Source organism: Vespula vulgaris, chromosome 3 (genome assembly GCF_905475345.1).
Source record: "Vespula vulgaris chromosome 3, iyVesVulg1.1, whole genome shotgun sequence".
NCBI lineage: Eukaryota > Metazoa > Arthropoda > Insecta > Hymenoptera > Vespidae > Vespula > Vespula vulgaris.
In genome coordinates, this window is record NC_066588.1 from 1,356,377 (window position 1) to 1,642,840 (window position 286,464).

The 286,464-nt window shown below is 35.0% G+C and overlaps 22 protein-coding genes and 4 long non-coding RNA genes across 63 annotated transcripts in view; 11 read left to right on the forward strand and 15 right to left on the reverse strand.

Annotated features, from left to right (window-relative positions):
- Window positions 1-472, forward strand: part of LOC127062875 (segmentation polarity homeobox protein engrailed-like) — a 74,222-nt gene extending 73,750 nt beyond the window's left edge. The window contains exon 2 of the mRNA XM_050991818.1: window positions 1-472. This exon is cut by the window's left edge and continues 1,663 nt beyond it. The gene's annotated coding sequence lies outside the window, so the exon portion shown is untranslated.
- A 33,029-nt stretch (window positions 473-33,501) lies between these two features.
- Window positions 33,502-37,108, reverse strand: LOC127062877 (homeobox protein engrailed-2-A-like). Its single transcript, XM_050991821.1, has 2 exons — window positions 35,526-37,108; window positions 33,502-33,920 (listed from the first exon to the last, which is right to left on the reverse strand). The coding sequence occupies exons 1-2, from the start codon at window positions 36,217-36,219 to the stop codon at window positions 33,565-33,567; spliced, it is 1,050 nt and encodes a 349-aa protein (XP_050847778.1). The 5' UTR covers window positions 36,220-37,108; the 3' UTR covers window positions 33,502-33,564.
- Window positions 37,109-81,304: 44,196 nt separating this feature from the next.
- LOC127062147 (uncharacterized) lies at window positions 81,305-84,554 on the reverse strand. 2 transcript variants are annotated; one of them, XR_007781079.1, is made up of 4 exons: window positions 83,489-84,554; window positions 82,541-82,646; window positions 82,208-82,451; window positions 81,305-81,647 (listed from the first exon to the last, which is right to left on the reverse strand). It is a non-coding gene; the product is annotated as an uncharacterized LOC127062147 (long non-coding RNA). The 2 variants fall into 2 exon arrangements; XR_007781078.1 differs by having other exon boundaries at window positions 83,433-84,554.
- An 18,509-nt stretch (window positions 84,555-103,063) lies between these two features.
- Window positions 103,064-109,825, forward strand: LOC127062146 (uncharacterized). The gene is made up of 2 exons (XR_007781077.1): window positions 103,064-103,602; window positions 107,387-109,825. It is a non-coding gene; the product is annotated as an uncharacterized LOC127062146 (long non-coding RNA).
- Window positions 109,826-113,516: 3,691 nt separating this feature from the next.
- Window positions 113,517-115,861, reverse strand: LOC127062854 (nascent polypeptide-associated complex subunit alpha). Of its 3 annotated transcripts, none has more exons than XM_050991767.1 (6): window positions 115,749-115,861; window positions 114,735-115,010; window positions 114,514-114,633; window positions 114,207-114,302; window positions 113,977-114,135; window positions 113,517-113,776 (listed from the first exon to the last, which is right to left on the reverse strand). In XM_050991767.1, exons 2-6 carry the CDS (start codon window positions 114,993-114,995, stop codon window positions 113,762-113,764), a joined length of 651 nt encoding a protein of 216 aa, XP_050847724.1. In that variant the 5' UTR covers window positions 114,996-115,010; window positions 115,749-115,861; the 3' UTR covers window positions 113,517-113,761. The 3 variants fall into 3 exon arrangements, with proteins under 3 accessions (XP_050847724.1, XP_050847725.1, XP_050847726.1); XM_050991768.1 differs by having other exon boundaries at window positions 114,735-115,007; window positions 115,749-115,852; XM_050991769.1 differs by lacking the exon at window positions 115,749-115,861 and adding an exon at window positions 115,596-115,738.
- A 638-nt stretch (window positions 115,862-116,499) lies between these two features.
- LOC127062852 (endoplasmic reticulum junction formation protein lunapark-B) lies at window positions 116,500-121,325 on the reverse strand. Its single transcript, XM_050991763.1, has 9 exons — window positions 120,822-121,325; window positions 120,038-120,079; window positions 119,772-119,959; window positions 119,470-119,656; window positions 118,994-119,246; window positions 118,682-118,852; window positions 118,423-118,608; window positions 118,217-118,312; window positions 116,500-118,091 (listed from the first exon to the last, which is right to left on the reverse strand). Exons 1-9 carry the CDS (start codon window positions 120,846-120,848, stop codon window positions 118,036-118,038), a joined length of 1,206 nt encoding a protein of 401 aa, XP_050847720.1. The 5' UTR covers window positions 120,849-121,325; the 3' UTR covers window positions 116,500-118,035.
- A 233-nt stretch (window positions 121,326-121,558) lies between these two features.
- LOC127062853 (malate dehydrogenase-like) lies at window positions 121,559-124,457 on the reverse strand. Of its 2 annotated transcripts, none has more exons than XM_050991765.1 (5): window positions 124,379-124,457; window positions 123,768-123,891; window positions 122,606-123,343; window positions 122,162-122,545; window positions 121,559-122,024 (listed from the first exon to the last, which is right to left on the reverse strand). In XM_050991765.1, the coding sequence occupies exons 3-5, from the start codon at window positions 123,035-123,037 to the stop codon at window positions 121,662-121,664; spliced, it is 1,179 nt and encodes a 392-aa protein (XP_050847722.1). In that variant the 5' UTR covers window positions 123,038-123,343; window positions 123,768-123,891; window positions 124,379-124,457; the 3' UTR covers window positions 121,559-121,661. The 2 variants fall into 2 exon arrangements, with proteins under 2 accessions (XP_050847722.1, XP_050847721.1); XM_050991764.1 differs by lacking the exon at window positions 124,379-124,457 and adding an exon at window positions 124,008-124,121.
- A 47-nt stretch (window positions 124,458-124,504) lies between these two features.
- On the forward strand, window positions 124,505-126,486 carry LOC127062851 (microfibrillar-associated protein 1). Its single transcript, XM_050991762.1, has 2 exons — window positions 124,505-124,915; window positions 125,072-126,486. The coding sequence occupies exons 1-2, from the start codon at window positions 124,819-124,821 to the stop codon at window positions 126,355-126,357; spliced, it is 1,383 nt and encodes a 460-aa protein (XP_050847719.1). The 5' UTR covers window positions 124,505-124,818; the 3' UTR covers window positions 126,358-126,486.
- On the reverse strand, window positions 126,477-136,233 carry LOC127062850 (endoribonuclease Dicer). 2 transcript variants are annotated; one of them, XM_050991759.1, is made up of 26 exons: window positions 135,799-136,233; window positions 135,531-135,708; window positions 135,217-135,456; window positions 134,769-135,051; window positions 134,448-134,524; window positions 134,266-134,369; window positions 134,023-134,161; window positions 133,543-133,673; window positions 133,192-133,432; window positions 133,002-133,076; window positions 132,335-132,580; window positions 131,972-132,232; window positions 131,588-131,761; window positions 131,291-131,495; window positions 130,866-131,181; window positions 130,412-130,779; window positions 130,185-130,324; window positions 129,931-130,053; window positions 129,508-129,804; window positions 128,434-128,649; window positions 128,136-128,336; window positions 127,943-128,024; window positions 127,627-127,847; window positions 127,263-127,434; window positions 127,006-127,081; window positions 126,477-126,923 (listed from the first exon to the last, which is right to left on the reverse strand). In XM_050991759.1, the coding sequence occupies exons 1-26, from the start codon at window positions 135,954-135,956 to the stop codon at window positions 126,761-126,763; spliced, it is 4,887 nt and encodes a 1,628-aa protein (XP_050847716.1). In that variant the 5' UTR covers window positions 135,957-136,233; the 3' UTR covers window positions 126,477-126,760. The 2 variants fall into 2 exon arrangements, with proteins under 2 accessions (XP_050847716.1, XP_050847717.1); XM_050991760.1 differs by lacking the exon at window positions 133,002-133,076.
- A 1,518-nt stretch (window positions 136,234-137,751) lies between these two features.
- Window positions 137,752-142,600, forward strand: LOC127062518 (nuclear pore complex protein DDB_G0274915-like). Of its 4 annotated transcripts, none has more exons than XM_050990907.1 (6): window positions 137,752-137,929; window positions 139,892-139,993; window positions 140,074-140,104; window positions 140,189-140,360; window positions 140,457-140,543; window positions 140,774-142,599. In XM_050990907.1, the coding sequence occupies exons 2-6, from the start codon at window positions 139,915-139,917 to the stop codon at window positions 142,277-142,279; spliced, it is 1,875 nt and encodes a 624-aa protein (XP_050846864.1). In that variant the 5' UTR covers window positions 137,752-137,929; window positions 139,892-139,914; the 3' UTR covers window positions 142,280-142,599. The 4 variants fall into 4 exon arrangements, with proteins under 4 accessions (XP_050846864.1, XP_050846863.1, XP_050846865.1 ...); XM_050990906.1 differs by lacking the exon at window positions 137,752-137,929 and adding an exon at window positions 139,568-139,688; XM_050990908.1 differs by lacking the exon at window positions 137,752-137,929 and adding an exon at window positions 139,637-139,655 and having other exon boundaries at window positions 140,774-142,600.
- A 142-nt stretch (window positions 142,601-142,742) lies between these two features.
- Window positions 142,743-150,891, reverse strand: LOC127062515 (bromodomain-containing protein DDB_G0280777-like). Of its 3 annotated transcripts, none has more exons than XM_050990898.1 (8): window positions 150,696-150,891; window positions 150,292-150,483; window positions 150,026-150,208; window positions 149,699-149,938; window positions 149,583-149,630; window positions 143,408-149,511; window positions 143,208-143,327; window positions 142,743-142,988 (listed from the first exon to the last, which is right to left on the reverse strand). In XM_050990898.1, exons 2-8 carry the CDS (start codon window positions 150,449-150,451, stop codon window positions 142,854-142,856), a joined length of 6,990 nt encoding a protein of 2,329 aa, XP_050846855.1. In that variant the 5' UTR covers window positions 150,452-150,483; window positions 150,696-150,891; the 3' UTR covers window positions 142,743-142,853. The 3 variants fall into 3 exon arrangements, with proteins under 3 accessions (XP_050846855.1, XP_050846853.1, XP_050846854.1); XM_050990896.1 differs by having other exon boundaries at window positions 150,292-150,488; XM_050990897.1 differs by having other exon boundaries at window positions 150,292-150,505.
- Window positions 150,892-151,038: 147 nt separating this feature from the next.
- Window positions 151,039-153,004, forward strand: LOC127062523 (N(6)-adenine-specific methyltransferase METTL4). The gene is made up of 5 exons (XM_050990920.1): window positions 151,039-151,467; window positions 151,563-151,927; window positions 152,219-152,393; window positions 152,481-152,649; window positions 152,728-153,004. Exons 1-5 carry the CDS (start codon window positions 151,222-151,224, stop codon window positions 152,898-152,900), a joined length of 1,128 nt encoding a protein of 375 aa, XP_050846877.1. The 5' UTR covers window positions 151,039-151,221; the 3' UTR covers window positions 152,901-153,004.
- Window position 153,005: 1 nt separating this feature from the next.
- On the reverse strand, window positions 153,006-156,977 carry LOC127062524 (UDP-glucose 4-epimerase-like). 3 transcript variants are annotated; one of them, XM_050990922.1, is made up of 7 exons: window positions 156,676-156,977; window positions 155,524-155,771; window positions 155,340-155,453; window positions 155,095-155,271; window positions 154,799-154,979; window positions 154,451-154,732; window positions 153,006-154,371 (listed from the first exon to the last, which is right to left on the reverse strand). In XM_050990922.1, the coding sequence occupies exons 2-7, from the start codon at window positions 155,767-155,769 to the stop codon at window positions 154,277-154,279; spliced, it is 1,095 nt and encodes a 364-aa protein (XP_050846879.1). In that variant the 5' UTR covers window positions 155,770-155,771; window positions 156,676-156,977; the 3' UTR covers window positions 153,006-154,276. The 3 variants fall into 3 exon arrangements, with proteins under 3 accessions (XP_050846879.1, XP_050846878.1, XP_050846880.1); XM_050990921.1 differs by lacking the exon at window positions 156,676-156,977 and adding an exon at window positions 155,912-156,222; XM_050990923.1 differs by lacking the exon at window positions 156,676-156,977 and adding an exon at window positions 155,866-156,222.
- A 123-nt stretch (window positions 156,978-157,100) lies between these two features.
- Window positions 157,101-159,204, reverse strand: LOC127062528 (40-kDa huntingtin-associated protein-like). Of its 3 annotated transcripts, none has more exons than XM_050990934.1 (8): window positions 159,058-159,204; window positions 158,488-158,573; window positions 158,362-158,408; window positions 158,071-158,273; window positions 157,796-157,997; window positions 157,625-157,727; window positions 157,424-157,542; window positions 157,101-157,333 (listed from the first exon to the last, which is right to left on the reverse strand). In XM_050990934.1, exons 1-8 carry the CDS (start codon window positions 159,076-159,078, stop codon window positions 157,164-157,166), a joined length of 951 nt encoding a protein of 316 aa, XP_050846891.1. In that variant the 5' UTR covers window positions 159,079-159,204; the 3' UTR covers window positions 157,101-157,163. The 3 variants fall into 3 exon arrangements, with proteins under 3 accessions (XP_050846891.1, XP_050846892.1, XP_050846893.1); XM_050990935.1 differs by having other exon boundaries at window positions 158,488-158,599; window positions 159,058-159,202; XM_050990936.1 differs by lacking the exon at window positions 159,058-159,204 and adding an exon at window positions 159,018-159,036 and having other exon boundaries at window positions 158,488-158,599.
- A 389-nt stretch (window positions 159,205-159,593) lies between these two features.
- On the forward strand, window positions 159,594-162,444 carry LOC127062526 (glycerophosphodiester phosphodiesterase 1). Its single transcript, XM_050990928.1, has 5 exons — window positions 159,594-160,066; window positions 160,560-160,735; window positions 160,808-161,009; window positions 161,095-161,324; window positions 161,454-162,444. The coding sequence occupies exons 1-5, from the start codon at window positions 159,731-159,733 to the stop codon at window positions 161,590-161,592; spliced, it is 1,083 nt and encodes a 360-aa protein (XP_050846885.1). The 5' UTR covers window positions 159,594-159,730; the 3' UTR covers window positions 161,593-162,444.
- LOC127062517 (dystrophin-related protein 2-like) lies at window positions 162,215-169,863 on the reverse strand. Of its 2 annotated transcripts, none has more exons than XM_050990905.1 (10): window positions 169,809-169,863; window positions 164,607-164,814; window positions 164,259-164,502; window positions 164,070-164,181; window positions 163,791-163,957; window positions 163,615-163,730; window positions 163,318-163,540; window positions 162,915-163,233; window positions 162,544-162,843; window positions 162,215-162,358 (listed from the first exon to the last, which is right to left on the reverse strand). In XM_050990905.1, exons 1-10 carry the CDS (start codon window positions 169,810-169,812, stop codon window positions 162,237-162,239), a joined length of 1,815 nt encoding a protein of 604 aa, XP_050846862.1. In that variant the 5' UTR covers window positions 169,813-169,863; the 3' UTR covers window positions 162,215-162,236. The 2 variants fall into 2 exon arrangements, with proteins under 2 accessions (XP_050846862.1, XP_050846861.1); XM_050990904.1 differs by lacking the exon at window positions 169,809-169,863 and adding an exon at window positions 164,871-165,441.
- LOC127062520 (serine/threonine-protein kinase RIO1) lies at window positions 165,550-167,796 on the forward strand. The gene is made up of 4 exons (XM_050990918.1): window positions 165,550-165,778; window positions 165,949-166,952; window positions 167,027-167,520; window positions 167,634-167,796. The coding sequence occupies exons 1-4, from the start codon at window positions 165,723-165,725 to the stop codon at window positions 167,733-167,735; spliced, it is 1,656 nt and encodes a 551-aa protein (XP_050846875.1). The 5' UTR covers window positions 165,550-165,722; the 3' UTR covers window positions 167,736-167,796.
- On the forward strand, window positions 169,608-178,838 carry LOC127062516 (activating transcription factor 7-interacting protein 1). Of its 4 annotated transcripts, none has more exons than XM_050990901.1 (14): window positions 169,608-170,091; window positions 173,850-174,190; window positions 174,341-175,441; window positions 175,524-175,864; window positions 175,943-176,203; window positions 176,281-176,604; window positions 176,684-176,825; window positions 176,917-177,098; window positions 177,181-177,270; window positions 177,366-177,423; window positions 177,553-177,626; window positions 177,710-177,809; window positions 177,888-178,057; window positions 178,168-178,838. In XM_050990901.1, the coding sequence occupies exons 2-14, from the start codon at window positions 173,926-173,928 to the stop codon at window positions 178,270-178,272; spliced, it is 3,213 nt and encodes a 1,070-aa protein (XP_050846858.1). In that variant the 5' UTR covers window positions 169,608-170,091; window positions 173,850-173,925; the 3' UTR covers window positions 178,273-178,838. The 4 variants fall into 4 exon arrangements, with proteins under 4 accessions (XP_050846858.1, XP_050846859.1, XP_050846856.1 ...); XM_050990902.1 differs by lacking the exon at window positions 169,608-170,091 and adding an exon at window positions 171,857-172,659; XM_050990899.1 differs by lacking the exon at window positions 169,608-170,091 and adding an exon at window positions 172,671-173,187.
- A 1,360-nt stretch (window positions 178,839-180,198) lies between these two features.
- Window positions 180,199-185,951, forward strand: LOC127062521 (probable E3 ubiquitin-protein ligase RNF144A). Its single transcript, XM_050990919.1, has 4 exons — window positions 180,199-181,642; window positions 181,765-181,927; window positions 182,011-182,333; window positions 182,440-185,951. Exons 1-4 carry the CDS (start codon window positions 181,076-181,078, stop codon window positions 182,674-182,676), a joined length of 1,290 nt encoding a protein of 429 aa, XP_050846876.1. The 5' UTR covers window positions 180,199-181,075; the 3' UTR covers window positions 182,677-185,951.
- LOC127062525 (activating transcription factor of chaperone) lies at window positions 185,378-192,263 on the reverse strand. Of its 3 annotated transcripts, XM_050990926.1 has the most exons (4): window positions 192,096-192,240; window positions 191,578-191,772; window positions 191,078-191,398; window positions 185,378-186,840 (listed from the first exon to the last, which is right to left on the reverse strand). In XM_050990926.1, the coding sequence occupies exons 3-4, from the start codon at window positions 191,301-191,303 to the stop codon at window positions 185,963-185,965; spliced, it is 1,104 nt and encodes a 367-aa protein (XP_050846883.1). In that variant the 5' UTR covers window positions 191,304-191,398; window positions 191,578-191,772; window positions 192,096-192,240; the 3' UTR covers window positions 185,378-185,962. The 3 variants fall into 3 exon arrangements, with proteins under 3 accessions (XP_050846883.1, XP_050846882.1, XP_050846884.1); XM_050990925.1 differs by lacking the exon at window positions 191,578-191,772 and having other exon boundaries at window positions 192,096-192,263; XM_050990927.1 differs by lacking the exons at window positions 191,078-191,398; window positions 191,578-191,772; window positions 192,096-192,240 and adding an exon at window positions 189,005-189,181.
- Window positions 192,264-193,184: 921 nt separating this feature from the next.
- On the reverse strand, window positions 193,185-197,053 carry LOC127062529 (inactive hydroxysteroid dehydrogenase-like protein 1). 4 transcript variants are annotated; one of them, XM_050990938.1, is made up of 6 exons: window positions 195,920-196,193; window positions 195,131-195,463; window positions 194,705-194,895; window positions 194,353-194,589; window positions 193,599-193,942; window positions 193,185-193,428 (listed from the first exon to the last, which is right to left on the reverse strand). In XM_050990938.1, the coding sequence occupies exons 3-6, from the start codon at window positions 194,859-194,861 to the stop codon at window positions 193,219-193,221; spliced, it is 948 nt and encodes a 315-aa protein (XP_050846895.1). In that variant the 5' UTR covers window positions 194,862-194,895; window positions 195,131-195,463; window positions 195,920-196,193; the 3' UTR covers window positions 193,185-193,218. The 4 variants fall into 4 exon arrangements, with proteins under 4 accessions (XP_050846895.1, XP_050846894.1, XP_050846897.1 ...); XM_050990937.1 differs by having other exon boundaries at window positions 195,106-195,463; XM_050990940.1 differs by lacking the exons at window positions 195,131-195,463; window positions 195,920-196,193 and adding an exon at window positions 196,976-197,053.
- A 257-nt stretch (window positions 197,054-197,310) lies between these two features.
- Window positions 197,311-201,581, forward strand: LOC127062527 (carbohydrate sulfotransferase 11-like). 4 transcript variants are annotated; one of them, XM_050990931.1, is made up of 5 exons: window positions 197,311-197,424; window positions 199,707-200,100; window positions 200,514-200,801; window positions 201,016-201,251; window positions 201,352-201,581. In XM_050990931.1, the coding sequence occupies exons 2-5, from the start codon at window positions 199,777-199,779 to the stop codon at window positions 201,515-201,517; spliced, it is 1,014 nt and encodes a 337-aa protein (XP_050846888.1). In that variant the 5' UTR covers window positions 197,311-197,424; window positions 199,707-199,776; the 3' UTR covers window positions 201,518-201,581. The 4 variants fall into 4 exon arrangements, with proteins under 4 accessions (XP_050846888.1, XP_050846887.1, XP_050846886.1 ...); XM_050990930.1 differs by lacking the exon at window positions 197,311-197,424 and adding an exon at window positions 197,431-197,562; XM_050990929.1 differs by lacking the exon at window positions 197,311-197,424 and adding an exon at window positions 197,573-197,946.
- A 2,504-nt stretch (window positions 201,582-204,085) lies between these two features.
- LOC127062530 (uncharacterized) lies at window positions 204,086-205,893 on the forward strand. Its single transcript, XR_007781147.1, has 3 exons — window positions 204,086-204,225; window positions 204,475-204,633; window positions 204,716-205,893. It is a non-coding gene; the product is annotated as an uncharacterized LOC127062530 (long non-coding RNA).
- Window positions 204,147-210,141, reverse strand: LOC127062519 (sodium channel protein Nach-like). Of its 7 annotated transcripts, none has more exons than XM_050990914.1 (11): window positions 209,748-210,140; window positions 209,484-209,610; window positions 209,137-209,395; window positions 208,816-209,032; window positions 208,469-208,720; window positions 208,259-208,397; window positions 208,105-208,182; window positions 207,796-208,026; window positions 207,555-207,721; window positions 206,919-207,022; window positions 206,026-206,472 (listed from the first exon to the last, which is right to left on the reverse strand). In XM_050990914.1, the coding sequence occupies exons 2-11, from the start codon at window positions 209,499-209,501 to the stop codon at window positions 206,270-206,272; spliced, it is 1,668 nt and encodes a 555-aa protein (XP_050846871.1). In that variant the 5' UTR covers window positions 209,502-209,610; window positions 209,748-210,140; the 3' UTR covers window positions 206,026-206,269. The 7 variants fall into 7 exon arrangements, with proteins under 7 accessions (XP_050846873.1, XP_050846871.1, XP_050846869.1 ...); XM_050990912.1 differs by having other exon boundaries at window positions 209,484-209,668; XM_050990913.1 differs by having other exon boundaries at window positions 209,484-209,671.
- Window positions 210,142-210,284: 143 nt separating this feature from the next.
- LOC127062140 (cAMP-dependent protein kinase catalytic subunit PRKX) lies at window positions 210,285-216,175 on the reverse strand. Of its 6 annotated transcripts, none has more exons than XM_050989850.1 (6): window positions 216,088-216,175; window positions 214,506-214,895; window positions 211,883-212,045; window positions 211,181-211,444; window positions 210,579-210,909; window positions 210,285-210,473 (listed from the first exon to the last, which is right to left on the reverse strand). In XM_050989850.1, exons 2-6 carry the CDS (start codon window positions 214,594-214,596, stop codon window positions 210,327-210,329), a joined length of 996 nt encoding a protein of 331 aa, XP_050845807.1. In that variant the 5' UTR covers window positions 214,597-214,895; window positions 216,088-216,175; the 3' UTR covers window positions 210,285-210,326. The 6 variants fall into 6 exon arrangements, with proteins under 6 accessions (XP_050845807.1, XP_050845809.1, XP_050845806.1 ...); XM_050989852.1 differs by having other exon boundaries at window positions 214,506-214,633; window positions 216,088-216,138; XM_050989849.1 differs by having other exon boundaries at window positions 214,506-215,360; window positions 216,088-216,104.
- An 82-nt stretch (window positions 216,176-216,257) lies between these two features.
- On the reverse strand, window positions 216,258-221,663 carry LOC127062141 (uncharacterized). The gene is made up of 3 exons (XR_007781073.1): window positions 220,348-221,663; window positions 218,521-219,366; window positions 216,258-218,442 (listed from the first exon to the last, which is right to left on the reverse strand). It is a non-coding gene; the product is annotated as an uncharacterized LOC127062141 (long non-coding RNA).
- Window positions 221,664-286,464: the final 64,801 nt, after the last annotated feature.

Consider the following 286,464-nt stretch of genomic DNA (forward strand, 5'->3'; position numbering starts at 1 on the left):
CCCGTCTCCCCCCTCACTCCTCTTCCCATAGACTGTTTAAAATTTAAACTTTAGCTATTTATTTACTTGTATCGCACGAAAGCGTAGGCGTTTACGCGTTAGCGCCGATCGCGCGACGAACTCATACCTGTAAAATTATTTAAAGAAACAACATAATGAAAGAAAGAAACAGAGAAAAGGATGGAATAGAAAAAGAAGAAGAAGAAGAAGAAGAAGAAGAAGATGTCGACGAGAATGATAATGATAATGATGATGATGATAATGATGATGATGATGATGATGATGATGATGATGATGATGATGATGATGATGATGATGATCGTCATCATGATGATAATGATGATGTTGTTTGGTGATGATAATGATGATGTTGATAATAATGATAATGATGATAATGATGATGATAATGATGATGATAATGATGAAAAGAACGGATTAAATATTCCCATTATCGAGCTACGTTAAAAAAGGATCGACGTGTGTGTCATTTTTACAAAACCTCGTCTCATTTACCCTCGTGTCCTAACAATATACCTAAATATTACATTTATATGATAACAGATATATTAAGCTATAGTACGTAAGTAGTAAAAAACAGTACCTGATGGAAAAATCTTTTGCAACGAAACAGGTAATTATCGAATTAAACAAATTTCATCGTTTTAATAATTAATCAATTAATTAAATAATTAAATAATTAATCACATTTAATAAGGCGAATAGATACGTTTGATTATATAAACAATTTTTATTAATAAAAAGAGAGAGAGTTCTTACTATATACATATATATATATATATATATAAGTACTATAATACTATAGTAATATATACATATATACATATATATCTACGTGTGAAAGATAACAACAAGATCGATGGAATGATATTACACGAAGGATTTTGATAACGCCGGGAAAGTGTTCGTTGGTAATGCAAGATAGAAAGAGAGAAAGAGAAAGATAGATACATAGATATATAGATAGATAGATAGATAGATAGAAAGAGAAAGAGAGAGAGAGATAGTCGTCGGGCGTTGCAACCCCCATGAAGGATAAAAGCTTTAGGGCGGGTCGATTCGCATTCAGCATTTGGCGCATGCTTCTCGATGGCAGCAGAGAACTCTCACCCTCTCCTACGACCCTCCTCGTATATAGCCCCTCCTTTCTCACTCTCTCTCTCTCTCTCCCCCTCTCTCTATCTCTCTTTCTCTTCGTACTCGCGCGATATCGATTGATTTACAGTCGAAAGGTGGCCATCGTTGATATCAAAGCAGCCACGCCTACGTTATTCCGTAACCGCAGTGCGTGCGTTGCGTTATGGTGAGCGGTATCGGTTAACACACACGTCACAGCTCGTTTATCCCTCCTCCCCCTACTCCTCTCCCTCACTTCTCACTTCTCCTCTCTACTCTACCCTACTCTACCCTACCCTATCCTATCCTACCCTACCCTACTCTACCCTACCCTATCCTACCCTACCCTACCTTACCGAGAGGGACTCGACGCGGTCGAGACCCTATACACCCGACTTTAATTCCATCCCCTTGACCCCTTCGCACGCACCAAATCGCGTTTATCTCAACGATGTTAAGCGCAAGAACGCGCACGATCCTTTACGTGCACGATCGTTGGGAAAACGTGTGCGTTCGAAGCTAATCTCTAAAATGTTCATTCCCCAAACCCTCCCTCTCCTTCTCCCGTACACCTCAAATTCGTCACCAATATCGTTCGTTCGATCGAAAATTATAACGAAGCTGAATGGTACGTGGTTTCACGCGATCTATCATTTTTCTTTCCATCGTGAAAAAACGCGAACAACTTTTTTCCCAAGCATTTCTTTCTCCTTTTCTTTTGTTGTTGTTTTTGTTTTGTTTGGTTTGCTGTCCTTTTTATCTTCATATTTTTGTTTCGATCCTGAATCGTTTTTCCCAAGTTTTTATTTTTCTCTTTTTTTGGTTTTGGTTGTTGTTCCTTTTTTGTTCGTTCTTTTTTTTCCTTTCGTCCTTCGTTTTTTCTATATTAAGGATAAAAGTGGAATCGAAAGGACGAAGACGTACGCGATTGAAAAAAGAATTTTGACCGACTTTTTTATCTACGAATTTCTTCAGCTTTCGTGAAATTGAAGAATAGGACGATCTCCAAGAGTCTCGTGTTCTTTATTTTGGATATTTTTAGATTTTTTTTGTTTTTTTAGATTTTTCGATCTTCCTACGCTTTTATTTACCGCATTTTCTTCTAGATATTTTTACAAGATTCTTTTTCGTTTCCTACTCGAAAGAATGATCGAAGTACCGAAAACGAATTATCACGAAATTTCGCGGATAAAATTTGCAGAATAAAACACATAAAGGCTGAAGGAGTAAGATGAAAAGATTTCATTTTCTACTCTAGACATTCTTTAATTTCTTTTTATCTCTCAACACAGAGAACAAAATGTACTAGAAACGTACATAAGCAAAGCATATGAAAGAAATTTTACATAGAAAAAAGAAAAAATAGAAAACACGGAAAGAGCGAATAGGATCATTTCGGATCTTCGACATTTTTCTAATTTCTTTTCTCCTTCAAAAAAAAAAAACAATAAAAAAAGAACAGAAAAAATGCCTTTAAAAGGATACAAGAATACTCTGGAGAAGCGTGGAATATATTTTTTTCTTTTCTTTTTAAGAAAGACCGAGTTATATTTCTTTCGCAAGTTCGACTCTCGAGAGGCTCATTTTTCTTAAATAGATCCTTTTTCGTTGCTGACGAAACGTTGCTATCGTCAAAGTGCACTGCCACTGGCAGCAAAGGTCTGCCGTTACCGGTAAGTAATAGCTTTACATTAGCGTACAAGCTACGGAATGGAAGAGATCGGACCGACGAATAATCGATGACGACTACTTTCGGCGAGGACTTCCGCCCTTCTTCTTTACATTCAACATTATACATTCTCCCTTCGACGAAACGAACGACGCGTCGAATCGCAAGGACCTCCGTACGTCAAGATACCTACCTACCTGCCTGTGATTTTTCTTCGAGTTTCTTACAAATGTCAGGTCATTATTGGCTCTTAGGTGTACAATGGTTGACACTTAGAAAAAATGAATAAATATATATATATATATATATATATATATATATATATGTATGTATGTATGTATGTATATGTATATGTATATATGTATATATGTATATAGAAATAAATTTCTATCGAGATATACTTATCGTAAACGCTATAGTAAAATATTATAATTTTAAACACTACATTAAAATATAAGAAATTTTGTGGTTCCTTGTAATTATTAAAAAAATAAGAAAGAAAAAAAAGCAAATGCATCAGATATATACATATATATGTATATATATATATATATATATATATATATATAATAATAATAACATATATAATATATAACATATATATATAAGATTTTAAAATTAATTTTTATCAAAAGAACGATTAGATATTCCTCTCAATCTTTTTCTGTTTTCCTTTTATTAAATTCTCCCAACAAATTACACCCTGCAAATGATTTATTATTCGCTTCTGAGAAGAACAGAAAAAACCATGTTTCTCCATCCTTGTATCCTCTCTTTTTTATTATTATTTTTTTTTTTTAATTATTATCTACGATACATGTAGCAGATATGTACAGAGTAGAGTGGGATAGGAAAAAAAAAAGAAACGCTGCAGTGAGGTCAGAGGTAAAAGGGGGGAAAAAAGTATAAAGCGATAGAAATAGTGTAAGTATGTAATGTACCTACATACGTATCTACTGGTACCTGGACGTATGGTTGCGTTAGAGAATTGCGATGGTTGGTCGACGTGGTTCCGAGAGCACCCGACGGACACCAACGAGCGGCCAATACGTCCCTGTCAGATTAGAATCGCGCTTAACTTGACAGACTCGCGCTTCTGTCCGTTCGTAGTAGTAGAGACAGGATAAGGAGGGAGAAGGGAGAAGGTAGAAAGTAGAAGGGAGGAAAGAGAAAGAGGAGAGGTAAAACGTCCCTCGGAGAAGGAGCCACGGGGTCAAACAGAGCGAGAGATCCATAAAGCAGATCGCGATGAACGCTACCCTCCCCTACACTCCTGTACCCCTTTACCACCCTACTACTACCGGTTGACCATTATGTTGGAATCTTTACAAATGAGATACCAGAAGAGGAGAAAGAATAGCGTTTCGGAAAGAAACGAGAATACAGCAGACATTAACCCTTCGACGACCCTTTCGGCATTCTCTTCTCATATATTCATACTTGTGTTACTACATAGACGTATTCCTTATGTACACTTCTATACGCGTAAGTATACAACTATGGTATATATATATATATTATTATTAATACGTATGATGATATAGTAACGTTTAAATTTGTAAAATTTGAAAAGAAAAGGAAAAAGAAACAAAAACTATATATTTCTAACGTGTAAAATACTCGAAATTGACGGGATGAAGAATTTCTTCTGTTTACAGTTCCGATAGAGGGAAGTCAATGATTACGAGATGTGTATTACGAGAAATTGATAGATTGCGTAGGTACTTAGATATCGTTAGATAATAATTTTCTCAAAGCGTTCGGCAAGTTTCTAGCGTGTCTCGTACGATGATCGGGTTGGTGATTGAGAGAAGGATAATAATTTCTAGCGGCGATGAGAGAGAGAGAGAGAGAGAGAGAGAGATCGAGATCTCTACGGATGATCGTCGTTAGTGAACGGGGCATTAGTCGTACCGGTAGCCGATGCCGATGGATACCTTTGCTGAGGGAAGAAGAAACGAGGAGGAGAGATGAGGTAAAGAGAGATGAGAGGAAGGACGAGAAGAGATGAGGAGAAGAGGAGGAGGAGGAGGAGGAGGAAGAGGAGGAGGAGGAGGAGGAACGTAGAAAAGCGACGTTGGATCCCAACGGTGGATCCCGATGCTGACGGGTATTAAAATTAATGGTCAGCCGTGTACGCTGACGTGTCACCTTATACCTCCATGCGTCATTTTGATTGACCAATAAATTATCTCTTGGAAGGTCTTCTCGCTCACGAACTCTTGGAGCTTCTACTACTACTACTACTACTACTACTACTACTACTACTACTACTACTACTACTACTACTACTACTACTACTACTACTACTATTACTGTTACTATTACCACTACTACTATCACTAGTACTATTATTATTCCTTAGGTCGAACATTAGAGTAGGACTTAGGAGGTATCGTCTTTTCTATTTTGCGAATCGTTTTTCTCTATCTTAGGAAAAAATTCTATGACTAACTAAACTTCATCTCATAATAGTTCCCCTTATATGAGCGTAAGAGATCTACGCGCATAACTAGTTAGATAGGTTGAATCAATATCTTTCTTTTAAATCATGGGAATGTAAGTAATAGCTATGAAGATCTATTCGATATACGAATGGATGAGTTCGATCAGATTGGAACAGAGTGGATGCATCTTTTAAGTCGGAATAGAAAGGATTCTTAGTTTTAACGTTCGATAGAAACACACAGAGAGAATGTATATGCATATCGTGTGATTATGATATTCGTTGAATATAACGATACAAAGCTACATTATTCATTAACTTGTAATTAATATAGAAAAGATATAAGAAATCGTAATCGTAGCGTTTAACTTCCATATGAAATTCGATCGTTTCGACGAAACGAAATATCAAAAGCAGATAACTATCGTTCTTAGAAAAATGAACCTTCGACGTCAATCTTTAGACCATCAAATAAGAAAACGCTGAACAAGAACGCTGAACGAATTAGTTTGGTCAATGTCCTTGTCAAATTCGTCGTATCTTACGAAGTATGATAGTATTTACAAACAAACTGCAATACTCTTTGGCAATAACGAACTCTCTGTTCGTTCGACTTCCTCGAAGTAGACCCTGGCAAAGTTTAATGGCTCAATCCGTATGTTCCGGCAACTCGATGTGTGGCCCAACAACAACAACAACAACAACAACTACGACGAAAACGACGACGACTGCAACGAGTCCGAGAGAACCCTTCTGAAATTTTCTTTCGATCGACTGATCTCTTCTCCTTCTCTCTCTCTCTCTCTCTCTCTCTCTGTTGTCCTCCCTCTTTCTCCTCCTACTTCTTCTTTTCTTCTTCCAGGTTGATTTCTCGTTCGGTCAACGGAAGGCGCTTTACCGGGCACCGCGATGGGCACAAAACTCGCGGAGACCGGCTCGTTTTTAGTCTCGCGATCTGAGACGCGCCACTCTCATGCATGAATGCAACGTCAGCTGCCATCCAGGGATATGTCGAACTCTTCATTAACCGCTTCGAGCATTACGAGGAATATCTTTGGCCATTTTAGAGATCCCAAGAACCAGGATCGAACCGATTCTTCCCTTCTATCATTTGTCTTATACGAATATATTATATGTTGATGTTGACCATCCGAAAAGTGTCCTGTATTCTCCTAATCGAAATATATCGTTTATATCAAACTATAACTATTGACATAATTTAGTAAGAATTATTATTATATAGAAGAATAGTGGAGTTATAAATTTTACAGTATAAATGAGTGGAATCATTTCGTTATCCCTATGTTATGATTCTAATGTTAATATCAAGATATGTTTATAATTTTTTAATTTCTAGATTTGTTTATGATCGATCGATAGAAATATGAATATGATTTAATAATAATTTTATAGTAATATCCAAAGGAAGAATTACGAATACGATTTAATAATAATTGCAATTATACAAGAATAATAGAATTATAAATCTTAATATATATATTAGGAATCATTTCGTTATTCTGATTTCATTATCCTAATCCTGTCAAAATAAATGTATCTATCAAAGGAATAATTATCGATAGTTTAATAACAATCGTATTTAAATAACAATCATAATTACATAAGAACCACAGTATTACAAATCTTGTCTTTTCGACTATAAAAATAATATCGGATCGTCGGATCGTTCGACCAAGGAGAAGAAAAAAAAAAAGAAAAAATCTTAGAAAAATACCATGAATATTTTTGTGAGACTATGTATAAGATCGGTAAGATCTAAACGAGCGAATGCTTTTATTAGAAAAGACACGATCTAAGTTCGAAACGGCTGGCACGATGGTAAGGTGATCCTCGATCGTCAACGATCCGATCCTCGTGGGACGACTTTAACGAGAATTAAGTGACGTCGTAGAGATCCATCGGATCCTTTGTGACAGTTTCCAAGTCGATGAAGCTGATCTCTCATCGGCTTTCTCTCTCTCTCTCACTCTCTTTTTGATCGACCGTTCGAAAGGTATTTAGTTTCGTAGTGTCTTGTCCGGCTTTACGCATCCTCGCCTCTGGACAAGGCAAACTTCAAACAACCTCACAGCTCTATCCCCCAAATATGAAAACAAATTATACTTATTCGACAAATAAATACTTAATCAAAGAAAGAAAATAAAAAAGAAATATAAATTATAAAAAATGATTTATACCATTCGATCTATACGATATTCAAAAATTAAAAATCTATTTCTCGATATATCCAACCCCTGTCATTCATTATATTCTCATTCTTTACCAAATTCCTATTAAACGTTTTAAATGTTTTTCACGATTCTCCCAATGATTTCGTTGTCCCTTCATCGCACGTGGTGATCGGTCAATTTTTGCGGAAAATATTTTCTGCAATTTGGAGGAGCAAGGACGATAGATGGACGAGGAATTCCCAAAGGATCGTGCTAGCCAATGGGCTCGATGAGTCACCATCGTTCGCTACCTCTGACGAGGATGGTAAACGAGTTGAGGAGCGAGAAAGAGTGAGATCTCTCTCTCTTTCTCACGAGAAAGAGAAAGAAGAGAGAAAAAGAAAGAAAGCAAAGGAGCAGCAACGCTTATGTTAAGAGCTTGGAGAATCTCGTTGAAGGAGTACTGGTGGGAGCAACGTAGTAAGAGTGGTGGTAGTAATGATGGTGATGGTGGTGGTGATGGTGGTGGTGGTGATGGTGGTGGTGGTGGTGGTCGTCGTGGTGGTATGGTGATGATGGTGGTGGTGGTGATCGTGGTGGTGGTGGTGGTGGTAGTGGTGGTGATGGTGGTGGGGTGGTGGTGATGGTGATAGTGGTGGTAGCGAAAGAGTGGAAAGAGTGAGAGAGAGAGAAAGAGGTGGGATTCGAGTCCCGGGACCACACACGACGCTCCACGCGTCTGCGACTCGGTTACATTGCTTAATTGTAAACGGGCCAGGGGTTCTCATAACGCGGAACTCGTATCACACATCCTACGTACTTTCTTCTTCTTTTTTTTTTTTCTTTTAATTCTCTTAAAATTCCAAATTTCATTCGCAATTACAGTCTTAGAAATTTCGATTTGTATCGTACAACGATTATTATGAGATAATTTTCATTATAAGTGATTTTAAATGCAATTTGTTACTCGCCATTTAGAAATTTATTTTAGTTCCTTTTTAAATGATTTAACATTCCATATTTCATTTCTAACGAGTCATGAATTATCAAATATCTTGATTTTTTTCATTTCGATCGAAATAGAAAATGAAATAAAATTTGCGATTAGTACTGGACGGAGCAGTCGTGATTCTTAACGCGAACTGAATTGTTGGATAAGAAGTCGTAGAAGACGTTGTTTGAGGTGATGATTAAAGAAAGAAGGATGGAGAGATAAGAGAGAAAGAGAGAGAGAGAGGTGGTAGACTTTTTCTTATCTGCGACATCATTAATTCCATACGATTGTTGCCATTCGAGTTGGCGGTTCCAACTAATTAAAGCCAGAATCTCATCGAGAGTTTCTTCCTTCTGTCGACTTTTTAAATTCTCCTCTCTCTCTTTCTCTCTCTCTCATTCTTTTCGGCATTCTCCGAGACTTTGCCCATACCTCTTTCCTGAATCTTTCGTGTCTTCCTAATAGGCTTACATAATGTCTACAGGGAGATAGATATAACGAGATTATTCCATCGTGATCTCTCTCGATTTTATCAATTTCGTATCCTCGAAAATCGTAATCGAAGAAAAACGATTGGAATATATTACATTATACTATTTTATATTATATTATATCAAGATAATAACACGAGGAATATTTATAACATATTTATATATTTCGAAGAATACAAATAAATAAATAAATAGAATAATGAAAGATTTTATTGATTTTTGTAAAAGAAAAAGAAAATAATCGGGACAACGGACTAAAAAAAAAAAGATTTGTCGATCGACATAATTATTGTTAGTATTAATAAATTTGTCGTTAAAGACTAAGTCGGAAGGAAATAAATGTGAAAAAGAGAGAAAGAGAAAGAGAAAGAGAAAGAGAAAGAGACTATCGACGATTCGTAATCGAAATATATCTATTATAATACAACGTCTAACGATTCATAATCGTACTTCGAGATGAGCTTGGAACCGATCGGTTCCTTCTTAGCTTCTTTGAGAAAAAGGACAAACGGAAAAGGCCAAAGTCACTTGGGGATCGTTAGGAATAAGAAGAAGAAGAAGAAGAAGAAAGAGAAGAAGAAGAATAAGACGACAACGAAGAGGAAGAAGAAGTTGCTCGGGGCGATGCACGTCACGATAATGATGCGACAAAATCGTGTCGTCGTGCATTCGCTCGCGAAAAGGGTCTATGTATGTATGTATATATGTACGTATGTACGTATGACGTAAGTATGTACCTAGTAAGTATGTACGTATCATCGACTCTTCGTCTACATAAGCGCCCACTTTTACTCGTCCTTTGACCTTTCGTCATTTCAAATCACGGGTGGCCTCTCGTAAGAAGAAAGATTCGCGTGTGCCTGTATACACGTGCGTGCGTTTAAAAAATATAACGTATCGACTTTGACATTCGTATTTTCACTTATCATCGATCGGCACGAGGTACGTTATTTTTGGTAAAAGAAAGAAAAAAAAAAAAAAGAAGAAGATATTCTTCGTTGATCGACACGATATACGTATGTATGTATGTACGGACAAACTCGATTAAAATACTACAGTTTAAATGGGCATAATTTTTAATTTACATGGATATTTTATAACGATTATTATCTTATCTTATCTTTCTTTTTTTGACAGGACATTGCTTGATGTAGATATATTATATAAGAAAAAAAGAAATATTGAAAAAAGACAGAGAGAGAGAGAGAGAGAGAGAGAGAGAGAGAGAGAGAGAGAGAGAGAGAGAAATAAGGGATCGATATCTAAATGACTAATCTCAACATGAAGAAAATTTAAAGCCGAATGGTGGATAGGAGGAGAGAGGGGAGAAGAGAGGAGAAGGATGGGTGCAACGAAGAAAAGATTTTAATCGAAGCCGAACATTTCGTAGTAACGCGCGAATACGGGAGCCGACGTCGATGATTAAAAAAATGTCGCCTTTTCGTGTTTTTTTTTTTCTTCTTTTTTTTCTTCTATTCTTTCGTTTTTCGTTTTTTGTTCGTTCACCAAGAGGGGTGAGAGTTCAGGGTATTTTATTTCGGCGTGGATCTATATACACTACAGTCGCATCCCCTCCGTGTAGTTTATGTACCATTATACGATTACAGCTCGACTGTCATGTACACTCGGCTATACTTCCGTCCTCTCTGCGCATCGCATTACAAAAAACAGCGAGTGCAGCTGCGTTTCCCGTGGAATTTACAACTCGCTACTCGTTTCGAGGTCTACCCTTTCTCCCTCTCTCTCTCTCTCTCTCTCTCTCTCTCTCTGTGTGCTTTCTGCGTAAAATTCGGTGATTCTGCAGTTTCTCGAAAATAGAAAAAGATATCGACGCTTACAACGCGTTCTCGCGATAAAAAAAAAGGGACGTAAAGAAGAAAAGAAAAGAAAAGAAAAATGTTACTCAAGCCTTAGGCCATTTTTAAAAAATGAAAAAGTATATACATCGAAGAAGCAAAAAAAAAAAAAAGAAAAAGATTCCTCTTCGTGAGAGACGAAATAACAAGGTATGGTTCCCTGTAGCATTGATTCTTCCTTCTCTCATTAGCATCGCTCCCCTCTCGTTCACGCACGAAAATCTAAACGATTTCAATAAAACGTCCCATCAATGCTTACATTTAATTTCTCTTATTTTTCTTTCTTTCTTTTACTATCGCATACATAGAACCTTCACTATACGTACGTATCAAAATGACATATTTGCATACAATATAATATACATTGACCTCTCCGATTATTAACTCTGCAAAAGGAAAATAAGATAAATCTAAACGATGGAAATAAATACATTGTTTGATCGAAATTTTACGAGAAAACGATTGTTAAAAAAAAAAAAGAAATAATTCTCTTAGGAAACATATGTATTTAGATAGATAGAAATTATAAAGAACATATGTATCAAATAGATTAGGTTTTACATTCGATAGATAACAAACTATCGTATTATACTTGGCAATATCTTTCGATGGAAGGACGAATGAATGAATGAATGAATGAATGAATGAATGAATCGTATCATCGTGAAAATGGGATAAAACCACTTGTGATATCAGAGACGGCGAATGTCTTCGGGGTGGCTAGTACGACTCTTGTGACGGGCTCGGGCCACCCATGTAGTTGTTGTTCGCTCGCATCTATCATGGAGCCACCTTCTTTTCCCGACAGCTTAAGCCCCAATAAAAGCCCCCGCTTCGTCCCTCTTTCTCTTTCTCTCTGTCTTTTTCTATCTCTCTTTTTCTCTCTCTTTCTTTCTTTCTCTTTCCTTCTTTCTCTCTCTCTCTCTCTCTCTCTCTCTCTCTCTCTTTTTCTCTATCTATCTATCTATCTATCTTTCTTTCTCTTACGCGCCCTCTTCTTCTATGTCTCCGGATCGAGCAAAAAATCAGCTATTACCTTCGCGAGATCGTGGATCCGGTCTAGTTCCTCGATCAAATCCAACCACCATTCAAAAGAATTCGAGCTTTGATCCTTACACGATTTATTTCGATTTATTTCCCAATGAGAAATTATTTCTTTCGTTCTTTCTTCTTTTATTTGATTTTATTTGATTTTTCATAGAATTCCATTTATAACATCGATAATCAGTTTGATAATAATTAGTTAATAGAAAAGAGAAGGTATCTAAGCGTCAGCGAATAAAAATAATATTTATTCGCAGATTGACGAGATCAATTGATCATTTCGTTCCCTCTCTCTTTCTTTTCCTTTCTTTCTCTCTTTCTCGCGCACGTGCGCACTCTTCTTTCATGTTTCCGGATCGAGTAAAATATCATCGCTATTATCTTCGCGAAATCGTAGATCCGGTCTACTTCCTCGATCAATTCCAATAACCATTCGAAAGTATTCCATTTATTCCCCATAAGAAACTTCTTTTTTCTTTCTTCTTCTTTTTTTCTTTGTCGTTTAAAAATCAATTTTATAATAATTATGCAATAGAAAAGAAGATATATATATATATATATATATATATATATATATATATATCTGTTAGAGTGTTAGTTCGCATAAATACGTATGCGTACGTGTATGTATTTGCGTTTGTATACGTGTAAATAAATAATATTTATTCAGGGATTGGCGAGATCAGGTGGTTATCGGAAGACCGGTCGAAGCAATCAATTAACAGGTGTTTGCTCGACGTCGATGTCGGTAAAGGAATATAGTCGAAGTTTTTGCTACGACGTTCGCGATCGTTACATTCGCGATATCTTTTCCCTTGGTGGCCGCGGTTCGAACGGTAGCATCGAAGTTAATTATCGCCGAACGAGAGTCCGACGAGCCAACGAACCCAACGCTCGTTAACCCACATTTTCTGATACATCTACGCGACAACGCATAGGTGTGTATATATATATTTTTTTTTTTTTAATGTATAAAATCGATAACAAGTTTTACTTCTTAACACGCTAGATCGAGTTCGATTAAGATGAAAAGTAGATATAAAAAACTTGTTCCTACTGTTCCTCCGATGTTATTTGTTTCTCTTTTTTGTTTTATTCTCTATCAATTTCTACGTTAAATAGATATATAAGTTTATAAATTATTAAAGAACTTTATATATATATATAGATTTTTTATTTTTTGCTGAACTATTTGCATTGGACAATTTTATTTTCTTCTCACTCGATTCAAATTACATTAAATACATATTTATATAATATAAATTTGTATATTAATAATATTAAAAATCTTTATAGAAAATATGTATAATAATTTTTTTTATTTCTTTGTTACATACACATATGTTACATATATAAAATTTGTTTCTTTACTCTACTTGCATTAATCGTACTCGACGAAATATTCAATCGGAAATAGTTTATGATGAAAAAAATTTTAGATATATTGTTAATGAAAATTCGATCGTTTTCACGTATTAATATATAATTGTTTGCCGGATATCACGTATTTCATTTAATTGGGTGGACATCGAGAGTACCATTACGTTGAAATCTCTCTTTACATCGCTTAATTATCGCAATCGTAGCGAACGCACATGGAAAGATAGCATAACCGGTGATTTGCACCCCGAGGGAATTTATCGGAGTACGGTAATTGCTAATCGCATATATATATATATATATATATATATATATATATATATATATATACGCGTGAAAGTGTTGACTCGGTCTCGATAGGAAGAAACGATGATACAACACTCGACTCCGTGTATAAACGCACACACAATCACACATACGTACACACACTCTCACGCTATATCGACGGACAATAATTTCAAAAAGGAGATTCATTATTAAAGCGAGCTACAGTCGTTTGCATTTTCGATTACGAGAATAAATGAAATAAAATGAATATATTTTATTGAACGAAGAGTAAAGAAGAGAGAGAGAGAGAGAGAGAGAGAGAAAGGAAGAAGAAAAAGAAGAAGAAGAAGAAGAAGAAGAAGAAGAATAAAAAATATTTTTCGAGATCGTTAGTGAAAAATGTCGTCGCAATGTTCGTCCTGTAAGAAATCATTGGATCCTCGCAGAAAATCGAACATTAGCCGTCACCGAGTGCTCCACAAACGAACAAGACGACACTTAAAAAGAAAAAGAGAGAGAGAGAGAAAAGAAACTGAGATGAACGTCGTCGATAAGTTTCTTAGCCATTCGAGTTTGGACCCGCATTCCGAGTCGGCCTCGTCGGACACTTTCTTAATCGTGGTCCGTTCGTTTGCATGGAAACAATTCGGCTACCGTCTTAGGTGACTCCGAAAGAAAGTGAGAGACAGAGAGAAAGAAAGAGAGAGGAGAGAAAGAGAGAGAGAGAGAGAGAGAAAGAGATAAAGAGTAGAAGAAGAGAGTGATCCATGAGAAGACCCCATGGGTTCTATGGCCCATGCTTTAGCAGAGTTTCACATACGCGCATGCGGGCTGGTTGGGCCTGTTTGGGTGGTCCCATTCCGCTGACGCGTTCACAACACCCATCTCTCGCTATTATACCCCCGGCTACCTTACCAAAAGGACCTTATTAAATATCGCTACATGCGAAATCTCGTAGTCATTGCGAAGGAATCCGCGATTTCTCTCGGCTGTTACGAGCTATACCTATTTGGATACCTTTTGAATCCCCAAAATATCCGTGGGAAAGTGCCAGGACAAATTCTTTTAATGTAAGGGAAAAAGAAAACGAGAGAGACAGAAAGAGAAACTGAACATTACTGCAGATTAATTATTCGATACGCAGACATCGTCGCCAAGAATTAACTCTGTTCCTTTCAAAGATCATCGAAAAGATCCTTAGCTACACACAAAGTGGTTCGACCCGTTCGGTGGGCCGATCCTTGAGACAAATCGATCGATTTGTAAGCGTCCGACGGATGGACGTTACACGTTATAGGTACGTACTTACCTACATATGTCACTACTAACGTTCCTTTAAAATTACTTCGAACTCAATAGGGACCGGCCGAATTTTCAATTTGTCGCGATCGGACGTAACAAAAAGTACGAGTCGTCTTGTCCCGAACGATCGCTTCTTTACTTACCATCAACCTTGAAACTTCATTCCCTTAAATGGGATCTTGACAAAAAAAAAAAAAGAAAAGAAAGAAAGAACAAAAAAAAAAAAAAGAATAGGAAGAGATCGACGCTTGACCTCTATCTAACATTTCTTACCTTTTTTCTTCTCTAATTTTTTTTTTTATTAATCATTTACAAACAACCTTCGTAAGTTTTATCGCAAAATATCAAAAGGGTTGTTGAAAGCACGTGGCTCTTTTTGCGACGAAAGAAAAACAGGAAACGCGTTTATGACCGATGATCGGCCAATAAATGTGTATCGACCGCCATTTTTAACAATTTGTACTTGCTCTCTCTCTCTCTCTCTCTCTCTCTCGAATTAGAAAAAGAGAGATAGATAGAAGTTGGAGCATTTCTTTCAAGGCGCCGCGCGTTATCGCACACGTGAACGATCCTTAAGTACTACCGATTATGGGTAATAAAAGCGTTCGGGTGTCATCCGTGGAACGTACGAGGACTCTCGTGCGGAACGACCGCAAGAAATGAGTTCAGAGCTTCTTTTCAAGGACACGTTTTCTCGGTGTCCCTTTGATTACGAGAACCATCACTGCCACTGCCACTGCCACTACCACTACCACCACCCCTTCCCCTTCTTCATCCTTTTTTTACTACGTCACCCTATAACCTTCTTCTCCTTTTCCACGGTTTACCACCCTTCCTCCCCCCTATCAAACCTCATCTCGTTTTTCTTATCGAAAAGAGTGAGAAAACGATTCGGTGATTCTTCAACGGTGACCTCCGATATTCTCCTTTCGATCTTCCTCGAAGCCATTTTCATGCTCCACCAGACTCTCTCGTCCTTGCGAGAATCCTCTTGATGGAATAATTCGATACTTTAGATGACGTGATTCATCGTTCGTTACCAAGTATATCCTTCAGAATAGATCATATAGAGAGAGAGGGAGAGAAAAAGAGAAGTCTATAGCGTCGATTATGTTTTTTGTTATTAGAATCGTTCAACAATTTGATGTCGTTAGATATTAGATATTATATTGGTAATTTGTAATTTGTGTTTATTCGATTAAAAAAATATGTAAGTTCGAAGTATAAAGAGACGATAATGTTTTAATGATATTTCTTTTCTCTTTGATCGCTAATTGTTTTGATTGATAGAAGATTTATCGATCGAGAATCATCGAAGAATGTTAGCAATATCAAATCGATGTACGTTATATATCGTATATATATAAAATCGTATACATAATTGAGTTTAGTTAATAGAAAGAAGAAAATGAATTAACAGAGAGAAAGAAAGAGGGTGGAAGAGAGAATAGTATTTATCATATTTACTATTATTAGAATCATTGAAAATTTCTTATCAGAAACTTTTCTTTATCTATTTTTTGAATATGCGATGATATTCGTAACTTTCATTTATTTTATTAAAAAAAATATATATATATAAACCCGATATTCCAGAAAAATGATTTTCATAATCTATCTCTTCTCTTTGATCCTTCCAATCATTTCTATCGATCGATCGAGAATCATCGAACGATAACAATATCGTAAAGATATACATATATATATATATATATACCTACGTACCTACGTACATATCTTTCAGGTATACAAGATCGTATAAATAATTGAGTTTGGTTAATAGAGAGAAGAAAGTGAATTAATAGAATTATGGAGTGAGATACAGGGTATCGTTGGATGACCGAGGTCACACAGAGTTTCTCAATTTCACGGGCGTCGTAGTGGATCCGGCCGTCGTAAATCCAACAAATCACTTTTAAAGGAACACAAAAGGTTTCCTCTTCGTCGTCGTCGTCGTTGTCGTCGTCGTTTACTTCGTGCGAATCGTTTGGTCTCTTTTGCTCTTAAGGTAGGAAGTACAAGGCGTGTATTCCGGCTGATTAATGACGAAGTACGGTACGCCGTTGTGTACGACTGTTCCTCCCCTGATAAGAAGCACCCTCGAGAGTGTGTATTTGAGATCGTGTCCTGGCATCGGTGACTCTGTAATGGGGGTTAGATACGGTGTCTCTCTACTATACTATACGTTGGATGGGCTACGTTTTGCGCACGGCGCTATCGTGGCATACCGACCATCGCGATAGATCATCCGACTCCTGGACCCATAAACAATAACTTATACTTCACCGCACTCCGTAAAGTTAGAAAACATTTTCTTGCGGTGCTATTACCGTTCCTACTATTACTATAACTAGAATCTATTATTATTATTATTATTATTATTATTATTATTATTATTATTATTGTTTTGTCGTTGTTATTGTTATTTGTTATCGTTGTTATTACTCCTGACTTTCTCATCTTCCTTTGATCTTCACAGAGGTTTCCTAGATAAGATCGACTACGTTTTCTCTAAAGTTATTTTTTAACATACACACATAGACATCAACGTTTTGTCCTTTTTATAAATAAAAAAAAATAGAAAACGAATTACGTACGTACGTTGAACAAATTTATGACACTTTCCTTCTCTAATTGGGATAAATTTAAAATCATATACCTACAAATAGATACTATATATATATATATATATATATATATATATATATATATATATATATTTTAATTAGGTTTCTCTTGATCGTCTCCTTCCTCTTCTATCTCTTCTCCTTTCTTCGCGTTTGACTCCATTCCTTCGATAATTACAAGCACGACAAGATGATCAAGAACCAAACAGTTCCTTGCTCGAGCTATTCAAGTTTTCTTTTGTAATGAACGCCAGTTTGCATCAATGTTTGTGTATCCATATATCCTATGGTATATTAACTATACCTACGCGTTAGTATGAGAGCAACACCGTGACTTACGAGCCTTAGAGGCTTCGTTTCTATGCCGCCTTATACCTCGCAAAGCGGCGATAAATCTGATTCACCCGGGTTCCTTCTTTGCCATCGAGAATCTCTTCCTCCTCCTCATTTTATCCCTCCCACTCGACAACGCGAAAATAATAATCGTCATAAATTATCGAAGGAAATCGCTGTGGTTTCGCACGATCTTTCCCCCATGTGTCTCGTCTTTCGATACCTACCGTCGAGTTCTACATCGAGTTCCGTTGAATATCACGAATGCCTATGGTGCCACCAACAATTTATTTCCTATATCGCTACGACGAAATAACTGAAATCCATGGATATTCCATTTACGATAATTAATTATTAATAATTAATATTACAATAAAGTTTTATAAATAACTATCGCCTTTATAGTTACAGTCGTTTAGTTTCTTTATCGGTCAAGATAGAAATTTATCGATCATAAATATATATTTATTATTTTGAAGCGTATTAAACGATTAGTTATTCTCGTACGCGCACATACGCACATCGCTATATTTATTTATATTATTCGTAGATATGTGATATTTACAAAATATTATATGATGACAAATTGATTATGAAAAGAAAGTTTTGATAATATTGTAAAATGATCGAAGATAAAAAAGAAACGATGTAGATTTTTCTCTATTTCTTTTTCTTCTATTTTTTTTTTTTTTTTCTTTTAACCGACAGATCGATCGTAGAGAATATCTATCGTAGAAATGGTCGAGATGGGGGATCGTTTCTCGAACGCATCAGGTATTCTTTCGAGTCGGGCGTTGACACGATGCGGATGGTAGCACGCTTCGGTGCGTTTATTCTCTCGCTTTACAGTGGCCCGTTGACAAATGCGAGAAACGAGCTGCGTAAAAGGGAAGCTATGGAGAGTGGCAGAGAAGTAGGTATATCTCGAGGCGAGAGTTTAATACGAGCCTGTCAACGAATCTTCGAAGACATATTCTCGCACAGACTTACAAATTTATCTTTTTGACGAGCATACGAACAGTAATCTAAAAATTTTACCACGCTTGTCTCGTTAATAAGGAAATAGATAAATATATGAAACAATAGTTACCATACTATTAATTATTAATTATATAATTATAGAAAGAAATAATAGGTAGTTATAAATAAGAGTTATAAGTATATATATTAATTATAAATATTATATGTGTTATAATAATACTTATAAAAGAGAGAAAACAAATTTTTCGTTAGGTATCGTATTATATATCTATATATCGATAAATTATAATAATATTTGTTAACTAATATTAATATATATTAATAATCTGTTAATTGATTATTAAGTAGGGATAATATATCCGTCATATAAGGAAATAAATTTTGTATGTGTGTGTGTGTGTGTGTATAAAATAAAATTGAAGAAAATAAAATTTGCCATTAGATATTATATAGTTATATCTATATATAAATAAATTATGAATAATATTTATTTATTATGATATACATATACATATATACATATATGCAGATTAATAATTTGTCAATTAATTATTAAATACAAAAAGAAACCTTACATATTCACGATATTTTACATAGTATCAAAATTACATCAAAAAATTATCGATTAGAAGATTAATTAAATTACATAACACGTTAAAGTAAGAAATTGTACGAGGCCGTTTTGTTGATTAAGTCGAGAATAGTATTTACAAATCGTATATTTATTCGAATGATCTAGGAGGGATATAAATCTTTGTATATAATCAGGAAGGATCTCCCCCATTTGAAAAGAGGCATATTGTTTTCATTGCCACGACACGAATCCATTCGTATCCGAAACAAATCCCGACAAATGGTTGGAAAACTAAGCCTCGGTAGGTATCGTGATGATGATAATCATGATCCAACGTTATCGTAGAAGTTTAGTGTCGCGTGTGTCCCTCTTCTCTAGTAGCCCTTCGACGAAGGGTAGTGGATAGTGACGATGGGAATGATCATGGATGCAGTAGAAGGTCGGATTCTGTGGGTGAAATGGAATGGTTTTCATCCCCTTTCGTTTACATACCCAAGAATCGTAGGAAGGGTCGCACCCTTCCTTCGCACAAGTTGGTCTTTAACGTACCGGTTCTAAGCGGGTGAGATGTTTGATTAAATAACCACACCGATGAATTGAAAACGACGATGAACTGCATGACTTGTGTTTTCCCTTTTGTCCGAGACTTAGAAGGAAAATTAATCGTTACATGGAAAATAAGTAAGTGCATTTTCGAAAGTGATATTTTAGATTTCACTTAGAACCAACAAGAGATATATTTATATATATATTTTTTTTATTTTATTTTATTCTTCTTTTTTCTTCTTTTTTTTTCGATCGGCTGGTTATTTGACTTTTCTTCCTTTTTTTTCCATTTTTTTATTTTTATTTTTTTTTCTCTTTCGTTGTTATCGTTCGACTTTTTCTTCGTCGTTTCATTATTCATTATTTTGCGTAATTGTTATATGTAATTTTTTAATATTTATTATTTTCTATATAGGTAATAAAATAATAATTATAAATATACGATTGATCTTTGATTATGTTAGAACGATGATTATAAATATACTATATATAATTTATAAATAAATTCTATTTACGCTATATTTTATAGGCATTGAAAATTGTTATTATTATTAACTTTTCTAAAAATAGACTATTTTCTTTTAACGTTCGTCAAAATGTTCTCCTTTCGTTCTCCACTCGATAACACAAATTTCGAAGGGTAGTTTATTGAAATGAAGGGAAAGCTAATTAGTTCAAAAGAAAAGTATCGTTTCACGACGTTGATTACCAAAGCCAAGATGGAGTTTAAAAATACTTTTCTCTTTCCTTTGCCAGCATACATCTTTCATTTGTAAGGAAAGGAAAAAAGAGAAAAAATGAAAAAAAAAAAAAAACATAATTCACGAGTTGGCTACTTTTTAATTAACCGTCTTGAAAATGTTCGGGGATCTTCCCTTTTCCGTACTAAAAAGAAGTGTAAGCACTCAAGGGGTGGCTTATCTTCGCGTTGGCAAAAGACAAGTAGTGGCTTTGGCACCTACCTATGCTATCTCTCTCTCTCTCTCTTTATCTTTTTCTCTCTCTTTCTCTCTCTCTCTCTCTCTCTCTTTCTCTCACCCTTCCTCTATCCACTGTAAACTCTTATTTTCCAGTAGAAATCCTTCCACATTCTCAAGAATGATACGACATATTTTGTTCCACCCTATGTCTTACCCTTCTTATCTTCAAAATATAAAAAAGAAAAAACAAAGTATAGCAAAAAATATAATAAATTATATTTAATAATATTAATATGAAATATTATTAAATCATATACCATTTTGAATATAGATATACCTATTTAAAATCATAAATATATCTTCATATTTATATATACATATATTAATTTTTTGTAAATTTTATATATATATATATATATATATATATATATATATATATACTTATATGATATTATATATATTTGAAATATATAGTATAATTACAAAATTTTTAAGTAATATAATTATAAAACAATATTTTCGCGTAATATGTAGTATATAATTTTGTTTGATCACGTTAATTATTAAAGTAATCACTTTTTCAACTTTTCTTCTAATTTACTATAAATGTGTATATATATGTATGTGTGTGTGTGTGTATGTGCATGGGTGTGTAAAATAAACGCATATCGAGAAAAGCACGTAAAGGAAGTTAGCCGAAACGTACCACAAAGTAAATTTCTGGAGGTGTTCTCGGCTGTTTTTGCTTTTAACATCGGGGAAACTCGCCGGCTTACTTTTTACGAGCAGTACGTGTCTATTAGCCTCATTACCAGAGACCTCTGCAAACAGGGGATGACTCGGAACAACCCTCTTCGGGGTGGAAAACGACGCCACCCGTTATATTACTCTGGTGTTACGCTCCACCCACGCTATCGAGCTCGAATAAGTGCACTGAAGAAGGTACAGCTTCTTCTTCTTCTTCTTATTTCTTCTTCTCCCTTTTTCCTCTCTCTCTCTTTCTTTCTTTCTCTCTCTCTCTCTCTTTCTTTCTCTGTATTTTTTTCTCTGTTTTTCTCCCCTTCTTTGAACATGATAGTTTTATTCTCACGAGTCATTACTTTGAGAATTAATTAAAAAATTTAATGTCGATAATTACTAATGAATTTTATTTATTTATAAACGTCTCACTGTGTAGGTTTTCTTGTTTCTCTTTTCTTTCTTTTTTTTTTCTATTAATCTTTTTATTTCATTTTACTTTCTTTTTTAATTTTTTTAAAAAAAGAAACTATGCATTGTGATTATTCTATTTTTATTATTCATATCTTTAATTAATATCATTTTTATGATTTACAAAATTACAAATTTGCACAAAGAGTGTGATACTCTGACTATACTGTATATATCGATCATTCTAATATCATTCATATTCTTAATTAGTATTATTTTTATTACTTCTTTATAAGTAATATTGATCACCACATTTAATTATTTACATTTTTTATTAACTTTACTTCAAAAAAAAAAAAGAAAAGGAAAAAGCCAGAAAAGAAGAAACCGAAAAGAAAATTAAAAACATTTTTCTTTTATTTAGACATTCGATCGACGATCTTAAAAATATTTTTAAGTTTTGCCAAAAGAATCTATATGTACCAAAATATATTTCTTCAACGGGTGGAGGTGAGGGTGTGAAGGAGGAAGAGAAGAAGGAGGGCAAAACAAATCGCTTGTTCAATTATCATTATCTTCGAAAAAAATTAGGTGTGATAAAAAGGAACGTGACCGGCTGGTGGTACTATTAGGAATCTTTCGCTCACCAAAAAAAAAAAAAAAGGAAAAAGAAAAAAGAAAAAAAAAAAAGATTTGTCGGCGTTTTAAATTGTCTTGAAAAGGAGAGGAATTTTTTCGTTGTTGGGGGGTACGAGCTACCCCTGGTCTCTAAGAGAACTCGAACAGAGAGCGACCCCTCGAAACCATTCTGGTTTCGAAAGTAAAGAGGGTGCTGACCTGCCGTACGCGCTTAGGATGTTTATTTAACTCGAAGTAATTTGATCAAAAATTTAATCAAGTCGGATTTTTGAGCTCGCGAGCGTACCGAATCAGCCACGCCATGACAATAAAACTCTCGAAAGAATTCTCTCGTTTTTCTTTCTCTCTTTCCCTCTTTCTCTCCCTCTCTCCCTCTCTCTCTCTCTCTCTCTCTCTCTCTCTCTCTCTTTCTCTGTCTCTCTGTCTCTTTCTTCTTTACTTCTTCGTCCTACGTCCATCGTTTATGGCACCCTTCGACATAAACGTGTGTCTCGCGTTTCGAATCTCCTCTCTTCGGATTTTTCACTGACGTCGAATGTCATTTGAATTTCTAATGCCGACCCTTAGATCGAACGGAATTGTCGTAATTTAATTAATTCGATCATAAAGACGCGCAATCGCTCCTTACCTTACGATATTTTACATCGGCTAAGTTTTACGAAGGTGTAACATAAAGATAAAAATTGATATCGTTAATTCAAATTCTTATTTCGTTTTATAATATAATTTTTTATTTATTCCTAAGATCGAATATAATAGTGATATATCATCTGTGTATTATCAGTGATATTATTTTTAAATATATTCCAATATTTCTCGAATGTATTCTTTCTAACATATTGTAATTAATATCTTTCTATATATTTATTTAAGATATTTTTTGTCTCATTTTAAATCAATCATTTCTTACATTAATTTTATCGTTAGAATATTTCTAATATATTTATTACTATTAATATCCCTTTACATAATATATTTTTTCTCCGTTCAACTTCAATCCCTGATCTAATTACTTCTATCGTTAGAACGCACAATAGATTTATATAATTATTTCATCGAATTTCTCAAACGCATTTTAAAATAAACGTTCCTACGGAAAAATAAAAAAAGAAAAAGGAAAGAAAAGAATTTTCTCGCAATATCAAACGGCGCGTTAAGTAGCTCGCTTGAAATTTCAAATCGACGCGCTGTAGAAAAAAGAGAGATAAGAAAAAAAGAAACAAGAAAAAAGGAAAAAAAAAAGAAAATATAATAGGATCACGCCAATAGGTAATAAAACTTGATTATCCAGAGTCAACGAATTTCTAAAAGGTACCATCATATTCGTTCGGTACATTGACTCCCTTCTTTTGGCTTTCGAAAAGACCATAGCAGGACGGTTCCCGAAGGATAATGATTTTTTTCTCTCGCGCCATTGCGCGAGAGACGAACGTTTTTAGAGGGGCTCGTGCGGACGTTTGATAAGGGTGTACAGGAAGGGTGCCGTCGAGCTTCGCGTGATAATTGTTTCGAACTATTTCAATCGGCGTTGCCACGTTGGTAGGGTGGGAGGAAGTATTCAACGAACGAAGAAACTAGAGAGAAGAAGAAGAGGAAAAAAGAAAAAAGAAAAAAATGAAGAAGAAGAAGGGATGGAAAGATGTAAAAGGCGTCTTTCGAGGGTGAGAGGGAATGAATGAGATAAAAAAGAAGAACGGAGGGTTGAAAAAATTGTATTAGCGTGTTATTCGAGATCCAACGCGAACAAAGATAGAAAAGACAGAGACAGAGAGAGAGAGAGAGAGAGAGAGAGAGAGAAATACGAAGGAGTGAGAAGTAAAAAAGAAAGAGAGAAAAAGAAGTAAAAAAAAAGCAAAGGAAAAGAAACGAGGTAAGAAAGAAAAAGAGCAATAGAGATTCTAAGGATTCGGAGCGACTACGTCGTATTCTTTTAATTATCAGAGTCCTTCGGTGCCTTCGAAACGTTTCCCTTTTAATTGCATGCCCCACCGTGTACATTCCACGATCGTTCTCTCGAAGAATTTAATTACCGGGGCGCGTACAGGGCAGGTATCGGTAGCGGCGTCGCGCCCCGTCGCAATTACCTGTATAACTCAACGATACGATAGAATAGAACGTAAAGCTTTATTAGGATCTATTATCTAGGTAACCTCTTACGATATTCCACGTTTAGGTACCTATACACAGGTGATACATTTACATTTTCATTTACATTTACATTTGCCGTTCGTATTCGTGCCATTTATATTCGTAATAAAAGGTCGTTATCGTTTGATTTAAATTAAATTAGAAAAGATAATTCCCTGGGCTAAGTGAGATTTCAAGAAAATTTTTGTCGATTCTTTTTTCCTCTTTTCTTCTTAATTTTTTTTTTTTTTTTTCTTTCAATTTAATACAGATTTCATTGCATTACACGCGTGTTCGCGAATTATTTTACATACTTCGATTAGACTGTTTATTACGCATACATGTATATACAACTATATATATATATATATATATATATATATATATATATATACAATTTATTGCATACATGCAATTTACTGTAGATACATACATATACGAGATTAAAATTAAAATTATCATTATCGTGAAATATCTCGACGATTCCCTTATTTGAATAATAGTAAACAAATTAGGTAGATTAAAAAAAAAAAAGAGAGAGAGAGAATAAAAACAGAAACACAGGAAAACAAAGAAGAAAAAAAAAAAGAAAAAAACGAAGAAATTCGAAAAGGAAGAAATTCGGATCACCTCGCCGCAAAGATCCAAATAGTTTCAATTAGATACAGAAGCGAAGGAGTTCCAGTATATACCAGTTTCTCTGATCGGCAAAGGTACAAGTTCCTCCAATAAACCGAGAGAGGAGGAAGAGAAGGAAGAGGGGTGGGCGCCGCGAGGAGGGCAATCGGTCACTGATTCGGTAAGATCCATAAGGAGCGTGCATAGCGAGGAGCATTAATGACTCGACAAGCATTCCTTGCCCAGATGGTCCTCTCTCTCCCTCTCTCTCCCTCTCTCTCTCCCTCTCTCTCACTCTCTCTTTCTTTCTCTCTCATTCCTTCACTCGTTCAACCTTTGCACGTGTGCGTTCGTGTTCACGTCGCCTTCTCTTCTCTCTCTCTCTCTTTTTCTCTCTCTCCTTCTCTCTCTCTCTCTTTCTCTGTCTCTCTGTCTCTCTCTCTGTCTCTCTTCTTCTTCACCTCGTCTCTCACCCTCTCTCCAGAAGTCTCGCGCGATCGCGTTGGGTGGTCTCTCTACTTTTACCGACGTTAGTCCCATATAGCCGAGAAACGTGCACAACACATATACACACATATACACACACAATCTCTTTTTCTCTCTTTCTATCTTTCTCTTTCTGTCTTTCTCTTTCTCTTTCTCTTTCTCTTTCTCTTTCTCTTTCTCTTTCTTTTTCTTGTAAGGGTCCCGAACACGGTAAAGAGAGAAAGGGAGAGAGAGAGAGAGAGAGAAAGAGAACCTTTATGCCCTTCCACCTTGAATAGATTCTCGCGAAGGAAAGAAAAGTCTCCTCTATCGAAAAGTCTCTTCTTATTCTCTGCTACGATCATACGACACATACACGTACATATATATACTCACAGAGTATATGGACATCGATTTAATCATTTATATCACTAGATTAAAACAATTTCATTCTTTTTAATCCGTATATTTAAAACCTTACTTATGCTGGATAATTATTCGAACGAAGAAACGTATGATATATAAAAAGAAAATAAAGGAAATAATAAAAGAAAGAAAGGAAGGAGGAAAGAGAAAAAGATCGTAAGTATTCATACTAGATCGCGAAATATCTATATTTTCTATTGCGTTACCACTGGATCGATAAATTAAAAGAGTTATAAGAAAAATAAGAATGAATAAAAATGAAATATAATTACACGTTTTATAGATAATTACGAATCGTAGGGGTTCTCTACGCAGATAAGAGGAATGTAAGCAAATAGGTACTTACACTCGAAACGATATTCTCTAACGAAATTGATTCGTTCGTCTTTCACCGGAAGAGAGTGGTAAAATCCACAACGATTTAGAGACGCCAGTTTGAGATTAGAATCCGCCCACTAACTGTGAATCGTACACGTACAGAAACACACACACACACACACACAGACATATATATACACAAATAAAAATTGTTTATTATCATATACATATATATACCTATATGACTGACTGGATACATACGCAGACACTCGCACGTTTTGTAACGCGTCGTTACGCGATATTGCAAGAGAGGAGCATGCAGCGAGTCCAATCGCTTCTCCGAGCCGATCTTTGAGAATACATTATGAGCATGGTCGTGCGCGCGCGCAAGATCTACGTAACTTTATTACATATGTGCGTTTATTACATACATATACATACATATATGTATATCTGTGTATAAACATGCAAACATATATAAATAAATATATATAGATGTGTATGTATATATGTATGTATGTATGTATGTATGTATGCATATATGTATGTATATATGTATGTATATACGTATAGAACCTACGTAAATGACCCTTGTACCTTGTACGTGCCCAACATGCCGAAGCAGAGATCCCCCTTTCGCTACCGAATCCAATCGTTTCATTAGAAGACTCGCGCGCTGTCGCTACGAAAAGTTTCCCGTTGGAATGTCTTCCTGCCGATTCGTTACGACCGATTCGACGCACCTTTTTTTATTCTTCCTTTTCTTTTTTCTTGATTTTTTCTCTCTCTTTCTCTCTTTTATTTTTTATTTCTTCTTCTTGTTCTTTTTTCATCTTTCTTTCTATTTCTTCTTCCCCTTTCCTCTTTTTCTCCTTTCCTCCTTTTCTCCTTTTCTCCTTTTCTTTTTTCCCTTCTTTTCCTTTCACTTTATTCCTCTTCAAATATTTCTCCTCGCGTATAGATCCATGAGGATACATAGAGAGATTGTTCGCATGAAAATCGTCATGAAATTTTTCTTAATTTTCTTGACGACATTAGATATTTTCTCTTTCTTTTTTGTTATATTTGCGTATAGAGATATACGTGTAACAACGATGTCAAATTTGTATCAGCAATCGTAAGAATTCGTAGATCATACTTTTCGAAGAGAAATTTTCTGATAAAGCAAAATCACGCGATCGAATAATCGACGATTCGTAACATTTCTTTTCCAAAAATGTAACGTTTAATTATAGTCGAATCGTAATTAACTAAAAGCGAAAGTCCATGAGATCGAGTAAACCATCTCGTAGTATTCTTCCTTTGATCTTTTTAGTAGGACGAAGGTGGCAAAGGAAAGAGGGTGTTTGGAAAAGAGGAACGAGAGTATTCTCTCCTCGATCTTTTCTTCTTCTTTTTCTTTCTTTTTTTTTTTTGTTTCTTTTCTTCTACGTAGAAAGACGCCTTAAATCTTTCGGCGTCGTTTGATAGCGTGCTTCACTCTCGAAAATAGAAAAGAAGATCGCGACGTGCTCTTGGTAGAGACTCGCGAGCGAATTTTCATCGGGTCCATACGAAAGGAGGAGGAGGAGGAGGAGGAGGAGGAGGAGGAAGAGGAGGAGAGTCGAAGAGGTGGAGGAGGAGGAGGAGGAGGTTAAAGAGGAGGAAGAGGAGGTGAAAGAAGAGAAGGAAGGAAGGGAACTCGCGCGCGCACTATTTCAGCTCGTTAGGATAACGAGGATCTAATGTCGCGTTCACAGCCCAGCCAATTACGCGTTACGGACGGAGACTCGCGTCTTTCGGCGGATCCACACGATGAGAATAAGAGAGAAAGAGAGAGAAAGAGAGAAAGAGAGAGAGAGAGGATCAGTACTTTAAGGACCGTTCACAAGAGTCCCTATTTCACCTCTCGAAAAGATTTCATCTCTAAATGAATTCGTTGATTGTTTAGAAAAAGAGATAGAGTAAAAAAAAAGAAAGAGAAAAAAAAGAAAAAGATAATTTCGGTTTATAAATTTAAAATTTGTTTTTTTTTTTTTTTTATTATTATTAATCACGATATATTTACAAGAAAAGAAAAAAGAAAAAAAGTGATTCTTACCATCGGATTGTTCTTCTCGCTTCGTTTGGTTTATTTAAATAATTTAAATCATCGTTATTCTTATCATTATTATTATTATATTATATTATATCATAACTGTTAGTTATTATTATAGTACTAGTATTACATTGTATCACAATTATTAATTATAATTGTAATATTATTATTATATTATATTATATTATATTATAATTGCCAGACGAATTGGATAGACCCGACGAAGTCGTAATTCGATAGCTCGCGCGATACGTAAGAATATCGATAATATCGAAGAATTTTAATACGAACGAAAATTTGACTTTTAGCTCAGGATGAACGGATACCTAAGGTAAAGAAATACGAATGCGGAGAGATGGTTTCTTATAAGAGATGCCGCCTCTTCTCGCACGGTCCATCGCAGGGTGGTGATCTATTGGCGTGACATCTGGCTGTGAGTCGTCATAGAGCCGACGCGTTTACAGGGAGCTAAGTGGCCTTTACCCGCTCGATTCCCGAAAACGCGACGATAAATTTCAGTTCGCCGGCTTAGCTAAGGCTCACGCCATTCGGCAAAAGGTTGCCACCTTTAATTTGACGGCCCGGAACCTCGTTACACTCGTTAGCGAGCGAAAAAGAAAATTAGGGAAATTTCGTTTCAGCGATGATCTACGAATGATTTTTAGAAACGCTTCGTTTGCTTCTTCTTTTCTTTTCTTTTCTTTTCTTTTCTTTTTTTTTTGTTCTTTTTCTTCTTCTTGCTCTTCTTCTTCTGCTGCATCTTCTTCTTCTTCTTCTTCTTCTTCTTCTTCTTCCTTTACAAACGATTTTTACACGCACGATCTTTCTCCCGATACGATTTCCTTTCTTTCTGTTCATTTTCCTTATTTATTTGCTCTCTTTTCTTGTTTCTTTTTTTTTTGTGAAAACATACCTCTCGAAAATTATCTCCAAACGCGATCTTTCGTTGGAAGAAAAAAAGAAATCGTTTCGTTAAACCACAACGATCTCGACGAGAAACGTTCCTTTTAGAAATGATCTTTGATCACGTGAAAATTATCGGATATAACCTAAAGATATGACGTCGCTGATTAAACGAAACAAAATTCTAACGATAACAATAAATTCATTTGAATTAGCGAATAGAAACGCTTAACGTTAGAAACTTAGTATACATGATATAACTAGCAAAAAACGAATCGAGGATCGTGCAACACATTAGCTTTCCGCGGTCTGCTGATATTGTAATAATAATAAACAGAAACGAGAAAGAGAGAGAGAGAGAGAGAGAGAGAGAAAGAGAGAGAAAGAGAGATGGCCAGAAGGCATTAAATTCAGGAAGGATCGCAAGGTGGTCCGCGGTTCGCAAGAAGGCAAAATTTAGTGAGCCACTAGCGGGAACATAGAGACCCCTAATGGCCATTCCGATGACTATGCTTCTCGACCACGACTTCCACCCCTTCTCTTCCTCTCTCTCTCTCTTTCTCTATCTCTCTTTCTCTCTCTTTCACTCACTCACTCCATTTAAACACCCTACGTCCCTCGTCGTCTCTTCCGTAGCCGTTCTAACTCGTTTTCTCCACCCTCTCTCTCTCTCTCTCTCTCTCTCTCTTTCTATCTTTCTCTCTCTATCTCTCCGTGTATCTCTATGTCTATCTCTTTCTCTAACATTCGTAGGTATATATGCAACGACGTTCCAGCAATTACGCATCGCCGCAGTTAAATACAATGGCCAGGACAACGACTCTGTAATTTATCCCCGGTTTGGGCCGCTGCCCGTGGCTCTCTCTCTCTCTCTCTCTCTATCTTTCTATTTCTCTCTCTCTTTCTCTCTTTCTCTTTATCTCTCTTGCTCTCTCCTGCACCCTACTTGCTAATAGCCCGTCCCACGCCACGCTCATCTCCTCGCTTAGATTAATGATAATTAATAATGGCGAAAGCATCGTGTTCTTCCACGTGCAACACCGAGAGAGTATTCAACGGGTTGCACGAAGAGAGTCAAAGTCAAGTTTTAAGTAGTTCCCTGTAATTTCTATGTTTCTTCTATATATTTCCTTCTTTCTCTTTTTCCTTTCGTTGAATCGTTGCTATTGTTATTATTGTTTTAATATGCATTGTACAATGAACGGATCAATTTCGAAAATCTATTCGTATATATGTAGATAGATAGATAAATAGATAAATATCAACATAATTAATGATACTAGTCGAACAAATTTATTATGAAATTTGTACTAGTTAATCCGAAAAATCTTATCAATGATCCTATAGAAAACTCATGAATAGAACCATGTAAAACGTATCACGAATTACGAAACGTTCGTGTATAAAAAGATTGCACGAGAAAGAAAAAAAAAAAAAAAGAAAAAAGAAATAAAGTAGAGAAAAAAAGAAAGGAGAACAATACACAGGACGATTATTTCATTTGAAGGGAAATTTGAAGATGGTATCGAGATACTCACGCTAAGTTCGTATCATACAGAAAGAGAGAATAGAGAGAGACAGAAAGAAAGAGAGAGAGACAGAGAGAAAGAGAAAGAGAGAAAGATAGAGAGAGAGATAATCGTCGAGATAGAGAAAATAAATCGCAAAAGGATCGTTCGTGATATTGTGGCTAACCAGACAGATGACGATTCTAAATTCGCGTGTTGTTCCTCGTCATCCATCATCATACGTATGCATGCACGTATGTACCACTATTTTTTTCTTATTTTTCTTTCTCTTCTTTCTCTTCTTCTTCATCTTCTTCTTCTTTCTCTTCTTCTTCTTCTTTCTCTTCTTCTTCTTCTTCTTCTTTCTCTTCTTCTTCTTCTTCTTCGTTTTACGCGTTGTACGTTTAAAACGCATGTCAGATTACAAGCGAAGCGTGGCCCTTGGAGCACCGAGCCTCCGAGACTACTATCGTTTTGATTCGTGCTCGTAAAGGGATTACGAGAGAGAAGTGCTCCGCACGATTCTTGTCCCTCTTTCTCTCTCTCCTTCTCTTTTTCTTTCTCTCTTTCTACCAATCTTGATTATCTCACAAATAACTTGTCCGAGTGATACTAGCATGAATAAAGTCAAAATCCTTGATCGATGATTCCTACGATCCATATTATTCACATTTATATATATTATGTATATATATATATATATATATATATACTATTTCTGTATTATGTAATATATAAATATATATTATATTTCTCCTGTTCTTTTTAATACATGCAGATATCTATAGATACAATAAAAAAAATTACACGATATAAAACATAGTAATACAATAAGAAATATGTTAATAATAGTAAAAGGATAAAATAAAATATCATATTTCCTTCACTTTTCATTTTTCCTATCGATCGACATTCATAACGAAATATTATAACAAGCGTAATATTTATTATTAATGATATACATGTTCGATATCGCAAAGTTTATAAATTATACGAATAGAATTTATGAGTGAAGGAGCAATTAACGATGAAAAGATAACACGGTATTTTCTTTTAAACCGCGAAAATGGTCTTCTCGTAAAAGATCAAGGGGTAGCATTAAGGGCAATAACTCACCGAGTTCCGCGGCGTTTCGTGAAACGAGAATTGTCGCGACGACGACGACGACGACGACGACGACGACGACGACGACGACGACGACGACGACGACGAGAAGCACGAGTTTGACGTGGAGACGAAAAGAAGAAGAAAAGAAAAAGAAGAAAAACGAAAGAAATAAAGAGAGAGAGAGAGAGAGAGAATAAGAAAAAGATAAAAAGAGTAAGGATGCTCGTAAATCCGTTCGAGCTGTGTAATATGGCATCGTTTAACAAGTACATACATATATCGGTTATCTCGTGTCCATCGCTACTGCTATCTACGCAAAACACGTTTCTAAACTAGTCCCTATCGAGTGTCATCGCCGACACGTTCCAGTTATTATCGTTCCTGTTCTCTCAAAATACATTGGGTGACTCGTTAATTTAGGATCAATTAGAAGAGCAACCCGAACGTCTCCCTTTCGTGTAACTTTATTTTAATTATAGGATTTAAAGTCCATACGGTGACAATATGCACGAAGGAGAATAATTCTCTTTTTTTTTTTTTTCTTTTTTTTACGATTAAATAAATACAACGTTTGTAGTGATCTTTCTTTCTTTTATTTAGTTAGCTGTTGGGTTATTAAGAGTAAAGTCAAATGTAAATGTAGGATGTAATATTGTATTGTATTAACGTAATAGACGTAGAAATACAATGGAATCGTTTAAATTGATTTAAATCTGTGACAATCGTGATAGCGAAGTTTACAACACGGATTACATTGATCGTTAGCGGAACGATCGAGAATAATGTTAGAGTTCGTATTTGACATTAGATAAAATTTCATTCTAAATCTACGCGTCTACACGTAACGTAACAAGGTAACGTAAGTCTATGAGGAATATACAAGGTGAGATCATTTCTTATTCATTTAAAAGATATCTATACGTACGTAGGTACGTACGTACATACATACATACGTATGTATATACATTCACTCAGCTGGATGGCTCGCGGCGTATCGCGACTAAAATTTATTTCGGTATCTTACATATGCACAACACGAGCTATCACTACCGGTTATTTAATATATTTACATTTATTTACAAACAAGATAATAAATAATTTAAAACGTTTCGATTTGTTTGTACAATGATTTAAGTATCCACTTAAATTCGTCCTCTCTCTCTCTCTCTCTCTCTTTCTCTCTCCCTCACTCTCATTTACTTTATTCTTTTCAAAATTCTCTCAAAAATCAGCGCATTTTAAAAAGTGTTGCAAATTAAGAGATATCCAGAGATATATTTATTACATATAAAAATCGACTATATATATATATATATATATATATATATATATATATATATATATTAATATAATATAATATATATATATATCGTAGATATCGTAAAGCTAAAATTTCTCTCTCTCTCTCTCTCTCTCTCTCTCTCTCTGGTCGATCTTAATTTTTTATATTTTATTTAGACACCAGACTCCTATTATATTTCAGGGATAAATTTCACTGCGAATGATTTCGTGCCGTGACGATCTCCTCGCCGTCCTCGTCGACCGGCACGGTCGAGTGATTGTAAAGTCCTTGGGCCATCAGCTGAAGGGCCAATGGATTCTTCTGTCCGCTCGCCTTCTTGATCTTCGCCCTCTTATTTTGGAACCAGATCTTGATCTGTGCCTCGTTTAGTCCAAGATCCCTCGAGAGCTGTTGCCTTCGTATCTCCGTCAAGTATCGATTCTCAGCGAATTCTCGCTTCAGCCTGGCCAACTGTTCCGCACTGAATGCCGTTCTAGGTCGCTTCTCCTCGGGCGTGCCGCTTTTTCCGCTATTTTGCGAACGCTTTACTCGTCTCGTTCGTGGTCCTGAAAAACAAGAAGAAACAACACAACACATATGTAATAAAAAAGTAAAATAAAAAGAAGTTATTATTCTATCTCGAAAGACTCGATACTTTGTAACGAACGAGATATTTCAATATACGAGTCGTATAATAATTTATTGCCAATAGACATTAACTCGTGACCCGTTGTATTTTGTTTTAGATCGGAGGAAGGTATCGAAGAAGGATTTGTCTAAAAAAAAAAAAAGTAGGAAAAAAAGAAAAAAAAGGAAACGAATCGGTAGCCACAGAAATATTTTCATTATCTCTCTCTCTCTCTCTCTCTTTGATCGTTAACACGTAATGTTCTCACGTATTTCTTCGTCAATCGTGAACAGAGTCTTCGATGAATATTTATAAGTCGGTGCACGATTTCGAAATTATGTAGGTACCTAGATAGATACCTCGAATCCGGAATTCTAAACACCATGGAATGTACTTTCGAAGAAATGAGTCATATACATAATATATATGTATATATATATATATATATATATATACATATATATATACACATGTGTGTGTGTGTGTGTGTGTTTGTGTGTGTACATAAAAAGAAAGAAAGAAAGAAAGAAAGAAAGACTGATAAAACGTATAAATTCCACGGCGTCAAGAACGATTAAAAAAGTGGACTCGTGATATACGCCGTTCGTACACGCCATCGCGTTCATTAGCAGCGTATCGAATTAATCCGCACGCTCGTGGAATAAATAATTAATCGCGACGGGGCATCGATGCTCGATATTTATCAACGATTTACATTCGCGCCTTGCTCGATCTTGACCGTACGTACGCATCGAAAGATTTATTTTCCATCGTGACTAGTAAGTAACTACCTACTAAGCGATTAGAACATTTTTACTATTGGAAATCTAATTTCTTTATCTTCCATTTTATCTCTTTTTCCTTCCTTCTCTTTTTCTCTCTCTCTCTCTCTCTTTCTTTCTTTCTCTCTATGTTTAACATTTACCTAATTAAAGGAAATACGATCGAGCTCGTGCAGAAATACAAGCCGATAGGAGGCTGTAATTAGTAAACACGTTTATCGGATCGTGAAAGCTCGGGACCACCCCGGCGCGAAGATCGAGAGGTTGCTGAACGTGGTAAAGGTGACAGAGGTGCAAGAGTGCATATATGTGGGTCAGCCGGTGATCGTAAAGAGAGAGAGAGAGAAAGAGAGAGAGAGAGAGAGAGAGAGAGAGAGAGAGGAGAAAGAAAGAGTAGATCGAGGATATAGGTTCTAGACAATTAAGTTCTGCGAACAAAGGCAGGTGGTATCGGACGTCAACCCGTCCGTCCTGAAAAGAAAAACGTTAAGAACCTTGGAATTAGATACGAACTGTGTTACTACGACTTATCGACGAATAGAATAACTTCGTTTAAAGAAAACGACAAGGTATCGTAACAATTCGTAAATGGAATATTTATAAAATCGTGCGAATCGAACGGTCGTGTGTTTTAACGTCGTTATTATTAGTGCGACTCTTTTCTTTTTATTTCGATAAATTACAGATTTTCCTTGATAGGTTTCTCGTTCGATTTAATGGACTTAACGAATAAAAGAATCAATGATGGAACGTCGACTCACCGGAAGAGGGCCTGTCGGAGTATCTAGTACAATAAACCCAAGCGGGCCAAAGACTTTGACCATTGGTCCCATTTTGTGGAAGGTTATTTATATTGGTGGCGTTGCTGGTCGCGCTTTCGCCACTCACCGATTCGCCGCTTCCTATAGTCGAAGACGCTGAGCTCAGGGACGGCGTGCTACCTGTGACAGAGCTACCTGTCACGGAACTCCTATTGCTCGCAAGACTCTCGACGCTTCCGCTTCTGCTCAATCCGCAATGCGACGGGAATGAGTCTCTCTCGCGATTCACAACCGAATTGGGTGATTGCGGCGATAGCCTATTGTTATTGCTGTTCACTGAGGAGCCCAAACTGAGATCTCGTGGAAGCGGAAGTGGACTGTGGTGTCTGGGTACCGGCAAACCGTTTTGTTTCGTACCCTTCGTACTGAGAATCGCTTCTCTTCCGAAATCCGGTCGTAATATGTTAACGACGCTGAATCTCAATGGAGTATCCGTGTCCTCTTGACGAGGATGATGATGACGATGATGATGATGCAGGTGATCTTCCTGACGAGGCTGACCCACGTGATCGGGCGATCTGACTCGATGATGATGATGGTGATGATGATGATGATGATGATGATGACGAGGAGGAGAACCAATCCCCAATCGGAGACTGTACGCCGGATCCATGGTAACGAGAGCAACACTCATCTTTCGACGAGTTTCGATCAATACCAAACTTTTCTATGGATCACCGAATTCAGTTATCTCAAAATACTTTCTCCTCTTTCACTTACACCGTAGAATCTATCTCAACGGAGATCTTCAACTTTTCGTATCCATGAGAACGTCTCCTCGTGGTGTACGTATTTTCGAAACGTCAAGCGAGTTTCACTCCGCGACACTAACGCTCAATGTAACACTCTTCTTGTCACTGTCCGTCCTTCGAGCACTCTCTCTCTCTCTCTCTCTTTCTCTCTTTCAATCTCTCTCTCTCTCTCTTTCTCTCTCCCTCCCTCCCTTTCTCTCTCTCTCTCTCTAATTCTTACTACCTCTATCTTTCTCTCTATCTCTATACTTCCTTCTCTCGTTTTCAAAAAGCGTCACAGCGTCGTTTCGACGACAGTAATCTTCGAGAGACCATCTCGTGTCATCGTGTAAAGTATTCGAAACAATTTAGCTCGTAGTGTTACTCTCGTTAGTTACTTTAATCTTCCAGATATTCATACTATCTCTCTCTCTCTCTCTCTCTCTCTCTCTCTCTCCCTCCCACTCTTTCTCTTTTTCTCTCTCTCGTTCCAAATCAAACCTGGATCGAGTCCAAAGGAAAGAGAACGCGACTCTTAGATGGAGGCTTTTCCCGAGGTTTCCGAGTACTCTTAGCGAGTGCTGTGACGGGTCTGACTGGCTGTCCATCCGTCGCTCAGTGATGTCTAAACTAGGGGACTCTGAGTCCCTACTTACCGCGTCCCTTTCTCTCCCCCCAACACCCCTGTTCACTCCTCCTACGCGAGAGCTCCGAGTGCAGTGCACTAGACACCCTCGATTGTATCTCTATTAACTCTCTGCTCGTAAACTCCGCCCACTAGCGAGCGAATCACCCTACCACGAGGTCCCTTTCGTCTTTCCCCCACCATTGCCACCAATGGCACGGGTAGTAGGGGACAGATACGTCCGGAAAATCACCCTAACCCATATACCCTCTTTTTCTATGTATCTATCTATCTATCTATCCGTCTATCTATCTCTCTCTCTCTCTCTCTCTCTTTCTATCTCTTTCCCTCTTTTAGACTCGCGTTATAAATCTTTCGATAGGAACGAGACGATCGACGTCGATTAAAATATTCTCCTTCGCATGGAACGAATCGATAGTATTCGCCTTGATAGCCGTGATAGATCGATAGCAATCGTGTCTCTTCTTTTTTTCCACGTGATCATATTTATATATATATACACATATATACATATGTATCTATGTATCTATATAATGCATCTATCTCATGTATAGAAACTTATATGAATGATCGCTGAAGAATCACTGATAGGATAGGAAAAAAAAGTTGATTAGTTCGTTTATATTTTTAATACTTCTTGTTAATATATTTTTTTATAGTTCTTCGTCTTCTCCCTTCTTCTCTTCTTCTTCTTATTCTTTTTATTTGATTAACTTCGAGCACTCCTCCCTCGTAATTTTTTTGAATTAATTAGAGAAAGAGAGAGAGAGAGAGAGAGAGAGACAGAGATAAATAGATAGATAGATAGATATAAAGAGAGAGAGAGATAGAACGTTAAGAAGAAACGTGGAATATTCTGCGCCAATGCGACGAGAAAATTCAATTCTCCCCCTCCAAAAGAGTTTAACTATCCCCACCAGAAAGCACGGTTAAAGTCTCGCCCACATTCTTGCCCCTCCTTCGTCATAGCCACGCCTACAAGTTACCCCTACCACATTTAGCACGACCACTACTCCATATTTTTGTTCCTCCCCACTGTGACGGCGTTGTCTGACCAGATCCAGCCGGCTAATTCATTTCTTCGAGTCCGCCGGCTTCCCTTTCTTCCTTCTTCGATTTTCTCTACGACTCCTTATTCTCTCTCTCTCTCTCTCTCTCTCTCTCTCTCTCTCTCTCTCTTCCTTCCCTCTCCACTTTTCTCGTTCCTCGTGGATGCAATCGTCCAAGGCGAACGTCGAGAATCGCATCCCAAGAAAATTTGCACGAACACCGTCGGATATATTCTCTTTCTCTCTCTCTCTCTTTCTCTCTCTCTCTCTCTCTCTCTCTCTCTCTCTCTCTCCCTCTCTATCTATCTATCTATCTATCTCTCTGCACCCTTTTAAGGATCACTTTGAGAAACGTTTTGAGAAACGAATATATTATCCAACAAAGTTATCGATATCCTTGTCTTCTCCTAAACGATCATTCTCTCTCTTTCTCTCTCTATTTCTCTCTCTCTCTCTCTTTCTTTCTCTATCTATCTATCTATCTATCTATCTATTTCTCTAATCGATTTCAATTATAACTCGAGTAACTCAATTTAGAAATTTGCTAATACCCACTTATAACTCGTATACTATCTAAAATCAGCACAACACGAAGAAACGTATAAAAGTATACACGACCATAACATTTTCGCGATTAAAGTTTCGCGTAATAGTTTTCTCTTTTGTAATATACGATTACGTATATTAACCTTCTAAGATACAAACAGCTGGCAAAACATTATTTCCACCGTATTTACATAAACCTAAATATAATACGCTTTAACGTTAGATACCTTTCCTATTTAGAATTATTTAACGAGAAAGCTATTAGGTATTGTAGCAGCACGCGAAAAGATATAAATGATATCTAGCCATTTAAAGTCGTCGTAATGGTATAATAATTATTCCATTAAGTCCGTAATTCCGGTGCAAATGAAAAAGGATGGTGGGTGGATATCAGTGTCGATCGTGATTTAAGTTGAGAAATAATTCTGTTGATATCTTTTAATACCTAGATCGCTTTATCATATTAATGTAATTAACGAAGATCTTATAGGTTAAGGGAAAAGAGAAAAGAAATTAAGAAGGAAAATTATTCCTACGAAAATTATAACGATAATAATAACTATAATAATGATAACAAAATTGATAATAATAACAATGACGACGAAGACGAAGATGACGATCATTGTGATAGATCAGAAAAAAGAAAAAAAAAAAAAAGAAAAAAGAAAAGAAAAGAAAGAAAGACCGAAGGTATATGCGTAAATAAATACACATACGAGGAAAGAAGAAAAAAGATCGATGTAGTATTTAAATGAGGAATTGACGCGTTCTTAGTCGATTGCCTATAACTAAGGCACTTAAATCAAATCGTGAGAGAGTCGAAGTGATAGGAGTGATCGCGAAGGGGCTGCAAGAGACGTGCGCGCGCGCGATTCCTCGAGCAATTCCCTCGTGGCAGCTCGTAAAAGGCGATTTGTCTTTGCCCCATCCCATTAACGCGCGTTAAACGTTTTATCTAATTATATCGGATCAGATCGTAACAGGAGATTGTGTACGTATGTATGTACACGAGCACTACGTGGTAATTATCTTGAAAGAGTTCGAACTATGTCCATGAGAAAGAGAAAGAGAGAAAAAGAGAGAGAGAGAGAGATAGTGTTTCGTAGTGGAATTTAAATCGACAAAGAGGAGAAGCGAGAAATTAAACGATTTTAAGGCCACGCGGACGACATTCAGGTTAAGATCGTGAGCCCATTTCGTTTCTATAAACGCTAACGAGCGTGCAGTCAATATCGTATGAGTGTGTGTGAGAAAAAAATATATATATATGTAAAGAGAGAGGGTAAGAGAGGGAGGGAAAAGAGAGAAGAAAAGAAAAAGTAAAGAAACTCGCATTCAAGTTTTAATAGCGTTTTACAGAGACGACGTTTCAAGGTAGATATACGAAGAGCTTTTTTACTCCCACCGAAATCTCGTTTCTCGTATTTATCCGGTAAATTTAAAAAATAGTATTTATATATATATATATATATATATATATATATATATATGAGTAGAAATAATATTATAGGTAAGTAGTAGTATAATATTTTTCAACCGAGGAATTCTTTCTTACCTCATAATGCGATTTATGGAAGTTTTATTGCATAATAAATAATAACGATTCAACATCGAGTCTCGAACTTGGCCTACCGTAAACTAAGCGAATTATCGGAGTCTGTTTTAAGAGCCGTGGCATTACGAGCACTAAGAAAAATAAAAAGATAAAAAGAGAGAGAGAGAGAGAGAGAGAGAGAGAGAGAGAGAGAGAGAGAGAGAGAGAGAGAGAGAGAGAGATGCTCAGTTTTATTAATGACCACGGTACCTACCTTACCTAAGAGATTGTACCAGCTGTAACGTGTATCTCTACTTACTTACCGAGTACAAAGCGATCGTTAGAAGCAATGCCGGCGCGAATTCATGTTAAAAACAATAATAGAGATAGCCGCTATAAATAAGAGTAATGTGTCTATCTATCAATATATCGGTCCTTCGTGAAACGCCACGACCATGTTCGGTGCCACTATCCAATTGGAACGTTAGTCATGCTAAACGGGATGGTAAGGGGGATAAGAAGAGGGAAAGAGAGGAAGAGATATAAGTATTATCTCTTTCGCACAATAGGCATTCATATATCTACTTACATATATACGCGAGGGACCGTATAACGAGAACCATTTTGTCCATCTATTTAAAATGGGGTTAAAAAGTAAAAAAGGGTTTTAAAGAAACTCGTCCCTTTCGTCGAATAAGCATTTTTCGTGCTCGTACGTTTGGGGAGTTAAAAAGAGAGTATAAATAAAACAAATTAAAAAACATTTTGCGAAATTGTAGAGCATATAGTATTTGTAACAAAAATTTTAATAGCGAAAGTAAATAAAAACAGAGAGAAAGGAAGAGAGAAAGAGAAAGATAAAGAGAATGAGAAGATAAAAAAAGGAGAAGGTTGGTAAGGCAAAAAGTATATCGAATGAAGTCGTCCATCTTAAACGTCAAGAATCAATCAGTGCTCTCTCTCTCTCTTTCTCTCTCTTTCTATATATATATATATATATATATATATATATATATATATATATATATATATATACATAAATCGTGCTACATCTTTTTCCTTTTGTCAGAATACACGACTCGTAGAAAGCTCGTTATAAACAACCCCGGCAGTCGAAAGTTCTACTTGTAGAAGTAACCAAGAGACTCGTTAGCGTGGACACCGAATATCAGTAAACCGGTAGAGTTAAGAGAAACGTAGGCAGCACTTTGAAAAAGATAAAAAGGACATTTGTGAGAAGAGAAGATAAGTCGTCGATAAGTCTTTGGCTCCTACGTGGATCGATTACTTTTTTTCTATCTTGTCAAAAGGAAGAGAGGGAGTAAGGGGAAAGAGGAAAAGAAAAAAAGGAAAAAATAGAAAAAGAAAAAGAGAGAGAGAGAGAGAGGACCGATCATTATTCCCCGAACGCGATTTGTAAACGGGTTCTATTTATGGCACTGCAAACTCTATAATCAGCCGGGCACAGGGCCGACGACTTATTTAGAATAATTAATACGAGGCCGAGCTTATGAACCGGTCACCGACCAATCACACGCTTCGTTACCCTACCATAATACCGTCTGAGGGGAAACAGTAGGCGTGACTAAATATTAGCCACGCCCACCGCCTCTCTCGACTCGCATGCAACTTTGCGTGCCTATCTCTTCCTCTCTTCCCTCTTTTTATCCTTCCCTTCCTTTCCCTTCCCATCGCATCCCTTCCCTTCCTTTCCTTTCCCTTCTCTTCCCTACCATTCCTTTCGCCGTCGTGCCTACATCGTTCTCGTTCGTCTCTCAGACTCTCAGACTCACTTTTTCCAGAACAGAGACCAATGTTCTACTGAACGACGCGGAACCAAAGCAGAGATGGGACACGAACGAATCCTTCGCGAATCCACTTCCGATAAAACTATACTCGTTTCGAAAGTGGAGGAAGTCGTTTTTTATCAAGATCTTTTCTAAGTTACACAGACAGAGAAAGAAAGACACAAAAACACGCATCGAGTTAGTGTAGCATCCATTTTAACGTATACTATACATTGGTACATTGCTAGATCCAGTGTTGATACATGCATTCGGGAATTATATTAGATATTACTCGAGATATAATAATTCGTTTGAAGAACACGAAACGTGACTTCATATTTTTCTTGGTATATCACTCAGTTCGTGTTCAAAGAGAGAAGGAACGATGGAAATTAATAGGATAACGATGAAGGGTGTCCGACGGAAGGAGACCGTCGAAAGCCCAAAATTGAGAAGGTCTTTTATGACACACCCTCCACCAAATGGATATGCGTACAACGATGATATTCCCCTAATCCAGTTTATAAACACTATCTGACCACACCCACTTTCCCAAGAACGAACTACAAGGGTGCCTACTCGTTCAACCCTCGATAACACCCAACATCGTAGGGAATGTTTTCAACAATCCCTATATTTCGTGGTACTACGATATTCTCCTATACTTTATTTCTTTCTACATTCGTATTTCTCTCTCTCTGTCTCTCTCTCTCTCTCTCTCTCTTTTTCCCTCTCTTTATTCGTGGAGAAGCCCACGGACTTGGTAGGTAGGTATATTTATACGTCGTCGCGAGGGCGAGCTGAGATAATGTACACCCGGTACATGCGAAGATAATCGCACCCCAGGGAACTTCGGGCGTGCTCGCTTATGAACCGTTCTAACACGATGGGGAACCGCAAAGCGTTCCGCGTGTACTGATTTATCGGTACTGGGGTGATAAACGAGGCGAGTTCATCACGAGAGACGCGCGGAAACTCTTACACGTTTAGCTGCTTTTTAGCTGCGAAAATTTCCGAAGGAATCCTTCCGTCATTATTTTCTCCCTTCTATTTTCTCCTCTTTAACAATTACAAACAATTTTGAAATTTCCGAACTTGTTCGATCGATTTTCTTTTCTTCTTTCCTTTTTCTTAACCTTATTTACTTTAGAAATAATTTCTAAGTTTGGATATCGTGGATGAGTTCGATCAGACCAATCGAATCTTATTTCGATGCAATTTTGTATGTAATAAATTTGAAAAAAAAAGAATCGAACAAAGAAACACAGACATCGTCGAAATTTTGGTTCGATCGAGGAGTGTATATGGTATAAGTATCTTACGGTTACAGGTATGCGTGTGTATGGATGTGTATTCGTGTGTCTGTTTGCTTTGCGCGGAGATGCTCGTTACGTTCTCAAGTGCGGTGATATCCGCATTCATTAGAATATAAGACGAGGTCCAGGGAGTCGGAAAGGTTTGCCCACGTGGGCAACGCGCCATATTCGGATTCGGACGAAGGTGGTGGATCACGCGGAACACGCACCACCGTCCCTTCCTCTCGAACTACCAGCCGTACGGATTTACATGTATGCTAAAGTGACCGGGCGTTCTCCGATTTAAGACCAGTTCGCGTTACAATACCTTAAGCGGTATCGCACAATCAAACACGGCCGTACGTTTATCCCCACTCTTCAGAAAGAAAGAAAGAAAGAAAGAGAGAGAGAGAGAGAGAAAGAGAAAGAAACAAATAAAGAAATAAAAAAGAAGAGGTAGGAGGAGAAGGAAGAAAGAACGTGAGTCGCGAGCACACGCGAGAAATATCATATTTTCTAGCCGATCGTAAATCCGAATACGCCATAGAGAGAAAGAGAGAAAGAGAGAGAGAGAGAGAGAGGGATACCTTACGTATTTTGCATAACTCGACGAGTAATTTATTCCCGAGCGATAAATATAGCTATTTCTTGGCGCATCTTTATTCGCACGATTTGTCTTCGGGAATACAGTCATTAGACGATTAGAAGACGATGGAATCCCGTCGATCCTGTTCGATCGACGGATCGTTATAATATTTCTCTCATCGAGATGATTGAGAAATAAAAATATATATATATACATATATATATATGTGTGTGTGTATGTATATATAAGTATAGGTATATCTGTCTTACTAGAACGATTAGTTTCTTTTCGAAATAATTTTCTTTTTTTTTCTTTTTCTTTACGATTCAATTAGCTCCTTACAACTCTTTCTCTTATTATTATTATTATTTTTTTTTTTTCGTTTGAGAGAATCGATAAAAAGAGAGAGAGAGAGAGAGAGAGACAGAGATCTGTACGATCTACCACCACGAATAGAAAGACACTCGCGATTGAAAATCATTTTAAGGACGAAAAATGACTCGACTTGTATAGTCCGAGGCCGTCTCTTTTACCGTGACGAAATCGTAGGGTTTCGTTTAACAGGTATCTTCTTCCATCCTATCCTACTTCCCCTTCTCGACCTTTTTCCTAGTAATAATAATAATCCAGACGGAACGAATCATGTTTTCGAAACATGGATATCTATACATTTTCACGATTGTCGATGATCCTCCAATAGGGAAGGGAAATTCGCCGACACCCAACACCTGCGTATCCTTGTTAACGAATCATTGAAACGAATTCTTTTCCCTATTTCGATTCTACCTTGAAATTCATTTAATTTTTAACTTCGCGAGAAAGTTTAATCTCCCCCTTTTCCTTTTCTTCTTTCTTCGTTTTCCTCTTACCGGAGAGTGAAAGAGAAAGAGAACTAGCATTTTTCTTTCAACCACATAAGAATAAGAAATTTGCTCCTTATTGTTAATTTATTTATTGCAGAATTAGACTGCGATTTTCGATCCTAAAATATTTTCTTTTTCTTTCTTTTATTGTTCTCCTCGTTTTCTTTTTCCAGAAAAAGACCGTTCACAGTATGTACTCGATTAGGTATTCGACAAGGGCACCTTTTTAAGGGGCACGATTCGAGATCGTTAAAGCGTCGACGTGGTCCATTCAAAGCCAAGGATGTTTTCGATTCTTTGGCGTCGATCCGCAGGGGAATTCGTCGTTCCCGTTTCTTCTGAGTTTGAGCGACACGCGTATAAAGCCGATCGCTGTTATAGCATTGTTCGCTGTGGTAAGGGTTCCTACGGTCTACCAGCAACCAACTGGATACCGTATTAGAAGGAAAAGGGTTTGTTTATACTGTTGCCTTACGAGGGGGTCTCTCTCATTGTTCGGTGTGACCAATTGCTACTCGTCAAGGTTCCTGCAAGATCCTAAAATACTACTCTCCATTTTCGTTAAATTCAAAAACAATTACAGCCCTGTAAACTATAAACTGACATGTTTATTTTTACTATTTCAGTTTAGTTTTACTTAGAAATTGCATCTTCATCAATCTATTCGTACAAGTTGTCGACAAGTTGTTTGTACGTCGTTACGGTTGTTTGTAAAACGTATTATTTATACGACAAGTGAATGCTGTAAACGAACAGTTGTAAATTTACGATACAGATGTAACGACAGCTCGACCCTAAGAAATATTTTTCATTTTTATGAAACGTCAAACTACATGAATGTCTCGATGAATGGATTTGAACGTTTCTCTTTCAACGATAATCCCCAATGATAATCACAATCTATACAATTTTAATCTTGGTTTCTTTCTTATTTGAAACGACGTTTTTTCCGAAATATTAAAAAGATCGTCTTACTTTCTATGGTTAGTTTCAGGTAGCTCTACTAACAGGTATACAAGTCTTTTTCTTGACCCGTCGTTTGGATGCAAGACGCAGGGGTCCTTTATCCTACCGAGATAATCTGATTTCCCGTGACTGAGATGTCAAAACTGTGTTGTCCTTGACAGCTCGAGACACTGAAGTTAAGCGCATCTTCTTGTTCAAAGATTTCAGGAAAAATGACTGGGAGATTTTAGTAGAAAAAAAAAAAAAGAAAAAACATGACTTTCTCTTCTTTTCTAAAATGATCATAGAAAAATCGAAAGGAAAAAGAGAATTCGTAAGAAAAAATTCACAGGAAGTTGCAACTGTTAGGATTTATCATGCACGCTTATCAAGCTTGTAACACTAAAAAAAAAAAAAAATAAAATAAAAAAATAGATAAAGAAAGAAAGCATATTTTCATATTCTTTTTTCTTCGGAAATGACGATAGAAAAATTAAAAAAAAAGAAAAAAAGGAAAAGAAATAAGAAAAAAAATTCACCATAACTTGCACATTTCGTAGGTTATTATACAAATCGTTAACATAAAAAAAAAAAACTACATTTTCCATAGTAAATATTCAAAAAAAAAAACTCTTGTAGAAATAACGATAGAAAATAATCGAAGGGAAAAAATCGAACGTGTTAAAAAATTCTCAAAATTCATAACTCGGCAACGTTTTACGAATTACCCTGTTTGCGATGAGTTTGTTTTCTTTTCTTTTCTTCTTCTCTTTATTTTCTTCTTTTATTTTATTTTATTTTATTTTATTTTATTTTATTACATCAAAAAACAAAATACACACAAACTCACACACGCGCGCATATACGCGCGATTAAAAGTATTAAAGGAAGAAGAAGATGCATCGTATATACCGTAGAATCCTACCTGCGATTTTCACTCTTAATCCCTTCTTCGCAAATACGACCCTTCGTTGCTTATTCTCGCACGAGGGATGATCCGGCTTAAAAAGTCATAAGTCGTGTTTACGTTAACACCGAGCGTACGAGGAAAGACGATCGTTATAATAGGCTGGAATTACAGAAAAAGCTTTGCTCTTTTCTATTTTCTTTTTTTTCGTACTAACCCGTCTCTGCGTTTAATATCTCGTAGAATTCACTTCGTAGGATTCCATTCTAACCCTTTCCTTCACTCTCATCTCAATCTCTCTCTCTCTCTCTCTCTCTCTCTCTTTTGCCTTCTTCCTCCCACTTTCCTTCTTTTTTTAACGAAACGTTTCCTTTTTTTTTCTTTTAAAGAGACAGAGTGCAATCGCAACAGATTTATTTATATTTTATTCTACTATGATTATTAAAAATATACGTATATAAAAGTGTAGAAGAATTCTGCACTGAGAACATTTTGCTACTACAAACACAATTGACAACACGATACTATTTCCGAAGCGATCTTTAACGACGGTCGTCGGGACGATAGACACATTTTCACTTGTCGGAACGAAATCTTACGGATTGGACGAGCACATCGAGAAAGAAACGTTAAAAAAGATTGAAAGAATTGTTTCGAAGAAATCTATCTTTCGAAATATCAACGAAACCGTTCGATTCGTTTATTTACGTACTCGTCGTCCAAAAAAAAAAAGAAAAATAGAAACAAAAAGGAAAAGAAAATAGTTAGTTAACTAAAGTGAATGAAAAATCATTTGTACAACACAGTATACAATACTTCTTAAGACTCACTCTCTTTCTAGACTATTATCCCTTTCCACTTGTGATATAACTTTGAGAAATAATAAAGATAGTTAAAAATTACATGGTTTGGCCAATGGTAGAATGATTTTATAGAATGGACATCTCTCTATATTTTATGATCACTCCTCTCCTCCATAACGTTAACACGATGCTCGTGTATGTAAAAAGTTGATGGTCCAAAGGTTAAAAGGAATATGCGAGGACCCACAAGACGGTGCCACAGGTGATGGCATTAAACGTTCAAGAGAGATCGCAAGCCACTCAAAGAGAGAAAGAAATAAATAGAAAGAGAAAGAAAAAGAAAGAGAGGAAAAAAAATAAAGAAAAAGAGAAAGAGAGAGAAAGAGAGAGAGAGAGAGAGAACGTTCGGTATAACGCCATGTATGACGCGGATTATCATGCGCGTTAATACAGGCGTGACGCTCGAAATGAGCCTTCGAGAGAAGGCATCGTCTCTCTTTTTCTTCCTCGCTCGCTCTCTCTATCTCTCTCTATCTCTCCTTCTCTCTTTCATCCCCCTCCTCACCCCTCACCCCCTACCCCTTTCTTATATATCCAAGTGGATATCAAATTTCTCTTCTCCTCAGAATTTTTATTGCCACGCTAACGGAGAGTTGAACCGAGATGAACGACACCGAACTACATTCTTGAATTCGTTAGCTCGTCCATTTTCTTTTCTCTTTCTCTTTCGGCATGATAATCGAGCAAAAATAAAATCATGAACGAACAACGTGAGAACTTATAAAACGATTCGATTCTATCGACTGAGGATACGAATAGGAAAGACAAAAAAAATTCTGAAAATAGTGCGACCAAAATTCGGAAGACAAGGGTGGGTGACCGATTAGATTGGATCTAAAAGTTTTTAGACGATTTAAAAAAAGGAAAAAAAAAGGGAGAAAAGATTCATCAATTATTCCATTCCGAGGAGATTTGCTTTTTTTTCAACATATTCTTGTTGTTCTTTTTTAATTTTCTTTCGAATTGTTATACTAGAAGCCTCCGATAGTAGCCATAGGAATTTTCGAGAGCCCATCCTATCGTATTTCTAGCACATTTTTCTTTTGATCTTTCTTCCTTTTATTTATTTTCTTCTTCTTTCTTTTTTTTCTTTTTTTTAAAGCAAGTCAAACAAGCAAGGATGGAAGGCTTATCGGATCGAGCAATGCACCCGATCGATCGTCTATAAATATGTATAGGTATACCTATACGTACGCGTTCACCTTTCATCGAGCGATCTCGAATGGGTCTGAAATGGGTCAAAGGTGCGTTCATCGTGAGAAGAGAAACGAGGAAGATCGTTATCGATGGAAATAGAAGAGATGAAAATTGAAAAGAACAAATAAGATCGAGGACTTTGTAGATGGACGAATAGGTGTCGTTAACGAGGTTCATTCGTTTCTTCCTTCGTTTCATCGTTTCTTCGTTCTTCCCTTCGTTCTTTCCTACCTTCGTTCGTTCGTTGAGTTTCGAAATTTCCAAGAATAAGTTCCTCGGTAGCTCTTGCAGATTACCTAGTTCCAAATGCAAAGCCACGAACGGACCTGGTTATTACGGTCTCCTCGAACACTTTCGTGATTTCATCTGTGCGCGAGACTCGGCTAAATTGCCTTCGAGAGATCGCTCTTAAATTCGCCGGAACGAACTGAAACGAGGACTTTTCCTTCTCTCTCTCTTTCTCTGTCTCTCTCTGTCTCTCTTTTTTGTTTCTCTTTCTCTTTCTCTTTCTGTCTATCTGTCTGTCTCTCTCTCTCTCTCTCTCTCTTTCTCTCTATCTCTCTCTTTTTTTCTCTTTTTGTCTCTCTCTTTCCATCTGTCTGTCTGTCTGTCTGTCTGTCTGTCTATCTGTCTGTCTGTCTGTCTCTCTTTTTCTTACCTTCTCTTTTTGTCTCTCTCTCTTTCGTTTCCATTCTTTTAGTGTCACGCCATCGAAATTCACGAAGAAATAGTTTCAATAACCTTGTCGCGTGTCGATGAGCCACAGCCATAAGCTTCAGTTGACTTAAAAAGGTTTCTCCTTTCTGCACAATTTTCCCCCTTTCATATTTTATTATTTCTTCCTTAATGTAATAGTTAAGTATATAATTTGGAAAGTACGTTTAGTCATGCGATATCGAGTCGAGACGGCGAATATTAGTAATAACTTTCGATGTATACCGAAAAGAGCGATCTGGAGAAATAGAAAAAGAGAACGAAGAAACGAAAAAAAAACGATAAAATAATAATCAAAAAAAATAAATAAATAAATAAAGAAAAAGTATCTAATCCTGAATAAAATTTGCCGATACCATCTCAATCTCTTATTTCTCGCTCAAATACATCCAACGCACTTGCGAACAAAATCTTTATCAAATTGTCGAGAGACGTTCGTATTGGAATAATCGAGAGAAAAAAAGGAACAAGGAAAAGTAAAAAAAAAAATAGATAAATAAAAGATAACAACTAAAATTTCGAACAAAAAATTCGTCGGAACGATCCTAATCTCGCCATCCTAAACCTCGCCAGCCCTTTCCATCCCTTAACTCTTTAAATAAATCAAACCTATCGAAAATCTTCAAAGAAAAAAAAAGAAAAAAAGAAAGAACAATTAAGTTTCGTCGGCGTAGAAAAAATATTTTAACGGAAAGAAAACTTTTTACTAGAGTAAAGAAAGTTCTTGAGAAGAGTAAAGAGAGTTCCGTTCCAAGTAAATGTACCTATAAAAATTGAAAGTGTTTGGGGTGTCCGTGGATTGAGAACCACTCGTCGACGTGTGTGGTCCGCTCTGGCGGCGAGGTGCCGACACTCGAGGTTCCCCCTCTTCGTCGTCGTCGTCGTCTTCGTCGTCTTCTTCTTCTTCTTCTCCTCCTCCTCCTCCTCCTCATCCTCCTCCTCCACCTCCTCCACCTCCTGTTTCATCTCCTCCACCTCCTCCTCTTCCTCTTCTTCTTCTTCCTCCTTCCGTTTTTTCTTGTTTTCTCTCCTCTGCCCTTCATTGTTAGTCTCTCTCTCTTTCTCTCTCTTTCTCTTTCTCTCCTTTGCAACAGCCTCTTCCATCCTCCGTCTCACGTAGAGAAGACCGTCTCGAACCCTTCTCACCCTCTCACAGCCCTCGCCACCCTTTCGTTCGTTTCTTTTCGTTCCTCCTCGTCTCACGCGCGTCATTATACACCGGCGCTCGGCACGAATCTACTTTAGGAGGCCTCGCCGTGTCCTCCTCCGACTACTCGCGGAGGACACGATGCCCTCTCTGTGGCCCTCTCTCATTGGTTCGGCTTATTACCGGCTCCTCTAATCCTATCCTTCTTCCTCTCGTTAGTCGGCCCTTCCCTTCGCCGTCCTTCTTTCTCTCTTTCTCTCTCTCTCTCTTTCTCTCTCTCTCTCTCTCTCTCTCTCTCTCTCTCTCTCTCTCTCTCTCTCTCTCTCTCTCTCTCTCTCTCTCGTTTGCGAGCTCAGGTGCTTCGTGTCGTATCTCGACGCTCGAACGATCGGCTTCTGGATTGCTCTCCGAGTCGGCCTTTAGCCTCAGGAACTTAGAAACTAACTTATGCACATATACTATATAGGTATAGCTATATATATATATATATATAGCTATATACATATATGCACACCCTATTCTCCCTATATCTCCCTCTCTCTCACTCCCGTCCTCTTACTCCACAATATCCTTCGTCCTTTCTTGAATATTGAAACGATATTAATAATGTGCAAAATATCGTTAAAGAGAAGGATAAGAATGAGAACAAGAATAAGAACAAGATTCGATCTCGAGAATGTTTAAAAATTTATATAAATTTTCCACGATGAAAAAGACATGATGTTAGATCGAAACGATTAGATAACCTATCAATTAATTAACTGACAAAGAAAAGGTCAAACCGGATAGATTGATATCATCGATGGAATAGGCACGATCGGAATCTCATTGAATCTAAAACTAGAACATTTAAACCCGGTCAGATAAATGATTAGAGGACTGAACTAAGTTCCCTGTTAGCTTGGATCCATATCTTCTCGATTCCTTTTCCTTCCTCTTTTGTCGCTCGGCGTTCTTTGTCGAGGCTGTCCGTAGAGTCCATCGTTACGTCACGCCGCCACGACGGGCCCCCTCTAACAAGGTGCAGTTTTTGCGGACTCGCGCAACATAATTGGCCTCTCATTTGCATAGATTCGCGAGGCTAGCCTCTCTCAAATCGTGGAAGGGCTCGCATGCGCTAAGCCTCTGCTCCCTATGGAAGATTCTGTTGCTAGAGGACTCTGTTGCTCCTTCGTAGCAGCAAAAGCAACAGCAACGGCAGCAACAGCTAAGGTTAGTAGTAGCAGTAGCAGCTGGCCTCATTAAAAGCCAACTAACGTAAGCGTTTCCTTCGCTTCTAACTTCTACCCACTCTTCTTGTTTCTCGCCCATCTTCGCGTCCCAATGCTTCTTTTTCTTTCTTTCTCTCTTTCTCTCTCTCTCTCTCTCTCTCTCTCTCTCTCTCTCTTTTTTTCTCTCTCTCGATATTCTCTCTTCTCCTGGATTTTAGCAGCGCACGCTTGTACGCGCTGTTCTTCCTTACCTTTGGAGACGAAATTTATGCTCGTGACCGGACCTTTCCAGTTAGGAGACGCTGGAAGTCGAAATAAGAAAGCCAACTACTACTTGCTAAAACGTTTATACCTAAGCGTGCACCGGATGATAATAATTAGTCGAATCGTGAAATAACTTCAGTCGACGAATTTAAGTTCGACTCTATTTTCGTTTATAATTAAAAGTTTTTAATCTTGATTCTTTCCTTTCTCTTCTCACCTGCTACCCCTTATTGTTTCGTTCTCGTAAACGTAAATGTAATAGCGTAAAGATTTCCTTACCGGAGTGATATTAATCGAATGTCAAAAGAAAAAGGACAAAAAATATTGTTTTATATTTATTCGTTCAAGTTTAGCTAGACGTTACTAGTAGGAACCAATCCGATCTGTTAACACCGTCGAAAAAACGTATTCCTCGCAAAGTCTAGTCAATGTCGAATTTGCATTCCACTGCGACGCGTTGACTGCTGCAAACGGAGTTAATATTTTTCGGTGAACGTAGGTAGTACCTACCAACCGATAGTAGGAGCGATGGCGGTGAGGGAGAAAGAGAGAGAAAGAGAGAGAGAGAGAGAAGGAGAGAACGGCCGGGCCGAGGAAAAGGGAAAACAAATCACTGCGCGTGTCTGGCATACCAGACCCTTCGTAGGTCGCACCCTTATGTAAAACGCCTAAGTGGCTTCCCTTCTAGAGTCGAGCCGATGAAAATATTTGTCGTTCAAGAGGTCGACCGTTCAAATTGAATTCGTGTTCGCGCGTACTCTTGTCTGTCACTTTGTTGATCTTGAATTTTGATCCGTGAAAAGAAACGATGATACCTTCTTAATTATATTCAAGATTGAACGGAATGTATTTTGAAGGGAAAAAGAAATCATTGAGAACGATTGGAGAAACAAAAAGAGAATGGACATTTTTGTGGCGAGATCTGAAAAAAATAAAAAGAATAATAAAAAGATAAGAGACAAAAAATAAGAAAGAAAAACGAAAAGAAAAAAAACACGACGGAACAAAAAAAGATAAAAGAAAGGAAATAGAAAAGAATCGATCGATCGGTTTCTTTATAGTTTTCTCGTTTCTTTTCTTCTTGTTTTTATCCTCTTCTTTTCTTTTCTTCTTTTTTTTTCTTCGTTCTCTCACCCCCTCCAGCCCCTTTTGGAACGTACGAGAGAAGGAAGTCGAGCGAAACTCAAGTGCTCCGCGGCTCATTATATTCGTAATAAACGCGCGGCAGGCGGCGGCGAGCCTCGAAGGAACGGCAATTATCCGGATTGCCATAATGTCAGTGATTAAAAGAACCTAATGAGCTACCATTAGAATAGACAGTCGGGTTTCTACTTGTCGGCTTCAGTAGCGATCACGGTCATAGAGAGACACGCGTGTAAACCAGAACGAAATATCGCTGGATATTCTATTACATAGGTACATACATACATACTTACTTATTTAATCTAACCATGTAGACCGTATAGGTTAGAAATTAGAAGCCATCGCCGTCGCCATTTTCCAATCGTCTAAAGATCAAACGAGTCCTTTCGCAAGAGGATATAAAATTCGATTCGATTGAGAGTTCGGTACAAAAGATCGTTAAATTTTCTATCTTCTCTTTAAATTATTCTTTTTTTATTTTTATTTTTATTTTTATTTCATATCTTTTTTTCTTTATTTCTATTTCTTTTTTTTCTTTCTCTCTTTCTTTCTTTCTTTCCGAGCGAATAGAATCGCAGTCGTAAAAAAGCGAAACGAAAGAATTTATTTCGACGAGAGAGAGAGAGAGAGAGAAAAAGATAGTCTGGGTGTATGTGTAAGTCGAACGCAACGAAATGGGATCCATGGTGTTCCTCTACCGTGAGCCCGCTGACGGCCTGACAAATCAAGCTGAAAATTGAATTCTAGGGGTTGTTCCAACCCCTCTCGCGCTTCCTTTCTATCGCTTATCCGCGAAAGAATCGGCCACGAGAGAATACGACGAGACCCTAATACTTTCTCTCTCTCTCTCTCTCTCTCTCTCCCTCCCTCTCTCTTTCTTTAGGATTGTTCTATCGTGGTATTTCTTCCGTCCATTAAATAATAAAAAGAAAAAAATCTAGACCCTTAAATTTCTTTTCTTTTCCTCCCTCTCGTTTCTTTCTTATCGTAAGTTTGCGATACGAACGATGACGATACGAAAAAGTGCAAGTAAGTTTGTTTCAATTTCTGGTTTAGAAAGAATTTCGTTAGATGAAAATTTTCGAAGGAACTAACGAAATTAAACGAGAGAAGAATCGTAAGCATTACGAATTTATTATTGCTACTTCGTTAAATATAAATTTGTAATTTTTTTCTTTATTTCTTTTATTTCGTTGTTCTACACTTTCGATAAATTGTACACTTTACAAATTTATATAACTTACTTCATTAAATACACTTACCTACGTAAACTTGTAATTTTGTTATTTTCTCATACCCTACTTGTCTTTCTTTCTTTTTTCTTCCTCATGCTTTCTTCTTTCTTATAATAAATCGACAGATACAATGATGTCGTAAAAAAAAAATACAAATAACATTTCGTTTGGATTCTACGTTTGAGACAAAATTTTGTTAAATAAAGTAAACCGAAACGTCCAGAGATAAAACTAACGATATTAACGAATAATAATCGAAGAATTAACAAATTTATATTTTCGTTAAATAAGTGTACCTATACCTAACTTAAGAATTTATAACTTTCTTCTTTCTTTCCTTTTTTTTTCTTTAATTTCAAAGATTCTTTTACAAGTTTCGTGGAGAAGGGGGTGAGTGGGGGGGTTACTGGAGAAGGAGTGGGGGTGGCAGGGGGAGGCAGCAGGCACCTCGGGCATGTAATTAACTTATTCATTCCGGCGCGTCGGCCCTAATTAAACGTGAACTGTAACACCTCAGCGTGGCCGAGGAACGAGCGAGCGAACGAAAGCGTTCATTGCGGTAAAGGAGATCCGATAAGCCGAGGAAGCGTGGTTTAATGAATGGAGAGCAGAGCGCGACTTGCCTTTCGTTCGTACCGAACCAAACGAAAATGTATTCGGCATCGTATCGAGATATCCGATCGCTGAGTTCGCCGCGTTCCTTCGTTTCGGATTTCTTTCCTTTTACCGATCTTCTTTCTTCTTTCTTCTTTCTTCTTTCTTCTTTCTTCTTTCTTCTTTCTTCTTCTTCTTGTCGACGTATGTAGCTATCTCGAAACACGTTGCAAGCCAATTTATTTATATCGAACTTGTTTTATAAACCTTTTATTTTTGTATTTCCTTATTTCTTATACTGAACGTTAAAAAGAAAAAAGAAATAATAATTATAATAGAATTTGAGGAATACATTTTTTGATAAAATGTTTCATTGGAAATATTTTCGGTTCTTTTCATCTGGATAGAGAGAGAGAGAGAGAGAGAGAGAGAGAGAGAGAGAGAGAGAGAGAGAGAGAGAGAGAGAGAGAGAGAGAGAGAGAGAGAGAGAGAGAGAGAGAGAGAGAGAGAGAGAGAGCGAGAGAGAGAGAGGAATAGAGACTTAAGAGAAAGAAGATTCATAAAGAACAACGAAGAAGGAGATTGGAAGGTATTAAAAAAAGCATGAGAGAGGGTCAATCTATATCCAACTTATACGAAACAAATTTATTTTTTTCCTTTGTTTATTTCTTATCCTTTTTTTTTCATTCTTCATACTAATAATTAGAAATAACAAGAAAAAAAAAGCAAAGTTGACGATTAAAAACTTTTAACAAATAAACAAATTTTTGGCGAAGATGTAGAAGTTTAGAAATTCGTAAAAAAAAAAGAATAAAAAAAACAAAAAGAAAATCTTTTTTTTTATTGAACAGAAGAAAGAAATAGAGATTAGAGAAAAAGAGAGAGAGAGAAAGAAAGAGAGAAAGGAAGATTGGTAAAAGGGCAAAGAAGGGATGTAAGAAAAGAGGGAGGTATATACTTACTAAGAGGGGCTAAGAGAGGGTCAAACGACTAGAAAGAATGGAGGAAAGAAGAGGGCCATAAGCTTATCGATTTCGCGAGGTTCTTGAGTTGCCGTGTTCGGATACATACATTCTTCTATCCTTTTCTAACTTCTTCTTTTCCTTTCTCTTATACATATGTATATTGGTATGTGTATGCGTTAGTGTTTGCGTATGTGTTTGTATCTGTATGTATGTATATATGTAGGTACGAGATACACGTGTCAGAGGTTACGTAAACAGAATGATTGATACATTAGCCCCGGTTCTGCCCTCTCGCCTTATCTTTTATTCCATTTTCTCTTTCTCTTTCTCTCTCTCTCTCTCTCTCTCTCTGTTTCTCTCTCTCTTTCTCTAGCTTTTTCTATCTCTCTCTTTCTCTTTTCCAAGTGAATTGATTTCTTTCGAGAGGGTCGAAGAATGGCGAAGGTTGCCTTAAAGAAAGCTAATGAATCGAGCCTTTCTACCCTCCCACTTTTATGACAATGAAGCTTCAAGAGAGAAAACGATAGATAGATAGATAGATAGATAGATAGATAGATAGATAGATAGATAGAGGCGAGCGAGAAATCGTTTTCGTTAATTCGTCCATGACTCGAAAGTTTTATTATCCGTCGAAGCGATGAATAGTATCAACGAAATTCGCCGGTGCTACGTACGATCGAAATAGAATCTGCTCAAAAATACTCGAGTTTCTTTTTTTTTCCTTTTTTTGTTTATTTTTATTTTTGTTTTGTTTGGTTTTTCCCTTTTTTTTTTTTTTATTACCGAATAAAGAGAGGTCTCTTCTGTTTGCCAGTTCGAACCCAAACAATGGTTCGTTATGCGATCGGACCGGATTTGTTGGCGTTTTGAGTGGGATTCATGATGGATTAAATAAAAAAGGGAATAAATAAAAAAGATAAAAATTTTTAAAAAAAAGGAAAAAATGCGAAAAAAAAAACAAATAGAACGGTAGCAAACGCTCGACATTTATTACAGTCGTTCTCTATCCTCTCGTTGCTCTCTATCTCTATCTCTCTCTCTCTCTCTCTCTCTCTCTCTCTCTCTTTCTCTTTGCGTTACCGATCGATACCGGTTCCCATGGCAATGGCCCTCTCACGTACTTGTTACCCAGATTCGATTCGAATCGGTTTTGATTTTTATTTTCTTCTTTTTTTTGTTTTTACTAACCTTTTTTTATAAATCATCAACATTTTTACAATTATTCTTTTTCTACTCATACAATATCGTGTAAATTAAAATACAGAATATCATCAGTAAATAACAAATATCGATTATTTACTACTGCATAATATTATAATAGACGAAATTACGTAGAGAAGTCGTAAACGATGAAACAGAAGACCGAATAATAAGGGTTAATAATAAAAAGAAAGGAGAAATAAAAATAAAAATAAAAGAAGAAAAAAAAGGAAAGAGAGAAAAGGAAAATAGAAAAAAATCGAACAAAAAAGCAAGTCGATCGCGTGTGAACTATCATCTCTAAACTATACACACACACACACACACATATATATATATATATCGATAGTAAAAGTTCGATATACTTTGGAAAGAACGACCCACCCTTAAAGCATTACACGTCTTTTCCCTCTACGTGACAGCCGGACGAACGTGAAACGTTTTGTTATTCAAATCGAGCTAAAGCAAAGCATAGACACGTACATGTGTGCATAGTAGAGAGAGAAAAAGAGAAAGAGAGAGAAAGAGAGAAAGAGAGAGAAAGAGACAAAAAAAGAAAGAGGAAGAGAGACAGATAGAAATACACGCAAACACGAGAACCGATATCTTTCACGATATCGGTTCGACCCATCTAGTCCAGCAGTGGTTATTTTTGTCGCGATGCGTCCGTATACCGAGCCAAATGGCCTACCGATCTGTGAGGTAAGTAAGCATTATGTACCAATGCCTTCGATCGAAAGATCGTATCGAACGGAGAAGGAGGCGGAACGGAGAGGTAAGCCGGAATCGCAAGAATTCGTTTTCTGCGTTCGAGCGGAACGAGCAAGAATAAAAGACACAACGACGGTGAATTAGGAAGGAAGGAAGGAAGAAAGAAAGGAAGAAAAGAAAGGAAGGAAAGAAGAAAGTAAGTAAGTAAGGAAGGTAAAGAAGAAGAATGTGATCTTCCGATTCGACTGTTACTTAATTCTATTTCGTTAAGTCGTGCACTTAGAAACATTACGATTTTTTTTTTTTTCCTTTTTATTTCTTTTCGTTTTTTCTCTAAACTTGATATTGATTTCCGATACATCGATCGATATGTCGGTAGGATATTTAAAAAAAATATATTGCGTGTCATTGCAAAAAGTACAGGTATAATATCACGTATTATTCCAATATTTGAACATTACGACGGGGAAAAGTTGAATAAAATATAAATGAGAGTATTAAGACAGAAAATGAAAAAAAAAAAAAAAAGAGAGAAGAAGAGAAAAGAAGCAAGAAAATATCGGTCGATCTTTTCGAACGTAAATGTCACTCGTTCAGAATTTCAATCCATTCATTCGTCCTTTTCTCTCTTTCAATACGTACGTACATACATACATACATACGTACATACATATATACATTCACATATAGAGACGAACGCGTACGCATGCATGCACACTATGGAATACAATTTCCATACGATCTCGATGCAAAAATGATCGAGAAGAGATCACCGACCGCGTTGCGTCAGAAACAGAAGAAGAAAGGAATCTGGTTCAGTAAAAAGAAATAAAAGAGAAAAAAGAAGAAGAAGAAGAAGAAAAGAAAAAAAAAGAAATAAAGTTCGAAAAGTACGAAAGAAAGAGAGTGTGAGAGAAAGAGAGTGTGACAGTATCGAAAAGAAAAAGCAAGAGAAAAGAAAGGATGAATAAGAAGAAAAAGAAGAAAAAGAAAGAAAAAAAAACAATAGATAGATCGTAAGATAGACAGACTATCAAAGACTGAAAGCCTTGACTCTAGAGACTACACTTTCCGAACGACGTTAGAAGTCGTTAAGGGATCTGGCCTTAACTAGCAGCCACCAGCAGAGCCGGCTTACTTTCGATTCACGTAGGTACAACAACGGGCGCACGTGCGGGAGATGCAAGCGAGTCCTGTAAACATCATCCGAAACAAGGTCGTGGAATGCGAACTGCGTCTCGTGGAATCTTTTCTCGCCCTCTCTCTCTCTCTCTCTCTCTCTCTCTCTTTCCCTCTTTCTTTCTTACACATTTATATAAGGTATAGATAGATAGAAAGAAAGAGAAAGAGAGAGAGAGAAAGAAAGAGAGATGGTTAGGCTCGCGTCCACCATCGTCGTCGCATCCCTCTTCTTCGTCCTCTTCGTCCTCTTCGTCCTCTTCATCCTCTTCATCCTCCTCCTCCTCCTTCTCCTCCTCCTCTTCTTCTTCTTCTTCTTCTTCTTCTTCATCGTCTTCCTGGGATTTTTCTTGTCGGTGAGAGTACACACCGTGTGTCGAGCTGGTCGTAACCAACGACAGTGATGGACGCCCTTGCGGTTTGCTTCTCTATCACCGACCCGACGATGGCGGCTGCTTTCTCAAGAAGAAAAAGAAGAAGGAAAATAAAAATAAAAGGGGAAAGAGGATAAGGTGGAGGTGGTGAAGGTAAAGAAGGTGGAGGTGGACGTGGAGGTAGACGACGGGTAAAACGAGCAGGAGGAACAGGAGGAGGAGGAGGAGGAGGTGGAGGTGGGTGGGTGGATCGAGAGGAACGACGAACCAGATTGTGTGCACGAGGTACATGTCAGACGTACTAACGACTCCTCTTTCTTTCCAATCTTCTTCTTCCTTATTTATCTTCTCTTTCTCTTATCTTTCTTCTTCTTCCTTTCTTCCTTCTTTCTTTCTTTCTTTCTTCTTCTTCCTCTTCCTCTTCTTCTTCTTCGTTTTCTTCCTCTCTCTCTCTCTCTCTCTCTCGACAAGAATGATGTTTTATTTAGTACTCAATTTCTCAAAAATCCTTAACATTTTTCAACTGGCCTCCTCCTTCATTCTTCCTTCCTTCCTTCCTTCCTTATTTCCTTGACATTTTCTCTTCTCTCATTTCTTCCTTTCTTCTTGTACTTTTAAAATACGATAAACGTCCGGATTTTTTTAAATCACTGATCTACAAGATCCGTAAATTTGACTCCCTCGAACGTATCGCATCCTTATACTCCTCGTTTAATAATCAAGATAAAATCTTAATCTGAGAATTTTTTTTTGCCAATTTTTTTGACGATAATTTTGTTAAATCGATCATGTTCCTTCACGTAAAGTATCGTTTCTCTCTCGATCGAGGCAAATCCTGTTACCCAATTCATCCATCTTCAATTCTACCCTTCATTCAAGTTGTTTGTTTGTTTTCTAATACGATATAGATTTATACTAGATGGATCGAGTTTGAAAAAATATTCTACTTGTCTACTTACGACGATCGCTAATAAATATATCTAAATTAATAATACATTTAACATTATTTGCGACGATAATTGGATCTAATAATTCTTGGACGCTTAGTAGTCGGAGTGGGGTTATCTGTGAGAGGAGAAGGGTTGATTAAGTGGAAAAAAAAGACAAAATAAAAAAAAAATCTTTGAGGAATATCCCGCTGTGGTTAAGTTAAAAACACTATAGGACCACCCATGTCACTATGGTCGCAAAAAAATACCGATGGAAATGGCAGCCATGACGATTTGTCAGCCGTGAAAAGTCCTCCACACCTGCATATATATATATACATACAATAAGCTTATATATGCATGTATAAAAAAAAGAGAGAAAGAAAGAGAGAAAGACACCGTATGGAGTCTACCGAAAAAAAAGAAGAGAAAAAAGAAAAGAAAAAAGAAAAAAAGAAAAATTCGTCTCCGAGTCACCTACCTCTTTGGCTTTCGCACGTAGCCATTCATGGAAGAGAAAGACACCCATGTGACGACTATGGCTGGAAGAACGAGCCCAAGGATCATCAACGTGAATTTTAAGGTGAGACGTTTCGCGCTCCTCGTTAAATCGTTCCTTTCCTTCCTTGGTATCGTGATGGCAATTCGACGACTAACATTCGCTGGCACGCGTCAAATTTTTCTGACAGATTTTTCTTTTTCCTTTCCTCTTTTTTATTTATTTATTTGTTTATTTCTTTTTATTTTATCCTTTTTTTTGTATTTTATTTCTCTCATTTTATCACGTAGCTGTGTATGTGCGTAGAAAATTTATCTAGAAATCTATCTATCTTAAAAATCACTTTTATCAGGATCACAAATGTATTTTTTTATTATCAAACATACTTTATTATTTCTTATTAGATTACAATAGAATGTATTATTATCCGAAATAATTAATCTTCATACAATTTTCTGATCTATTCACTTTCGTATCTATATTCCCCTAAGGCACGTTTACTCGTACGTATACACACCCACATATATATGTACAATTATTTTAGTATTAAAAATAATGAATATTTATATTCTCCTTTTCAAGAATGTTTCCGAATAAATCGATAGAAAGTTTAAACAAACGATCGTGTAACTCTTCCGCGTTCTTCCGATTCTAACTGACTTTGTTGTTACAACTCAGCGAATTACATAATCGTTATTGCATCGAAGTTTGCTGCCGGCACCGTTAACCCGTCGGACAGACCAGCGCAAAACGATTTTATCTTTCGGCCGAACGAACGTGAAAAGAACTTTTTATCCCTTAAGAATTCCGGGACGTCGTCGTAACGCGAGGCATCTCGTGTCGCTTTGCTCTTAACGACACGAAATTGGTATCGTTCGCGTTCCACGTCCGTATACACATTGCGTTTAACGAAATTAAAGTTTACCTTTGGCATTCGAGAATCGATAGTTCGAGGAAATTGGAGAACACTTGATTTTTATTATTAATTATTGTTATTTAAAAATATTTGAAAATAATGACAATAATTATTATTATTAATATTCGTGGAGGAGTCGAGGAACACTATTATTAATTATCGTTATTTAAAAATCTTTGAAAAAAATTATTAACAATAATTATAAAGAAATATCACTATTTATATATAATAATAATAACTATCATAAACATTCGTCGAGTTAAGAATAAAATTTTTCCTTGCAAATTGTTTCATATAGGCAATGACAAGAACTCAAGTACAAAAGAAAAATAATTTTGTTATTATCGACTTTCGAAAGTGACAGTTTTCACCTGCTTCTTACCAAATTCGATGTATTTAAAAACTTACATAGTCTTCCATCTCCTTATTGATCATATATATGAAAAAAAAAAGAAAAAAGAAAAAAACCTTCGTTATAACTTTCCACGACGTCCAAGTGAGCTCTCAAAATGACGGAGAAAGCAGATACGAAGAGAAGAAGTTACGTGTGTGTTTATTAGCCATTCAACTGGTATATGTATGTACGTACATACATAAATCAAGATTGAAACTGTAACGTTGCAAGCTCTCCTTGCTATTGAATCCACTTAACGAATATCCACATGAACTTCCGGTAAACATCGTCGATAAATATATATATGTGTATAAATATATATATATACATATATGTATATATATATATGTCTGCATGTGTGTGTAGGTATCATGTGAATTCAATGAGTATCCGCTTCTTGAATATTTATAGCAAGCGATCGCGGAGCGTCTTATGTACGAGATGTCGAGACATGTCCTACACGTTGGAGTTGTCATCTCGATATTCCCAAGATAAATGATGGATCGTCGATCCATCTTCGCTAGTTTTATCTTTTCCGTGGACTAGAAACGTCCATTAATCTGATCTCGATCAAAAGATAAAAGTTAAAAACGGGAAGAAGAAATTTGCACGAAAAGAAAAAAGAATATATATATATACATACATATATATTGTGATAATGATCTCGTAGAGATGACAAGAAAAGAAAAGAAGAAAGAAAAAAGATTAAAAGAAAATTAAAAAAACAAAAAAAAAAGAATCAAAGAAAGAAAGAAAGAAAAGATTGAAAGAAACAGATTATAACAAAAAAAAGAAAAGAAAAGAAAAAAAACGAGAATAAGAAAATAATCATCGAATAAGAAGATCATCGCAATATCCTTACTTAGGACTACCTGCGTTGTGCTACTGGCGTGGCAGCCGGAGGAGACTCGAGCTAATTAATACGCTCGTACATTAACGTCCGAATGAGTAATTATCGCGAGGTGAAGCCAACTCAGACAACGCGTACCGATCTTGTCTTAGATCGGATGGATACCGTACCAAGCTTGCGTCTTTATTAATAACCCGCGACGACGTTGACCGATTCGAAAACCTCCGTGTAATTACCATACGTATTCTAGACGTCTCGATGGATGAAACGCCCGTCTGCGTTCACGAACCATCTCAGATTTGTAGTCAACATCTAAGAAACGAGTTGTATTACTCGATGAAATCGAAAAGTAATAACATTTTGCGACGATCGTTTGATACGATATTTCGTAAAGCAAATCATTTTAATGTTACAACGTGATCGATAATTATATCATTCCTATATATTTTTGACAAATTTTTAAGGAATCTTTTTTTTTCTGTATTTAAATACTGAATTTGAAAATTATTTCGTACGATATAGAGATCTTTGATGTTACGATATCATTGTGATATCAACGTCATCATTGTGATTTCGGATCTAATGATCGATCTTCTGCTATTATCCGTTTTAGCTAATTGTAAAAAAATTTTATCAAATACAAAAGGAAGGTATTGGATTATTTTATATGATATAGATTATATTTATATGACATGATAATATCCTTGAAATTACGATATTATTGAATATGATCGAGAATGGAATGCGACGATTTAACGATCGACCTTTTACTAGATAAATGTTTTTTAGAAAAAGAAAAAGAAATTAGACAATTTTGCGGCGATCAAAATTTGCTTTTGATTTTTCGATATTATTGAATATAATGGAATATTCGAGCGCTCGAGAATATTGTCTGAAAAGATACGAACGTGTACGTGGTTAGGTACAATTAAGTTTACAGTACGTGCTAAACGCCTGTAGAACTATCACTCGCGGGCACCAAGTTCGAGCTTACAACGTGAGAACGAACGTGCCGTTGCGTGTGTCTACATATTACTACACGCGTCCGTTAATACTCATATCCGTTAAAGGGAACGAGTACGCGTATAATACGAACATTACCGCGGTCTAACCTCTTCTAATCATCGATTAGAGACGCTCTCTCGAAAGGATTAACAGCGTTTACTATTCGCGTGGGCAAAGATGATCATTTTCATTGTTCTAGATTAACTACTTCGTTCTGTAATTTTCTAAGGCACGCTATCTTTTAACCCAACCAATCGTGTGCGCTTGTATATATATTTTTTTTCTTTTTTCATAAATCAAAACGAATTAATCATTATAATATCTATATCCTGACACCCTCCCTCTTCAACCCCAATTTATTGCGTATCTTATTTTAGATTAATAATATGCGATATCGAGATATCTTATCGTTTACGTAACATTTTAGAAACAACAGCTGATTAGAACATGATAAATGGGAGGAAAAGGGGCTAAGTTAAATGGAAAAAACGGGGTAAGGGACGAAAAGTCTCGAAAAGATTACCGAACGATCGAGTATTCCAAATTCAAAGCCACGAGAGCGTGACGAGATTGTATACCGGTAATAATTATTCGGCTCGATGGGAGAGGGTAGATATGTAAGGTAGGTTACGATTTCGGATGAGCTGAGCAAATACTGCGTGGGAGATAACAGGCGCGTCGAGCTACTCGCCTAAATTAACCCTCTATTAATCCGACAAGTGGGGGTGTAGGGAGCCATCGTAAATTATCACTCGCAGTCGACGAGTAACCCTTGTCGCCGATACTCGACATAGCTACGATATATATATATATATATAATACTCATTTATGTATAGGTACATTTTATATACATCGGCGTTGGTAACCCCCATCAACTTGCACTTTTACGTTTATCCGATCGAATCCGAAGTTGTTTAAGAAACCCCACATGATTTTGTTCACCTTAATAAGATTTCATGACTTCGTGTTTTATTAAATAAGTTCCATTAGAATCCCTGCAAGTCCAAATCGAAGTTGTCAATAAGAGAAGAAGAAAAATGTCATTTAGAAGTTTCGTTTCGTTTCGTTTCGTTTCGTTTCGTTTCTATCGATGAGATCGCGATGACGGATAATAATGATCGTATCTTAACGAATAATAGATGGTTTAATAGCAGGAAGTACATAGTTACTTTCGAAGTAGATTCATTTATCAATAATTTTTATAATAATAATAATAATAATAATAATAATCATCGGTACTATCTATGATCGAACGGAACGATCTATCCGGTTCGTTATTATTCGAAATATACATCCGAGGTGAGTCGAAGATTTTCATATAAAATAATTCGTAGCGAGCCGAGGAATGGTTTAACTTTGGTAAGACGATCGAAATTCATGGACAAAGAGACGCTGATGTTACCTGATGAAGGAGCACCCACCGAGAACCCAACAATAACAAATACGAGAGCGAAGAATTAGAAGAGAGAAAGAGATAGAAAGAAAGAGTTAAGAGAAAGAAGTAAAGAAAAGGAAAGATATATGCACATATATATATATATATATATATATGTATACATACATACATACGTACACATATGTACATATATACATACATACATACATAGGTAGAGTGGCTATCTAATTACAGACATACAAATGAGCACGGCGGGTCGTCGTCGGCCCGACTCGCGCGAGCTGGTAGCGCGAGCAGAACGCATAGCTTCAGAAGTGGTTCTTAAAGAAAAAGAGAGAAAGAGATAGAAAGAGAAAGGGAGAGAGAGAGAGAGAGAGAGAGAGAGAGAAAGAGAGAGAAAGAGAGTATGGTGCGATGAGAATAGTGGGGATGAACGCGGCCTGACGGGGCCCTTCGTGTACTACGGGAGGGGGTCGATCCTGGACCACCCAAGTCGAAACTCACTATAGTCTCTTCACCGCGACTACGTTGCTCCTTCCTTCCTTCCTTCTTTTGCTGAAGAAGGATGATTCCCCGTTGAGACGGTGGAACGTCGAGCTTGTCAATCCTTCGATAAAAATCCTTCTGAATCGCTCGAATCTTTCTCTTTCTCTTTCTCTCTATCTCTCTCTCTCTCTCTCTCTCTCTCTCTCTCTCTGTCTTTCTGTCTGTCTGTCTGTCTGTCTGTCTGTCTGTCTGTCTCTCTTCGATCTATTCATTCATCGATTAATTTAATTGGTCCTTTAACAATGTTTTCTTTCTTTGTTTCTTCATTTTCTTTTTCTTTTCTCTTTCTTCCTTTCTTTCTTTGTTTCTTTCTTGTTAACGTATTATTATAAATCATTCAGATATTATTTTTAATATTTCGTGGGATGATATAAAAGAAAGAGAAAAAATTCCATGTTGGATATGTAAGATTATTGCCTACTGATTTTGAAAGTAGTTAAGTGTTATTCCTTTCTTCTTTATTTACCTTTTATATCATTTTTTTAACGCAGAGACCAAGACGTAAAGAACGAAGAATTTGTACGCTCGATCGAGGAAAATAGAAAAAGACGAAAAAGAAGAAGAAGAAGGAAAAGAAGAAGAAGGGAAGAAAAAATAAATGAAAAAGGAAAAAGCGGTAAGATAACGCTTTGCTGGTTGTGGTGGCATAAGAAAATGGTGGCGAGTAAACCGAGAAAGGTCGAGTCCTCGTCGCGACCCCCGGGTTCATTAAAAAGTCTTCCAGTTTGTTGTCGGTGTTTACTGAAAAAAAAAAGAAACAAAAAAAAATAAAAAAAGAGAGAGAAAGAAAGAGAGAGAGAAAAGAAAAAAAAACAAAACAAAACAAAACGAGACAAAAAAGAAGAGAAAGAAGAGAGAGAGAGAGAAAGAAAGAAAAAGAAAAAAAAGAGAAAAAGGAAAAAGAAAAGAAATAAACTAAAAAAAGAAGAAACAAGAAACAAAAAAAAGGTAAAGAAAAAAGAAAGAAAAGAAGAAAGAAAAAGACGAGAAATAAAAATGGCAGGACCCGGTGGAGAAGCCGAGTACACGAGGCGAGCCGTTTCTGCGAGCTGAAATACGGTTATGGACGAATCGCGTGATTAATACGTACGAGAGTGGACGCACGCACATATATATTCACAGAGACAAATACATACACACGTATGTGTAAAGAAAGAGAGAGAAAGAGAAGAAGAAAGAGAGAGAGAAGATTGCGAACGAACGAGAAGCAAGCACGTATGAGCTACCACATGCGAGAGACCGACGAAGCGAGAATCTTCCTACCGGCGGCAACGCCGGCAACCAGCATCCGTGAGAGAGATATTTCATTCCACAGTGTCTCTCTTTTCACCTCCTCTTCGCGTACTCGCTTATCTCCTCCTCCTCGTCGTCGTCTTCGTCGTCGTCTTCGTCGTCGTTGTCTTCGTCGTCGTCGTCGTCGTCGTCGTTGTCGTCGTCATCGTCGTCGTATTCGTCGTCGTCTCTTAAGGGTTGTCAGCCTTCGAGGCATTCACCGAGTTACCAAGCCAATAATCATCTTCACGAATTTTGCTTACTTACTTACTTACTTACTTACTTGCTTATTTACTTGCTCGCTGGCTTGCTGGCTTGCTTGCTTGCTTGCTTGCTTGTTTCTGATTGGCTTCTGATCGGCAACGTAAGTTCTGCTCTATCTCTCAATTTTTTTTATAGTTTCTTTCTATTCCATCTTTCTATTTTTTCTTTCCTTTGTTTCTTCTTTTTCTTCTTTTTATTTCTTTTTCTTTTTTTTTTTTATAGCTTATCACTCAAAAGTCATCCGGACGAAGTGGTCTTTCTTCTCATTTTGTTTCTTACGTTCTTTTTTCTTTTTCATTATCATTTACTTAAGTGATTCAAACGTATTTATGTTGAATTAGTTAGTAATTAATTCGATATAAAAAATTATTTCGACGAAATGATTTTTCTGTTCCTACTTTACTTTATTTTATCTTTTTGTTCGTTATCATTTATTTAAAGTAATTAGAACGATATTTATATTGAATTGATGAACGATTAATCAATCGCGAGCAATTTTGACGGAGGATAATAAAGTACGTGTTAAATAGAGGATTAAATATTTCAATTTTCTAAACAGGCAGAGCAAAAATCTAGATCGGACGAAATCAAAAATGAAGAAAGGATCTCAACGAGCGATACATTTGCGAAGAGGTTCAAAGAGGCCTTCTGGTCTTTGGTGTTTATAAGTCACCGAACGCAAAACAACGTATCGCAAATGTAGACGCAACGATCCCATACGCGAGATTCCATATTCCGCTCACGTAGGGTGGCTAGTTTATTCAAAGCCGCACGGCGGACGGCTGGAAAATCCAATTAGTTCTACCCGCTCGTCATTCCGAGGCTCTTCAAGAAAAGAAAGAGAAAGAGAGAGAGAGAGAGAGAGAGAGAGAGAGAAAGAGAGAAAGAAAGGTATCCCTGTAGCTCGCCGATCTTGTAGCTGATTCTTTTTATATCCATCATGTTATAAAGATACACATCGTCGATACGTGCCAACCAGCATCGGCAACAACAAGATCAGCAATAACAACAGCGGCAGCAACAACAACAGCAACGACAGCAGCAACAGCAGCAACAACAACAACAAGGATGATAACAACAACAACAACAACAACAACAACAAGGAGCAACAACATCCTTCGGAAGGATCCACACACTTGGTTCAATTCCACATGCTTTCCTTCTCTGATCCAGCAGGACCTCCAAGGCACCTAACAAGGACAAACGGGTGCGAGAGACGCCCATAACTTTATTCGAGGAGCATCGTCGAAAGGTAGACGATGTCGAACGAAGTAGAAGTAGAAGTAGAAGAAGAAGAAGAAGAAAAAGAAGAGGAGGAGGAGGAAGAAGAAGAAGAAGAAGTAGAAGAAGATGAGAAGAAGAAAAAGAGAAGAGAAGAAGCAGAAGAAGAAGAAGAAGAAGAAGAAGAAGACGACAACCGGCTTTGTGTGCTTCTCCACGTTCCCCGTTCGAAAAGGATCTCTTGATATTCCCATCGACGATCGGTTGCTCGATCGGTCGCCGCGCCGGCTGGTTGGCCGTTTTCGAGCTCGACCACAGAGACACGTTGGTACACATACGTGTCTACTATACAGGTACACCACTCCTCCCGATGAGTGTTTCTCGGTTGCTCCCCTTCTCCTTTCTTCTACTGGCCGAGTACGAGTAAACGGGAAAGAGAGAGAGAGAGAGAGAGATAAGTAGTGGGGAGAGAAAAGGGCCCGGCGGATCTAAGGCCCAGCCTCGCGCGTCGGCCTAGATCGAAGCTCGGCACATCCAAGGCGCCGCCCATTTTTTTATTCCACCTTGGAGAACAGAAAGAGAAAGAGAGAGAGAGAGAGAGAGAGAGAGAGAGGGTTCGAACTGTTAAGAGTAAAAAAGAAGAAAAAAAAGAAGGACAAGAAGAAAAAAAAGAAAAAACAAGATAGATGGATAGAGGTATAGTAAAAGAGATAGAGAGAGAAAGAGAGAGTAAGAGAAAAGGACGGAATTCGCGGGGCCTCAAGGCCTGTCGGAACGTGTCCGGAGTCTGTCGCGGCTACTCGTTCGTAGGTATGTCAAGAGAAGGTATACGTCGTTCGAGATAATCGACCGTCGAGCGGTCCGACGACTTACTGCGCGCCTTCGAAGATTGCCCGTTCGGCTTTTTAAAAGAGAGATGGGAGATCTTCGTCCCGACCGAAAATCCTTCCTTTAGCGCGCGAGACTCTTGTTTTCTCTTGTCTTTCTCTTTCTTTCTTTCTTTCCTTCTTTCTTTCTTTCTTTCTTTCTTTCTTTCTTTCTTTCTTTCTTTCTTTCTTTTTTTATTTATTTATTTATTTGTTCGTTTTTTTCTTCCTGTTTGCTTCTTCTGTTTTCTTCTTTTTGTTTTTTCCACTCTGTTTTTTCCTTCCTTCCTTCCTTCCTTCCTTCCTTCTTTCCTTCCTTTCTTTTCTTCTTTCTTTCATTTGAATACGGTAGGTATTGGTTCATTCGGACATTTCCAGCGATAAGATTGTGCTCGGATAACAAGACGATTCGTCAGTTTATTTTCTCTTCTTATATCATTTTATTCTTATATTGGTGTATATGTATGTGTGTATGTATTCTATTTATTTGTTAAGTAGGTATAATCGAAAATTTCTTCGTACAAAGAGCATAGAAAAATCGTTTTCTTCGAAAAAGTAACGTTCCTTAGATAGGTACTTTTCTCTTCCTACACCATTTCATTCTTTTATTAATATATATATATATATATTTTTTTTTAATTTATTTATTACTTAAGTAGATATAATCGAGAATTTCTTCGTACAAAGAACCTAGAAAAATCGTTTTCTTCGAAAAAGTAAAGTTTGTAGCATAGATAGATTATCCTAAGCTAGTTCGCTCGTTTAATTTCAAACGATCATCGAATAATTAAGGAAGAATGTAAGAGTACTCGATCGGAGCATCGATCTCGTAAATCCATTGTTCTCTCTCTCTCTCTCTCTCTCTCTCTCTCTCTCTCTCTCTTTCTCTCTCTCTCTCTCTAACATTTTCTTCTTCTTCTTAATAAAAGAAAGAAAGAGAAAGAGAAAGAAAAAAAAAGAAGAATTCTTTGACTTTAACGCTTCGCGGATACAACGATTATTAAATTCTTTTCCCCCGGACCATTATTCTTCTCCGACCTAGCTCGAATAACAAGAAACTAGATAGTACACTTATACCTGGTCTAGCAATGAAAGAAAAGAGATGGGAAAACGGGAGGAGAGAAGAAAAAAATGGGAGAGAAAAGAGAAAGAAAATATACGAGGTGTAGAAGAATCTAGAGCGAACACGAGTAATCACGTTTACGTCTCTATATCACTACAACAATCCGTTCGTTTCTTCGAAAGAGAGAAAATAAGAAAGGAATTCGCTCATTAGAGGATGATCTCTCGATGTTCTACAAAAACAAGAAAAATCGATTTTTCATTGATTCCAACGAGAATACACACTAACATATATACATATAACATATATATATATATATATATATATATATATATATATATACCTGGCCCTCACTCTTTCTCTGTCTTTCTCTTTCTCTCTTTCTCTCTCTCTCTCTCTCTTTCGAAATATCCTGCTGGCTAGTAATAATCCTTAGTTACGAAAAACGTGACTACATGTATATGTTAGCCGACTATCTATCCATCGGCACAGGGGAAGATAATTATTTCCCTTTGTGCCTGACTCGTGGGATCCACAGGACGCCATGCGGAGAGGGGCCGTACCTCGTATAATATCGTTTTCTCCTTCCTAAATTAGGAGGAGCACCACCAAGATGGTGCTCGGATTTTAGCTTCGTCGAAAAAAATGCCTTCCCAGCTCGCTCGCTCACACGCTTGTTCATTCGTTCGTTCGACCAACCTTTTAATATACATGGATATGAAAAAAAAGAAAAAATATATGTGTACATGTAAAAATATATGTACGTATCTATTTGGTGAAGCTATCGTTCGAATTCACCATAGAAATGTTTCGATATAGATACTTACTTGCTTATCTATTCCTCGAGTTCTTCACCTATGCTTCTATACAATCTGCAAAAGCGTACGAGCGACTTAGATACTAGAACAAAAATAAACTCTAGGTCGTCCGACGATCGATTAATTATCGTTCAACAAAGGATATACCACGATCGAATTTTCCTTTCTATTCTTTCCAACTTTGAAATATTAACTTCCTTGAAATTACGAATAATCGATGTTAGAACTAAATTGAATTAGAAAACCCGACAATTATATCGATATATTAAAATATTCTTGATACATACTTGAAATAAAAAAGAGAAAAGATACAAAAGGAATAGTAAGGGAGGAAAAAAGAATTCGATAAAATCGATCGTCGTATCGTTAGGCGTCTGCATTTAATAAAAAAAAAAGAAAGAAAGAAAGAAAGAAAGAAAGCAAGAAAAAAATTGATAACTTTTCACGAAGAAAGAGAAGAAAAAGAAAAAAGGATAATACGACGAAACATAAAATAAACAAATTGAAAATTACATAAAAAGAATTTATTGAAATCAGTCATTACGGTTTGTTGCGATAAATTAAGCATTAAATTCTCGTATGAAGCGATTTACGTTTACGTCTTAATAAAATCCCCATAGATGTTGTTATATATTCGCGTTAAGAAAATAAAATGAAACGTTCGAAAATGTTCTTAAACGCTTAATCCAGATTAAATTGTTCGTATCAATCTTCGAAATGATAAATGATAATGATTAAAAATCAAAAAAGCATGGAGTCACAATGATTCCTTTTTCTCTATCGCATTTATCAATACCGTCGCATCGGTCCGACGATAAACTCGGTTCGCTTTTCGCCGAGTCTCGTCTCGAAGTGAAACATAGGAGGTTCAAGGTCTACAGGGCGACGAGTCTATAAAATAGAAAAGAAAGAAAGAAAGAGAGAGAGAAAGAGAAAGAGAAAGAAAAAGAGAGAGAGAGAGAGAGAGAAATATCGGAGAGGGAGATGGATAAGAAGGGAGGGGGAAAGAGAAGAGGGAGGAGAAAAACAGGGAGAAAAGAGGGACACGAATGTAACGCGCATCTGCCGTTTGCCATAAGGCGATACCAGAAAACCCTCTCGACTATTTCTATCTTTCTCTCTCTCTTTTTCTCTCTTTCTCTCTGTCTTTCTCTTTCTCTCTGTCTCTCTTTCTGTGTCTCTGTTTCTCTTTCTTTTCTCTATCTATTTCCTTCTCTCTCTTTCATTCTCTTTTCTCCGTTGGCGGGCCATAGATCGATCCTGCCCCATAGGAAAGAAGAACGCCTTCTACGACGTATGCTGCACGGCAATTCGTGCTTCGAAACGGCCACTCTTGGTCGTTCGACGATTTATATATCGCTTTGGAAAGATCGGAACGTTCTTTTTTTTCCCCTCTTCGAAAGAGGAAATGAAGAAAAGAAAAGCCGAAAAAGGAGAGAGAGAGAGGGAAAAAAAGAAAAATACCAAGATAAAGAACAAATCGTTGAAAGAAGAAACTCCTAATCGCGATCTATATCGAATAACCGAACAGAAAAAAATATATATATATATCTAACGAATGATTCGATCGTAAAAATGCTTAGATAAGTATCTATCCGATGGATAGAAGAAATAAAAGAAAATAAGAAACAACGAAAAAGTAAAAAAAAAAAAAGAATTGGATTTATTCAGATTTCGATAAAACGATTGGTCAACATCGTAATTCATACTTTCTTATATTCCGTGAAATAAACGATTTATTCTAATTAAAACTGTTACAAAGATACCCTCTTTTGAAGAGGGTACACCAATATCCCTCGTAAACCGTACGAATTATGCATTTCTCTCTTTCTTTCTCTCTCTCTCTCTCTGTCTATCTCTCTTTTCTTTTCTTCTCTCTTTCTTTCTCTTTTTCATTCACGATATAAGCTATAGGTAAATAAGTACGTAGAGTTATACAACGCGAGCGAACTTTAATATTATAAGGTAAGGTCTAAGGAACGTACTTAATATTCGCGAGGGAATCGTTATTCAACGACTTTATCCGCGCTCGGATAAGAGAAAAAGAGAAACAGGGAGAGAAGAAGAAAGAAACAGAGAGAGAGAGAGAGAGAGAAAGTGTGGAACGTCGATAAATATCGCGTCACGAGAACGCGATTATCCGCACGATTTCAAGAATCCTTCTCGATCTCGTCCCACGATGGCTACCGGTATTACGATCGAACGATATAATTGTTTTCTACGATCGCTTGGTGGCCGTGCAGAAAAGGCGAAGGATCTCCTTTCGTCTCTCTCTCTCTCTTTCTTTCTCTCTCTTTTTTCTCTTTATATATATATATGTATATATATGTATATATATTTTTCTCTTTCTCACTCGCTCTTTTATGTTCTGCGTGCTTACACGTTCGTGAGAAATTATTATCGCGGCTACGTGAACGGCGAACCTCTCCGCTCGAGCGTAAAGCCCTTCAACGTATATACGTAAGGACCGAAAAACTATAAATTTACCTTGAGAACACGCGGCCATTAGATCGCAAAATTTTTTCGCGAGTCCTACGTAAAGGGATTATCTTCGATCAGAAAATTACCTCTTAGGAAGAAGTCGCATTGTTATGGCTATCGATCCTACGTGAAACGTGCAAATTACGTTCGACTTTTGTTCGTATGAGGAAGTAATTGTTTGATAGAAGTAAAAAAAAGAAGAAAAGAAAGACAAAAAATTAACAAAGGAAAAGAAATTAAAGGATCTAAACGTTCGATCTAAGCGATGAAACAATTCACGAAGCAACAAATTCATTTCTTCTCCCAAAAATCGAGCGTCGATCGACGAGAGTAATTGTTTAATGATAAGGAAAAGAAAGAAAAAAATGAAATATACAAGGAAATCTTACGTTCGATCTAAACGAATTCCTTTTTTACTGGAAGAAACAGTTTGCTCAATTTTATACAAACAAAACAGAAAAATAATGAAAACGTTTCGAATACATAAATATAAGGTATACTTCTATTTAATAAACTCGACAATCCGCCATGTTTTTTTTTTCTTTTTTTAATAACTTTTCTCTGAACTTTACAAAAATAAAAATATGCACACATTCGTGTCAAAGAAAAGTTGAAAGTTATAGATACTTAATATATCCCATCTTATCCGTTCCGATCGGTATCACATCTTTTATTTATCGAGGTACCCGATCGGATGCTTGTGACCGAACAATCGAAGAGACCGTATCGTACGATGGACAAGTCAGCTGACATTCGACGAACAAACCGTTAAACGGTTAACCGGGCAATTAGGAAAACGACGCGAGCGAGCGTACGTGCACGGAAACTCGAGCTCTCTTCTCTCGATATTTCGCGCGAGCTCGAATAAATTGCCTGTCAACGTGAACTTCGACGTACGTAAGTACTTACGTGTGTACGTAGGTAGATAGGTAAGTACGTAAGTACGACTCAATACATTTAACTTATGTCGAAGTATTTGTTTCTCTCTCTCTCTCTATCTATCTATCTATCTTTCTCTATCTTTTTGTATTTCTCTCTCTCTCTCTCTCTCTCTTTCTTTGTATGTACATATGTATATATGTGCGCGTGCGTGTGTCCAGGAGCTCACGCATCATCACGATTGCGTAAGAAGCGTCAACGAGTTCGTCGAGGTTCGTTAACTCTCAATTTTCTACTCTGCTCTTTGCTTCCGATCGTTTTGCGTGTCTCTTCCTATCTTATTAATCATTTTGAATATACCTTGTACACTCGTTTCAGATCAAATCTTCTTTTTTTCTCTCTTTTTTTTTTCCCCCCTTTTCAATAAAAACATATAATATATGCTACAGCTAGTATATTTTTTATGTTACTAATGATGTGTGCGTTGACGGAGATATTAAAAATAATATAAGCGTATAGTGGTTATATAACGATTAATGTATCTTCATATGTATTTAAAAATAAATATATAGGTATATTATTTTTCTCATTCGTCACGTTATCATTCAGAAACTCCAATCATAATAAAATATGAAAAAAAGTTATCTAACTATTTCGTAGCAATAACTATTACGTATCATTAGGTATTACATAGTTACAGAGAAAATTACCAATCGAACGAGATAGGACGATCATCAAAATACCAAACATTTCATCCTATCGATGTTTATCGATCCTGATATCAAGATTTACACTTATACTTCTAGAAAAGCCTTCTCAAAGCCAGCAAATCTCTCTCTCTCTCTCTCTCTCTCTCTCTCTCTCTCTCTCTCTCTCTCTGCTATTCTTTTTTATCATTCAATTTAATCGTGCGTAAAAAGCACGAGGAATCGAAAAGATTCAAGAAACGTGTAATCGACTCTCTTCCCGTTCTGGTCACGAGTATATATCGTAAATACATACCTACATACATACACGTATTGAGAAGAGAAAACAAAAGCACGACTCGCAAAGCAGTTAGCCGTGCGACGTAAAGACAAATCGGGTAAACGGTCGATTGCAAAAAACGAACTACGCCATGCGGTTACGAAGACAGCAAGAGAGAGAGAGAGAGAGAGGGAGAGAGAAAGAGGGAAAGAAAGAGAAAAAGATATATATATATATATATATATATATATATATATATATATATAGAAACAAGGGATGACTAAAGAAGAAGGGAGAGAAACGAAGGAAGAAAAGAAGAAGAAACTGAAGGTTCGCGTGCGGAGGATCGGTCATGCTCCTAAAAGAGAGTGAGAGAATGATAGAGAAAGAGAGAAAGAAAAAGAGAGAGAGAGAGAGCATCCGCTTCTTGATGAAATTAGCGGTTAGGCATTTCTCGCGACAAAAACTAATGGCTTTCGCGCTAGGCACTCGAGATTAATTAACGAAGCGACCGAAAATGGCGGCGATGCGTGCGCCTTTTCTGAGTTCTCATTCGACGTCGTTGAAGAAAGAGAGAGAGAGAGAGAGAGAGAGAGAGAGAGAGGACGAAGAATGGAGAAGGACAAAAGTTAGCGATTTCTTCTCTCGTTCCTCGTCGTACCGAGAGGAATCCGATCCGAAGAGATCTCGTTGGACCGTTTCTTACCGACGCAAAAATGATTGCTAACGTCGAGTGAGAGAGATAGAAAAAGAGAGATAAAGAGAGAAAGACAAAAATTCGTGATTCGAAAGGTCGATGACGATCTCTTCCGAAAGAAGGGATACGTGATTATCTTCGTATTCTTACCGATCAGCATCAAGAGGATAACGATTAAACGATAATTACATGCCGTCAAAATCCTGAGAAATGACAAAAGAAAAAAGAATCGAAGCGTACGACGATGACGACTAAACGTCGCCCGTCGGGTCCGGGTTTTCGAAGGAAGACGTAGGCGAGTGACAACTTGACGGACATTAACGATGATCCATGATGGATCTTCTGTGATTTCGATCGGCCGATATCGATGCATCGAGAGGCATTCGATCGAGCCTTTCTCGTCGAGCCTTCTTATGGTTCTTTTCATTTCCAAGGAGTCATACAAGAATCAGAAAAGGAAAGGGAGGGAGTGGGAGAGAAGAGAGAAGAGAGAGAGAGAGAGAGAGAGAGAGAGAGAGAGAGAAAGAGGATTTTATTTTACGGAAGCTCCGATAGAATATTTTATCCAATGAGAAAAAGAAACTATATACTCTTATATGTATCCATGTATATATGTATAGATTTTTATTTACTCGTACCGTTAATTTATCAAATAAAAACTAGAATGTACATAAACATCAAGGTATACTGTTAAAAGAGAAGAGATCGGGAAATTTTATATAAAATAAAGATAGAGATAGAAATAGAAATAGAGAAAGAGAGAGAGAGAGAGAGAGAGAGAGAGAGAGGAAAAGAGAGAGGAAGAGAAAGAGATAAGTAGATAGATAAGTGAAAGGGCAAGAAGATACATAAGTACATAGGTCGGCTTTTAGCAAAGAGAGAACTCATATCTACGTTTTCCTTCGCCATAAGCATTTCGAACGCGTCTCGAAGGCGACTCGCCACCCCCGGCCGTCTATTCTTACCCGTCTTGAGAAGTACTCGAGGAGTCCTCTCTATTTCTCTCTCTCTCTCTCTCTCCCTCTTTCTCTCTCTCTCTTTCGAAGAAAAGGAGAAGGAAGAAGTACAAGTACGAGTACGAGTACGAGTACGAGTATTTGCGGTACCTAATCGGTAATCTTATACGTTTGACCGGAGATACAGCTGGGTGAATAGGCTGGCTCTCTCTCTCTCTCTCTCTCTCTCTCTCTCTTTCTCTTTCTTTCTTTCTTTCTTTCTATCTCTTTCTTTCTCTTTCTCTCTTTCTCATAGCTTTCGCGCTATAAGCGGAGCGCTTCGGAACGCACGCGCGTCCGGATGATGAAACGGTGCACTCCGGGGCAATTTGACTTACGACATTTTGAAAGCGAGCCGACCGATCGTAGGCGTGTGTTGAAACGTTGGGATGTCGGACGGGTTTTGCGTGGGCCCTAGCATATTACATCTGGCCAGGTACGCGGGGCCTTATGATGGACGAGACAGGTGATTATGCGTGTGGAAACCACCATGCGAGGTGTTCACCATCTCTCGATTCTCTCTTTCTTTCTCTCTCTCTCTCTCTCTCTCTCTCTCTCTCTCTCTCTCTCTCTTTTCCTCTTTCTCTTTCTTATTTGTACCTTATGCGTGCCAGAAACGAGTCGTAAGAGGGAAAGAGAGGAAAGAGTTTCACAGGATAATCCCTTTAAGAAAGAAAGAGAGAGAGAGAGAGAAGAAGTCGAGATGTTTGCTCGTCGTACGGTTACCGCAGCGATATCTTACAATTACGATCTGCTCTCGTTGCACGGTGCGAGAGGTTAATCGACACTGGTGCTGGTTCAAAAGAAAAGAAAAAGAAAAAAAGGAGGAGACAAGGAAAGAAAGAAAGAAAGAAACGAAGATGGGACGAGAAAGACATTTTCTATAATCGACAACGGAGAATAATAGCTACTTACTCGACTTCGTTCCATGATCGATAATTGTTTTATCAAATTGTCGTTTTTGATAATATGAAATATCATCGAGGGTGTATGTGTCTGTATGTATGTAAAACGATGATATTTATTTATGTCTTATCACGTTTTCTATCTTGACACTGTTTCTATCTTGAACGAAACAATTCGATAAACGTTTACGAAGACGGAAGACCCAAAAAGGATTAAACGAGAATTCATAATCCACCCCTAAACTAGAAAGTTTCTTACCACTTTCGAAAGACATCTCTCGCAACGTCGTCGTGAACGTCTTCGCCCAAAACGGAGAGAAAACTTTCAAGTAATCTTGATAAATGACGGTGTCGCGTCTTCCCCAACCCACACACGTCCGTCTTGTTTAACCGGAATCGTGTGCGGAAAACTCTTGGATTTGAAAATATCCTTCTGGTATAATTTTCTGCAGAGGAAACAAAGCGAGTGAAACTCGTTCTCCCGTCGTGAAAGGAGAACGCGAATAGCCCGCTGCGAGAGTTCCGCAATTTTCATGCTTTTTCTTTTGGTTTTGTTATTTGCTTTTCTTTTTCTTAAATCTTTTCCGTCAAAAAAAAAAAGAAGAAAAGAATAAAGAAAAAAGAATAAGCAAGAAATCTTGTCCGTGAAAAATCGCTACTGAAAATCGGTACGAACTAATTTGCCATTTATAATAATGACTCTTTTTATTTCTTTTTACAGATTTATCACGGAACTTACAAACCATCACGTTCCACCTTCGAATTTATCGAATTAAATTGAAATGATCTATCTCTATCTCTGTTACTCTTTATCTATCCGTCAGTTTAACTTGCTTCGTTCGATGTAAATGGAGCGACACGCTCGGATCGATGGACGGTGGCCCAAAGCGTGGCGGTCCAAGCGAGCCGTGCAAAACGCCGAATTCGTCATGGATCGTTACTCAACGTTGACGGACCCTACGGGAGAGAGAGAGAGAGAGAGAGAGAGAGAGAGAGAGAGAGAGAGAGAGAACTTGGCTCGAAGTATACGACCATTAACCGGCGCTTCACGACGACGTGGATACGAGAGATCATTGATACCTCCACGACAATTTATTATGGGATCTCTCACGTTTTAGGCACCGATCCAAAGAAAGAGAGAGAGAGAGAAACTGATCTAGTCTCTCTTTAATCCTTCCTTAAAAAGAAAAATGTTTCGTTTGAAAAGATTCGAAGAAGAATTCGTTATCATATCACGGATATCATAACGAAAAAAAATTCAAAAAAGAACATCATCGAAGAAATAACGAATCGAAAATATTTCTTTCTTCTTTTCTTTTTTTTTTATTTTTTTTTTTTTTAAGTAAAACATTCGTTCGAAACGTAACGACAGGAAACTAACGAAATAAAAAAGAAAAACGATAGAAAAGAGAAAAGAAAGAAACTGAAGAGGACTTGCATCGCATTTCCGGCAGAATTCAAAGGAGACCAAGAGGAAAAAGAGGAAGAAGGAAAAAAGAATGAAGAGAAAAAAATGGAATAGAAGAGAGTGGTCGAGTACACTCGACGGGTTCGAGCGGATCCGCTCAGGAGTAAATACGCGTAGATACGGCCGTCGCAATTACACGAGTGCCTGCAAGTATAATGAGCCGTGCGTTTCATTGTGATTTATGTCGCAGCGCGGGTTACCGTCTTTTTCTCTTTCTCTTTTTCTCCCTCGTTTATTCTTCCTCCTTTGAAATTCGCGCGTAAACTTACCGAACGAGACGGACGAAAGAACCGTTTCGAATTCGTACAAGTTTCTTTTACCTTCCAGATATTCTCCCTTCAACGATCATAAAATATCGCTATTTGATATTCGACTCGATACTTTGTTCGTCAAAATTACAGCTCATCTTTTATTTTTTCATCCCCAAAGAATATAAAGAAGAAGAAGAAAAAACGATATAAACTTCTACTTTCGTAGACTCTAACTTATCGAACGGGTTTCGTAAGCAAAGAAAAGAAAGAAAGAAAGGAAAAAAGAAAGAAAGAAAGATTTTTCACCGACGAACATCATCTCGATCGTTGTTAATTAAAAAAGAAATTCTAGAAGAGGGATTACGTCGATATGAAAAATTAAATCTTATCGAACGATCGACAAAAAATTTGTTCTCGCGTGTTAAAAAACTTTCAGGTTGGAGTATATATGTATAAGTATAGATGGAGAGAGAGAGAGAGAGAGAGAGAGAGAAACCCGAAACGAGAGAACCCTTTTAAAAATATTATCCATCCACCCGTTCGACGACGTTGTAGACGACGTTGCTCGCGATCGAAGGAATGCGCGCTCTCGGTCGCGCTCGCGCTCGCATTTATCTTGATCGATAAATCGAGTGGGCTAAACAACTCGTCAAAAAGCTGACGTATGACCCGAGAACGACATGACAGGCGTCATGGGCATCGCGTGTCGCGCTCTCGACCGGTCTAATACTATTCGGTTACATGTATTATTCAATCAGGCAATAACGAAAACACGCGATTCATATAGCACTTTATCGTTATATGTTTCTATTCGTACCCTATACGTTTCTCTCCTACATTTATCTATAAGCAACAAAACGTTTATATACTTGATATGTATATATACCGTACGTATTCACTTATACGTGTGTATATATTATATATGAGTAAATACATACACGCACGTATGTATCTATAAATAACAAACATTTGTATACTTGGTATGTATATACCATATGTACTCACCTATACTTATATATATTGTATATAAGTATGTTCTTACATATACCTATACTTCGTAGATACATACGTATACTTCGATTCATTTAAATCAATCGCGCATATTCTTCCACCAAGAGAAATTCCACTCGGCGAGATATTAAGTTATAGCGGTGTATTTCAATCAACGGCAATCAGCGGCGCACGTTCGAGCTCGTTATTAACTCCTTTTACCGAGCCGACTCACAAGCTCGTTACACGTCCGTCCATTCTTTCTAACGTCTCGATGCACTTGACCGACCACGATTTTATCGATAGTCCACGTAAGTAAGTAAGTAAGTAAGTAAGTAAGTAAGTAAGTAAGTAAGTAAGTAAGTAAGTAAAACGCACTAAGTATACTCAGACACGTCGATCGAACAAAACTGTATGATAAAGTATCAACTTTTTTCATCGCTTAGATATTTAATAAAGAAAGATAGAGAGAGAGCCGAAAAATTCTTGATGATATTATTTCTTTATTTACGAAAACTTTTTCCTTTTTTTTTTTCTTTATCATTTTTCTTTTTTTTTCTTTTTTTTTTGTTCTTCGACCCAACATACAATGCAAGGTAAAATCGAGAAGAATATACGAGCGTTCGTTCATTCAGAATGAAGAGGATAGCTTAGATCTTCTTATAAAACGATAAAAGTCGATTTGCTTTGGTGAATAGCCAGTTCCTAGATTGATATATAACATATAAATATATATATATATATACATATGTAGCTTAGCACGTAAAAAATTTCTACTTAGCACTTAGCACGTAAAAAAAAAAGAGAGAAAAATAGAAGAGAAAAAAAAGAAAGGTGGAAGAAAGACAGAAAAGGAGAAAGAGAAAGAAAAAGAGAAAGAGAAAGAGAAAAGGAAAGAAAGAAAAAGAAAAAAAGAAGGGTCGAATACGGTGAGCTGACAGCTTTATTTTTCCGCGCTTTCACTCAAATCCCACGAGAGTTTTATCGAGGTCCTAAATTCGCCGACAAGCTTCTTACGAGGAATATAACTTCTCTCCGAAGCATGTAAAAGAAAGACAGCTTTATTCGTTGCTTCCTTCGTAATCGGCTTTATTCGTCGCTTTAACGTACCAATTAACGAGAAAGTAGTATTGAAAAGAGAGAGAGAGAGAGAGAAAAAGAGAAGAAAGAAAGGAGAGAAAAAGCAGAGAGAAAAAAGGAAAAGAAAAATAAAGTCACAAAAAAAAAAGTAAGAAGAGAAAAAGAAATAAAATATTTATACGTACACGATCGCCATATAAATATGATCGATCAATGATCGTCCGTAAAAGACTGTAATATTATCTTAGGATCGATTTTCCTCCGGTCGATGACCTCGAATACCATGATATCCTTTTTGCAAGGTCCCATACTACATTCCGAAAGGGTGTTGGTACATTTTCTGATGTCACACCGGAAGCCGATCACCCTTCTTGGACAAATTTCATGGTAGATACGTTTGATTATCTCGATACAGCTCATACGTATTTTCTACGTTTAAGAAGAGACCTCGTTATTTCATGATGAATTTTCCAAGAATCGATGAAAAATTGTTCGATAATCGAGGATATACGAAATACCCGTAATTTTGTTAAGATCGTCCTGGGTTCGCTTCGTTCGTCGTCCATCGTCGTAACTCCCATCGATTTCTCTGATATCGATCTATCTCCTTCTAGCGTCTCCGATCTGAAGCGTGTAAAGCGCGAGGTATCATCGTGTATATTCGATTAATATAATAATAATAAAGTCTCATTTGTATGCCGATCTAGATGCGTCGATCGCGAACACCTCGTTAAGAAACGTTACACGGTTTATGCTCGTCAACGATCCGTAAAAACGTGCCTCGCTCACGCAACGCATTGTCTCTCGAGCGAATAACTGACGCCATCGCAAAGATCACGATCGTATCCTCGTTCTACGGAAATGGGAATTGTCTTTTATCTTACAAGTGCGCTTAATAAGTCTATTAAGACATATTATAGCGATGGAACCGGTGGTTTCTATGCAAAAATTCCATTGAAAATAAACAGGTGATTTATACCGTCGGCATTCAAAATGCATTGTTTCCTTCAATTCGATATAACTAAGTCGTGTAAATATTCCGGAGGAATAAAAAAAAAAGGAAACAAAGAAAGGAGGAAAGATCGATTCAAGAAACGAAGAGAATTTAGAATCATCGCGATATATAGAAATGATATCGTAATACCGTAACACTCGTTCAAATTCGTACACGGAAAAAATACTGTACGCGATACGTCATGCAATCTTTAATTAAACGATACTGTAAACAGCGATAATTTTATATAGAAATGACGTAACGATAGCCCATCGAAGAAAATTCTAACGTTCTAAGAGAACTGGAACGAGAATAATTGATTTTCAAGTAATACGTTCATTATCGTCGAGATAGGAGATATCGTGATAATAATATCGTCTAAGATTTAATGATCGTGACGAGGAGTGAATCATTACCGTACTAAGGGTAAACTAATCCTTCGATTTGTGGAGCAAGACTCGTGGCAACCTACGTTGACGAACGACGACGATCGTTCCTCGATCCCTTCTTGATCCTTTCTCGTTCGATCGAACGTATCTCGCATTGCTCGGAACAGCCATCTCTCTTTCTCTTTCTTATTCCTGCTCCTCCTCTTTCTCTTACTCTTCTCCTCGTACTCTTTGTTTCCACAAATACGTTGGACAGATCGCGAGCAAGATCGCGCTGGGATCCGTGCGAGCTCGTGGCTACTTGCCTATCGAATCCGCACGATCTCTTCTTCTTCTTCTTCTTCTTCTTTCTCCATTCACTCAATTCTTCTTCTTCTTCTTCTTCTTCTTCTTCTTCTTCTTCATCTTCTTCTTCTCCTTCTTCTTTCTCCTCCTCGCTTCGACGCACGCCCTTTGTGTCCTGTTTCTTCTCCATCGAGAACGGACAAGCTACCGTGAATCTGACGTTCTCGTAAGATCCTCCTCTACTTCTTCTTACCCCGTAAGTCTTTCCTGTTAGATCGTCGTATGGCTCTTTATTAGGGAGTGGATCGATTATATTGGTGGTATTCATTTTATTCGTCGTTTCTTTCTTTTTCTGGAAACGTGCTTACCGGACAAACTGCTCCTCCTATCATGGTATATACTTTTTATTACATTAACCGAACGATCTTGTTCTACCATCTTGTTAAGACAACAACGATTATACGACATTTTTCTTCGTTGAAATGGGGGAAGAAGAAGAAGGAGATGAAGAGGAAGAGAAGATGGAAGTAATACAAAAAAGAAAGAAAGGAAATATAACAAAAAATGATCGATAATCGAAGCAAGATCAAGGATTCATTGAGATATTTACCTTTCACGATTAGACAATAACATTTTTAGTTACACGAAGAAGTTTCACTTTCGCAGAAAGTACTACTACTCGAAGTACAGCTGCTCCATGCGCAGCTTTTACTACTGACCAAACTGCTGCAACTGTCAATTGAGATCACTGGTGATCTCAAAATCGCTGGTTCATGTAACGTTATTACAGTCTTTGTACCCAGTTTTAAATCAGAATCTAATATCGATGTTATACATCTTTCGATTACGATGATCTTATTGTTCTCGTATTCCTTGAAAATATTTACAAGAATCAAAAGATTTAACATTGAAATTGATCTTACACACAGACACACACACACACACACACACACACACACATATGTATATATAAAAAGAAAAAAAAAACAAGTTCTATGAGGCACTAACCTTTTTCTCACTATTTTTTATCCACATTCGTTTGCATTTCCGCATCCATTCGGTCAAACACCCCCTCAATCTACTAAATAGTTTATCGATGATTCGATTGGTCCTTGAAAAGCATTATGATGTAAACGATTACAAAAAAAAAAAAAAAAAAAAAAAAAGAAAAAATCAAGAGAATCCGAGAAGAAAATCGTGTACTGAAATTTAAATGGTGAAATGAGAAACGAAACTTCAGCCACGACAAATGAAGAACGAAGTTTCGTTTCGATTTCTACGGGGTGTCACGAAAAAAAAAAGAGAAAAGAAAAAAAAAGAAAAGACACGTACAATGGAACAAAGTTTCACGGTACGAGTCGTGATCTCTTTGTCGTTCTCAAGAGCCGGATAATCTTCGTTCGTTGAAAAATACCTTTGCTTTGCACCTCGTGCGGTTTAACAAAAAAAAAGAAAAAATTGAATCGAGCGCGAAAATTCGAATTAGAATAAGGTCGACTTTCGCACGGTTCGTTCTCGTTCGTATTCTCAAGTATTCGTCCTTTAGAAATTTACACGCGTCACCGGGAGATGACTATAGTATAGAATGTGTGTGTGTGTATGTGCACGTGAGAGATAGAGAAACGAAACGATTTTATACGGTGGAATAAGTCGACAAGGAAAGCAGAAAAATGTGAAAAAGTCAAGGAGATAATTCTTGAGGAAAAAAAAAGAAAAAGAAAACAGAAAAAAGGAAAAAAAAATCAGGAATCTCGAGAGAACATTTTCTATTCAATTATAAGAAGAAGGAAATGTTTTCTTTGTTGTTTCCCATAGAGAGTAGAAAAGCATGAAAGGGGATCGTCCTCAACTTGCTAAACGTATCGTACAGATCGCGTTCGAAAATTGGATCATTCAGGTGCAAAACAGGCTGCCCAGTCAAAGTGAAAGGTATCTACTCTATTCCCCCTTAATTTCTATTCCCTCTCGTCGAGTGAATACATTTTCGAAGGCACTGCCATCCTTCTCTGCCATCTTTCTCCAACCTTTTTTCAAAGACTTATCACGAATCTCGCTTTGCTCGGTTTTATGCAACACCATAACACATTTATTTATTTATTTATTTATTTATTTATTTATTTATTTATTTATTTATCTATTTATTTATTTACTTTTTATTTATTTTATTTAATATTATTTTATATTTATTAATATTTATTTATTTATTTATTTATTTAATAGGCTATAGTACAATACACGTATACACACACATATGCATATATATATATATATATATTTTTATTATAGTGAATATTGTAAAAACAAAGTGTATAACGATTCATGAAGACTGTACATTCATATGCACATATATATATATATATATATATATATATATATATATATATACATATATATTTTATATATAAATAAAAAAGTACTAAAATACGGGATATTTTTCAATGACATGCCGGATACGATCAAAGAGCGATTTCTAAGGCGAATATTTACGTGTGTCCACGCGTTTGTCCACCGATCGTAAAGATAAAGAGAAGCCAGAACCTTACGCTTTAGCGGTACTCGATGCGTTTATATATTTTTGTCATTTTATGAGAATCTTATCGACCTCGCGTTACGTTCGGTAAAAGAGATCCTTACCGGTGTAGAGATCTCTTGCCATAGCGACGTTAAATAATTTCTCGCTTTACGATCTCGTTCGAGCGAAGCGCGTGCGCGCTCACACGCATACAGACACACACACGTATATATAAAGCACGTTTATAGCGCGAGTTTTGATTCGCGTCAAAAGAAGAAGCTCGAAAAAGGAAAGTGCGAAGTATCATTGAACATGTAGCGTCGTCGTCGCGTCGTAAATTTTCATCTGACGAATCGAAAAAAAGAAAAGGAAGAAAAAGAAGAAGAAGAAATAAGAAGAAGCTCGTCGATGTAGCTTTTTGATAATTCTTCTCTTGAAAATTAGATCATTCAAGTGCAAAACAGCTGAGACTGACGAACGATTCTAAAGAATTTTTCAACAAAGAATTATTCAAACGTCCAAGACAATTTTCTCGCGGAATATCCACGGATTTTTTCTCTTTTCTCCGTCTCGTCTCGCAGCGTGAAAATCAGCCGTAGTCAGTTTCACAAATTTCCATGTGAAACGTGCCACGATACGAGTTTCTCTTTTAAGGTTACTCCCCATTGTGTATTCTTTTACAATGGCGTCACAAATTACACTCGATCTTTTCTTTTTTTTCTCTTCTTTTTTTCTTTTTTTCTGTCTCTCTCTTTTCTTCCTTCCTTTTCTGCTTCTCCTTCTTCTTTCGTTATCCTAGATTTTTCTTTTTTTTTTTTTTCAATCTTCTTTTATACTATCAATTATAAAGAATATCTAAACGCACAGATGATACGTAAAGCGTATGATAATTATAGATCGACCCAACGTATCAAAATCTTGTGAATTTACATTACTTAAAAATATTATCATTTCTTAAATATTCCAGATTACAAGAATGTAAGATGGTTCGAATAAATAAATTCTAAAACCTACTTACACGTGTATACGCAGCCACGCACGCACACATTTAATTCAATGAAATGCATTAAGAATAGTCTCGGCTTATACAATAGATATTATAAGGACAGAATAGGATTCATGAACACGATACTTACACTACATTTATCTCGGGGGAAGTCAAGCGTAAGTGAGAACCACGTGGAAAAATAGCTAACAATTACTTTATTTTGACTTTGCGGCTAGCTTCGGTGGCTTTGAATAAAGCCGCATTTAACAAAATGTCTTGTGTGAAAAGCTGGTCAAAACGATGCTTCACCAAAGCCGACATTTACCTGTTTCCTTTCGTTTACCTGTCAACTATGCGGAAGATCAGCTCTATAGCGACAAATGGTTTTCTTCCTTTTTTCTTTCTTTCTTTCTTGCCTTCTTTCTTTCACTCTTCCTTTCTTTCCTTCTTTTTCTTTTGCTCTTTAGAAAAGAAAGAGAAAGAGAAAAAGAGAGAGAGAGAGAGAGATAGAAAGAACGAAGAAAGAAAGAAAGAGAAGGTCTCTCTTTTGCGATGCACCGAATTCTATACCATACTAGTTTCTCGGTCCGCACGTAAAACGTAAAGCCTTCCGCTTTGCTAACCCAACGGGCACGTTTGCAAACAATCCATTCGATCGAGATTTACGAGCAGAAATGTAACCTCCTCGAGAGGAGTTTGCGCACGCGCATTCTATGCGCGTTTAGAGTAGATAGTAGACCTGGGTTAACCGTACCTACTCGTTACATCAAGCTGGAACATCGATTCAAACGGTGATTTTGGAGCATATGATCGAAGCTTGGAAACCATCTGACGATCCTACCTTTATATTATTATATACGTATAAAAAGATATATGTATATATTCTCTCTCAATCTCTCTCTCTCTCTCTCTCTCTCTCTCTAGTCTATTCGTGTTCAATGTATCGGAAAAAGGTTGTCTAGTTGAAATCTATTCGATTATTTTGACTATAAAAAGTATTCCTAAAAAGTTCTCTTCTTATCATAGACTAAATAAAAAAGTAGAATTTTTTAAAAGAGAGAAAGAGATAAGATAAAAGATAGAGAGAGAAATTCGTACAAGGATCAATGTTCCTTGCTAAAAGAGGAAGAAACTCGGCCGATGTGAAGCAACGACAACGACGTATCTTATACGGTATGGAGGTAAGAAGGTAAAAAAAAATAGAGAGAAAGAGAGAGAGAGAGAGAGAGAAAAAGTAGAAAGGGTATAAAAAGTCGAGTTTTTATTTTTATATCGGCTTAAAGGGCGTCCGAATCGGGAGGGAGATTTTTTTCGTCCTCTCATCGGCGGAACGAGGTACGTGCCACGGTCGCGACCGCTGGATCCGCACGAGTCGATCCCCTTTTATGGCTTTCCCAGGACGAGATTCTCAGGAACACCGTGCACCGAAATGGTGGACCTCCTATGGTCTCTCTTTCTCTCTCTTACTCACTCTCTTTTTCCCTTTGAGAGAAGAACGGTAGAATCGTTGGAAGAATCGGTGTATCGATCATTGCGAGTTTGTCAACTCTTTCTCTCTTTCTCTCTTCCGAGGATCATTTCCTAGCTCGTGTCTTTCTTCTTGGGTGGTCCTACGAGTTATTAACACACACACACACGCACAAACGCAGGGAGAAAGAGAGAGAGAGAGAGAGAGAGAGAGGGACGCGTTGTTTTTCAAGAGTACTTCGTTCTAATAAATATTAAGTTTGGTTCTTTTCCTCTCTCCTTTTTTGTTTTTTGTTTTTCTAAAGCTAGCAAGCAAGCATAACAACGAATGTTTCCGTAGGTTTCTCGTGAAAATAAAAAAGAACGAGGAAAAGGAAAAAGAAAACAAAAACGAGAGAATCCATCGACGTCGTTTAAGTGTCGACGTATCAATTAATGTGAAATATATCTATGTATGTATGTGTTTCCTCTCACGAAGAAAAAAAATAAGAAAAGAAAAGGAAAGTTGATCGAGCCAATCAAGTTACCACTCGATTGTACATAAGAGAAAGAACAGCAAAGCCGAAGGAGTAATAATACGGTCGAAAAAAGGCACGTAGAAGCGGCGCGTTCACGTCTAATCTGAAGGCTCAACCATGGCGTGTATCGTAATTCAACGGTTTATGGGAACCTTACACGTCGTGTAAAAAAGTCGGAACTCTGTATAAGATTGTCAACGGGGACAGAGAACGAACACGTGAAAACCTTTCGAGACCAATCAGCTCCGGCATTATGCCCGTCACACAAGGGCGAAGACGCAAAAGCAAGAGGACCTGAAATACCTCTTGGGTGGCCGTCCCCATAAAACGCTTTGCGTTCTTAATATTATGCAGGACACGCATCTATATAAAGCGTTCCCAATTATGCATCGACTTAGCCGAAGAAAAACTTTGAAGTTCGAGTAAAAATAGTTGTTCGAGCGGCAATCAGAAATGGAGGTTCAGAATGTAACGCGAAGCGCGCCGAGTTCCTTCCTAGTATCGACTTGTGCGTTCAACAAGTAAATAAATATCGAGAAAAAAATATTCCGATAACTTCGATATAAATTTCTATATCGAAAAGATCATCGTCGTTGTTACGTGCAACATATATACGAGAAAAGGATAGAAAAGAAAGAAGTCCCGAGAAATCAAGCCAATATCTCAAAGTCGATCTCACGATCGTCCAGGACGACAGAACATCGTAGTAGAGTATCGTAGAAACATTCTAGCGACTTTCTAATCCACGACACGTCCCCTTCGAGATTTTCTTCGAGCCCCATGGTAACTCGTACCTTAGCTGGTCGTGCCGAATGCCAAAGAGTCTTCGACTTTTTCGCGGTTCGTTTCATCCCTGCCAGGATAGAGTGCATAGATCACCAGGTGTCGCTCTGTTTATACCGCAAACGTCCAAACAAGTCGGCTTGGCTTCCCCTTGGGTCTATTAAGTGCCGGGTCTTTCAAAAGATCTACACGGATGGAAACGGGGAAGGGAAAGAAAAAAGGGAAGGCGCGCGTTCTATACCTGAATCCAAAGAGGATCCTGGATGCTGACTGTCCTGTTGGCAACCATTGATGTCACCGCACTGATCCAAAGGACGAGTCGACTATTCGGGGCGTGCCTTCTTCTCTGGTACCCATGGTTATCTTCTTCTTCTTCCTCTCCTTCTTCTTCTTCTTCTTCTTCTTCCTTTTCTTCCTCTTCTTCTTATTTTGCTTTTTCTTAATCCTTGTGTCTCTTCTACACACTCACGCCAACAAGCGAGTATCCTATCGATCTCTATCTCGCGACACCATAACATCCTTTTCTTGATCCGCCGACATCGACCTCCAACGATATCTTCGACCATACCCTTTCCATGGACGAATCCGACTCATCCTACCTTTCTCTTTACCTTTCCACCGTGTCCTCCCCATTAGGACGTCTCATTTTCGTATCGCTTCGCGTTATCTACCAGAATTTTTGTCCCTCCAACTACAAACGCATCCAACGGGTCGCTTCGACTTTATTCTTTACTCCTCTCCCGACTTCTTCGTTGATCTTTTCGGTGATCTTTTTAAGATCCAACGATAGCGTACGAAGTGTTTAGAAAATAGGACTTTATAACATACGGCGTAGGTCTTTGCCCATGTCGTCACTTTAGCCGTCTTGTTACGTTTAGGACGTTAGTGAGATATCTGTCAATTTTTAATCGTACAGTTTATCGATAGTGTTAGAAAATGCGTATGTATTTTACAAAGCAAAATATACAACAGGAGGTAAACGTATAATCGGTTTATTTATACCTACTAGAAATTCTACGATATCTTTCGATGTAATTCGAAAGTTTCAGTTCATCATTCGACGTACCATTTATATGACCAAATTAGAATCAAGAGAACAATGTACCAATTTACGATCGATCGAATCATCTCATTAGTACTCTCGCTCTACGTCCATAATGTATTCGCACGATCCGTATTTTATCCCTCCGGCTTGGTAATACGTATTCATTACTAGCAAAAGGGCGTACGCTCTAAATGATTAGCTGTTTGGTTACGCCCAGACAACGGCAGTCTGCCAGTCATCGCGATGGAGTCAATCGTTATAAAACGTGATTAGAAAAATTATTCCTAATGGTTTTCACTTTTACAACATTCAACAAATTTTTCTACGACTAAATCGATTCATCTTACGTATCTAATATCGGATCGAGTCCACGATACGATATAAATTAAACTAACAATTTATTTTATCAATATTTAAACATCTACTGTAACAATCAGAACGTACAAAAAGTTTGTCGTATTCTCATACGTCCTCTAGTTTACAAAAAGAATCAAATTTACGAGAAGGAACAAGTAGTACTCCGTAGTTCTCCCGATCTTTCCTGATTCTTCAACCTGACTGAAGGTAGCAGCACCGATAGGACTCGCCTTAGCACGAAAAGGTAGCCGAAGGAAAGGCATCGAAACTCGCGGAAGCGAGTCGACTGAGAAAGTAACAGCTGTGTCTGGTGTTTCTCCCTTTTTCGAACGTGAGCAGAGAACACGTAGGGTGTAGGACGAAGGACGAACGGTAGGAAGAGATAGAGAGTAGGAGACTCATACATCAGAGACACGTCCCATTCTTTCATTTCCATGCAGTGTGACACGCGCGCTTCGTCTTCGCGAACGCATTAGCAAGCTGTTCGCTAGGACAGTCGAGATTTTCTTCCTGGAGAAAAGAAGAAGAAAAAGAAGGGAAAAAAGAGGAAACACGACTAAAGAAGAAAATCTGTTCGTTCTTCGAATGACACGAGACAGCTGGAATGCGTCTTCGAGAACGAGGGGACGCAAAAATTTAACGTTTAATAAAAAGAAAAACTTGAAGGAAATACTGTCTGGCCATTCAACGTTCTTATAAGACGATCGCAAGTGGATTAGGATCGATATGAATTTGTTATTTTTATGGATTACAATATGAATGCTAAGTCGACAGTTTCGTAAAGTATAAGAATGAAATTGTAATATAAAATCGAATAGAGTCGAATAATTTTGCGAAGAATAAACTGGATTTCAAAGGGACGATCTATTGTCGGAGCTGGTGGTCTTATTTTCTTAAATCCTTTCGAACGGAGGGTATGTACCTAAACGATAGGCTAAAGAAAAGTCGGAAAAATGACAAAGGAACAAAGGCTAAGTGTGGACTACCGTAAATGCGTAAGAATCCTCACGCCTCTCTTTATCTTCTCTCTTCAAGGATCGGTCTCCTTCTGTCTTTTCTCTTTGGTAAAACGGCCACCTAGGTCGCACGGATCGGTCCGGATAGCCACTCAAAGCGCCGTCGGGTTTCTCGTGGTCGTATAATGGCGCCCGTTTGTCAAAACACGTCAAAACACAATCCCGGCCACGAAATCCTCTCGGTCCAAGCAGTCACGCCCCGCGATGCATCATGCGTCCTGGTGCTCGGCCTCGTCGCTTTCAGGTAGATATCGTCTTGGTCTACAGAAAAAGAGAGAGAGAGAGAGAGAGAGAGAAAATGTGTACACGTAAAGCGCCTCCTCGAGGCGAACCTCTTGTTGCCGAGTCACTGGAACAACATTACTCTCCTTCTCTCTTTCCTCTCGTTCTATCTTCAAACGTGAAAATTCTCTTCTTCGCGTAACGATCCATTGCCGACGGCTCTGCTCTCCTGTTTTTCCAATCTCCAACCTCGAATCTCGACAAGAACGAAGTATTAATGATTTATAGGAAAAGTTAAAAAGAGCTTCCAGCGATTTGTTAATTTAGATTTGGTGTCTTTGAATTTTTTTCTTAGTTCTTCTTACTTCTTCTTCTTCTTCGTTTGCTTCCTCTTCTTACTCACTTGCTGTCTTTTCTTTTTCTTTTCTCTCTCTCTCTCTTTCTCTCTCTCTTTTAATTACGCCAAAGCGCTGTCTTCGTGTTCATTTAACGAGCGATCAGTTAATGTGACTTATAAGTTTATAACGTGCCTAACTCCTCTCATTTTCTCTCGGCAGCCATTTCCTCCACGAAGCAGGAAGCCGTGTTACCTTAGATCCTGACTTTATTTATGCAAAGACACTTGCGTGCGTTTCCTTATCGGCCGATTAGGAGGAGCATTATTAGGTGACAGAGATCGCGTGGTAACTGGTGTTGCAGCCAAGTTTCGCATAATGGCGAACGGTCACGTTAACTTAGCGAGAACGACTAGTATATGAGGAAATTTAAAAGAGAGTAAGAGTGAGAAAGAGAAAGAGAGTCAAATATTCGACGACGTACAAACATATACTTACCCGGACAACGTGCAATCACGTTGAAAAATAAAACGAGTATAGTTCACTGTGCGAAGAGAATATTAAATCATCGAGTCGCGAAATTAATAAATGAAAGTACCATCGATAACGATGGTGACGATCACGACGATGACGATGACGACGACGACGACGACGACGACGACGACGACGACGACGACGACGACGACGACGACGATGCCACGATCTTATTTTTTCAATTGGAATATTAATAAACGCATTAATACGAAATTGAATAACGAATGAAATTGAACGAAAATTATTATCTATTATTTTAAATGACATTTGCTAAGTAATTATTTTCTTGAAATAACATCGATATACCTATATTACTTTCGAGTCTCTAATTGCGAACTATCTTGTTTCTAATTTGAAGAAAAAAAATTTTTCTTTTTTTACGTATATAAGATAAAGTCATAAAAATTTAACTTTCACGGAAGCAAATCTAAATATCAAAGCATTTATTATATTTATTATTCGAAATTTAGTCAATCTATATATATATATGTGTGTGTGTGTGTGTGTATGTATGTATACATATATATACGTAAATACCTATATTGTGCATTAAAATCAACGCTGTTAACGAGTCGACAAGGAAAATAAGAAGAAAATAAGAGGCACGTTAATGCACGAGAGCCTTGCTTCGTCTGATCTTGGCGAACTCGCACGAAGCACAAAGTATTTTTTATCGGCCTATCCACCGCAAGTCAAAGTGCCCTTTTCACATAATAACGCAGCTCACAATCAAGAGCGGCTTGATTAGACGACGCGGAAGTGCGTCGAAATGGCCTTTTAAAACTCCTTCGCGCGAGTTCAACCGTTCCATAAGTGCACTATCGTATGAACCTTAAGACGTTGCGGGCTCGAACAAAATTTTATTTAATCGCTCCTAATTCGACGCTCATTAAAATCACTATAAAACGATCGACTCTCCGTTACGTTCGATTAACTATTTCGAGGAAGTCGTAAACCCTCTTTCAATCTTCCTTCCTTTCGATCTTTGTCGTTTATTTATTTTATTTTTTTTTTTTTATTGATAGAAAAATAAATCTTATATTTACGAGAAATGTTTATATTGCGTTATGTGCGTACGACAACGGTTTATTTATACAACCCGATATACTATAATATATTATACCTATTATGAATCCGATCGTCTTTGAATTCTATCGCAATAATAGTTCTCGATTTGCCAACACATCATCCCCTCCCCTATAATACGAAGCATCCATTAAGTATATCCGACCGCGTTTTGGCACGTACACCCTCTCGATGGTACAGAAAAACGTGGTATGATTTGCGATCGACCAATGAGAGTACATCTGTCCTCCGGTGAAGTCCATTCGCCTCGCTAAACGTCACAAATGGGCCGCGTTCCATCTGCTAAGAACGAGATGACGAATGTCTCCCGGTAGACGCACAAAGGGGAGAGAGGACGATCGTTTACGTATAAGTGTGTATAAGTATTTGTAATTTATATATATGTGTGTGTGTGTGTGCGCATGTACGTGTCTATGAAATCGCAGGAGGAAAAAGAGCGAGGAGAAAATTGTGTACGCCCCACATGAAAAGAGATAGATAGATGGATAGATAGATACATAGATAGATAGAAAGAAAGAAAGAGAAAGAGATAGTCCGACACGACCACCTCTGTATACACACAACAACGAAATTTGATTTTCTTGTCGCCCTTACAATACTCAATTATCCTCGTCAGACGGGGGGATGAAACATCTGTCGTCGGCACCCTCTGCCTACCCATAAATACAACTCCTTTCCCCATTAACGGATCGACGTACATAACGTATAGGTACGTGTTACGATTCATGAATGCCAAGGACTGCCACTATCGTTACTACGTATTCACACGACTGATGTCATACCTGTTTCTACGAAGAGATGCTTTTTCTGTTGTTATTCTTTTCTTTGTTTCTTTTCACGACAATAATAAATATCCTCGCCTTCGTGCCTCGTAACATCGTATGTAGCCTCGCTGCGAGAATTCCATATGATAATATCGAAGGAAGGTCGTTGAGAACGTAAACAGATTATTTCGCGGAGGGCTCAACGAGCATCTTCTGTCCGGTAGTAATTCAGTACTTATCCTTCGTGATATTCTACAACACGTATATTCGTAGCGTATCAATCTTGTTTCTCAAGACAGCTCGCAACACTTTCCTATTAAAGAATTAACATCGATGGTGTTGGAGCATACGAAGCGATGGAAAGAGAGGAGAAGAAGATGGGGTAAGTAAAAGAAAGAGAGCAAATAAGAGTTAGGCCTATTATTTGCTCGTCGAGTAGAGTCTAGAAGAAGCGATTATAAGGAGAGTCGAGAAGACAGCGCGAAGGCCAGTATACTAGGCTCTCGCAAAGAGCCTAACGCTTGCCAGGACGGCAGGATGGAAGTGTTGATCCCATAACAAACTCAATCCAGCGCCGTGTGTAAAAGCTTCATTTAGCCGTAGCATTCAGTCGAGTCAGAGAAGAGGCGCGTAGATAAGTGTATAGGTGATGGGTTCTCCTCCTCTCTTTCTTTTCTCTTCTCTCTTCCTCTTTCTTTTCTTTCTTTCTCCCTCGCACTCCACGATCCTCAGAAAGGTTCCTCTTCGAGCGATCAGATTTGATGGACCGATCGTTATGGATTATAATTACTCGCCAAGCCGACCAGCCCTCCTTCCAACGCGTTCTATTCACTTTGGATGTATAAATGTGAATATATATAAACTTGTGTGTGTGTGTGTGTTTGTGTGTATACACGCACGTGTGTATGCGCGTATCTGTTCGATTTACGTACACAGAAATAAATCGAGAAAGGTATACGTAGGTGAGGGATCCTGTTGCCTCCTGACTCAGAAGAGGGCCCTGAGAGTATCCCCACCTTCGTCCTTTACCAACCAATACCACAACAGCTTCGAGCTCACCGACATACACCTCCTGCTCCCCTTCCGCCGTCCTCTTTTTACCAGTCGCCCGGTACACGGGGGAAACATGGCCGCATGCCTCCTCACATGGGCCAAACAATGGCGGATACATGGAGCCGGCCTGTTGTTTGCCCGCTCGTGTTTCGATGAAGTAGGGCCCCGCACAATACCGTCGCCCTTCCTTCCTTCTTTCCTTCCTTCCTTCCTTCCTTCCTTCCTTCCTTCCTTCCTTCCTTCATTCTTCTTTTTCTTCTTCTTCTTCTCCTTCTTCCTACCTTTGTCTCTTTTTATTTCTCACGACTTTTCCCCTAATCGCAAATAAAATCAATCTCTCTTCTCTTTTACCGAGAATCTCGATCGATTTGTTTATTAAAGACGACAACGATTTCAAAAACGAACTAATTCATTTTCCTCCGTTCTTTCTCTGACAACAACCTACGAAGAATTTAACAATTTAATTACACGTTATTATCGATGATATAAGAAAAAAAAAAACACGTCGTAATATCTATCATAAGACATTTTAGATCAGGTAATTGTAATAATCGATATCTTCTACGAAAGATCTACGTAATTGCTTTCTACATTTTATTACAGTAATTTAATTGTTTACCTATAATATCTTATATATATATAATTTATTTATACCTAATACTTGTACGTAATAGAAAGAAATAAAAAAAAGAAAAATTATGTAAATATAAATATATGAAAATGGTAACGCGTCGTCTAAGATTTAAGAAATATCCATTAGGTTAGAAATTTTTCACGGTGCTTCTTCGTGTCTCTTGGTACACCGAGGCAATATTTTCACGACATCTCGAGCGTGCCCACTAACTTACCTCATACGGATCAGATAATGGCGGACATGGGCCGGCCTCTGTCCACCGGCTCGTGTTCTGCTGACGTAGAACCCAGATCGCATAATACCAGGCGAGACCATATTCTCATTCTATTTCTCCTTCTTCTTCTCCATCTTCTTATTTTCATTCTTATTCTTATTCTTATTTTTATTCATTTCTTTTTTCGTCCTCTTTTATCGGTCTCTTCTTTCACATTGGATTCGTGATGTGCTTGGATCCATTGAAAAGGCTTTCGCTCGCACAGACAAGACTTAAATAAGACGTGGATAACATATACGAGAGAAAGAAGAAGAAAGAAAGACAGAAAGACAGAAAGAAAGAAAGAAAGAAAGATAGAAAGAAAGAGAGAGAGAGAGAGAGAAAGAGAGAGAGAGAAAAGTTGTTCGACGAGGAATTAAACGGAGCCCAGGAGAATTACGCGCCATCAAAGTGTACTACGTCTTTCGGTATTGGATTACACGTACGGAAAATTTAACGGGCGACGTCTTAAGCGCATTTTGTTGTTCGTATAACGAACGAACCATATACAGATATATGTATGCGTGTGTGTGTGCGTATGTATCCACATGTGTGTGCGCGCGTGGAAAGTAGTCAAACGCGATAGATATATTTCATTGTAAATAAACGTGTGGATTTAATCGTTGTGGCTTGATCCTAATGAATTTACAGAAATACTATAAACGTATTCGGACACACACGTATATATATATATATATATATATATATATATATATATATATATGTATGTATGTATATGGAACACATACGTACGTAAATATTATATACATATCTATATACAGTTATTTTTAAAAAGGAATTTTCAAGGTCCGTCGGATGTTTCATCGTCGTACGTAGTCGACGAGTTTATTTATTGCTTCTTAAACTCTCGAAAAACACGACCCACCCATAGCCGTTAATTCGTTTTAATTGATTACAATAAAGTTCTCGCGCGTGATAACGCTTTCAAATCGAATTGTTGCGTAATCGTCAGCCGACAGGTGTTGCATCGTCGTATTATGTCGATTATACCTACCTGCATGCATGTAGCATAGCTGACGATCGTCTTCAGCCAACTTGGTAGGACAAATAATTCTTATAGCGTAATTTAACCGAGCGGATCCGCGTGCGATTTACGACGATGTAAGGTGCGTTTCATTTACTTTACTGCTTATACACCTTTGAAGAGAGAAAAACAGAAAGAGAGAGAGAGAGAGAGAAAGAGAGAGAGTACGGCGAGTTGTATTTTAGTCTTTTCAGTGGCTTCATGCCTGACTCGTTTGCCGGTATGTATCTATAGATCCGTTTCGTGGATTATTCGAATATTTAATAGCCGAGTCGGCGCGTGTTCGCTAAGCTAATGAGCCGAACACCCAGTCTCTCTTTCTCTCTCTCTCTCTCTCTCTCTCTCTCTCTCTCTCTCTCTCTTATCGATTGTTAGAAATATGATATAAGAAGTAGAACGTGGCTGCTTTCAACTGCCAGATTATATTCGACCTAACTATAATTTTACCGTAGCGATCGTATCTTACATTATCTTTGTAAGAGATAGGTAAGAGACTTTAGATTTCATTAAAAGACGTATTTATCAAACGTGAAACATTAGTAATTCATAAGGCATTCATTTATATGTATACCTATAGAGAAAGAGAAAGAGAGATAGAGATCCCCCTCGACCCATCTCACCCCCGCAAACGTATAGCATAAATCGTAATTCCCATATTGAAACACAGATTTCTGAACGAGCTGTTTTATTAGCGGCTTCGAGAAAAGGAACATGAATTTTTTGTATCCACCAAGTCCCAATACTTTAACACTGACCCCTTCCTGCGAGCCCTCGTCGAGCTTTATATATAGTTTATATATAGTATATATATATATATATATATATATATATATATATATATAGTTTCTATTTAACTCCGGTTATATATGTAAACGCGGACCAAATCGTTAACCATTTTAACCAAGATTTTCTACCGGTCGTAGGCACCCGACGAACACGACCAGAAAAAAGAAAAGAAAGAAGGAAAAAGAAATAATCATCGGAATGTGGACGGCTCGTTGTTGTTAACGCTCGCAGAGGATTATAATTCACGCGTGAATCTTATTCGACTCAGGAGGGGGTAACTAGTTAACGTGACTTAGAAAATCGAGACTCTTTCAATCAGAAAATTGGAAATATAATAAAATGAAATAAAAGAAGATACAATTTCGAAGAATATGGAAGGTAATATAGAAAGTAAGAATGAAAGAGGGTTTTTATGATAGAAAACAAAAAAAAACGGAAAAAGAAAGAAATAAAAAAGAGAAAGAGAGAGAATTGGGAAAAAAGAAATGGCGGCGGACATCATGAAGCAGGTTTCTCGAGAAAGTAACTCGTTTTTGCGAAGTCATACGGAATGGTAGCCGGTGACGATGAGGATACCGATGTTTGAATATCGTTCAATTTTCAATTCGACGAGGGTCGGTCGAAAGAAAGAAAGAGAAAGAAAGAGAGAGAGAGAGAGAGAGAGAGAGAAGGTGAAGAAGAGGAAAAATGGAAAACAGAAAGAGAGGGAGAGCAAAAAAGAAGCGCAGCTGGTACGCAGCACGAGGGAATTGGACCAATCAGAAGCAACGGGCTCGAACGTAGAGAGGCACTATTAATCCCGAGGGATTTGCTATGGGGTTTTTACCTTCGTGATCCGTACTCAGGGTGGCGTTGCGGTCGGAGCTGCGGTTTGATTTATCTCGAGCCGCTTCTCACGCAACCGCGATAACTCACCGACCCTTAATTTCTATTTTTCACCCTCCTCCTTCTCTTTCTTCTTCTTCTTCTTCTTCTTCTTCTTCAACATGACCACCACCTCCTCTTCTCCTCCTCTTCTTCCTCTTTCTCTTCCCTCCCTTCCTACGTACACGCTGCTTCTTCATCGGGATCAACGAGACTATTGCATGATACTCGCGACGAAAGTAACGTCAAAATAATTTCCAATAAGAATTAAAGCATTAAATGTAATGAGAAAAAGAAAAAATAAACTATAGGAAGGAAAGAGAAAGAAAGAGTTAAAAGAACCATTGCGTTACGTAAAAGTGAAATTTCAATGATTGTCAGCTGGACGTTTAACTGTTTATACAGTTGTACCATCTCGATAATACGATTTCGGGACGTCCTAAAAATTGTCAGAAAAGCATCGAGCCGGTCCAAGTATTCGCGAATCGTCGATCCTTCTTCGTCGTTCCTAATACCATTGAAGCACCTGAATCTACACTATAAAGTCATCGTAGCGGTATCTGTTTCAATTCACTCGTCGATCACTCGACGATCTGTTTTTCTTTCTTTTATTTTTTTTTCTTCTTCATCGCCATATATAAAACTTTCACGAGCACGAGGAATCGATTTTGAATCCGTACATATATATATATATATATATATATATATATATGATACTTACTTATTCTACATTAATTATCTCATCGTCTTTAGTGGTAAACGTAAGACATAGGTGTGTATTTTTAGATTACCAAGAAAACACCTTTCATCCTTTCCCTGCTTTTCAATTAGGTTACATCGAAAGCCGTGCGATTGCGTATTAAAAACGTATTATAAATAATACAGCGATGGTATCGATGAGTTATTATCTTTGGTGGACTCTTCGGAGTGGAAAGGTAAACGATAATTATAGATGGAAGATCGAATCGCCGATGGGGAAGAGATCTCCAGTGAGAAAAGATGTTTTTAGTAGGTGGAGCCTGCGGAGCTAGCCAGGGTGTGGCTCCTGAGGAACGTACGAGGGTAGTTAGTATAGACAGGAAGTACGATAGAGAGGGGCTGAAAATGATTTAGGTTCTTCCTGACGCTATGGCGTACGGGGGTCGATGCTCGATGGGGTGGTAAATGGGTGGCTCTAAAGGGGGAGGTATAAGGGAAGAGGGAGGAGGGTTTGTTTCAATATGAACCAGCTGGCGCCTCGCACGCGGATCATCGTTGATACCTATGTTCCATTTCGATGAAAACCGGCTTTACTACGTCCCACGTTTCGTCGCCTTTGAAAGGAAAGAAAAAAAAATTGAAAAAAAAAAACCGGGGAAAAAAGAAAAAAGAAAAAAGAGTCGACGAGTTCGCGAAACGACTTTGTAAATTATATCGCGTGGTAAATCGGAGATCGTAGTGCACGTGCTGGAAAGTGGACGTGTAGTATTTCGTGTTTGATATTATTGCCTCGTCAAACACATACACGTACACGCACAGAGAAAGATATGCAATGATATAAGTATAGAATATTAATTCTTTTTTTTTCTCCACGATAATATGTAGCTATACTTTCTTTCTACGAAAAAATAAATACCTACATATATTCTCATTATTTAATAAACGAAGATATAAGAGAATGAATATTTAAAATATTAAAGTTCATTAACATATTTTCATAGAGAACGACACGTCTCGAATTCAGGTATGTATGTTTGTATATTACAGAAATGAAAGAATTCTTTTACCACGATTTCAAAAGAAAGAAAAAAGAAGTAAAAGGGAAGAAGTAGTGAAGAGACCTTCAGAGTTAAATGGCGATACGCGCGTGTCCTGCCAGCGGGACGCAAAGTTTTCGTGTCAAGCGAGCAATCGATAGGATCCCTTGGAGCGACAATGAACCGGCCCGGGACAAGCAAAAACACGGCTACCGCCCACTCGATCGTTTGTATTTTCGGGTACATTGTCGTTTTTCTTGTTGTACCAGTCGTCATCGTCGTCATCGTCTTCGTCTTCGTCTTCGTCTTCGTTGTTGTTCTCGTCGTCATCGTCCTCGTCTTTTGACCGTTTTTAAACAGTATTGTCGAACGTTACCACAACGACACAATGTTTACCAACGGGACAAAAAGGTCAGATTTGTACGTCGGAAACATCCCGTTCGTTCTTACAATGAACAACAATAAACAAACGCGTTCGATATCCACGTGTAACTTCGTTCACGTTTACACAGCTTTTGGAGATTTATTGTTGCCCGGAAAGATTCTTCTTCCTTGCTTTGAAAGCATCCCTTGTGTATTTTCTTCAAAATAGTATCATCGAGTCATCGTATAAGAGATAAAAATTCTTTATAAAACGTCCGCCTATCAAATGAATCTAAATTTAAGTTTAACGAAAGTTAGACGTAGGTTTTGTTCCTAAACTGTAAAAACAAAAGTCAATTTTGATGTAGAGTTCTATATACGAGTCATTATCGCGAGACTCTTTTCAACGTAGGAAATACAAAAAAAAAAAAGAAAAAAAGAGGAAGAAGAAAAAGAAGAAGAAGAAGAGGAAGAGGAGGAGGAAGAAGAATTTCTTTTTGTCCTGAAAATGCCGACAGGAGGCTCTAGACCAGTTCTGCCGACGATACTTAGCCCTTAGACACCTGGCAGCCCCGAAGCTTTCTCTCCCATCTTCTTCTACCTTCAGAAAGTGTAGAATAGAAAATTATGTGGACGAAGGGAGATGACGCGTGGTCTTCGAGAGGAACCTCACAAATCACCATCGGCCATTATTTCGATCCCTTCGTTTCTCTGGCAAAATATAATGTATCTACAACGAGCGCAGCGTTCTTTAAAAAAAAAAAAAAAAAGAAGAAAAAGAAGGAGAAGTAGAGAAAAAGAAAGAAAGAAAGAAAAACAAAGATAAGGAAAAGAAAAAGAAAAAAAGTAACATTAAATATCGCATTGAAATATTGAAATACGTCGTAGTAACTTTTAATAAAAATTCATTCATATATATATATATATCCAACTTTTAATCTATTTTTTAATAATTTCAAAATTCCAGGAGAAAACGATAAAGAGAAATGAATTTCACTTCTCGTCGGTCGTTTTACGCGGTTTTAAGTGGGGGAGCTCGGTGGCGCGTATGGCGGCTATGAGAAGCCGATTAGCTTGAGACTGTGTTAAATTCTCTTGTAGGCGCGAAGGACGGTGGCAGGGACGACGTCGACGATGGCGGTAGTGGTTCCAATGGTTACGACGGTGGTGTGCCGGTAGAGGCAAAACGGACGATCGTACTCGAGGACATAATTTACGCTTGGGAAAGGGCGAAGTAGCGACAGCATTAGTAGCTAAGTGGGACCCTACGTTATCCTATATCCCTTGTGGAGGATTGCACCTTTGTGAGAGCTTACGTGCATGCACGAATATACGTATGTATCTCTGCTACGTTTGTTTGAGTAGGTATATGTAGATATCTATGTATATACTTAAATATATATATGTATGTGTGTATACATATATGGACGAATCCTCTCCTTCGAAGCGATTCCTATCTGCAGTGGGCCACTCGCCACGATGGAGAACACCAAGAACCATACAGATTACGATCTTCCATCCTAACCACCGGGACGAGAGCGAGCCTTTAAGGTAAAAAATGCTCGCGTTGTCCACCTTCTCTCTCTTTTTCTCTCTCTCTCTGTCTCTCTCTCTCTCTCTCTCTCTCTCTCTCTCTATCTATCTTTCTCCTTTCCCTTTTTCCTTTCTCTCTTATTGTCACGCTTCTTGTTATTGTTATTGCTTCTGCCCGTTATCATTGTCACCGTCGTTATTGTTGCTGCACCATGACGCGCTTACGCGAAACGATACGACTTCGCGCTCTTTCGAAATACGCATTATAATACGAAGGGCATTACCATTCGCCGCATAAAGCGAAGTGCACGCGATAAATCAACGTATACCGGGCTTTCTTCTTCTACTTCTTCTTCTTCTTCTTCTTCTTCTTCTTCTTCCTCTTCTTCTTCTTCTTCTTCTTCTTCTTCTTCTTCTTCTTCTTTTTCTTCTTCTTCTTCGTCGATCGACGAAAATATTCCTTAGGGCTACGTGCTCGAGATCTGTTACTCGGCGATCGCCAAGAATCACTTTGAAATCACGATCTATAGGCGTCGTTCGAGAGTCGATATAACGAGCCTTAGTGCGCGGTAGCACAAAGAGAGATCGATAGGATAGATCGATCGATGGATCATAGAGATCCAACGTCGATAGGAACTATCTCGTTATATCGATTTGAAAGAAAATCAATAATATGCGAACCATCCAAAAATATTACTTATTATCATCTTTATGAAATTTGTTTAGCGAAAATATTTGAATTGTTTTACGATCTACACCTGGTTCGAAATGATAACCTAAGAATTCGAGAGTCTACTTTCGGAACGTAAGATTTCTAAATCCGTCGCTATTTAAGACCGATCGGATATGGAGGCATTCGAATATATTAAAAGAAAACGATCGAACATTTAGAAGCCGGCCGGTGTCTCGCGCGTAGTGTGTACGTATGTGTGTGTGTGTGTCTCCCTTTTTTCCCCTCCTCCCGCCACCTTATAAGCCCCACTGTCCACCCACCCTTGCTCTTTCCTTTCCTCGATTAATTAGACCCAAAATGGCCACCGTCGTTCTCTCGCTCTCCTGGACCACCATTTTATCTGAGGTGTTTCACCGGCCGGATTCGACGTTAAGCGTCGAACGTGGTCGCTCGTAAAGTAGAGATAAGTCGCCGCCTACCAGAAAGGATCGCCGAAACGGCAGCAGCTGCACCGTAGATATTATGGCGCCGAAAGGAGGCTGGAAAGGATAAATCCTTGGAGATTAGATCGTGGGTCCTGGCTCGAGTTTCCAACTCGAAGAAATAAAGAGAAAGAAAGAGAGAAGTCAACGCGAACTTCCAAAGTTTTACATCGAAAGTTTAACTCTTAATGATATTAGAAGAACGTACTTACCTAAGCTAAGTTTCTAATCTTGATGTTAATCATATCGATAAAACACGTCCTAGGTAACTCGTTTGAAACTCTACTGGTATCGTAGAGCGAAATTGAAATTGAATTGAACTTTCGAGTCGAACAAATTCTTGATTCCCGAGACTTGTATCGAGTCGAGTCCTGATTAGAGTCTAAGTTAGAGCGAATAAATACCGTTCGTTAAGAGCCATTTCGTTCTCAATGGGAAATCTAAGATGGATAATCCTCTTAACTAGATGTACTGGTACAAACATATCTACTTACTTTACATGACTAATCACGATATTATCATTCGTCGAACGTAGGTATCTGATTGGTTTAGAAACGAGTAAACGAAAGCGGAACGGATTTGACGAGGAACGAAGAAATGTAAAGGAAAGGAAAATGCTGTTAATCGCATAGCTCGCTTGCCGTCCAAGGCTAAAAGCGTGCTTAGCGAATGAGAAACTTAGACGCGAAGTGCTAATTTTCTTTCTTTCTCTCTCTCTCTCTCTCTCTCTCTCTCTCTCTCTCTCTCTCTCTCTCTCTCTCTCGTAATTAAGGACAATTACGAGCTCGTACGAACGATTAAAACAGGCCGCTCGCCTTAGAAGAAGCTCGGATCTGACTCTAGTTCTACCATGGCGGGTCTTTACAAGCCGTTGAATATCGCGAAAATCGTGTTTACAACGGCGCGTAACGTTTCGTTCCCTCGTTATCCTTATCGTAACATGCGCGTTAAGTATCGTGACGGGATATCAAAATATCGTTGAGAAAGTCAACGAAGACTATAGGAATAATCTTCCATAAAAAGAAAAAGAGAGAAAACTATTCGCAGATCGAAAGAGAACAGAATTTAATAAAATGATGATAAATTAACGTAACTATATTAAATAAGATAAGAATCTCTAAATAGAATGAACAAATGACATGTAAATCGTTATAAAATCGCTCGTTATAATGTAACACGAAAAATCATGTCGAGTATGGGTATCCGCACAAAATATATTCTCTTTCATCCCAGCTAAAAAAGAAGAAAAAAAAACCATAAAGATAGTTTCAATTCGAACGTATCTTTTCGTTGTGAATAGGAACGAACGAAGGCATCGATGTTGAACGAATAAGAAATAAAAAACAAGAAGAAGAAGAAGAAGGAAAGGAAGGAAAAGAAAAGACAAAAAAATATGAAGGAGGTAGGTACGTAAAAGAGGCACGCATGGTGGCTAAGAACGTAGCGAAGAAAACGAAATAATTGCCTTCTTAAAGTGGCACGAAGGCACATAATTTCTCACGAAAGGGGGCGAGATTCTCTGGAGCGAGCGAACGAGAGAAAGAAAGAAGAAAGAAGGAAGGAAATAAATAAAGGAGAAGAAGAAGGAGAAGAAGATGGCTTCGCGGTAAAGAGGGACCAATTTCGTCGCTAAAAGGGACGAGTATAATAATGCAATTATTGGCGCTCCATCTCTCTCTCTGCGTCTGCATGTTGTGCATGCGCCTCAGAACGCCGTTCTTATTAGCAGGCAATATTTTAATCTCAAATTGGATCTAATGACGTTCGTAATTCGCGTGAGCCCACCGGCCTCTCTTCCTCTCTCTCTCTCTCTCTCTCTGTCTCTCTCTCAATCTCTCTCGCTCTCTCTTTCGCTCTCTCTTTATCTCTGTAGCTCTCCCTCCCTCTCTCCCTCTCTCTCTCTCTCTCTCTCTTTTTCTTTCTTTTTCGATCGAAGAAACTCTTCGATCGTACTCTTCTCTTTCGCTCTTCTTATCCGTCGCTTATTATAAGATACCCAATGAATTTCTTTTTCAATGAAAGATTTTCTTCTTCAAACAAAACGATATCGTATTATCATCGTTATTCAAGAGAAACAAATTAACTGTCACATGCCAGTTGTTATATACTCTTATCTTATATAAATCGATGTAATTTCAATTATATCCAACAGTAGGTAGGATAGGAAGGAAACATCTTGGAATTGATTGGAAAGGGTAAAGAAAATCGCTCAATCGTGAGAATCGATTTAAGAAACGATTGAATCGTTTCGTAAATAATAATCCTATAATTCGCACCAAGTATCACAGAGTCGGATCACTGACAAATGATAGCCGTGTGAACGCTAAAAACGGATAATGAAGAGTCTCTTATGAGAGCGCCAAATTTGAACACGCGTTCGTGCGTTTGGAAGTTTTAAGTCGATGTCGTTTGCAAGAAACATCTGCGGTTAAGAAAGAGAAAGACAGATAGATAGAGAAAGAGAGAAAAAGAGAGAGAGAGAGAGAGAGAGGCGAAGAAAATGAACAAAAAAGAGAGAAAGAGAGAGAGAAGATTTCTTCTGGTACGCGTTCATCTCGGCGAGATCTCGAGGGCGTGACGAGATACGAGAGGCAGAGTCAAGAAAAGAAAAGAAAAAAAAGGAACAAAAAACAAAAACTGATTGCAGGTACCCACGAGCAGCACTCAATTCAGATAATGGAATGACTTGATCGTACTACCACCACCTTCATCACCAACACCGCCACCGCCACCACCATCACCACCACCACCACCACCACCAGCACCATCACCATCACCATCAGGTTCGTCTTCGCGCGTACACCGTCCATCAGCCTCAAGGCCTTTTACCCAGGCCGGAATAAATTGCCATGCAGGGTGCGGCATTTCCAACCAGCTTACGCCGATTCCGTGCTTGTATACCACCTAAGTATCCGCGATTGGTATCCCATTTAAGGTGGCTTTCATTCTCATTAAAACCACCGCGATCGAACGAAACGCATTTATTATCCTCTTCCTCTTCCTCCATCTATTCCCCACCTTCAACTCTTTCTTCATTTCACCCATACGTTTTTCCACGTTACGGATACGAACATGGCATTTTTCTTTCGAAATTAGATGACATTTGTTTTTATATAAAAAAGAAGAAGGAAAGAGAGCATTGATTTACTTACGGATAGAAAGAAAGAAAAAAAGATATATATATATATATATATAGAAAGAGAAAGAGAGAGAAAGGGAAGAATCCGTCCTAGATTAGAAGAGCGTTTTTGCGCAGAATCACTCTGTGAGAGATCTCACGAGACGAGTATCGTTTTGCCAACGAGATAACGCACGCCTTCGGTGCCTCTTTCACAATCACGAAAGACGCATACCTATTTACGTATATATGTACATTGTGCATACGTAAGTAAGTAAGTAAGTAAGCAAGTAAGTAAGTAAGTACGTATACAGTACAATACGGACAAATCGAAATCGATACGCAGCTTCTTCTCGCTCGAGGATAATTTCAAGTTGGATCTATGAATCTTCCTCTTTTGCATATTCTCCTTCCTTCTTATAACACGTTGTTATATTCAGAATATACCCCGACATACACTATTATTGCTTTTCATTTTATGTATGTACTCTTCAACGTAAAATCATTTAGTATCGCATTATAAAAAAGAAAAAATAAAAGAGAGAGAGACAAAGAATGAGTAACAGTGAGAAAGATATATATATATATATATATATATATATATACACACACACACACACACTATAAAGAGATTGCTATACCAAGAAGACAATGGTTTAAATTTGAAATATAAAAAGTAGAGGATGAGCTGGCAAAAATCATTCAACGAGGATGGAAACTAACTCGTGATGGTGTTAAACGAAATAGAAGGGGGAAAAAAGGAAAAAAAGAAGAAAATAAAAGATACAAAGTGAGAGAGAAAGAGAGAGTGAAAGAAAAAGGGATAGCTTAAAAAGCGCAGCGTGGCGATGGCGGACGGAACGATCTAACTCGGCTTAACTACATAACTACATCTTTCTTTTACGTTCCACCCGAGTAGGGCCCGCGGCCACTTACCTTCTTCACCCTTTGCCAGCTTCGCCCTCTGTTCCTTTCCCTTTCTCTCTCTCTCTCTCTCTCTCTCTTTTTCTTTCTCTCTCTCTTTCTTTCTTTCCTCATCCGTACGACTTTGTCTTCTCCTGTTTTCTCCCTCTTCTCTCCTTTCTCATCAGCCATCCCCCTTCCCTTCTTACGTCCGCGCTATATCTTTCTCTCCCTCTTCCTCTTTCACCTTCCACGATCATCCCAGTCTCTCTTTTCGTCTCTCTCTCTCTCTCTCTCTCTCTCTTTCTCTGTATCTGTATCTATCTCTCTTTCTCTCCTTCTCTCATACTCTCTTTCTCGTTCCTACTCTTCCTTCCTCGTTCGTTGCACCGCCTTTCTGCGTTACGGTGCGATCCAGCGGAGTCGTCGGCACGGAAAAAAGGCGGCCCTAAAAGAACTTCATATTTTTTATGCCCTGACAGCGACTTGGGTGGTCCAAAATGGCCGCCCAATGATGTAATATAGTGCTCTCGCTACGAGCCATCTCTCTCTCTCTCTCTCTCTCTCTCTCTCTCTCTCTCTCTCTCTCTGTTTCGAAGAGAAGATGCTCAAAGTGAACGCGTTTAAAAATGCAAACTTTCTTTTCCTTTTCTTCTCCTCCCACTTTCCGCGCCTCTGGAAAACGCAGGTGTTTATAATGTTACCCTTGTTGTTATTTGCAATCTATGTATATCGAAAATGGCAAAAATGGCGGACAGCCAACGTATACACGGTTACGTGCAAGAAAGACTTTCGTGGACCAAGATCGAACGCGTTGCCTTCCGGCGACGGACGATAATTGTCTGCCGCGCGTGGACGGTTAATAGTATAGGTGTACCGAGGCGCGAACTCTTCTCCCGCATCAATAACGATGAAGAACGTGTTAATATCGTGTCGAGATAGTTAAGCGTTAGGTTTCACGTACGTTAGCTTAAAAAAACTTTTTGAGATAAGTGTAATAAGAAGATAGTTATACGAGCGTGAAAATCGATTGGTTGTAATTTAATAAAGCTAATATAAAAAATATTTTTTTATTATAGAAAGATTAAAAATATCTATGCAAAACGGTCCATGGGTTATTTTAATTGGAATGATTAATTGATGCTTTATTCATATTCTTTTTTGGATAAAAGGATTAGATTACGGTAAGACATCGTTGACCTCCTATAAACAAGTACTTTGACACATACGCATACATCATACGTAATCATTAAAATATAAAATTCTAAGTCGTTATCACAATATCCATCGTTTATATTTTGATAGTGTTCGCTTAATTTTAACATTACCAATTTTTTCCGAAATATTTATTACTTCAATAACAATTTTAATTCTCAATTATGAATATAGTCGATGTAAAACGTATTACTTTTTATATATACTCGATCAATGTTCTACAACGTGTTAAAGATGTTCGAATCTTTTCCCAGGTTGTTCTGTATCATTAAGAAAAAAAAAAAAAGAAAAAAGAAAGAAAGAAAAAAAGAAAAGGAAAGAAACGTAATTTCCGATGTTTCAGGTTGGGCCGAGCTTTCTGAAGTTGGAAGAGCGCTTCCGAAATGATTTCCGAGAGAAATAAGTCGTATCCTGATCGCTATGAGTCGGAATCTGAGTCGGAATCGGAGTCGGAGTCGGAGTCGGAGTCAAAGTCGAGTCGAGTCGAGTAGAATAGAGTAGAGTCGGCACTACCATTTGCGGTACTTCACCAATTCCACGCCCATCCGAAAGTTTTACGAGCGTAGCTGCGCCCTCGGTTCGCCGAGCTATGTTTATCCACTGGCACCGGGAAATCTCGGTTAAGTCGATGCGGTACGGAAACCGCAATATTCTTTCCTCTTCCATTGCCAGCAACCCAGCGACGATCGTAACCGTCGCGTCGAAGGGCCACCGACGAATTAGGATCGGACGCCGAAATGGGCGGAAAAGGCGGCGTAGCTTCTCGAAAATGGCGTTAAAATCGTCTCACGAACGATATTATTCGTCTTAGGTCGAAGCCAAATTTTATGACTAACCATAATATCCTGAGAAAGAGAAAAGAGAGAAAGAGAGAAAGAAAGAGAGAGAGGTCGAAGTTCGATTTCCGGTGAAGACGTAGATATAGGCGAGAAGAGAGAAACGAATTTCGAATGTGGCGCCAAAAAGTCGAATGCACAAATTGCAGAGGGCGCAGGTAATTTATCTTTTATTGTGATATTGACAATGATTTGAATAATGACATTGATGATTGAAATCAAATTTTACGACAAGCTGTAACACCCTGCGAGACAGAGAAAGAGAGAGAAGTTGAATTTCCATTTCCGATGAAGACATAGGTACAGACGTAAAGAAGAGAAAAATGAATTTGGCGGCAAAAAGTGGTGTGCTCGAATTGCAGAATGCGCAGATGATTCGTCTTTAGTAATAATATTAATAATAATTTCAATAATGATATTGGATAAGAAAGAAACGTAAGGAAGAAAAAGAAAGTCAAATAAGAAGACAGAGAGACAGACAAGAGAGGAGAGAGAGGGAGGGAAAGAGAGAAAAAGAGAGAAAGGAAAAAAAATAAAAGAGAGATGAAGAAGTGCAGAAGCGTTTAGCGCTGGAAGCGATTGGTCGACGCCATTACTCACGCCGTTTGCGCCTGCCACATGGCTCGATGGGTCCAATCTTATCCGTACCTTCTCCTCCTCCTCCTCCTCCTCCTCCTCCTCCTCCTCCTCCTCCTCCTCCTTCTTCTTCTTCTTCTTCTTCTTCTTCGTTTCCTCTCTTACCTTTTTCGCTTCGTCCTTCGTACGATCTTGTTCCGTTCTCTCCTTTCTTCTCTTCTTTTCTCTTCTCTTCTCTTTATAGAAAACTCTCGCCTTCTCTCAAGCGCAAAGTCTGACAGCTGTATCGCATCGACATTCTGAAATTCTCACCTCTTTCAGCTACTTCTTTCTGTTAACGAAGCAAGGAACAACGTCTAGACGGTCTCTTTGTAGATATCCGACGTTATGAAGACGTTACCGGTAACGATAACGCGACAATGACGACAACGACGACGACAACGACAACGACGACATACGAAGCATTCTTCGAGCAATACGAACATTATCTGATGCCTCGACATACGTCTTCAGGTTGACAGTCGATCGTTAAGAGAACCAGAATCAGAAATCCGAAGGAAGAAATCCTTCTCTCCTGATCGTTTTCATTCCTCAATCTTTTTTAAAATGTCTTCCTTTATTATTGAATTTTGGGACATAACTTAATTTCGAATAACTTACGAATAGAAAATTATGGGACTTTTTATTAACCGAACGAAAATAACGTTCTCTCGTATTACTCTGCTCGATGATGATGATTTTTTTTTAAATATAGAGTGTCTTAAATAATATATATATATATATATATATATATATATATATATATATACACACATACACATTTAATTTTCTACATAATTCTTTGAGATACAAAATACATTTCAGATTCCGCATAAGACTTTTAATAAATCAATTGAATACACGAAGAAGGTAAGAAAAATAATTTTTTCATTAAAAATGAATAAAACTGACTAGATGGACTGTGTCCTTAATTATATTATATATGTGTATATGTATATATATATATACACACAAACATATTTAATTTTCTACATAATTCTTTGAGATACAAAATACATTTCAGATTCGGCATAAGACTTTTAATAAATCAATTGAATACACGAAGAAGGTAAGAAAAATAATTTTATCATTAAAAATGAATAAAACTGACTAGATGGACTGCATCCTTAATTATATTATATATGTGTATATATATATATATATATATATATACACACATGAGAATTTTATTTCTCTAACCGTGTTACTTCAATAGCCAATGTGTTCTGTGCTGCTTCTTCATTACGTGACGATATTACCAACGTTTTCTTGCGAGCAATAAACGTGGACTTCGCGAGAAGTCCAACCAGATGTCACCGGAAAGCGTCATATACGCGACCGCAATTTCAAATATTAGCACGGATCTCTCTGCGAATAAAGCGAATGGGAGTGAGAAAATTTCCCCCCTTTCGTAATATCGCGGCTTTTTTTTCCTCCCCACAGCGCTTTTCCGTAGACGACACGTGCGCGAAACGACTTATAAAACTTTCACCGTGCTTCGACAGCATCCGAACAAAAGTCGTTTTCTAAAAACGACTATCGATGTCGTTCACGATTTCGTTTACATAGCGAATAACTAAATTCATCCCCTATCGATACGACGCATGTAAATACGATATATCGTTTAATTTTGACGATAATTACGATACAGTATTCACTCTAATTTTATATATACCAAGATATTTGATAGATCACTTTGGAAGAATTAATGCTGCTAATGATAACAATATGTAATAATCTGACAAAAAATAATTTATAATATAACACTAATAACTTTTTAAACGACGTACACACTTCAATACGATATACCGTATAACGTTGACATCTACCAACTCTATTACGAGATCTAATCATTAACTTTCCATGCGACGATACGATGTATAAAAGAACTGCCGATAACACAGATCGCTACATTACCATTTGACGTTACATACGATCAACTTATTGCGTCATCGATTCGCCCTTCTTTAATTTTCTACATTCGAGATATAAAGTATACATTTCAGATTCGACATAAGTATTTTTAATAAATTAATTGAATACACGAAGGTAAAATAGTTTTTCCATAAATGAATAAAACTGAATGGATGTACTGTGTCCTTAATGTATTTATTTGTTTACTCCGTATGAATTATGTACATACACGTAAATTTAGATTCCCGAGAGATTGCCAGGATTATCTCTATTTGGGGCTTCGTCTTACGGAATTATGTGGTTTCTTGCAATGCGATGAGAAAAAGAAAGAAATGATGAGTTTCCGATGATGCATAGATGATTCAATAGTGATTTCAAAATACAGGCTTCGTCATAGCATAACCATTTCTAAAGAGCTTCATCACATTGTCAATTCCTAGAACACATTATTATATTATACTGTTAATTTTTAATCTAATTCCATAAAGTAAATTGTAATCACAAATGTTACTTTCAGTCTGCCAAGATTAACAACAATATATTTTCTGAAGATCAAACTTTATCGCGAAACCTTTTTATTATTCATCATAGATATTAAAAATAATTATAGGAAATAATGTACACTTTAATACTTACCATAATAGCATTAACAATGTCATTTTTATTATTTCTAAGAGCCTTAATAGCTTTTCCTTTAGAGACATTAGCTTGGCACATCACCAAATCCACATCTTTTTCTTCGACATCCGTGTCATCAACTTCTTCTTCCGATTCCTCTTGTATCGGAGCAACGACCTTAAACAACATAAAGAGTGAACATCGTTGTCAAAATATTATCAACTACAACATTTGTACAGTTTCTTTACCGTCGTACTACCGCCGGCTTCGGTCGCAGGAATTACAGGTGGCTCCTTAAATTTCTCAGCAGCCGCTACTTGGGCTTGTTGACTCAAATCTTCGATCTATAAATAAAACGAAAGATGATATATTTTATTAAATAAGCATATTATAATAATAAATATGAAGAATATCATTACATATCAGTCTGCCAAGGTATTTGTCTACATAATATATTTAGTCAATAAATTGCAAAACCATACAGTTTCATCATTTATTCCATCGTTAACTAAAAATGTTTGTTATTAAACTAGATGTATACGAATAAGAACGTACCTTAGCTTCGCCAAACACAATGTATATATCTGAAGCTGGATTTTTCAAAACATCAGGCTTGTTGATAACAAACAAAATGTTCTTCGATTTCCTAATGGTTACCCTATTGACACCTTGTACCTATATTACGAAACAAAAAAAAAAGCGAATTTTAAAATCTCGAATTAATAACAATTTAAGAAAAAATAGATAGTTTTATGAAAACAGAAAAAATTACATACCGGTTTCAATCCTAACTTGCTCATAAGCTTTCTAGCTTTTTTCTCTCCACGGCTTTGTTTAGCTTTAGAGACCAAATCAATGGGAAGTCCAGTAACCGCTGTAGTTGGAAAACCAGCTGTGCCACCGACACCAGCATCTTCTAATTCTGGAATAGTATCGTCTGAATCGGAATCAGTTCCCGATCCAACTCCTACTCTCGCAGCCTCAATTTTTGTGGGCTCGGAGCTGGCAGCTTTGTCTAGTTCGGTTAATTCAGGCATTTTTCTTAATCTCTGCTAAAAATTAAAAAAATATTTTTAATTGTCATACAAGGCAACATATAATAAATAAAATAAATAATATTTATTCATATATCTACAACATGAATGTATATTCAAAAAACATAATTTTTCTCTATTTTATTCTACTCCACTCTATGTTACATAGATGTAAATCGATCAATCTCAAAACGAGAAAAATGAGGCACGTGTTTTGTACAAAGTTAACGAAATAAGAAAACACCATCTATAACGTATATCCGATAAACTTAAAAACAAATTTTAATAACTTCAAGATCAAATGAAGGAATTATTATCGTTTGAAATGACAATACAAATATAAATAACACAACGACGACAAAGAATAGCAATGCGGATTCAGTGCGGCCATTTCCACAATTAAGCAGACATTGTTATGGCGCCCTATTAAATTTCTGTAAAAGCACCGCACACAGTAGTTTCCGTCAACTTCTTCGTACTTATTAAACGTATATAGAATATCGTTTTTCAACTCATACTCTACTTTTAAAAAATGCAATAACTTTATAGCTCGTTGACGAAGTTTTATATATAAGTGCGTATAAAATCGTAGACAAGGCCTACCAAGCTTTCCAAATACAATCACGTATATTATTGATGATAAGAAATAAACTAGAATATTACTTCTATATAAACGTTATTTCAACAAATGTTACAATAGTTAAACACATTTTAACAGGTTTCGTAAGACGATGCCGATAAAATCATTAGATTTACCTCAAACGATAGTCCCTCGACGGTAGGGCACTATTTTTACCATATAAACTGAGGCCAGTTCACACATGTGCTACTTTCTGACACATCTTTGTATTTTTAAGAACGCATTAGCCAAGAGCAGTGTTAAATCTCATATACAATCGACGACACAATTCATTGTTCTACAATGATGAATTTTTCATATTATCTTTGTGAACGTTATAATCTTTATTCCTTTTTTTTTATTTATTCTTATAAACAATTTTTTTATTAAATCAACGGTATAGATATTTTAATAATGTAAACATTTTTTAACTCTTGCTGTTTGATCATCGAACCAATCACAATACTTTATGAGTTGCACGAAATGATCACGTTGATCTGATCACATTGAGCGTAAATTGGAATTTTATTTTTCTTATAATAAGAATATAAAGAATATAAAAAATGATAATAATAAAGAAAAGCATGAAATTAGAAGTATTTTACATATTTTGTCATCTTTAATCATTCAAAAAGTAGTTAGACTTTCGAACTAGAAAATGTTTTTATTTATCTAAACATATGCGTTCTAATATTTTAATAATTTTTGTATTCATGTTAAATAAACTTAATATCATTATGAACAATGTAAAAAAAAAGTCTTAAATTTTCAAAGAAAATATAGTTTTAGAATATAATAGAATATAAAATAGTAATAAAAAAGGAATGAAATATCAAGGAAAGTGGATAGAGTGTGATTCATATAAGCATTCATAAAAAAAAAAAATAATAAACGCCAAAATAGATTATATTTAACAATAAATTTCAAAAATACAAATTTCAGATTATTATTACAATGGTTCAAGTTATTTTTATTTTATGCGATATACGGTAGCAGAAAGAAAAAAAATCGTTATAAAAACAATACAATATCTAGTTATACAATACTTTCTTTTTTGTTTGATTTTATAATAAAATTATTTCTATCTTTTATAACTTTTCTTTCGTATATTTTAAAATTTATATAACGTACACATAGATTTTTAAAAATTATATAAATGTTAGCAAAAACAATAGTCAGAACTCTTATTCTTATAAGTGCAAATACTTGTATTCAAAACACAATAAAAGATAAAAAAATTATTTATAAATATATATGATAAAGTATTTACAAAAAAAAAGGAAGTAATTATTGTAGATACTCTTGAGAAATATAAAATGCAAATATTTTTTGTTATAAAAATATTCATGTAAAATTTTATTTAACTTTAAAATTTGTATATGTATAGTATATATAACTTATAATATTTAGATATACATATACACTTATACATTACAAATATATTTGCTTTTTTGCTTGTGGAGATTACATTCGACGTAATATTAATCCAAAACAACGAATGTCTACTATATTATTATGCATATAATAACTTCAAACATTTTCTCATATAGTATTAGTAGACAAATATGTGTCTCGCGAGACTTATTTCTTTGATTTTCTAATATCTTTTAATCTTTGTAAGATAACATTTAAGCTTTTATCGTGCAGAATTTATAACGTACTTAACAAATATATTTTTGTAGCAAACATCTCATTAAATATGTATTTTTCTTTTTATTAAGTGTAAACATCAAAATATTTTCCAAATGTATTATTTTTATATGTATATATAATTCTTCAATTAGCATTTTGAATACTTAAAAATATAATATCAAATACTAGTAATTTTATAAATTAGTCAGGTCTATAGAATTTATCTTTCAATAAAATATAAATTATTTTGGAATTTTCTAAAAAAGAAAAGAATAAATAAAATGCAATAAAATTACATTAAACATATTTTTCTTATTTTCCAAAATATGAAAAAATTTAATAATTTTTATGTTCACTTGCAAAAAGTTCTTCTAATATAAATACTAATTTGTTTCTATTATCAAGATAAACAGTCTCATATGAAATACATAGTTTATACTAAATTATAAGAATTTGATTATTTTTCTAATGATAAATGAATTAAGATTGTAAAATTAATAGAAACATTATTTAGATGCAAACTGGAAAGAATGATTATTTGTTATAATTAAAAAAAACTCTATCTTTATCATACTGTGCTATTAAACTTTTTATGCAATTTCTCTGACGATTGCACAAAGATAACTTGGAATGATATTTTTTTTAACTGTTGAGAATTTAATAATTTCTTTTCAAATCTTTATATAATTGACCACTACTAAACATAAAACACAATTATAATATATTGCGCTGTATTATTAATGTCATTATCAACAGTAATATAGTACCTATGCCGACTGAATTCTTAAGATATCAATCTTCAACTTCCATTTCTTCGCTGGATTTTTTATCTTCTGAGCTTTGCATTCCTAATTATGAAGCAATTATGTAGAAATAATTAAAAAAGATATATAGATAAAAAGAAAAATACACATTTTTTTTTAGGATATAGATAAAATAATAGATAAATATTAGCCAAAAATTTTATGTTTACCTTTTTCATTTATATTGGAATCAGTATAATTATCATCAATATGCTCTTGGTTTTCAGATATTTCTGCTGGTCTTTCAACTAGTTCAATATCTGAATCTAAAAATTAGTTACTCCAGATATATATACACATACGCGCGTGCACACACATATATATATATATATATATTGCTTATTTATATTGAGAAAGTAACAAAATAACAAATTACCAGTATCAGATGAATATGATGCCTCTACTTCCGGAAGTTTTGATGTCTTCATGATTTTATCAGATGAATCATTTGCAAGTGTTCCAGAAGTTGGAGACGTATTAGAAGAAACATCTTCTATTCTTTGGACTCCTGGTTTTTGTTTTCTTGGAGGATTCCAAAAATTGCAATAACAACATCTAAATCCTACGAATACAAGTATTACGTTTTTTCATTTATTAGCTACTTTTGTTAACAGATTTTCAAAAATCTTATTCACCTAAATATTCAAATTCTTCTTTAAGAGCCATTCCATTATGACATTCGCACTGACGACAAATTAAAGCATAACGATTTGATGGTCCATCACCCACCAAGTAATCGATTAAACGGTCAAAATTGCTTCTGTGATGTGGTAATACAGGGCGTGCTAATGTATACTCAGGTGTTCCTAATACGTAATATAAATTCAATATTAATATAATATGGATAAAATGATACTATATACATATATTAACAGAATATAATATATTAGTGTAATTATTTTAAACTTTAAATAATTTACTATGTATAAATACAAAACAGTACTAACTGTAGCCCATAGATGTATTACTAAGCATTCTAGAACCAGTTTGAATAGGAGTATTTAACTGTGTGCTTTTATTAGGAGTTCCATCAACAGGTAAACTTCGAGCATTGTTATCCCTTGAAACATTGGGTGACTGATTAGGATTTCCTACAGTTCTTCTTCTTATTTCTCCTATACCAGGCGATGAAGATGCGATAATATGTGGTACGTTGGGTTGTCGTAATTTTTCTACTGTCTGTGGTACTTTAACAGATGTCTAAAAATCAGTAATATTATTCTTATAGTTATTGTAACTTCAAAGTAGAATTTAGAATAATATTTCTTCTATATATTATATAGATGTGTAAGAATCATTATATAATTATATTTTTCACTATTATAACATATACTTGTAGGATTCTAAAATAAGAAATTACTTACCTTTACTATACGTATATAAAAATCTTTATTATGTACTTAATACAATTATTTTGACTTACTGATGTCATTTTCAGTTGATCGGGTGCAAATCGTAATAAAATCTCTTTGGCTTTTTTATATGTTTCAGTTTCTGTAACTTCATCTAAAATTTTACTCTTCTCCTGTTGCATTGTTATCAACTTTTCTTGATTCCGAGATATTTTGCATTTATAGTAGCATGATACCATTTTTTTTGTAAATAGTATTCTGTAGTAATATAATGTTCTCTTCATATTTATTGTCAATTCATTTATAGATTAGTTAATCGAGTAACTTATGCTTGCCTTTACATATAATCAATTAAAAAAATAAAGATACTTACATAATTGGAAAAATTAATAATGGAGTAATATAGAATATTTGATCATACAAAGAGGCTGGGAAGAAGTAAAAATAGAAAATGAAGGCTGTTGTAATATAAAGAACAACGCTATAAATGACAAGTGTTCCAACAATCTTTTTGTGCTTTTGTTCAGTATTTTGTCCATATTCTTGTATTTCTTTTATTTTCTATAAACAAACAAATCTTATATTTTTTATATAACAATAAAATAAAAAGAAATAACATAAAACAAAGGTTTCTCTTACCGACTCTAAATCTTCTAAAATTTCAATAGTTGTTTTCTTTACCTAATAAGATATAAAATTCTTTATTATAAAAAAAATTACATTAATTTTTTTTCTATTAATAGATCTTAATAAAATTCTATATTCAAATAATTTATGATATAAAAAGTACAAGGTAATCTGATTAAAATACGTTAATCTAAAATACTTCAAATTTATTTTAATGTTTGGCGAACGAAAATAGCAACTGCAATTGTATGCAAATATCTAAGGAAAGAAACAGTTCGAATGATACTTTTATCGTATTAATTATCTTTCAATTTTGATTAATCATCCCAATGATATACAACCAAAATGACAATACATAAAATTTTAAAGATAAATATTTTTCAAAATTCCCTCTATACAGTGTCAAATCAGTTTTGCTCAAAAATTTATATTATTATTTTAAAATATTAAAAATCGATATGCATAATGAATGTGATTTCTTAAAATAATAATGCATATAGAATTCACGAGCGTGCCTTGATTCTAAAAATAACTATAGTTGCTAGATAAAAATATTATTCATGTACATTCCGTTTTATATAGTTCGATAAAAAAAAAAAGAAGAAAAGAAAAAAGGAGAGAAAAAATAAAAAAGAAACAAAATATTAAACATTTCTCTCATAATATATTAAATATTTATGAACTTTCTGAAATGGAACACTTACTCGTCTTAATAGTATAGCTAATGCAAGATCAAAAACACGAAGTACGTAATAGGTAAAGCCACGAAACACAATAATGTAACAAAAATACTTACTCGAAATCTGGATAATATGATTCCCATGTTTTCGGACGATCGATCGCGTTCTTTTTCTCGTAAAAAAAAATTACTAATGTTAATTGGATATAAATGTCAATTCTTGTGTCAGAATTGACACTGATTTACAAAAGATTTTTTTAAAACATCGAGATTCAATTGTCATATATGCAACGGTCTACCTTTCAAATCCAATATAACTACACCCGCGTTTTGTACCGATATTTATAACTTGCTTTCTACAAAGATTTTCCAGATGCCAACAGGATAATATTTATTCACATATTGCAATGAAAAATTATATATATATATATGTATCTATATATATTTTTTTCTCATAAAGCCTATGAACTCGATCCAATATTTCATTAATTTTTTGACGATTATTAACACTTTTTGTTTTTCCTTTCGATTTATATGGATTTTGAAAAAAAAAAAAAAATTAACCACAAAAGAATATAAGAAACTGCAATACTATACAATAGCCGTGCGAAATCATACCAACAAAATTAATTAAAAACCTATTTTCTTCGCCATAGCAGCAAATTTTAGTTTTATATATTTGTAATGCTTTTTTCTAATTTCTTAAATATGATATTGGTTATTGGCTGTGTTCGCGGTTCTAACAGAAATAACTAATCATAACTTGAAAATGCAGCCAATCATGTTTCATAGATCTCAAATCACCAAGCAATAATTCTGTTCGATAGGTTATTCGAAAATAATCAATACAGATAAAGATATTGAAATAGAACCTTTATTAAAATTTAAAATTATGTTTAAAAAAGAAGTACAAGAATTATAAAATAATATATAAATAGAAATAATATATTTAAAATGTCATGATTTTATTTCTTTACTATTAGCAGCTTTTACTCCCATTTCTACGTATTCATTGATAATTGGAATTGCTTTTTCGATCATATTAATTTCCAAAGGTGAAACTTTTGGGAGACCAAAATTTTCTTTAATTCCTCTCAATCCAAATTGTAATTGAGACGTAAAGAAACGACATACAGGCAATACATTTGATCGTACAAAAGCACATGCATAGATATTATCAATACCACTAAGGCCACTAGCAAGTGTCAAGATTAATTTTACTGCAGCGTTTCCATCCAAGAGGGCAAACTTTTTGACGTTAGAATGGGTTTTCTCTTGTTCGGTTGCTTGAAATAATTCTACCAATGTGCTATTATGCGCCTAAACAATTAATGTATGATTATTTATAGGAAAAGTTGCATAAAAAAAGTATAGTAAAGTATTTGTTTCTAATTTTGCATGCTATTGATCTTATTAAATTATAAAAAATTTTTTAAATATAAGTATTATACTCATACAGTTATAAATCCATCGATAGGTTTTGCACATGATAAGAGTGGAACAACAGTATCTAGATCAGCCCCTCCGGCTATTGGGATTGATATAGATGCAGGATTTAAATCTAAGATATTTCCTGTTATCGTTTCTATTCTCATTATCTCCATAGAAGCAGAACCGATCAATCTATTTGGATCCCATTTGCCTGCACGTTTATAAATCTCTGATATCATTGATAATGTTGCTGTTACTGGTTTTGTAAAAATTGCTACAAGAGCCATAGGGCAAACTGTAATTATATCCTCTATTATTTGATGAATATATTTCGAGCATGAATTAAATTGAACATGTGGATCTTTATGGATATTAAGATCAGATTCATCCATAAGCGCGACAATATTTGTCTATAAATAAAAATTGATTTTTCTTATATTTGCTATTATAAAGTAATTAAATTAACATACTTTTGTCAAGGCTTCTCTGATCATTTTTTTTGTAAAATATTTTATACAAATTGAAGTATCAATATGGCTTGCATCCAACACAGTACCAGCTAATTTTCCACTTAAATCAACTAAATGTATATCTTTTATAAGACGGGATTGTTTCAAAAGAATTGCTGTATAGACGGAAGATAACCCTCCACCAATAATACAAACATTTATATCGATCATACGGTCAAAGAAAATATTATATTCGTAAGATCTCGTGAGTTGCTTGATATTATTTAATTTGCATTCTCCATATATTTTCTCTTTAGATCTATTTTGACTTTGAAAGTTTATATTTCTTTTGCTAATATTCAATTGTATTTTTGAAGTATTTTGCATCATGCAAAATCTATAAAAACATCCAGTAATGCTTTGAAAATAGTATGAAGAACACTTGAAGATCATTTTTAAATTTAATTTTATATCTGTATTTTAATACTTTTCCAAAAGGAGCATGGAATTCTTGATATGAAACAAAGTATACTAAAAATTTAGATATATATTATTCATTTTATTAATAAAAAATATTAAGAAAACTTATAGTAGAATATAAAATTATAAAAATGAGTATATCTTCCTGAAAAATGAATAAAAATATATAATTGATTTACCATATTTGATACTTTTAATATAATTTATGATGCTATTAAGGAATTTTTTTATTTTTCGTAATATCTTGAGCTTTATTGTCTTTTTGTGCCTCACAAATATCTGAAACAAGATATGGTTCTTAGTTGATTGAATATATTTTTTATTGTTTATTATAGAACACACCTTGAGTTTTTAAAAATAAAGTATTATCAAAAAGGTTATATCAGTAATGTCGAAATATATAACGATGTACTTTAAAAGTTATTTAAAATTTTATTTTGTAGAATTTATATTCCATCATGTCAAATTTATAAGAAAGGTTAATCTTTACAATTATTTGAATAGTCTTTTGTTCTTTTAGTAATAAAATCATTTATTAAGATCATTTCATACTAAATAATTAATATATCCATTAATACTATAAATACTATAATCAAATAATACTATTTTCTTACGAATATAGATAATTTGTCAAATATTTTCTTAAAAGTTTTTTGTCGCGTATCTAATAACATAAGTTAAAGTAATATTTTAACTTTTTTACCAGATGTAAATAAAAAGTTGCTTCTCATTTTTTCTATATCATTTCTTAATATCCTTAAAAGATAATAATATTCTTGTAAGTCACGTCGCGTCTTTCGTAATATTTCTAATTCTTCCTGAAGTTCCTGTAAAATATTTGTTAAACTTTAAATCCACAGCATACAGTAATATAAATAAAATATATAGCATATATAAAAGAAAAGAATAAAATGAAATGTTTCAATCAATTCATCAAATATACCTCATCTGCCATTTTAAGCAAAAATACTTGTGAATTATTGTGAATATAAATAAAGATGTAAGAAAACAAAATTTTTTTCTGAACTTATGGCGGTTAACTTTTTTATACTAATCAGAGCTACCAACCAAATTCAGTATTGTCATGAACAAAAAGAAGAAATCAGAAAATTATAGAGAAAAACGACGTGATAATATCTAATACTGATATTCGATCCTGCCGAGATCGATTCACTATCGAGAATAATATGTACTAAATTACAATAATATGTTTCTAAATTTTCTTCATTACAGAAAAAGGATAATTATGTCAAAAATTTTTATTCTATAGTACAAACAATAATGATCACAAATAAAACTGAAAAAATTACGAACTTTATTTAAAACCTCAATCGTTATCATCTATAATAGTGCTAGAACAAAGTGCAAAGCGATACACACATGTCAAGGCTGATAATGAACAGTAGCGCCACCTGCCAGGTATTCTAGAGATTACAATTCGTACCATTCACATTTTCAGATGAACTTCGACACGAAGCTTCTTAGTGTTGTTGTAGAAAAAGTGTTATTTACTTTGATAAAGTTAACTGTCCTGTTAACAGTGTTGTTGACTTTTCCTGTGCGTATGGGCTATACATTTACTGACTTTAGAAAAATTAAGTTATCTAGTCTTTCTTTGTTGTCAAAATCTATTTAAGATTGGCATTGCTATCTAACAGCAGATTATTGAGTCTTTATAAGGCTATTAAAACAAGGAAAAAGTAGAAGAGACAAGTGAATTTTATAATTACTGTTGCTTTAATAATAACGTCAAGATGATGATGGATTATTTTGTAACAAATAATTCTTTGGCACCTGCACCTATGGGAATACAAAGTACAGCAGGTGCCGTGCCAGTAAAAAATGATAAAGGTTAGTTTATGTTATAATGATGTAATTTCAAAAGAGTTAAAAATATATATTCTATAAAATTATTTATTATTTATCAAACTTTGTATATTAAATCATATACTAAATTTTAATTAATATTTGATATTTATATCAAATATATTTTTTCCTATTTTACAGGAGAACTCTCTATGAAAAAAGTGAAAGTGCATCGTTACGTTTCTGGTAAACGTCCTGATTATGCCCCTGTGGCTAGTTCTGAAGAAGAGTCAGAAGATGAAGATTTTTTAGATAAACGAGTTCATAAAAGTTATGACGATAATGAAACTATTACTGATATTCCACATACAGCTCAAGTTGTAAAAATAAGAGATGAAGATGATCCACGCTTGAGGAGATTAACACGATTAGAGAGACAACGAGATTCAACTACGGAATCTCATATTGAAAGGCAAAGGCATATTCATGAACCTGAATTAATTGAGATAGAACCAGAAAGATCACGTGAAAGGATTAAGTTGGAAAGTTCAGATTCTTCCGAAGATGAAGAATTATCGGATTCAGAAATAGAGCGAAGACGTGAAGCTTTGAAACAACGAGTATTATCAAAAAAGGAGACAGAAGAAGAATTATTACATGGAGAAGAAGATGAAAGATCTGGTGAAAGCACGGAAGAAAGTTCAGAATATGAGGAGTATACGGATTCTGAGGAAGAAACAGGTCCAAGACTTAAACCAGTTTTTGTTAGAAAAAAGGACAGAATTACAGTTATGGAAAAAGAAAAGGAGGCAATGAAACAAAAACAAGCAGAAATAGAAGCTAAAAAACTAGCAGAAGAACGGAAAAGGCAAACTTTTCGTATGGTGGAGGAAGCAATTCGAAAAGAAACACAAGTTAGCAAAACTAACAATGATCAAGAGGGTAAGCTTGAAGATGTTTGTACAGATGATGAAAATGATGAGGTTGAATATGAAGCTTGGAAATTAAGAGAATTAAAGAGAATTAAACGAGACCGAGAAGAGAGGGAACAAATTGAAAAGGAGAGATTAGAAATTGAACGAATACGTAACATGACTGAAGAAGAACGTAGACAAGAAGCTCGATTAAATCCAAAGGTTATAACTAATAAAGCAGCAAAGGGGAAATATAAATTTTTACAAAAATATTATCATCGTGGTGCCTTCTATTTGGACAAAGATGACAACATATTTAAGAGAGACTTTTCTGGTGCTACTTTGGAAGATCACTTTGATAAGACAATATTACCAAAAGTTATGCAAGTTAAAAACTTTGGTCGTAGTGGCAGAACTAAATATACTCATTTGGTTGATCAAGATACTACTCAATTTGACTCTCCCTGGATATCAGAAACTGCTCAAAATCTTAAGTTTCATAATAATCAAGCTGCTGGGATGAAACAAGTTTTTGAACGACCATCTTTGAAAAAAAGAAAAAATGAAAATTAAATTTAATACACATATCTAAGCATTTAAAACTCTTACTCTGCAGAAATATATAATCATGTACTAAAATTTGTTAATAATAAGATTTGGATATAAGAATGTATATATAAATAAAAAGTATATCTATTTTAATTTTATGTTTTACTTTTATTATAATGCGAACGACATGTATATTTTATTATAATGTGAACATGTATTTTTTTTTTTTATAATATGAACATGAATATTTTTTTTATAATTGAACATATATTTTAATTATTTTTTAATTTATTAGATAATTAAGAAAGTTTGTGTCAATAAAAATGAATGATATATATATAGTTAAAATTGTCACAAAGTTTCCTGTTTATCTATGATTATAAAATGTAACAGTTAATGTCAAAATATAAGATCATACATTCATATTTCATTCATTTTTGCAACGTAAAAACTTCAATGCTTGCTTTGCAGCTGCACATTTAGCTTGCCTTTTATTGGCGCCAAATCCATGAAATATTTTTGATTTTCTTTTATTTATTATTTCTAAAGACACCATAATAGTATTCGTACCATCTATTAAAGTAGGAGATCTAGATACAATAAAAAGAAATTAAGAACGATTTTATACAATTATTAAAACGGAGATATAAAGTATCCTCAAATGAAACTTACAAAAATCTTGCATTTGATCCTAGTGATTCATAGATTAAACGCACAGGTTGCTTTGGAACATCTTTACTAAAAATATCTACAAAAATATATATAAAATCAATACGCTAATAATATTATGGAAAACTAAATTTAAAAAAAAATCGATGTAATTATTAGATGATGAGTATCATTTTTAAATATATATATATGTATACATATATGTATGTATGTATGTATGTATGTATGTACGTACGTATATATAATAGATAAAAACGTACCGATTTCTTTATTCATAAGAGCAAATAGCAAATCCCAAACTTCTTTAATATTTTTATTAGTATCTAAATAAACGGCTCCTATGAAAGATTCGAATATATCGCTTAAAACTTTAGGAACATCAACATATTCAGCCATACTACATTCTTCTTCTTCAAGTAAAATCCAGAGATTCTACAAGAAAATAATTTGTAAGAATTATTTATAAACTTTTATTAATAATATTTAATTTCAAATAAAAATATGTTATAGTAGACAGAGAGAGAAAAGACAGAAAAAAAGAGGGAGAAAGATAAAGAAAAGATTATACTTTTATATTATTTACATTAACATGTAAAGATTATAAGATATTATTTATTAGTTTACCTCGTTATCAATTACGTAATTTCTTTCTTCTTGAAACTTTACGAATCTATCAATAACATCATTCAAGTATGGAGCATAGGATAAAAGAGCTGTATGTAAACCATATCTTACAGCTAAGCATGCAAATGTAATATTATTTACAAGTGCAGATCTGAGATCTGTAACTTCACCAGGGCTTAATAATCCCAAATATTCGTGAATATACCCTGTTATCAAAAAATCTGAAAGAAAATGAAAAAGAAGTATCACATTTTGGAATAAAATAATGTAAGTACATGTATACATATAAAGAACTTGTATGTTTCTTCATTCTTACCAATAATAGCATCACCTAAAAATTCCAATCTTTGATAAGCTTCTGTTACAGTATTTTCTGTGTAAGATGGATGTGTAAAAGCCTAAAAAAATTATAGACATGTATTTCATTAACATGATTATAAGAATATATATGTTTGTCAACATATTTAAGAATTATTGTTATTGGGAAAAGGAGATTATTTTTTAATTACCTGTAACAAATATGCTCTATTTTTAAACTTATAATTCATACTTTTCTCTATTGATTCAGCCCATGGCATATAATCATTTGGATCTCCAGGATTAATTTCTGGTTTTTGAGTAACAGAGTATAATAATTCATTAATGTTAGTATAGGAAGGCAAAATACCAAACCATATTAATAATTTTGCAGCTCCTACCATTCCCATACTCTGTTTAAGTAAATAATAATAGTAAAAAGAATTAATAATAATGATAGTAATAATAGCAATAACATAACAATAATTTTAAGCACCAAAATTATCTTACTTTAAGATATACACTTATTAGTGCTTCTACACAATCTGCAACTGCTTTGTCTGGAACTATTTGTACACCTATGTAATACTCAATACCAGTCTGTGTTTCAGCAGCAGCCCAATTCAAAACTTTCGTTTGCATTTCGCTTTTTGTATTTTCACTTATATATCCAGAAAATCTTTCTTCTTCAGGTATGTTTAGTTCATATAATACATTTGGTGATACCTTACAGATATAAAAATAGTGACCGATAAAAGTTTCACTTTCAAGATATACGAAATATGAGATATATGAAAATAAAGTATCTCATTATTTTCTATAGTAATAATAATATTTTCTAACTTATATCTAGAATTTATTATATAATCATGTATTTATAATCCCCCTATTTTTTTTCTACATGTAGGGGGATAACATGAGAAAATAACTAATTTAGAATGAAAAAATAGAGAAATTCACAGAAAAACAAACACAGATGAATTTTAAAATATGATGTGTTAGTATATGTGTAGAAATATGAAAAGTACTAAAAGATATAAAATTAGTGATATTAGATAGAAAAACAGATGATTATAAAAATTGATTTTCCCGGAAACCGCTGAGGTAGAATTGAGTCGACTAGAATCGTCTTAGACTATTTTATCAACAATCATAAATCAGTGAATCAGTACGCAATTATTGCGTTCTTCGTTAAGAGATATTTTCATCTTCAAATAATAAAGTGCTTTTTTCTGTCCTTTAAAATACTATATTTGTAATATCTATTTGTAATATCTATTTTCACGAGCTTATCGATCTTCTATAAAAGCATTTTATTATTTGAGCGTGAACAAATTATCCTAATGGTATTCGGAAAAATCGATGTTTATAATTGCCCGTTTCTATTGTATACTTGTACCATTGTATAAAATAAATATAAAATAGAAAAATAATAGATGTGGTAAATCTCAGAAATCAAAAATAAAAGAATGTTATAATTAAACATAAAATAACAACTTTTAGTAAGCCAAAATCAGTATATACACACACGCACACACACACACACACACACACACATATATGTACAAAAAAAAAAACAAGAACCTTAGCTTCTAATAAAATTTTTTGTAAAGGGCGAAATGTTGTATAAGCTGGAGGAATAAATGTGCTCATTGGTATAAAATCATCGACTTTCATGCATCCTGGGATGGACTTTTTGGTGCCACAATAATATAAATTTCGATTTCCAATCATTTTTCCTTTAAGTGCAGTCAAACGACCTTCATTATAATTTGGAAAAATCGAATACAAATATAAAGATATAATAAATTTTAAATAAGAATCTCCTAAAATTTCTAATCTTTCTAGATCAAATACGTCATTTCCATTAGTTATTAGCGCCTAAAAAAATAAAATGTTGTATTAATAATAATAATAATAATTATTATTATTATTATATTTTCTAACCATTAATCATAACTCTTAATAATCTTATATATATATATAGTAATTTGATATTTCATTTACCTGCATAATTAATATTGGTTCTGGCCCTATTTTATCATTTACTTCTAGAATTTTCAAAGGTGGTACTGTTACTTTAGGCCTACTTTTGTAGTTAATTATTTTGGCTTTACGTTGATTATAAATCTGTGATAATAAAAATGTATAATAAATATTTAACAATTATGCTAATAAACTTAATATATTAAAATGTAAATTTAATATATATATATATATATATATATATGTGTGTGTGTATATATAATATGCTGCCATACCACTTCTGGACCACCTGTACTACACATAAAATGACTATAATATTCAATATCAATTAATTGGATATTTTCAGCATTTCTATCTATGTCTGGTGGTTCTTCCTCTTTTGACCAAGGATACAGATTTGCATCAGTATTAAGAACTATAACATAATAAGATATACATATTTTTCTAAGATATATACATATTTTTTTATATATTATTACACAAATTTTTTAATTATACATACCATCGATTTCAGGTCCATTTAAATCTAATATTGGCTGTACAGTTTGTATAATTTCATCAAATGTACCTTCTGACATCTGTTCTGCTTTAGCTTCAGATTCTTGTATATCTATGATCAAAGGAGGCCAAATATGATTTAAAAGATCACTCAGCGAAGTACCCAAATTTGCCTCTTTAGAAATCGTCTCTCTTAGATCTAATGCAATTAACAATTGCGAAATTCTATGAAGAATGGATGGTAAAGTAGTTGCTTTAAGCCAATACAGTGCAGGAAATTCAACTTTACAGCATAATTCTGGTACTAAATGTTCGTCATAATCTTCAAGTGCATCTGCACGTTTTCGTTTACTTAAACCAGACTTCATATTTCTGTAAAAATGAAAGTAAACGTATATTATATTCCTTATTATATAATTTAATACATTTTATGCTCTCTATTTTTCTTGGTAACATACCGTGGTTTTATACAATTAATTTTCGTTGAAATCGGTTTTACTTCTAACATTGATTGGTTTAAGTCACGTATTTTTAACTCATGTTTTTGATCGTAGTAATGAGCATAAGTAAGAAAATCATTTGTTGGAAAACATGAATTTGGTGCAAGATCATCGCATACTTGTGTGACAACATACACATTTGGAGATAATCTATAATCAGGAACAATTAATGCTAATTCGAAATCAACGTTTTGTAATGGTGTAGAAGACTTAACATAATTGATATATTTGTATTTTGTAACAACACTCCAATTTATTTTATGTTCCTTATCAGCTGTAAAAAAATATTTTTAATAAATATAATTAATATATATTAATAAATATATTATCTTCTATATCATTACAATACTAAATTATGCAAAAAAATTACTTTTATTACTTACTTGGTACAATAAGAAAACAATTATCAAGGTTATCATTATCGAAAGTCATAAATGGCTTAATAACAGATATAATATTACTAAATATCGTAGTATGAAAAATTTTTAATTCTTCAATTTCTTCAGAAGTTAAAATCATTTTTTCATAGTCAACTTTAACATTAACGTTCAGTTCTCCAACATTCATGAAGATAGGAAATGATGGAATCTAATGAATACATCATAATAAATAACATTTTTTTTAAATATATAAATTCTTACGAAGATTACATATTTAATTAACTTTGAATACTTATTTACTTGTGGAATTGATTTCGTTGAAAGTATTCCAAATCCAGCCGAATCACGTAACAAGTTATAAAATACTAAATTTCTATTATCTTGTGGTACTGAATATACTGGTTCAGTGCAAAGAATATGAAGATATAAAGTAATTCCTTCTGAAGGAAATGTGCCATATAATGGCTCTGGATACTACAAAAAATATTTTTTAATAATACTTCTCTCATCCAAGTTTTATAATATTTCATAAAATTACAGTTGTTTTATTTAAAATAAATTATTATAAAATTATATTTAAAAATTATGTTAAGAAGAAATAGTTTAGAAAAAAGGAAGATAAGAAATATATTAAGAGGACTATAAAAATGATAATAATAGTAATAGTAATAATTGAATAATTACCATAAGTTTGTGATATCTTCTTCTTCTATTAGTACCAGGATTTGATTTTATATCTTCATCTATCCAATTTGGAAAAAGATAATTTGTATCTTCTGATATAACATTTATACATGGCATTAAATTATCTGATAATTCACCAATTTGATGTAATTTTATGCAAGTTTTAAAAGCAGCAGATCTTTTAGCTGCATCTATGGAAGACATAACATCTCCAAACACTATTTCTTTAAGCGGAGATAGACTTGGCAATTTAAGGGAGACCTGAAAAGTTCATTATATTATATACCAATTAAATGAACAATATATATAGTTAATATCTAATTATAATCTTTCTTCACTAAAATAATAATGCAATAGACATACCTGAAAAAGTTTCTTCTCCTCATTAATTTTATATAATCTCCAAACTGGAGACAAAGATATAAATTTCGATTTCAATAATAAACCGCAATATCTATTTATTAAACTAATTGCAGCTTGTTCTGTTAGTATACTTTCGGTATTTTCACTTGTTTTCACTATATATGGTTCAATTGTATAAGAATATAATTGATCTTTAATTTCCTTTGCAGTGGGTTCTTTACGTAACTCAGATTTTCCTACTAATATCTAAATATAATAAAATAAAGCTAAAATCAGTAAATTTATATAAAGCAATCCTGTAAAAAAAATACATATTAAGTCTATGTTAAATAAATGAACATGAATAAATTAGGCAAACTATGCCAAATTTGTTTAATTTAATTTTATCTTTTATAGAAAATTAGAAAATAATTCGTTAAGATATATTAAAAATTCAACCCTTTCGTTATGTTAATATCGTCCGCTACTGCTATATGGTTAGTCAGAATATAAATCAGAATATAAAAATGTACTTTAGTGTGCATTTTCGGACCAAAAGTATACTTTATCACTAAGGTGTAAACATGATGGATGAAAAAAATGGATGAAAAATTAATCACCCGTTAAAATTTTGCATGAATTCATACAACTACGGTTGTTTTAGTTAATTGACCCAATATAAACATACGCATGAACTCGCGCGCACACGGAGGGACAGATAGATAGATAGACAGTTCGTCAGACAGATAGATGGATAGACAAACTGTCAAACAGATAGACAAACAGACAGACCATTAGACAGATAGACAGACAGACAGACATACTAATTTCCTTATATATACAACACTATTATTAAAATAATATATATCATGATATACCTTTTGTAAAGACTTATCAATATCTTGAAATAGCAAGTGTTTCTTAATATAATTGTGATCATTTTTATCTAACATGATAGCATATTGACTTGATGAATAACGAGCGCGTCCTTTACTTTGAATATAAGATCGGAAGTCTAGTGGAAGATCAAAACGTATTACAAGTGTACAAACAGGTATATCAACCCCTTCATCAAGAACATCTGTTGCTATAACACAATTAGTTAACCCATTTCTAAATCTGTGTAAAAATATTATAATATATAATTATTATAATAATATAGGATGTTAATATGTTGTTATGAGTTCTATCAGAAAAATAATATATAGAAAATGAATATATAATTATACCTATGTAAAACTTCTCTGTTCCATTTAGAAATACATAAAATTTCTTTAGTATTTTTATAAGGACTATTATTAAAACCTACAATATAATCCGGCAATAAAAACGCATAGCTTTCATCAAAAGCATGTACATCCTAAAAAAGAGATTTGAGAAAAATGTATATACACAGGCAGATATTTTAAGTGAATAATAATATATCAACTAAACTAATATTGTAAAATTTATATTATATTAAAAACAATATATTGTAATAATGAAATCCGGACAATGCACTTACAAAAGTGTTAAAAAGAGAACAAATAAAAAAAAATATTGAAAGATAAAATGATTAAAAGATAAAAAGATATTATATATTATTTTCAACAAATACGATAAAATATTACTAAAGATAAATTCGATATATAAGCATTTTATCTTTGATTGAAAAATTAAATATTTTTCTAATGAATTTACTAAGAATATTATTTATAATTTCATCTTACCTTTAAAACATGATATAATACTTTAGCAGTGAATCTACGTTTTACAAAAATAATACAACAAAATTTCTGGTTGCCTGACTTACTATCATTAAAATTTTTCAATAATGTAATTAGTCTGAGGACTCGATCTGATGAAAAGCTGTAATTTAAAATCATATATTTATACACACACCAAGAAATATATAAAAACAAATAAAACATGCTTTATAAGATGTATATAACAAAATTTTTATATATACTAACTTATATATTTTTTGTTGGTCTGTATAATTATCCATTTCATCTTCCAAGAGTTTTCTTAATTTAAATAATTCTGTTACCACATATTCAAAGAAATATGTTGCATACTGTAAATAGGATGAATAAATTGTACATTAATTTCATGTTTACAGAACTGATATTATATAATTTTCTAATATACATACTTGATGATCAACAGTTCTCTTTTTGTATTCTAGTTGAATTAAGTGTAATAAAATACATTTATTAACACCATATAAACCTGAAAAAAGTATTTGTGTGTGTGTGTGTGTGTGTGTATATATATATATATATATATATATATATATATATATATATATTATGTTGCTCCAAAAATTGCTTTTGTTTTTAGATATTGCTATTTTTAGACAAAATAGCTACATGCAAATAATGAAAGAAATTTGTGGAACAATGTATATATATTTAAATCATATATAAATAACTTTACTTATATATTATTTATTTCTACTATCAGTTATGGTTACCTGTTATATCAGCATGTTCTTTAATATCTTCTATAATATTCAAAAGTTTTACATTTACAGATTTTCTTTTAAATTCCCTACTTGATTGATTAAAGTCACGATTAGATGGAATACATGCAACACTTAATAAACCTGCTACAGTTCTCAAACACATTATTGCCTTACACCAACTTTCTGGTTGTGCATATGTTTCATAGCGAACCACAACTTCTTTTGGATTTGTACAATATCCTTTTACATTATCTACTGTTGCTATTTTTGAATGAAATGTTATTTCTAAAGTCTGTAATATCAAAAAATTATATTAGATACTTATTAATTTTTATATTTATATATACTCTTATATATATTTTATATAGTTCATAATTTATTAAATTTAGCTATAACACAATAATATTTATATTTTTATAATTAAAGTAATATATATTTAGAAATTATTGAAGTTTACCTTAATTGATTCTATAATATTATGTAGTTTTACATTAGAATTAAGTAGAGTGGCAGATAGTGCTAATATTCTAGGTTGTTCTGAAGCTTCACATCGTTCAAATTGCTGCATAATTTGGCGCATAGGATGATCATTTACTCCTCTATGACATTCGTCAAAAATTATCAAATTAATTCTATTTAAATGCAAATATCCATGAATTATAATATCTAAAAGTATCTGACTCGTCATCACTAAAACCTAAAAAAGATTTTTCTATTGTATTAAAATAATTCATTATATGATAAAAATATATGAATATTTATTATATATACTTGATATTCTTCTAACTCTTGTAACCATGTTTCTTTTGTCCAATAATCAACATTCATATCACCACAATATCCTTTACATGATAATCTTGTATGTCTTGCAATATATTCAGTTTGTTGTGTCACCAAAGGTACTGTATTGACCGCAAATACTGTTCTTTTACCGCCTTGGCTGTAAGGTCTAAGAATAAAATACAAAATGATTTATTTCATATAGATTATTAACATAGATAATTATTTATTTGCATAGATAAAAATAATTATAACATACTTCTGTATAGCAATACTCAATTTTTTAAGAAGCATCATTGCTATAAATGTTTTTCCTGAACCTGTTGGTAAATAAATAATTGTATTCGACTTCAATGCTTTTTCATAAAGGTCTATTTGATATGGCCTTGCGATAAATTCCTCTGATTTATTCTCCATTTTTCTACTGTAATGGGACTGGTATGGAAGACAAAATGGAACTGCCTATTTTCAGTGTCAATAAGAATAAACAAAATACAAATAATATCAACACACTTGATGATACATTGCAGTTTATTATAAAAGGACTGTACTACAACAAAACTGAATTAATAATAAATTATATTTTCTATTAAGCTTATCGTTTCGTTAAATATTTAGTCACTTCACGAAAAATCATTAAAACTTTTCAAGTACCGGGATTACCAATTACTGATCATCGACTAGTCCATACTTTCTTAAATTGAATCAGAGCATCGTATAAGACAACCACGTAAATACAAAAGTTCCTACTTTTTGTATAGTTATTAAACTTGAATTTAATTTTTTCAAATTGTTATTTGAGAAGGCATATCAAAATAGAATGACGGCTAATTCGATTTTGGAGCCCTATTCTTGAATTAATTGTGTATACGTAAATCATAAGTGTGAATGATCACAATTGAAAATCCCTAGAACAATGTTCTTGCAGATGTAAATGCACATGTATGCAATATTTCACGCACTGATAACAATAAAAAAGAAAGTAGTAGCAAAAATAAATGTATACATATACAATATGCATACGTATATAATATACATACAAATGTGAACACATATAATTTTTTCAAAAATGAATTTAGATGTAATAAAAATGCACTGTTTTGTGATTGTGGGCGCTTTAGAAAATACGGACATACGTTTCTCTAACAATATATATTAATTAAAGAACGTACAAATTATATCGGCATTTATTTAGTGTTTAATAATCATACAACTTAATTTTATTCGATTTAATTTTATTTTTACATTAGGTATTAAAAATAAAATAGTAATGGGAATAAAAATTTTAAACAAAATATTTTTTTATTCTTACAATTTATTAATACAAATAAAAGATGTATTACATGAAAGAAATGTTTGAATTTTGTAAATATAATTATTTTAAATATAAAAATATCATTATACGTAACAATAAACATATAAATATATCACATATAAAATACAAATTTGACATGTAACATGTTCACATTATTATATTTATTAAGATATAAAACAAAATTATTAATTCTTGTAATAATACTCATATTGTTATAATACGCAAATGCATGTGTAAGTGTACATTGATAAAAAAATTATCTAAATTTTATAATAAAAATATATTTTTCCCTTCAGTTTTATTAAGTTTATTAATTAATATATAATTAATTATGATTAATAGATATGTAATTAAATATGATTATAATAATTTTTCAATCAATGTCCATTATATAATATTCTTGATCGATTTGTGAAAAGTGCATATACTTTTTGACGTTAACAAACATAAATCAATATTTTCATTGCGTCACAATATTATATCAGATATTTGAGAATATCATTTCAGAGATGAATAAGCATTTTCCTATCCGAATCGTAGGAACATGTAACTTTGCGAACAAGTTACAAAATATGCGTATCATTTATATATATTATATTCTACAACTGGATAAGAAGACATAGGATGCTTTTAATTAAGGAAGATTTTCAAATTCATAATTTTCCAATATTATTAAAGAATATTATATTATTTTTCCTTCATCACCAAACTTTACTAATAAACGGCCAAACTGGCTTGGAAAATATAGTTTCTTTTTGTCATTGTGACTACAGTACCACAGCGCCATATGATTGTATAGAAATACAAGATTTGCAACAAAAAATATCTGCAAAATTTTATTTCTAGAATACTTTCAATTCGTTAAATTGGTAACTTTTTATGGATATCATTTAATATATTCAAAAATATTTTAAGTTAGTAGCACTGACTGCAACATCTTAAAATTAAAAAGAGTATAAATAAAAATAGTGAATCTGAATAATCTAAGATTCATAAATGTAACTATTGTACATTATTTCGTATAAAATAAAAATTTTACGATTCTTCAAAAAAATTTATTATTCATAATTAACAGGTGAGTGTTTCAAACTCATTTATTTTGTGATATCGCTATAAAAATATGGGTACATGAGTATTTGTTCTTGCACTTTACAGTTAGGTTTTCTTCATCTTACATTATAAATATTTAAAAAAGAAACAGATATTATTCGCAACAACAATCACAGACATAACCAACAAAAATTTGATAATAATTGATATATAAGAACTTTGGTTAATTACCTAAATGGTGACACTTTGGACAATTTATAAAAGTTCAAATTATATGAATGCTAATAATATGAATGCATTTATCGTGAGATGGAATTCAATAGTAATAAACCATTAAGATTTATTGCGAGCTTAAAAAAGCTTTTTGCAATGCAAAGAAAATAAGAATGTATTTTGAATTACAATAATAATTTCATAGCAAAGTCGTCATAAATGTATTAAGATTACATGTAAAATGACATCAACAGTTTGGCTTAGTATTGGTGGTACTTTCCACCGTACATTGATGTTTATGTTAAAATTAGGATGGAAATCAAGATATCGTCTACCTGTATTAATTATTGTAGCTTTTGTTGCCTTGGATATCAGTATGCAATTGGAAATTGCATTAGAGCATGAAAATGGTACAGAACACCATGCCCATTTGTAATTTCAAATGATCTTCTTTATTTAAATTAATTGGATGTTAAAGAATAATATGCATGTCATATGATTCATATGATTATTATTTAGTTTAATATACTTTATAATAATACTGTGTATTTTGTATTGTTAAAAATACAAAGATATATAAATTATAAATTAATTATATACTCAAGATAAAAAGGCATTCCAGTCTTGCTTAATTAGATAGATGATATTTCAAATTCTATTCTAACAATTGCTTTGTTTTTTCTATGACATGTATGATTTTAAATTATTGAATCTATTTTTTACGCTAAATGATTGCTATTGGACTTATAGTTATTATTAAATAATATAGATGACAATTTGTGAAAGAGAGCATAAACAATGTATAAATTAATTAACTATTATATTATACAAATATGTAATATAATTAATAATCAGTTTCATTATCTGTATAAAATATTACTTTATTATAATACGTTATTATAAAATATTTACGATATATATATATATAAATATAAATATCGTCTAATAAAATTACTAAAAAGTTTATATTGAATACATATTGATTATGTATAATGTACACCAAATTTATAAATTTTAATTATCCACTATATCAATGTCAGATATGCTATTTATATTTTCGTGTTTGTAGGTAATTTATATATGATATAGATAAAATTGACAAAGAAAGCTCTCACAAAGAAATATTATATTACATATAATGAAAACCAATTGATATGTCTTGCATTCAATATTATACATATAATGTATTCGATTATTTAATATCAATTTTTAAGAAATAATACGCCGAATTAATTAGTATTAGTTAAATAAGTTATAAATATAAGTATAGTCGATATAAAGTTTTGTTTTATCAATATGTTAATATTATAAATATCATTATATCAATTTAATATTTATTTTTTGTTATATAATGTAAGCAATATTATCTGTTTTTTTTTTATTCAAACAATAATCATACATTATATATGAACCATATACGTAGTCTCTACTCCTTATCCTCAAGAAATTTATTTTCCATAGGTTGGCAATATTGATTAAATATATATACAATTTATAATATATTTGCACAATATTTCAACAAATATATTCATTGAAATGTAAATTTTGCTTAAAGGTTATTTAACAATAAAGTTAGTTTGTTTAATGTATTGTTACTATATCGTAAATCAAATTTGACGGGATAGTTCAGTTTGTTTTTTTTTCCAAATTTAAATTATATCAGATGTTTTAATACGATTTGTAGATTTTACGAGATTCTTTTTCTATTGTTGCTTTTATGTATATATATATATATTAATATATTTTGAGATATATACGATATATATGTTAATAGGTTAGAATTGTGCATCGTACAATATGATAGCGTGTAAGTACTATCGTCAGGGCAATTGTCGTTATGGACAATATTGTCAATATGAACATTTTAATGCTTTTGGTAAGTAAAAAATTGTAATTTCTTTTTAAATTTATTTTCAATTATAAAATTAATTTTTTTTTTCTTTTTTTTTCTTATAGGAAATGTCAACAATGAAGATGATATTACAGCGTAAGTGGCAGAAAAAAGAACATTTTGTCTTATATTGTATATATCTTTTATGAAATATTTTAATGAAAATTAATATAATATTAGGGTTGTTGTTGCACGTGAAGTACTTATTGCAGAAAGGGGTGGTCAATGGTTATTATCTTGTTTCGCCCCTTTCAAAGAGCGACCTCATATACCTGGCATGGAGGATGTATCACCTGAAGAAGTTAGATGGGAAATGTATCAAGCACAAAAAAATGGCGTTGTTGAACAGGCAGTAAGTAAATTAATTTATTGATTGCTTACAAATCTAGAAATATTAGTTCTAACATACATCTTCTTTTTTTTTTTTTTTTTTTTTTTTTATTTGAAGAAACTTCGTTTTCAACAACTATGTCAGGATATGAAAGCAAAACGCGATGCTTTAAAAAATCCTACACAAGAAACTATAGATATGTTAGTAAGTAATATTATTAATTATCTTATAATTATATAATTATATTAAAGAATTCGTAAACGGATTATGGATATTTATAAAACTATATATCCTTATAAAAAATATAAGCTTGGATATTTTTTTTATTATTGGACACATAATATTTATATAAACATACATAATCTAATCATACATTATAGACACTTATTAATTAAAAATATTTTTTCTTTTTTTCTTTGTTTTTTTTTTTTAAGAAAAAAATTTTAGGGAATGGCCATAAGACTGGGACAACAAATAATACATCTAAATTTTCTTTTGCGTCTTCACAAATCTTAATCTTAAATCTTCCAAATAGTACTACAACTACTAATGTGTTTGGTACTAAACCATTTGTAAGTCAAAATAACGCATTTGGTAACAGTTTTGGTTCTTCAAATAATCCATCTCCGTTTGCAAGAACAAACAACTCAACATCATTATTTGGTGGTAACTCAACTTTTGGCAACAACACATTGACATTTCCTAATGTAACTAATTCAAGTTCAGTATTTGGTAATACTCCAAATACTTCTGTATTTGGCAATGGACAAAATAATCAAACATTTGGTACAGTTGCGCTACAGAATAATTCTATTTTTGGTGGTGCACCTACGCAAACAGTATTTGGTCAATCTAGTAATTTTGGTACTACCACTCAAACCACAAACGTTTTTGCTAGACCAAGTATATCACAGACAACAACATCAGTATTTGATAGTGGAACAGTACCTTCTAATTCTTTATTTTACACACCTCAATCAAATACGTCCTTGTTTGGTGAAAATAAACCATCTACTACTGGTCCATTTGGGGAATCTTCCGCTATACAAACATCAAATTCCATTTTTGGATCAACTACATCATCAGGAAATTTATCCACTAATTCAACAAGTATTTTTGGACAGCCAAAAACTACTACGGCATTTGGTGGTGCACTAGTATTTGGAGGAAATGGATCATTTCAAAACAATTCTGGTCCATCAATTTTTGGAGGTCAAACATTTAACAAAGATGCACAAGTGCCTAGTGACAACATTTTTGGTAGATTTATTACATCATCGAACTTTGGTACTGCAAGTCCAGGAACTAATGTCTTCACAAAAACTACGAGTAATATAGGTCTCTTTGGAGTTTCTCAAAATACTCCACCTATTATTCCAGCAACAAATACAACTTCATTTGCTTCAACAGCAACTACAACTAGTATTCCTTTTGGTACAGTAAACTCACAAATTGATCCTAAGAATACATATGCCATTGCAAGACCGACATTTGGTATAACAAATACAAGTAGCCCATTAAGTAATACAGTTACTTCACCTACCATACAGTTTGGAGCGACAACAGGAACAAACTTTAGTGGTACCACGAATATATCATCTCCTTTTACTATACCTACATTTGGAGGCTTTACTTCTTCCTTTATGCAAACGAACACAACAGTTACAACTACTACAACAAATCCATTTATCTCACAACAAACTAATTCACCTTTCAATGGTGCAGTTCAAAATCCAAATGGCACAGTAAATGAATCACTTGTTACAAATCAATCCAATGAAAAATCACCGTTTACATTTGCACAAAAAAATACTATCATTGATGATACTGTTTACTCTGAAGAAGTACATTTAACTGATGATGAAAAGACTATGTATTTGGCAGACCAATTTATAATTGGTAAAATACCACTGAAACCTCCATGTGAAAGTATGAGGTAGTTGTAACTATGTGTATATTTATAAGTATGTAAACATGTGTATTATAAATATTTGTGTAAAAAATCACATCAATTCGCTATTACATTTTTATAAAATAACGTAATTATGCTAGTTCTTAAAAACATTAATTGTAATTTACTTTAATTAAAATAAAAATAAACAATGAAATAAATATAACTAATTACTGCATATTATGTAATATCATGTGATATGTATCAAAAGTGTTTTATAAGTTTTGTAATGTAATTCGCTTTAATAGAATCTTGAATAATAAATTTTATATATTGATATTTTTTGAATGGAAATAATTGTAATGATAAATAAAAAAAAATTGAATAAATCACCAATTTATATTTATTATATAAAATGATGTTTAGACATATATATATATATATATATTGTTTTTCTTATTCATGATATTATTTCAACAAATATTTAAGCAGTAAAGGAAACAAATTTCGTATTTCTCCTGAATAATTTGTTAATTTAATTTTTGTCTATATTATTATTTACATATATACATTTGTACTTGATAAAATAATGTTGATTAATTAATACTAAACTATAAACATTATTATACATTTTTATAATGAATTACTCCTGATGGCGGTAACGGCGGTGGTGGAGGAGGTGGAGGAGCTGGACCAGTAGAAGCAGAACGAGATGTAACAGAAGTAACGTCGTTACTAAACTGCATAGTTTCTGAAACCTAAAAAGAAGGTTTTTGCAATATAGAATTAAGATTAATTTAAAAAAATTTCTTTCTTAAGAATAGGCATCAAATGCCATTTCCTTATATAATACATAACTATATTAGATATGTAAAATTTATTCCTCTTATTTTCACTTTGACTGTTAAACTTAAAAATTTTTTAGAAAATATATAAATATGCTTATTACGAAATAAAATAATCATTAATCCTCTAACCTGAGGTAAGTGACATAAAGAATTTGTGTAATTTATTCGTTGTGCATAGGATACAGATCCATGATTAGATAGTTGAGTTGGACCAGGTGGAATACCACTTGTAGGTTTGTATCCAGTTATCTAGAAAGTAAACAAAATATATTTGCAAGTTCTAATGCACTTATTATTTCATAACAAATTAAAATATAATGTTAGCTTACTTTGTCATTCATTTCAGGAAAAATTGTACTTAAATTAAAATTGGTAAGGCTGGTTCCAGATGGATGATGAGACATGGTCACTGAATTACTTGTGACAACTCGAACTCTGGGAATATTTGGATTTACAGAAAAACCAGCAGGTGTTATTGTAGGCACATTTTGATTCCCAGCAACAGGTGGTGGTGGAGGTGGTGGTAGACTATTTACAGCCTTTGTATACATGTTTGTTTGTGGATGATTTTGATAAAGAGAATTTGCATGTGGCAAAGGTGGTAAAAATGAATTTGATTGATGATAATCTTCTAGAGGTGAATTCATATTAGCAAGAGGGAATTCAATATTTTGTATTGTCCCCTCTAAACCTTTTCTTTTTCCCTTTTTTGCAGTTGATGCATAGGAGCGTTTATCACAGTTCTGATGTTTTCCATAATTTTGATGTTTTTGTGGAGTTGCACTTGTAGATACATTAATTGTTGAAGTGGTAGAAGTAGATGCTGCTGTTGTTATTGCTGTATTTGGTAGCAGAAAAGCATTTACCTCCATATAATCCGTATTTTCATGCAATGGCATCATATAACTGCTAGATGTATTTGGTATGCTAGTTATAAAAGTTGAAGTGGGATAGATATTAGCATTTGACGAATATGTATAAGAATTAAAATTCTGATTAACCATTTGCCCATATCCTGTATTGTCATCTGTATTTGAAAAATAATTAAGTGGCATCACTGCATCAGTGGTTGGTAGGCTACTTTGGAATTTATTTTGTGAATGACTAGAAACAAGCTTTATGGATGTGTGCTTATCTTGATGATTAGCATCATTGATATTAGAATTTGAACTAATTAACGCTTCTGCTGTATAGTTGCTTTTACAATTTCTACTTCTCCAATAAGCATTGTTTTGTTGATATTTTTGTTGATGTTGATAAGCTTGCTCTGTGAACGTAAGACTCGATGTTTTTTGTTCTTCGTGTCTTTGATGAAGTTGCTCATTTGTTGGAGTTTGTTTTCGAATATCTATTTGTCGTTTGTTATTACCTCTAGGACTTACATTATTTTTTCTTTGATGCTTTCTATTTGTTTGTTGCTGTTGTTGCTGTTGTTGTTGCTGCTGTTGTTGTTGCTGTTGCTGCTGCTGCTGTTGTTGTTGTTGATGATGATGAGGATGTTGATGTTGATGTGGATGATGATGGTGTAAATGATAATGTTGTTGTTGTGTTTTTTCTGCCTTTTCTTGTTCTACTAGCTGACTTACTGATAAAAAAGAGGACCCTTGTGCCGAATGTGGAACACTTTGTGTACTCAAAACTGTGTGAAAATCTCGTCCAAGGACATTTTCTTCTTTATCTCTAATCAATTCTTTATTCTGTTCTATCAATATTCTTGGTGGTACTTGTCCAAGTAAAAAGTTTTGTTTTTCCGATACGTTTGTTCCTAAGTCCAAATCACTTACTAATGTTGATAATGTAGAAGAAACAGCATGTTGATCTATAGCTTTTATACTCTGTTGTCCAAGATTCTGTTCTACATTATGAACAGCATTTTTTGTTGGTGACCAGGGAAAAGGTTGCTCCTCTGAATAAAATGCCTCAGTGGGTCTTTTTTGCTCACTTTGCAACATTGACAAATTGGAAAAACTATGTGCTGCAACATCATAATTATTGTAAAATTGATTTGGAGTACTTTGATTATAAGATGGCGTTTGGGTAAAAAGATTATTTTGACAAAATTCCAATTCTTTACCAATTGGTGGAAAAATAATATCTGTGATACTTGTGTTATGTTTAAATTCTGGTGTCATCATCCAATTTACTGGAGCTCTAATTGTATGTTGTTGTTGATTATTTTTTAATTTGTTGCTACTTTGTTGTTGCTGTCTGTGTTTATTCACGTCGCTATTGTAAGTAGTACTTCCCTGTTGTAGGGAAGGAACTTGAGTTTGATTTAAAAGTTGATATCTATGCTGACCATGTTGTTGTATTTTATCAACATATTTAAAATTAGCTCCAACATAAGTTTCAATGGAATACTTCAATTGTGTACTAATTTCTGGTACATCAAAATTAATATGTGAGTCATAGCTTGATATTGGATATGTTGATTTATCCTGTTTAGCAGATAAGCTTTGATGATTTTTTTGTCCATGTTGTTGTGATGCTTGTTGTGTTTGTTCACTTATATTGGAATATTCTGTTTGTATATAATCTGAATTTATTTCATATTTTGATTTACTTTTATTCTCAGTACTAAATTTGTAATCATTATTATTTGATGTTTGAGTCTGATTTTGCAAACGATTTTGTTTTGTTGTTGATGATGATGCAGTAGATTGTACGTTTCTATTTTTTGCAGCATCTACAAAGGGTTTTTGTGTGTCCACATCTGTTTTCATTCTTAATTTATCAATGCCACTCACATTTGGATGAGTTGAATAAGTATCGGTTGTTAGAACATCAGAAAAGCCTGAATTTTCTTTGTGCAAAGGGACATAGTTATAATTTTCACAAATCGTTTTTCCATCTGTATTATCATTTGGATGGGATCCCTGTTCAAATTGTGGATTATTATTACCACATCCACCAACTGGTGAAAATGTTGTCCATGAAAGGATACTGAAATTGGATGAATTATGAGCAACTGTTGTCATTGATTTTGTATGATTATCTGTAATAGTACTCTGTTCATAATTCGATGTTGCTACAAAGGAAGGCATTTGTTGTTGAGTATAAAGCAATGTAGGTGTATCTTGAATAAGAGATTTACTTGTTATAGTATTGGTTGTATTAGTATTCACTTTTTTAATATCTTTATTAGAAAAAGGAGTATAATTTGAAGTGTTATGTTTTTCTTGAAACATTGTAACAACATTTGGATTTACATCAGTTTGATCTGGTTGTGTACTTATTGTTGATTTTACTCCATATGAAAATGTTTGTCCGAATGGATCAATATCGACTTTTTTCGTAGATACATAATTCGTATCGCGTCTTTCATCGGAATGTTCTTGCTGTTTCGATCCTAAGACAGTATTTAATTTTGTGCCTTGTTCTATGTTGTTATTGTTCTCATTATTGGAATCTTTATTTAATTTCGTATAACTTTGATTATGAGATGAACGCTCATTTTCATTTCCTGAAGAATATGATATAGAATTTTTGCATGGTAAATTTTTGGTCTGATCCTTACAGTATTCAGTATGAGAATGTTGATCCATATGATCTTTCTGATGAATATCAAATGTCTGTTGTGAATTATGTGATACATCAATGCAATTTGATTCTTTTGTATGTGTATTATAGACAGGTTGCATTCCCTGAGAAGAAAGAATTGGAGTTGATGGATCCTTTGTATGTGCTGGATAATTCTGTTGCAAATTTTGAGATGGTGTAGGAAGTGACTCGTGAACTTCAGCATAATCAAGACGATGATTAGGTACCAATGCAGTATCAATGAGAGATTCTTTATTCTGAGCTACATAAGCTGCATGCTGACGTTCTTGCGAATCTTTATCTTTTATTTGTGGTGCATAATCAGTTTGTAAAGACCCCAAACTTGTAGATGATGAAGTAGTTGTGGTTGTAATATTGTTGAGGCAAGAGGCAAGTGACATCTGAGATATATCACTCATGATATTTCGCGATGATCCAATGTTACCTGAATCTTCTGCTGTAGATGTATCCATAAAAGTAGACGTATTTTGTTGCAATGTTCTTTGGTTGCTATTTGCTATAGTTGGATAATTTGGCAAAAAACTTTGTGTGTCAGAGTACTGAACATTATTATAATCTGAAGTTCGTATAGCAGGATTTCTGTCAATACTTTTATTTATTATCGAAGTGGCAGTGATATGTGCCTGAGATACTGCATTTTCAGTTGCAATAGATTCTGTGTTATTCTGAAATACTGTAGTTGTCTGCTTCTGACAATCTTTATTTGTACAAGTAGTATTTGATGTAACTGGTGATGAATTTACATTAGAATATGTAGAAGATGCATGAGAAAAAGTATTTGTTAAATCAGCCGATTTTTCTAAAACTGATGGTAATGTAGATTGTATCATTTTGTATGGCTCTTTAAGTGTTTCCTCACTTACGATCTTTGGTACAACTCTTGTTGTCGATGTACAGACAATGGGAAGCATAATTTCCGAATGAATATTCACGCTTGTAGACGTAACAATATCTTTCTTGTTCTCACATGTCGGTTTTAAACATTTCTCAGTTACTGTTTCAAACATTGGAGATGTTGATACTCTAACTTTGAAGCTATTTGGTTCCATACTACCAATTTGTAAAAGCATAGGTGGTGTTTGACTATGATATTTAAAGTCTTCTTTCATTTCTTCATCAAGAACTTCAGTTTTTCCATTTAAAGATGACACTAATGGAAATGCCATTAAGAAAGCTGCTGTAGGTGATATTGACTCAGTATTATGTGAATTAGAAGGTACTTGTAGAGAAGCAAATATATCATTTGATAAATCAGAATGAAGTGCTTCTGTTCTGCTATTAATTGGAATGAAACTATTATCTGCATTGTATGGTAAACATTTGGATATATCTTCTTTTGATGATCTAACTAATTTTATATCATCATTCTGTATATTTACAGAATTTAATGAAGTTGATGTTGTTATTGCTGATGTTTGAATAATGGCTGTACTCGCTTCAGGTTTCATTGCTGTGGTTGTATTTGTATCCAAATTTAAAATAATCTTGTTACTTTCTAAATTTACTGTTCCTTCCAACATTTCAGGGCCTTTGGCATTTACACGTAAAAGACTATCGAATTGTGTACCTAAATTACATACTTCTTTTATTCTTTCTGATTCTACTGCACTTTGTACTGTTTCAGCAACTTCAGGTAAGGTGGATTTTGCATTTGAAGATTCTTTAGTATTGACGATTTTTTCTACTTCGTTGTCTACAGGGATATCATATCCAGTTGTAGGTGAAGTTGACATCATTGCATCATTTGCTCCACTTAATTCAGAAGAAGTATTGCTTGGAGAACCTTGTGGCGATATAATTTTATTTTGTACAGGTTTTTCTTCATTATGTGAATAATTCGAATTCATATTAACTATTGGTTCAGAAGGATCAGGAATATTTTCAATGGCTGTGTTATTAGGTGATAATGAATTTGAATTTGTAATATTTGATTCTGTAATTATTTCACCATGTTTCGTCACAGACGTATGATTTTTTTCTTGGATTTCATTTGAATTTTCTCCAATTTTTTCTATGACATGCTTCAAGCTTTCAATAGATTTGCATGTTGCTGTAAAATTCGTAATACTCGAACTAGATACCGTTGTAATATCTATATCATCTCCTTTTCGTTTTTTATCTTCAGGTTCATCAGAAGATATATTTTCAATGCTTAAACATCGTTTATATGGTACTTTCTCAGTAGACATATTATCGCTAAAACACTGAGTGCTCTTCTCTTTGACAATTTTTTCTGTTGTTGCTTCTTCTGTAAGCGACGTATTTTTAATATTTTTGACATTATTTTTATTAATTTTAGATTTTCCTTCAGATTCTTTTCGGTTAGAGCTTTCTTTAAATTTATCTACTTTTTCTTTATGAATTGCTGGAATAGGAACTTTGTAAGTCATAGTTGTTTTAGTAACTTCTTTTCCTTTTGGTAAAATACCTTTATGACCACCTATTCGTGTAGAATTAATTATATTTTTTACATTAGACGCCCAATTTTGCGAATCTACAACCAAATTTGATCTAATGTTCGACATTGTATTTAAAGTAACCTTCTGCATGGTATTTATAACACCCTGCTTTCGAATAGAAACCACAGAATTTTGTACATGATTTGTTAAAGGCTGCATGACAATCATTTGACTTTGCTGAGCATTACTAAGAATTATTGGATTTACTGATTGTGGTTGTGTATTGACTATTATATTGGATGTTAAAGAAGTCATAGGTGTTACTAAAGGTACCAATTTTCCACCTGATAAAATTAAAGTGTTTGGTGTTAAATTTGTTACAGAATTATTTATACATATGGATGAAGGCTTCTTAGCATCTTTTATTTTGGATTTCTTTTTAACTTTTTTCCGGTTTTCTATTTTTCGTATAGCTGTAAGAATATATATTATTTTATTATAAAAGAAAAATGATTTAAAATTATATACAAACACATATCATTACCATTTTTTATAGTCTGTCTGTTGTTTCCAAAACTTTTGGAAATTTCACCTAGATTATAAAAATTACTTATAAAAATGTCTCCATATCGAAATTTTATTTATATTATAAAAAATTACCTTTTTCAATTTGAACATTATTCTCTCTGCATTCAATTTGTGAATCATTGCCTAAATTATTTGATTCATTATCTTTATTATTCACACAATTCAAACGATTTTCCTGATTTTCAATAGATGAATTTTTAGAAATATTGGATTCATCCAAAACTTTTTTTGAAGATGTTTGGGATGGAGATTTTTTATTTAAAGGCACTTTACTGTCTGCAGATTTTTCTTTCTTTTTCTCAGAAGCTTTTTCTAAAAAATATTAGAGATTTTTTAAGATTCTAAATAAAATATAATACAAAAAATAATAATAATAATAATAATTCGTATATTATGTACCTTTTGTAAAATATTTTTCTACATCTTCTACATTAATCTTGTTCGACCATTTTAATGGAGATATCCTTTCTAAAGCTGGTTCTGCAGGTACAGATATTCCAGCTTCTTGAAGCAAAGTTGAAAGTAATTGTGTTCGTGAAAATAGTAGCGTTACAAGTTTTTTCAAACGTGCTAGTTCTTCTTCTATAGAAAAAATAAAAGATAATATCTATTTTTAACTCGACAACATTTTTATACAATAGTACTATAATTATACTTATACGTACTGTGAGCTTCCGATGCATGAGCAAAGAATAATTCTTCTGTACGAACATGAAGATCTTTGATATATTTGGATGCATGAATCAATATATCAACTTTGTTGCGCTTGCGACCCTCTTGATGTGGAGGTAAGAGATCTGCTAAGGTCTTGAAGTATGTATTCATTCGTTTTCGTCTGTCTCGCTCCCATGTTTTAGCTTTGCTAAAACAATTATTAATCTGAAGAACAACTTTGTTTGACTATCAATAAAAATTAATTTCTAAATTCTTGTAAATTATTAACACATAATTTCAATATTCATTGCTAGTTTATGACGCTGTTAATTTTCCATATAATTTCCTGCGGAGCAAGAAACGAAACTTTTTTTGATATATAGAATGGTTAGATTGAAACTTGACAGAAACTTACGTGTTTTCTTTTCGAGGCATAATTTATCTTCTTGACATCGTTTAATAAAAATGACGCACCTTGGGAAGCGTCAAAATATCACTTATTATCCACATTATGACTTCAAATAAATTTATTTTGAAACTTCGACATCTCGATACTTGAGCTGGCCCCAGATGGGCTCCAACCGGTTTTACATTCTACTCCATTCTTTTGACCGTAAGACCCAAGATTTCAGATCGAAGTTTCAGATGGCAGTACAATTCACGAATGTGGCGACATCCGACAGATGTAAGATGTACATATGTAAAATATAAGGAAAATTATAGATTAACAGCGCTACTTGTAAAAGGGTGGGGCGCAACTAAAATAGACTAAAATTTTCGTTTATACGAGTTAGTATAAGTTTGGTTTATCTCTCTTATTTGTAAAATTATATTATTAATTGTAATTCCATAAAAACAGTTTTAATTAATATTTAAAGAGTTATAGAAATGTGTACAATTATCTTGTGAAAGATATATTTTTGTTCATTGGAGAATTAATTATGAGCATAGTTTTTTCTAGTACAGATGGTTGGATTATTTCCCATTTAGAGTATCTTAATAATGTTTATAAAAGTGTTACCACAGAAACTGGATTGCATTCTCTGACATTTAATAACATGTTGTTTGAAATTAATTCGCAATATTTGAGACAAAATCAAATAGTTCGTTCTACACAAGATCCTTTGCCAAATAAAATTAAGAAACGAAAACGAAATAAACTTCTTCCGCAAGACCATTTAGACGAAGTAAGCTAAAATTATTTTAATATGAGAAAAAGAATTATTTGTAAGAGATGACTATTTATTATCTTTTAATTAAAGGAGATATGTTTTTTTTATAGTTAAGTTTTATACAACAAGCTTTCAACAAACTGATATCCTCTGCCAAAGTAAATGGATTATTCTGTGATAATATTTTAATTGATAATAATGAAGCAGCACGTTCGACATCAGAGAAAGTTTACTCTGACACTTTTGATCAAAGATTACAAAATTTACATGGCTGTAATAATTCTGATATAGCCATTATATGGAAGGCACAATATAAAAAATATGTATTTCCAAAAAAGTGCAGCTTTTATTGTTATGATGTGAGAAACATGATGCAGAAGATGGAGCTGGATAATCAGTATGATTTTGTACTATTGGATCCTCCATGGTGGAACAAGTCCATAAGAAGAAAAAAGAGCAAATCTGTAGAAGCTAGGTGATCTTGTATGGTTCAGTATAAACCAGTAAAAAAAAGAAATATCTCTCAGCACTTTTAATGAGAACAAGCAATTTATATACTAGTATATATATTTATCCTGTTCTCAGTTTTATGAACAGATCGGTAAATAAGATTTTAGATGCAACTATTCATCGTAAAAATCACTGTTGAGCATTGATCGTATATTATTCGTATATTGTATAAATTTTTTTTTATTATAGCAATAATTTAATATCCTTTATAATATCTTATAAATTGCCAAAATTTTATTTAACGTCTTTATAACAGCTACCAAATGATGTACAATGAAGAATTAGTCAAGATACCAGTTGGAAAATTATTATGTTCAAGTGGTATTGTAGCAATTTGGTGTACTAATGCACCAAGTCATTTGCATAGTATTTTTAATGAAATATTTCCTTCATGGGGAATTACATACAAAGCAAAATGGTATTGGGTCAAAGTAAGTTCAATGCTGGTTTTACAATTCCAACTGAACATATTTATTTAATATTTCAATAAAAGGTACTAGAATTTTTTAAAATTTCAGGTAACTCAAATGGGTAATACAATTTGTAATTTTACTTCTGCACCTGGAAAGCAGCCTTATGAATTAATAATATTAGGATGTGCATCTGATGTTAATGTTAATATTCCTGATAGTAAATTAATTATCAGTGTACCAAGTGCTGTACATTCGCATAAACCACCTCTTATAGGTGAGTATTATGATATATTTAAAATGTAAATGTTCTATAAAATATTTTATATTGATGATAATTTTACTAATATTTTAGAAGTTATAAAAGAATATTTGCCTAGTGAACCAAAGTGTTTAGAAATTTTTGCTAGATATTTGTTGCCTGGATGGACAAGCTGGGGATTAGAAGTGTTAAAATTTCAAGATCTATCTTTATATACAATCTTAGAACATGTTAAAAATAAAGATGCCACAGAAAGTGTGGATTGAAATAGTTGATGGTTAGAACACATGTATTAATTGTAATTATTATTGTAACTACTAGTTACTTATGCAATTAAACAAATGTGATTAAAATATGATATAAACTTTTATTATATGTTATTTATTTTTGAATTATGGCTGTCCATCATCTTTGATTTTATAACGGTTTTTGCCAACTCGCGTGGATATATCCGAAATACTTGCACGAGTATTTATGAATGTGATATATATAATCCAATTTTGGATCCCAATATAACTTGTCACGAAAGCACGATCAGTCGTGCTCAATAATGGTGAATGAAGCTTACGATGTTACGATGGTCGAGTTATGCATAAGTTGATTCCCGAATATGCGGTAACACTTGGGTCTACAATTTTAGTATTTGAAATCTGAATTCTCGTGAAGTAACAGATACGCCGTCGCTTTACTTTGTTTTTTATACACTAGTAATAGTAGTAATAGTACAAAAGAGTAATCACCGTTAGTCTGTGGATCTCCATATGCAGCAACCTTCTCGTGGTGAGATCTAAGTAGATATTACTTGCGATATATCGAAATTTAAATCTGAATTATACAACGCAAGTACTGTTGAACGAATGGCTACATATTTTAATAAATTTCCAAAATCTTATCTCTTTAATTCTACTTAAGTGTGAAAGTACTTACATTTTATATTGCTAATTATACTTCAGTAGATTAAATAAAATTCTGAAATAATTTTTTCGAGAAATGCATCGAAAAATTCTAATTTCTTTATTATTCTTATTTGTTTTTATTTATTGTCATTTATTCTTCTTTATTCTTATTTGTTTTTATTTATTGTCATTTATTCTTACTTATTCTTATTGATTTTCATTTATTCTTAATTATTCTTATTTAATTTTTCAGTTTAAATATTATATTTTTTATTCTAGTTATGTTTGCCATCGTATTCACATATTTTAGAATTTCGGATATACATCAGTGATTTTTTTTCTACTATTATTGTTATTATCTTTTATATATATGTTATATCTTTTTTTTTCATTTCCATAGGAAGTAATATAGAACTAATGACTCCTTAAATACGCCTTAGCTATTTATATAAATTTAATTAGAAACAGACGATATAAAACTTTTTCAATTATTTTATCTTTAGAGATGTATAATCTGATATATAGTTTTTCTTGCTTTTGTCAGATATACTACTATTTTTAATACATACAAAAATTTCTGTTACACATTAATTCGATTATTAGGCTACGCATGAAAGGACTATAACCTAACGAGCTTATACATTAATGCGATAGTGAGGACAGTGTTTCCTTATCGCACATTATTTGTCCATACTTGTTGTTGAAGTTACATACGCTACGGCGAAAGATGGTGTACAGCCATAAGTTTATGTAGTATTATTTACATGAGGATGAATGCCGTTTTTTATTGGCGTCCGATACCCATACGGATTCATTGTTTGCCACCTCCAAAAATCTTCACCTTTATTAAAATATATTATTAAATATATGGTTTTTATTATAAACAATTTAATTGATATATATATATATATAAAACTTACACATTCGTTCAACATTGTATTTAGTTTTCCATCCAAGCTCTTTCTCTGCTAAATCTGTATTAGCAAACATAGAGACAATATCACCTTCTCTTCTATCTTTTATAACATATGGAACAGTTGCACCTGTCACTTTTTCAAACGTTTTTATTAATTCAAGGACAGATACTCCTTGTCCAGTACCTAAATTATAAATTTTTAGTTTAACATGTTGTTTATGTAAAGCATTTAAAGCAGCTACATGACCAGATGCCAAATCCATGACATGAATATAATCTCGAATTCCTAAAAACAAATAATCAAGAAATAATTAAATTTTTTTAATCAATACTAGACATAATTATATTGTACCTGTTCCATCCTTTGTAGGATAATCACCACCAAAGATAATGAGTTCAGGTTTATGACTTAATGCAACTTGTGCAATATATGGCATTAAATTTGTAAATGGTTTTGTTGGATCTTCTCCTATTAATCCACTAGGATGAGCACCTACTGGGTTGAAGTATCTTAAAGAGATTATATTCCAATTCTGTCAAATGAAAGTAATATTCCATTCTAAGAAATAATCTTGGATAGAAGAAATAAATTGAGAACAATTTGTAAGATTGTAAATAATTTTTTTCTGATACATATTATAATCCTACCTTTTCAGCTCTTGATATATCTTTAAGCATCTCTTCGATAAAATACTTAGTACGACCATATACATTTGTTATATTTCCTGTAGGATGTTCTTCAGTTATTGGTAATTCATTTGGTTCTCCATATACTGTACAAGAACTACTAAAAACTAATTGAAAGCAACCAGCAGCTTTCATTACCTAAAAGTATAAAATAATTTTATAATAAACTAAATTTCATAGTTATCATAATAATAAAATACTCTTACCTCTAGTAAATTAATGGCACCAATAATATTATTTTTATAATAATGAAGTGGAACTTGCATAGATTCTCCCACTGCTTTTATAGCCGCAAAATGAATGACACAATCTATTTTATGCTAAAAAATATTGCAAAAATTTATAAAAATACTATGTTAATAAATATAATTTGATGTTGATAACACTTACCTTATTAAATACTTCTTCAAGGTTGTTTTTATCAATTAGGTCACAATTATAAAATATAACATTCTTTCCAGTTATTTTTTCAACTCTTTTAAGAGCTGCAGATTCCCCTTTACCTTCTACAACACTATTTGCAAAATTGTCTATAGCTACTACATCATATCCACATTCTAAAAGTTCTACAATACAATGACTACCAATATAACCAGCACCTCCAGTTACAAAAATTGTTCTCCAATTTTCAGTCATAGCTGTAATAATATTGAAAAAAAATTTTCATTTATAACAATTTATAATTAAATGATTATATTTAATCAAAAAATAAATGTTGTAAGATGTGAATACTTCAAGGTCGATCATGCAAATCTACACGTAATTCGCGGGCAGTCACCTTCGGAAACAGGCATATTGAAGGTTCAAGGTTATCGAACGCGTAATAGATCATTCTAAGAATGATCAAACAGGTAGACATCTAATAGATTTAAATTTTAATAGAAAGAGTATAGTATAACTTTTTTCTTAACACTTATAAAAATAAATTAGATTAGATGCTTTTGTCGAATTAATTAACAAGTTAGAAATTATAACTTTTAATAAAATTATAATAATAATAATAATAACAATAATAAAAAAAGAACATCTATGAAAATTAAAAAATTTTTTATATCATTTCTGAACTTTTCATGATCTTCTGCGCATTCGTATTTGAATATAACGGTATTCCTTGAAATATTACAGTTTACCTTCTTGCATTATAATTAATTACGAAATGTATTATGTGACATTATAACGCGATTAAATAATTTATGAATTTAGATTTTATTACAACAACTTTGACATTCTCTGTTAAAATAATAAGATGTAAACGACTATGTTAATCCAATTCCAATCAATTCAAATACAGAACTTATTTTATTTAGTATAAATATAAAATTATTTAGAAAATTTATTTAATCATCTTTACGAATTCATCTAGATGGTATTTTGATTTTCTATCGATTAAAATATAATTCTAAGATATTTGTGAAATAATCGATGATGTATAAAATTTATATAAATACTATAATACACTCGTTCTTATTAAAAATACATAATACATAATAAATAATACTCGTTTTTATTAAAAATATTTTTAACAAGATTTAATGGTTTTACCTTTAAAAATAATTTATTATTTGTTCACTGAATTCAATATTATTTTAATTGATTAAAAGAAGCGAAGGATCGAAGGATGCACTCGCGTTTGTGTAATGACTGAATATATTTCCAGTTACGTCTACGTTCTTCAAGAACGCAGAATTTAGTATACTCTGAAACTACGAACAGTCTCTCCTTCGTGATCACACGAAATCGCATACTATACCTATCTTTATACACTCTCACTCTTCCATCCATACAATGTGTTATAACAGGTTCTTCCTTTCACAACCTTCCTAACGCCATTCTTACGAAAGATGCTTCAAACGCGAACAAGAAAAAAATTACTATTATTATTTATCGTTATTTATGTATCGTTTATGGAATATATCATTTTTATGAAACATAGTCTACAGTATTGATCATGAAAAGAAAACAAACAATAAAAAATTTGAGTTTTTATTAAATGTTACTTATATACATATTTACATACAATTATCACATATTCACTGCAACGTCAATACTCTAATTAATTTGTGCAATAATTCCTTTTGTTCTGCATTTAAATATGGCCATAATTCACCTTCTAATTCAAATAATATTTGAAAGTCTCGCGATTGACACGCAAGTACCAATGATTGCAATAATAAAAGTTCATCCTCGTTCATATCAAGGCCTATAACATATAAAATATTTTGAATGTATATAAAAGTTATATATTTTTAATTTATGCAATATTTTTTTAATGAGAAACAAATATACAAACCATTATTTGTACCCTCTTCAATCCATGCATACTTCTCTAAAACTTGCACCAATGACGGTGCTAGCCTTTTAGGTGATGGTTGAAGAATCAAAAGTAAAAGAACTCTAGTTATTTCACATCTAAAAAATATTATAGTTGAAATTGTAAATAGAACTTCACGTGTTACAAAGAAGTATTGTATGAGTAATGTTACTTACTTACCGACGTAAAATAACGTTGTAATTGCCTCTTATACCAATATTAATATAAGCTTTTACAAATTCCACAAATTCATTAAGAACATTTAAAGCAGTGACATAATCGCCTGGAATTATTATCTGAAGATAATCATAATATAGATTTAAAATTTTTATATAACAAAAAATTATTTACCTTGTTCAATATAAAAAGATATTAAAGTATTAATAGCTTTTGGAGTTGGGAAAGTGTCAATTGATTTCCGTAATTGTTGAATCCCAGCTGAATTAGCACCTAATGATAATGCTAATTCTATTGCTAATCCTGCAGATAATGAATTAAATCCTATTTGATTACCGCAACGCAATGCAGAATGACTAAAACAGCTGACAGCAGCCTAAAATATATTTTGTTATGTATATAACTTAAAATATCAATAACTATAAAAATGTTATGTATTGATGATTAACCAGCATATTTTCCTGTCCTAAAGAAGGACATCCAATATCATTATTTTTTTTCTCTGCAGTTAAAAACTGTCTGCCAGCTTTTATTAACAAGTTGATTTCAGAAGAAGCATTTTTTAATGTTCCATGACATCTAGCTGCTGCTAAGTAACATAAACCTGCATATTGCCATAATTCTTTCTGTTCACATTCAACAGCCAAAGCACCTACATAAAATGTTATTGCAAATTTATATGTAATAATACAAGAACATTTTGATCTTTACATAGAATACAATAGTATAATAATACTTACAAAACTGATCACTGGCTTCTGTAACATTAGGCTTTCTTAGAAAACGCCTAGAAATTATTTATTAAACAAAGATTCTTATAATTTCTATAAATGAACTATATTTTCTTATTTAAAAAATTTTCTTACTTTTTAAGTTTGTTGGATATAATTTGATATCTTGCCAAAATATCAGCTGTTCCTCCGCACTTTTGTCCTTGATTGATTTGAGACATCTTAATTAAATAAATGTTGATCTTAACTAAATAAATATATTATAATTGTTACTCATACTAATCAATTTTTTTCTTATAAATATTTCTATGTACTATAATTTTTCCTATGCTTCATATATATATCACGAGACATTAAAATATGTTAATTTTTAAACATATATATATATAAACAATAATAATGACGTAAATTTTAATATAAATTTTTAATTAAAAAATCTTAGACTTGATACAGCCAATTGATTTATCATAGATTATGTTTCTTAATGCCTTTTTTCAACACAACATTAAGGTATTATCACATCAGTGATAACGTAAAGACATAATTGTCAATTTTTTTTTTTTGTATTATTCTAGCAATTATTTTTTTATTATATATCATAATTCTTTATTATCTATATGATACTTATAAAATTTGATAAAATTAGAAAACCAATAAGCACGAACATATATGGTTGAATAGATGCTAATGCTCCTACCAACTTACGATTTGTTCTCGTTGTGTCATGTGATTCTCGCAAAGTAAGTTTATGTGCACTCGATGCGAAATTACGAATCTATTGATAAAAAAAAAGAATTGATTATAGTAAAGGAAAAATTCGATTATAGTGTAAGTTCATAGCACTGCGTTCACAAAGTTTAGCTCTGAATTTAAGATTATTAATTTATCTCAAATACATGAATATAATCGTGATCATTGATAAAATCTTTTATTGACTAACCATTTAGTTACGCAAATATATTTAATCAATAATTTATTCGATTAGTGATATGTTGTACCTCTTATCTTCGTTTTTGATCGTTTAAAAAACTTCAAATGATACGATGATTAATATATATACATACATTATATTTTAATTATATTCGCAGAAATATGATTTTAGTATTCTCAGAAAAAAGTAATTTTTATGATTACAGGTTTACAGAGGATAATTTATTTTTATCATATTTATGTTGTAAAGTAAATGTAAAACTCGGCCTACGACGACATATATCGTTTATATGTAATGTACTATAATGTGTATGAATCATCGAATTTGCGTAATTATGCAATGAGACATTATTAAATGACATAAGACTAAAATTAAATAAACATTTCTAGTAGAACTCAATTTTCTCGCAAAAGTAACATAAATTAAACATAGATATTATTGACAAAGATGCATGGGACTGTCGAACTAATTTTAAATAGTGCTTTATTGTGGATATTTCTTGAAGCAACATGGACTGTGTTAGTGAGCATTTTATACAGTTTCCGCATACCTTGGATTTTTTGGGGTTCTTTGATCATATTGATTGGATTGAAACTAGTTCGAATTCCACCTCCACATGCAAGTATTGTGAATGAAGTACTTGGTGTGAATCCCTTTTTCATAGGAAAGGAAATACATACGACTGAGAACCAGGGTGATGGAGAACGATATTGCATGTCTGTTATAGCTCATCGTGGTGGAGGATATGATTACCCCGAGAACAGCTTGTCAGCTTTTCAAAATGTAAAATTATATTTAATGACTTTTTCTTAATTAAATTTTTTTATAGTCATAAATACGACGTATAGATAATAGCTCTGAATATTTGAAACACTAGTATTCTAATATAATTATATGCTATTAATTCATATCCAATGTATTAATATATTTATGGCTTTAATTTTGTTCTTAATACGAATTTTCAAAGCATTTATAACATTGTGTTTTGTAATCCTTTTTATATTGTTTGTCAAATAAAATGAACAGTTGCTTGCTCTGGTGTGGCTTCAAAACATATACTAATCGAGTAGCTGTAATATTTAAAATATTTTAGTAACTACAGTTTTTTATGAATATTATAACTATTAACCATATTTACATAAAAGGAAAACAAAATATTCAAATTACTTGATATGGCTAACATAAAAAGATTTTTCATTATAATTACAAAAGTTTTATGTATCTTTTATATTTATGTTATCCAATCTAAATTTTTAATTATTTGTTTATTTCACAGAGTAAAGAAAAAGGATGTACTGCAATTGAATTTGATTTAGTTCTTACAAAAGACAATGTTCCAGTACTGTATCATGATGTTACTATTGAAAGACTTACAGGTCAAAAGGGTATACTTAGTGAAATGACCTGGGATCAACTGAAGGAATTAGATATCACATTTAATCATCCACTTAGGTATTTATTAATGTGATTATTTTATGATTATATTTTATTATTTTTTTTTTGACTTATTTTTCTATATCAAAGGAATAAATTTCCTAAAGGAGAAAAAATTGCATTGTTCAAAGATGCTTTAGAATTATGCTTAAACAATGATCAACATATAATCATTGATATTAAAGAAAAAAGACTAGATGTAATACAGGTAGTATTGGATGCTTACAAAGAAAATCCAAATTTATTTAAAAAAGCAATTGTTTCAAGTTTTAATCCTATGATTGTATATTTGGTATGTTAATATTTATATATTTCATACAAAGTATTATACAAAAATCATAAAAAGTATATTTAATCATAACAAATAACAAATTTAGATTAGGAGAAAAGAACCACGCATTGTATCTAGTTTAGCTTGGAGACCATATTACCTTTCAAGGGAATCTTATTCAGGAATAAATGGACCAGGACCATCACGCTCTACTAATCCATTTAAACATTTGGCAGCTTGTATAATGGAAATTCTATATGAATGGGCATTACCAAGTTTTGTTTATTACATTGTAGGGATATCTGCTATTCTTTTACACAAAGATATAGTAAACTTGTAAGTTTCTTATTTCTATAGTATTTATTGTTGATATTAAATATTGAAATTATATATAAAAATTTTAATAATACTGATATAGTTGTAAATTAATTAAATATAAGAAACTAAAAATCGATTATATTTTAGGCGTGTTATTGAACAATGGCATAATCGTGGAATTCGTGTGATGGCATGGACTGTCAATTTGCCATCAGAGAAATTACACTTTTCTAGACTGTTTAAAATTACATATTTGACAGACACGTTATTAGCAGAAAAAGTATAATATTTTAATATTTATTCAATATTTAATAAAATGTATTTAGTACCAATATTGTATACTTACAATTTGATAATTTTAGCACCGAGTGCATAACATTTGATACTCTAGTCTATTCATCAATTGATGAAAACGATTTTGTACACCATTTTTTTAACTTATCATTGCATTTTAACTTAAAACAGAATTTAATTCTATATGGTAAGACTGGGAAATATCATCAGTGTTATTTCAACGTTTTTTTTTTTTAAATTAAAATGACTTTTCTACATTTTTATATTACATAAAATAAAACATAGCTTCACATAGTATCAAATATAAAAATTACTGTAAACGATATACAAAAGGCTTATATATATTATAATATATATTATACAATTACATTCAAGTGATACCACCTTGTATTTAAATGCATCTAAATCAAATTTATATTTATTTACAAACAAATACAAATTTATATGTATTTACAATTTTTTGCATGTTCCTTAAAAAGTTTTGTTATTTTATTTACTTTTAGAAACAAGATGGTTACACTTTATATTTATATGATTACATTCTTAATAATCAAAAATGGACGGAAAATAATATATTTATTGTCATACTTAACTTCTTATTCTGGTCTTTGTTTATAAAATAATCTTTGTAAATTCTCAAACAATAGTAGTAAGTTTAGTTTTACGAGATTCCATACCTTCAATAAGATCAGTTAATAGATCTTCCATTTCTGTTGTTGCTCGCTTTAGTTTGCAATTATCATTGACAACATAAGACTCTGTATGCAATAAGAATGCTTATTATTATAAAATAGTTATAAGATGTAAAAAAAAGTACAAGTAGAAATATATATAATACAACATTTTTTTTTTACAAATTATTCAATATAATATATTTTTATAGCTATATTACTTTTGTGTCTCTTAACAATTAAAAAAAAAAATTATTTTTAGCATTACTTACCTTCTAGTAAACAATCATTTGCAACCATGTTTTGCAATCTATCTAATATATCATTGAGATCTCCTTGAATATTTTGTAAACTACTGTGCTGTGAATGCTTATCAGGTCGTTGTAGAGAAGAAGGTGTATTATCTCTTTGAGGCCCAACAGGAGAATCAGAAATTGTTATTGGAGATTCATTACAAGCAATATTTCCTATTGCAAGTTTATTAGTTTGTCTATCATCTTTGTAATTAGAATCTCCATTATTTAACCACTGAGAAAAGCCACTATCGGGTAAACTTAGTTCCGATCGTTTTCCTAAAGACGATAAAGATGTAAAAATATTTTTGTCTTATATTACATACTATTATAAAGCAATAATTATTTACCTCCAATCCATGTGCTTAATTCTATACATGTGCTACTAGGTGCTTTAACAAATGTAGAACTTGAAGATGCTTCTTCAGTACAAGTAAGACCATTCGTATCGTTTTTATCTAATGACGTATTGAAATTACTTGAGGCTTGTATTTTGTTTCTATCAGTTACGTTAGATAAATGTCTTTCTAGAGTGTCTTGATGTATTATTGGACTTAATTCAAATTCTAAAGGTAAAGCTGCAACTCTAGATGACAATGGAAGCATAGGTGTGCTTTGTAGACGATTAATAAATTGTGGCTCATATGGAGGATCTGCAAATAAGTATTTCTGCAAATAAATGTAATAATAATATTAGTAGATCGTCATGATAATACAATAGTTCTAGGAACAATGTTTATAACTAATATGTACTTTTAATATTTTTAAACGCTGTAGCTGGGACTCTATAGTAGCTCTATGACGATGAAGTCTTTCTGCTCTAGCTCCCTGAATATCAAGTAATTCTATTTGAAGTTGCTTATTCTCTTCTTCTAAATGCATAATAATGCTTTGTAATTCCTTTTGAGGATCACTTAAAATTTTCCTTTTGATTGTGCTTCTTAATGTGGAGCAATCTGATTGCTTTGCTACAGTACTGCAATATATTATAAATAAATTAGAAAAAGCACACAAATACTAATAAAAAAAAATTATGGTTTATTAACAAACCTAACAGCACTTAGCTGTGATTCCTCTGTACTCATTATAACCATTTTAGAAGGACATAATCTTAATTTATTTCGAATTAATTCAATAATTAGTTTCGTTGCTTCTCGATTTGATGTCTACAAAAAAGAAATAATAGAATTTCTCATTTTTGTAACATACAAGTGTAAAACTCGTACCTTTGCACAATATTCCCGTACCGGATGTTTTAACTTATGTTTATTAGTTGTTTTGCCTAGCAAAAAACATTCCTGACATTGATGATAACCAGTACACTTTAAGCACGAATATTTTGGTCCTTGCACCGGTGTTATTTTACAAGAAGAACATTTTATATTATGTACAACTAAAAAAAAATATTTTTTCGTAAAAGTTCTTGGAAATATTACATTAAATATTTATAAATACAATTGTAAATTTATCAAAAATATATTAAAAATTATCTTAAAAATACTGACTGTGTTCTGCAGATTTCATTCTATTGAATGTTGTTATCCAAACAAGTAAAGGTGGTTCTTGCATAATCCATGTGGCAAATTCTGATTCTGTAACTCCTAAACATCCTTGAGACTACAATTGGAATATAAAAAATATTAAGTATATATCAATTGCAGTACATAATAAAATATTTAAATATTATGTATTACTTTTTCAAAACAACTATCTATATGTGACTGAATATGGTGATATCCATAGGTCATATTTTCTCCAAGCATTTCTGTTATTTTACAGATATTAATTAATAACGTATGTAGACCAGCTCGGGACAGACAAGCATTATGATCAGCTAGTTGCTGATAAAGATATCCATATTTCTCTTGCAATCTTCCACAGCTCATTAATATTAATGCAAGTTTTATAGAAAAAACTGTAATACTTCTAGTATTTTGCCTAAAATATTTAATATTTTTTAATATAATAATAATTACTAATTATAATATATAAGTTATAGACAAATATTATATATAGAAAAATAATATATAAATTATATTTACTTATCAAAGGTACATAAAATATAATTGACAGCTAGCTTTGTTATGTGATCGGTATCAAAGTCAAAGTTAGATTCTTTACGAGCTGCAAAATAAATGTCAGAGAGAACATCTTCTATTTCACTTGGATCTAAATTTACAGAATTTTCTGTAATTGATAATCTATGACGTTCAAATACACCAGCTATTAACTCTAGCTGTACATGTTGCACTAAAACAAATTAGATAATTATATATTATTTCTATAGTTATAATTTAACTACTTACTTTGAAGTTCTCGATGTATTACTTGCATTTTTACAGCGGTTCTATACGATACATAACGTATAGCATTACAATCTTCTACAGATCGCATAATATCTAACATTTCTGTATATGTGTTGATGCAAGACTTGTTAAATTAAATTGTTCAATACAAGTATATCAAATTGATATTGTTCGTATGGTAATTATTTTCATTTTTATATTTATATCATATTTCAATACATTTTTTTATGTTACTTTTTTTAGAGATTAATGCAATTGATAATGTGAAAAAATGTATAAAAAAATATTCAAAATATATGCATCTGTATTTCAATTTTCTTTATAATGTATGAAAAAATATAATTTATGAAAATGAATATCTTATAAAAATAGTTGCTTTTACATTAACATAACATTAGTGAACTTACTTTCTGTTAATCCAATGAAATAATTATGCATATACTTTGATATATTTTAAATGTTGAAAGTAAACAAAAAGACGCCTACGTATAAACCATAGAACAAAAAATATACACAGAACGGCGAATATTTAGAGAATATATTCCAATACGATGTGCGCGATAGGTGAAGCTTACGATTATTGGATATTTCTCTTAATGAGAAGTATATACACACATATATATATACAAAGTTTTCGTAAAATTATATCAGTTATTATGAAATGATTATTGAACCACAATAGAAGAAATATAATCATAATCTTATTTTTATTTTTTTTTTATTTATAATTTGTACAAGACATTATATCTATAATTTAAGTCTTTTTGAAATTACTTCATAGTTGTACATATATTACAATATTGTAAATTAAATCTAACATTATTTTGAAGAAATTTATTTTATATTGACATTATGTTTGAAACACATGATGAAGGACAATTTAGTGATGCCGATGAAACTGAAATACCGTATGTAAATTTTCATAATTTTTTTATTCTTAATAAATTATATTTCGTTAACCTACAAGTTCATAAAGATGAATATTTTATTTTACTTTTTTTTTTACTTTATTTTGTTTTATTAAAATATATATACTTAGAGTTTTATAAAATGACATATGTAAATTGATTATACACAGAGTGGTTAATTCAAAAGGAGCACCATTATTTCAATGCACACTTGATGAAGATATTACACAATTAACAATAACAGAAAGAGACGAAGAAGATTATTTTGAAGATGATAGCTATGATTGGGATATAAATGAAACTAGCAATAATCAGAAGGATATAATAAAAAATCTAAATACTCAAAGTACTAATGCACAAGCTGCTTCTAGTAAGATTTCTAATTTTCAACCAAACGATAAATTATTTCGTCGTTATGCAAATAAAATCAATATTGAAAAATACGAAGGACCATCTCTACCAGATCATGCTACTAATTTTCTTATCAAATCTAATAAACGTATGGAAAAAGATCGCATTAGAACAAAAGATAAACATGATCGTGCAACAGTTGAGCAAGTTATGGATCCTAGGACCAAGATGATATTGTTTAAACTCTTAAATCAAGGAATAATTTCTGAGATTAATGGTTGTATTTCTACTGGAAAAGAAGCTAATGTTTATCATGCAATTTCCAAAACTGGTGTTGAATTTGCTATAAAAATCTATAAAACTTCGATTTTACAATTTAAAGATCGTGATAAATATGTAACTGGAGAATTTCGTTTTCGACATGGATATTGTCGCCACAATCCACGTAAAATGGTAAGAACATGGGCTGAAAAAGAATTACGAAATTTAGCACGCTTAGATCAAGGAGGTGTAAATGCTCCTAAACCAATTCTATTACGTAGTCATGTATTATTAATGGATTTTATTGGTACTAATGGTTGGCCTTCACCTAAATTGAAAGATGTTGTCCTTAGTGCTTCAAAATTTAGAAAACTTTATAGGAAATGTATAAAAATTATGTGGGAATTGTACAATAAATGTAAATTAGTCCATGCTGATTTAAGTGAATACAATATGCTTTATCATGATGGATCTATTGTAATAATAGATGTATCTCAATCAGTTGAGCATGACCATCCTATGGCTCTTGAATTCCTTAGGAAAGATTGTACAAATATTACTGGTTAGTCTTCAGATTAATGTTAAGTAAAATGAATTATAATATAAAATTAATCGAATTGTTTATATTGCTTTTAGAATATTTTAAGAAAAATGACGTATGTGTAATGTCAGTAAAAGCATTGTTTGACTTCATAACGGATCCAACCGTGAATGAAAATAACATGGATGAATATTTAGACACAGTGTCGAGCCAAATAGATGAAGAAATAAATCATGAAAGTTGTCCTGACCAAGAAATAAATGAACAGGTTTTTAAACAAGCTTATATACCGCAAAGATTAAATCAGGTGATTGATGTAGAACGGGATATTAAACTTGCTAAATCAGGAAAAGAAGATTTGATCTATAAAACTTTAATTGGATTAAAAGCAGATTTGTCCAAACCTAATGAAACACCTGATATTATTACCAATAAGTCTAAGAAAAATATTGTAGATAATGATGCAAAAGAAGAAGAAGAAAGTATATGTTCAGAAAGTGAAGATACAGATGATGAAAGTAGTAAAGAAAATGAATCTAAATTTGTTAGTTCTGCACGCCCTCGAAATGAGAGTCCAGAAAGTAAAAAGGTTATTTATTTGTTTTTTCAATTGATTTTTCATATAAATTAAATGTTCTTGCAATTTCAGTTTTATCATATAACAACAAATGTACAATAATTTCATATTAAATTTGCTTATAGGCCCGTAAAAAAGCTGTTAAAGAACAACAAGCTGAGAAGAGAAAAAGTAAAGTTAAAAAGCATATAAAGAAAAGGAAAGAGAAATTACTTAAGAAGAAATAAAAATGCTTTACATTATATAAATTTATCAGATTTTAAATAATATTGTATCTGAAATATATTACACTTATATTTTAAATGTTATAAATCTAATATATCTATCGTCTTAAAAAATCGAAATTTATTTTACTAATGACATTAATAACAAAAAATTTATCAATATGATAGTACGCAGCAAAAAGTTTTAATTAACCTAAAATTTCTTCTACGTTTTGTTTCAGAAAAAGATATTTTTTTATTTAAAAATTATAATTATAACATGTGTTTGTTTAATGACATATATGACTAAGGATATAAAAAGTTTTATATTAGTTTGATCGATATGTTTTGCATAAATATAAAAGATTTGTGGAATTTATTACGACGTCACAATGTTACTATTGTATGAGTTATATAAGAAATTACATGTAAAAATGTTATTTCTTACATATCGAATGTTATTTACCACTTTTTGTATATACGAATGTAAATACTGACTAAATTTGATAGAATTATATATTACAATAAAGTAATAATATATAACTGATAATCGAAAAAATTATTCGTTCCTATTATGACCAAGAAAATAAATTAATATTTTCTTTGTGAAAATTATTAATATATCAAAAATATTGGATTAGATCAACCAACGTTATTTTAAAAATCATTTAAAGTTAACTTTACAATACGTTTATTATATAAATTTTATTCTGAGGGAAGGGGGTTAATTATAATTTCATCAAAAAATATAAAAACATTAATAAACAAATGTATACGTATTCCATTATATAAAATTAAGTTCCATTGTTTTAAAAATAGTAAATCTGTGATTACTATATCATAAAGAATGGTAACACTTTCAGGTTAGTAACACATTTTATTAGTTGTTCTTTACAATTTATTTTTCCACTGTAATATTCGAATATCTGTTAATATATACGATAATATTAATTATACTTGGCAATTTTGAAATAGTGCATATACCTGCTTTAGCAACATTTATAAATACGTATATAACTACGTGTTAACGTGTATAAAATTCTTTGTTCCAACTTCTTGCAACTTTGTTGTTTAATCATAATCTATAAAATTTGCGCGAGCGCAGGCGAGCACTAGATATTTCATTATTTGATACATGTAGTACCTCTCCTTTATGATGATTTCTAAGTAATTTGATTATTTTTACTATGTTTTATATATCAGTAATTTTTGACGCACGCGCATAAGATTCAAGACATATCACTGATTGCAAATTGTTTACGTAATAACGAGAAAAAAAATTGTTACTTAAAAAGGAAAATTACAATTAAAATTAATAAAGAATTTATTATATATGTTTTGTGCTAGATAAGTCAGAAAGAACACCAGCTCTAAAATTTTGACATATATATAATTTCTTCTTTTCCTATATCGCCGATATATTTTAAGATTTTATAATACAAAAAAAAGGAAAATAATATATTCATATTATCAATCTAATAAATTTATTTGCATGTTTCTCTAATACTACGTATCCATATATATATATATATATATATATATATATATATATGTCTCATTATTTTATTATATGTCATATTTATATATGTTTAAAATATCAGAATATCATTCAGAAATTTATTATTAATATAGATCATATGATAGAGAGAAAAAGAGACAGAAACAGAGATACAGAGAGAGACAAAGAGAGAAAGCGAGAGAGAGAGAGAGAGAGAGAGAAAGAGAGAGATTTTATAAGAAAACAATAAATGTAGTATTCTTAATTTTTGTGGTGTAACCTAATGCGCAAGTTATCTTTGTTGGATGAGAAAATAAATAAATATAGAAAGAATAAATATATACATATGTAATATTATATATCTAGTAGAACATGAATTTGAAAGGAGGGGGTATATACGCGTGTAGGAAAAAAGAAGAAAAAAAAAGAAAACAAATTCTACGCAATATATACAAACTTGAAAAGAATTTGAGATTCGACTGAAATATGTAAGAGGTTGTTAACGTTACGCGCATGCGTGTGTAAGATACTTATGCTACTTGATAAAAAACATGAAAAACGAGCATATATTAATTATATAACATCAATAGGAAACTTACACATCAATTAGTATATTCCCGATCATGAGAATTTAAGATTTATCCTGGATCTTTAAGAATATCTAAAAACTGTATCTACACACGTACATTGCATGTAGTAACGGACAAAAGAGAAGAAGTGACAACATCGCGTTTTGCTTGCTTGAAGTGCAACGTTGCAGTTATACGATGAAGAGGTATAGAAGCGTGTCTTCGTTCTTGGTATATTTGTAATAAACATACGTTTTCGAAACTTGGATCATATGTGCACCATTAACTACAGTCTTCGACACAATATTGTGACGTAAGTTTGCATATAGTATCATGATTTATCATACTAGTATAAATGGATATCATCCATTTTTGAAATAATCACTATAATATAATCGAAGTGGTTATGGTTGGATACAAGTGTTGACGGAGTACATTAACCTATTACAATTTTTGTATTTTTAAGAAATAATTATATTATAGACTGTTAAGTATAAAATAAGAGTCTATCTTTTACGATATTGTAACAATATCTAATTATAGTTTTGTTATTTTTATTTCCAAGAGTTTACAAACAATAATCGCAATGATATAGTTTCTTATATAATAAAAGAAGTACCGTCCATAACTATGGGTCTTAAGTCCCAAGTTTTAATCGCAATATCCGGAGTCACATCCATACGTATATACATGCATTGCTACGTATAGATACATATATACATGTATATATACTTATATACATGTATACATATGTATATATACTTTTGGCATATATATGCATATATATATAGACGATACTATTCGAGTCCAAAAGCAACCATTTTAGAATCATGGATACGCCATTTTGTTGTTGTTTCGTGTGAAATGGTTGATACGATGATGTTTTGTTTCATTTGACAACAACATAGAATCTATAGATATTGAATTATCTATTATTTCATTTTACTTTTGATGGAAATATAATTACGAGAAATGTAAAATATTGTCCTTAACAACAAAATCTTTAATATACAATTATAATGTCTATTATATAATCGAACGATTGTGATACGTTAACATAAATTAATTTTTTTACAGATTATGAATATTTTAACATTGTATGAATTTTGTTGTAATATTTTGTAGTTATTTTTTCTATTTAAGACAAATTACTTTATATATTCGTCATATAGATTACATATATAATAGTGCAACATATACAAGACTGAAATAGGAAAAATATAAATAACATTAAAAAAAAAATAAATAAATAATAAAATAAAATAAAAACAAATAGGTTGATATAAAGATTACAATCAAAGTATAAATCGAAACATGGAAGTAAGAATCGATCAGGTGTTTTACAAATAATCACATGATTTCTCCCACCACTTAGCTTAAACATTGTACTGCTAGTATAGCGCACGTTGGTCTTATCAAAAGGCGCAGAATATGCGAGGGTGGGGCTATTCATGGACCGTTCAATAAAGAGAACGTGTCAGTTTTGTTAGATTAAAGTATCAATATTTATCTTAATAAATATTTTTAATACAAACGAATTATTAATTTTTTATTTTTAAACAGTATTACGATTATAGATTAATAATTTTCAAAGATCATTCAATTGAAAATATCTGTATAAATATTTTACAAAAGTACATATTGCACTGTTATATATATAAGTATGTATCAATAGAAAATGTAGATTATTAAAAACACACACACACACACACACACACTTGTTATTTTTTAGTTACATCTTATCTAATCTGTACATTTTCATTGATGCGTTTCATAATCAAAAAGAAATTAGATAAATGTTTAATTGACCAAAGAAAACACAAAAACAAATTATAAGCATTATACAAATTGCTTAATATATTTCGACTATTCTATCGTAATTTTATTTTAAACTTTATGAACATTTAAAATATATTCTAATATTAATAAATATATAAAATATGAAATAATATATATGTGTGTGTGTGTGTGTGTGTATATACATATATATATACATATACATATATATATATATATATATATATATATATATATATATTAATAGAAATTAGGAACATACATACTAAAAAAAAAGTAACGTTCCAAAAGAACATTTACTATCATCCGATCTGCTCGATTAAGCTAGTCAACAGTCTGCAAAGAAAGGATCAACATATTTTCGAAGAAGAAAATATTCTTTTTGGGACATCTTTATTTACTTCGGAATGACCGAAATGGATATATCCCCCTCCGTGATGCGATACAGACAGCTACCATAGTAAATCGACTTCGTGTATCTTCGGTTAATTTCGTCGGAACACATCTCGGGGCCTAGGTTCAGTGTTCTACGTTCACACTGTCCAAACCTATCGATAATCTTATATTTTCGATGCCAATTAGGCACATTTCTGAAACATTTATATGTAAATCGATTTTATTTGTGTATATATGTATATATATATGCAAATATATCGATAAATAGTATATAAATCTTTCATCGAAACGAACTATTTCGTGATTCGTTTCCGTTAGTCAATGACACGCGAGTTCGTGTATGCTCTCACAAAGCGTGCGTTTGATACGTTAGTGTACTCAAAAGTGTTCCTTACACGTGCCATACATGTTTGGGATAATTAGACACGGAGGAAAACTATTTTCTTTCGATTTACGATGTCTTCCTTTTTTTTTCTGCCAAATGTATTACGGTTGATGAATATAATTTTTTAGCAAAAAATTGAATGCAACAGTATATATCGTCGGTCCGCCATCTTGCATATTCCACTACTTATGGGCCAGGGCCGACCGTAATAACGGTGCGTTGATTGAGGGGCCCTTTGACGTTATACGTTCGATTGTACGAAGTGATAAAATTGATATTTCATTGAAATATCAACTATTATTGGTACGATACTTTTCAAATATTTTATAGATTGCTGAATGGCAACTGATTTAATTTTCGATGAAATTAAAAAAAATTATCCGTACTATGTATTTAGCGCGCGAATCACGTGATGACGTAAGTGGTGACATCGTGCGGAGAGCATCGATCTGAGTCCAAAGTATGACGCCAACTTTCTATACAATATGTTCGTTTTTAGTGATTCTTAACGAACATTTTTGTTTTGTGTCCGTTCATTCATCGATTTCTCTCTCTTAGCACATACATGCGTACGATAGTATACGTCCGGCGTTCGCATTGCAAATAATTTCAAGTTTTATGATTTTTTTGAAAATGTACCGTGAAAGAATATTAAATTTTCATTCGAACGTACGAACGAATAGAAAAAAATTATGGGTAGATAAGAAAAATTTTCGATACGAGTCATTTTATAAAACAATTACTTTCAATGTTTATCGCATCAATGAAATGTGATTGAGGTCGTTATTATCCATGGAACGGAAATTATTTTACAATTATTCGAATGGATAGGTGAGCTTTAGGATATGTAATCCAAAGATTTCTTAATTCAAAGATTTATTGATGCTTTAACAGTTTTCTTTTTCTTTAATAATTCGATGATTTTGTAGTTAATTTTTTTTTTTTGATAAAAGTACAATTGAAAATTTTGCTGGATAATTCACTAATCTTTGTAGTGAGCTGTTATAATTTTTTCATTATTTTCAAGTGATGAATTTATGTATTTTTTATTTGTCGCTCGTCGTTTGTTAATGCTTAATTGTTATGTTATTTTTTCTTTGTTTGGTAATAAGACAATTTTATTTGTTTTATATAATATAATTTGAAATAGAAAATACAATAATTTAAAATTATTATGAATATATTTATAATAAATATGTACATATATATACAATATGTAATTATTATATGTGTGTTAATATGTTGACAATAGATTAAAATTCTATACAATATGTAATTATTATATGTGTGTTAATATGTTGACAATAGATTGAAATTCTATAAGATTCAGTAGTAAATAAAAAAGTAGTAAATATGTTAGATACAAGAATTAATTATTTTCTTTATTTCTGCTAGAAGAAACTTGTATAAACGTAAATAAGAATAGTAATAACTACTTGAAAACATTTTAATTATAATTAATTTTTAATGTGGTATATTTGGATTATTCACAGATTAAAAAACAGTAAAGTGTTACAAAATAAATGAGACTGCTGTGATATTTCTCTATATATTGCCTCTTTTTAAATAATGGAGACATTAAGAAATGACACAGTGCATGTTTCCACGTCCATTGAATCTAATCATGAAGAAATTGATGTACAAAATACCGATGAATTATCAAAACAAAAAGAAGAAGAACTTTTATATAGAACAGGTGAAGATGGAGAGGAAGAAGAAGCCTTGTCAGATGATAGTTTACGTTTAAGATTATCTGAAGATGAAGCTGAAGTAGAAGATGTTACTTTAGCATGTATAAATCCTAATCAAAGTGGTAAAGAAAAAGAAGATATTGGTGAGCTATAATTATATATTTTTCTATTTTTTCCTAGAGTATAGTATAATAAATATTTTATTAGAAAAATTATAATTTTCCAAACAAAATTAATATCTGATAATTTGGTTAATTAAATTTTTTTAACGATAATGTTTAATGCTATTATAGATGAGAAAAATAAAGAAGAATCTAATGAACAATTTCATAATGAAGTAGATAAAGATAAAAAGGATAACATAAACATAGAAAATGAAGATATCGAGATTTTAAAATCTGATTTAAAAAAAACAAATAATATAATTTTAAACAGTGATAGTAATGACAAAGTGATCAGTGAAAAATGTAACGATGAATTAGTTAATAATTCTTCAAAAAGTAAAAATGAAAAATTAACAAAAACGAAAAATGGTGATTTGATTAAACAAAATTGTGATGATAGCATATTAGTTGATAATCTAAACAATTATAAAAATTTAAATAATTCAATTTGTAAAGAAGATGATAAACCTTCCTTAGAAATACAAAATGAAGATGAAGAGTGTAGTCAATTGAAGTTCCAAGATCAGAATGAAGAAGTAGATATTAGCAAACATAATGATGAATGTTATGATGGAAAACAAGATTTAACATTAAATAAAAATGAGAAAGAATTAAGCAGCAATTGTATTATAACTGTTTCTAATAATAAGCAAGTGCAAAAGTTATTATTTCTGGATGATCATTTAACAATCGATGAACATTTTGAGGAAAAACCAAAAATTAATGCAGAGATTACTACATTAAATCAATACCAGGAAAATAGTCAACATGCAATATCAAATCTTAATAATGATAAAAGTAAGGCTGTACAAAACTGTCTTACAATTGATCAAAAAGTTAGTAATGATAAATGTGGTAAAAAGGTTTTAGAAGATGAAACTAACTCGTGTCAATCTCCAAATTTGTCTGATAATCATTCTTTAAAAAAGCAAACTGGAAAGTCGAATTCATCAAAAATTATTTCTGATAACAATGATGCATGCAATGTTAATCAATTAGCTTCAGAAGCTATTAATGTAGATAGTGACATTAATGAACTTATAATTTCTACTGATGAAAGTTCGTCAACGGCAAGTAGAGGCACATCATTAGAGCCCCTTGGCGATATTAAAAGTATAAGTGATGACAGTGAAAAAAAAAATGTAGAAGTTTCAAAACCACAACGAAGAAGAAGACGATCTAGAAAATTAACTGTTTTAGAACGAGATACTGTTCAAGATAATAGACAAGGTATGAATATTGTACTATAATGACGAATAATATTTTTCGAATATTATAAAGATACATACATTAAATAGAAAAATTGTTTCAGGTATAGAAGGGCGACAGAAACGAAGAACAGCAAAAAATGCAGAAGAAATTATAAGGAAAAAATTCTTGGTTCAGGATAGTGATTTAGAGTCTAGTGATAATTCTGATAAATTTGTAATTGTAAATCAAAAAGTTAATCAACATGCGCAACCTCTTTCTCCTTTTTCATTAAAACGTAATTGTTCTGATATCGATATCACTGTTAATGGTAATAAAAGGCTCAAAAGTTCCGAAGATGTTACAATAAAAGATGATCACAAGGATGATATTAAAGGTCTTAATTATATAAATAAGTTTTTTAGAAGAGATCTCAAGGAAAAATTACCTAAATTAAAACAAGAAGTAAGATATTTAGATAGTCTCTGATAATGAAATATAAATATAAATATAAATAAATGATCAACATGAAATGTGTTTTAGGAACTGGAGGAACTTTTAATACAGAAAATTGTAGAAACTATAACAATGCGTGGTGAAATTGGAAGATTGAGGGAACAAGCACGAATATCTGAAAAAAATCAGGAAGCAACGCGAACTAGGTGTCAACAATTAGCAAAACAAATTAAAGATTTTGAAATGGTTTTAAATCGTAATGCGGCAGATCGACGGGCAAATAATGATAAGCCAACTGCACCAATAAAAATTAATCGGTCTGTTGGATTACAAGTTAACTTCATTACGGTAATATATCAATAATACCAGTAATTCATCTACTATTTTAATATACAACTTTTTATTTAGTTGTTTAATAAATATAGGATCATGGAATACAAAGTTTAAGACAATTACAGCAAAATTCTACATTAAAATCTCTAAATATACCCACTACAATTAATTCTGTAGTGAATGAAACGAACAATAATGCACTGAATCAAAGAAAAGGAATAAAAATAAGATCTCCAAGAAAACTTGAAACACCTATAGTTGCTCAACCTGTTACTATATCGCACAGTGGAATGCAGCCTCCTCCTTTGATTCCCACTGTGACTCCAGCTGCTTTGGTTGTGTCTAAAACTGTTGAATCTCAACACACTGTAAATGCGCAAAATCAATCCAATAGTATTCAACAATTATTACCAAATGTATGTATTGTAAACTTCATAATTGTAATAGCAAAAGTGCTTAGTATGATACTTGTATATTTGACAATTAATTTTACAGCAACAGCCATTGCAACAACAAACTGTTGTACTAAATGGAAAGGTTCCCCATCAAACAAATCGACAAAGTACAACGATTAGTATTTCGAAAATGAAGACTAATGATCTCATTGATCTAACAGATGAAGAAGAAAAAAATAAATGTATGTTTCAAAGTTTTATATCTATAATTTTATAATATAAGAAAATATAGATGTTTAATTATAATAATTCTATAATGTCTATTCTTTGTAGCTACAGTAAGTATAGCAAGCGTGACCACAAACGCAGATCCCGCAGTAAATATTAAACAGAAAACACAGGCTTGCTTTCCTAGAGTAATTCAAACACTCCCTGCAAATGTAGCTATAACAACACAACCTGCTAGCATCAGAGTGGTGCATACAGCAAGTCATCCAACACCAACTGCTTTAGTAGTATGTAAAGTATTCTCTTTCATGCCTTATAAATATTTTAAAAGTAATATTCAAAACATAAATGAGGGTATTCTTTTTGCAGAATAATATGAACGCACCTAGATTAGCATATGTAATGCAAAGTGGAGTTGGTGCAGGAAGACAGCTACTAATAACATCAAATTCTAACCAGGTATAACAATATATTTTTTTTATGTATAATAAATAAAATCGAAGTAACATATCAGGAATAAATCTATAAATGATTTGAAATTATATGCTTTACAGATACGACCAGTAAGTTCAGGTAATAGGCCACCATTTACAACTCTTGCATATAAAACTGGTAAATAATATAAATCTTATTATATTTTTATCTAATTTACATTAATGCGTGCGTGCGTGCGTGAGTACACACGCACGCAATATGTATATATAATCTGTGTGTGTGTGTATATATATATAAATTATTTAGGTATTTCAACAAATGCAAATGGTACTGTACGTGTAATAACAACATCCGCTAGTCCAAATGTACACCTAAAAAAAGTAAGTTATTTACAAATAGAGTTAATTATTTTTTGTTTGAAATAAAATAAATTAATTTATTAAAATATTATAATTTATTTTAGCATCCAGCACCTCTACCAGACTCTCCTCATTATGCCATTACTTCTATAGCAAAACTACCCCCGCCAGCTCCTTCATTAAAAATATCTAAAGTTGCAAATGGTATGTATTCATGTACAAAAATTAACAATAAAAAATATTTTATAAAAATAATCATTATACGATGCTTTGTTCTTCTAGGTATAGTGTTATCGTGGAATATGACACTTTCGGAAAAATACGCCGATATAGTTAGTTACCAATTATATGCCTATCAAGAAGTCGCAGGTGTGCCTCCAAGCACGAGTCTTTGGAAAAAAGTTGGCGATGTTCGAGCTCTACCACTGCCTATGGCTTGTACTCTTACTCAGGTGAATAATAATAATAATATGATAGAAAATAGTAATAGAGATATACGATAATTCAAGTCTGTTTAAATACTTTTTTACGAGTTATAAATCATAAATTTTTTAGTTTTCAGAAGGTAACAATTATTACTTTGCAGTCAGAGCTGTCGATACACATTCCAGAAAAGGACAGTATAGCGCACCTGGCAATATTTCTTTGTAAAGTATATGAGTTATGAAAATATTCTTATGTACATGATATATTCTCTTTAGAACTTTTTTAATTTTACATACAACATTTGTATACACGATGAAAGATGCTTCACAGCCCATATAACATATATAATTACATTATTATCAGTTACTTTATATCTTCGTCATAAAATATTCATCGTTTTTTTAAACAACAAATTAAGTGATTGGTAACTTGTAATTATATCGATTATATAAATTTTATAAAAGAATACATCAAAAAATTATTCTAGTCCGAATATATTCCTATTTAATATATAGTAATACTCACTCAAAATAACAAAGGGCGATTTTGTGAAGCATATTACGAAAAAGAGAAGAAAACGAATGAAACAAATCAATTATGAAAACAGAAAAAAGAAAGATATAACAAAAGTGTTCAAAGTAGGGCTTGTCATTTTTTTTACTTCCTTTTATAGAACAATTAATTTATAGAAACTCTTGATAAGTTTCTTTAATTTATATATACGTATGTGATTATGCGAATCTCTTATTAACCCAGAAATTGATAATTCTAGATATTGAATAACGAATAAATCTTTAGTAAGCATAAGTTGCTTAATTTTTCTACGATTGAACCTTTGGTATTAAGTATTAATATGTCATTGTAAACTCTTATCATTTAGGTCAGCAGTGCGTAAATTATTTATAGTTGCAACTTTTCTTTCTTTTTTTTCCGATAGAGAAATTTTAGTCGACCTATTGAATTTTTTCAAATTAAATTATTCAATGTATAACGATAATAATTACCTTCAAATAATTATCTTGAAAATAGAAGAAAAAAAGGTTGATTTAAAATTTGTTATCTGTAAAATTTATAAGAACAAACCTTGATTTACGCACTGCTAATTTAAATAATGTGTAAATATCAATGTTTATATGCGTTAAATAAATTGTAATAATAGATGAATATATATATATATCATATGTAGAGACGAGGTATATATATATATATATATATATATATATATATATATATGATCTCTGTTAAAATCCTATTATTTGATTTTCTTAATTTTTATTGTAATTTTTTTTTTTAATTTATTATTTATATAAATAATGACTTGGTTTTACTTTCGCAAGATCAAGGAATAATCGATTATTAAATATAAATTATATATTGTATTATTAAAAATTTTTTTTAGCAGATATGAAAAAAGTAATCGTTGACAGATTATAAAATTATCATTTTTGAACCTACTGCGAAAAAGATGATAACCAATGGGAATGGACTTTTACGGCGCATGCGCAATCGTTTCCGTGTACTCGCCCGATCGTGCGAACGTGCAATCTGTTTTCTCAAATGTTGTTTATTTTTTTAAAAACTCATTACAGAATAGCATTTTAATCGTCAATGGATGAAATCTGATTAGAAACGTAGATATCTTCCTTTTCCCAGTATTCCTCCCACACGTTTCGTTATTGAAATAGCATCAAAGAAATATTTTCCCCTTCTTTTTAATAAGAGCGCCCGCGCGTTCGCGCATGCCATAACTACATCGAAAATGATTTCCATAATCTCTTAGACATTATAGAAACGAATTTAACGCTAATAATTTGTTAATATTAGAATCGTATGAATATATCTTTAAAATTGATCCTACTTTAAAATTTGAAAGAAAAATAATAGAAGAAAAAGACGAACTTTCAAATAAGGAAATTATTTGGAAGGATCCTAATACGGATCATAATAAAACGCGAATGATATATGTATTTCTGTGCCGAGTCCTGATCGGTTTCTCTCGTTCTCTCCTTCGTATGTATAATTTTGTTTCTTTTTTTTTGTGCAAGTCGAATAAATCAAAAAGGAGATGATAAATGTTGCGTCAAAATAAAAACAATCGTATAAATTATGAAAATATATAAATCAGAGAGAAAGAGAGAGGGAGAGAGGGAGAGAGAGTGAGAAAGAAGAGAAAGGAGAGGGAGTGAGAAAAAGAGAGAGAAAGAGAATGATGCGCGCCGATCGCGATCCACGCTTGGGTTCTCCTTAAAGAAAGAAAAATAAGTGAGTGGGGGCGGAAGTAATCGCTCGAGATATACTATATGCACTTTGATGTACTTCGTGACAGGACAGGTGAAAAAGCTTGGAGAAACTGTGTTATCGGATACTGACAATTCCGAAAGTGCAGTGTCGTATTCGTGCACTCGAATAACGGTGAAAGTTGCGCTGTGCTTAGAGATGTGCAGATGATGTTGTTTTTTTTTTTTTTTTTTTTTTTTAATATCTATTAAAAAATTCATCAGCGACGATATACTACGAGCGAGTGAACGTGTGAAAATAATTGGGAGTCGTCTCAACATCGCTGAGAGAAGAAAATGCGACGGGGCTCCCTTCTTTTCGTTTATTCGAGACGATATATACGTTTCCTATCCGTAAAGTAGGAGGGCCTCGATTATTTTTTTGTTCTATATTTCTACTATAAACGAGAAAGAAATCATCGTGTTCTCGACATGTTTATGAAAAGTATTTGCCGATATGGTTTTAATTTTCCAGTCTGTTGATGCAAATGAAATATCTACGATATCAATTTTTCCTAGATTTAATAGAGTAGCCAATGTCGCGCCTAGTGTTTACAACGCATAAAGAGCTATGACAAACGTGAAGTTATATCAATATAATATACTGTTGGAAGATGATCATGGCAAAGAATATGTATGTAATAATTTGATACGTTGCACGTTGCATTTTATCTCGCAGCAAGCGCTGGAGCAAACTGTCGTAAGAAAGCCAGTGTGCACAGCTCTTGTCTGTAAGTGGCAGTGAAATTCGAGATTTTAAATCAGGGGATGCCTAGCCTATACTCGCTCGTCGTACGACGAGCCCCCTTAATGGATATGGGCACGACAAATAGTTCAGTAACTTCTGCAAATCCACCTACTAAAACCGGCAACAATCAGAAGAAAATAGATAAGACCAATAAACTCACCGGTATAAGATTACCCTTGTTACGCAAAGAATCAAGCGTAGTCAATCTTTCTTTGACCGAAAGAACTTTACCAGGGAAAGGCATAGATTCTCCACTTTTGAGGCCTGAAAGCAGTGCTAGTTTAGAAGCTCGAGGCAGCAGTTGGATTAATTTAGCTCCTGGCGCGCTTAGAAAATGTGAAACTGCAGTTGGATTAAGTACGTCAGCTCTAGAGGGTAGAGCTATCAATCGCAGTAGAGTTTGCTCTCGCTGTTCTAGTTTGTTGTCATTGGCATCTAGTTCGAGATACAGTTTAGCTGCTGGAAATTTTGTCCCAACAGGTTCACAGCAGACAGTTGGAAGAATCTTTTGTAAGCTTTGTCTTACCGACACGTCCCTTTCCAAAACGTTTAAACTTGAAGGCTGTGGTTGTTTCTATTGTAAAGATGTAAGTATGAACGATTGAGTCATTTGTATTGTCTTTGACAAAACGAATGTGTGATCCTGTAATAATTTGTTATGTTCATATATCAACAAAAGATAATCGCTAATATAAATAAAATTTTTTAGTGTATGAAAGCATATGTCGAATTTGAAATTGAAGAGGGTGCATATGAAATTAGCTGTCCGGATGCACAATGCGAACAAGGTGCTATCCTTTCGCTAAAGGAAATTAGAAGTCTCGTTAGTGTAGAGTTAACGGAGAAATATTGCAAGTTTCGTTTAAACAGAGGTAAATAAAAAATACGGTTGTTAATTCACATAAGATTAAAGATGAAATTCAATCATTCTGGTATTAAATTTGATTTTATATAGATGTTTCAATGGATACAAAACGTGCATGGTGTCCACGTGCAGGTTGTGAAACAATATGTTCAATCAATTCTAATGGAAGTAGTAGTACACTTCCTGGACCTGTCCACTGTCCTAACTGTTCTACAGATTTTTGCTCCTTGTGCAGAGAAGCATGGCATAGTGGACCTTGTCCCGATCTTCCATTAGGTATACCATTTGACAGTGACCATATTAAATGCTGTCCTATGTGTTCCGTACCTATTGAAAAAGACGAAGGATGTGCTCAAATGATGTGTAAAAGATGCAAACATGTTTTTTGCTGGTACTGTTTAGCTTCTTTAGATGTAAGTATTAGACTTTAGTAATAAATATAATTTTCTTATCGAATTTTTGTGACACGATACAAACTATAATTTTATAAAATATTTTGATATATTGTTTATATTTTAGGATGACTTTTTATTGAGGCATTACGACAAGGGACCATGTAAAAATAAATTGGGTCACTCACGAGCATCTGTAATATGGCATAGAACACAAGTAATTGGGATATTTGCCGGTTTTGGTTTGCTCCTACTTGTCGCGTCTCCTTTGCTACTTTTGGCTGCTCCATGTATAGTTTGCTGTAAATGTCGTGTTTGCGGTTCTTCTAGACTCGAACAGGAGGACGGCGATACTGCAACATAGAAACTGTAAAATATTTTGAAACCCTTTCTTAATCTTACATATTAATAATCTTTCTCTTATAAAAATGGAACGAATAAGCTAGCTTCTCTCATAAATGAGCAAATATAATCGGCATTTTATATAGATATACATTGATTTTTAATAATATTTCGTTTGTTAAAAAAAAGAAAAAAAAAAAGAAAAAGAAAGAAAAAAAGAGAGAAAAAGAATTACTTATAAATTAGATAATAAATATTTTTGTTCAAGATTTTTTTTTTTTATTTTATATAAAGGGAATTTTTTGTATTTGAAGCGAATTATAATTTTGTTACTAATGTAGAATTTTCGAATATTCATAGCTATTTATTATGCAAGAACATTCCAGGAAAATCACTATGTTTGTGAAATAATATTAATTTTATACTGCCATGTAGATTATGCATTGTACTCTTGTTTACAATATGATGGAAATCATGATTATTATTTTATGGTTTTCTATTTTTTTTTTTTTTTTTTGACTTTATATGATAGGAACGCGTGACATGCAGATTGAAACAGTGTATATCTATATGTGTGCCTAAGCTAGAACTCAGTGAGGCTCAGACTTAAGCTTCAACTGATACTTTAATTGTGGACTACACTATACAATATTCCACTTGTTCATATTTTATTTGTGGGTACTTTCATATATTTACTTTTGGTGAATTAACAGTGTGTACATTGCATGTACATTATTATAGAAAATAATTTGGTGGGGTAAATAGAGCACGCACTATAAAAATTGTATAGATATATCAAGTCTATAGTGTTGATATATTGTAATAATAACTTGAACTCTCTAAATGAGTTCAGAAAAATACATATGTGAGTATGTTTAAAATTACAGTGTTATATATAATAAGGTAGAATGTGTAGGTTGCTATTGATTCAAGCAGCCATGCAATTCTATTTGTTGTTTTGATGGTACATAGATGTCCTATCTTGAAATATAATTTTCTTTGCTCCTGAAGGTAAGAGCAGCTATAGTTTAAAGTAATAACACATACATACCACACACATATATATAAATGAAATATGACGCTGTAATGAAAATAATCTTGTTGTTTCATATAAATAAGGGCAACTTAATATAACTTTAAGTAGTCTAAATAAAAAATGCAAACTTTTTCTTTTTAATTCGAGACAAGAGTTGTAATAAATTATTTTTTTCTTATATATATATGGGCATATTCTTTCATTTAGGAAGTCTTCAATATGTATATTGTGTAATAATTTTTAGCGTTTTATTTACTATAATAGAGATTTATTTTATGTAAATAAAAGCATAAAACACGAAGTAATACAACTATGTGTATGCATATGTTGTCAAGCTAGAACTACAATAAGTTATATTTTTAAGCTTGGTATATAGCAATTATGTATATAGATTCCGCAATTTTGTATTATAGAGAACGATCGTGGCTGCCAAATTTGCACATCAAATTTATTATAAAATATTAACAATGAGCAAAAAACTATTACCGAAGAAATATAATCTGCTTTATATGTTCGAAGAAAAATGTATATTTTTCTTTATTAGCAGAATTTATATGTAAAATTTTTTTGCACATCGAAGTTCATTAAATAATAATCTATTTTATTATTTTCATTTAAGCTAGCATTTTAATTTTTTATTACGAGCAAATATATCGTACAACGATGAACAATTTTGTATATATTATCTCGTTTCTTCTATTATAATATTTCAAGAAAAAAAAAAAAAAATGTTTATTATCGCTATCATTCTTAAGATAGTTACAAATCTTGGAAGAATAAGCGAAAAGAAAGTTACGACGTATCGGCGATAGACTTAATGTAGATGTAAAAATGCTTTGAAAAAAAAAAAGAAAAAAAAAAGAAAATGTTTCATTTTGTAAGTAAAAATTCAAATATACTGTGCATTAGTCCATGTATATATAATGACACGGGGTGCAAATGTAGATCATAATTGATCGGTGTATATAGTGCATTTGATTGATTGTATATGATCATAACTATTTTAAGCTTTTATTTTCCTCCTTTTCTTTGAAATAGTGCTTCTCATTTTCTTTTTTATTTTAACTAGACACATTTATTTTTTTCTCTGTAGTTTTTCATGTAATCAGTGTTTCTTGGTGAAGGATATCAGTATATTCACTTCGCGTATACATTTTGCGGAGGGATTTACTAAATTACGTCTGGTTACTAGATTTGCATTTATGATATTTTCGAATATATACGTTTCAATCTTCCTCATCTTCCACTTTGATAACACATATAATTGCGTTATAATTAATTGCTGTGAACAGTTAAGAAATAAATCCAAGATATGCTCGCGCCGTACCTGTTTATAGATAAACATGTTTTATATATAAAACGTTTCTTGTGTAATCATTTATATCAAAATTTTTATACGCTATCTTTCTTGTTTTGAACATTTTCTTTATCTTTTTTGTTTCTTTTTCGAGTGGAAATCAAATATATTTATCGTAAAGTATCTTTGCAACAAAACAATAATTATCTTCAAGTTTCGTTCTATTTAAGAACTTGTTTCTTTTTAATTATGATATTGCTTGGATTTGGCGCTTGTTTATTTATTAATTTTTTTCTTGTTAATATTATATGTAATGTTTATACGTATTGACTAAATGATATAGGAGAGAAGGGATTTAACAAACGTTGATAATAATAATTGAAACGTATATCATTTACATAATAACCCATTTATTGTTTTTCTTTCTAAATGTAATATTTTCTGTAAGAAAATATGATAAAATCGATTGGGTTAAAAATTATTTGGAATGAAAAGATTCGCATATCTAAGAGACACCATATGCAAAACTTCCAGAATATTCGACAACAGCAGATTTCCGCTCGTGAGAACTTCATAGGGCTGCTTACCGAATAAATCCTCTGTATTACCTAATGGCGTCACATTTGCTAATCTTAACGGACCATAAGTATAAAATTAGGAGATGGTTATACATTTTATAAATTACAAGACGACAGAGTCCTGTAGTTCCACAAAAGCTGTGATAGATTCTACATTGAACGTTTAAGAAAGTAGAATGTAGATGATCGAAACAAAAAAAAATATATATATAACAATTAATAATATTAAGTATAATGTTATTGTATTAGTTAGTAGTGGCATTGTAAATTGAGTAATGTGTCGACAAATATATAGTTAATGAATTCAATAAATGTGATTATATAAACAAATACATTGTAAAAAAAATGGCGAGAGGAAGAGGAAGAGAAAAAGAGAGATAGAAAGAGGGAACAATGATTACTTCATAAGACCCTTGGCTTTGAACAAATCTCTCATTAATCCCTTTAAGTATCCGATTTCCCGCTGTAGATCCTTCACTTGACATTGTAATTTTTCATTGTGCTCGGTGAGTTCACGTTCTTCGCCTAAAATATCCTTGATCTCTTGTTTTTTCTTTTGCCTGTATCGCGTTGCCGCATTCTTATTCTGTTCCTTTTTCCGTACTTTTTTGTCCTCGACCGAAGGACGAGAGTACGGTTTATGCCGATTTTTGTTATTGATGTAACTCGATTGCTTCTTGTTGTTGGATGTTTCAGCGATCCAGTCTGGATCATCCGTGGAGTCTTCGGAAGAGGCGCAGCTACCACTTGGACTGGTGCATGGACTATACGGTGGTATGTCCTCTGTATGCGATCGCACGTATTCATCTACGACTGCTAGATCATTGGCGACGTCTCCTCCAAGCGGATCCAATGATACGTTTTCAGTATTCCATTGTTCCGGTATACATACTTCGGTCTGATAAACATCAGGTTGTTTCTCTTGCGGTATGATGATATTGTATACAGGCTGTTGACTCGATATTATAGGTTGGATCGTTTGCACCGGTTGCAAGGTAACGAGCAATTGAGTATCGACGACCAATGATTTATTTGGTGGAGGTGATTGAGGTGGGGTGAGAGTTGAAACTGATGAAGGGATAATCTGATGGCAAGCTTCAACGTCTTCTAAAACCGTTTCGAATTCTTCCAACAACGTTTGAGTGTTATCGTGCTGTTCATGATTTTTTGTTATAATCGGATATACGACTGGTTTGTTTTGACCACACTCCGGTTCTGGCAATTCTTCGAATATTGGTACATCGATTTTATCCTCCAGCCAATCCGAGAAAGGTTCTGTAAAAACGATCAATCTTGTAATCACATTCCTTATTATCGCTACGTGATATTACAAAGTGGACCAAAAGTTTTTATCCTTGATAATTTTACGATTTGAAAAGATCTCGAGAAAGAATAATCGATTTTTAAAATCGCGTAGGATCTTTTGGCTCACTCGTGTGTGTATATACATATATATATTATGTACACATATACATATCATATATCAGATGTGTTTTTCTCGAATATGTGTAATAGAAAGTTTACTCGCTCTATTCTTTTTCAATGATATTATTATCGAATCATTTAATATGCGAGAATATTGATCTTTAGAGAACAAACAACGTTTCTTTTTTTCTTTCTTTTTTTTTTTTTTTTAAATATATCTATAATGCTTTACCTTACAAAACGTAAAGAGAAAAACAAGAGATTTAATTAACAGTACATTTACTGATCTTTAGCATGAGCAATAATGTAGGAGTGGCGCATTGATGTATAATTTCATGGACGTTACTGGTTCAACTAGAAAAACAAGTTACTCATTTGCAATTCTCGCACTGTTACTATTGAGCTTATAAAGGTAGGGCACGCACATTTAGTTAGGTTCTACGTAAGCTACCATTGGAGGAAAAACAATGATGCCTCTTAAAAGCACTTGAAATATTTTAATGATTTATCTACAATTAAGAAGAAAATATTTCTTTGTATGTGGTTTATTTAGATATACGTTTAACTTGCGAGTCGTAATTTCTTCATATTATGGGCCTCATTTTATTTTCTTTTCATTTTTTTTTTCTTTTTCTTTCTTATTTTCATAAACGTATGATGATTACTTCGCTTGTACGAGCAAAACAATAATTTATAAATATACCAACAATCTGATTCTAGTATTACACGAGAGAATATTCATAGTAAATATCGGTAAACTCTTTGCTTTCCTAGATCGAAATTATTTCTACAATTACTCTACGGCAGGCCCTGACCCATTTTCTTGTGAAACTTTGATCAGAGACAACTCGATACCGTTTAAAAGTTATCGCCATTTAAATGCAGGGGCCAGGAGGTTAGATAAGAATATTTCTGTATTACAACGAAACAAATCGTACGGTAAGTTTTGTTCTAATCACCGCACTTTGGTATTATATTCATAGAATTTATTTCATTTATTAGAACGATCTGGAATAAATACATTTTTGAAAAGATCGCGATAAATTTGAATTCGAAATGCCAATAGTAATAAGAAATCAAAAAAGTCGCTGAAGAATCTTAAGAGACTTGCCAAACAAGTGTCAAGCGATAAAATATGATTAAGTTTTTCGAGAGAGAATCGCGGTAAACAAATTCAATGGCCTTAATTAAGAGACTTTGCGATCTCTGGCTGTTTCTTACGAATCGTTCGATCTCTAAAGATTTTTCATTTCTACAGGAAAAGAAAAAAGAGAAAAGGTCAATCGTCTTTATGCCGGAAAACACGTTTGACGCGTTAACGAGGATGGAGATAGAGGACATGTGACTTTGAGTCCGATCATCATAGACTTTTTCTTGTTTCTCTTTGACGCATTGATAAAAGTTATTTCCCGTTAAACGTGTCTCTCCCTCCTCTTCCTCACTCTCCCTTCCTCTCTTCTATACCCTACTCTTTCAGTTTCGTTTATTTTCCTAGCGTTCTTTGACGAGTTACTCTCGTTTCCTGGCATAACGCCTAACATTACTTTCCGTTTCTTGGCATCGATCTCGATGTCTCTGTACCAACAATGCGGTATCAACGAGCGTAACACATGTTTACCCCACGTGAATATTCAAATGATTCTAGAACGGTGAAGAAGTAGATCAATTGTATTTGTTGCAGCGTAGTATGTCCATATATATATATATATATATATATATATATATATATATGTCTGTATTTGCGTAGAAACGTGTTGATCACTTTTAACTTATTTCAATGAGATATCAATCTTATCCGATTCTAGTAGGGGGTATTCCCATCTATGATATATCAAGTATCGATCGATCAGATCGAAGATGGATATCGTGATAGACGGTGATAATGAGACGAGGACATTTTAGTTCAGAATATAAGAGGGGGATAAAAAGAAAAAAATTATATATATAGAAAAAAAAAAAAAAAAAAAAAATTTGCTTATAAGCAGAACAATGAGTGCGATAAAGGGAAACCTACCCGTGTAACATATAGCAGCCATTATAATCGGGGCACGGCAACGAGATCTCCGCGAGAATGTTTTGTTTGACAGCGATAGAAAATATACGTGTATATATATATATATACATACATATATATATATATATACGCGTGTGCATATATTTTTATATAAATGTTATATATGCTATATATATTATATATTTTATATATATATATGATATGGTAGCAATTTATATAATAAAGGTATCAATGTTTATCGCACGACGACGTACTCTCGTCGAATGACGATGACGACGCCGACGTATTTTTAAATTAAGGGGGATGGTGGTGGTCCAAAGATGGGATGCAATAGGCACACCAAGATCGTCACCGATTCAACGTCTTTTCACGAGTTTTTGAGAGTTGACAATAATCTCGCGGTTCCACGTGTAGCGATATGCGAACTGCATGCTATTATATAACATTAGCACACTCCAACATCGAGACGCCGGATCTTTCACTTGTGTCACTTTTAGAGATGCCAGTATTGTCACGTTTTTCTTTCTAGTTATCGTCGAAACTAGTCCCCTCTCAGTGCCATTAAATGTATCGTATCTTGTTTCAGAGTTCGCTCCGTATGGAATTATCCGTTTCGTTCGTTCCTTTTATTTTTTTTCTTTCTCTTTCTTTAATCGCTCTCACTCTCTCTTTCTCGTTCTTTCTTTTTCTCACTTTGATGATTATACTCGGCCAGCTGTCTCCTTTGAGATCAAATATCAAATAAGCGAAAGAATCTTATCAAATGACTGGTATACGTAATTCTTAGAGTAAATTGAAAAGAAGTAAGAAAGAATATTGTAATATTGGATTTGAGAAAGCTTGTTTGTCTTTATCTTTCTTCTTTCAACATATATTCTCTTTCTTTCTTTCTTTCTTTTGCGGCAACTTCTTTCGCTGTTAAATTAGTCTGGCATGTGCCGAAGATGCACGATGCTTTCCGATCGTAAACATATATTATGTATACGACCACACAAAAGAGACCACGATAGCGCGTGCGTAAGAAATGTGTTGTGTTTGTATCTTCTCAATTTTCTTCTTTCCTTTTCTCTCTCTCTCTCTCTTTATTATATATATTATAACCATATATATATATAAATACACATACACATATTTTGTGTTTACGTTTTGATTATCGATCGCATCAAAATATAAAGACACTTGTTACTGTATGGTTTATATCCAAAGATACCGCGCTTACTGTACCGCTATTGAAAAGTGATCGCGTACAAGTCTCGCATACGACTTAGCTGTATACTAAAGTAGAACCACTCCTCCTTATCTTTGGACTTTTCCCCCTCTGTCGCTCCTACTTCTTCGTCCCGAACGTTCTACGTCATCATTCTATCGGCCTCCAACCAGAGCCATTTGCGTAGAGGTTAACCAGTTTGTCCCACTCTTTTTCAGAAAAGAAAAAAAGGAACAACTGAGAAGGGAAAGAGAGACAGATAGAGAAACCGGGTGAAGTCAATTGAGCAAGAGAGAGGCGAATGAAAAATATATATGTACATAGAGAGAGAGAAAAAAAAAGAAAATACATATGAACAATTTCTACATTTTTAATGCGTTTATACGAACTCGCGAAATCACAGACTAATAATCTAAGATTAATATTTTTTATACGATCAATCGTTACGTTCACACCTAATCGTTTTATACTATTATCCCTTTCGCCATATTTTCATGCGATCGAAAAGCACGTAGAGTACTATTTCTCTCGTTCGCTCGATGAAACTGCTGTCGTGTGTGAATTTATAAAGGAGCAGATTTTTCTTTCTTTGTTGTCAAGGACGATTCGATAGAGATGACTCGTTGTCATTATTGATAATCCAAAGCCCTCTAACTTTTTTTATTGCTGGTAGAGTGAAGCAATGATGCTTGTTAACGTTATTCGAATATGACCAATAAAATATAGATCAGACTGAATCTCTTTAAAGTATTCTGAATTATATATAAAAGAAAAAGAAGGATTTGCTAGAAATTATCTCTTTTTGATTAAATATCAACCTCATCGAGAGATTATGCAAAATCTGTTATATTTCTGCAATAAATTACCTTCTTTGATCCATTCATCTAATTCTTCCAAAAGTTTTGTTGCCACTTGTGCACGGTTTGTTGGTTGATCATCGTACATAACAGGTTCAGCAGCATATTTTGTTAGTTCTAAGGACTTGTCGTCAAGTAAAAACCAATCATCTTCGGCATCTGCTTGAGAAGTCCCCTTAGGGGACTCTGGCTCCAGCTTCCATACCCACATCTCCTGGTCCTGATTGGTTACCATTGTTGATGCGAATCCAATCAAGGTATGATATAAAACCGTTAAAAGAAATTTGTGTCGTCTTTGCGACGTAGCTCGTAGAGAGCGCCATATTGGCTCTAAAAACATAACATTATTTTATTTCATTTGCTTGTCAAATTATAAATGATGTTTCATATCAAATCAATTGTTTAATTACATAACTATGTAGCAATGTATTGTAGAGATCAATTTAGTTTTATTTAGATAAATTTAATTTTTAAAAAGTAATTCAATATAGATAATATTGTATGTGTACCTCTGTAAAAGTTTTATCGACTTAATATTCATTGTTATAACAAATAAAATTGTCAAATCCTTTGTTTAAATATTCAACTTTCACAAGATTTCAAATTTCATCTGTCAAATATTCAACATTCAGCGACTTTAGCCAGGTTTAACTAAGTTTGTGCAACAATTGGAAATGCTTGTATTGTATCGGAAGTGTTTAAACCTGATAGAAAGATCGATATCATATTATGATGCAATCACACTTATCGTCGAACTTCATGATAAAATCCGACTCAATACACATGAATAATGTAGGAAGTTTGCATCTAATATGATTTGTATATACAAAGGTGATGTTATTGGAAACGAGTTTATAAACAAATAGAAACGGGAAATACCACGACAGAATTAAGCGCGTCGTCGTGGCATGATGACTCACAAAATGGCAGCACGTCGGCGTGGCCTCAAACTTTTCTCCTATATTAATCGATCTTTTTTCTAGTGTTTTTTTTTACTTTTTATGATTAATTGATAAAAAGTACTCACTCCATTATTAATTAGTTGTGGTGGCACACTTGCGTGTGCAAGTTCGTTTTCCACTAATAAGTCATCTTCTTCGTATTGTAGAACAATTTAATACTTCGAACGTCTTCCTTCTACGATTCATGGATAACGAGTGAACGTCTCCCTACGACGGAGTTCGCCTGCTGAGATCACGTGACGTTATTCGATCCCTCTATTGCCGCCAGTCACTGACCAACAGTACCGGATTATGATTTTACGTCGCCCTGGATTGTTTTAGTTTTTCTTTTTACTTTTCATTTTTTTTTCTTTTTTATCTTTTTTTTTTTTTTTAATTTTTTTTCGACGTAACGATTTTAATATATACGAATTAAGTACATCGCGTCGAGTTGTAAAATATAAGGTTATAAATTCTTAAAATATATGGAACGTACGATATACTCGCATGTATACGTGTATATATATGTATACACACATATATATATATATGTTTACATTGATGAATTACAAAAATAATATTTTATAAAATAAAATTAAAAACTTTTCTGACACGCCAGATTTATACGATCGATGTAAGAAATTTCTACAGATACAATTGTGTTTCGTCAATAGAGACAAATCAGAAAACAAATCAATGAGAGCGTGTTATTTAACAACAAAGCAGGGAGATATCTTTAAATCGATATTCTAAATGAATGTTAAAATATTATTACTCCTTTGTACACAAAGTAGGAATGTTTGTGTCCTTTGCGTCTAAGATATCTATTTACTTTTACTATCGTGCTTTACTCGTTGTCCTCGATATTAATACGTATATACCAAAGCTTGTGAAGGAAATGGAAAAGATTTATTTTTTACAAATAACCAAATATATTTCAGATATAATGTGTAATGATAATATAAAAATAATGTAATGATAATCTAAATGTAATGATAAGTAATGAAATTTAGAATTAATTAAAACAAGAATAATGTTATATCTTTTATTTCGACAAAATGTGATTTATAATAATAATAATAATAATAATAATAATAATAATAATAATAATAATAATAATAATAATAACAACATTAATAGTAATTATTACATACTAATATTAATATAAGACGATATTAATCTTATAATATAAACTTTTTTCACAACAATTTATTTATTTTGGATGTGTGTAAAATAATCATTTCGAAATTTTTTATTCATTAACCAACCAACTTTCGCTCTGATCCATACTGGCGGAATAAGACTGAAAAATGTTTGAATACCATGAGCCCAATATCCGCTGCTCGAGTCTACTTTACCAAGCGTAGCTATCGCATTTTTGGCATAAGTCGTTGCATTAGGAACAAATAGACTGGATACCTGTTATTACATTATTTTTCAAATTTATATAAGTTTTATCAATAATTAAAAAGATATGAGAGACTAATAATTAAATTTAAAAAGACAAATAAAATAAATCGCTGTACACGATATGAAAGATTGTAAAACGAAAAAAAAAAAAAAATGAAAAAAGAATTGATAACTCATACCTGAAGCCTTGGACTGAAGGCATTCATTTTAGTATTAATAAAGAGTGGTACCAAATGTTGAATCGTTATGCCAAATTTCGAATATTCGATTCTAATTGCATCGGAAAAACTTTTTAAATATGCTTTAGTTGCAGCATAGACTGTCATTAATGGAAGGGGCTGGTGTTCCGAGCCAGAAGATATATTGACGATAGCACCTTTTTTATGTTTTTTCATTTGTTCGATAATTAATCGCGTCATCATGGTGGCGGCTCCCACATTTACGGTCATGATATCCCATAGCTCATCCTCCGGAACTTCGTGAAGATACATTGGATAACTATACTGTTTGCCCACGTTGTTCACTAAACGAATATCGAATTTTTAGAATAAGTATTATCAAGCGGTGATTTCGTGATATAAAGTAAAAAAGCGGCGAACAGTTAAAATATTTTCTTTTTCTTCTCTGTCAACTAACATTGTTAGAATTATAATAGTTAATAAATGTAAGTTAGAAGGATATATTTGCAGTTCTTATCTCTAAACTACAGAGCAACGTCTGCAGTTTTATTCTCTTTTACGGATTAAGATATCGTTATCGGTCACGAGTTTTTATTTTTTTTTTCATTTCTCTTTACTTAAGTAAAAGCATTATTTTTTTCATCGAATAATTTATTGCATCGATAATAATGAAAATTTTCTAAATAGACTTTTATCGAAGTCAATAAGTCGATAATATATTTATATATATATATTCTTTTGCTTTTTCACTCACCCAATATTCCAATTTGTATATTTTCCAATTCAGATTTGATTTTTTCAAAGATCGGCTTGCCTTTGCTAAAGTCTGCCTCTATGATCTTTATTTCTATGTTAGGATTAACGTTCAATAGTTCACATTTGGTCTTTTCCAATTTACTTAAATTTCTGCTTATCAAAATCAAATTAATGTTTCTTATAGCTAGCTCCTTTGCGTACGCCTTTCCAATTCCATCGGTTGAGCCTGTTACCACTAGATAGTGTAATTGAAGAAAAAAAAAAAAAAAAAAAAAAGAAAAAATAATGGATCTTTCAATCAATAATGTTGTTCAAATTGATTTCTTTTTCTTTTTCTTCTCTCGACTTACCCGCCCATTCACCAAATTTCACGCGAAAATCGATCGATGTGAAGTTGATAAGAGGAAAAATCGTTTCCCATATAATAGATAGTAATCGACTTGTGGAGCTCAAGAGTAGCCAAAGTGCGATTAAGCCTGATAACCAGAGTGTTATTAACATTATCATTTTCTTTGAAAGAGTTTTTGATTACACGCGTACACTGAAATGTCGAAAATTATTTTTAATGTCGATGTATAGAATAAGAAAGAAAATGTTCGATCTCTACGGATACGTTTATGCTTCGGATAATTTAGGAAGTTTTTTAAAAGAGCTTTGAATCTTTCAAACGGTTGCTATCTAAAAAACACACGAATGAAATATGTGCTTTATCGTTAATACGTTCCGAGTACTTATGTAAGAAATAACTAACACTATTTTAAACGATTGATAAGTACTATGTTATTGTTATCACTCGAATCACAGTGTTGTCTTTCTTCGACGATCGTTGGTCCTTCCGACTTATGATATATAGATCGCTGCGGTTTAAAATTGCAGTTTCGACTATACCGACGGAATTACAAAATTAAAAATATTTTATAACTTTCATCATCGAGTCCTCGTTAGATATTTTCTTTCATTTCTTTATACTTTATATTACTTTGTCACTTATTCTTTCTCTCTCTTTCTCTTTTCCTTTCTCTTTCACTTTATTTATATGCTCTTTCTTTCAGAGATGATCCTTCAGCGATATCCAAACTAAGACTAAAAGTGATCTGCTACAGGTGACTCTACAAAAAGCGTACGAACATAACTTTCTCCGAACAACCTTGAAATTGTAGACAAATAAGATGTTAGTGTTTTCTCGAAATAAACCATTTTTTTCTTCATTACTAAAAATTGTTGAAAAAATTATTGATAAAATCTTTTTTTACTTTTTTATTTGAAGAATTATTTGAGAAATTATCTTTATCGTTGTTATTGCAGACGAAATATTTTTACGAAAAAATCATGGACATTTTATGTGACCTTTATCAGCCTTATTAGACAACAGACCCATAAAAATGATCAGATTATGAAAAAATATGTTAATGGAAAAATTCCTGAAAAAGTTATCCCATGAAATGCTATTAATATGATAATTAATGCAAATCCATTATATACTATCGAGATACAGAAAATTATTACTTAAAATTTAACGAACGTTTCTTCCAAGTGAAAATTTGCAAGTGGGAAAGGGTTCATACTTAATGTACGATAAATCGAGGTTGCTGGTGTAACGTTATTGTGTAATCATTCTGTTATGGATGTCCCAAATATCTCCCCATTCTAACCATGTTCATCAGTTTCGAACATAAGCACTAGATGTCGATTTAACGATGTCGAACTTTCAAACACTTTAATATGTTTCATTCGATAAAAACTTTTCTCGAAGAGAAATTTTTTGCAGGAATAAAAAAATTAAGAAAGAGAAAAACGACAAAGTAGAATCGATCCTAAGAACACGACACTCAATTTATGCGGAGCCACTATTTCATAAGACGCGTCGTGCAAGAGAAACTTTGGTGACGTAATCGATAATCAATAATATTATCGATCGACGAAACTTGCATAATAATGCTAAACTACAATGCTCATCGAGAACTTTTTCTTTTTCTTTAATTAACAATAAAAAAAAAGAAAAATAAGTTATAAAACAAACGAGTGTAATAACACGGACAATAAATATAAAAAAGTTTTGAGCATACGATATTGAAATAAAAATCATTTTTCAAAAATATTTTCCTAAGACGCAATAGAGTTATTATCATTGATTATTTATACTTATATGCATACTGACGTAAGAATATTATTACCGCTTGTGTGTGTGCTGTGAATTTAAGTTGCAAAATTTCTATCATATATTATGCCATATAATGATCGTTAGATGTGACCGAGATGAGCAAATCGTCTCTACTATCTCTTATGCATTTTTTAAACGATCATATTAAGGATCGTAATTAGAGGATTATTTCGAAATTGCACGTAACGATCCGGACATTGTTAAGTTTAAGAATGTATATGTGTATATATATATATATATCCATTATATTCGCGAAGCAAAATTCTTTTGCTATTTCTTGATAAAAAATGTTTTTCTCCACTATGTTGGAAAGAATGTTTTAGCGCAATCAACGAACTAACGCAATCGGTTAGTCAACGAACAAGGCTAAAAAGTTTATTTTTATACCGGACCATTCCTCGTATAAATAGGACTAAGTATTTACTTGTTAACGCACGTAACCAATTAATAAATACTGTACCATTCACTTTCACGATTTTCCACCCTTACTTCGCCGGTATAATATATTACTCGAATGAATGAATTTCGGTCGTTTAACTATCTTCTTGGATAGCATGTATGTACATATACATATACATATATATATATGTATGCTAGAACATTCCTCCTAAAGCGTGATGTATAAGTAGAAGGAAGAGAAGAGAATCAAAGAGAGAGAGAGAGAGAAAGAGAAAGAAAGATGTTTTACGAGAAAAGAGGCGCGCGCAGCTTCTTTCGCTCGCTTTAACACGTACACACGCATACATAGCTCTGAGAAAGAGAGAAAGAGAGAAAGAGAGAGGGAGAATATGCATGGAAAGGTCCTCTCCAGTACGTGTATCGTCTTCGTGAACGGATAGTCACTCGTTGTGTGTCGTGCTCTTTCCTATTATCTTTCTTCTATTTTCTGCAAAACGTTCTTTCGAAAAAGTAATTTTTCTTTTCATATTAAAATTTTTCATATCCATGGAAAACAAATAGCCGATTTGTTTTCAATAGTTTATTGTACTCGTTAAACGAAGGAGAAGGAGAAGGAGAAGGAGAAGGAGAAGGAGAAGGAGAAAAATGGTACCAGGTTACCTTGAATTTTGACCCTCTTTTTGGTCTTTCATCGTGCGCTTTGTTAATGCTCGAACAGAGAAACTCCTATTTTTCAACAGTTACAAAGATTCTCTGTTTGAATTTACCCGCTCTCGTGATACGAGGTGTTCTATCTTTTTCCTACGGCAAATTGCTGACGAATAGGCTAACGTTTCATAAGTACGCCGCGGGATACGAACGTCGGGCGTTAGAGATATTTCGGCGCTGTCAGTCGAGAGGGCGAAGTCGAAGCAAATCGTTGTTCCTCCTACGATAGTTGGAGGATTCAACGAAATTACGGTGATCATCGTTTTTCGTCGAGATAATAAGGGAAGAAAAAAGGAGCTTATCTTATATTTTTAATCGTCTTCGGTAAGTAGAGACAACGTATTCAATGAAGAAAAGTTTTGGAAAAGTAAAGTTAAACTGGTAACGCACGTGTGAACCATCTGTGCTAAACGTAAACTTAAATGGAAGTGGCCTCGAAACCACGGTTTAGAATGTCGGATGGTTTTCATGTCTTTTTCTTTGTGTTAGGTAGAATCTGAATATTTGTACGGTCGTATTCTTATTTCTTGTTTCTCGATTTCGAAACGAAATTACAAGCTAAAAATTCGCGAGCTTTGCGGGCCGCATTTACCGATCGTTTATAGTTTATCGTGGAAGACAAACTGATATGAGTTCTAATCTGTCGATGAATCTAAAATCTACTTCGTTGCTTATTTTCCATTTCGACAATTTCTTTTTTAATCTCTCTAGGAATATAAAGCAATCTTTATCTCTCTTTGTTTTTTTTTTCAAATCAAAATTATTCCAAATAGATCGAGGAACATGATGCAATCGGAGTTATGAACCATGACAAAGCAACGGTTCATACGGTTCGTTCGTTTTTAAAGAGATCTTCGCAGCCGTTGCTTCGCATTAGTCAACTCAAGAATCAACGACAACTATGATTTTTTGACTTTTCGATTTGCCTTTCGAGATAGGCTCGCCTCTCACGATAAGCTATCATGCGAAGTTTGATACTCATTCGATTCGGTAGTAAATGTCTTAACTGTAATATTCGCTGGTATATGTAGTTAACAGTGTCACGTTGAATCGAATCCTCTCTAATCGATAAGATCGTTCTTGTTTGAGGAATGTCTTATTTATCGTGTCGTTTTTATTTCCTTTTTTCTTTGACACAAAATGCGTAAGATACCAACTGGCAAATCTGTTCTTTTTGTCCCACGTGACTTGCACGCTTGGCGCGTAAACGAGATCGAGATTACGTTCTACTTCCATAAACTGGATTCCGTTAAGCCGATCCGTTGTTTAATCCGTTACTTTTGCATAAATGTTCAGAGGATCATCTGGACGACGGACACGCGTGATATCGACTAATTATTGAACGATCGGCGACACGTAATCCGTTCCAAAAAAATCGAAAAAAAAAAGTAATAATCAAAAAGAAAAAGAAAATAGTGCGAAGAAAAGAATGAAAGAAAAAAAAAGGAATAATCACTTTTCAAATAAATCTACAATTTATTCTATGCGTGACAAATTATTTCACACACGTTTGATACGGTTTCACGTTCGATCGAAGTCATGGGCAAAGTTCAAGAACAGGTTTTGCAGAGCGGTAATTGAAACTAGTGTACCTACATTATACTATGCATATATATATGTATATATATACATATATATCGGGTTAATGTGATCTCCCTGTCTCTAACGCAACCATTCCACACGCGTGCCTCTACGATTATTACGTACATTAGTTATATACCTGGCGAATTTCGTTCGTTGTCGTAGTTAGCGATAGTTACTTTTCAATATACACTCGAGGTTGTCTATAGAATTAAAGCTCAACACTGTTAATGTTATATATGTATAAGTGGAGACCGAGTTACGTACGTTGAATCTGGTTGATCAGAATAAAAGATCTACAATTTCGACCTCGTTTCAAATATTGCATTTAATTTATTCATTCAGTTGCCTTTCTAATGCAATAATTTTTCAATCTGTCGATCGAGTTAGAAGCAATTTTTTGTTTTTTTTGGATTAATTTTTGTTTCCTTCCTTTTCTTTCCCCCATCATTTTACGTTGACGAACAAAGACGATTTAAATATGTACACTTTCGTATTTACAGAAAGATTGCGCAAGCGAGAAGACATCTCATGAGAAGATAACTCAATGTACCGGATGATCACGAGAGGACGATGACAGGATGTCGTGTCTTCAGGGCAATAATATTTACTCTCGCTATTTGGAATTCGATCCTAAATGCAGAGAAAACCGACGAAGAAGTCTCGTTAGAATATGGCAATCCAAAGTATCTTCAATCTCAAAAATATATGTATTCTTGGACAGGACCTAATGCGTTAGCGAGATCCGCTTTGTTGGAACGTCAAGAAAGATTACAGTATAATTGCGAGGAGATTATTAGACGTAATAATGTTGAAAACGGAACGCTGAGTCCTGAATCCTTTAGGAACATCCTCGTGGACGAGCAACACGAGTTGCTTTATTGTTATGTACCAAAGGTATATACGATAGATTTCGAAAATTCTCTAAAAGATAAAAACAATACATTGATCTCTAATAATTTGCATTGGTAAAAGTATTTTATTAGATAAAAGTTATAAAGTTTGTATATGCAAATAATGATTAGCTTATATAAACGAGTCTGACGTTTATGATTTAATAGCAATTAAGGCAATTACGTTGAGATTTATTTTCATTAGGCATTTAAAATAATAATAATTAAGATTATATAATTATACGGAGAAGAGATAAAGGCGTTCCTAGTAAAAAATTGAAAAATGCTGAATAAATGAATTATTACAGACAGAACAAAACGTCAGGCTCGTTTCAAGGACAAGTTCTTTTAACTTTCGAATTACGGACATTCGTATGTCTACTATTCACGGAATTACTATATCCTGCCTTCTTATAGGTTGCCTGTACAAACTGGAAACGCGTGTTAATGATCGCCACAGGAAAGTGGCCTGGAAATGATCCTTTAGAAATACCGGCTGATCAGGCCCACTCACCAGGAGTTTTTTTAAGACTAAGTAATTACACTGCTCCAGAAATTGAGAAAAAATTAACCTCTTATGACAAACTTATAGTCGTTCGACATCCATTTGAAAGGCTACTATCAGCTTATAGGAATAAACTGGAAGCGAAGCACGAAAAGAGCTCGAGATACTTTCAAACTCGTTTTGGGAAGAAAATTATAAAGGTAATTATATATATATATATAAGATATCCTGTTATTACATGTATACAATGTTACACGTTACACGTTAATAATACCCTGTTATTATATGTATACAATGTTACGAAAGAAAGACATTTTATTTTATTTTATTTGGAAAAAAAATAATTTCTCTTATTTTATTAAAAAAACATTTTAGTTTATTTTATTTATTTATTTATTTATTTTTTGTTGATAGAAGTACAGAGTGAATGCTACGCAAGAATCATTGCAAAATGGGGACGATGTTACGTTCAGAGAATTTGTAGAATTCATTACCAATGATACCGAAAATGGTACGAGGAACGAACATTGGAGACCTATATATGAATTATGTCAGCCATGCGTAGTTAATTATAATCTTGTTAGTAAGTATGAAACCTTGGTGGAAGACGCTACGGAAGTATTGGAAAGGATGAATGTCGTCTCCGTCAAGTGAGTATAAATTTGCGATTTAGATAAGCTATTATTTATGTCTGCTTGGCCTTGGAATATTTAACAAACAAGACGACGATTGTTTTCATTTATTATTCAGTTTTCCATCGAAACCACCGAGCAGCGAGCCAACCTCCAAGAAATTGGATAGATATTATTCGACTCTAAGTTATAAACAATTGAGGAAGTTGGAAGATTTGTACAAATTAGATATGAAATTGTTCGATTATTCACTGGAGGACGTTTTAGGATTTTCTTTAGCTTAAATTTATAGTGAGAATTACGTGTACAGAGGACTGAGATTCAACGAATTAAAAGAGATTCAGATTTTTTGTTTTTTTTTTTATTTATTTATACTAGAATGATATCAAATAATAGACTAGTTTATCTATTAAGAATTCTGTCAAGTCACTACGTTATAGCGATTTTTTAATTTTACGCTGATCTTCGTCAACAACTTTGTAATTTAAAATGAGTATGTCTGGTCTTTTTTGTTCGATGATATTGTAGAAGGAAGTATTCCTAATGATATTGAATTTGATTTCTCACGATTTTTATTGCACGCATAAGTGCGACTAGAAGTAAAATTTTATATTTTTCTTTTAGAATCGAACCGAATTCGAATGTCAAATTGATACGTTCCATTTGTATGTGATTATTTTTTTTTTTATCTTTTTTTTATAATATTCAATTCAAATAATTATATTGATTTGGATAAGTTATAGTTCGCAAGAATGTCAAAGTTTATATTATATTTTTAAATATTTTACGTAATAACGTATTGGTAAGGTAACGAATTAGATATTTATTGAGATTGGAAGGAAACAAACGATGCAAAAAAATAATGACTTTTTTGATACGAAACTTTGTCTAGTTTTACGAAAGTCACGAAAGGGAAAAGAAAAAACAACAAAAAAGAAAACAAAAAATAATTACGAATTTACGTAACATTTTGGTAGAAGTTTGAAACGTATCTGTTGAAAACATTGTTCATCGAAGTCGATGTTTGCTTAGCGAGCTAAATTTAAATTAGGATTCGGAGATGACGAACGAGACGGGGTTTTATACCGACTAACTTTGGAGAAAGAGTCGAAGAACCTTAGTCTAATCATAAAGGAAAACTTACAAGTATGTGCGAGGTCGAAAATAACTTTCCATCAATCAATTTGAAGGACTTTCAAAGTTCTAGAGTTTATTGCTACGTCAATGATAACGAATGCATAAAAAAGCAATTGAGATGAATTTACGAGCAATGAAAACCGCAACAAATTCATTTAAAGTATTTAGATTATTTCTCACATGATAATAGTCTATATACGCTATTGTATTAAGTGCGAATTAATATTTTATACGAAAGATAATGCATTTGCATGATGCATTTATTAAATCATGTAATTTTCATATAAATTATTAGTAAAGATTAGCAAACCTTCGTAACGAGGAAGGATCGATCGATGAAACTCTTCATAAATCGATTAAAGAAAAAACCTTCAACGAATGAGGATCGATTTACTGATTTATTTGTCTGTTGTAAGGTCAGCAGAAATCGTTAAGACGTAGAACTGTGCTCTATGTGCCACACCTTCGCAGTTACGCGAACTTCCTACTTATATTATTATACGATATAAAAAGCTCAGTAAGAAAAAAAAGAGAAATAAAACAATGAAAAAAAAGAAAAAAGAAAATAATAATAATAATGATAAAATATTCCGTACCTTGAAATATGTTAACTCTTTCGAAGACCTTCAAACTAGGACTAGCGCGTATATTTTTCTTCTAGATTTTTTATCTCATGGCAAAAAAAATTGTTTTACATAAGAAATCGAGGGTTAAAGAAATAAAAAAAAAAAAAAAATGCAAAGAAATAAAATAAGAAACGGAATGAGACGAGAATACTTTCTATAAAACTTTCTTTGATCAAATATCCCCGTCATCCACGTCCCTCCTCTCTCCTCATTTTTCTCTACTTTTGTCACGTGTAAATCAATCTGGCGCCACACGTGAGACGACTTCTCGTGTCTTGCTGAAAAAGAAAGAAAAAAAAAAAAAGAAAAAAAGAGAATAAATAAATAAAAATTCTTTTCGTTTTTCTCATGTCATAAATTCGACGCGTGGGCGTCCATCCGGACGAGGCATTTTGTTTAAAAATAAAAGTCACTTTCCGGCTTGGCGGATGCGTATTTGTCGGCACACGACACATCGACATCAACCCTCTTTATGTATCCAAACTTGTAGGTTTATAATTAAATGAACGATCGAACGATAGAATCTCGGCTTGTATCGAATTTTGTAAGCCTCTTCCGAGTCTCATTAATTAAGTGGATAATAATTTTGGCTTGGCTAGCTTGGAAGGTCGATTACCTTTTCTAAATTTAATACGATTAAATAATATTTCGATAGTAATATTTTTTCGAATAATCTTTGTCATTTTAATCATCTTATCGTACTTGAAAATAAATTATATTTTTCACTCGAAACAATGACAAAGAATACGCGAATAGATTAAACGAGTAATATGTAGAGGGTAATATGTAATTCTTCATTAAACATGATCATTCGAATGTTATATCTCGATAGATTTTTAGTCTCGAAAGAATAATAACGAGAGAATGCCTTAATATAACTTCGAGGTGGCCAGAGCTCTTCTCCGAAGCTCTCTGGTGTCGGCTGGTTTCGAATTTTGCAACGACGGTGGTGGAATCGGACCTACCAATCCTGGAGCAGAGATTACACGGGTAAGGAGCTAGCAATCGAATCGAGTGGGGAGAAGCTCAACAACGACGATTCCTGGAGGAATTTCGGGATCTCGAACGGATCCTTTGCGTAGTGATCCAGTCTACGATCGGACGTAAAGTCGTGTGGAACGTATCGTTCGCTGCTTTTCGATCAATTTCCAAAAGCACGCGGGGAACTTTCGTAGATCGATCTACCGATCTTTCGTTATCAATCCCAAACGTATATTTCTTCGTCGATTGTGAGTAATATCTGAAAAAAAAAATTATGGATTTCTTTGAGTCCGAATATTTGCTTGAATTATTAACGAATATAAACATTTTCTTTTCTATTATATTTTATAAACATTTATTGTTTATAACTTATTTACTTAAGTTTACATTTTATAAAGTTCATATTTTTTTCTCTTTCTGTTGCTTTTTTTTATTTACTTGTTTATTTATTTATTTATTTTTTTTTTTAATAAATGAAAGAAATCTTACATTTTCAGCGCGGTGAATCGAATAGAAGACAGAATCTAAAATGCCACAGCCGGCTCACGAAACTAAAAACATTCTTACCACTTACTTGATCTTGATTTTACTTTTGATATCGTTATGGTTACTCTACTCGGGGATATTTTAATTCCCTAATTTTTTTGTTCGTTATGGTACGTAGAGGGAAGATTTAATCGTTCGTACCTCCTTTATATTTTCCGATAGAAATTTATCCTCCCTCTATCGATTTTTCAGAGTTGAAATATGAAAGACGAAGAATGCGAGTTTCTCGAAGGCTGGACGACTTTCTCGATCGATACTCGAGAATCGAGAATGGAAAGGATATCGATTATTACACAAGATCAATTTTATGTTTCCGGATCCTTCTTGATCTCGTTAATCGGAATGAGATCATCGCTTTACTGTATAGATTAATATTCATTGTTTAAGTTTCAATAAGTTGATAAGTTAAAGAATTAATCAAAACTATCATGTTATCGGAAATAGATTATTTTTTTTCTATGTACGGAGACAGGGAGCGAGTGAAATTCTTTTTTTGTTAGAACGTCATATTTATGATTGTGCCATTTTATAGAACGTATGAAATATTCAAAAAATTTTAATATGAAAACGGGTATACGATGCGTGTGGGTGCGATTGAATGAATGTATTCGTAGGCTCAATGTGTGAACGTATTCAATGCTTATATAAAAGTAACGACAGTGTGTGGAAAATAACAGCCAACAATTACACATAAAATAATGGCATTACTTATGTTTCAAGGACGAACATTCAAAGAATTTGCGATCTAGATAAATGTGAAATATTGTTTTTAATTCCTTATAAAACATTTTATTTTAACGACGTTGATGCGATCAAATTGGGACGAATTAAATGTCTGAAAGATGAAGGAATGAATTTTCTTAGTATGTTCGCATAGTAAAATTTTCATTATATCTGTATACTCAAATATAACATATAAATATTTCGTATAGAGTAGTTTGTGAAAAGACTTGGAGAAATTTAATTTTACTTGTGAAAAAGTCAATGGCCGTGAGGATGAAAAAAAAAGAAAATAAAAAAATAAGTAAAAGAGAAACGAGAAAAAAGGAAACGAAAAAAAAGAAAAGAAAAAGATGGGCCTTGCCTTCTGTAGAAAATAAGTAAACGTTTGGGTTACATGGACGATGAACATGCAAAGCGTGGGTGTTTATACGAAAATAGCCGATGCTTTCAGTTCTCTTCTTCGATGTTTCACTGTTTCACCACTACGTACATATCTACGTAGGTATGTACGTATAGAAGAGGAAATCAGTATTTTCTATAGAAGATCCGAAAATAACCGATGAGAGAAACGAAAGGAATATCAACGTTCCTCTTTTCGTCCTGTTCCATCTAAAAAAGCAATAAATAACGATTCGATAGAGTGTTTATTCCATCTTTCATTTCACAAACGAAAATCATTCGTTACGTAAGTTCCTTATAAATCGTCTAAGTTCCGTAAGTATTATCTGCCAAGGTAAGGCTACTGTTAAAAAGGAGAACAAACTTTTCTGTGTTTATTCACGAGGATATCTCAAACGTAAATCTTTCTACTTGAAACATAGATCTAACTCTATTAGGAACCGTATCAAAATTTATCGTGCATTTGTTTAGATCCAAATGTTATGCTGTTACGTCAAATTATGAATATATATATATATATATATATATATATATATATGTGCAATAATGATTTTATTCATTTGGTGTACTCATCGTTTTTTTATGTAAAAAGAAAAAGAGTACTATTTTACATGGTGACATGCATTATTGCTGATTAGTAATTAATACACGTCGTATGACAAGAGCATCATGATAATCGTGGACAACATTGAAGTAGAAACTCGGTGTAATAAATAATTTTACATTCGAGCTCGTGGAAAGACTGGCAGATGGCCACGTTCCAGTAATCGCTGGAAATAGATCTACTTGCTGTGAATTCAGGTCGTTCCGAATAGTATTATCGTGCCCTGTAAACATCATTGCTGTATAAATTGACATAAAAAGTATAATGCACAAAGAAAATCGATAACATTAAAATGAATTATAATCGTCCCCCTTTTTTTTTTTTACTGATTTTACTTAAGGTATGAACAGAGGAAACAATCGATATTTCAGAAAGCTACTCAATATTTATTATCAATATCAATATAGATTATTCCACGATGTATTAACTTAATTATAAGTTTGTTTCTTCGTAAAAATTTTACGAAGAAAAAGATAAACGAAGTATAAGATTTCCACGGTGCTAATGATACTACAACCAAGAAATAGGCTGAATATTCCACCTACTTCGGCTGAAATATATGACATTAATATTAATATTATATGTGACTTTAATTGTAATAAATTTGTTCATTGTCAAATGAAACGTTAACACTGCAAAAATTGTTTAAAATATTATATATATATATACCAAGATTTTTCCAACCAACCAAAGTAGATTTCGTTCTGAAGGTCATGAAGAAGTCCATTTTCCAGTAAACGTTTAAAATCGTGTGAGAAGGCGATAAATATTGACTGGAAAGAACAATTTCTTTTTAATTATCATATATATATATATATATATATATATATATATATATATATATATGTATATATAATTAGTACTTTCTAAGCAATTATATTTGAAAAAAAAAAAAACATGGACTATTATTATTACGTATAAGTACAATATGCGTAGGTGTATTATATAATTATTTTTCTTAATGTTTTAATTTTCTATCATTTCCCTTCACCAAAGATATCTCCGAGTTAAGAAACTATCTAGCTTTAGAAACTATGTAGCTTTACGAAAGTTTATTACGAACTAGTTTTCTAGGTTTATTACGAAAGGCTTTATTACGAACAAGTTTTCTTATTATACGTTTGACGTAGAACACATGTCGGTAAAAATATCGATGTGAAATTTGAATTGCTCACTTTTGAGACTATATATAATAAAAGCTATTAAAGCTATTAGCTTTTTTCAACGTCGTAAAAAGATTTCTTCATATTTCTAATAAGGATTAAAACGTTTTTATGATGCAATAGTATACGTGTAAAAACTTACTAAATCGGTGAAACAGATAATTGTGTCCCTTTCAATAAATATTTGATCGACGATATCTGGTATGTTGTATCTTCGCAAAGATTTACACATAAACAAGTGTCATAATTCATTGACTTTTTACGATTCATGTATTTATATAAGCACTTGGTATCTTCCAATTCACATATCTGGAAAAAAAAGTGTATAACATATCGATTACGTTTTGAGAACGAATGATTTTGATCGATAATGAATCGATTACCGGCAATGAAGTATAATTTGCCATTGGTGCGTAAATGTAAAGAAGACAACCACACGCGTTGTATATATTTGTGATCAAACAATTAACAAAGCAATTTGATTGTTCATACTCGATGAAAAAGCGTAATTTACTTTTTTCTAAATTTGAAATGCATTCGGATTGTAAAATACCATTGAAGTATTCGTGATAAAGATTTGATGGTTTTTTTTTAATAACCGGTTGCACGCTTAACTAGAAAAATTAGATATTAGGATAATCGTAAAATAATTAGTATGGTTATATTATAATTAAGCAAGGATATTAATTAACCATTAATTCTTCTCCTTTTTGCAAAGTATATCCAACAGTCTCGGCGTTTGGATAACTCAAAGTGTGATGAACATAAACCTATAAAAACGAAAGAAATAAATTAATAACTATTTACTATACTATATAATCGAAATAAATCGATTCAATATAGTACCAAAAGTTTGATGCTGTTTACAAAATTCTTCTTTTCTGTTTTCTTATCTTCAACGAACAGATCACGATTGAATATTACAGTGAGACCAGAGTTTGATCCAGAATGAGCCGTACGAAGTACAGGTACTTCTTGAAACCGTCTAAAAATTTTGAAATAATATTAAAAATTATAGGATTTCGATACCTTATCTTCTAACTTTCGATATCTTACATGTTATATTTCATAAGATGCTCTAAGTAATAATTGTAGGAACAGCATATTCCGTTGTTAGTATAAGACTGCTTTATATAATCGGTACAATTTATTTTCTTTTTATGCCACCAACAAGATTCGATCATAGTTTCACAAGGATTGAGAATTTTCAAAAAGTCTATTAATTGCCATTGATTTTCTCTTAAAAATGCATTAAATTTGTTTAAACGTTCATCGTTTAACTCTTGCATAGTTATTTGAGCTCCATATCTGTAAAAAAAAGAAACAATTATTTTTGCTTTTTTATTATATCTCCAAAGATCGTTTCGTTTAGCATATTTTTCATAATACAAAAATATATTTACTTGATGAAAAACATTGCTTCCTCGATGCTCATATTTGCAGGTAATTTTATATACTGCATTAAATCCATTTGTGTTGTTAGCATAGTCGGTACGTTAGGACAAATTGTGATCGCTGGAAATGCGGCGAGAAATATCGGTGCATGAAATGTTTCTATGAAAAATTCTTTCGGATTTTCGTCCAAGTGTTGCCACAATTTTTTCACCATCATATCTGCACCTGTTAATATATATACATACACACACATATATATATATATATATTTGACGAATGTCAACCATATTTCTTAACTATCTATAAACTTTGATTGAACAAAATCGGACCAACAATTCCTGTGATCATTGTACAAAGCCATACAAATTTTCCTATGTAACTGGTAACGATAGCTTGCATTCCAAGATATTTTACACCATGTAACGAACTGGAACCAGTGAAATCTTGAAATATCTTTCGAACAATACGTTTTTTACGATTGGCGTTTGTCGAAATTAGAGTTGACTTGTTTTTCGATTCCATCTGGTCGTCAATTTTCTTAACGTTATGAACATTTTTTTTTATTTTCTCATCGGTACTGTATCCTACCTGAAAAAATATATTTCGTTAATTGGATCATTGACATGATTATTGGGAAAAAAATAAAGTATGTAAATTATTGCAATAATTAAATTACCATAATTGTTTTCGGCATATTTATCTATTACTGATTTTTATTTCTTCCCGTTAACTTTAATCGAACGTAGCTCTTGTTTGCATATGACATGAACATAACGTGCAACAACCGTATTTATATATTTTCTCTGTAGAAATAAATTATTTAAAGAATCCTTGAGATTTGTATTGTCGTGTTTCAGATATCTGCTGCGTGTATTCACATTTAAAATATTTATAATTTATGATATTAAGATAATAATTAGCTACGTTAAACGTTTCTTACTTTAATAAACTAGTAGAGCGTTAATTTATGAGTCATATAAAAAAATAATATCTATGAGTCAGCTTGCGATCGTCGTTTAATACGGCCGATCTTTTATTTACAACTGTTGATAAAAATTTGCTTTAAAACATCAACTACGCTTAAACAGAACGTACAAATAAATTAGTGGTTGCGTTCAGATATAAAAATATGCCTATTTACAATATAAGAAATCGCCTCTTGTGGAAATTATTCTTAGAAAATAATTTTTACAGAACGAGTTGTCAACGACACACATGCATACATATATATATATATATATATATATATATATATATATATATAATGTATGTTCTAACATTTATATCAGAATTATATATATTCTAACATTTATAGTAGAATTATATATATTCCAAAATTTATATTAGAATTATATATATGTATATATATATATATATATATATATATATATATATATATATATTATATATTATATATATATGTATATATTCTAACAACTTATGAATTGAACTTGTAAAAATGATAGAAACGTATCACCGATCTGTATGAGATATGAAATATCATCTCCTTTGAATTTGGCTAAAAGTCTTGAAAGAGTGCTAGTTGGTCAGGTGGTAAAGGTGGTTGAGAACGCCAATCGGTTTCAGGATAATCATCGAAACAACTAGGATCACCAGGTGCTTTCACTCTCGGCCTGATCGGTGGTGTCAAGGCTCTTTGAGGTACCTGTTCGTGATTCGTTCGTATATAAAATTAATTAACAAAATAAATTAAGTTGCTCGAGCTAAAAAGCGTAATGAGAAATAAGAAAATGAAAGGAAATGAAAGTACCAGAGGCCACTCGACAAGCTTGAACCAACGATGCCTCTTAACATCTTCAGCTCCTTGTCTCATATTTCCTAATCTCTTCGTTCTATCTGCGATGAGTAATTTCTTGATGAGATCTTTCGCGATGGGATCCATGTGTTTGGGCCACTCTATCCTACCGCTGAGTATTTTCTCATATATTCCAAAAGGATTATCATCGAAAAACGGTGGGAAACCAGCCAACATTTCGTAAATCAGTACACCGAGGGCCCACCAATCAACGGCTTTGTTGTGTCCTTTATTCTGAATGATTTCCGGTGCCAAATATTCCGGTGTGCCGCAAAGAGTCCACGTTCTGAAAATGTCAACGTTATTAACCAACGGAGAAAGAAATTCCAAATTTTTACGTGACGAATTGCGGTATAATTAAGTACCATCAGCGAGTTGATTGTCAGCGGTACTCGCAGAAACGTAGAATGAAAGGTGATTATTACGAGTGTAGAAAAAGAGTAACGCAACTGAACGTACCACACTGAGAGGATGAGAGATGAACTTTTTATTCCTTTTTTTTTTTATTTCTTTTTTTTTACGACGAATAAACAGTAAGATAGATTTAACGATCTCACCTGTCAGTAAGTTTTTTCGAAAAACCAAAGTCGGTAATTTTCAGATGTCCTTGACTATCGAGAAGTAGATTTTCTGGTTTTAAGTCTCTATAAATGATGTGTTTGCTGTGAAGGTACTCCAAAGCGCAGACGATTTCAGCAGCGTAAAAGCAACTGGTTGGTCCAGAGAATCTTCCGGCTGCTCTCAAATAAGAGAAGAGTTCGCCACCGGCTACGAATTCGAATAGCATGTAGAGTCTGGCCTCGTCTCTACCGCTCCAAAGCCTGCAAAATAAAGAGAGATACGACAATTGGCTACGAGATCGTTTCTCTCGTCCTCCTTTTGCTTTCCTTCACTATGGATCGTTAATCGCTATTTAATAGTGCGAATCGTTCGAACGAGTTACTACGAGACGATATCGCTTTGCTCGATTTCTAGTTACGCTTTTCTCTTCTTTGCTATATTATATCTTTATGAGAGATATATGTATATATATATATCTGCAAGTTTGTGCTCATTTAAATCGGTATTAAATCGAAATCAATAAAGAAATTGTTTCTTAGATATCAATAAGAGATTTACGAAAATTAATACATTTATTACGATACTATATAATATTTTCAAATAATTAATAAGACATATATGATCGATATATTATACAAACTTTATTTTCTATTTTCTAATCTGCCTAGAACGTACGGGAAAAGGATACCTATGCTTACATGTTGACGATGAAGGGGTGATTGACCTCCTTTAGTACCGTGATCTCGTTGCGAACGTGTTCGACTTGTTTCAGCCTGATCACGTCTACCATAGAGAGTATCTTCAAAGCGAGAGGTTTTCCACGATGTCTGCATAGTACCACTCTCCCAAACGTTCCCGTACCTGTGAAAATATATTCACGAATAATGAAAAAAAAAAAAAAAAGAAAAGAAAAGAAAAGAAAAGAAAAGAAAAGAAAAGGGAAAATCAAAAGAGAAAGAAAGAGAGAAAGAAGAAAACGAAAAGTCGACGAAGTAACTCGTAACGACACCTCATTATCAACGCTTTCTCCGTTCGTTTAAATTCGAGTCGAGCATTTAGCGCACGCAACTGGTTTATCGCACGCTTTCCCACAAAGATGATGATCGTGATCAAAGTTAGCGAGGGTTAACGCACCGTGACTAATTAGCTCGAACGCTTCTCGGTAGGAGTGATAGAGGGAGGGGGGTGGCAAATGGTAGCAAGGTGGGTCGGTTGATTGTTGATCGGTGGAAGATTAAAAAGGGGAAAATAATCACACGAATTTGGTGAACAAATTAATCGCTTCATTGCACGACGCAAACACACATATATTCTCTCGCTCTCTCTCTCTCTCTATCTTTCTCGATGTTGTTTTTATCGAGGCAACACTATCGAGAAATGACTATGTTTAGAACGGTGCGGTTTTCTATAGATAGGTCGAACGAAGTTGGCAGCATACGGACAGGAAGATTCGTGAAGAATATTCGCGTCTGCCTTTCCCTCGGTAACGACCACTGAGGTCTGCCAACGACAGCTGACAACAGGTGTCGATCGACGGAACGGCGGCTACCAAATTTCCGGCGATGGCGTAGGTGCTCTTTAAATACGATCGTCTTTATAACGACCGTACGACCGATTATCATTTTGCGAGAGAAAGATTATAAGTGTATATTGTTAATCTATGTACTCTCTTCTCTTTTTCGCGTTGGTTCTTCGATAAATCTTTCTTCGTTACATTTAATTTTCTTTTCAAGATGTGATGAACGAAAAATAAAAAAAAAAAAAAAATAAAAAGAAAAGAAAAAGAATGAGAGAAAAGAAAATGTTACCTTCCGTGATTTATGTTCTTTCTTTTTTCTTTTTTCTACCTCTTCTTCTTTAATTTTATTTCTTTTTCTTTCGATTTCTTTCTTTCTTTCTTTTTCTTGTTTTTTTTTTTTTTTTTTTTTTTTCCTAATGAATATATATCTTCCCTTTAGCTATGTGAGAATATATGTATATGTATTTCTATGTTGACGCACGTATTGTACGTGTACGTTTCTACATTATAGCACGAAAAAGCTAAGTCTATTTTCCAAGGAACGACGAGGGTCCCATAAATTATTTTTGGTTCGTATGCGAATATTGAACGAGAATACCTAAGAGAGAGAATGCGAGAGAGAGAGAGAGAGAGAGAGAGAGAGAGAGAGAGAGAGAGAGAGAGAGAGAGTTCGTGTTTTACTTGGATCTCGAGTGTCAGGCCACCAAGTTCTATAGGTTGTTTTTTTTTCTTTTTCTTTTTTTTTTACATCGTGGACACTCGAACGGTTTGGTGTCGATCCAAAAGCTTGTTTTACGTTTCAAAGAAGAACTGCACATCTGTTCTGATCGATCTAATTCCGTTCGTATGTTATTTTACGAGGACGAGAATCGAGCCGAAACGACGCGATAAAATATTAATGTGTCTTTATTGTGAAACGGTTTGTTTGTCTTAAAGTATAACCCGTCTGTTTCGAGACTTTCTTCGTGAGTATACCACTACACATCCTAGTGTTTCCTGATTGCCTTAGAAAAGATCATGGAAATTTATAAGGAACTGTGCTCGATTGAGTTTCGTAACAGAATGAATAACTATGAGGCGTAGCCTCGCGTATAGCGAAATAAAAAGGCGGAAAGGAATTAAAACGCATCGATAAAAATTTTTACGAGTCTACTGGATTTACACCTGTCCATTTCGTGCTTCATCTTTCTCTGTTCCCCGTGTAATTCGGATTTAACGATCAGTTAAATATATTGCTGATGGTCCTCTCACTTTCCAATGGCTTATTTTTTTCCTTGTATCATTAGTCTATTTTCGAAAGAGAGAGAGAGAGAGAAATAGAAATAGAGAAATAGAGAGAGAGAGAGAGAGAGAGAGAGAGAGATCGAAGAACTCTTACGAAGAGTTCATAGATAAAAAAACCTTTTTTTATAACTCAATACAAGAAGCATTTTTATGATTCAAAAAGAGAAAGGAAAAGAAAAATATAAAAGAATTACGAAATGTAAGTCGAACGAAATAATATGTATTTTCTTTTTGTATGTAAGCCCTGAAATCTTCACGTTTTTCTTTCGCAGATGTAATAATGTAAATCTTTCTTTATATCTCAAGAGAATCGGCAACGTCCGGTTAGAGGTCGTATTGCGAAAGGGGATTACCGTTGTCTCGAAACCGGTTCGTCGATTTATTTTTCGATCTTGTGAGTCACTAGCAAATAGAGAGAGAGAGAGAGAGAGAGAGAGAGAGAGAGAGAGAGAGAGAGAGAGAAAAAGAAAGAAAGGTAGAAACAGAGATAGAGAAACAAGGAAGACGATGCGACTCACCGATCGTTTTGACGATCTCCATGTCGTCGATATCGTATCGGGGTGGGTCTTCTTGCGAGCCCTCCTCATCTGACGTGCTGTCTCCAGACATCCTTTCGAGTCAACTGCGGGAGATCCCGCGTAAACGACTTCAAGGAAAGAGGAAGAGAAAGACCAAGACACAGAGAGTGAGAGAGTGAGAGAGAGAGAGAAAGAGAGAGAGAGAGAAAGAGAGAGAGAGAAAGTTCTTGTGATTTATTTCTTTCGTTAGCGAGGCTCTCGTCGACACGTGGAGAGGAAAGAGAGGAAAAGCTGGTTCAACGATCCACCCGCAGTGGTGTATTCTTAGATTCATGCAGAGCACCGAGTCGATCTCATAACTCCTTCCTTTGGACCCTTTCGCATAGTGTACTTAAATACATAGCAATGTCCTTAATTTCTCTTCGTTAGATCAAGACGTGATATCTAATACGATGAAATCTAATCGCGTACGTAAGTTTAAACCTTAAAGTATCATGCCAACGACAATTCTCGATCCTATCGACTTTTATTGCACGGCACGACACGCCACGGCACGGCATGCACGCACGCACGCACGCATGCACGCACCAGACGATACGATACGACACGACACGATGACGACGACGAACGAGAGAAAGTAGACGTAGGAATTACGAAGTGTCACTCGAAATGGTTCGAGAGACTCGCACCTTTCACACGTCCAATCGGAAGAATATTTTGTTCTCCCTTTCTCATCACTATTATTATCGACGATTTTTTATCTTAAATTGTCAACTATATCGACGCTTTTTTCTTCTTCTTCTTTATTTCTCTCTTTTTCCTTTTTTCTTTTCGTTCACTTATTCTTCAGGTATTCTTTAGGAAAAACAAAAAAAAACGTGAAATGAAGGAAAGAAACGACAATAACAACAACAAAAATATTCGACACTCGCGAATAACGCGTATAGTATAATCGTTTCTGTCCGTATAAATTATTTGCCTTTGCGATTATGCTTATTTGTAATATCGTTCACAACCTCCGACTTGTGTCGATCCGGTGACGGATAATCCAACGTCCACGTTCGTGAAGGAAATAAACAAAAAAGAAAGAAAGAATTAAAAAAAAGAAAGAAAATAAATGTAGAAAATGGAACGAGAGAAGAGGAAAAAGTATCGATAGAGATTGTTAGGAGCACGTGTACGTTATATCCAACGCGAAATAAACCGATCCGTCGTCTGACATTATCCGAGACTCACTGGCACCGATTTCTCCTCATCGAAGTAATGGAGGAGGAGGAGAAAGAGGAGGAGGAGGAGGAGGAGGAGGAGAAGGAGGAGGAGGACGAGGAGGGGAAGAAGATATAGAGGCAGCGAAGAAGAAGACGAAGAAGACGAAGAAGACGAAGTAGAAGAAGAAGAAGAAAAGAAGAAAAAGAAGAAGAAGAAGAAGTAGAAGTAGAAGACTAAGAAGAAGTAGAAATAGAAGTAGAGGAATAAGAAGGAAGAGAAAAACTGTTTTAATCGAACGTTCGAAGAAATCGTTACTCCTTCTCGTTCGCTCCTCGATCGCGTCGATCTTAATGACAGTTTCGAAGAAGGATACCTTCGTCGTTTCTCCTCTGTCACATGATCTCGCACAGTTTCGATGCCAAGCAGAACTAAACTGGTCACCGGTGGATCTCAAAAGGCACTCTCCATCCTTCTCTCCTTTCCTCCCGCCCCCGACCCCAGCACTCACCACCCGCCGCCGCCCAATGCTCCCCTTCTCTCTCTCTCTCTCTCTCTCTCTCTCTCTCTTTCTTTCTTTCTCTTTCCCTTGACCTCTCCGTCCCTTTCTCTCAGCATCTCCCCTCTTTACTTCTCATTCTCACTATCTCTCTCTTTCTCTCTCTCTCTCTCTCCCTATATATCTTTCTCGCTTCATCTCTCTTCTCGCGGACTCTCACCGAGCATCTCAAATCTCCTTCGTACCAGGCAGCCTCCGCCGTGGCTGATTTATAAGCAGCAAGAACGGATCGCGGAAGATCCGTGCTTTCGGTACGCGTTCTCTCTCTCTCTCTCTCTTTCTTTCTCGATCTATCTATCTCTTTCTTTCCTTTTCTCATTTTCATGCCTCGAGACGCCTTCAAAAATACGAAATTAGACTCGAAAAGCGTGAGCGGTCCTGGTCGTCATCGGACTGTGAATGATCGAGAGAGGGAAGAGAGCTTGCTTGACCGGATTTAATAAGAAAATTGCAAAATAGATCGTGACAATTTTTAGAAGAGTTTCTAATCTTTCTCTCTGTTTTTCTATCCATCTATGTTTGTCTCTCTCTTCCTCTCTCTCTCTCTATTTCTCTCTGCCTCTTATAGTCTTTCTTTAAGTAAGTATATATACATACGTGATTCATCCAGGATGAGTCGACTTCGATCGAACTTCGTTTGGATTATCCACGATTTGTGAATATAATTTCAATTGTTGTTTAATGCTTTTTAAAAATTGAGGGAATCGGGGGTACATTTTATTGTTTTCTAATTTCTCGTTCATTCATATGTACTTTCTCTTACACATATGGTCTATTTGAAATGATATCATCATCATCATCATCATCATCATCATCATCATCCTATGGTTACAACGAGGTTAGAATCTTCATATTCGAGTGATCACGATCGATCGTTATTATCTTTCGAATTTTCGCTTATTTTTGATTTTGGCGATAGTCCAGATGCATTTTGCCACCCGCCGAGTCGGTTTAGCGTCGAGCGACAGGCTTTTATCGATATCCCGTCGTTCGATCTTTCTTCGTATAACAATTATCGTACATCATAGACTTCGGATAGACACGTGTATCGCTCGATTCGTTTTTACAATAATGATGAAATAATACGGAATGATTGTTTTCTTTTTTTGTTTTTCTTTCTTCTAACGAATATAATGTTTTTCTTAGAAACGAAATGTCGTCTCACGGATTGAAATAATAAAGTATACAATGATCATTTATATAATATTATATGATATTACGTCGAGAATATTCTTCAAATTAATCTTCTTGAGTAGGATAGAAAAACAAAAAAGAAAAAGGAAGAAGAAACAGAAAAAGAAGAAGAAGAAGAAGAAGAAGAAAAGAAGAAAAATAACATGATTGCAGTTATTAGGATGTACATAAATATATACCGATAGTAAGCGATGCATAAGTTTATTAATTCCTGACTCGTCGATTATTCTTACGTTATCGCGTGTATTGCGTAAAGTATGGAGTCTCGTCGTCCCCTCCCCCACTCTCTCTCTCTCTGTCTCGATGATACTATAATTATAAATAATAAAAGTGCTCGATGCGAAGTAGAATCGCAATGCCGGGTCGCACGCAATTAAGATATGCCGTACGACTGGAGCACGCAGCTGACATACACATAAGTTGCCAATATGGAAAGAGAGAGAAAGATAGAGAGAGAAAGAGATGGAGAGAGAGAGAGAGAGAGAGAGAGAGAGAAAGTCCATCGGTTGATATTGAGTTTATTGAACATCACGAACGTATGATAAAATTTCTTCTCTTGATCGAAAGTTTGTTCGTATCATGGATCTTCCAGAAATGACCCTGGAAAATGATGTTTCGTGTTGTATCGTTCTAATCGTTTACGCTCTTTTCTGTCGGGGATTATTAGCGTAACCGAACTGAAAATAATAGTTTCCCAGAATCATTTTTGCAGATTCATTCTATGCCAAGACAACTGACTCCTATTATGTTTCCCAGCTTTATGCGAGTGCATATATTCTCATTCACCTTTGCCTCTTTCTCGACCCTTCTTTTCTTCTTCTTCTTCTAATGTTAAAAGATCGTTTTAAGATTGCTCGTTGGTAGACCATATTGTTCCCAGGATTATCAGAGATAATTTCTACTCTTCTTCTTCTTCTTCTTCTTTTTCTTCTTTTTCTTGTTCTTGTTCTTCTTCCTGTTCTTCTTACTGATCAGAAGCTAAAAAACAAAGAAACGTTATTACCCCAATCTGTGAAGTGTAAATCCGTATAAACAACTAAACGCTATGAACGCTACCCCCTTTGTTCCGGTTAAAATTATTTTTGGCTACTTGTTCGACGATGACGTCCGTCGAGAAAGTATGGATGACATCCTTCGAGTCGAACCGTTTTCACTCTTCTGTGTTACCATTTTTTAAAATTCAAGTTTCATTAATATCGCGTGCCACGAGCGAGCGAGACGAAGCGAGCCGTACAATCGGTATTTTTTCGAGAGACTCGTAATTTTTATTTTTTTATTTTTTATGCTTATTCGTTTCTTTTTTTTTTTCTTGTCTTCCGTGCACGTGCGCTCGTGTGTACGTCTGCGTCTGCGTCTGCGTCTTTTTTCATTCTCTCTTTAATAACGGTAAAAATGTTCGGCGGGATAAAGTCGGCTTCTCATTTATCTCCACAATATTTATACTTTACGACGAACATCGTAGCGGGTTGTTAAAGATTAATGGGTTCCGAAGGTGGTATGAGCGTTCGTAGTAGGAGACATTCTCGTAGTAGCGAATGGACAGAAGTAGTCCGACGAGTAAACATCGCTTAAGTCCTCGAATATCGGTGTGTATCTTCGTGCTCGTCAAACGAGACGGAAGATGCAAGGAAGAATCTTCTCTCATTTCCATCTTGTTCGGATATGTGATCGGCGTGGGACAGTATCGATGACGTATTCAGTATCACATTTGAATATTTTCAAAGAAAAGAGAGAGAGAGAGAGAGAGAGAGAGAGGCGAGAGATTAACAGTACTCATATTATAATGCGTCGAATCTTCCTTAAAAGAATCTTCCAATTCCTCAAGGACACGTGGCACTCGATGACGTCCAATAACGCCTACGATTCTGGATGTCGATCAAGTCCGTGTCTGGTGGCTAGAAACTGAAAGGAGAATGGCCAACTGTTATGATTTATAAATTACCTACGTCCCGAGTATTTTTGAATTCGAATAATTCGCGCAAAGATTATCAAACGTTCGAACTTTGCGAGTCTTACAGGAGATAGATCCAGAAATTATCTTATGTATCTGATAGTAATAACTACCGACGAAAATCGAAGCCGAACGGAACAAACACAATTCGGACAAAAAAGAAAAAGAAAAGGAAAAAGAAAAAGAAGGAGAAAAAGGAAAAAGAGAAAAATAAAAAATGGTAAGCTTACAAAGGAACGATTCGATGACGTGGCACGATCGTTCGCTTCAAGTGCGAACTCCCTGTTGTTGGATTCGTTCGGGTCCTTCATGGCTTTCTCCATTGTTACCAGACCACCGACACGTTACTCACCCACCATAAAGATAAGTCCCGTGAATTATGAGCCACGTAAGTAACGTCTAACGATAGAAAAGGCGCCCTCGGTGATCCGTAATTTGCTTTTAACGCGCTAAATAATAACCCGGAGAATTGTATTTAAATGCGGAGACGTTTCGTATCGTGCCACTCACTCGTGCATGATTTCATGGAAGATGAATAATGCATTTGGAGCAGAGCATCTGGATTATGTCATATATACGCGTCTGCTCTCGCGAATCCGTAGAATCTGCTGGTAACGACTTCTCTCTTTCTCTCTCTTTCTCTTTTTCTCTTTCTCTTTCTCTTTCTCAAGTTTTAACACGATTAATAACGAAAACTACTTTCTCAGCATGAGATCGTGCTTTTTTTTAGACTGTCCTTACACCACTTCCATGAAATTATATGGTCATTTTTCAACAGCGGCGAAAAAAAAGAAAGAAAAAAAGAAAAGAAAAAGAAAAAACCCTTTTTATTTTCATCTCGAAGAGTGTCCTTTTTGTTTGGAATTACGGATCCAAAGGATCTGCAATTCCCCGTGGCTTATGAAATTGACTGTACGAGAGTGAACACTTACTCGGGTCTTTCTCGGGGCTAGTCATGGCCGTTCGCGTGTCACGCACGCACGAGCGCGCGTGTGAAGGCGCGTAGGTCGGATCCGTGGTTCCCAGGGAACTCATGATCTACAGTATTTTTCAAGTTTCCCAGTAACGAGGCCGGCGACAACTTCCGGTTCCGTAGCGAGTTATCCTCTTCCTGTTCTGCGACAATTTTCCATGAGTCCAATCTCGTAGCTTCGAAAGACGGACGTTGACCGGTTTTTTTCCCTTCCTTTTTTTCTTTCCTTTCTTTTTCCTTTTCTATTTTCTGCGAACGAGCGGAAGGTAAATTAGAACATTTTAGATTAATATTAATAACAAATGTTTATAGAGGGGATCGTTGATCGACCTGATCAAAAAAGAAAGGAAAAATAAAAGATAAGAAATTTTTTGTATTTATTTGACACGTCGATTTCTTTCCAGACGAACCTGTTATATTCTTTCTTTTTTTTTCTTTTTTTTTTTTTCAGCGAAAAAGAGAAAGATGTTTCGTTCGAGGGCAGAAAAAGGCACGACGCATTAAGTCGAGACCTTGGCTCGATTTATACACAAAATGTGGAGCAGGTGTCTACCTGGGACGATCAGGATGCAGCCAGGCCTGTCCGTTCGTCCGAGCAACGTGCACAAGCCAACCTGAAACCGGAAGCACCGCTTTCTGCCTTGCTGCCCACGAACAATAAGATCGAAAGATTCCTGAGAGAAGCGAGCACGATCGAATACCGAGGTGTTTTATCGACGATGACGATCGACAAAAATTCCTTTCTCAGGTCAAGTATCTCGCAAAATGGAGATCATTGTTTTCGATTGTGGAAAATGGCTGAGATTTATCTCAAACGAGTTTTATCAATTTTCTTATAACGTTGTTATTCTTCTTCTTCTTCTTCCTTTTTTCTTTGTTTTTGTATCCGTTAACATGCAAATAAATATTACGTCGAACAATTTGGAAATTTTCAGCTGGTTACATTAACTCGTTAAAATTTTGTTCCGTGAATGAGCCGTCACCTGACCAATGATAAACACCGATACGATGACTTTTACAAAATCAACGGGGAGCGGTTACGTGACGGCGTGGGAGACACCGGAAGCCCGCTTCAGGGCTAACGGAAATGAACGCGTGATCGTTATCGGACTCTAAAAAGTCAGGCCCTAAAACAAGCGGATTTCCAAGTATCACCGGAGACACTTTTACGCTCAGTGTAGCGCACATATTCTTTTTCCTCTCCCTTTATTTCAATTCCCTTTTGAAAGCTAGGAAGATTGTTCTAGTTCGACAGAGAAATAGGAATTCGAACGTTAAAGAGAAAAAAGAAAAAAAAAAAAGTTATTCGTTGTTCCATTCCAATCGACTTTCTTTTTCTTTTTTACTTTTTTTTTTCTTTCCCAACAGAATCTTTCTAGAAGATACGAACGAATTAATGAAAAAAAGTTTCTTTTTTTTTTTAATCGATCGAACGAGATGGTCGATATAACAACGTCGAGAAACATCTTTTCACGGTCGTTGTCATCACGTGGCGCTTATATATGTATATGTTACATACATACGTGCTTATGTGGCAACAGGTGTGACGCAACGGGCAATCAAAGCGCCGCTATTATGATACACTCTTCGTCGAATCCGTCGATTGTCCTCCATGAGGTTGGCACGGTAGCCTCGCGATTCCAAACGATCGCTATTCCATGCGAGTCACTCGTCGTTGTCCGTCGTCGTAAAATTCACCTCGCTACTTCGCGAGTCTACCAAAATTCTTTGTCAAAGGAAAAAAAAAAAAAAGGAACACGAGAAAAAAGAAAGAAAGAAAGAAAGAAAGAAAGAAAGAAAGAAAGAAAAAAAGAAAGGAACGACGAAGGGCTCTGGCTCTTCTCGTATTCCTACTGTCGACATTTGTTCTTGTCCCCTCCCCCTCCCCCCGTCATCGTACATACTTTGCATTATTTTATGAAGCAACTTTATTAGTACTTATCTTTCCGTGCACGTTTTACGTAACGAAGACGGAGGAAGTCGTCGTGGGAGAGAAACGGATAGATAATTTATTTCGTTTCTCTGTTAGAGTTATGTATGTTTAAAATGAAACGAAATATAATCAATGTATATAAGTATGTTAAAAGTATGCTACTCGAAGTTAAAATAAATCGATGGTAATTTTCTGCGACGTTGATACTATTAGTTATATATGGAGGTTAAGAAAGAAGAAGAAAAAGAAAAAAGAAAACAAAAAAGGAAAAAACATCGAGTGTTGTTAGATAAAAAGAGAGATATAGATAGAGTCGACTTAATGCTTAGAATAATGTCGAAAGCAAGGAAAAAGGATGTTTCATAACGATCCTCATTTAGACGGGGAAGAATGAAAGAGAAGATGTACACGAGCGTATCTATCCGTTGGTCTGTTAAATAAGAGGATTTCAAACTTACGAGGAGTACTGTTAAATAACGTTTAACCGACAGACACCCTCGTAAAATGGTTACTCTTGCTCAGGCAATAAAATTTCAAGTATGTTTCTTAGTTAACGGCGTGTGAGGGTGCGTATGTTATCGACTCTACGGCTTAACTTCGCGCTTACAAAATATTATGTTACCTTACGAAAACGGGCACCGTTAGCGACGCCCTTCTCAACGAGTTAAACTCGCGATCGCGTTACTCACCTTGCATTCAAATATCGATTCCATACGAGTCCACCTGCTATAGACCGAGCGCCATATCTCGCTTGCTAGCCTTCAATTTTTCCAAAGAAAAGTAAATGTAGTTCCAGCGAGTTCGCCATCTTTCTTCCCTCTTTATTTATTTTTCTCCTTCTCTCTCTCTCTCTCTCTCTCTCTCTCTCTCTCTCTCTCTCTCTCTCTCTCTCTCCATCTTTCTCTTTCTGTCCGTCTTTTCTTCCCATGGTATTACACCTTCCATCCTTTCGAATCGAGTAAAGTCGGGCCGCTACTGCGTGCCTTCCGACGACGAGACGGAGGTCGTTGCTCGTTCTCCTCGTTGCTAAGTCGAATGAATATCCACGTGGATGACCGGATGAGCCCCTACGTCTCTTGAAAATTGACCTGATTTATCCGAAAGATATCGGCCGATCAATGGTTACGTTGCACGATCGAAAAATCGACTAAATTATCGGCATTGGCTGCAATTGAAAAATATGTAGATATCTAGTATACTTACATGCGATATCGTTGACGATTCCAAAAGAAAATGATATTATCAAGATTCAATGATCTTCGATCGCCGCGATTCGATTCATTCGATCTCTCTTGAATCGAATCGGTTTCTCCTACCTCCGTAACTTCGGTCAGAGAGCCGATAAATAAGAACGTTCCGTATTTACGAACCGATAGCGATTGTGCAAAACGAAGACGACGGCCAGGTAATTTCTTTCCCTTTTGCGTTCCTTATCGGCAGAACGATTTAACTGCACGCTGGAAGGCCGGACGCTGTGTATGACACGGGAGCTCCACGGGCCAATCGCTTAAAACCCCCGTGAATTCTTCCAGTGCCATTTACAGAATCCAAGCCAAAAGGTTCACGAAAAAAAAAGCTTTTCTTTCTCATCGTTCTTTTTCGTTGAAAAATTCGTCGTTGAAGATACACGCAGCTTCTGAAGAAGAAAACAACAACAATAATAACAACAACAACAACAACAACAAAAGCGATAAACAAAAAAATAGAAACAAACAAAAAAGAAAAAGAAATATATGTTTCAACGTGTTAGACTTCGACTCGCGATTATCGCGGTATATTATTTCAAAGTCGTATTCTCAAAACAAAGAGGGAAGGCAAAGTCGGAGCAGCGAATTTTCTTATCTCGAGCATTTACGAGCGATTTGTAAAAGGTACGACGACGGTCTCGTTCGCGTTCGAGCGATAGCATCGATCATGCAGAACAGCACCATGGTTTCTTGCATCGTGATCGAACCTTTGTCACGTATTTTCGTCACTAGCGAATCAATATTTTACATCGCGCTATGTGCTCGCACTTGTTTGTTTCCTCATTACAATCTGACAAAAGGAACAAATCTTGGCGGGGAAGGAGAGAGGAGTCGAAGGGAAAAGTGTGTAACAATAAAACGAATTGAGAAGAACAAAAGAAAAAACAACAGGTGGTACATAGAATAATAATAACAGTAATAATAACAATAATAATAATAATAATAATAATAATAATAAAAATAAAAAAGGAAAGAAAATATAAGAAAAGAAAAAATAGGAACAAAAAAAGAAAAATAAAAAGCAAAAATTCGTTCTCTCGATCATAGAAAGAGAGGAAGAAGATATCTGTCGGCTTGCAACAAAGAAGAGACACGTTTCGTGGCAAGTCGAGAGGATATTTTCGTTTCCTTCTCTCGAGTTGAGATCGAAAGAAGAGCCGACAAGAGAAAGAGAAGATGGAGGAGAGAAGCGAGAGAGAGAGAGAGAAAGAGAGAGAGAAAGAGAGAGAAAAAGAAGAAACGATCGTCGCGCGGATTCCACGCTCCTTGCGTTTTGCCCCATGTCGGTAGTCTCTCTTTCTCTGTCTTACTCTCTTTCTTACTCTTCCGTCACGGATCGACGGTTCTTCCCGGAAGCGGTGTCTGCTGAATCTCGCGACTGTGCGCCACCACGATTCGTTCTCCGCGAACGTTCTCCATGGCTCGTCCTTCGTGCCCTCCTCCTCTTTTCCTCCTTCGGCACCTTCCTTCGTATACTCGCATATTCTCTCTTTCTCTTTCTCTCTCTTTCTCTTTTTCTCTCTCTCTCTCTCTCTCTTTCATCGTTACGTTCTTGCTCTTTCTATACCTATATTTTTCTCTTCTCTTTTTCCATCTCGATACGCTCGCTCCCACCCTCGAATCTTTCTCACCGATTCCATTTATTCGATGGGCTTCTCGTTGTCTTCTCTTCTCCATTCTTCTTACTCCTCCCTCTTTCACTCTGTCTTTCTTTCTCTTTTCGTTTTCTTCTCCTCCTCATCCCCCATCTTATTCCCCATTCCAACGAGAATTAAATCGAATTCCCACGGCTAACCACCACCGGAGTTACGTCGAGACGTTAAAGGCCGTTGTCACAGTGTGCTAAAGCGAATCGATTACGAGCAAGATCTTGAGGTCGATCGCAAAGACCTACGTTCCGTGCTTGTTTCGTGCCAAGTGCTTTCGATTGTTTGCTAGGCACTTTCGAGACCGCTAATCTTGCCGAAGAAATTACCTTCAAGTTATCTTCTTATTCTTTTTTTTCCTCTCTCTCTCTCTTTTTCACTACTTCTCGATTGAAATCTCGAACGAAAGAATCCAAATTCGATTCGATCGAAAAACTCGTCGTCCTTTTTCACGAGCAACTTCTCTGTCTCTCTCTCTCTTTTAATCTCTTTTCTTCTTTTCGAAATCAAAGCCAAGTTGTAGCTGACGCGATCTCCCGAGTCTATTCGCGAGTCTCGACCACCATCACCGCGAAAGGATTTGCTCGTAAAACGGAGAAAGCCGCGGTCTATCCTACGTCCGTTCGACGTTACTTCGTTTATTCGAGTTTTCCTGCGGTGTTCTCACGATTCGAATCTCACCGAGCGCATCTTCACGCGTAGACGTTCTTCTACACTCCGGTATATATGTGCATCGTGATTCTTTCTTTATTTTGCAAGCGTTCGTTCTATCTAAGTTCTCAAGACGTTCTTCCGGTCGTCTTGTCGTTCCTGTTCTCACGATTCATTCGAATCTTTCAGAAGTAAAGAAAGAAAAATAAGGAGAGAGAGAGAGAGAGAGAGAGAGAGAGAGAGAGAGAGAGAGAGAAAGAGGAAGATAAGATACTGAAATAACGGTGTTCCAATCTTTTCAACGTCGTATTTGAAAGAGGAATAATTACAACGCTTTCGAATAGCTCGTTTAATCGTAAAAAAGATAGAGGATTTTATCATTTTTAATCTATTCCCGGAAGGAGGAAAAGGAATCTTTTAATAATCCTTCTTAACGTGCGAAATAGTTACAAGGGAAAACGACGATAATTCTAAAGTTATTTATATCGCGAGACTTTATAGAGCTCGTCTACTTACACGCGAAACCACACGAAGAGACGACGATCGGTTTTTATGTCCGTCATCCTTTTCCTCGCCACGTCAGCCCACGCGTCGGTGATTTACGAAGCGAGCTTCGATTTGCTGGTAATAAGGGTGCTAACCTTGGCAAGCTTCTTAGGGACGGTGATGCGAGAGATCGATTATGGATCAACTTAGACGTTGTCGGACTTAACGAGCTTCGTCGGACCTTGTTTCTTTCTTTCTTTCTTTCCTTTTTCTTTCTTTTTTTTTCCTTTGCATCCGATATTTACAATTGTCGATGTACAATTTGTCGATGAAAAATGAACACGTTAATTATAGAGATATAATTATCGTGAAACATCGTGAACGTATAACGTCTATGAACTATAATACTATTTAATAATATCTACCATTCAAACGTGCAACACGTGTCGTGTTTTAAATACATCCACGTCTGTTCTACGCGCGACGAAATAATTCTGTCATCGAGGTGATCTCGGACGATTCGAAAAAGAAAGAAAGAAAAAAAAAAAGAAAAAAAAGAGAGAGAGAGAGAGAGAAGAAATAGAAAAGATCAAAGAAAAAAAATAAAGAAAAGAAATAGAGAAAAAAAGAGACCGGCTTAAAGATCATCGGCAAAGACGAATCGACGGACGTATGACGGACGTGATAAAGGAAATGACAGGACAATCCTCTCGGTGTTCGCCATCGTCGCACGTACCAACTTCGTGTCGCGAAATACTTCTTTTATTTTATCTCTCTGCGTGAGTAAGTAAGTACGTGTTTATGCTTCTCTTTCTCTTTTTCCTTCTTCTTTTTTTCTTTTTATTCCTCTTTATTTTTTTTTTATTTATTTATTTTTTTTTCTTTCGCGATCGTTCGCGGTATTCGGTCGACTCGCACGTGCGCGAAAGCTTCTCTCGTCGGCGAGAGTGCGTGCCGTGCGGAAATGCGCTCTCTCGAGCCGACGTTTTTCCTCTCCTATCTCTCTCTCTCTCTCTCTCTCTCTCTTCATTTCCTCTCCTCCTGTCCTTCCTCTCTGAATCTTGGCGAACAGGTTCCACGTGATATCTCTCCGCACGGGTTCCCTTCTTTTACGCACGTCTCTCGCACTCGGCTCTACTCGTTTCGATTCCACGTTGATTCGTTCCTCGGCGAGAAAGATCGCGCGTTCTCCTTTAGCCTTCTTTTAACTCTAACAGAGAAAAGTGATAGAGAGATAGAGACGACTGCTCTATGCTGGATAAGGAGACACGAGAAATAACGTCGTCCCACGGTACGATTTTGCTTCATCATCGTCCAGACTAGTTTCGTCTACTTCTATCTTTTTACCTGTTAAGCCAGGAACGCATCGGTCCAACCGTGGACGGCGCGAGACGATTCGATTTACGTTCCACTTTGATTTTTTCTCTTTTTCTTTTCTTCTTCTTCTTCTTCTTCTTTTTACCGAAAGAAGGAATTCTCATTTTTCTGTTTCTACCTTGACGAGTAAATCGTATCGAAGGGGACGGTGGATGCCTTTTTTTTTCTCTGAGAATAACCTTGCCCTCGGAATTCTTTAATTTTTCATTTTCGATTAAAACAAAAAAGAAAGAAAAAAGAAGAAACAAAACAAAACTTTTCGGAAGTGTCATCCAAGAAACGTTTGGATGCCACTTGGACGAAAGGATTTCGAAGTGACGCAACCTGTTATCTGGAGCGAGGGAACGTTAGAACGGGTGTTAGAAGAAAGAATGATAGAGAAAGAATATAGAGTAAGGGAGTAGAGACGACAGAGGGAAGACTGAAAACAATAAAATACCAAAGGGGCCTCATAGCGGACCGTTCTGCTCCGTGCCTTCGTGACTTTCGAAACCTTATTAAATCACGACATAGATTTGCTCTCGGAAACGAAGCTATTCGCGTTACGCGAGCGAATTCTCGCGAAACGATTACTATAAGAGCTCCCAAGCTAGGTGGATGGATCGTGAGTGGAACTTTTTTTTTTTTATTTTCTCCTTTCTCTCTTTCTCTCTCTTTTTCTACTGGACAAAAAATACCATACACTATTACAATTCCCATCATCGACATACTATTTTATTGCCATTCAAGATCTTCCGAGTAACCTTCCGTACGCTTTTTTATACTTCTTTATTATATATATATATATATCTCTTTTTTTTCTGTTTTTGTTCTCCTGCAACATTACTACTAGTTTTAACGCTTGTTTCTACAATTATTTATTTATTAATTTTTCTATATTTTTTTTCTCAAATGAAAATTTTCCGACATGACTCGCAAAAACTCGAGAAGGAAACTACCGAGAAAAACGGAATTAAATGTTTTTGCTACGACCGCTACGACGTTTCCACGAGAATTTGCTATTAAATTTTCGCGGTATTTCTATTTATGACCTGACACGTTTCGTTGCGCATGTATTTACGCAGCAATTTGAAGCGCGTAGTCCGAATTACGGAGGCAACGCTAATGAGTGGAACTCGCTCGTTTCTTTTCTTCCTCTCTCTCTCTCTTTATCTATCCATCTTATTTTTTTTCTTTTCAGCGACGATCGGCGAGACTCGTAGTTCGCAAAGCAGGAAACAAAAATTCGATTGGATAACGAGTAGGTAACAGAGCCTACGAATTTTGAATGGAGTTGCTTTCCCGCTCCGATCTTTTTCTTTCTATTTTATGTCGTTCTTGATCTCTCTCTCTTTCTCTGTCTCTCTTTCTACCAGTTGGTGGTTCTTTTCGCAGCGAGGTCGAAGCCGAGGAATAACGGTGTACGAGCGGACGCTGACCCGATGAAAATCTCGGAGAGATACGCAAGAAAGAGAAACCGTTGAGAAACCGAGCGAGGTAAAGAAATAGATTTCACCGGTGATCGTGGATCGAGATAAAAAGACACTACGCGCGAGATCCGGAAGTCGATTCATTCGTTTCTGCTAACTCCCGAACGGACGATCGTATCTCGATCATCGCGACCTTGGATCTCGGCATGGATCACGCGATTTTTTCCCTCGCGACGAAAACGTAGCGATCCGAATTCCGATCTTGTCTGACCGAGGCGAAACGATTTCAAAAGACGGATGACGTGTCTCCGTGGATTACGTCGGACGTAATTCGCGAGGACGTGTGCTCGCCGATCCGAGCCGAGATACAGCGAAAGACTTTGCGGCTAAAACGTCGTGAAAACTCGAGTATACTTTTCTACCAAAGAAGTCCGTCATGTATCTCGAGAGTTGGGTTGACGATTCTCTGTCTCTCTCTCTGTTTTTCGTTCTCTTTGAAGATACGACGAGCGATGCTTTATCTCATACGATACGTGCCCGGCCTTTAACGGTGTCATCTTACCGTACGTGAAGACATTCCCGACGAACTTCCGTGCTTGATAACGCGAATTCTTATCCCTCTTGATCATCGTCGACGAGGCTATGTAAGAAGATACATACGTACTACGTATATACCCCAATGGAAAGCATTAAACGCCGACGAGAAAAATTTATCGATCAATTTTTTCCATCCTATCTCTTTTTCCTCTCCCTTTAAAAACTATCGAAAATTAATTTGATTTTCGTCCAAATCGAAATACGAACATCATCGAAGATATCAACGAACATGGTCGAGGAGAGAATATTGCGATAGAGAAGTAAATCAGTTTTCAGATCTAGCGATCGTCGATAATCTTTAAATGATATTCGTATGCGTTCTCGATAAAATCGGGACACCCCGTATATATGTATATACGTACATACATTCTCTTCGTCCATCTCAGAGCCCATACTTTTTGCGATACCTGTTTCTCGATAATCCTCGCTTACGTCTTCGAACGTCATCGTTGTTACCTGCTGCGTTCATCGGACCAGGCGAGGCAGGTACCAAAGAGGCAATGAGAGCGTTCCGATCGATATCAATCGAGTGCCCTCCGTGCGAAACGCTTTCCATTCTCATGGTCGTCGTTCTAGGATGGTCGTTCAGAACCAATCTCTAAGGTATCTCCCACGAGCTAACTCAGTTGAGAGAAATAGAGAAGGATAGAGATAAGGAGAGAACGAGAGAGAAAGAGAGAGAGAGAGAGAGAGAGAGAAAAGGATAGAAAAGATATCTTTAAAAGAATCTGTTCTCCTGCTCCTCTTGCTTGGCACCAAGTACCTCCTTTCCTGTTTCGTTTCACTGTCCTCTCTCGTCGAACGTATGCAGCACTTTGAGAAGAGAGTACGACAGTGACGATGTCGACGACGACGACGACGACGAGGATGACGGCGAGGAGGATCCACAGGTGCGTCGAGACACGTTGTCGAAGAGAGAAAGAAATACAGGACTCTGTCGTAAGGGGAAAAAAGGAAGGAAGGAAGAAGAAGAAGAAGAAGAAGAAGAAGAATAAGGAAGGAGGAAGAGAAGGAACGGGCCCCGAAGGAGGTATTTAAAGTCGAGTACGAGAGGAGAACGCGAGCGGGAGAGCAGCGAACCGGTTGCTCGAAGTGACGTGAGTGAACTGAGGCTGCGAGCTAGCAGGTAACGCCAGGTAAACTCGAGTCGAGCGGCAGCACACAAATACACAAACACACACACAGAAAGAGAGAGAGAGAGAGAGAGAGAGAGAGAGAGAGAGAGACATGTACACAGACAAAGAAAGAGAGAAGGAGAGAACATATTTATAGAGAAAAAGAGAGAAGGAGTAGTGGGCCGGCTGGGTGGCTGGCGAGTCGGTGTGGGTCGGCCGAGAGTCAGCCTGCGGCCCTTCTCGCCCGCGGGAAAGGGGCACAGGCCCGAGTACTGGGACCCTAGTGGTGGGGGTAAAAGCGGTAAGGGCCGAGCGTTAGGGCCGAGGGAAGCTGGTGGTTACGATGGTGCTGGTGGGGAGGAGGCCCCGCGCCCTCCCAACACGACTTCTCTTCTCAAAGAAAGAGAGAGAAGGTATGAGTGGAACGAAGATAGGAGACACGGCGCTGTGTGTGACTCAGCTCGGAATGAGCGAATAGGCCAACGGCATAGCAAGAGCTCTCTGCTGGCCACGCTGCGTGTACGGGATACGTGCACGTACAGAGTGATCGAGAAGTACGGATAAAGACGAGCCTCTTCCGCCGTTCGAAAGAGACGTGCTCGTGCCGCACATTGGCGTAGAGATCTATCTTTTCTATTTTTAGATATTTCTCTCTATCTTTTTCAATAGGTTCTCGATAAATTTTCGACGATGTTGCTTCAATGGCGAGATTATAATGGATGATCGTTCTTACCGAACACCGTACTCTCCTTCTCTAATGATACAGGATGAAATGGTTAAGCGTATCATTTGATTGTCTCTAATATGTCATCCTCACCGATTATATTTGCTTGCATCACCGGACGAACTTTTGTATCTCTCTTGTTTTTATTATTTCCTTTTCTCTTGTTTTTTTTGAGGGGGGAGGGAAGCTCCCGGTATCAAGACGAAGGGAATGATTGTATTAATATTTCCGGTTGATGTACTGTTATCTTTTCTTAGTTCTGCATTTAAATGGCTAGTGTACGATCTACCTACGTACCATTCAATGCTGAACTTTGATGAATCTTTATGGAAATTCGTCAAGGAGAAAATGCGAAAACAAAGAACATGGTTGGAGACATAGGAACATGATAATAGATCACCCGGTAGATCAAAGACTAACTATACCTGAATCCAACAGAGCGTGACTTTTCACGTGTAGCCGTGGTGGTACGGGGTACGTCCGTAGCGCGTCGTAGAGCAAGATAGACTTTGATAGAATTTACACCGGCGGCTTCTGAGAGAGAGCGAAGAACCTTTACGAATCAAGGACCCCGATGGACACGGATTACGACAGGTGATCCTTCATTTTTCCCTTCCTCCTGTTCGAAGGCAATCTTTATAGCTCATTTATCGCGCGAGAAACAGAGAAAGAGAGAAAGAGAGAGAACATATAGGTATATTGCGCTCACCTTCCATCATTGAGCATTCGCCAGTTCCGCAGATATGGGATCTTTGCTCTGCCATCAAAAGAAATCGTCATTAGACTTTTTGAAAAGAATCAACCACAGTCTTTCCTACGTTCTTTTCGTTTGCTTCTTCTCTTTAACTCTTTCATATTGGCGAACAAAAGAGATCCCTCGAACGACAAGGTCACTATTCACGAAGTTTTGCCAAATTACTAAATCGGTGATAATTAGCTTTGCAATTATCGATGTCCTCAGATTTGACACTCATTTTCGGTAGCACGTGTGCCGCCTTTGTCTTCTTCCATTCCATTCGAAGGTTCTCTTTATTCCTGACGTGTCACCAAATGACTCAGGGAGAATAACGAAATTTACTTTGATTAGTTTAAACGAACTCTTCTTCATTCTATCTTTCTCCTCCTCTTTCTCCTTTAGCTTTCTCATACCTTCGACCATATCCGAAGCGGTTTTAGAACCCTCTTCGTGGCTCTTCTGCTGGATTACCATGACTATCGCGGCAAGCAACTGGCCTATGTACACGGAGAAATGCAGCTGATGCGCACGGCTGAGCCCCGAGGTCAGCGACTCGCCGAGTCGGAGTTAGTGGAGCGCTTAGGCTCGCTCCAGGGACTTTATGAATTGGTGCATAGAAGGGAATAGCGCGGGAGAACTTAAGAGGAGGTAAATAAGCGACGGAATAAAGGAGGGAAATACCGGAATTGAACGTCGTAATTTCCGAGACCGTCCTCTTATCTCTCAGGAAACTTTCAAGAGATCGTTGATCCAACAACCTCTTTGACGAAAATCAAAATTTCCGTTTACTCTCTAAACGAGAATCTTCCATCGAGTTCTTCCCTTACGAGAATAAAGTTTAGCCGAATTTTTCACGTAGTTTGTACGATATGTTCCGTCTTCCTTGTTCGACGATATAAATCGATCATCCGTAAAGCGAAAACGGTAACTGCAATCAAGCGGTAAATTATAGGGGCCTAGACGAACTAACGAAAGAAGAAAATCAAGCAAAATAATGAGAACGCATTAGTAAAGGTTTTTATCAATCAAATAAAACGATTGAAATCGTATATAGATATATAAATTTTATTATCTCTGGAACTGTCCATAATGTAAGCTTTTATATCGGAGATAGAGATAGAGATAGAGGTAGCGAGAGAGAGAGAGAGAGAGAAAGAGAGAGATAGTTCGAAAAGATTGTTAACTCCGTTTAACGAAGGCGACACTAAAAGGAAACTGTACATCGGTATGGTCCATCCTTCGATATTTCTCACGGTGTACGAGTCACTTACCTCCGAACGTTCACACGCATAACGAGTTACGAAATTACTCAAGTTTAAAGAGCAAAAAGGCTCGGAACAATTTTGATTTGATCTCTTTGGACTTTTCGTACGTCATCCTGATGGTCTCGAGGCACCCCACGCGGATACCAACCAAGAGAAGCGCCATGATTGTCCACCGTGTTCTATTCTTCCTTCTTCCTTGCTTCCTTTGCTTTCTTCCTCTCTTCGTACTGTACCACTCGCGAGATACAGTGAGTAACGCAGGTGCATTAACCGGACACTCGGCACCGTAACGCTGGCCTTAGGAGGCGAGAAGGAGAAGAGAAGGAAGAAGAAGCAACTCCAGAAGAAGAAGAAGAAGAAGATGCAGAGGTGGAATATAGAAGAAAGGAAGAGAAGGAAGAGGGGAAATAGGAGAGAGTCTCTAAGTACCAGACTCTGCTGCTAGAGCAGATGGTTAGGATTCGAATTCCTCGGCCACGCCGCCATCGTTCTAAACCTAGACCGTTCTAAACTACGTTAGCTTCTTCGTGGTGGAATGCTAAAGTTTCTTCATGGGGTTGATGATAAAGCTTCCCAAGCGATCTGCATGCGTTTTCTTTCTCGTTGTTTTTCGGAGTTGAAACTGGCTTGGACATGAAGCTTCTTTGTCTACTTGCTATCACCAGTCTGTGGCTTGTGGCTTCGATTTACATGGTTAAAGAGATCGTGTAATCCTTCGATGGATATTTCAAGAGACATTTTGTCACCAATGATATATCTGTATGTATGAATCTATGTATGTATGTATGTATGTATGTATATATATACATATATATCCGAAGAAAAATTCTCCTGATTACTCGACGTAAATACATCGATGATGAACAACAAACGAAGTTAATCCCGTATGATTCATCATCTCGTTTAGGAGGGAAGGAACATCCCATGAATCCTTTTGTACCAACTCGTTTTCTAACCGAGTCACGTCCACTCGCTTTCGAAGTTACGCGCTAGGACAATGGCTATCTTTCAGTATCTTTCAACGAAAATAAAGGAAAAAAAGAAAAAAACAAGAAAAAAGAAACAAAAAGAAAAAGAACAATCCGCGTCTCCCCTTGTTATTTTACTTCTAGCTAACATTTACTAAGCTTTCCCCCACACTTCGCCACCCACCCCTTTCCACGGGTATACCAACGTAACGCAGCACGACAGAGTTTAAGGAAAAATAATAAAGAATTCAAACGTCGTCGTCGTTGGGAGGTAGCCAAAATAGGATATCACGTCGCGGAAAGTGCATTTTGGCACTCGTCTCGACCTTTTGATTCGACAGGTGCTCGCCCATGTCTGGGGAAGAGAAAGGAAGTAACGAGACGTTGTCTCGCGACCGATGTTGGCCGGCTGCAACGTAGAGAAACAGTTCGAGGACGCTTTGGTTATAAATAAAAAGACACTGGAGAGAGATAAAAAGAGAGGGAGAGAGAGAGAGAGAGAAAGAACGAGAGAGAGAGAGAGAGAGAGAGAGAGAGAGAGAGAGAATGATGAAGTTAAAAAAGAAAAGGGATAGTGGGAGATGTAAATTCGAGATGTGATATTATATCTGAAGGAAGAGCAGGAGAGAGGTTGACACTTAGCTATGTAGACACGCGTCGCTTTCGAGATGAGAGAAGAAACTGGTTTTCATCCCGTAACCCAGGGAATATCTCTTTGAAACGTTCTTCCTACGTCTCTCTGACTAGGCGACGAAAGCTTCGTGTTCCTGGGACTACGTTTGCGTACTCACGAGGGTCGGGTAATGCGGCGGCACCACCTTAACGTGGTCGGCAATGCGATCGGCCACGCGATCCTGGACAATGTCGTGACGAGGACGACTCCTCTAGAGAGAGAGACAGAGAAAAAAGAGAGAGAGAGAGAGAGAGAGAGAGAGAGAGAACTTGAAAACGAAAACAAGTTCTTTCTTACTCTTTTCCACTTTCATTACTCTTGATATAAAAAACACTGTTTATTTCGGGCCAGCTTCTTCCTTGTCGTCTGTACCAAGAATGATCACGTGATATATCGAGAGAAATTATTTCTATGGCTCTTGGAAAGTCAACTTTAATGGACCTTCTTCTTCTTTTTTCTTTTTTCTTCTCTCTCTTCTCTCTTTCTCTCTCTCTCTCTCTCTCTCTCTTTTTCTCTTTTTCTCCGAAAGGAACGGAAGCTGAGACTGTTGCAAGGTCGATCCGAAGAATTTTGGACCAATTTTGTTGAAACCTGTCGAGTACTTTTTCTTTTTTATTCTCTCTTTTCTTCTGGACCGGGAAGAGAACGTAATAAATATTGGATAAATACGTCTACTACTTTGATCCTCCTTTACACGTAGTAGATACTTGTTCTCGGTGATACTGAGTGTAGATTCCTAATGTTCGATTAGAAAGTAAATCGTAAGCAGGGTAAAATCGTAAACGAAGTAAAAGAGAAATAGATAGAAATAGCTCGTACTACTAGAACGAAGATCTGGTATTGTAAATTGACTTGGTTCTCGTATAAATAGTCAAATATAATTGTTCTGACGATAAGAGAAACTAGAGAAAAAGACGGAGAGAAAGAGAAAGAGAGAAAGAAGGAGAGAGTGAGTGAGAAAGAGACAAAAGTCGTTAGATTTATCGGATAAGCTCGTATAATGTTCGTAAAGAAACGCGTAGAAGATCTGATTTCCGTCAGGTTCTCGCCCAAAAGACAAAAATTTATGACGATCGTAGGAAAAGTATGTTTGCGTTTAATCGTGTCGGCACGGTGGGACACGCTCGTATTTATCTGTGGAAAGAAAGAAAAGTAGAGTCGGGCTGCGACGTTCGCGAGTTCAGGTCGGCACATTCGTTGGCCTATAATCGTTATACACGAAAAACTGGTTCCCGAGTAGTGCGACGTGTATCTAACGAGTATCTTGTATCTGATATCCCGTGGGATGCTCCGAAAATGTCCGAGGAGTCGTCCGAGATTACGGAAAAAGGGCAGAGGTCTTGACAAGATCCTCGAGCTTCGCCAAGACCGGGAAGATTACCAAACTTGGCACCAGCTTTTCGTTTCTCCGACATATTCGGAAACATTAAGATAAATATCAATATTTCTCAAATATTTCAATTTCTTTCGATTCGTAAAGATTCTAACATGATCGACATCATCGACGATATTTCGTATATTTAATTAAAAACTCGTCGAGTAAGTTTTCACCAAAGATTGCCGTTTCGAATCGAATTATTTGATATCTGTCGCAAGATACATGTATCGGCGTTACGGTTAGCTAATGTAATATTAATGAAAAATTTATCGATCGATCGTCGAGTTAGTTATTTTTCCTTTTCATGCACCTGACCGACGATCTTTTCCGGACTCACCCCTCTGGAGAATGCTTCCGTTGCATTACGAATTCCTCTTTGTATAAGGCCGACGGAAGTCGGTCATTCGAAAGGCGTCGTTGTCCCTGACCCTACATTATTTCCTCGAATTGTTCACGTCTTATTGAATCGTGTCAGTTTTCTTAGAGAGAAAGAAAGAGAGGGAGAGAAATAGGCAGAGAGAGAGAGAGAGAGAGAGAGAGAGAGAGAGAGAAAGAGAGAGAGAAAGAGGGAGAGAATAAAAAAGAAGAAAAAAAAAATAGATAAAAAAGACACTTTGTTAGATCGAAAGACATATTCGTCACGGTGAACGAGATGGACGAGTGTCGTTGACTCGAGCATAAAGTTTGTCGACCGTTCCGTGCGTTCCACGGAATCTGCACGATGAACGTTCTCTAACGCTCGTTACGTGCGTTCAGCGTTCGTGTCTACGTAGCGTAACGCATTGAGATAGAGAAGGATAGAAGCATAGACGGGGTGAACGATCAAGACGTACCGTCTTGGAACCGTGACTGCGAAGAAGCGTGCGCAACTTTTTTGCAAAGTTTCGTCCATCATCGTCTTGGTCGTCTTGTTCGTCGTCGTCGTTGTCGTCGTCGCTGATGTCGTCCTCGTCGTCCTCGTCCTCGTCCTCGTCGTTGTTCGATGTCGAATGGTACTTCGTTTTGACGTCAATACGTAGGCTAGGGTAAGGTGCCGACTTGGTAGTGGTACCTGAGTCACTCGCTACGTTGAAGATCTCTCTGTAACAGGTGTTGGACGTCGGGCACAGCCGCTTAGCTAACTTCAACAGGTATGGCCTGCAGCCAACGAACCGTTTCGCAGGTGAAACCCGCAGCTGCGAAATGGGTGAGAGAGAGAGAGAAAGAGAGAGAGAAAAAGAGAGAAAGAGAGAGAGAGAGAGAGAGAGAGAGAAAGAGGGAAAGAGACGAGGAAGAAGAAATCGCTTTATTTGACACGGACTCGTCCTTAAACCGAGCCACTCTTCGAACCTTTGAACCTTGAACGTTTCCGACAGGAATACTTATGTCCACTCTGTCATAGGTAATAGGCATACTATGAACTTTTCAACGTCTATTTTAACGAATATTTCCAATCCGCGATAATCTTAGAAATATCTATGGACAAACTTGCGAACGCTTCAACGAAAAAAGAAGAGAAAAAAAGGAAAAAGGAAAAAAATGAAAAAAAAGATCTTATACCACGTAAATCCATGATTTACTAGTAGTTGCTTTAAGGCTCGGGATTACCGATCCCGATCCTTTATCTCAAGTTCACTTTATTAGTACCCGCCGATGTAAAAATTGTATGAGAGGGACCAGGTTACTCCGGGGGGCCCTACGGCTTATCTCGAAGCTCGCAAAAGAGGATGAGAGATCGCACGCGTTCGATCCGATCCTCGTAAAGCCGACTGGAGCTGGCGGAACGATTTTTCCAAGTGGCCGACCGGCTGGCCGATCAGTCGACCGACCGGTCGACCGGTCGGTCGGTCGGTCGATCGGTCGGTCGACCAACCAACCAACCAACCAACCAACCAACTAACCAACCAACCAACCAACCAACCGATCGTTCGATGCTCGCGCGCTAACAAAAAGGTCAGCGCACTATAGAGAGCACGGGGAGCTGGTAGAACGCACATCGCGTGTGATGTGTCGTAAGTGGAGTTCTCGGTGGCCTACGAGATGGCCCGGAGAAGTCGGCACAGGTGGAGAATGAAAGAGAGAGAGAGAGAGAGAAAGAGAGAAAGAGATAGGTAGATAGATAGATAGATAGTTAGAGAAAGAGAGAGAGAGAGAGAGAGAGATAAAGAAAGACGAAGAGAAGAGAAGCGTGTAGCCTCTTCGCCAGAGTCGAGCGAGTTTGCCGGAGACACGGCTGGCCGCCCGTGGCTTCGCTTCGTGGCTCCTTTTCTTCGTTCTTGCCGCTCGTTTCTATCTTGACTTCTCTCTCTTTCTCTCTCTCTCTCTCTATATATATATTTCTATCTATCTATCTATCTCTCTTTTTCTTTACCTTCTATCACCGTTTCTTTTATTTTGCACTATTGGCCCGCGAACGATACCGACGGCCTCTTTACAGAACGCAATCCTCTTTGCAGAACGATATCGAATAGACTCGCGTTTATGTCTAATGCAGCTCAAGTTTTTCTACTGGGTGTTCGTTCGTAAACATTCGTTTTAATATCGTCAAACGCGATAATGAAAATTAAATTTCAATTATTATATTATATGATATTGATAGGTTGGATACGGGTATAAATAATTTTTTTTTTCTTTTTCTTTTTTTCTTTCATCTCGTTTTCTTTAAATATTATTTAGGACCGTGGGTCACTACCATTGAATATATATATATATATATATATATATATATATATATTTGATTGCATGAAATAGATATTAATTGCGCAAAATTCAATAATAATTTTCTACTTATATACAATGAGTTTGAAGTTGTGAAGCTTGATTACAAGGATCTTACGAACGAGAGCCGTTAGCCGGGCGAGACGTAAATCGATTAGTACCGGCGCAGATGCGACTCGTTCTGGATCCGTTATGCGTCTGCATCACGAACTAATCCTTCGTGTTCATCGAGAGGAATCGAGATACGAGTGTAAAAACTCGAGAGATCGTTTGTAATTAAGCCAATGCGAAAATCTAGGACGTGAAAAAAAAAAAAGATAAAAGTTGGACACCGTTGTTGTAGATTACGTACGTGGCTTCTTCGGCAAGTAAAATTGGTTGTACACTTACATGTGCGTTTAAAGAGGAAGAAGAAGAAGAAGCAAATGAAAAAATAAACGACAAAAAAGAAAAGAAAAAAAAAAAGAAAAAAAATGCAAATATTAATATCATCCCGACAGATCTTTATGAATATGCACGAGTTATATGCGTTTATGGTTTTCCACGCTTCGTGCAATTATTGCTAAAGGGGAAAAATGTTTATACGGTCACGCTATCGTTCGTTCATGATCGACAGTGTAAAACGAGTTGGTCTTTGAGCCGTTCCTTCGTCCGTTCGTTCGTGGAAACTTTCGTATTTTTTTAAGTCCTCCTTTTTTTCTCCTTTTTCCTTTTATTTTTTCTCAAATGTAAGTACGTTCGTGAACGATCTACCTCGTATAGGGTTCGAAGTTCATAGACTAGGATCTGACTCACTCGGGTCGAAGTTCCTTCTTCACCGATCGGTGTTCTGTTCGTCACGTAGAAACGATCGTGATCGATGTACGATCCTCCATCGCTGTTTTATGTTCAATCTTTTCTATTAGCCTTTTCGATACATCTCTTTCTTTTTTAACGATATCATTACTCGTTACTTATCGTTCTTGTAAAGCTAAAATAAAACGAATTTTATTGCTTGTTCTCGTAGTCGACTTTATTCCATTAATAACGAAGATTAATTTCATTTTTATCGAATATATGTTAATACATTGCTACGTATCTTTCGTAGTAGCCAATATTTCGAGCGAATACGTTGGTACGTCCACCTTGGCAAGCGTTCTCCTTCGTTATACGCCTTGGATGAAGATAAACGATTTCGTTACGCTTTTAGGATCGCTTTCGCAAGAAATCGAGTTCTCGCTTTTTGCACACCTATTTTCGATATAATTATTCCGAGAAGGATCGGGAAATTGTTTCCACGCGAACTTCCATGGAAAGACGATTTGCGCGCGCGAGGTGTGATGCGGGTGTGAAAGCTTTCAAATACGACTTGCAATATCTTAACTACTTCGTTAGATCCAATTCCAACGTTTCTTTTTTATTCGTTTTCTCTTTTTTTCTTTTTTTCTTTTTTCCTCTCTCTTTTTTTTCTGTTTTTAACGAGAATGATAAATAACAAAAGATATGTAATCGCGTGTTAGCGCTTTAAATTCTGTTATCGATTCGTCCATTGTTTTATCACAGGAACCACCTTGACAGGATAAAGAACCCTCAGAATTTCTCATGCGGGGTAGAGTAATCGATTATTTTTTTATCTTTCGACACGCGCCGCCTGATACACGAACGAAGCAACGAACGAACGTACCAACGTACCAACGAACGAACGAACGAACAAAAACCATCTTTTTCTGTGTCTACTCGTTATCGTTGAGTTAATCGTTCTTTGGAAAACGTACAGACGCACGGACGTACGAAAAAAAAGAAACTGAGAAAAACAGGTTGCAAAGTTGTCATATTTTACGAAATCATCGATAAACATTTGTCGTAGCTAATGATGAAGTTGCAGTTTCTATTGGTGGCCACCCGTTAGATTATCGCGCTTCTGAGCTTTTCGTTCGAAGAAGTCGGCGGCGGTAAGAAAGAAAGAGAAAGAAGTAGAAAAGGTAGAGAAAGAAGGAGAAGAAGAAGAAGAAGAAGTAGTAGTAGTAGTAGAAGTTAGAAGGAAGGCTCGGCTCACTCTTGCAGAATGCCGCTGTTAGCGCATCGCACTATGACTAATTACGAGCTCGTTCCGTTCCCTTTCTGTCCCCCTCAACCCTCTCCGCTCACCTGAGCCAACCCCCATCGCTTGAGGCCGATACGCCACTGTAAACGCCGCCACCGAGTCATTGTTCCCTCGTTGAGTCTCTTTCTACGTGCCCTCCTTCGTCGTCGTCATTCTTCTTCCTTTTCTTCTCCTAAACGTCGTCGTCGTCCGCGTCGTCGTCGTCGTCGTCGTCGTCGTCGTCATCATCGTCTTTCCTTTCTTTCTTTTCTTTTTTCTTTTTTTTTCCTTTTTTTTATCTACTACAATTCCTACAAGTTCGCACATATCGTGTATAGAAACGACGTAGCTCGTTTCCCCGATTACGCGATTCTTTTTATCATTTCTCCGGTATTATCTTAAGTACGACTCGACGTTTTATTTTTAGCATGCAAAAAGAAAAAGAAAAGGACAGAAGAAGAAGAAGAAGAAGAAGAAGAAGAAGGAGAAAAAAAGAAAATGATGCGAGGGAAAGAAACTTGTAGTGGCAGAAGACTTGTTTAACTTATTATTAATATAAAAGTTTTAATCTCATGGGATCAACGTGCGCGTGCGAGAAAATTAAATAAAGATTTATTTGTTATGACACAGTTCTCGGAAGTTTTTCTTCAACAATGTCGACAGACAGGTATAAACGTGCGTAGCTCTATGTCTAAAGAGTGAAACAGGTAATGTGAGACTAATCACGGCTGCTTCGCGCCTTCCTGATTCACTTGGAAACTATTTCGTATTTCCGCTGGCACGCTCGAGGAAACGCGGTTTTGCTCGAAAGAAAGCTCGTCTTCCTGTGACAGGGAGACGCGAGTTATAAACAAAAATGGTTTGTACCACTTCACCATCAACCGAAGCCGCTAAACATATATAAATATATATATGCACACATACACGCACACACATATACATAATGTATGTATACATATATACCGTTACTCTTTATGTATGTACATTAAGAGAACGAAACACAAGTGTTGCTTGTTGTTACGAAGCGTGGGCTCTTTAAATACTTTGAGTGTAAAGTGCATCGTGGCAGCGATCGTTACGCTAACGAACCCTGATCGAAATCTATATATCTAAGCATTTATACCTCGTACCTATCGGTTCGAATATTATATTTTTAGAACTTATATCCAGTAATAATAACTGTATATACGTACTTATATAAAAGAAAATAATCGTTTCACGTTTCCTCGATTTCTTTCTTTTCGTCCATTCACTGTTTCCTTTATCATTCTAAATAGTTACGCATGTTGCACCGAGGTAAATGCAAAAAGCAGGATATAAACAGTGCAAGAACGTTGTTAAAAAAAAAAAATAAAGAAAAAAAAAGAACTAGAGCAAACAGAAAAGAAAAAGAAATTGAAAGAAAAATGGAAGAGAAAAAAAATACCTGTTGCTTTTACTGACATTTAAGTACGTTCTATGTGCGAAGATCATTGCTTGAGAAAGACTTCATGCGTCATAGTTCGCACGTATTTACAAGCGAATCTAACTATTGTAGAACGTCGAGTTGCTAGTATCTTTCCACGAATAGACGATATTCTCGTAGGAGGATCTAGAGAGCCGCAGAAGATACGGAAGGTAGGAGAACATCCTGTGTCGTAGGACCCCCCCGTTCACGCTCTGCTGACTTTACGCCGTAACGCTGATTTCCTAAGCATCCTTCCTCTTCCACGGTGTACTGATTCTAACCGAAAAAAAGTCTGCGCAAAGAGAACAAGAAAAATTGTAGATACAGATAAAGATAAAAGAGAAAAATATTATATAGTAGATTGTAACGTTCCTTGCTTTGTTAACAAAGGATTGACAACGATCGTAAATCGAAATATTTTTATCTTAGGAAAAAGATTTCGCACAACAAAGCTTTCTACGATGATCTTTAATCGTGATTTTGAGTGTTATATACTATAGAGTTAGGCGGATTAAAGTGCATCTCGTAAACTCTCGTACTATCGTTGGAATATACCATTCATGGGGTTAAAGGTCACCGTCACCTCCATTCCTGCCTTTCACTCGCGGTTATCTTTCCTCTTCTTCTTCTTTGTTTCTCGTATTTTCTTATATTCATATTTACGTAAGATTTTTTTTACAAATTGTTTTCTAATATCTTAGAATTCTTCGATACTACCTAATTATTTGTTATCCTTGATTTATCCTAATTGCAAAAAAATATTGTCTTAAAAATTATACATTATAAAAGTCGATTAATGTAATGAAAATGTTTATGATTAATATTAAATGCTAATTAAATAAATTATTACTTTGTAAGTATAATGTTTCTGTAGATTTATATGAACTATTATATAGAACTATTATATAGAACTATTATATAGAACTATGTGATAAAGTAGGAATCTGTACAGGAAATGTGTATTATCACAGTCGGTAATTTGATATCATTTTTACCAGTTGGTAACATTATCGTATAATCATTTTATGATTAATTAATGAAATAATTTGAGAAATAGTATTGATTTAAATAATGAATGGTATCCGATGTTGACTCGTCGATTCGCTGCAAAGAATTGACAGTGTAAATCATAGTTAATTACAATACCGTCGGTCGGTACAATACCAAACGATTTCTCTGTTTTTACGAACGTCGATATTTTAATAGTAAATAAATATGAATACGCATAAACAAATTCGAAACTATTTCTAAATTTTATAGTTAATAAAATATATAGAACAATAAGTTAGAAACTTTTTTCTATAACAAACAATGACATGAAATTATTAATCGTTGATAAGGATGTTCTAACTTATCGATTATTGATCACCTCGAAATTCTTTGAATAATTAAATTCTATTTTTATCTTTTCAATTTAAAACTAAATCTTCAGCATATTTAAAGACCCATTGATTTCACAAACTTTTTAATAGACTTTCTAATTTATAAAAAATATATAAAACTTCATATAATTGGCATTGTATTTTTGCAATTTTATTCTCTTTTCTTATTTTTTAATGAAAATATTTCTACAAAGTTAATCTGTATATTTCACGAATGCAACATGGAATATTATTTTCGAAAGGAATTGAATGTACATATAGAATAAGATTTCTATATTCAAAGAGTTATTACCAAGGTTTCTCTACGCCATTTACCAAGATGAGTTAAGATATTGCTTCTAGGTTCTCCGCTTTGATGGCGCGTGCTTTCGAAATGGGTTTGCGTCGATCGAAGAAAATTGAAGTCGTTAGAGGGTGGACGAGGAGCAAATTAGATCGTTCTGGAGGAAGGCAATTAGTTTGGTAAGGACAAGAGAAGGAAACAAACGAGAGAATCCAAAAGCAGGAACTCTATGATTGCTTGGCTTGTGTTTCAGAGAAAGAGAATATATATATATATATATATATATATATATATATATATAAAGAGAGGGAGAGAGAGAAAGATAGAGAAAAAGAAAGAGAAGGAGAGGGAGAGAGAGAAAGCAACGAAGATAGAGGAGTAATCAACCAAGACTGTAGTCTATTATCTCGCTTACAACACGATTTAATTAAGCGCAAAACATTGTCTTGTACGCTTCCCGTATCGGATTTACAGCTATTGTGTCACTCAAGTACCCGTATCAGACTCACAAATCACAAATAACGTTAGTACGAAGATATATTCCAAACAAATTCTGATACGTTATTTGCATATTTCTAATTATTGGAAATATCGCATGTATATTAATTTCTAACTTTATACGCGTATACATACGAACAAACTAATAACAAACAAACACATACACAACGTAGAAACAAATGTTTCCGGTAGATACGCGTGAACGTTCGCATAGGAAACCCAATCGGTAGGAAAGCACAAATCCAAATAGCTTCGAGGTAAACGGGCAACGGGGACGATCGAATCGTAAACGGCAGAAATGAAATTAGCTTTATCCGCTCAATAGCTGTCGCGATTGTAATTACAGCAGTTGCTGTTACGAGAAATCAACTACAGGTAGCCGTAAAATGTGGTTTGTTAATTGTTGACTGTGATTATGAAAGTAGCTTAAGGCTACATGATTCTTGCTCTTTTTTCTTCTTCTTTCTCTTTTTCTTTTTCTCTTCTTCTTTTCCTCTTTCTCCTCCTCCTCCTCCTCTTCTTCTTCTTCTTTTTCTTTTTCGGAGATAATTACGACGTTTATGTAATTAGAAGTAATTAAAAAGATTTCAATTAAATTAAAAATGAATGATTGTATAATTTTTACGATAATTTTCAATTAAACTATTTACATAATCAACGAAGAGAGAGAGAGAGAGAGAGAGAGCCAATATCTACTTGTCTTACTTTTATGCCTTTCTATTCTTTTCCGAAGAGATTCAGCAACTTGATGAATATAGTAATAGTCTAAGTTCTTCAGACACTCTGTTAGTCTTCTCATCGCGTGAATGCACGAACGTGAAAGCTGATTCGAGTTAGCTGCACGCCGAGGAAATCAATCACGTCGCACGCACTCGGCGCACATGCCGTTAATGTTCGCGCGGGACCACCAGCGTTAGAGAGGGTGGAGGTTTACAGGACGAGGACGAGGACTTCGAAGGATTAGGGTGCGTTTCCGTTTCGAGGATAATTGCCCATAGTGTCTTGCTTTCTAACAGAGAGAAAGAGAAAGACAGAGAGAGAGAGAGAGAGAGAGGGAGAGAGAGAGAGAGATGAAGATAGAAAAATCATGATCTAAATGAAAGAAACAAGAAAAAGAAGGATTTCCCTTTAATTCTTACATATACTAAGGAATCCCTTCTAATGTTCTCATACGAATTGAAAGGTCCATAATTGGATCCTTCGATCCTTCGGAAACGGACGTCCTCCATTTGCCTTCAACGTAATTAAATTCGCACGGCTGGTAGGCATTTATCGACTATAATAGAATTTCGATATATCGGGTAATACATACATCTGGAAAAGTTTCCAACCGATGTTTGATAGGAAAAACTTAATTATAATGTTGAAATATAATATTAAAAGTTATGTAACAAATTATTTGCAAACTTTTCGGGCGTTAAACAGGGTAATATAAATACGTCGATATTCTATCGGATCTCCAATTTTCTTTTTTCTTTTTCTTTTTTTATTTTTTTTTTATCATTATTTCGTAATATTTAAATGAATAAATAAGAGAGAGAGAGAGAGAGAGAGAGGGAGAGAGAATTGTAATATCTCAAATTGTACGGGGACAATTCTAACTGAAATTTATTCCGCCGTAACGAAGTCCTTTGGTACGTCGATGTTACGCGCTTTTTAATTTTCAACGGAGCGTAACGACCTTAACTCCTCGTCAATTCGATCCTGCTGCCATCCCTTTTTATTCGAAAAGTGTACAGAGAGAGAGTGAGAGTGAGAGAGAGAGAGAGAGAGAGAGAGAGAGAGAGAGAGTGAGTGAGTGAGAGAGAGAGAAAGGGTAGCCATCGACGTGCACCCTTCTCGCGCATCAGACATTCGTGGACGTTCTATCGGCTGCAACGGAAAGCATCAGAAAAAAGAGAGAGAGAGAGAGAGAGAGAGAGAGAGAGAGAGAGAGAGAGAGAGAGAGAGAGAGAGAGAGAGAGAGAGAGAGAGAGAGAGAAATAGAGAGAGAGAGAGAGAGAGATGATAGTGTGAGTGCACTTGCACTCGCGCGTAATTATCGAGCGGAGTATAACGCGGCTCGTCTCTCGAGGATTAATTAACTCGTTCTGCCCGGCGGACACCGGCTCATTATGTGCACCGTTCGCGTCCGTATGTTCACGTGGAACTTCAGGACTCGCTTCTCTATTCGCACTAAGCATGCACAACTATGTATACGTACGTACGCATATATGTATGTATGTATATATGTATGTATATTATATATGTCTGTCTGCCTGTTTGTTTGTTTGTATGTATGTATGTATGTATGTATGTATGTATGTATGTATGTATGTATGTATGCATGCTGTATGTATATGTAATAGGTGTATGCACTGCTCCTCACCTGTCCCTCCGGAGGAGAAGGAAAAAGGACGAGAGGGAGAGACGTCGACGGTTGAGGAGGGTCGTATAGTTTAGGAGTTGGGTGTCTGTTGAGCGCAACTCAAGCCACATCCATATAGAAGAACTCACGTCGATCCCACATGCTTGTGAACCTTTCCCTCCTTTTTTCTTTTCTTCTTTCTTTTCCTTTTTATTTTTTTTTTTATTTTTTAATTTTTTTTTTTAGTTCTTTTCCTTTCCTCTCTTTTTTTTTCTTTTTCTTATTTTCTTCATACCCTTCTCGATACGATTTTCTCTCGACTCTTTTTCTTTGGTATCAACGAACGAACGAACGAACGAACGAACGAACGGATGGACGGACGAACGAACGAACGATATATAAATTACAGCTAATGGATTTTCCCTTTCCTTTCACACACATAATATACACTTGTCAAATTATATTCGATTAATTTTTATCCGAGAGAAATAATGAGCCGTACCTGACTGTTCCACGAATTTATTAATCATTTGTTCCTACGTTAAAAGACGGTTACGGTAAAGTAATGAAAACATGACGTGAGCCCGAGTTAACAAAAACAAAGTGTACAAGAAAAAAAGAAAAAAAGAAAAGAATACAAAAGAAAAAGGAGAACCAACGCGAAATTGCACGAGTCCGCAAACACGATTGGATTTTATACGCGAGGCGAGATTTCGGGCGTTTCTCTTCTTTCTTTCTTTCTTTCTTTCTTCGTTTTTTCTCTTTTCTCTTTTTTATTTCTTCTTTTTTTTTTTTAACCGACGATCTACGGACGATAGCCGATGTAAAATTCGAAAGAGAAGAGAGAAAGAGAGACAGAGAGAGAAAGAGAGAGAGAGAGAGAGAGAGACGTGGGCGAACGCGTGTGCCGATATTCGTCATGTACGGTTTCCCTCGAGCGAGCAAACCACCTCCATCCTCTAGCCCCTCGCGGATACTCGAAACGGGGGCGGACTGCATAAATTCTCGGGAACTGCAATTGGCGCCGAATACTTTTACAATTCAAATTATGGAAATCCCACGGGTGTATACGATAGTAGTAGTAATAGTAGTGGTAGTAGTAGTAATAGTAATAGTTCTAACAGAACTAGTAGTAGTACTTGTACTAGTAATATTAGTAGTAGTAGTAGTGCTAGTAGAAACGCTACTACTATAATCGTCGTTTCTACGCGAGAGCGGATTTATTTTAACCCTGGACACACGTACGTTCCTTTTCTCCTTTTTTATTCTTTCTTTATTTATCTCTCTCTCTCTCTCTCTCTCTCTCTCTTTTTCCTTCTTTCTCTTTTCTACTCCTCTTTCCCTTGTATTGTTGCGTTGTACACTAAATATCTTCATTTTTATCTCTATGTAACCGTTATCCTTTTCTTCTTTCCATTTTTCTTTCTTTCTTTCTCTCTCTCGATCTTTTTCTTTCTTTCTCTCTTTTTTCTCCCTTCCTCCTCCCCCCCTCTCTCTCTCTTTGTTGCGTTAAAAAAATTATCCCTCGAAAAAGTATATAGGATTCGAAGGCACAGTGGTTGCGAACGATAAAAGGATATCCCGATCGGTGATTCTAATTCTATAATTCCTATGCTTAAGCCGAGGAAGGCACATGCATCGAGACGAAGAGGGGTGCCACGTACGAACGTTTTATCTAAATCTGTGTCACGCGCCTTGCTTCATCCCCTTTAATACTCGTTGCATGGTAGGAGCGTGCCAGGGGTTGTCTCGAGTTTGGAAAAGTATCCAGATGGTGGATTCGAGTGCATCTCGATCGTCTCGCGAACAACGACGACGATTGGATGAACCTGACAATATAGTAGAACATTGTTGGAACGGGTGTATTCTCATTGGTCTATATAAACTTTTTTTCTTTCTTTCTTCTTTCCTTTTTTTGTTCTTTTGAAAAAAATCCATTATTTTTTTCTTTTCAAAACTCCATAACTTTATAGGTAATAATATCGTCGTTCTTGTTATTTTGAATTGTTTTTCATGATATTGCGATAAACGAGTTTAAATTTCGCGCGTTTCAAGAGAGAAAGACGAAAAAAATATACCCTTAGAGGTACGAAATCCAGTCGTTATTTTTGTTTCAGTCTCCTATCTCCATTCATCTTTTCCACCGACTCGTGTTCTTCATGGTTACGGATAAAAAGAGATCGGTAAAAACGATAGAACAGATGGATCACGATCGTAGGAAAGTTTCTAGCAGAGATTTTTGTAAACGGCCATCGGCAATGTCGCCGAGGGATACGGCCTCTCTTCTTCGTGCCCTGACTTTCTTTTCGATTCTCACGTCTTTCCATGGCATCGGTGAACCTCCAGCCCGAGGGACCCAACGGGAAGGAAGAACTTTCGACGTTGAAAAATGCAAGCTCGAGACTTCTTCGCCGTTACGACGTACCCCGCGCTACCTTCCGGATATTTGTCAGCGATCTTTTTCTTCAGTTTTATCTCTTTTTTCCACTCTTCTTTTTCTTTTTTGTTGTCTGTTTATTTTTTTTTTTATTTTCCCGACAGAAACTAGTTTCCCTGACTAGGATAGCAATAACGTATCGAGAATATTTCGTAATGGCGAATAAAACTTCTCGACCTTCTAATCCAACGTACTCTTTCGCGTTCGTGTTCTTCGTCAAAATTTTGACGAAATAATTAACGTGATGTTAATATCGTGATGTTCTTGATCGGATTGAACCATCGTCGTATATTATCCGTCAAACGACATCAAATCCTATGGTTTATCTTGGTCCTCGTTCTATTCAACGAAGACACTTATTATGTTTCGCGTATTAAGCGAAAGAGACAGTGGGAAGTAGGAGTGGGGATGAAGGTAGGGGTAGAGGAGAGTGGAGTTATTCGATTAGCAAAGAGCACCCTATTCTATGGAACGGGGATGTTAACTGAATTACGTGAGAGTTTATCAACACAAATTGGAGGGTTAAACGAGAAAAGTTCTTCGACTTGTAAGGATATAGCCGCAATTACACCTTATTGCCTTAGCTCTGCGCATACTTCAGTCGTAATTTCTTACTATGCATAGTTGGAATCGTCTTAAACATTGAACGGCAATGGCGACGACGAATGAAGAAGGGACGATAATGTTCACAAGAGATTCCAGGACTTTTCTGCAAATCAATAAGCTTCCTGGTTTCTTATTCGACCGTTCGATCGTTTCCTTCGAAATCATTAAAAAAGAAAAATAATTCTATGACAAATAAACATTCCAAAGTATTTTTTGCTAACGATTAAAACAAAGGAAAATAAAAGTAAACTTTTTCTCGATAGCAAATCTGAAAATAAAGGAGAGTCGAGGAGTTGCAAAAAGGGTCGAAGTTCTTTCTTTTTCTTCTTTTTTGTTTCCCTTAGAAAGGAATCAAAGAGAGCTGAATTCCAAGGTGAAGAAGGAGTATGCCGTTCGACGTCGAAGGGTGCATGCGAATGGGGTGAAAAAAGCGCAAGATAAGCTCGACAACTTAGCCGCTAAGTCCTTCTTCCTTTGGATTATCGACTCGCCCTTTCTCGTTTCTCTTTCTTCGTAGGAGAATGTCGCGTTACCCTTGTTCTATTTCCTGTAGACAATACCTATAACATTCACTCTCTCTCTTTCTTTTTATTTCTCTGTCTCTCTTTCTCTTCTATCTTTCGCTTACCGACGAATGCCCGTCGTATATCACCCTTGTAGTCTGAAGTGACAGACAGCGTGGTCCGAGAAGGGGTGATGTACGAAGTCAGGAACGTATTTGTTCGATTAAAAAAAGAAAAAAAGAAGAAAAAAGGAAGAAGAAAAGAAAAAAAAACGACAAACAAATAGCCAGCTCGATAGGTAAGCTCTTCAAAGAGGATATCGATTCTTTTGGAAATCGATTCGATACCGATAAATGTTCTTCTATTCTTATTGCTCAATTCTCATGAATTTTGTATGTTATTTTTTATGTTTTAACAATATTGATGGTAATATCATTGACTTTAATAAATAAAAAAAAATATATATATATATGTATATAGGAAATAATATTACTTATGAATTAGGGCATTGAAATAGAATTCGTAATATTCTATCATCGAAATTGTTTTTCTTTCAATAAATTTTCACCCCCGAGAAGATTTGTTAAGTACGGCCCTGTTAAAAGGACCGAGAGTAGTCTATATATCGCCCCAATCCAAGGGACACGACGTCAGGAAGGGACATCACAACGTGACACCAAAGGGACAGGAGTACGTAGCGTGACATCCGACGTAGAGTCTTGATTAAATAAGCATGAAGAAAGATGGTACTAGCGCGAGCCGGAGGGAACGTAGAGACTTCGTGAAGCGGTGAAGCATCTTGACGGTCACTTTACTATGCTGAAGTATATATTACTCTTGGATGCTTATGTATATCCGCATGGTACGACGACTGCATTCTCTTTTTGTTCTTCTTCTCACGTATCTTCTAAAATATTTTTTTTTTATACATTTTCTGACCTACATAAATTCCAACAGAATTCTCTTATGTACTCCTATTAAATATTAATAAATAGAATATTAATAAAACAATATTAATATTAATTAAGTAAAATATTAATTAAAAATTAAGTAAATTAAATATTAATCCTATCAAATATTATAAGATATTAATGAAAATAATTAAATATAAATAAACTAAAATTCTTTTAAATATTAAATGTTAGAATAGCAGAAGTATCGTTATTAATGATTTTAATAAATATATTCAAAAAGGAAAAGAAAAATTAGCTGCTATTTTTCGTTTTTATTTCTTTCCTTTCAAAAGGATACAATTTTGTTTCTTTCGGGTATGAAAGCCTTGACGAAACCCTACAAAAATTTGATATCAGTAATCACACTCTAATGCGTGTACCATCATCCATCGACGCGTTTACACCCCGGTGAACCAAAGAAAGGAAGAAGAATAGAAGAGAAATAGTAGGGGAAGACAAAAGCGGCATAAATCACAATTATAATCAACATACTCGAAAGTTACACTCGAAGGGCCGGGGACCCCTCTTTATTCTTGGTGAAGCTTGCATCGCATGAAAATTTATCGTTCAACTTTGCTTACCTTCAAGGTCGCTCGTTCCACTTTGCATATATTGTCTCTCTCTCTCTCTCTCTTTCTCTCTCTTTCTCTCTCTCTCTCTTTCTCAACCTTTTCTCAGCTACTATTTGTGCAATCCCCTTTTTCCTCGAGCTTAAAGAAAGTGGAAGCTGTAAAGTAAATAAGATAAGTTCGATACTTTCGAGAAGAGAGAAACAACACTCGTTCTTTTTCTTATGAAAATATATTTCCATTCATACGATGTTTTATTCATTTCACGAAATGAAAGAGACGGGAGAAATGTTAATTTTCATATTTTATAAATGATTTCAAACACGCGAATTCTACTTACAAAAAAAGATTCTCTAGGAGTATGAGTGGAAATAAGGAAAAGCAAGAGAGAGAGAGAGAGAGAGAGAGACAGAGAGAAATCGTCTCCTCTCGTTCGAGACAAACGATATCAATCTGTATGTAGTTCCGAGAATCGGTCGAACGATCGCATTTACCGTTTTACAGGAATTACAAGCATTGTTGGATATAAAAAGAGTAGTCACCGTTTGCTAGAAAAAGGAATTTAGAGTAAAAACTGTGCTCGGAGGAAAAGAAAAAAATAGATTACGTTTATTCGTGTACTAAGGCTAACCAGAAAAAAATAAATACATACTCGTGTTTCACATTGCCGACGAATAAGCGAGCAACACAAAAGCCCCATGGAAAAAAAATCGTTATAATTCACGTTCGCGAAAATTTTCAACATATTTATACATTGATCGTTCGAAAAAAAAAAGAATTTGTAGAAAGTAACTAAGACTTTAACCGCTTTTCGCGAAGTATTACTTGCGAAAGAAATCTAAATTATAGGGAGAATTATGTTTTACGGAGTTAGGCGTATCAAAGTATTAAAGAAAGGTTCTTATCGATCTCCCCATTTTTAGAACGAACGATAGTTAAAGTTATTAATAGTCGTAGGTCGACGGGCCGTATCGTGTATACCTACTTTTAGGAGCTCTACGAACGACGGAATACTTGATGATGCATCAAGAGGGTAGAGGAGGAGTCGTTAAAGAAGAATTTCCGGACAGCGACGAATCACATGTGGCTTGTGAAAACGTCTAGTACAATGATCAGACAGATAGAAAAAGAGAGAGAGAGAGAGAGAGAGAGACAGAGAAAAGGGCGAACTAGTATTTCTAACGTCTATCAGAGGAGAAAGAGAGAAGGAGAGAGAGAGAGAGAGAGAGAGAGAGACAGAGAGAGAGAGAATGAGTACGCGAAATGACGAATGAGTCACACGTCGAGGGTTGTCCTAACACACTCTCGATCAAGAATATAGAAGCGCAGGAAAGTTACAGGGATGATTTTTATTCGAGCCTTAATGGGAACTCGTCCTTCTCTTTCTCATCCTCCTTCTTCTTCTCGTAGGATATCGAATTGCAAGTCGAATCGAATCAATCAACGCGCGCGCGAGAAAGAAAAAGAGAGAGTAAGATTACCTTGTGAATTCAAAGTGCAGCCACGAAATGGCTAACGTCGCTTCAACAAAATTTCTACTAAGGGAAGAGAGAGTATTGGGTCAAAGCAAATCTCGTTTGTTCGTTACGAAGATAATTCTCTTGGAGGGAAAGAAAATTCGTTTGATGCCGATGCGAGTGGATACGTAATGATTTCTTTTTCCTTCGTTTTTTTATTTTCTTTTTAAATCGTTCTATCTGAGCAATTTTTATTGAATGAAGAATGTTAGTACGAAAGGAAAAAGATCAATGATATATTTCATAATTTTGTTGGATTCTGTTCCGTTATATACGTTATACGTATCAATAGAATTAACATAATATTTTTTATACGATATTAAGATCCCAAAGTCTCACACTCAAGATAAATTAGAATAATTAACGTGGAATAATTTTTTAAACTATCATATGCAGCCATTCGCTCGGTAGTACTTGCATCGAATTAGATTTCGATATATCCCAAGTATTACCGACCCAGGTCTCACCACGTGGAGGTTGCTGCATTCGGAGACCCACGAGCTAACGATGACTCTACTCTAAAATTCGCGAGACCAGCTTGATCAAATAATCGTCGTTCAATAAAACGAAATCCTTGGTAGGATTTTTAATCGCGCTCGAATACTCACGTGAGTGTTAGAATAACGGTAACTCTATTCTAAAATTCGCGTTTGCGAGGTCGCATGCACTAACCAAGAATTCAGGCAGCAAACTATTCTACTCGGCAGCACATAGACCATCTCATTAGCATGACCGATCTTTTATTCGTTTTTAGCAATCACACGAAGTCCATTATCCTAGGATTTTTAATCGCGCCCGAGATCACCACGCTTGTGCCCGCCGACACACGCGTGAGTGTTCTTTCTATCCTACCCGTATTCGCGGTTAATTATCGATTATGAAACGAACCATTCGATGATATATCGAAATCCGGGAAGAGGAGAAGAAAAAGAAGAGAAAGAGAAGAAGAGAAAGTCGGAACATGCGCGCACATGAAAACGATAGAACTCAAAAGAAAAGAAAACAAAGAATATCTATAAGGTGTAATGAAACACATTCACGTGTAAAAACGATGAAATTGAAAAGAAAAGATGGACATAGAACATCGTTACACTCGACCAGAAGTTATTTTCTATTTATTATATAGACAATTTATTTTATAATATTTAATTAATAAAAATGTATATGAGTAATATAAATGTGTATAAGAAATGAATACAATAAATAGAAATGTATAATAATTACATAATATAACTTGATTTTATAGAAAAGAAAAGAAATAAGGAGAGAAACTGTGTGTTTGTATGAGTGTGTGTACATTAATTTTGAAAAATAAAATTCTAAATTTAATTCAATTTCAATTTATAAGAAAAAGAGAAAATGACAAATTTCCGACTTTAATCTAAACGAATATTCTTTTTCCGTAACGCTTCGCAAAGAGAGAACTTGGTAGACTCTCGGTGTATTCGTTTCAGCTCCATGTGCACTTTCATTCAGTGCACTTTCAATAGTCTTCACAATCGCCATATTTTATATGTTTCGTAATTATTACTTTAATATAAAACTTGATTTTATAAAAATAAAATTACAAGTTTAATCGAACTTTGAAAAAGAAAAAGAGTGAAAAATTTGTGACTCGACTTCAATGTAAGATTTAATTTTATTAAAATAAAATTATGATTTTAATTAAAATTTGGATAAGAAAAACGCGATTAATAATAAAACTAATAAAACGCAAAATTAATAAAACGACTTTAATAATAATAATCCATAAAAATTCTATGCGCATATGCCTGGTAATGAGGAATGGGAGACGCCATGTTACGTCGTCTCAGTTTCTGAAACCTACATTATTATTACATAAGAGCATTTTGAGTGACACATGGTAAAATTAAAATATGACTAAGAGCCATTTTCGAAGCTTTCTGTCGAACCTTCGAAAATAACTCAATAATCTAATAGTTGCCCTCTTGAGCCACAATTTGTGGGGGCCTCTTCGACATATAGCCTCTTCTTTGCTTCGTGCTCTAATCACTATTACAGAACATACGATAACTATCGTCAATATCGAAAAACTAAAACCATCCCTTATTCTGAAACGTGGAAGAAAACTAATAAACCTAACGCAATTCTGAAACCATCCTGAAACGAAAAATCGAAAAAGCACAAAAAGAGAAACGAGAATTATTATATTAATTGCTAAAAATCCTGAGCTAAAAATAAATTAATTTATTCTGGAATTTACGTGGTATGATGCTACAAGTTTGTTTGTCTTTTATCAATGACTCTACTGTACTTTATTCTTTCAAAAGCAATGACTCTACTGAGACTTTTGTTTTATCAATAAAATTAATTAAGTTTAATCTTATTTAAAAATGCAATAGAAAATCTTTGGACGTTCCTTCTTACAAGCGATTATTCTAATTATTTGAAAATGAATTATACAATTTCGCTTGTAATCAAGAGATTATACATCGCGAACGTCTTCTTGGTCATTCTTCATTAAAACTTATTAATATCTAGTCTTTACTATTTCCGCGAGAGAAAAATATTTAAAAATGCATTAAAATATTTAATATTTCAACAAGAACAAGAAGACTCTATTCTGATTTAATAAATATATTAAAAAATAAGAAATCATTCATGAGTAAATTTCCGAAGAAATTTATTCATGGTCACTCAATGTTCTTTTACTAGTTAATTACAACCAATCACTTGTGCCGATTCGGACCTTTCGTCCTCGACATGATTGAGTGATCAGAGGGAATTGAAAATTCACTTACTATTTAAGAAGTTCTGCGATGACTCCAAAACACTCGTCCGTGATTTAGTTGGTTGAAAACGAGGTAGGTCCACATCGACGTTGATTGAGATTCTCTTCAATGTTGCATAGACTCTAAACTCGCGGTAGTTATTTATTAACGGACGGCCACTGAATTTACTTCGCGAAACTCTACTGTCTTTTATAAATACAGTCTGTGCGTCTGTTAAAAAAGCAAAAACTTTGCGAACAAACACTGACTCTAACGACTACATTGCACGCAGTCGATGCAAATTCACTTGTTGTTTAAATCGCGAAACGCGAACGAACAAACACTGCTTCTACTTTGTTATATTTTTATTTTAACGATACAAATACTCGATTTTATCATTGTTCCGCGCGCGATTGCAATGATTTTCTGAAGCAGAAAAATAAGAACAAAATTATTAGTATCATCGTTTTAATAGAAAATTGTTGAAGATATTAGAGAAATGTATAATATTAAAATATATTTACTTTAAGTCTTCGTTGAACTTGCAACAAAGAGGTCTTGAGAGAACGGCGATGTTTACTCGTCGGAGTACAAAGTAGAACTGATCCGATAATCGTCAAAGTGAATCAAAGACTTGTTTTTGTTGACGTTACACGTAACCAACGACCGCCAATTCGTAATTTTAATCTAAGAGAAAATAAATTAAAATTATTTAAATGTTTAATATGTGTTCCACGGAGTGTAATGTTTAAACAAATTTATTATTGTTTAAATATTTATTCAATTCAAAGAGTATTGTTTAAATAAATATAAAATTACCGAAAGTATTAATTTTGTTTCGTTTCGAAAGAGAAGAGCTGCGATGTGTACTCGTCGAAGTACAAAGCAGAACTGATTCGGCAATCAAAAGTTCGTTTTTGTTGACAGTAAATTAAGACACGGCTGCGAGTTCCAAATTTAACTGTATTGAAATATTATATTAAAATTGTTTTATTTAACGTGCGTTCAGAGCTACATATGTTATGTTTAAGCAAATATATATGTATATACATATAAAATACATATGTATATGTTTAAATATTAGTTTATTATACTCTATGTATATTATACATTGTTTAAATAATTATAAAAGTCTCAAAAATATAAATTATTTTAACGTAGCCATATGGAAAGAGAGATTTTCGATGTTCACTCGTCGAAATGCAATAGAAAGCTGATTCGATTACTCTCACATTTAGTCATGTTGATATTACACGAAGGCAACGATTCCGAGTTTGGAATTAAATTTTATTGAAATATTAAATTAAAATTAGTTTGTATATAACGCGTTTTGGGAGCTATGTAATGTTAAACTAAATATATTATTTTTAAATAGTATTTAATTAAGCTTCATTTACATCGTACATTGTTTAAATAAATATAAAATAATCGAAAATATGAATTATATAAACTTCGCTGAAAGTTTATATAACAAAGAGATAGCTGTGACGTTTAATCGTTGGAACGCAAAAAAATATTAGTTTCTTTAAATTTTAAATATACATACGCACGCAACTATACGCATAATCTTACCATATACTCATCGTTCTCCTAATATCGATTCTCAGAGGTTGTCGCCCGTTGTTTATAATATTCTTTTTTAGCTCCACGTATATCGTTTTTTTTCGCTCTACGTAAACACGCTTTATCTGTACCATACGTATTGCTCATTCGTTCACACTGATTCTCTTTTTTTTTTCATTTCTACGTATCCTGTAATATGACAATTAATAAATAATTTTCGCGTAAACATAGTCGGCACTTCTTAAACGACGATCAAGAAAATATTACGTCTCTTCTATAAGAAAAAAGAACATCAATAAGATAAATTTTAAAACAACGGTATCACGTTTTATCGTATAATTTATCTGACGAAAAAATGAAGAAAAAAAAAAGAGAGAAAAAACAGAAAAAGAAAGAATTTTATCCGTTTACTTCCGTTCGATCGTTCATTGAATAATCGTCTATCCGCGTTTCAAGATAATCTTTCGTTCGTGTCGCGGAGAAGCAACGTGAATGAATTATTCCGTGAGTAATGGCGACCGATCGAAAAATACCCTCGGTAGTCGTACGGAACTAGAGATGCGGGAATCCCTCGGGAAAGGGAGAAGGAATGTAGGAAAGTGGAGGAAGGGGGAGGAATTTGAAAAATTAACATTTTTTTCTGTGAGAACGAGAGGAGTCTTGAGCTTAATGTTGCGATGATTTGAAATCGATAACGACTGCAAATGAGGGGTAGAGAGACAGAGAGACAGAAAGAGAGAGACAGATAGATAGAAAAAAAAGGAGTAAAAAATTGTGTATAAAAGACATAGGTTTTCAAAGAGGTAGCGTAACTTGCAACGATAGAAGGAAAGAAAGAAAGAAAGAAAGAAAGAAAGAAAGAAAGAAAGATGGCGATGCTGTACAGGGAGATATCGAGATCAGCAGTTCGTATTTTCTCTGTCTCTCTTTCTCTCTCTTTTCTTGGCTGTTCTTCCTGTCGGTAATCAAAGATTTATATCTCCAAAGAACGTGAATGTGCTCCCTTAGGTTCGAATCGTATGATCGGCGAATAGAGGGACGCTGATGCTCAGCTACCGAGTTCCGTTCAACGAGTGACGGCCAACGATCGGAGATATCGAGCTATATGCAAACGTTGGATAGGAGGATGAATTAACGTAGCTTCGGTACGATATGCCGCTTTTATGTTAATGGGCGTGCCGTTTTTTTTTCTTCTTTAGTCTTCTCATCGTCTTCGTCGTCTTGGTCATCGTCGTTGTCGTCGTCGTCGTCGTCGTCGTGATCGTCGAGCTAGTGGATACTGATGGATGTTGCTTGAGATTATACGATAGGGTATTTGCTTTAACGATTTTCAACGATAACGAGACAACGTAGACGTTTATAAGCGATTCTTGGATTTCTTCTTCCCCTTTTATTTTTTCCTTTTTTTTTCTTCTCTTTCTCTTTCTCTTTTTTCTCTTTTTTTCTTTCCTTTTCTTTAGCCCCAGAGTTCAGATTCAAGTATCGCGAAAAAAGATTCGGTAGGAGGGTAATTTCAAGCTTATTTAAGTTAACATCCGGATGTTAACGATAAAGATCCCGATTGGTTCATGATTCTTAAGAGTTTATAACGAAGTTAAAGTCCCCTTTGTTGGTAAGGTTGGTATTATTGTAAGTTAAAGTTTATCGAAGTCATAGTCGATTCTCATCGAGTGTCGTGTTACGAAGCTTGTACAAACTCTGAGAGTATCGCACGTCATCGGGTTCTCGATATTTCTCTCTCTCTCTCTCTCTCTTTCTCTCTATCTTTCCGTCTCTCTCGCTAAGAAACATCGTCGAGGTCGCCTCCTTTACCGATCGATTCTTAAAAGTTCGAAGCACGAATAAGATTCCTCGTTGCGTGGGCGAGAACTGACGTCGTCTCTTCTTCTTCTTCGTTACCTTTTTTCTTCTTCTTCATTCTCTCTCTCTCTCTCTCTCTCTCTCTCTCTCTCTATTTCTGTCTCTGTCTTTCTATCTTTCTTTGTACCTCCAGCGATACCTATAAACGTCATCGTGTATTCTTGATAAGTACAACTGTAACCACGTTCACCATAAGATAAAGCTAACGTATTTATCGCACAAAAAGCGTGCCCGCAAAGGGAAAGCCACCGTATGATGTACGAGATATCGAAGTTGATGTAGTGGCCATTATCGATACAAGTTTGCCCCCCTCTGTCCTCTCTGTTTGCTCTATTTTCGTTTCCGTCGGTTCGTTTCGCACGCGTGGGCTTTGTCGAGCGTGACTCCTGACGCCCGCCATTCGTCACGATTTCGACTATCAATCGCGCCACCATATTCGACATACTTAATAAATTTATACATTTCGTTCGATACCCTCGCGAATCCTTATTATTAATATATTACGAGTTAACCGATTCACAAATAACGTGATCGAATCTTTTATATTCGAAAGGAAGGATCGACGTGTCTTGGAAGAAAATCGACAGCTCAGAAGAGTTCGTGGTACTAGTGGATCGGTATGGCCATACTTCAGACGAGTCTTTCTATCGTTTCTTTTCCTTTTTCTTTTCATCTTTCTTGTATTATCTCTATGAAATAAGAAAGATAAAGATGGAAGAAGAACGAGAGCGAATCGTACACACACACATACACGTAGGGACACATATGCTTCTCTCGTAAAGACGAGAAGGTCGAGTACGTAGTAGGTACTACTTGCTTTCTCTCTCTCTCTCTCTCTCTCTCTCTCTTTCTCTCTCTCTCTCTTTTTCTATCTATCTCTCTCTTTCTCGTAGAGTAAGGTAAGGTAGCAGTGGGCTTTATTTGAGGAACGTGCCGCAGGGATGGCTCGAGAAGCTTTTCGAGTAAAAATAGCGGAAATTGCATCCTCGACGGGGTGGTGGATGTAGCACAGTCGCAGTCTGTACGTGACAGTCGTGCCGCGCCGTGCCGCGTCGCGCCGAACCGCGCCGTGCCACCGCGCCGCACCGCGTTTTCTTCTATACGAGAGAAGGACTGACACCTTGTGTCTGTGTACCGTCGTATATTTGGATGCCGTGTTGACTCTTTACAGCTGTTACCTTCTTCGCGACGACGACGACGACGACGACGACGACGACGACGGTGACGACGGCCGTTCACAGACTTTTCCTTTTTATACTTTTCTTTATACTTATTTTTATTCTTATTCTTATTCTTATTCTACTATCTCAGGACCAGAGCTCGGAGTACAGAATTAGGAGGGTGGGATGACGGGGGTGAAAACTAGTTAACACGTTAACTGCTCCGACAAGTCACATAGTGGCCGATAATTTCATTTTACAGACTTTGCGTTCGTAATGCTTGTAAGATTAATCAATTAGAAAGTAGTTTACTGATGAATTTTTTTATCTCTCTCTCTCTCTCTCTCTCTCTCTTTATTCATTTCTTTCATTTTTTTCTTTCTTTCTCAGTTAATTACATTGTTAAATTATAATAGAAGAAAATATAAGGAAGGAAAACGAATTAACTGCACTGCCCACCGTTAATTACTAGTAACTTTAATTCTCTCGAGACCGCCAAGCTAAATAAGTCTCGACGAATTCGCTTTTCCGACCCGGATATGGAACGGAACAGGATATTTGCTACGTCCGAAGGACTGGGACGTTATTAAGAAAGTTCGTGGAACGTCCGATTAATTTTCCAGACGTTTTCTACATCATCCTTCGCGCTCGCTAATTTTTTTCCTTTTCTTTTCTTTTTTCGTTTTCCCTTTTTTCTTTCTTTCTTCTTTTTTCTTTCTCGCGAGTATTCAGCTTTGTTCGCTCGTATAACTAATTTATCGTTATTCTTTGATCTTCGATCGTTTATTTTTGTTCTAGATTCTCTTTTATGCGCAAGATAGTACTTTAGAAAAACCTCCGGTGGTTTTGCTATTCTCTAAAGAAAGAGAAAATAGTATAGGTATAAAGTTCTATCGGTCTCGTAAATAGAGACGTTTCACTGCTAATGGACGAATCTCGTTCCTCCCGAACAAAACGTTTCTCAGCATAAGAGGGTGGTAAACCGTACGTCGTAGGAAAGGCAAAGTGAGATACGGCTTTTCGTCGGTCGAATTTTCCTCTGAATAAATTTAACGTTATCATTGTCGGCGATGAGCCGCGAGAGTGGTAGAGGGTCTACTGATTGCCCGTCCGTGAATCTCACCTCCCTCCTCGCTTTCTCTCGTTCTTCTACAAATTCAGATTTCTTAATCCATAATGCATGAGCCGTTTAAGGAGCGCTTAGTAGTCGACGTAAACTAATGTAGCGGATGGCAAAGCATTCGAATGAAAATATAGCTTTTGGTAAACTTTCCATCGAGAATGATTAATCATTTATACAAATTATATAAGTATGTGTGTGTGTGTGTGTGTGTAGAATTAGGAGATAATGTAATTCTCTTCGGTCAGTTGGTCCTATTTCGGATACAAATTTTTTCAAATATCGACAATATTATTTCAATTATTCTGGTGACACGAGCAAGCACTCCGTACATCGCAAGGATAACATGATTTATGTATGATACATCGACGGTGCACAGATTCATCCACCATATAGATTCTTCCTTTCTTTCTTTCTTTTTTCTTTCTTTTTTCTTCACTCTCTCTTTCTTTCTTTCTTTCTTTTTTAATTATCATTATTAAAACAGCATTGCATTGTACGATGAGTTCTCTCAAAAGGAAATCGGAGAATAGGAGAGACAGCAAAGCGGCCGAGCAGCGTGTCGTATTTATCGCATAGTCAAGATCGATGCTGGTCCCTGGTACGACACTCTTAGTTACACGTTAACCAAGGTATACGTATACATAAGTGCCTCCCACGCGGACTCGATAATGGTACATCCGCGTATCTTACCGCGAGTAAACTCGCGCGAGTACACGTAAGTTAAACGTAATCGCGTCGCTGTGTAAACGATTTTCTGCTTGGTGCACACATCACGATATATACATATATACATACGTATAATACATATAGCATAGAATAGTACAGTATTCCGGGACACGCGTATTGCGTGGTCACCGAACACACGACCACGTCCGTCTTTATTAGACTCGAAGGCGAAACGCGATTTTAAGCTTCGATAATCTGAACGTCCAATCTCTCTACTGGTGTACGCGTACTTACGCGGTCTCGCGGTTTCGCGCGCGCGTACGCTCGTTCCCGCGATCGCCAGCGACTCAAGACGTTAGAACTTCGCAAAGGAGGAGATACGTAAACGAGCCGTTTAACGACCACGACTAACGACGAAAAAGACTCTTCCTCTCTATCTCGTTAAAAGGAGGAAGATGAGTGCCGCCTAAAGCGGATATGAGACGAACGAAAGAATCGATGACTGCTTCTTCGAAGTTAAGAGCTACCGTTTATTCGAAAGACAACGTCGGCGTCGACTACTTGTACATCGGCAACGAACGTAATCGTTCGCTAATAACCTTCGTATTGCAAATTAGATATATAAGAGGTTCTTTTCTTATCTGGCGAGTCTTACCCTCGGATATGCGAAACATTCTAACTACAGTTATTTTGTATCTTAATTTAATTTTACAATCACGAAGCGTAAGTTTCGGATTAAATTCAGATACGATGAAGGGATCGTAAGGCCGATCTCCTGCCGATACTAAATTAACGTTCGCTCGAATTGGCACGTAACTCGTTCGACGTTTAAATCGTGTAGAGCTCGCTTATTCGCTCATTCGCTCATTCACTCATTCGCTCGCTCGCTCGCTCGCTCGCTCGCTCGTGCGCATGTTCACGTTAATGTAACGCGAGAACCGGTGATTACCGTTCTCGCAAAAATTAGTTTCATTTGCCGCAGAGACGGACCGTACGGTAATCAAAGATATACTGCTAACGACGTGGACGAACTGACCTCCGAACCGTTCATTGATCATGGCTAATGGTAATTGCGAGGATACGAGGATACCGATGCCGTTCGCGTTCTATCGTTTTTAGTTTACTTCGACTAATTATACGACCTATCATTATAAATATATTATCATCGTATGTTCCTACTTAGAAATTACAGGAAACGTTGTATAACACGAAATGGATCCAGTACGTAAGAATTTAGAAATCGTCGACGTATGATCCATACGGCGCGTCCTTTTTTTTTTGTCTTTCTTCTATTCATTTTTTTTCTTGCATTTACAAACAACAACGAAGAGAGACATTGAGTCGTCGAGAAGACTTAGCTCGGTTATTCGGTAAAACTTTTTAAATCCTTAGCGATGCCCCGATGCTCCTACCACGAAGTCGAAAGTCTTCTCGAGCTTCGGACTGTTTTTCACCTCATTGGAGAAAATAAAAAGAGAAGAAAAAAAAAACAAAAAAAAAACAAAAAAGTAAAAAGCGGTCGTGCACGGGCGGCTCGTCGGGCGCGTTCCACACAGAGTAATTTCGCTAATGGTCCTGAATTGCGACGGCGTCGGCTTGTTCCCTCGTACCAGACTAGCGTTCTCCATCGCTAGACCGTCTCGTCTCCCTCTTTATATATATATATATATATATATATATATATATATATATATATGTATGTAGATATATTATATATATATACATATATATACATACACATATGTATATGTATCTCTTTCTGTTACTCTCTACGGTCGAGGTAATTCGCCGCTGGAAATTCGGAAATTAAATTGGTACCTACGAGGAGGTTCCTTTTAATGTGCGTAATTACGTGATTACGTCGCGGAGGGCCTCGAAACGGTTTGAACTTGGCCGCGGTGTATTAAAAGATATCTGCTTGACAGAGCAAAAAAGAGAGAAGAGTATATATAGGTAACCGTTACGACGAATGAACTCTCTTGAACATCGAATGAACAGGATGTACTTATCGAATTATAGATACGCTTAACATAAAATATTTCGATTTTTCGACGATTCTTTTACAACGTTTCACGTAGGGTCTTAAAGGTGGAATTTAATTTAAATTAAACAAATCTCGATGTTTACCGAAATCTTCGTAATTTTCTAAAGATAACCCTTGTTATCCTTAATTGCAGTTTGTTATCGTCTTCATCTTATCGTATAGCTAATAAAAGGAAATATTAAAACGGATTTAATAACCAATAACAAGACCGGTCGTTTCGAGCAGGATGCTTGAAGTTTTTCGTCCTAGGAAGAGAGGAGGAAAGAGAAGGGGTTTCCTTCGTTAGAACTCGAGCGACTAACGAGCAATCAGTAAGAATATATTTCGAACGTTTTTACATAGATCGTCAAACGTTATGGACGGATGCGAGAATTAGATCGAAATGAATTCAAACATGAAATTTATTTTTATTTTTACGGGAGTTAGTTAGAGATAGTTGATGTAAGAGGCGACTCGTTTACGATGACTTTTTCTTTTCGACGTGGTTAATTCTTTTTCTTCCTTTTCTTTTCTTTTTATATATATATATATATATCTATACACATATAGGAGCGACGTGCGGCAAAATATTAACGTCGAACGAGATGCATTACTGGCACTGGAAATTGACGAGATACCGGACGCTGTCCGTCGTACGACCGGAAATATTTAATGCCATCCGCATCATTGCTTTTGGAAGGTATCGCCGTCTATGTAAGTACGTAGCCATTCGATCCATAGGCGAGCCATATAAAACCTAATTTAGAAAGCCATTATCTACTATAATACAATAATCTAATTTGTATCCATATTCTAACGAAAGAGCCCCATCTCTCTAATATAATAGAAGAGTTCGGAGCGTATATAACGTTGGTCGAACCTAAAAGCTAATCCGTCGAACCACACGACGAGAGAGATAGATAGATAAATAGAAAGATAGATAGATGGATAGATAGATAGATAGGTAGACGAGTGCCATTAACGTGATAATCATCATCGATACGGTACACTATATCTATCCTTTGACGCTCTTAATAGCACGCTAGATCGCAAAATATATATATATATATATATATATATATATGTGTGTGTGTGTGTGTGTATGTCTGTACTCATATGTATTTACGACATATTCTCACGAATATCTCACGGATGTTCACACTTTTTCCTCGTGAGAAAGAAACTAAGAAAGTAAGCGATAAAATCTGAGGGAAATCACGGTGATAATTGGTGAAAGACTCGCGGGATCTTGCTTGCTGGACTGAGGAGGCTCTTAAACAGCGTGAATCATTATCGAATGTTCCATCTTTCTTTTTTCTCTCTCTTCTTCTTCTCTCCCTCTCTCTCTGTTTCTTTTCGCGCGTATGAGATTTTCAAGTGCTAACGTAGACGAGTGCTGTAGGCGAGAAAGAGGAAGATAAAGGGAGAAAGAAGGGGAGAGAGACAGAGATAGAGACAGAGACATAGCAGAGACAGAGAGAGAGAGAGAGAGAGAGAGAGAGAGAGAGATAAAGAAGAAGCTTCTTCCCTACAATGGGGACATTCATTTGTTTTTAGTCCATCATCCGCGTTGGAATCGGGGCGATAAATTGGCAGCGCGCGTAGAAACGTCGCGATAAATTGCTCCTCGTCTCTCTGCGTTTGCTCTTAACGACCGGCAGGAGTGAATAACGCGCGCGTAATATTAGCCATTAATTGCGACATTTGTTTTGTTAATTGACGTACATTGAACGATACGCTGAGAAAACGTTTTATCCCTTCTCTGTCTTTTTTTTTTCTTCCTCCTTTCTTCCTGTATTCTATCTTTTTCTTTCATTCATCCAATCTCTCTCTCTCTCTCTCTCTCTCTCTCTCTCTCTCTCTCCATCTCTCTTTATCTTTCTCTGTTTTTCTAACTTTCTCTCTGTCTCTCTCTCTCTCTTTCTAACACACTTGGTACAGTCGACGTTGCGGTATGCGAGTCCCGCCACGATCAATTTCCCTCACGTCTAAGCAAGCCTATAACGATACTTCTTTTAATTAACCAAGAGAAGGAGACAGAGAGACAGAGACAGAGACAGAGAGAGAGAGAGAGAGAGAGAGAGAGAGAGAGAGAGAGAGAGAGAGAGAGAGAGAGAGAGAGAACGCTTATGCTTTCACAGCACGGATTACCACATTACGCAGTCACCGCGTTAAAGCGTTTTCGAGGGAAATTCATGCTCGAAGAGTGTCTTTACGAGTAGATCGGGCCCGACGATAGACTTTCCTTCTATCTTTCTATCTCTTTTTTACTTACTTTCTCTCTCTCTCTCTCTCTCACTCTTCTTCTTCGTTCCATCTCCTTCTTGATTCTTGAAATTCGTCGAGTTTCTTTCTCATTACGATGCACCAAGGTTTTCACTGTTGGTAGTTGGCTAACGGCAAAGGCACACGAAAATATCTTGGAATAATATCGTCGGACGTATAAAACGGATCGTGTTCTCTATATCGGCGTGAAAGCGTCCAAATATCACGAGTAAAAATGTTTATTAAGGTAATACGCGAGAGATCTTCGTAGCGCAATGGCGGCTATAGTTTAACAGCGATCTAAGCATCCTTTTTTTTATATCTATATATAAACGTTACCTTATTCGTCGTCTTGAAATATCCATCGAACGGAAGAAGATAATTGTTCGTGTTCGAACAAGGTCGAAATTGAAATTCACCGAGAACGTCCTTCGAGGAATTCAATTCGATCTGCAAACATTTTAGAGAGGCGCCACAGGAAAAACAATGGCGTGGGTTTCGTTCTAATTTAAGTACAAAAGCGAACGGTGTATCGTCGTGTTGAGCATGCATCGTCTAACACTATGAAGAAAGAGAAGTTGGAGGTGGAGAAGAAGAACGAGGAGAAGGAGGAGAAGAAGGAGGAGAAAGAGGAGGAGAGAAATGTCATTGTCGTTTACGAGGGGAATTCATGAATGCCGAAGTGGCAAAACGTAACGGCCGATATTATCTCTTTCCGAGCTACTCCTTCCAAGATTGTAAATCCTTACGACGTATTATTTTGACTTGTGCCACCGTTCCGTAGAGCTGCACGGAAAATACAACGTCTTGTGATTTACCATTCGCTTTGCTGGCCAACTCTCTTTCTTTCTCACTCTCTCTCTCTTTCTCTTTCTCTCTCTCTCTCAATCTCTCTCTCTTTCTTTTTCACTTTCTCTACGTCGCTCTCGACAACGAACGGTCTATTACAGTCAATGGAATACGACGATACGAGCGTCCGTTAACGAAAATGTAGTTTGAAGTCTCGACGTCTGCTTCCTCCTTCTCCTCTTTCTTCTCCTACCAACAGTACCACCTCCTCATCTCCTCCCCCTTAGTATCTTGACTAGATAGAAAATACGAAGACGGCACACGACTCGTAAAATTTCGTACGAGCTCTTCCACGAATCTCGTTTCTTCTAACCGGACATGTTACCGCGACGATGTGTTCTTTTCGTAGGCACGTCATTCGAACGACCTTAAGGGTTTCTTCGAACGTGTTATTATTAACATTTTTGCCGTTCGAGTGGATCGTTGTGTTTCTTTTATTGAAAAAAAAAAAAAAAAATAGATAAAGAAAGAAGAGAAGGAAAGAAAAAGTGTCAACAAACACAAATCGTTCGTGCGAAGATTACAGTCAATGATGTTTCGCAGTACCGAAGAGAGAGAAAGAGAGACAGAAAGATAGAGAGAGAGAGAGAGAGAGAGAGAGAGACGAAAGCTAAAAGGATCGTATATCTTCGTTGGGTAGCAGAACGGATACTTGGTTGTCACCAACGGAAATAGTTTCACGTACGGAGAGGCTTTTATGACATTCACCGACCTGATGGGTGAAGAGACGAAGGAAGCGGAGAGGAAACGAATAAAGAAAAATAGAAGAAAGACGAATTCTCTTCTTTCGTACCGCAAGGAACAAGGTGCTTTTAAGGATCGCCAACCTACGAATTGGTAACCCGCGATTCGCAATTCACTCGGCGAATATCCGATCATTATCTCGCACGTTATCGACGATCCGAGGTTGCCCTGTAATTTGATCTAATTAATCACTCTACCTCGTTTCTACCAGCGATTCTTTTCGCGATCGTTGATAATAAAAGTGCTGTAAAAGAGTTAAAAAGCGTATACGCAGTAAACTCATAACTTATTAACCAAATTGCGAGCAGTTCGTTTATCGTCTTGGTTCTTGGCTTTTACTTTCGTCTCGATTAACTTTAATGTGTATACTCGATCGGATCGTTTTAAAATAAGGGTGGTAAAGGGGGGGGGGGAGGAGGAGGAGGAGAGAACTTACGAGGGTTAGAATAAGATCGTTTAGTCACGCGTGCCGTTTCATTTTCCCGTGTTAATCGTCGCCATAGGAGTCCTACTCGTTCGTTGGAACATTTGTCCTAATATTTTTCTCATTTCGGTTCTCTTGTATAGGGGTGATTCAATTCTGACGATTAGTCAGGGTAAGCGTTAAAGTCTAGAAAGAATAGAGGCTTTACTTAGACGAATTTCACGGTTAACTTTATAGAATTGGAGTTTTCCCCTAGCACACCGTTGCCCGCCCTCCACGCAACAGTTATCATAGTTTCAACAAAGTTCCACGAGAGACTTCGAGACTATCTATATGTCTACGAAAATGAGTTCAAAGCGTATTCAAGTAAACGTGTAACCTCGCTGGGATGTACCACCGTTAATAGACACATCTAGTTTCTTGCACGTGTGCGCAAGGTGTGCGTTATCGTGGACGTATGTATCATATTTCGCAGGAGGTTTCTCCGAGTGTTGGCAAAACTCGGTGGTTTCTATACGTGCGAAAGCGTTCCGTGCCACCTTAGCGAACGCGACTGGCTACATTCGTCTATGTAGGTATCCTACTCCCCCTTTTCTCTCGTACACGTGCGGAAGAAGGAGGAGGAGAAGGGAGAAGAAGAGAAGAGAAGAGAAGAGAGCTCGTCCATGTGTGAGAATAAACCGAGCGTCGGTTGAGTTATGACGGTCGTCCGCTGAAAATATTTCGCGAGCTTTATAATCCTCTCGAGCGTTTCGTCGGGTCGAAGGACGTGTGTACATATAAATACGGGTCGGAGCTTCGTACACCAAAATATATAAATACGTGCAAGGATATGGTGTATCCGCGTCTTTACGAAAAATGTTCACCGATGGACGTTTTCCGTTTATCATATCTCTTTCTCTTTTTCTCTATCTCTCTATTTATCTCTCTCTCTCTCTCTCCCTCTCTTTCTCTTTCTTGCTCTCCTTTTTCTGCTCCGTATGTGAACGTTGCGTGGAATAGACTGCAGTAAGAGATCGCATTTATATGCCGAGCATACCCTTCGAAAATGCATAAGCACGAGTAGGTATACGTACATTTACCAGTTATACGATGAGAGTCGGAAGGAACGTTCGAGAACGCGTTTGAAAAAGCAAAATCTCATATGTTCGATCGATATCTGAAAGAAATTACTACGATGTTACGAAATCTCCTAGTTAATTCGATGTTATTTAATCGTTATTAAAAAAGGTTATTTAATTTTACCGTTAAACGTTCTACGGTGGACAAAAAAATGTGGTATCGGATGATTCGTTTGAATGGACCACCCGCTGCGACTTTCATCCTCTCTCTTTCTCTCTTTCTTTCTCTCTCTCTCTCTCTCTCTCTGTTTCATAGTAGCCTCGAGGTGTCAAGAAGGTAGCTAGTTTTTATCCTATCAATTGAATCGGCCACGCGATAATTAACGTCCGTGTAACGCCCTTGCCTCAGCCGACGATTGCGATTTATGAGCGTCGCGCACGCTCTCGTGCCTTGCCACTCTCTAACTATCTTGCGTCCGACTGATTTATTCGAAGGATTATTTAATGAGCGAGAGACGCCGAATAATCATTTTTTTTCGCAAAACAACGAATCGACGAATATCATTTTTCTTATCTCAAGGAAATATACGATGAGAAATTTTCAATCGATCGTACGTTATATCCGTCTTAATCAATGTCGTCTTAATTTCGACGATTCGTGACTCGAGATAATTTTACATCGGTAGCATCCCATTCGGTCGGTTCATCGTCGATTTTTCGAGAACGATTATCCCTTAATATTCTATTTACGTGTTCGCGTCCGTCCATCGTCGTTATCATTATTATGTCAACTGGTCCCAAGAATTGTACAGGATAAATCGTATATTTACATATTCAAAAAGGAAACTCTACCGGTACGGTGAACTATTTTAAATGGCACGACGTTTAATTTATTTTCTCGCCCTATGACGCGACCGGCTGTTGGGATAGCCGCAAGGACGGAGCGAAATCAGGAACACGTCCAACAATGTGTAGAACCGAGTCCCGGGATTTACGACGTTCCGTAGGAAACGTGCCGAGAGAGAGAGAGAGAGAGAGAGAGAGAGAAAAAGAAAGAAAGAGAGGGTGACACGTTTCTTCCTTGGCAGACGTATTCGTCTTTTCGTGAATTTATTCCACGGTTTACCGCGAAGAAGGAGGCCTTCTTTTCCTCGGCCCTCGACGTGAATCTCCTTCGGCGAGCAGGACGTAGACAAAACTACTTAAGTGGGTCTCTGAAGAAAAAGAAAAAGAAATAAAAAAAGAGAAAAAAGAAGAAAAAGAAGAAAGAGAAAAGGAGAGATATGCCAGAGATTCGCTCGAGATGAGCAAATCCAACTTGGTATTTGCCTCACGAATTCTCCGTTGAAGAGTACGCATGTAGGTATATATGTATATACATATCTGTTACAAGTAAGCAGATTTTTTTCTTTTTTCATGAAAATCATTTTCTAATAGAGATATATGTATAGCTGAGATTTTAACGAATTATTCATACATATACGATAAGATTAAATTCGTAGTTGAAATTTATTTGAGACATTGAAAGAGAGAGAAATAGAGAGAGAGAGAGAGAGAGAGAGAGAGAGAGAGAGAGAAATCTAAGAAAAGCGATTCGTCGAATTGCTTAATCGCGACATTTGCATTACCGGTGTAGTTTCTATCCCACGATCGACGTTCGCTAATGGCCTCATAATAGACTCGTAAATGCTTTTTATTAATAGTTCTTTTCAAGTCGCTGAAAGTCTCAGGCTCGCCTGGAGAGCGAGTCGCCGAAGCCGTTCGACGTTGATTGCTGTGGCTCAGTCAGTCGTCCGTAACTTCTCGTGTTTACACTGACTCGCGAATATTTAAATACCGCCAATAAACCATAGTGGACGTCGTCGACCGGCACGGATGGTCAACGACAAATATTAACCGCATGTTATTACGAAAGTCTCGTAAAACAAAACGCGCGTAGACGTACGACTCGTTTTCGAACTCTCGAAGATATCCTCGAAAGAGATTCCTCTCTGACCCTAGGAAGGAGCATGACGATGTTATATTTGCATAAAAATTCTATTTGTTTCTATCCGCAAAACCGACGATATGCGTAAAGATGTGCTTCTATTTACAAACTTATGCCCATATATATATATATATATATATATATATATATATATATAATATGTACATCAGTACAATATAAATATCTAGATATACATAGATATACAATATGCCAGTCTTTCTTCAAATCCATATGCAAACGAGGAAGGCCGACGAAGCTGAAGGCCAGATGTATAATTTAAATTCTCTCTTTTTTCCTCTCTTTATCCTTCCCCCCCCTCTCTCTCTGTCTCTCCATCGTCGTCGTCCACGTACCGAAGTCGTGGCTACCGCTTCTGAAACGGACGTATACGTGTGAAACTCGATTGGTCGGTACCGATAAAACTTATTATGCTATCGCTCAACTGTCACAACAGATCGCAGATTGAATTCTGCCGGTGTCAGAAGCGGTCCGAAGCGATTTTCTATTGGCTTAATGTCCAGACACGGAAAGCTGCGCCACGCACGAAGTGTAGGTACCAGTTGTCTTTTACCTGCAGATCCCCACGACTGGATCTGACAAGAATCTATGCGTGTACGTTCGGACTCTATCGCGAGCATATAAACGTGCCTTCGTAAACACACCCGTTCCGTCTCGTTCAACGACAAATTTATTTTTTTTTTTTACTTTTTCTTCGTCGTCGGACAGAAACAACGAGTTATAAATAGGATTATATTACTGACTTAGATACATAATGCAAGAATAATATCACTTTAAAAAATGATTTCTATTTAACAAGCGATAGAAAGGTAAAGTAATTAAAAAACAAATTCTTAACAATTTTTCCATATAATATAATTCTATATTATACGCAATTTACGACAGTTTGAATCAAGAGGGAAAGAGAACGTGAATAAATAAGAAGCTTTTCCGTTTTACATCGAAATATGATGAACGAATGAAGTTTTAAAGTATACCCAACGGGAAGATCATCTCGGTTACGGATACTTTCAAAAATCGTATTATTATCTAGGGATCGAATCTATATTTCCTTCGTAGGCTGGTTTTCTTTACGTACGTAGAAGAATATCACCAAGTTTTATCGTCCCGACTTCATATCCTTCTTGTAATATTCGACGATATTGATTTCCTTCGGAATACCTCTTTCCATGTAAATTCTTTTATTATAATATTCGACGTGTGAATTCTCGTGAATGAAATCAATGATTCCCAATATTGGAGGACGCATTTTAGAAATGAACGATTCATTATGAAATAAAACGTTTCGAACGAAACGTTCGTTAACGAAAATTGTCTGGCTGGGATCAACGTCGGTGGGAACAAAGGTGAAAGGGACGAGTGGTTTGTCGGCTTTGGCAGTTAATCCAACGCCTAATATCCAGGAGGAAGAAGCAGGGTGCCACCCTTTTCGGACCTCGACAGCAGGCCGATGGCAGCGTGGCAAGTTACCCTTTTGGCTCGACTCCCCCGATTGGATACATCGTGAGAGAAAAAGAAAGGAAGAAAGGAGAGAACGAAAAGAACAAAAAGAGAAAATAAAAAAAAACGAGAAGGAAGGAAGGAAGGAAGGAAGGAAGGAAGGAAGGAAGGAAGGTTAATTGGTCCAGCATTGACGGACGTATCGGACGTAATTCGCAGCAGCACATTCGCCAGACATGAGAATCACATTTCTCTCTCTCTCTCTCTCTCTCTCTCCTTTTTTCTTTTTCTTTTCTTTTTTTCCTTTTCTTTCTCTTTTCTATTTCTTTTTTTTTTGTTTTTTTCTCTCGTTGGAAGAAAAATGTAACCGTACTGATTGCCGGTAAATTCCTTTTGTCCCGTCTGCACTGAAAATTTACAGGAACATCCCCGATAGATCGGGGAAATACGATTCGGCAATTTCGACTTTCGTCGTTTGTTAACGATTGTCATTGGAATTTAATTCCGAACGGAAGATAAAACGGAGTAAGACGAGCTAGAGTAAAAGGGATCGGATATCGGATAGATTTTGTCTATTTTGGGGATAAAGAAAAAAAGAAAGAAAGAAATAAAAAAAAGGGAAATATAGAAAAAATGGAAAAAGAAACGGAAGGGAAGAAACGAAAAAAAAAGAAACATAGGAAAGTCGTTAAGGGAATAGAAAATCATTGGTCCTTAAAACAAATACTAGCGAGCATTTGAAATAATTTGCAGTTTCGGACGATCCCATCAGCCGACTCTATACCAATTACATTTACCTTAACCACGTGCGTGTGCTCCATTAAGAGGATTTATGCCTGATAAAAGCTCGCACGCTCGTTCCACGGCCGCGTCGAGCTCTCGGATAAATCAACTTTCAACTCGGTTCGCGTAATCCCCTCAGAAAGTTTTCCACCAACGTTTCGTACCTACGTTTTGCGCGATTTATCCGAAACTTTTTCATTTTCTCCTTTCGTCCTCCCACCGCCAACCAACTCCACCTTCTACCTCTCCTCATCCTCTTCTTCTTGTTTTTTTTTTTATACTTTTACTTTTCGTCTTTGTGTAATCTTTTCACGCGATTCTCTATTTCGAAAAGAGGAAGAATGAAGGAAACGAATTTACGGATCGACCAATCACCTTTAACCACGGAGAAGAATAAATTTCTTATCGTTATTATTCTTATCCATTTATATCGTATCGTTACGCGTACCTCTCGAAGGATTTAACTGTCGTAACATCGATTTCATGTATTCTGTGTCGCGTATGGTAGTCGATAAGAGGACGACGAATATCATTTTAAAAGTTCTCGCCGATGTCCGCGATAATACGATTGTTCGTATAAAAGGAAGAGAAAGAAAAAGAAAAAAAGAAAAAAAGAAAAAAAGAAGAAGAAGAAGAAGAAGAAGAAGAAGAAGAAGAAAAAGAAGAAGCCGAAAGATTCTGGATAACGATAAGCATACGAAAATTTACAGAGACGACACGTAGAATGGATGCATATATATGTACATACGTATGTACGTGCATACGTATGTGTTTACATATCCTATACGTGTATTCGTGAATACTCATTACACAACATTACAAGTCCTCGTCGAGCGTATGTCGTTGTTGGTTCTTCACAGTCGCGAGAAACTTTCTTCGAAGTAATGAAAGAAAGAAAGAAAGAAAGAGAAGGGAAAGGATGGTAGGGAAGGTATAATTCACGAGTGAAGCGCGCATCGGTGTCGTGTTTTTAAAGAAACGAAAAGAAACAAGAGGGAAAAGGTGGGGTGCCGCATGGGGTGGGAAAAGAAGAGAACGTTTTGCGATGTCCTCGATGAGGAAACACGATCGGCCGGCCGTTTCGTTGGTAATAAAACGCATCACTTTATAATGACCGAAACGAGCAATTACGATCTTGCTTGGAACGCTACACACCCTGGAATATCTTGGAGAAAACACGTTGAGAGAAGAGAGTACCGGACTCTTTCTCTTTCGGCACGTGTCCTTGGCCTCTCTCTCTCCCTGTTTTCTTGTTCTTGTTCTTCTTCTTCTTGTTCTTCTTCTTCTTGTTTTTCTTCTTCTTCGTCTTCGTCGTCGTCGTCGTCGTCGTCGTCGTCGTCGTCCGGTAAATGCTGAACGAGTTTACGAGATCTTCGAAGGCAGTAGGGTCCTCACTCGTTTACCACGATAACATCGCTATCCTTAATCGAGAGCTCGATAAGGTTCACGACGAGGTTTCTGTCGGCAACCTGTTTATTCTAATTAGCGAGTAGGAAGCCAGATAGAGAGATAGATGAAGATGGTAGAGCCGGCTTGTATAGTATCCGATTCGGATCACGATGACTTTAGCTCGCTTTTAAAATTATTTTACCGTACGTTTCAACCGCATTTCGTTACTTTTTTCATGGTTCTTTTTTCTTTGTTCTTCGTTCTTCTTTTTGCTTTCATTTTCTTCTTTTCTCCTTCTTTTTTTTTTTTTATACACGAAACATTGCTCTGGTTTCGAGGGACGATAAGTAGCGAGTCCGATAAAAATCTTCAAATCTCAATTCTCTTCTTTTCCTTCTTTTTCTTTTCTATTTATTTCTTGCAAAAACGAGTAGATATCGCTCGAGTGGTGTCGGAGCAACGAGCAATGAATCGCACGAGAGAGAGAGAGAGAGAGAGAGAGAGAGAGAGAGAGAGAGAGAGAGAGAGAGAGAGAGAGAGAGACTCGTCCTTCTGCAACGACTCGTTTGTGCGAGTAATTATTAACGTCTCGAGGAAGAAAAATCTTATGAATAAGGAGAGAAAGAGAGACAGAGAGAGAGAGAGAGAGAGAGAGAGAGAAAGGAAACGTCGTGACACCGGAGATTCCTTTGGCTCTCGGTTACTAGCTCGCTACGTTTGAGCTAGCTCGTCCGTCCGCGATTTATGGCGACCAGACGCTCGTGGGACCGAACGCGATCCCTTCTTAGAGAGAAAGAGAAAGAGAGATAGATAGAGAAAGAGAAAGACAGAGAGAGAGAGAGAGAGAGAGAGAGAGAGAGAGAGAGAGAGAAAGAGAGAAAGAAAGATGAAAGGACTGTCCAGACAATGGGCCTGATAGCAGGCACTACTGCTGCTGCCGCTGTTGTTGTGCTTCCTTCTTAACTCTTCCTCTTCCTCGGTACACTCACCGGCAGATTAAATCCGAATCTTTAAGAAAATTGAATGTTTCCTGACGTGGAAAAAAACGGAAGCCGCGCATTTTTATTGTTTTGTTTCTTTTTTCTTTTCTTTTTTTTTTTTTTATCGAGAAACGAATTACACACTTTATCAAAAATAACTTTTCTAATATTTTACAAAATACTATCTAGCAAGATTCAAGAGTGTTACTGTTATCAATGAAATGAATACTCATGGCGAACGGTCATGTATAATTTAGAGAACTTAGTAACCATCTCCTTCCCCTAAGTGGATAGGTCGAAAGTCTATAGGGGATTAGCCCTATCCGACTGTATTCTGATTACTAAAATGATTATGAATTTCCATTCGCGTTCACATTCCTCGGAAGGATGTAATTCTATTCATCCTAATGGCTGTAACAAATGTTATCTTTTGTGATTTACGTTTGGATCCGTGTTTGGCTTACGTGGGAACATGAAGAGAAATTCGAAAGATATAATGGGACTTTCTTTCTTTTTTCTTTTTCTTCTTCTCGTTCTTTGAAAGATGGACGCACTTTTCTTTTTTCAAGAAAAAAAAAAAGAAAAAAAAAAAAAGAGAAAAAGATCCAATTCGATCGAGGAATTCGATCGCAGCTCGAGAGATCCTTGAATACGACCTGGACGATTTCAAAAGAATTTCGAAAAGCAATACCGTCGGACGACGGTAAAGTCAGTGGCGGCGGTACAAGTTAGCGGGAAGCAAGCCTTCGTAATAAGCAACCGAGAGAGAACCGGTAACACCGGCGATCGTGGTGGTCCCTAAGAGGAGTCGGCGCACGTCTCGAGAATATTAGAAGCAGGAAGAATACGAAGTGTTTCGCTGATTACTCGCACAACGCCGAGAGAGTCTATATCGTGCTCCCGACAACGAACACGTATCGTGTGATCGTGTACTTCGATCGATCGATACCTCGATCGATACTTCCAAGTACTACGAAGCTGACGTTTTTTTTGTTTTTTCTTTCTTTTTTCCCTCTCTTTTTTTTGGTTTTTTTTTTTTTTTTTTTTTTTTTAATCGAGCCATCATCTCCCACTCTCTTATTTCTCTTCGTTTTTCTTTGTGGTTCCTTGTTTCTCGTCTATTCTTCGAGCACCACGAGCATCCTCGTCGATTGCACCTTTTCTCGGTTCATTGCCGATCCACTCGTTAAATTGCACGATCTCTACAAAGATCTATCCTGGCGGTTAGCTATCGACGCGATCACGCGTTTTACAAGAAGAAGGAATGTCGTTTTCTCCGCTTACGACGTTGTTATTACTTTGTAAATTTATTCTCGTCGTTAGAGAGTACATATTCTCTCTCTCTCTTTATCGAAGAGGAAGACGCTCTCGGTGATTCGACTGGACGCGTATATCATATACCTACCTGCCTACAATTTCATTTTTTTATTGCTTGAAAGAGGCTTTTCTTTTCTTTCTTGTTTTGTTTTGTTTTATTTTCTTTTTCGTTTTTCTTCTTTTTTGTTTTATCTCAACGGAACGGAACGGTTCGCGAACGGTCGATTAAGATCGTCGAAGGAACTTCGATCGACCGAGGCTTGCAGCCATTTGCATTCGCCATTATGTAAAATCCTGAACGCGAACGTCGATAAATCGTCGACGAGCCATCCGTGGTGCATTTTCTCTCGATAAATTATATTCTCGTTCGAATTTAATCCGCGCTTTAATCGAAGAACGCGCTCGACTCTTCGACTTTCACTTATCGCAGGTGAATTCGATTTTTCACGTCTCTTCATAAATCCAATGAGGTTTTACGCGATCGAGAATTAAAAACGAGTTACAGTTCGTTCCCGAATGAAAATTCGATTATTATTTCTCTCTAACCAAGCCCAACCCAACCCACCAACCCAGACGCAACCCAACCCAACCCAACCCAACCCAACCCAATCAAATCCTCCTTACCCCTTCGTCGAACGATAAAAATGTGAAAAAACAAATGGTAGAGATGAAATCTCGGTGAAACGCTCGAGTGAATCTTTCAATGACACGTGCCTTTTCTCTTGCCGTGTGTAACCGGCGTGTTAAAATTTTCGATCGATGACGTTTCCATCGTGTCCGCTCGAATTTAACCGCGCATACGCGAGCACGCTTTCGAGTGCCGCGTGGCTGAGTGCTTTCGAAAGTGACCACTCTAAATGAGGCTCGTGTTTGCAATCGGCTTCAACAAAACTTTGTCCATATGTAAATGATAGAATAGGAAAATCGAATGGGCTTCTATCGGCCAGACATTTTGAATTCGAGAGTGAATCAAAAATAAAATTCAATATCGTACAAATTAAAATCGAACTTGAATAGCATAGAAAATAATAGAAAGACCATCTACGTGAACTTTTTATTCAATTTCGACGAAATCGTTATCTTTTCGTTTCGTCATTGAATCAGTTTAAAATATCCTATCTCTTTGTTTAAAATATTCTATATGGAATGTCAGCACGCGTACATACGTTCATATATATTTATATATATATATGTATATATAATCAACTATATATATTATATATTAATATATTATATATATATACGTATATGTATGTATTATATATATGTAGTACATTCTCTACGAATATTACGATTGAAAAAATATCTCTAAGTAAAAATTTTTTGACAGATCTCATTTAATTTCCGCACGCGCACGTTCGCGCTTTTAATATCGCGTTAATAAATTATTTCTTTAACCGTTAACAACCGTCCTTAGATACGCACGAACATTCGCATTTCTTCGACTTTACGATCGCGTCCACCCACAAGTAAGTAGCAACACGCGTGGCGTTCTCAAGAAGGGAACGTAGCGCGATTTAAATTCAGCCGCCGATGAAACACGACACGACACGTATGTATGTATATATGTACGTATGTAGCAACGAATGTTGGAAAAAAGAGAGAGAGAAACAGAGAGGGAGAGAAAGAGAGAAAGAGAAAGAGAGATTCGGTGCGTATTACGAACTGCCGAAGGAAAAGAAGGGCACATACGTCCGTTGAAAAAAGTCGTAGGTTTAATTTAAAGCCAGTTTACGGTCAGCCGGCACGAAAAGCTACCGACAGCGTACGCGTACCTCAACGGAAATGAGATTTTTATTCTGTACGGTAAGTTAACTCCCTTTCTCCCCTACTCTGACACCATACCAATCTCTCTCTCTCTCTCTCTCTCTCTCTCTCTCTCTCTCTCTCTCTCTCTCTCTCTTTAGTACACCTTTTTAACCCGAAGCGATTTTGCACGAGATATTAAGCACAAATTTCAATATTATTTTTACGTTCTCTCTCTCTCTCTCTCTCTCTCTCTCTCTCTCTCTCTATCTTTCTCTTTCACATACAACGAACTTTTTTAATTTTTTTTTACTCTCTTCTTTCCTTTCTTTTTCCATCGCTAGAACAACGGTGAACGGTCAGTCCTGTCATATTTATACGTCTCATTGTTCACGACCCGTGTTAACTACCGTGGGCTTCGCTTTTTTCGATGTTCTCTTTCGCCACTTCAAAACCCATCCACAATTCGCGATATAGAATATATAACTGGTAGACATTGAGTCCGCTTAACTTTTTATTGTTAATAAACAATAGAATAGTTTCATTGTCGTTCAAACTGGTCAAACTGACTCGACGAGCCAATGTCGTCGATAGAAAAAGAAAAAAGACAAAAAAAGAAAAAAGCTAGGACGCAACGCGAGTGTATCACCGGTGCGTCCAATGAAAAACAGGAAAAAAAAGGAAAGAAAAAAAGATGGTTGCGACATATTACGGTTCTCTCTCTTTTTCTCGCTGTTTTCCTTTTTTCTTTTTTTTTTTATTACCGAAACATCATTAAGCTTTTTTGGTTGTTAATTAATGATGACGGTATGGGAATACTTAATGTCTTTGGATATATTTATCGTAAATCTTGCTAGTTAATGGCTCGTAAAGATCGTAGAAGTTAAAGCAGACCGCGAAGTTGGAGGAGTCATCATCGACGCGAATAATAATTACGAGTAATAGTCAGGGTCGTGCGTAAATCAAGCCTTGGCATTTTTTAATGTCGATCGTCGAAGGAGAACGCGCTTCGAGATCGTGATCTTTCACGAGATAAACGGGCGAAGAGAAGTTGCAAGTAAACTTGCTTACTTGCTTGCTTACTTACTTACTTACTTGCTTGCTTGCTTACTTACTTCTTTGAAATATGCTTATAAGAATTTCTTGAATTGAAACGATTCACGATTTTTATCGTTTCATGGAGGTTTATTTATTTGACGTTCGAGCGACGAGATCATCGTGAAACTCTCGGAAAGAGAGATTTAAAGGATTATTACGAAACCTGATAGTCGTACGACGTTTATGGAACTCGAGAAACATCAGAATTATCCTCCTCTTTCCCTGTAATGATTACATTTTAATAAGACCTCCAACGTACCACATAGTATAATCACATTAGCTCGTTTCGTTTGACGTCTTACGGTCGTTTCTATCACGGTCTATGAACTTCACGTCTCTCAAAATATCCCTCTTTATTCATAGTCGATGCTTGAACCTTCTTAATTCGATTTAAATTTCTCGTTTCAGAATTCAGAAAGAAAATTCATTTATGCCAATGTAGAAACGTTCGTATCGTTCATTCCAATGAAATTCTCTACAGAGAAGACGAAAAAATATATCAAAGTATATCGTTCGATGAACATGATCCTAAATCATTCAGAGATATACTTGTTGTGAGATGGACAAATAGAAAGAGAGACAGAGACAGAGAGAGGGAGAGAGAGAGAGAGACAAAAAGAGAGAAAGAATATTGAATATTCGGCTCATCTTGTCACGACTTTACTACTTACGATAGCTCGTAAATTTGAAGCGCGGTACAGAATCGAAAATTCTCGGGGGGAATGTCACGATGATAGTGAATCGAGAAGACGAGTGCGGGAGGTTGGCGGAGGAAGAAGAGGCTGTGGAATAACGATGGGAGGTCCAACGAGGAAGTTTTATTAACGACACGCGTAGCGAAGACTCTCGACGTACATAGATAATAACGTTTATATACTCCCGGTAAGATTTTCTACCGTTTTCCATCGGTAAGTCGCAACGCAAACGTTTCCGAGCATATTTTCACTTGGGAAGATTATTACGAGCAACCTGGAAAGGGAGTAACTCTCGTTACGTGACTCGGTAACATTTATTGCTAATTATTTTTCTCTCTTTACGAGTCAGACTTTTGCACTTTCCACCATCCACTCGCGTAATCAAGCGTGACAGTAATAAAAGTTACGTAGCAGTCGACTGGTAGCACTCTTCTCTCTCTCACTCTCTTTCTTTCTCTCTTTTTCCTTTTCTTTTTCTTTCTCTTTCTCTTTCTTAAGCTTTCTTTTTTGTTCGTAGGGTAAACTACCAACGAGCCAACTAGTTCCTGGAACTACCCTTATATTATGGAAGCATCGTAAACTCTTTCTCTCTCTCTCTCTCATTCTCTTTTTTCTCTCTATCTAACCACTAGGATATATTTTTAATTTAACCAGCGAACAAAGACGTCGCACCTTGCGCTTTACTTTGAAAATTTTCCACCTGATCTTCCGTGTCTCTCTTTCTCTCTCTCTCTCTCTCTCTTTCTTTCTCTCTCTCTCTTTCTCTCTTTTGCTATCTTAGTCAAAATCTTGTTATCCCGACGACATTTTTATCGTCTAGAGAAAATCGTAGAACGTTTCTCGGTAGAGCTAGATTAAACGATGCGCCAGAGAGGAAGACTCGTAAGTAACTGTAGAGAGAAAAAAAAGAAGAGAAAGAAAGAAGAAAAAAGAAAAAAGAAAAAAGAAAAGAAAAAGGCAAAAAGAAGATCTACTTTGCGCAACGTATCGCGAGATTCAGCTCGATTTTCTACTTGGACGAAACTCCCACGAGAATAGTGAGGACAAAAATCCCGAGGAGAAAGACCCGCAATCCTATTCTTTCCGCTCGAGGAAACGTTTTTCGATCGAGAAACGTTTATTTGTTTGTTACGCTCGCGAGACGATACGTTCGTTGATTCGACGTGTGCCACGTGAAATCAACTGACGTTGTTAGCACGAACGAAATCGGGTACCAAAAATTTGTTCGGGTGTTCGAGCTTTTGGTAACAACGAAGGTATTTACATAGATGGTTATAGACGGATAATCTACCGACATCTAAGTCCATAAGAGAGTTTGGTATTCCGAAGGTAATTAAAGCGCGATTAAGCAAACTAACCTTTCTCTCTCCTGTACAATAACATTTGACATTAAAACACAAAACGTAATAACAATAATAATAATAATAATAATAATAATAATACTAATAATCACAAAAATAGATTAAACTAGCGTTTCTACTAAAACGAGCACTCTAAAACTGTCCTGTCCGATCCTTCCGAATGAAATTAAAATTGAAAAAAAAGAAAACAAAAATTACGAAGAAAATATGAACAACAATTCGAACAGATGTTAAAGGTCATTGACCGAAAGAAAAGAAAAAAAAACAAAAACGATGTTAGCTATTCGATTATGCCGCGAATATGTTCACGAACATCCTAATTAACAATTACGGAGTAGGAGTAGAAGTAGGAGGAATCGAATCGACGCCGAGCTGGTCTAGCCACTCTAGTCCTAGCAACAAACTCGTAGTCGGTCGAGCTTGGCGAGCAACGTTTATCGAGCATCGGGACGACGGCGGCATCCAAGCTTGGTGGCCGCTACCGGCGCCGTAACGACGTCGTTATCGTCGCTACCGATCGCCGATCGCTGTGGTCCCCGAGATATAACACATTCTGATTTCCCGCCGATAAAGCAAATGACAGTAAAACTGGTATCCGCGCATAATCGCATGAGCTAGCGCAACTTCTCCTACTCGCCTAGCTTCGCCCAATATATGTATACACGTGTGTGTGTGTGTGTTTGTGTGTACGCTTATCCGATTCGTTTACTTTGCTAGACGCCAACCCTAGACACTTGGAATTCGTTTCGCGATTCGTTCTGCAACTAATTCTCGAGTATCTACCATTCCTTCGAGTTATTTTCCGATTAGTTATATCGGAACTCGTTGATTTTCTAGCCAGGAATTTTAATGTTTCCCTATCTCCCTCTTCTTCCTCCTCCTCCTCTCTCTCTCTCTCTCTGTCGGTCGTTCTCTTTCCACCTTTAATTACTCGCTATTTAATACGCGATGTAAATAAGCGATATGATTACGTAGCTTTAAGTTCGTTAGAAATTGTTTATGGAAATTAATTTATGACGATTTTTTAATTGATCATTACACGTTGCGTTAAGAACACAGAGAGATATCGTTCTTTTAACGTTTGTTGCGCGGAGAAAATTATTTATTATGAAGAATTTTATTCTTCTCTCTTTTTTTTTTTTATCAAGTCGATAAAGAATGTTATTAAAAGATACAGAAGATCGTTGTTTTGAAATCATAAAATGATTTTTTTTTATGTATATATCCCCTCCTTTTCCTTTACATGTATCCCTCTCGGGGATATTCAAACGAAGATACAAAAGTAAATAACAGATGTTTACTTGGACTCGTTGACCCTTGTAATTTCTTTAAGGAACCATTGACACAATGACCTACATAAATTTCTCGTATGCACGTGCTCCCTCAGTTGGCCGACCTACAGTTTTTTCGCTAGTATTACTATACACATACTATATTTACTACAAGACGCACGTAAGTAATACTTACACAGACGTGAAGGAATTATGAATGACAATATATATTCAACGCGACGACTTTTAAAACGAAAAGTCGTAAAGATTTGAAAAAACGATTGGTTTAATGGGCAAAATTGTTTTTTTTACCAACCTATGTAATTACTTCGATATTATCGATATAACAAAATGGCGATAATACCTGTATTCGAAATAAGGAGATACGAAAAGAAATCGTGAGGAGAGTATTATATTCGAGAGAAGGACGAGCACATCGTAGTATTTCATTCGTTCCCATTCGAAAAGGGAATCGTTTAACTCACGGAACTTATCGTAAGAAGTTTTGACAGTTATTCGGCATAACTTAAACGAGAGATGAAACGCACGTATTTACATGTCATTAAACTCTCCTCGCCCGTTCACTCCATTCTTTCTTTCTCTCTCTCTCTCTCTCTCTCTCTCTCTTTCTTTTCTTTTCTTTTTTCTTTTTTTCTTCGTTGTCTTCTTTTTCTTCTTCTTCTTCTTCTTCCTTCCTTTCTTTCTTTCTTTTCATTTTCACCATCGGTGTTTCATAATCCCAGTTATTTCTGTCGGGATAAACGTGGGAACGAAAGTTTCGTCGATCGAGCCATAAGGCCCTGGTTATAAAAGTGGGTCCTGATAGAAGAAGACTAGCATTTAAAATATCTAATACTTATGGTTACCTGCGACCTAGAGGACCGGAAGTAAGCTTCTACGATATTTAAGAGTCTCCTTTCGATACACACGAAGAAACTTGGAGTGGCCCTATTCGTCTGATTTATCTTTACGAACTTTTCTCTCTTTCTTTCTCTCTCTTTTTTTTCTCTTTCTCTTCTCTGTTTCTCTCCTTCCATTTCCTCGGCCTCGCATCACGCACAACGAGCCCTTTGTCTTAACTTCTTAACGTCGGTTTTCTCTCTTCGAAAGGGAGGAAAAGAGGTGGAGCTCGTACGAAATCGCCCGGAGGCTTCAATTCCGTGGGAAGGGAACGAACGCGGTGTAGAACGCGACGAATTTGACTCTTAATAACTTCGACAGGGAGCGATCGATCGTAGCCAAAGATAATGTTTAAGATCGAAGGTTAATTGCGAATCTTCACGTTCGACGGACGTTCCTTTCTCTCTTCCTCCCTCGCTCCCACCTTATTCTTCGTGTCTCACGTCTCGCACGTACACATATAACGTTTATGTAAGTTGCTACATAATACAAGCAAGTACATACTACCTTGCTTGGTAAACGTTTAACGTGTAGTAAAAAAATTTGTATCGTTCGAGTACGGTGAAAAATTGTTCGCAGATTGCAAGCGTTCTACGCGCCATTGATCAACGCACGTTCTCGCACGTAAACGGTGTTAATACGAGGCATTAAATAACGTGGCATATTGAATACACTTTACGCCCTGGCATCGATTGGGCCCATCGTAGCCGGATTTACATTAATTACAAAGCGGTGGTTATTCCCTGCTCGTTCGATCATTCTCCTTCCTCTCTCTCTCTCTCTCTTTCCCTCTCTTTTTCTCTCTTTCTCTCTCTTGTTCGAAAACACTCGGCAATCGTTCGCACATAATTTCAAATGACTTTGGATTAACGTGAAACGTGATTTCTCTTTCTTCGTTGACTTTAATATCACGAACATTGACAGCCAGTTTAATAATTATTTTTTCAAGATATTCGTTTATTTTTAAAAGATACTTATGAAAAATCTTCCGATAAAATCTGAATCTTGTATCCTTGCAAATAAATGTACTTACTTACTTATGTTGAAATGCATTTAGTATATATATATATATACATACGTATCTACATAAGAGTACTGAATACGGATCGATGTTA

Coding starts and splice junctions, on each gene's coding strand:
- LOC127062877 (XM_050991821.1), bottom strand. CDS start 36,219: ATGAGTGTTGCTCTCGTTACCATGGATCCGGCGTACAGTCTCCGATTG. Junction 33,921..35,525: donor CTCCGACAGGCCCTCTTCCG/GTGAGTCGACGT, acceptor CTTGTTTTTCAG/GACCACGAACGAGACGAGTA.
- LOC127062854 (XM_050991767.1), bottom strand. CDS start 114,995: ATGCCTGAATTAACCGAACTAGACAAAGCTGCCAGCTCCGAGCCCACA. Junction 114,634..114,734: donor GCAAGTTAGGATTGAAACCG/GTATGTAATTTT, acceptor TTCGTAATATAG/GTACAAGGTGTCAATAGGGT. Junction 114,303..114,513: donor TTGTGTTTGGCGAAGCTAAG/GTACGTTCTTAT, acceptor TTTTATTTATAG/ATCGAAGATTTGAGTCAACA.
- LOC127062852 (XM_050991763.1), bottom strand. CDS start 120,848: ATGGGAATCATATTATCCAGATTTCGA. Junction 119,657..119,771: donor TTATTAATTTTTCCAATTAT/GTAAGTATCTTT, acceptor ATATTACTACAG/AATACTATTTACAAAAAAAA. Junction 118,313..118,422: donor ATCATATTCATCTGATACTG/GTAATTTGTTAT, acceptor ACTAATTTTTAG/ATTCAGATATTGAACTAGTT.
- LOC127062853 (XM_050991765.1), bottom strand. CDS start 123,037: ATGATCTTCAAGTGTTCTTCATACTATTTTCAAAGCATTACTGGATGT. Junction 122,546..122,605: donor TCAGAGAAGCCTTGACAAAA/GTATGTTAATTT, acceptor TTTTATTTATAG/ACAAATATTGTCGCGCTTAT. Junction 122,025..122,161: donor CTATCGATGGATTTATAACT/GTATGAGTATAA, acceptor TTAATTGTTTAG/GCGCATAATAGCACATTGGT.
- LOC127062851 (XM_050991762.1), top strand. CDS start 124,819: ATGATGATGGATTATTTTGTAACAAATAATTCTTTGGCACCTGCACCT. Junction 124,916..125,071: donor GCCAGTAAAAAATGATAAAG/GTTAGTTTATGT, acceptor CCTATTTTACAG/GAGAACTCTCTATGAAAAAA.
- LOC127062850 (XM_050991759.1), bottom strand. CDS start 135,956: ATGGAGAATAAATCAGAGGAATTTATCGCAAGGCCATATCAAATAGAC. Junction 135,457..135,530: donor AAGAGTTAGAAGAATATCAA/GTATATATAATA, acceptor AATCTTTTTTAG/GTTTTAGTGATGACGAGTCA. Junction 134,162..134,265: donor GACCAACAAAAAATATATAA/GTTAGTATATAT, acceptor TTTAAATTACAG/CTTTTCATCAGATCGAGTCC.
- LOC127062518 (XM_050990907.1), top strand. CDS start 139,915: ATGATAGCGTGTAAGTACTATCGTCAGGGCAATTGTCGTTATGGACAA. Junction 139,994..140,073: donor TGAACATTTTAATGCTTTTG/GTAAGTAAAAAA, acceptor TTTTTCTTATAG/GAAATGTCAACAATGAAGAT. Junction 140,544..140,773: donor AAGAAACTATAGATATGTTA/GTAAGTAATATT, acceptor TTTTTTTTTAAG/AAAAAAATTTTAGGGAATGG.
- LOC127062515 (XM_050990896.1), bottom strand. CDS start 150,715: ATGCCTCGAAAAGAAAACAC. Junction 150,209..150,291: donor TCATGCATCGGAAGCTCACA/GTACGTATAAGT, acceptor TTTTTTCTATAG/AAGAAGAACTAGCACGTTTG. Junction 149,939..150,025: donor AGAAAAATATTTTACAAAAG/GTACATAATATA, acceptor AATATTTTTTAG/AAAAAGCTTCTGAGAAAAAG.
- LOC127062523 (XM_050990920.1), top strand. CDS start 151,222: ATGAGCATAGTTTTTTCTAGTACAGATGGTTGGATTATTTCCCATTTA. Junction 151,468..151,562: donor CGCAAGACCATTTAGACGAA/GTAAGCTAAAAT, acceptor TTTTTTTTATAG/TTAAGTTTTATACAACAAGC. Junction 152,394..152,480: donor CAAAATGGTATTGGGTCAAA/GTAAGTTCAATG, acceptor TTAAAATTTCAG/GTAACTCAAATGGGTAATAC.
- LOC127062524 (XM_050990921.1), bottom strand. Junction 155,272..155,339: donor GTGCCATTAATTTACTAGAG/GTAAGAGTATTT, acceptor TTATACTTTTAG/GTAATGAAAGCTGCTGGTTG. Junction 154,733..154,798: donor TCCTACAAAGGATGGAACAG/GTACAATATAAT, acceptor ATTTGTTTTTAG/GAATTCGAGATTATATTCAT.
- LOC127062528 (XM_050990934.1), bottom strand. CDS start 159,078: ATGACACAACGAGAACAAATC. Junction 158,409..158,487: donor ATATCCAACAAACTTAAAAA/GTAAGAAAATTT, acceptor AATAATTTCTAG/GCGTTTTCTAAGAAAGCCTA. Junction 157,334..157,423: donor TGAAGAGGGTACAAATAATG/GTTTGTATATTT, acceptor TATATGTTATAG/GCCTTGATATGAACGAGGAT.
- LOC127062526 (XM_050990928.1), top strand. CDS start 159,731: ATGCATGGGACTGTCGAACTAATTTTAAATAGTGCTTTATTGTGGATA. Junction 160,067..160,559: donor GCTTGTCAGCTTTTCAAAAT/GTAAAATTATAT, acceptor TTTATTTCACAG/AGTAAAGAAAAAGGATGTAC. Junction 160,736..160,807: donor ACATTTAATCATCCACTTAG/GTATTTATTAAT, acceptor TCTATATCAAAG/GAATAAATTTCCTAAAGGAG.
- LOC127062517 (XM_050990904.1), bottom strand. CDS start 164,970: ATGTTAGATATTATGCGATCTGTAGAAGATTGTAATGCTATACGTTAT. Junction 163,731..163,790: donor TACGGGAATATTGTGCAAAG/GTACGAGTTTTA, acceptor TCTTTTTTGTAG/ACATCAAATCGAGAAGCAAC. Junction 163,541..163,614: donor TCACAGCTAAGTGCTGTTAG/GTTTGTTAATAA, acceptor AATATATTGCAG/TACTGTAGCAAAGCAATCAG.
- LOC127062520 (XM_050990918.1), top strand. CDS start 165,723: ATGTTTGAAACACATGATGAAGGACAATTTAGTGATGCCGATGAAACT. Junction 165,779..165,948: donor GCCGATGAAACTGAAATACC/GTATGTAAATTT, acceptor GATTATACACAG/AGTGGTTAATTCAAAAGGAG. Junction 166,953..167,026: donor AGATTGTACAAATATTACTG/GTTAGTCTTCAG, acceptor TATTGCTTTTAG/AATATTTTAAGAAAAATGAC.
- LOC127062516 (XM_050990901.1), top strand. CDS start 173,926: ATGGAGACATTAAGAAATGACACAGTGCATGTTTCCACGTCCATTGAA. Junction 175,865..175,942: donor TACCTAAATTAAAACAAGAA/GTAAGATATTTA, acceptor AATGTGTTTTAG/GAACTGGAGGAACTTTTAAT. Junction 176,204..176,280: donor TACAAGTTAACTTCATTACG/GTAATATATCAA, acceptor TAATAAATATAG/GATCATGGAATACAAAGTTT.
- LOC127062521 (XM_050990919.1), top strand. CDS start 181,076: ATGCCTAGCCTATACTCGCTCGTCGTACGACGAGCCCCCTTAATGGAT. Junction 181,643..181,764: donor GTTGTTTCTATTGTAAAGAT/GTAAGTATGAAC, acceptor AAAATTTTTTAG/TGTATGAAAGCATATGTCGA. Junction 181,928..182,010: donor CAAGTTTCGTTTAAACAGAG/GTAAATAAAAAA, acceptor GATTTTATATAG/ATGTTTCAATGGATACAAAA.
- LOC127062525 (XM_050990925.1), bottom strand. CDS start 191,303: ATGGTAACCAATCAGGACCAGGAGATGTGGGTATGGAAGCTGGAGCCA. Junction 186,841..191,077: donor AGATGAATGGATCAAAGAAG/GTAATTTATTGC, acceptor TCGTTTTTACAG/AACCTTTCTCGGATTGGCTG.
- LOC127062529 (XM_050990940.1), bottom strand. CDS start 194,861: ATGATAATGTTAATAACACTCTGGTTATCAGGCTTAATCGCACTTTGG. Junction 194,590..194,704: donor GAAATTTGGTGAATGGGCGG/GTAAGTCGAGAG, acceptor TACACTATCTAG/TGGTAACAGGCTCAACCGAT. Junction 193,943..194,352: donor TATACAAATTGGAATATTGG/GTGAGTGAAAAA, acceptor ATATTCGTTTAG/TGAACAACGTGGGCAAACAG.
- LOC127062527 (XM_050990931.1), top strand. CDS start 199,777: ATGACAGGATGTCGTGTCTTCAGGGCAATAATATTTACTCTCGCTATT. Junction 200,101..200,513: donor TTTATTGTTATGTACCAAAG/GTATATACGATA, acceptor GCCTTCTTATAG/GTTGCCTGTACAAACTGGAA. Junction 200,802..201,015: donor TTGGGAAGAAAATTATAAAG/GTAATTATATAT, acceptor TTTTGTTGATAG/AAGTACAGAGTGAATGCTAC.
- LOC127062519 (XM_050990914.1), bottom strand. Junction 208,183..208,258: donor TAAACAGCATCAAACTTTTG/GTACTATATTGA, acceptor TCGTTTTTATAG/GTTTATGTTCATCACACTTT. Junction 207,722..207,795: donor CAAATTATACTTCATTGCCG/GTAATCGATTCA, acceptor TTTTTTTTCCAG/ATATGTGAATTGGAAGATAC.
- LOC127062140 (XM_050989850.1), bottom strand. CDS start 214,596: ATGTCTGGAGACAGCACGTCAGATGAGGAGGGCTCGCAAGAAGACCCA. Junction 212,046..214,505: donor GGAGATCGTCAAAACGATCG/GTGAGTCGCATC, acceptor ATATTTTCACAG/GTACGGGAACGTTTGGGAGA. Junction 210,910..211,180: donor TCGAAAAAACTTACTGACAG/GTGAGATCGTTA, acceptor TGACATTTTCAG/AACGTGGACTCTTTGCGGCA.